Source organism: Choloepus didactylus (genome assembly GCF_015220235.1).
Source record: "Choloepus didactylus isolate mChoDid1 chromosome 25 unlocalized genomic scaffold, mChoDid1.pri SUPER_25_unloc1, whole genome shotgun sequence".
In the NCBI taxonomy this organism is placed as follows: Eukaryota; Metazoa; Chordata; class Mammalia; order Pilosa; family Megalonychidae; genus Choloepus; species Choloepus didactylus.
The window spans coordinates 1,807,395-2,069,209 of NW_023637606.1; the positions used below are offsets into that span (position 1 = coordinate 1,807,395).

The window sequence follows — 261,815 nt, forward strand, 5'->3', positions numbered from 1 at the left end:
ACAAGGAAGCCACAGAAACAATCTGGAGGCTTCCTGGGGACCGCATGTGGCCTGGCTTCTGGAATATTCCTTCCTTCCTTTCTCCCAGGGCTCACCTTGTCCCTCTCTCTCCCCCTTGACCCTTTCCTCTGTAAACCACTACCAGCAGTTCTGTCCCTTGGGTCCCGGCCCGGGGACTTTGGCACCTGCGAGACACCCCTCCCCCACCTCCGTAGGTATTTCCTCTCCTGGCCCCTCCTCCCGGTCGGAGGGCGTGGCCTCCCCGCTGGATTTGCAGGGTCCCAGCAGGGCGCACGGGGGAGGTGGGGGAGGGGTGGGGGCGAGGCGACCCGGGTGCGTCTGTGTATCTGGAGGAAGTGGAGAGCCTGAGAATGATGGCCCCGGAATTGGGCAAGGAGGAGCGGCTGAGATTTGCACGACGACCCCCTCTCCCATTCCCCTAATAGTGAAGCAAGATATCCAGGGACCCTCAGCGCCCCACGATCGCCTCCAGAGCCCCGGAATGATCCACAGCCGGGGCAACACCCCCTACCCCTACCCCCAGAACCCACCGCCGTGGAGACAGCAGACAACTCACTGAGGGCCGCTCTCAGCAGCCACATCTGGAGAAGGGGCTTGGGTGGGGTGGGCTTCCTTTCGCAGCCCCTCCCCCTGCTTTCCCAGCATTGTTCCTGCGTCCGCGTTCCCACCCCACCCCCTCCTCCCGGAAGCCGGAGGTTCCCAGGCCCTCGGGCTGGGCCGGGGTGGACCCGGGTCGGGGGCGTCGTCCAGTGAGCGCCCCCAGGTCGGAGCCCAGGCCGGCGCCGACGTGCAAGCCCGCGCGTGGGCGGCGGCTGGGCCACAGCGTATACAGCAGGCGCTCCACAAATGCCTCTGGCGTGGGTGCCTGGGAGCGGGGGCGGGGGCGGGGGGTCAGGCCGACGAGGAGAGGACGAGGCCGAGCCCGGGGTTCGAATCTTCTCCCTGACGCTTTCTAGCTATGGGGAGCGCAGCACGCGTGACTCAGTTTCCCCATCCCTGAAACGGAAAGTCGCATCGCCCCCCCCCCCCCCACCACGTGGCACGGAAGCGCTTGGCAAAGCGAGAGCCACTGATTACGCTTTCCCTCCACCCCACCCTCTCGCCAGACACTCCGGGGTGTGGAGAGGGGCGCTGACCCAGGCCCCAGACGCCCCGCCCGCCCTCCCAGCAGGCAGGGGTCCCGGCTTCCTCCTTCCTTAAATTGGATAATTGGAGACAGAGGCGGGTGTGCAAGGCCTGTACCCCTCCTTTCCCCAGCACGGGCACCCGGACCCTCCCCGGCGCCCCCTCCGGTGCGCTCTAGGCGCGCAGCCCGTGCGCACGGGAGCCCCCAAGGTCGGCCGCCGACCCCTTCCCGTGCGCCCCGGTGCCAGCCAGTCTCTGGTGCCCGCCAGGCGCGGTGTCTGCGGCCGCCCCGACGGGGTAGGGGGGGGTAGGTCCGCGCCGGTGGCGGCCCCGGCGGCGTCTCCCTCCCCGCTCCCCCCACCCCAGGCCCTGGCGGCGGGCGGCGGGGCCGAGGGCGGGGCGTCTGCACAGACCCTCCTTTTGTGAGCGGCGCCTTCCCCCGGCGGCCTGGCGCTCAGGGCCCGGGCACCGCGCCAGCGCCCGGAATAGCCTCCCGACCTGGCCTCCCGCCCCACGCCCCGGAGCCGCCTGACCTGCCCGGCCGGGCGCAGGGGAGGCCAGGCCGGGTGCGTGCCGCTCGGCACGGGGCCGCGGCCTCCACCCCTCGCTGGGCAGGCGCTGGCCCGCGGGCAGCGAGACCCACTGTGTGCAGATCCCCATCTGCATGCAAGGTCCTCCGTGTACAGGCCCCTGTCTGCGGGCAAAACCCGTTGTGTGCAGGCCCCAGTCTGCAGGCAAGATCCCCTGTGTGCAGGCCACCCCCACTTTGCATGCAAGACCCACTGTGTGCAGGCCTCTCACCTGTGTGCAACACCCATTTTGTGCAGGCACACTCCACCCGTCTGTGTGCAAAACCCACTGTGTGCAGAAACCCCCACTATGCATGCAAAACCCATTATGTGCAGGCCTCTGACTGTATGCAAGACCCACTGTGTGCAAGACCCCACCTGTGTACAAGACCCATTTTGTGCAGGCACCCTCCCCCTATCTGTGTTCAAGATCCACTGTGTGCAGACTCCTATCTACATGGAAGACCCACTGCGGATCTTGCATGCAAGACCTACTGTGTGCAGACACCCACCTGCATCCAAGGCCTGCTGTGAACAGACTCACCTCTGTGCAAGGCCTACTGGGTGCAGACCCCTGCCTGCATGCAAATGCCCACTCTGCACAGATCTCCCATTGGTGTGTGAGGCCTATGTACAGCCCCTCTCCCGTGTACAGGCCCTAGTTTTTGTGCAAAAGCCCATTCTGCGCAGACCTCTGCGTACAAGGCCTACTGGGAGCAGACCGTTACATACATGTGACCCCTACTGCATGCGGGCAGCCCAGAGAGAGATACATGTCTGCAAACGCCCATATGTGTGGGCTCAGGCATACTCACAAACACCCGAGTACAGACATCCAATCCTTTCACATACCTTCAACTGTGCAAGCTCCACATGTGGGTAAAACCCTAGTGTGTGCAACACATACCTGTATTCCGACGTGCACCAGGCTCAGGCATCAGGGTCATGCAAATATTTTCTAAGTTCAGCTGCCCGCAGTGCAAAAACCCCTAAGCCTGCAATCAGAGACTCACTGTGTGCAGAGACCCACTGCGTGCAGAGGCCCACACGCTGATCTGGGGTGGGAGGGTCTTTTGCATGCCTCAGTTTCTCCCACCTGGGGAGAGACTGACCTGATTGAGTCTCTTCCGGTTCTGACTTTGAGGGGCTCCGAAGGTGGGGGAAGAAAGGGATGGCCTGCCCCCTCCGCCATGAACCCAGGCAGGCAGTGCTGCAGCGGGGGAGGGGGGCCCGGCTTCCTGGGTCCTTCCTGGCAGCCCAGGGGCAGGTGCAAGGGCAGGCGGGCGCGGTGGGCAGGACGCCAGCCGGCCGCTTCCCTGAAACTGGGCACAGCAGCTGGGAGAGGTTTCCGGGCCCGCCTGGCCACACCTGGCCCCGGGCACTCTCGGCAGGTGGGTGGGGTTGCGGGGGCAGAGCCAAGGCGGGGCCAGGTTCCTGCCTGCACAGGCCTATACCGGGAGCCACAGGCGCCCTGTGCACGCCAATGCGTGTGCACGGAGGTGTGTGCAGTCCTGCTGGAAACTTGCACCCTGCGGACTGACGTGTGCACCTGTAAACACACACAAGCGCGTCCCGGTGTGTTATGCGTGAACCACACGACACAGACGCGGGCCAAGGGTGGGAGCCAGGGGGACAGAGATTTTTGTCCCCTTCGTGCGCTGTGCGTCTCCAGCGCCATAGTTGGCGCTCGTAGAGGTTTGTGGAATGAACAAGTGGGTGACTTACGGATGCGTCATTCTGCAAATATGTACTGAGCATCTAGTATGTACTGGGTACTGCAGATCAGGGGAGACAGGGCAAAGACCCCTGCCTCTTGTCACGGACATTCCAGACTAGCTCAGAGGGGTGCAAGGAAGCATGTACCTGTGCACACCTGAAGGTGCCCACTCCACGGTGTTCACCTGCAGAAACGCCTGCTGGAGACGCACGCAGTTTTGTGCACGGTTTTCCCACCCATCTCCTCTCCTTGCAATTCTGCCTGAGCCTTCCCCCCCCCCCCGCTCACCCCCCTCCCGAGGTCTCTGGGGGTCCGTGCCTGGTGTGTGGCTTAAATTGTGTCCCCCAAAAAGACACGTCCAAGCCCCAACCCCAGGTCCAAGTGAATGAGGCCTTATTTGGAAATTCGCACTTTGCAGATGTGATTGGTTAAGATGAGGCCAGACTGGGGTGGGGGGGAGGGGCCGATGCCGTGGGAGTGGGGTCCTGATAAGGGGGGATTTGGAAGGGGGAGACGATCACGTGCACATGAAGGAGGCAGAGGTCAGAGGGTCGCAGCTGCCAGCCAAGGGAGGCCCAGGCACGGAGGGGGGGTCCCTGGGCGGGGCGCGGGGACCCGGAGTCCCCCCACTAGTTCCTCCTGAGCCGCTGCCTGCAGAAGTTGCCGCAGACTGCGCAGCCGCGGTGGCCCAAACAAGGCTGAGGCTAACAGCCACTGCAAATCGCTGAGAAAATACAAGATCCTTGCACCACGGGGGAAACTGAGGCCCAGAGAGGGACTTCTTGTCGAGCCGGGGTGGACGTTCCGAGAAGCAGATGTCCTACCCGGGGAGGCCCCCACTTCCTTCCCTTTGCAGCCAAAATAGTTCCCACCGCCCGGGCGGTGGTGGGGAGGCGGGGCTCCGGGTTGGGGCGGGGCTCCCGGCTAGGGGGCGTGGCCTGCAGGGTGGGGGGTCCGCGGCGGGGTGGGGGCGTCTGTCTGTGTCCTGGAGACAGACGCAGAGGCGGCGGCCCGGGGACAGCCAGCTCGGGCAGCCGCTGACAGAGGCTCAGGCTGGGACACTCCTCGGAGCTTATGCGGCCTGGGCTGTGTGCGCGCGTGCGTTTGCATGTTTGTGTGTGTGAATCACTGTAGGTGTGTGTGTGTGTGTTTGTGCATGTTACTGTGTAAAGTCAATACATGTGGGCATTTGTGGGTGTGTGTGCATGTGTTTGTGTCAGTGTGTGCTACACATGCATTTGTGTGTATGTGTTTGTGTGTGTTAGTGTGTAGAATTGTGTATGTGGGCATTTGTATACGTGTGCGTGCATGCACCACACATGCATTCGTGTGTTCATATGTATGTGTGTTTGTGTATGTCAGTGCACGTATAGGTGTTTTTCTGTGCATCCACTGTGAACACACACGTGTTGTATGTATGTATATTTTTGCATGTCTCTGGTCTCTGTGTTCACACTTGTGTTTGTGGGGATGTATGTATGTATTGTGTGTGTGTGCACAAAATTGAGTGTGTGGGCATTTATGTGAGTGTCTGCATATGTGTGTGTTGGCGTGTGCTACATTTGCATTTGTATGTGTTTGTGTGTATAATTGTGTGCACTCAATGTTTTGTGTGCATCTGAGAGTTGCACTGTGAACACATACATGTCTGTATGCACGTGTCTGTGTTTTCACACATGTTTGTGTGTGTGTAGTGGAGAGGAAAGCCCCGAGGTGCCCAGAGGGTCCTGGGTGCCCAGATATCCCAACCCCAAATCCAGAGATCTAGTTTCACAGGCTGGGGCCCCTCCCACACAACAACAATGACGACTGCTGTAGCAGTGATAATAGTAAGAGCTACCTGGGATTGTGCTCTTGTATTTTTCTACACACCTAACGTTTGTTATTATTTTTTTAAGCTAGGTTAATCCAAGTAAAATTCACATACACTAAGTTCATACCTTTCAGATGTATGGTTTTTGGAGTTTTGACAAGCATGCTTAGTCACGTCACCCCAACCACACTCAGCGGATAGGGTGTTTGCATCACCCCAAAGTCCCCTTGTCCCCCCTGTTTGTAGTCAATGCCCCCTTCCCAAGACCAGCCCTGGGCAGCTGCTGACCTGTTTTCTGTACCCAAAGAAGTGCATAAACAGGATCACACTGTTTGTAGCCTTTTGAGTCTGTTCCTGCTGCACATGAAATTCATTCATTCATGCTATATGTATCAGTAGTTCATTCCTTTCTTTAAAAAAAAATGAGATATAATTCACAGACTATATTTACCCTTTGAAAGTATGCAATTCAGTGGCTTTTAGTGCACTCAAAAGACTGTGCAATCATCACCACTAGCTAATTCCAGGACATCTTCATCACCCCAAAAGAAATTTGTTTCCACTTGGTGGGGGGTCGTTAGGAATAAACTTGCTGCGTGCATTCAGCTCCGAGGGTCCGTGGAGCACACCTTTTCATCTTTCTTGGATTGCTGGGTCTTATGGTGAGTGCACATCTTGCATAATTAGTTCATTTATTCTCCCCCACGTCATTCATAATTGCCAAAGGGGAGAGGCAGCCCAAGTGTCCATTAGCAGCTGAAGGGAAAATGGAATTGGGTCCACGCAGACAGCGGGTTATCAGCCTTAGAAAGGAATGAACACTTTGGATGATTGCATGGTATGTGAATATATTTCAGGACAATTAAATAAAAAAAAAAAGGGAATGTAGCTCTGATGCACGCAACCGCGTGGATGAATCTTGAGGACTTCACGTGGAGTCAAAGAAGCCCCACACAGGGACAGAGACTGCATGACTCTGCTTTCATAAAATAGCTAGAATATGCAAACTCACAGAAACTGAAAGCAGATTAGAGGCTACCAGGGCTGGGGGCAGGGGGTGCGGAAGTCAACGTCTTATGGGTGTAGGGTTTCTGTCCTCGGTGATGGGAAAGTTCTGCAACGGATGGTGGGGACAGGGGCACAGGATGACGAATGGGATAAATCCCACGAATGGTGTGCTTGGGAGGGGTTAAGATGGGAAAGTTTATGTACATGTTTCCACAATTCAAAAAGAGAGAGACAGAGCAACTAAAGTGACAATGGGACTGGATCTAACAGTGGAGAAGAAAATGGCCAAAGGGGACTTTATAGGGACATATGAAAAAATTGGAATCGAGACTGTCAGCTTTATATCAATGTTAAAGTTCTTGAACTTGACAACTGCACTTAAGGCGGTTACAGAAGTGAATTTCCTTGTTCTTGGGAAATGCACAGGGAAGTATTAGGGGTTCAAGGAACACGACGTGTACAACCTACACTGAAATGATTAGAAAATGGATGGACAGACACACAGATACAGATAGATAGCCTGTCACCTGATATGTGACAAGATGTTAAAACTGGTGGATCTGGGTATGGGGGTATGTTGCAGTTCTCAGTTTGTATGGGTTTTATGTTATTTTTCCAACTATCCTCTAAGTGTGAAATGATTTCAAAAGAAAAAGTTTAAGGGGAAAATCCCTATGAGGTAAGTGTTATTATTAGCTCCGTTTTGTAAAGGAGACCAGAGGCTCCCATGCTCACACACACGTGCACACAGACGCACGCACAGATGTTACACACGGGAGGTCCTCCAGGATCCAGGCAGACACCCAAGGGCCTCCAGACCCCCAGACCAGCGTGGCTGTCCCACACCCCACCCCACCCAGGGCCCGCCAGGCCCCACACCCCTGCAAACCCGGACGAGCTGCAGACACTGGCGATTTGTTCCTCTTTCCAGCCGGCCCGTCTGGTCCTGACAGTAATTAGCTCCCAGACTGCTGGGGCGACGGTGAACAGGCCGGGAGTCATCGCGGCGGCCCCACGCCCACAGGCCGGGGGGCCTGGGAGCGAGCGCGCGTCCGGGCTGGGGGAGCAGCGGTTTTGGGGCCCTGGCGCAACCCCTCCCCTCCACCGCACTCCGGTTTGGCGGGAGGCGCTCCAGCCGGGTCCTGGAGAGGGGCAGGCCCGGGCTCCCTACCCCCCCGGGGGCGCGCATTCCACGCGGGGCCGTGGCCGTGGCATGCAACCCACACGCCCGTGCACTTGCACACACACCAGGGGTGCACACCCTGCCGTGCAAGGACGCAGATGCCTGCAGGCGCCGCTCCGATCGGGCTGGTGGGGTCTGCACGCGTGGGAAGGAGCAGGGAGCACACGCATGCGCACACGGGTCGCCCCGCCCCCTGGGGCAGCCCGGAAGACCTGCGGCGGCGGGCGCCGGCGTCACGGGTTTCCCTGGCGCAGGGTGGCCCGTGACTGCCGCAATGGGAGGCCGGCTCCGGGCTGCGATGACATCAGTCCCTGCGTGTCTGGAGCCGGCCTGGGGGAGGGTGGCACTGGGTGTGGGGGGGCCTGGGGACCTCCAGGCGACCCCGGGCGCGTGGCCGGCGACCCGGGTGCTGCAGATGTCCCTATTTCGCAGATGAGGAAACTGAGGCTCGGGTTAAAGCGCGCAGCACGGGCCCCATCCCGCCTCGGGGTGTGCAGCGAGCGGGCTCAGAGAGGGCGCGTGGGTTTCCCCGCGCCACACAGCAGCTCGGGCCCCGCGGAGGCCAGGGCGCCCCGGCTGGCTGCTGGGGTGTGCCCACCGGCTCCCTTTGTGCTGACGCCGAGGCGGGTGGACTCTAAAAATAGCCTGGGACCAGGAGAGGGCTATTTTTAGCCCGGGTGGCTCGGCCCCTCCCAGTTCCCGGGTCAGCAGCCCTTGGGCCGGAGCCTGGGGGAGGTGGGGAGGGGCCTCCCCGTTTCAGGGTCTTTCACTCCACCCACCCACCCACACACTGGGAGTTCCCACCCCACAGATCCCGGGGTCCGCAGCCTGCGCCCCTGTTCCCTGTTGGGGAGGAGGGGCTCTGGGGGCAGGTTTTGGGGGTCACCCCAGGACCAGCGCCCCTCCCTGCAAACTCCAGCCCCACCCCTGTGGCCTGGCCCGCCCTGGCCTTTTGTTGGGCTTGGAGGCCGCGTTCTATTTTGGGAAGGTGCTGGAATAATTGACCTGGCTATTTTTAGCCACTTTGGGGATCCCTCCGCCCAGCTGCCGACCGCAGCCCCTCCTCCTCCTCCTCCACTCCTCCTTCCAGCTGCCCCAGGCCTGCTCCCCGAACACACGGGCCCTGGAGCTGGGGTCTCCCCTGGGAACGGGGGAGTGCTCCAGAGTGGGGAGAGACCCCCCCAGCTTCCCGGGCTGGCAGGCTGGGGGAGGAACGGCCGAGGGCGGTCCCGGGTGAGCCAGCCCTTTGGGCCTCCAGGAATCCGGCTGCTCACCTCGCAATTCCGCCTCCAGGCTGGGGCGGGGCTCCCCAGACGCTGCGACCTTTCACCCCCTTTCAGGGTGGTGACAGGTCTGCCCGGCTGAGAACGGACCTGGATCCCCCACCGCCCTGGATGGGGGCTCCTATGTCCCCAAGGGGCAGCTGTGTGGGATGAGGGGGAAACTGAGGCACAGAGAGTGTGCTGGAGTGGGACACACCTGAGGCTCCTTCTGGGGCGGTTTCATCTCTGTACACGCCCCACCCCTTAATAGCTGGGGAACCCTGGGGTAGATAGAACCCAGCTGCCTCCTTCAGGAAAATGGGGTGCTAATTACAAGATGCAAGTGACTATGTTAATAATCTTAGAACAGATCCTGGCAGGAGATGGAGTTGGGGTGTGTGTGGGGGGGAAGGAATATTCTGGACTCCAGCGGGCTCCACACTTTGAGACACCTCTCCCGTGGCCTCCTTACTCCTTACAGCCGGTGAGGCTGGTGGGCAGGGGGCTGGGGGTCCCCATGCTACAGATCAGGAAACTGAGGCCTGGGAGTCATCTCCCAGGTCCACAGTCTCATGACGGGTGACTCACGAGAGGCCAGCGCGGTCTCCTGATGTCTGGCCCTGAGCCACAGCGTATTCCATGGCTGCCTTCTGCATTCTCTTACCCGCTCCTTCACTCACCCGGCAAATATTCACCGGGCACTGTATGAGTTTCCTACGGCTGCTGTAACAGGTGATCACAAACTCAGCGCCCTGAAACAACGCGACTTTATCTTACACGTCTGGAGGCTGGAAGTCGGAAATCAGTCACACGGGGCTAAACTCGAGGGGTTGGCCGCGCGGGGTTCCCCTCCGCTGGCTCCAGGGTGGAATGGGCCTCCCTGCCCTTTCCAGCTTCTAGAGGCGGCTGCATTCCTTGGCTAGTAGCCCCACCTCACCTGGCCCTTTCTCCTGCTGCCTCTGTCGTCACATCACCTTCTCTCCCCGACTCTGATCATCCTGGCTCTCTCTTGTAAGGTCCCTGTGGCACCCAGACGATCTGGGAGAATCTCCCTATCGCGAGGTCCTTAAGTCAGTCATATCTGCAGATTCCCTTTGTGAGGGACTTATTCTTAAAAAATAGTGTAAATATGTCCTAAATATTACAGGGAATATACTTAAACTAAAAAAAACACATAGTATAAGTATGTCCCAGATATCACATGGGGCATACTGATACTAAAAAAACTGTGTAAGTATGTCCCAAATATTACATGGGACATACTTATACTAAAAAAAATAGTTTAAGTATGTCATAGATATCACATGAGACATACTGATTCTAAAAAAAAATAGTTTTAGTATGTCCCAGATATCACATAGGATATACTTATACTAAAACAAAACAAAACAAAACAAAACAAAAAACATAGTATAAGTGTGTCTGAGATATCACATGGGACAGTCTGATTCTAAAAATATTGTATAAGTATGTCCCAATTATTATAGGGGATATACTTATACTAAAAAAATACATAGCGTAAGTATGTCCCAGATATTACACAGGACATACTTATACTAAAAAAAAAAATAGTTTAAGTATGTTGCAGATATCACATGGGACATATTGATTCTAAAAAAAGTAGTGTAAGTATATCCCAGATATCACAGGGGACAGACTGATTCTAAAAAAATAGTATAAATATGTCCCAAATATTACATGGGACATTCTTACATTAAAAAAAAAAACCTAGTATAAGTTACAGATATTACACGGGACATACTTATACTAAAAAAAGACTAGTATAAGTATGTCCCAGATATCACATGGGGCATACTGATACTAAAAAACTGTGTATGTCCCAAATATTACATGGGACATACTTATACTAAAAAAAAAATAATTTAAGTATGTTGCAGATATCACCTGGGACATACTGATTCTAAAAAAAAAAAGTGTATGTCCCAGATATCACATGGGATATACTTATACTAAAAAAAAACATAAGTATATCCCAGATATCACATGGGACAGACTGATTCTAAAAAAATAGTATAAGTATGTCCCAAATATTACATGGGACATACTTACAATAAAAAAAAAGTGTAAGTTCCAGATATCACATGGGATATACTTATACTAAAAAAAAAACATAGTATAAGTATGTCCCAGATATCACATGGGATAGACTGATACTAAAAAATCTATAAGCATGTCTCAGATAGCACATGGGACATACTCATACTAAAAAACTGTGTTTATCTGAAATTCAAATTTAACCGGCAGCTTGTATTTTCCTCTGTGCAATCTGGTGAGCTTAATTATGAACGAGTCCCCCAGGCTGAAGAGCATGGGGTCACGAGCTCGTAGTTCCCGGCAGACGTCTCTCAGGGAAGGGACACTCCAGGTGACCCCGAAGGCTCAGGAGACCTTAAATAGTATCTACGCCACACGGAGACGAGCACTGAGGAACTTTCCAGAGTGGCAGAGCTGGGCCGCAGGCCCAAGGCCCCCCATGCAGGGTTTGTGGCCTCCCTGCAGGGTCCCCGGTCACTCATATGGGGTCCCTGACCCCTCAGGACCCCCAGATGGGGTCCGAGGCCGGCTGCCGGGAAGCTGGGACACCAGCCGGAGGCGCCTTCTGAGAAAAGAGGCCGCTCCTCAGCGCAGGGGCCGCTTGATTTCGGAGAAAGGGGGGGTGGGACGTCCCCCGGCACCCCAAAACGGCTCGTGGAGGCGGTCGCCCATCTTCATAGAAAACGGCAGGAAGTGGGGAGGAAGCCAAAGGACAGCCAAGCGGGGGGAGTTGGTGCCCGGGGCCTGGCAGCCTCCCGTCCTCTCCGACTGGGCCCCTCAGCACGCAGGCCCTCGCCGCCTGGCAGCCCTCACTCTCGCTGGGATGGGTTTTGTGAACCAGGAGCATCACCTCCTCCTTCCCCAACCGGACAGCTCGAGGCCGAGGCCTCCAGGAAGCCCCCACGGGGCCACACAGGCCCTCGACATGCGGTAGACGACAGCCACCGCCATGGCTGGCCATGCATCTTTATTTCCTCCGCGTGCAAGTTGAAGTTGGGGAGCACAGTGTGTCTCTCCCAGAGAGGATGGCCCGGGAAGGCAGCGGGTTTCCACCGTCCAGCGCAGCTCTCCCAACTTGAAAACAAACAAAGAGCCTCCAAGATCCCAGGAGGGGCCGGCTGGGAGAATGTGGCCGGAAGGAGCCCAGACGTGAGGGGTGCTTCCTGTCCCCCTCTGCTCCCAGTAGCTGCTCCCGAGGGGGCTGGATGAAGGTGGCAGATGGACAAACGGCAGGAGAGCCGGGAGCAGGGCAGTTTCCCCCACTTCCTCCCAGTGGGGGTGGGGGGACAGCAGTTGCTTGACCCGATGGTCAGGCCTTGACTTTCTCTTATCCCCGGACCAGTCCTTTTCGGGCTTTCCGCCAGCCGGGGGACTCAAGCCCTACCTGACCCCATAGTTGTGCCCAGATTATGCCATGAAACTTGCAGACTTCGGACTCAGAATTCTGCTTTTCCAGGGGTAGCTCCACCGAGTTTTGAGGGCAGGGACTCAAGATATGAGTGTCTGCCAAACTGAGAACCTTTCTAGATAATTCAGATGCTTGGGGAGGAGATGGTGGTGGTAGGGGGCAGATACAACACTCGGCAAGATGAACAGGACTTTTCCAGAATGTCCGTTCTCTGGAGTAGAAGCTCTTCTTTCTCTGTTCAAAGCCACATCTCTCGCCTGGTCCTGTGGACAGGACTTGAGTCTTTAGAACAGAGAGCCCCAAAGCTGCTCAATCCGTCACTCCTCGCCTCCTTTATCATAGAAGAGAGGAGCTAGAAGCCATATCTGTGGAAACCAAAGGTCCGAGAAGGGATGTTGATGTCTGTCTGCTAAACCAGTTCTCTGCCTCACGCCCCATTCTGCGTCAGTGGGGGCTCCCAGAGTTCACTCTGACCAGAGGAAAAGTTGCTTTCTCAGCATGGGGCTTGGAGTTCTTCCCAGAGTGATACTTTTTGGGGAGAAAGAGTGCCACGTCCCTAGGCCTGCCTCATCAGTGAGGCCTTCCGGCACCTTCTCCACCGTCAACCCCTGCTGGCTTCTCCCAGCCAGCTGCACGTGCCTCATGGCCACCCAACCTGGAGACCGTGCCTTGGTTTTGATGGACCTCCTCTCCTTGCATCCCTGGGGGAAAACTGGATCCTGAGCCCCCTCATGGGCTGCCTGGGCTCTGGAGGACTTTTAGGAAGTCCCACAGACTAGCCGGGAAGGGTGGGAACTGGGGAGCAGGCTAAGGATCGGGAGGAGGAGAAGGTCCCTACGGGAGGTGATCTGAAGCTGGCGGTGGGTCAAAAATGGAAGCCCAGACAGATTAGGATTGAAGTCATCGCTTTGATAAACACTTGTGCTTCTGCACCACAACCTTCTAACTGTCCCTTTTACCCTTTCTTTAGTAAGAGAGCAAACTTCCGAATTATTACAAATAAAACACGTGCCATGCCCGGGTTGGCTGGTGAACCTTATTTGATGTCACCCAGTTTCTGGAGCTTTTCTCTTTGGTGGAGTCTACTGGATCCTAAGGTTTATGCATGGAAGGACGAGCTGCTCTGGCTTCTGGGAGTACCGTCGGTGGTTGCTCCAGCTACCGAGAGCCACCGGGCCCAAGGGGAGAATGTTCTGGAAGCCGTCCAGCCAACGGCCAAACAAGGCGGAGGTAAAGAGGTTCTGCTATTTCGGCCCGAGAAGGGACAGTTCTGACTGGCCCTTATGGCTCCAGAGCTCCCTTGGGGTGGCCTGGGGCTCTCCTCCTCCTTTCCAGAGGTTTTGATCCCCAAGTTCATCCCTTGTAAACATCCTGCACGCTAAATGCAGAGGCTGCTCCCCAGAGAACCCAGCCTGCTACCCCCCACCGGAGGAACCGTGCTTGGGTCACGCTGGTACACGGCGTTTCCCCTGGAGGTGACAGACATAATGAGAGGATGTTAAGACTAGTCTTCTGGAACTATCGCAGGGTCCCCACAGTTCTTACAGTTCTGGCTTTAGACAATTTGACCTGGTGTTATTTAGTGTGAAAGCTTCCTTTTTGTCACGGATTATTCCTTTCATCACTACAAAGGCCCCTTCCTTTTGACTTTGAAACTGAGCATCAATTGTTAGAGGGACTTAGCCAAGGCCACGGACGGACAGGCTGGGCTGTTTGCACTTGTTGAGCTTCCCAAGGTATTTTTGAAAAAGAAGAAGAAATGACAAAACAGGATGAAGAGACCGTGGTGTGCTTTAAATGTTTACGTCTAAGAAACAAAGGCATCTATAGAGGAAAAGAATATAAGAGCCTGCAGTGTCACGATGTGATGACAGGATTTATAAAAATAGGAACCCACCGTGCACGACGGGTGGTGTGATCTGGTATGGGGACGTGGTTGAAAGTTGTAGGACAAATCGGGGCACGCTCTTCACTCATCATTTCTTTTGGAGAGAGCAGAAAAGTCTAAAGAGGCTTGGAAAGCCAGTTATGGAGATGGATGTAGAGCTGGGGCCCTCGATTCAGCATTCTTACAGCCGTGATCATGTCCCCACTCTGTGCTTTTCAGGCCTGCCCGTGAATGCTTCAGAGATTTGCCAGTTCTAGCTCTGAAGATCTTAAAGCAAAAAGCGATCCCAGGTTACAGAGCAGCCTCGTAATTCCAGAAACAAAACACAGGCGTTTGATTTGAAAGGGACGTGCGTGTATATATATATTTTTTACTTACACCATCTCCTTGAGCAAAGGGGCTTTGTCAAGTCCAGCCCCAGTTGAGTGACTATTTTGGCGTGGCGTTTCTTAGAGAGTTGGTTGCAAAATGCAAGGAGGGTTACGGGTTCCCTTGTTCTAAACTAAGCATCCTAGAAGCACCTGCATTGAATTGAGAGACAGGATTGGCATCGTGAGCGCACGGCCTGTGCTTCTACGAGGGCCCTGCTATCGGTTTATTATTCTGCTGTCGCCATCTTGAAATGCTTAATAATTTTGGGTCGAGGGGCCCTGCAAATCGTGCAGCCATACTAGATGGCTTGCTCTGATGTGACTGGCCCAGGGGCAGCGGTTCCTGGCTATTTGTTGTCCTATTTATTGCGTTCCCACAGCTGATTAGAAACACTCTGCACATCTTAGTTCAGCCTCCCAGGCCCTCCATGTTCCACCTTCTCCCGGCTTCTCTGGCCTTGCTCCACTCCTGCTCAATGCACCCCGAGCCTGGCATCTTGCGGGTCCCTGTATCACACCCCTTTTGCCCCTTGCCTTGCTTTCTGCAACGTCATCATCTGAACAGACACTTCTATGCCCCACGCTGCCCTGCTCCTTGCTACAGGCAAACACCTTGCTGTCATTCCTAGCTTTATTAGCTTCCTGCAGCTGCTATAAGGAATTACCACTAAATGGGAGAATTAAATCAACCAAAAAGCTAGAAGTCCGAAATCGAAACATCAGCAGGGCTGGTTCCTTCTGGAGGCTCCGAGAGACAATCGGTTCCAGGCTCTTCGGAGCCTCTGGCCGGCACCCCTTGGCTTGTGGGTGCACCCTTCAACTCGGCCTCCGTCTCCACTTGTGTGTTGTCTCTGAACCCTCTCCCCTTCGTGGGATTTGGGGCCCACCCTGATCCGGAACGAGCTCATCTTCCCTTGATGACATCGTCAAGCATCCTACTTCCAAATAAGGTCACATCCTGGGGACCAGGGGTTATCGTTTTGGGGGATGCAGTTCAGTCCGCCATACCAGTCAGACGTCTTAAAGCAAGGTGTTGGAGGGCTCGTTCCTTGTGGAGGCTCCCAGGAGAACCTGTTTCCTTGCCTTCCTCAGCTTCTAGAAGTCTCCTGCACTCTTTGGCTCGTGGCCGCCTTGCTTGCTGCACCCCAGCCTCTTGCTCCTGCCGTGATATCTCCTACCCACTCTGACCTCCTGCTTCCCTCTTAGACGCGCCATTGTGACGACATCCAGGCTGGTCTCGTCATCTTGATGTCCTGATTTAATCACACCCACAGTCCCTTTAGCCACATCAGGGAACACATCTACGGCTCTGGGGATTCTGATGGGGACATCTTTTTTGTTTTCTTCTTTTTTGGCAGGGTTTTGGGGGCACATGCATTATTGAGCTGACCGCAGAGCTCATCCACAAAATTGGCCTGTTCTAGAATTCCGTACAAGTGGAACCCTACCGTATCATCTCTCGGATCAGGCCGACTCCCCCAGGAACACAGTCGGTGTGAGTCACGCAGGTGACGGCACTTACAAGTCTGCTCCTTGGAATTCCTGAGTGGCATCACCAGGTACGAAATGGCCCGTGGTTGCTGGCCCACTCATCTGCAGCTAGATACCTGAGCTGTTTCCAGGCTTTGACTGTTAGGAAAAAGAAACCTGCTCTGAACATTTCTCTCCAAGACTTTGTGGACGTGTTTTAATTTCTCTTTTACTTTTCATAATACCTGTGAGCAGAACTGTGGGTGATAGGGAAGGTGTTTGTTGAATTTTATAAGAAACTGCGGACCTTTTCGTATGGGGTTGTGCCATTTTACCCTTTCACTACTGCCACCACCGAAAAGCTAGGTTTGCACCACGTGTACTCGCCAACAGCCCTTCTTTTTCATTTTAACCGTTCAAGTGGATGTTGAGTAAGTTACCTCAATCTGTTGTGATGCTTTCTTCTGCAACAGGAAAGCTTAAACTAACCTTTCTTTTTTGTACGTCTGGAAAGTACTTTGGTGGGTGTAGGAGACAGGGCTGGCTTCGTGGGTGAGGGAAGGGCCCGTCCTTCGAAAGCCTTGCTTTAACGCTCTACTGTCGCCATCTTGGAATTCTTAACATATATATATTTTTTGGCTGACGGAACTTTATTGTTAACTTAATATATTTTGAACGAGGGGCTCGACTGTTTCCTTTTCCTCTGGACCCGCAGATGGTGTGGGAGTCCTGCCCGGAGAGAACTCCTCCACCCCACGCAGAGCCCTTTGGCCTCTCGTGCCTCAGTGGTCCCAAACTAAGGGTGCAAGGGGGCAAGTCTCAGGCAGTGCAAGTGCAGGGGTGATGCTTGGGGTACTGGGGGGCCCGGGGACCAAATCTTCTCCCACCCCCTCCGTCAAGTCCCGAGAGCTGTTTTCTGCCACTTAGCGGGGGCTCAGTCTCTGGATGGGTGGTCAGTGTTGAGTGACCCCAATTTTGAAGACCCAATCACCATGTTCTGGATGTGGTGGTTTCGGCGTCTCCTGGGGAGGACGGCGGAAGGTGCTAGAGTCCCACCCGGGTGTCCGGCCCGAGGGAACCAGGAAACGTCTCTGAACCTTCATTTTCTCATCTGCCCAATGGGTCCACACAGAAAGAGCCTCGCTTCTTACCCTCCCAGGGTTTCTAGGAGGACCCAAGGACAATATCCAAGTAAATGATAATAAACATGAGTCACAGCCAGTAGCTTCCCTGTGGCGTTGGCCTTTGCGTGTATTAGGAAGCAGGTTGGAGGGTGTGCACCGATGGTCAGCTGGGGGTCTCGGTGTTGAAGTGGGGGACCCCTGGAAAGGACAGGAGGGCTATTTTCACTCTTCGCTGTTAACGAATAAAAAGCGTGGCTCCGAGGATGGCCTCTGAATCCTCATTGTTATTTTCCACAAATTGTGAGAAGATTATATTTTGCTTTGGGGATCAGGGAAAAAAAGTTACAAACATTTATGGCTCATTTCCTATATCTTCATTTCTGTGCATTTATCTATATATTTTTTTTCAATACAGTTGAGAGTCAAGTGTGCACAATTTTGCACTTGGGGTTTATAGTCACTATTATTTAAGCATTTTCCCGTGGACCTAAAATCCAAGCACAACGGAGAAACACACCGTGGTTCAACCATACAATGGAATATCGCGCAGTCATAGCTCTGATCCATGCTACATACGTGTACACGTTACAACAGAGACGGACCTTGAGGACACGATGCTCATTGAAAGAAGCCGGACAAAAGGCCCCATGTTGTCTGATCCCACTGATAGGAAATGCCCAGAACAGGCAAATCCAAAAACAGGAAATGGAACCATGGTTGCCAGGGGCTGGGGGCAGGGGGACGGAGAGCACCTGCTAATGGGGACGAGGTTTCTTTTTGGGGTGAGGGAAATGTTCTAAAATTAGACGGCACCGATGGCTGCCCATCTACTGAACTGTATGCGTCAAAAGGGTGAATTTTATGGTGTGTAAATTATATCTCACTAAAATAGTCATAAACCTCTGAAGGCTGCTGTTATCCATGGATGTGAGTGTACCCGCAATGTCATCGTGGGACACTGCATTACCGACTATTTCTCGATGCACATCCTCAGAAGGGATGTGTGTCCTCGGGATAAACAGCCAAATCACTTCCTGGGAAGGTGGGACCGGCCAAGAGGGCGCCTGGTGATGGGTGACACTTTTTCCCGCGTTCCTGCCAACCTGCCCCGATGGCTTTTCTTAATCCTGATGAATTTGAGGGAAAGAGGAAAAATTCCATCATTTAGAAAAATTGTGACCAAACGCTTTAACAATTTATTGTAGTGCCATATGTAACACAAATCTTGCCACTGCAACCGTCTTTAGGGTACAGTTCAGTGGCATTAATCACTTTCACCATGTGTCCCCATCGCCACCACCCATTACCCAGACTTTTCCATCACCCCAAACAAACTCTGTGCCCGGGAAGCCATCACTCCCCCGGCCATCTACTTTCTGTGTCTGTGAATTTGGTTTTTCTAGATATTTCTTATCAGTGAGATATGGTATCTGTTCTTTTGTGACTGGCTTTCACTCAACACGACATCTTCAAGGTCCGTCTGTGTTGTTGCGTGTATCAGAGCTTCCTGCCTTTTGGTGGCCAAATAATATTCCATTGTCCGGCTCTGCCACATTTTTCTCCATTCATCCATAGATGGACACTTGGGTTGCTGCCGTAACACGCTCATCTTGTAAATGCTTTCTGCTCTGCTCCCTGAACGTAACCTAGTGCCATTTACCATTGGCCTTTCAGTGTTCTTCTTGTTAATTTGCAGGTGCTTTTTCTATATGAAGGCTACTACCCTGTGCTGGTTTGTATATATTATGCCCCCCAGAAAAAGCCAAGTTCTTTAATGCAGTCTTATAGGGGCAGATGTATCAGTGTTGATTAGATTGGAACCTTCTGATTGTTTCCATGGAGATGGGACCCACCCACCTGTGAGTGATACCGCTGATTAGGATGTGACCTCTTGATTGAATGTTTCCATGGAAATGTGGCCCCACCCACTGAGGGTGGGTCTTAATTAGTTCACTGGAGTCCTATATAAAGAGCTCACAAACAGAGGGACCTCAGAGCAACATTTTGGAGAACGCCATTTTGAAATGCCACCTGGGAGCAAGCAGACGTCCGCCACGTGCCTTCCCAGCTAACAGAGGTTTTCTGGATACCACTGGCCATCCTCCAGTGAAGGTACCCGATTGCTGATGCCTTACCTTGGACGCTTTATGGACCTAAGACTGAAACTTTGTGACCAAATAAACCTCCTTTATAAAAGCCAATCCATTTCTGGTGTTTTGCAAAACGGTAGCATTAGCAAACCGGAACAGAACCCTTTATTGCATTCTTACAGGTATCACCCCCAGCTTGTTTTCTGCCTTTTAATCATGCACTTTTTGACACAGAGAGGATCATTTTTATGTTGTTGCCCCTATAAATGGTTTACACAGAGGAAGTTCTGCTCTGTTCACAGAACAGAGAGGCACCATTTAAACCTGTTATTTTTATTATTATAGGTGTCCCGAGCCCTGGGTTGAAACCATCGCCTCTTGGGACTGGCCCTGGGGGCCTCTCGCGTTGAGCCCCACTGGTCAGGGGTGGGGGTGTGGACGACAAACGCAGCCCGCCACCCCAGCTGCGGCCGAGCCGAGCCCCCCTGCTCATGGCGGGACAGCCCCCCACCCCCGGACTCCCCGGTCGGGGCGAGAAGGAAGGCCCAGAGCCAAGAGAAAAGGAACGAGTGAGCCTTTTTATTGTGTCTTAATTCACTTTGTCTGAACAATTCCACACGATATTAAAACACTGCAAGAAAGAGTGGGGACGGCGCACCCCGGGATTTCAAAAATCAGAAATGAGAACAACCGGACGGCAAAAGGCATATGGGTCGGAACCTATCGGAACCGCAGGTGGCTTCCGGAAACAGGCAGCTGCTCTTCACAAACGTTTGGCCACGGTCTGGAAGGACAGGGAGACGAGGCGGGGTGTCCGATGGACGGTGGCCTTCCAGGGGATGGGAGGTGAGGGGGGCTTGTTTATTTGAAAAGTGCTCCCCAAGGAAGGAGGATGGTCTGGGGGCTTCGCCTCAGCCCGGAAACCCCCTGCCCTGTGTCACTCCTGCCCCGGCGGCGGCCCGATGGCCTTTCCTGGCTGCCCCCCGAGTGCGAGCAGGGTGGGGGTCTTTACCGAGACCCGGTGACGGCAACCCGGGCATCAAAGAGGCCGAGTGACCAGGAGGAAAGACAAACACCTTCCACTGCCTCGGTTTATCTCCCTGGAGGCCGGAGGTCACCACGGAGTCCCTTAATCCTTGGGCAGGGGCCTGGTTACCTTTGGGGAGGATGGTGGGGGGAGCGTGTGTTCTAGCTCCTTCCGGCACCTGCTGGAAGCCCTGAGCCAGCTGTTTTTCTTTTCTCCCCCCTCACAGCTCCGTTCTCCCCACGGCATGGCGTGGGCTCCACCAGCACCTGGTCCCCGTTTTGCACGAGGCACACGACCCCAGAAAAGCATGGGAAAAAAATGGCAAACATGCAACAGAAAAGCTCAAGCAGCTCCCGCAACCCGCGCGGATGGTTCTGGGCCACAGACGGCTTCCGAGCATTGAGCTGACTCAGAGGAGAGAAAAATTGGATCTTTTTCTGGTTTTTGCCTGTAGCCCCCTCCCTCGGGACTGAGGTTGTGGTGGTCCGGTCACAGGGGGCGGGGGAGAGGCGGCCTGGGGGGGTGTCCCCAAGGGAGTGGAGGTGCACATGATGGGGGGAACAACCCAGGGGCCCTCCTCAGCGGCCCCGCGGCCACCACCACTCTGGGCCTCAGTTTACACGCAACGTGGGGCTCGGATCCGGGGGTCTCCGGCGTCTGGGCAGGATCCTCTCTGGAAACCAGGGGCTTCCACCAGGCTGTGTGTGGTCCTCGGCCGGAGCAGAAGGGCACGGGGTGCAGGGCCTGCGGGGCTAGGAGACCTCCGGGGGTCCGGCTCGGAGCTTGGGGTTCACTCCCAGCCCCCTCTGTCCGGGGGCCCTGGCCACCCTGGCCTGTGTCCCTCCAGCGGCCTCTCTGGGGCCACCCCCCGTGGAGACATAGGGGTGGCCTGGGCTTGGCGCAGGTGCGTCCTCATCCTTCCTCTTGGCCGTGCAGGGTGGTGGGTCCCCGGAGTGTCCCTGAGAGCTAGATCTTCTGTCCCCTTTGGAGCCTGGTGGCCGGAATGGAGCTGGCCGGAGGGGGCCGCTGGAGGCAGGACGGACGGATGGAGCAGGACCTGGTGCAGCCTCAGGGATTAAGGCTGCTTTTCAAGGGAAAGAGGTTTGCCTCTCCAACCCCTGCCAGCCGCCCGGGTGCCTCAGCGGCCCAGGGGGTGGAGCCTGGGGCGGGGCCTTCCAGGCAGCAGGCGTGGCCTCGACAAGCCCCGCCCACAGAACCCCATACCTGCGTGCGTCCTGGGCCCCTTCCTGCCACCTCTGCTGTGGATGGGGGTCCCCCGCTCTCCAGCCCGGTTAAGAGAAGGCTGCAGAGTCTGGAAGCTTCCCTGCCTCTCCTTATCCCAGGGTGGGCTCCCCAAACCCCCTGGCTTTCCCGGACCCGCCGGGAGCCAGGAGGAAGCCGGCACCCTCCAGCCCAGGCCTTTGGGAGCTCGCCGGGGCCTCACCTCCCACCTTCTCTCCACCCAGCACCCCCAAACCTTGGGCTCTCGGGAGCCATCTTCATTTGGCAAGGCCCCAGCGGGGAGGGAAGGGAGCCCAAAGGCCTGGGTAGGGGGCTTGTCCCTGCCCCCCTGGCTGTCCCCTGGCCATCCCCTGGTCCTGCTCCCTAAGGCGAGGCCCCGGGCTCGGTGGCCGTCCAGGGAGCCCTCAGAATCTGATTTCTAGGGGCAGACAGAGCTGGGCTCGGCACCATCCCCTGGTATTTCCAGGTCAGCTCCTGGGGTGATGGCGGGTAAGGGGGACAGGCCTGGCCGCCGGGGACAGGTGGGGCCCAGGTTTGGCTGCCCGTGACGCCGGCGGGCACAGGAAGGGAGAGCATTTTGTCCCTTCCTTCTGCCACCTGCTCGTTTCGCTGTCTGCATCAAAAAAGAGGAAAACCTAATGTTTTCAAAAGTGCCCCCTCCCCGCTCCCGGACACCTCAAATTGCCAACGCTGTTGGGGACAGCGATGATTCGAGTGCCACGAGATTTCACTTATTTCACTTCCTCAAGCCAAGCGCCCCTGGTTGTGGGGTGAGGGCGTGGGGGACAGAATTGGAGGGTCGGGCAACAGCAAGGAGCAAAAAGAGCTGAGCGTAAATAAGTTTTCGTTTCTGGGACGAAGAGGAACTTTTGGCACGCAGAAGTGAAAAGCGGCTCTGCCCGCCAGGACGCTGTGTTTCGGCTTGAAACGCGGTGGTGGGCAATGGGCAAGAAGCGGGGAATAAAAAAAAAAACACAAACAAACCCCAAATTGGAAGAGCCAAATAAGATCAAAGCCGAAACAACCCATATCCATGGCTCCTGCTTAAAATAAAACAAAATGCAATCGGCAATTTGAGAGCTGGACTCTTCCCAGCGGACGATGGGGCCCGGGGTGGCTGTCGAGGGGCAAATAGTTGGCATTTCATAGATAAAGCTCTCTCCCCAGCCCTGGACCCCGCCTGGCCCCTAAAACCCATTTGTGTCTTTCACATTGTCACTTAAGTTGCGGATTTGGCCATGAAAATCCGGCCTTAGCAGAATGGAATAACAATTGTTAAAGCAAAAAGAAGAGTTTTCGAGAAAAGTCATTATGGCCTCCCCACTTCCAACCCCCACCCCAAATTTTACCTCTTCTTAAAAAACATCCCAGGGACCTGGTGGAAGGCTTTGCACAAATGGCCAATTGTAGGGGAGCCGCTGCCCAGCCAGGCCAGCCCAAGCTGGCGATGGATTTGCCCGTCTCATCCCCTTTGGCCTCGTCCAGCTCGGCTCTGGACAATCCCACCGGCCTTTGGGAGTTTTAAAAAATTGTTACCACACCGCTTGGGTGTTTGGGGTGTCCTTGATCGAAATAGTGGGGTGCATTGTTGATCTTTAAACCCGTCTAAAGCTAGAAGACAGTTCTCAACCCCGTCTGCATGGTTGCAGTGCTTTGCATTTCTTTTGGAATTAAAAGTTTGGGGGTCTCGAGAGGCTTTCCTTTAGAGCTAAGGACTAAACGGTGCCCTGCTGGAGGGAGAGAGAGAGCACGCGAGAGACAGCGAGAGAGAGACGTTGCACGCACAGCGCACAAGAGAACAAGGCTACAGAATGATGCATGGTTTCTTGTCCTTAAATGGGTTCTCGGAGGCGGGCACCCCAACCAGCAAGGGGTCGCTGCGGGCGTGCTGCTCACAATAACTCATGAGTTCGGACGAGGCTTTGGAGACCTGTGTGTGGGCACAAGGGGAAGAGAGAGAAATAAGAGAAGGCTGGGACTCACGCATCCATCGCAGCCGGCCTGATGAACAGAGAAACCCAGTGGAATATTATACAGCCAGTAAAAGGAACGGCGTTTGGAGACAGCGACAACAGGGAGGGACGCTAAGATACGAGCTGCCTGGTGAAGGAAGCCAGACGCGAGAGGCCACAGATGGTCTGGTTCTATTTTGGTGGAGTATCTAGAGCGGGCATTGAGACGGAAAGTGGATTCGTGGTTGCCGGGGGCTGGGGTTGGGGGGGGTCCATGGGGAGCCACTGCTAACAGGCACGGGGGTTTCCTTTTGGCATGATGGAAACTAGTTCCAGAACTAGATAGCGGTGTGATTGTACAACACTGTGGAGGTACTAAATACCACCGGTGGGAAATTTTTATGCTATGTGTGTTTTACTGCAGTAAAAAATTACTCCAAGGGAAAAAGGAGCTGAGTGTCCTTTGGCAGGAGTTGCTGAGATTTTGAACAAAGAGGACCAGGGACAGATGGACAGATGGATGGATAGACGGACGGATGGACGGATGCCCCAAGAAAGGACTGATAGGAAAACTTCTGCCTGAACCTCCAACACGGTCGAGAGAGGTTTAACAGCAGCTCCCGGGCCTCCCGTGGGGACAAGGAAAGCCCTTCTGGATTTCACGTTTTGGGGACGGTCAACCCCATCGGGGTCTCAGTGGCCTGGGGAGGGGCTGGCACCCCACGGCAAGGTCAGTGCTGTCTGGATCAGGGTCATGGAAAGGGGCAGCAGCAAGGAGATGAGGGGGACCCACCTCGGCCACTGTTAAGAGTTGGGGTCACACGCAGGGGTGACTCTTGGCCATCCCCCCACTTCTCCTGGTTACGCATCTGGGGGTTCTCCAGCTGGGGGGCTGGGGGCTGGGGCTTCAGGTGTCCCAGGCGAAGGTGAGTGGGGGCCCTTCTGCCCGCCATTGGCGCTTCTCTCGCTGGGGGCCCTGCAGCCCCCTCCTGCCCCCCACTTCCAATGGGCAACTCCATGCGGTGGAGACGAGTTGGGGGGTTGGGGTGTGGAAAAGTTTTTGGTGAAGGGTGGTGGCGAGGGTCGTACAGAATTGTGAATGGGATTAATCCCACCGAATGGTGTGCTTGGGAGTGGATGAGATGGGAAAGTGTGGGTTGTACATACGCAAACACAATTAAAAAAAGTAAGAGAGAAAGAGACGATGGCAATGAAGTGCAATATGTGATCTATATGGGATCTAACAACGGAGGAGAAAAGGCCCCAGACAGAAAGCTTTAGATCAGTGTTAAATCTCTTGACCTTGACAACTACAACTAAGATTACAGGAGTGAATCTGCTTGTTCTTAGGAAACATACAGGGAAGTGTTGTGTGTTCAAGGAGCATGATGTACACAAGCTACACTCAAGTACTCAGAAAATAGACAGGTAGATGGATGGGTGGGTGGATGGACAGATGGATGGATGGAAGGATGGATGATGGATGGAAGGATGGATGGATGGATGGATGGAAGGATGGATAGATGGATTCATGGATGGGTGGATGGGTGGGTGGATGGACAGATAGATGGAAGGATGGATGATGGATAGATGGAAGGATGGATGATGGATGGATGGATGGATGGATAGATGGATGGATGGATGGAAGGATGGATGATGGATGGATGGATGGATGGAAGGATGGATGGATGGATGATGGATGGATGGAAGGATGGATGGATGGATGAATGGATGGATGGATGGATGGAAGGATGGATGGATGGAAGGATGGATGATGGATGGATGGAAGGATGGATGGATGGAAGGATGGATGATGGATGGATGGAAGGATGGATGGATGGATGGATGGAAGGATGGATGGATGGATGGATGGATGGATGGAAGGATGGATGGATGGATTCACGGATGGGTGGATGGGTGGGTGGATGGATGGGTGGACAGACAGATGGGAAGATGGATAAACAGAATGACATAACAAATGGGACAAAATCTTAAAAGATGGTAAGTCTGGGTATCTGGTCCGGGATAGGCTGGAGTTCTCTGTACTGGTTTTGTGTTGTGTTTGCAACTTTCCTGTTAGTTTGAATGATTTCAAAACAAGGAGTTTACAAACAAAACGAAATGAAACCAACGGAACAGGCAGCAGTGAGAAATTGCCTTGAAAACTCTCAGCCGTGCTCGCCCTTCTTTGGGTCCGAGATCCCCCACCCTTCAAGGCCAGGGATGCCCCGCACCTCGTCCCCTTGCCTTCCCAGGAGCACCCCTACTTCCCTTGGGGTTTGGCCCACTTGGGCAGCCCCGGCAGTCACCCCGGAACGTCCCCACCCACAGGCAGCAGCAAAGCCGCTGTCCTGGGAGCTTGGCGGCCTTCGAGGGCACCCACCCAGTGTGGTTTCCATGCTCCGATTTGGGAGCCAACCACCCTGGGGGACAAAAATAGTCTCGGGAGCCTGAAAATAGCTGGGAAGTGTGGCTCTGGCTCCAGACACCTCCCAGGCCCCCGGCGTTTCCAGGAAAGCTCCTGCCCTGGTGCCAGGGGAGGCCTCTGCCCGCACCCCCAGTGCCCGGTGGGCGAGCTCTGAGTTAACCGGGCCTCAGCCGGCCGCTGGGTGCCCTCCCGGGCGCTGACGCTCCTGGGTCTGGATGCTGTGTTTGGGGGTGAGGGGGTGGGAGAGAAGGGGGGAACCGCAAAACTGCAGGCGGGATTCAGGATTTGGAGGAGGCACCGGTCCAGCCCTGGCCTCTGTCCTCCCGACTTCCAAAGTGGTGGTGTGGGCAGGGGACCGGGGGACACGTCCTTCCCCAAACGAGCGAGATGAAAAAGCACGTTCTGCCAGGGCTGGGAGCTGGCAGGAGGTGCCAAGGGCAAAACCACTTCAACCAGGCTCTCCCTCTGAACGCCCCGCTCTCTCTCTCTCCCGGGCAGCCCGAGGTCTGGGGCCCCCAGACGGCTCGTGGGGGGCACCGCCGCCGTGGGTTGGGGTGAGCCGGCCTTCCCCACACCTGGGGGGGCCTCCGGCCTGGGCTCCGGCCTGCAGGGGCGAATCTGTGTGTCCGGCCGGGTCACCTCTGTCTGATCCCTCCCTGGCCTGGCTCTGACGGGCAGTGAGGTCAGTGCTGAACCAGGCCAAGCCTCGAGGGAACCCGGGATGGAGACCCCAAGACGCCAAGGGGACGTGGGCTGGGTGAGAAGGCGGCTTTTGACACCACCAAGGCCCGTCCCCCAGCTCGGTCCAGCCCTGTCCCCTCATGGACGCAAGGCTTGGCCGTGGGGCTGACCGCTGAGGACCCACTATCTCGTTTTGCTTTGAGCGTGTGTGGTGTCCGTCTGGTGATGCATCTGTGAGTGGAAAATGTTTCTCCTTTTTCCCTTTTTCTTTTTTAACATAAAAATCAAACTTGTCAAGCCTTCAAAGCAGAAGGGAAGCAAATGGCGGATAAAGGCCTGTCCTCCCGCTGCCCTGGACTGAGGGGCTGGGAGAGACTCAGTGCCCGCCTTTTGCTGACCCTCTGTGGGGGGACTGGGGCAGCCATCCCTTCGGCTGCTTTGGGGTGGGATTTGGGACTTGGGATTGGGGTCACCCCAGCTTCCGGTCCCACCGCGTTCCCGAAGCACGGCCCCACACCGGGCAGTCACGCAGCCCCGGGACGTGGGTGACGTGGGAGCCGTGTCTCTCCACTGGGGAGACCAGGGCTCAGAGAGGCTGTGCGGGGGGCCCGGGGTCACACAGCTCACCTTGATGCGCTCGATCCCGGCCTCGATGCGCAGCTGCTCCACGAGCTTCCGGGCCTGAGCTATGTTGTTAGTGGCTGACATCGTCTGCCATCGGCTCCGGGGCCCGGGCGTCCAGAGAGCTGTGGGGGGGAGCAGACGGGGGACGTGAGCAGGTGCCTGGAAGCCCCGGGACGGGGGGCCGACGTGGGGGAGCAGCCCCCTGTTTCCAGGCTCCGACCCCTCTCCTGGGATCCCCACTCCGGGGACAGGCCACGTCTTCTGTGTCTCCAGGTCCGGGGTTGGGGGGCTCGGCTGAGCCAGCTTCCCCCACGGTCCTTTCTTGCCACTAGTTATTATGATGACGGGTTCCATGGAGAGTTCCGGAAACAACAGCGCTGGCTCTCGGCTGACTCAGAGCAAGGGACACAGGCTGGGACACGGCCCCACAGCTTCTCCCCCTTGGTGCTGCCGACAGCAGGGTTGGCTCATTCTCACTGGGGGGTGCTGCGCGGCCTCCCTGGGCTCCCCCCACTCGACGCTGGTCGTCTCAACCACAGATGTCCCCGACATCACCCCGTGTCCCCTGGGGCAGAGCGGATCCCAGGTGACAACCTCTGCTCCCCAGGGAAAAGTGGGGCGATTAGCCACGGGGAGGCCTGGGTACGTCGTTCCTTCTCTGCAGGGCTGTGTCATTCATTCCCTCATTCATTCGTTCTATGTCATTCGTTCGTCCGTCCATCCGTCTGCCACAGGGAAACACCCACCACGTGCTGGGATCTGCCCTGAGACCCGACCTGGGGCTGCCCACGTCTACGTGGAGGGCAGCAGCCCCCCCCCTGGGGACGTGAAGCCCCCAGGCCCGGCTTCCAGCCCCCCAGACGAGCCCCCCACACTGGGATGGCTGAGCAGAGGCCCGGGCTCTCCCTGGAAGGCAGCCGAGCGGCGTGAGCTGGGTTTGCTTGTGTTTCCTGCACAGTGTGTGTGTGTGGGGTCTTCTCCCCAAGGGGGAGTCACAGCCACAAGGGGGGGGGGCCCAGGTCCGAAACGCCACCAGATCCTAAAGGGGCTGACGGGATCCTGCAGAACTTTCCAGAGCTTTGGGATGGGAGGGTGCAGAAAGCAGCAGCCCCCATGACCTGGGTGGGTGATTTGAGATAAACTTGGGGGGCTCCCCCCAAAGCCCTGCAGCTGGCTCCGGCTCTCCCGGGACCCTGGTGGGCAGCGTCTTACCAGCCGGCTTTAGTGCATCGTCAGACCTATTGGCCCCGTAACCGTCCCCAGCAGCTTTAGGAACTGGGTGTCGAGGCTGACAAACGAGGGGCCAGGGCCCCCCTTATCCATGACCCCCCAACCCAGCAGGCCAGTCCTTTACCGCGTCACGGATTCCCGCTTTGTTACTGTCGGGATGAGTTGACTTTCTTCCCCACGTACTTTGGTTAGTTATTTTTCATTCAATTTTTCATTTTGAGGTATGGTAGATTCACGTGCGGCTTTAAGAAATAACACAGAATAGGGTGTTTTATGGGGACTCGGTATTTCATGCACTATTTTCCTATAAACCTACAATTTCTCTAACTAAAAAAAAAAAAAAGAAAGAAGGTAGCGGGATGCCACGTGGCCGTTGCCCAGTTTCTCCTGAGGCAACATAACATCTTGCAAAACTACGTTAGTATCACAGCCAGGATGGTGGCTCGATAGTCAAGATACAGAACATTCTAGCTCCTTTCGTGGCCACGACCCCACTGCCTAAGCCCCGGCAACCACGGATCTGGTCTTCGTTTCCATAATTTTGTCATTTCAAGAAGGTGATATAAAAATAATACAAAAATACGAAAATAAAAATATGTGAAAAATTAAGAAAAAAAACAAATGTAATATAAACAGAATCGCCTCACGTAAAACCTTGTGGGATTGACCCTTCTTCCTTGGCCTGGCTCCCTGGAGAGGATGCTGGGCTGTGCATCACCCGTTCGGCTCTTTTTACGGCCGAGGAGTGGAAACCAGTTGCCGCAGTAGGTAAACCATTCACCTGTCAAGTTTCGGCTGCCTGGCTCTGCCTCCCACGTTTGCCAGGACCATTTTTGCACCAGTTTCTGCCTGATCCTGTCTCTGCTTCTCCGGGAGAGATGCCCAGGTACGCAGAGGCTGGGAGGTCTGCAGGCTGCAGGTTTTGTTTTTTACGAAACTGACTGAGCCGATTTCCAGAGTGGCCGGGCCATTGTACGTCCACCCCACCACGACTGAGCGAGGTGACCTTATTTTTATAACTCAGCTGTTCTTGGGGGCAGTGAAAACTCCGCATCCTCCACCCGGCTTCACTGGTGAGCCCCAGGACAGGGGTCTCCAGCGGGGGGGTGCCCCTGCTCCCCAGCAGACGTGGGGTGATGTCTGGAGGCAGTTTGGGGTGTCATGACCGGGGAGGGGGCTGGGGAGCCTGGGAAAGCTGCTCGACACTCCCCAGTGCCCTGGAGAGTCCCCACTCCAGAGAACGATCCAGGCCTGGGAATCAGCAGTTCCAGGAGGACCCCAGTTTTGGGGTTTGGTGCTGATGGGGGTTTGGGGTGCAGAGGGGACAGTCAGACGCCCTCGGCCCTGCCGGGTAAGACACTGAACCAGGTGACGAAGTCGCCCCAGTGTCTCCATCGGGACACAGCTCATCAGTGTCTGTTTTATCGTCAGTGGCGCTGGGGGCAGATCTCAGATCTTCAAATAATCCCAGCTCGGCTCGGCAATAAGTGGGAATGAACTACTGATACATGCTACCATTTGGGTGCTCAGTGGGGATGAAGAAAAAGCAATCTCAAAAGGTGCCATGCTGTGTGGCTCTACATATATAATATATTTAAAATGACAAAAGTTGAGAGATGGGGGACAGATTTGTGTGTGCCGGGGTGGGGATGGGGGACGGGTGGGTTTAAAAGGACACTACCAAGGCCTCCTCGTGGACACGGAAACACTATGGGGACCTGAACTTGCCTGGTGATGAACAGTACAGAATTTAACACACACACACATGACACTGGGGAGCTCCAGACAAGACCAGTGGGTTGAAGTCAGGTTCTGATATTCACTCTCGTCTTGCAAGATGTCACCATCGGGGCATAAAGTGGGCAGGGCAAAGAGGGATCTCTCTGTGATTTGTAGCAACAGCCTGGAAACTTGCAAACATTCTGGATGAAAGCTTCAAATTTTTTTTTTAAAGGGTTCCCCGGCACCCCTCCGGCTTCCCGGACTCCGGGGGACGTCCCACGCCGTCTGGCTCAGAAAAGTCTCGAGCGTTTTGCTCTGGAGGTGGGAAGCCCCGGACTGGGCTTCAGAGAGGGCTCTGATTCAACAGCACACATCAAAGCAGCCGCCAAAAAACATCCAACTCAGGAAAACAGCCCTGGGATCGGCTTAAAAATACCTAAATTACTCAGCAGCTATATATAGCTGTGCCCAGCAAACAAGACGGCTGGGTTGCCCGGTGTGTTTTCCTCGGAAGGGGGCAGGACTCCCGGTTGGCATCCACGCTCGGAGGCTGACCCCTGCTCCCGTCTCCCTGGCACCCCCCCATGCCCACCGTGACCTCCCCTGGAAGCTTCCGGCATCTAAGATGTGCTCGGCTTTCGGTGGCAAAATGCCCAGGAGCATTGCCCTCTGCACTGGGCTATAACCAAGGCCTCGTGGCAGGGCCAGGGAGGGTGGGAATTGGGGTTGTGGGGGGATCGAGATGCCGAGACGGCAAACCCCCACAGCCCCTGGCAGACTCCGGAGCCTTAGTCTGGGCTCGTGGCACCAGCCGGTCACTGACTCATGGGCCAGCCCCCCGCCAAGGATGAAACCAACCCCGGGCAAAACATGCAGCCACGCTGAGTCAGCCGGAACGTTCCTCGGTGGCAGCCACCGCTCTGGGGCCAGGTCATTCTCTGGGGTGGGGGCATCCCGGGCACTGTGGGGTGTTGAGCAGCCTCTCCAGGCTCCCCCGCTCAAAGCCAGCAGCTCCCCCTTTCCCCAAGTGTGACAACCAAAAATATCTCCAGACATCGCCAAGTGTCCCCAAATCGTCCCCAGCTGAGAACCACTGGGTTGGGGGACTCCATTAACCCCCCCAGGGACCCAGTGTCCCACATCCATTCAACCTGCTGACGTCGTAGGAGGCTGCACACATTTAAACACACAAACTGAGCTGGGGGGGAGGAGGTGAACCCCGGAAACTGGAGGCCGTCCTGGCTTACACCATCTCACCTGTCGGGAATTTATTCTGATGTACGGTGTGAGGTAGGGATCAAATTCAGAATTTTTCCAGATAATTACTGCAGGGTTTCTCGACCTCAGCAGTGTTGACATTTCGGGCCGTGGGGGGCCGTTCTGGGCAGCTTCCCCTGGACTCTGCCCACTCGAGCCCAGTAGCACCCCCAACACACCTACTCAGAGCCCCTCCCAGTTGTGACAACCAAAAATATCTCCAGCATCGTCAAGTGCCCTGGGGGAACAGAATCTCCCCTGGGTGAGAAGCCTTGGCTTGGATCCAGACTTTACACCAAAAACCCAAAGACATTGTGTACAAAGGGCCACGGAGTGACACAGAAACGTAGACTGTGTAGAATATTGATTCTCCATCACAGAAAAGTTCTGTTCAAGCAACTCGAACCACAGAACGCGACAAGAAGACTGAGAGCCGTGATCAGAGAAAAATGCTGGGAACGTCTGTAGGGAAAGTGCTGATGAAAATAAATATCTCTACGAGCACAGAGCCACGAGAACCCACCCCGACAAATAAGCCGGCTGGGGACCGCTTTACCGCTTCAACGTGTTTGGGACAAGATGTAAGACTTCAGCCAGGTTTTGTTGACAGAGTGATGGAAAGACAGGCTAGCAATTTGCGTAAGAAGTAATTTAGCAGGAAAATAAACTAACAAAAAATATCCTCATTGGTAATTGAGAAAAGCAAGGTGGGAGAATAATGGGCCTGCCTCTTATTTCCTGTGACACTGGTGAGCTGGAGACGGATATCACCGGATGTGGGTACTGTGATATTTTCATTATTTGTGGCTCTTTGGTCTTGTAAACTGGACTTGATCTTGAAACTGGAAATACCAGCCTGTCTGTGCGCTGAAACCCCATTCCTGGGAATTTATCCAGGGGGAAATAAAAATCCAGAAAGATAAAAAGCTGCACATGGAAAGGTGTTTATGACCACCTTATTTATAATGGGCAATGAAATATAATGAAGTCACAAGTTTTGCAGGAAGGGGATGGCTCAGTCACTGGAAAATTTTCCTGGTGGAATATTATACAACCATTATAAATGGTTAAGTAAAACTGCAATTGTGAAGTGAAAACAAAGGAAGAGAGGAAAAGGGTGATATAATGGGATTATTGATCGTTGCGTTAAGATAAGTGTGAATAAAGGCAGAAGGGGAACTTTGAGACAAGATGGCAGTTAGGGTGAGTTTTCTTTTTTTGCATGTGATAATTTCCTTTAATGAGATGTTTTTCATTGAGGTATAATTTGCATACACTAAAGTCCATCCTTTTTGGTGCACGGTTGGGTGGAAATCTTACCAAGGCAAACGTTAGTATAACCACTACCACCATCAAAAGTTCATCCCCCTGAATGTAGACCTGGCACCGTGGGACGGAGAACATCTTCTTGACCAAAAGGGGGATGTGAAAGGAAATGAAATAAGCTTCAGTGGCAGAGAGATTCCAAAAGGAGCCGAGAGGTCACTCTGGTGGGCACTCTTATGCACACTTTAGACAACCCTTTTTAGGTTCTAAAGAATTGGGGTAGCTGGTGGTGGATACCTGAAACTATCAAACTACAACCCAGAACCCATGAATCTCGAAGACAGTTGTATAAAAATGTAGCTTATGAGGGGTGACAATGGGATTGGGAAAGCCATAAGGACCAAACACCACTTTGTCTAGTTTATGGATGGATGTGTAGAAAAGTAGGGGAAGGAAACAAACAGACAAAGGTACCCAGTGTTCTTTTTTACTTCAATTGCTCTTTTTCACTCTAATTATTATTCTTGTTATTTTTGTGTGTGTGCTAATGAAGGTGTCAGGGATTGATTTAGGTGATGAATGTACAACTATGTAATGGTACTGTAAACAATCGAAAGTACAATTTGTTTTGTATGACTGCGTGGTATGTGAATATATCTCAATAAAATGATGATTAAAAAAAAAAAAAAAAAAAAAAAAGTTCATCCCCCTAAATTGGGTCCCCGCAAAAGAGATGTGGAGGGATTTTGGACCTCTGGCTTTCAGAACCGGTGTTTTAAGCCCCCCAGTTTGTGGTCACTTGGGGGTAGCCCCAGGAACTTTTGCAAATGTACCCTTGGTGGCTGTCCCCTGGTAACCACTAGTCTCTCCTCCAACCCTCCAGTGCTGCCTTTTCCAGAAAGTTCTGTAAACGTACAAATGCAGCCTGGCTTCTTTTGCTTAGTGTGACGCTGGGTGTGTCCGTTGCTCGTTTCTACTCACTGCTGAGCAGGATGCCATCATGGTTTGTTTTCTGTTCACCGATCGGGGGAGGTTTGGGCTGAATCCAGCGTCCACGGCCACCCCACACATTCACGTACGGGTTTCCGCGTGGGCCTCGGCTCCCACTGCTGTCTGCTGGGTGTGGGATAGTCCACTCACGGGGCAGGTGTGGGTTTCACTTCGGAAGAAACTGCCAGACGGTTTTCTTCCCAAGCCATTGCACCATTCTGTATTTCCACCAGCAATGCACGAGAGGTGAGATGTTTTCCAAATAATAAAAAGTAAAACCAAAACCCAAAGCAGGGGCTGAAAAGCCTTGGAAAGAAAAATGATTTGCCCAAGGACATGGCACGGTGGCCGCCATCCGTCCCTCTTTGCCCGGGACTGGGGGGGTTTCCCTGGACACAGGATGTGGGGGGGTCTCGCCAGCTGTGAAGGAAGGCTGGACGCTGACCGTCCACCTGGCCACACTGCCATGCCCCCCTCGGGGGCTGCCTGGCACTACCCAGGGCTCCTGCAGAAAAGCTCGATTAAACCAGCAATTGCATCCTGACGTGCAAACGCTGCATGTGAAGGAGAGCCGCCGTGGGGCAGAGGGGCGGCCGGTCACCCGTGCCTGGGGTGGCCAGACTAGGATCCCTGGGGACCCTCTGGGGGCTCTCGGAGGCCCCAGGAAGAGGGAGGTGATGGGGTGGAATCTTTGCCCCCCGAGAGCAGAAGGTTTAGGGCCTGTACACTGAATGTTGCGAGGATGGAGATCAGCACCGGGGCTGTGGGGGAGCTTGGAGACCGTCCGGCAGGGCTGACCCCTGGCCGGAGAGGACCGCCACCCGCCCAGAGCCACCACGTGGGGCCGAGGTGCCCAGAAGGAGGGGGCCGCGGACCACCTGGTCCCTCCACAGCGTGAGATCCGGGCGTGCGTGGTGGGGACGCACCTGGGCCCAAAGCTGCCCCTCGGGGGTGGACGCTCCACGGGGCCGGACAGTGTGGGGGGACCCGAGGGTGGCCCCGGGGAGCAGCGGGGGCCTGGCCGGGCTCGGGGGGACCCTGGATCTTCAGGGCCAGCTGGGGGGCTGGGCTCCTCCCCGGGGGTCCACAGTCACCGAGAACAGAGTGGACTCGGGGACAGCGTTGGGGAATCCGGGAGGCGCTGTACGGATTTGAGGGATGTTTGGGGGGTGTAGAACTGCTATTTATTGTTCATTATGTATTATATCTGTTTTATAGATTGGTATACTTATTATATGTGCATTGTTTTTTATTGTATAATTGCTTATTCCATCCACAATATAATCATATTATTTATTAATAGTAATATTAATTTTATTCATATACTTATATTTAATACTATTATATTGTATCATATATAATCTATACATTTGTTCATTATATAGCTACATCATTTATTATACACTTACTATTTAACACTTATTCATTATGTATTTACACAATCATTTATTAGTTGTGTATTTATATTTGTAACCTATTTATATTTATTATATTTATTTATCATGTATTTATACCACATATATTCATTATTGATTTATATATTTATGTTTGTAGCACTTTACTTACTGTATGTTTATTTATGCATTATATCATTTGTTATATATTTATCATTTTATATTTGTTCACTATATACTTGTATCATTTGTTATGTTTATTATTTTATATTACCAATTCACAATATACTTAATATCATTTGCGATATATCTATTATTATTTTATATTTGTTCACTATATACTTGTATCATTTATGTTTATTATTTTATATTACCAATTCACAATATATGAATATAATTTGCTATATATCTATTATTATATTTGCTCACTATATACTTGTATCATTTGTTATGTTTATTATTATTTTATATTACCTAATCACGATACACTTATATCATTTGCTATATATTTATTATTTTATATTTGTTCACTATATACTAGTATCATTTGCTATATGTTTATTATTATTTTATATTACCTATTCACAATAATACTTAATATCATTTGCAATATATCTATTATTATTTCATATTTGTTCACTACATACTTGTATCATTTATGTTTTTTATAATTTTATTACCTATTCATGATATACTTACATCATTTGCTATATATTTATTATTATTTTATATTTGTTCACTATATACTTGTATCATTTATATTTATTATTATTTTATCTTACCTATTCATGATACACTTACATCATTTGCTATATATTTATTATTATTTTAATTTGTTCACTATATATTGTATCATTTGCTATATGTTTATTATTTTGTATTACCTATTCACAATACACTTTTATTTTTTTATTATTTTTTTCATAATATACTTAATATGATTTGCCATATATTTACTAGTACATTTGTTCACTATATGCTTGTATAATTGGCTATATGTTTATTATTATTTTATATTACCTATTCATGATATGCTTATACTATCTTTTATATATTTATTACTTTACATTAGTTATTTATTATATGTTTCTATCACTTGTCACATATTTGTTATTTTATATTACTTGTTCACTATATGCTTATATCATTTGTTATACACTTACTTTTATTTTATATATTAAATGTCATATTTACACCTTTTACAATATATTATTATATGTGTGCTTACATTTCTAGCCGATTCCTGTCACCTATTATTTTAGCTCTCATTCTGAAATCGCCCTGTACTTGCTGCAACCAGAAACAGGAAGCAGACAGGCCCCTTCAGGGACTGCAGATGAGTTTTAACAAATATCAGCCTGGTGTCGGGCTAAGGTGCTCCGAGATTGCTGCTATCTCCAGGTGCCTGGAAGAGATGAACGCAAATCCTCTCAGGTGGAGAGCTAAAACATCATCGCTCAAACAGTTTCTGAAACTAAGTCTGCAAATGCAATGTCTTGCACATAATTAAAAATAAACAGGCAGCACACAAGGAGATAAGAACAAAAATCAGCAGAAATAACTGGCAATGCGAATAGACCCACAGGGGATCCTAATATTGGAGTCAACAATGACTTTAAAATCATTACGTTTACTATGCTCAAGGACATAAAAAGGTAGAGATTGAGAATTTTAGACAAGAGAATGAAGTGGACATTTGAAAACTGAACACTACAATATCTGAAAGGTAAGGACTCAGTAGAAGAAATGATACAGTTAAAGACAACTAGAGAGAAAGTCAGTGAACTGGAAGACAGGGCAGAGGAAAATTTTCAGAATGAAGCATGGAGGTTCAGAAGGAAGGAAACTACAAAACAGGGTAAAAGATATGAATAATAAACTGGGAGCTTGTAGAAGAAGAGAATGGGGGAGAAACAATCTTTGGAGACATAATGACTAATCATTTCCCAAAACTGATTAAAAAAAAAAAAAAAAAAAACAGACCTCAAGCCACAGACCCAAGAATCCCTAGAACCTCAAGCAGGATAAATACCCAAAAAAATCTGACAGAGCAATGGCCAGTAAGTATATGAAAAGGAATCTGACATCACCAACCACCAGAGAAATACCAGTTGAAGCCACAATGACACACCGTTTCACCACCACTAGAACGGCAAAAATTTAAAAGACTGACAGTGCCAAATATTAGACGATGTAGAAAACCTGGAAGTTTCATACATTCCCCTGTGGCACTGTAAAATAGTGCAACCTTTCTGGAAAGTGGTTTAGCAATTTCTTAAAAGGTTTAGCACATTACCAGGCTATGACCCAGCAAGATAAATAAAAACATACATCCAGAATAAGACCTGTTTGAGGGGCACATAATAGCAGAGACAGAAAATAACCCAAATGCCCATTGACAAGAGAATGGATAAACATAGTTGTGTGTTCATACCATGGAATATTACTTCACAGCAGAAAAGAACAAATCACTGATTTATGCAGCAACACAGATGAATTCCAAAATTATTTTGTTAAGTGAAAAAAGGCGGACTCCAGAAGTACATGTTCTATGATTCCACTTATATGAAGGTCAAGAACAAGCAAAACTGATTTATGGTGATAGAAATCAAACAGAGCTTGCTGTCTCTGGAAAGGGGCATAAGAGAACTTTTTGGGGGTGGAAAGGTCCAATATCTTGATGGATGTGTGGATTACAGGAATGTGTCTGTTTGTAAAATGCATCAAACTGTATGTTTACTATCTGTTCATTTTACTGCATATGAATTGTACCTCAATAAAACCAGCCAATTACAAAGAAAAAACAAACAAAGCTGCCAGAGGAAAAAGCAAAAATTAGAAGAACCAGTGAAAATTCTAGACCCTGCGAAAATACCCTTCAAGAACGAAGGTGAAACAAGGACATTTTAGACAAACAAAAAACCTGAGACTTTAGTATCTTTTACCGTTTTGTAGTTTCCTTCCTTCTGAGCCTCCATGCTTCGTTCTGAATATTTTCCTCTACCCTGTCTTCCAGTTCACTGACTTTCTCTCTAGTTGTCTTTAACTGTATCATTTCTTCTACTGAGTCCTTACCTTTTGGATATTGTAGTGTTCAGTTTTCAAATGTCCACTTGGTTCTCCTGTTTAAAATTCTCAGTCTCAACCTTTTCATGTCCTTGAACATAGTAAACATAATTATTTTACCTGCCTTATTAGTGGTAAAACTAAAAAATTACCAGAGAAAAAATGATCCCAGATGGGAGGTCAGAAATTCAGGAAGGAATGAAAAATGGACAAAAACGCTGAGAAGGGAAAGAACTTGATAAAATAATTCTAAAGATCCTGTGAAAAAATAAACAGGATGTGAAAAACCCTGAGTTCCTTGGAACACACATAAATCTTCCAAGCCTTCAATTCAATACTTACCTCCAACCAGGTCATCGTCGGAAGCAACCCAGAAAATAAGATGTTCTGAGCTCCTACACTGAATTTTTTATTACACTAAATTGGTTTTTGGATTCCAGTACTTGGAGTCCTCTGTATTTCTTTGTTATTTTGCTAGTGACACCTTACTTGAATTTTGTGATTTTACATGTGTTCCAGTTTAGTAAAGCCACCAGAATGCAAAATACCAGAAATGGATTGGCTTTTATTAAGGGGATTTATTAGGCTATAAATCTACAGTTCCAAGGCCATAAAAGTGTCCAAACTAATTCATCAACAAGAGGATACCTTCACTGAAGAAAGGCCGACGGTGTCCGGAACACCTCTGTCGGCTGGGAAGGCACGTGGCTGGCGTCTGCTGGTCCTTTGCTCCTGGTTCTGGTTTCAAAATGGCTTTCTCCAAAATGTCTCTAGGCTTCTGTCTCTCTCAGCTTCTTTCAGCTCTCTGCCTGGTTCTCCTGGGGCGTTTCTCTCTAAGTGTCTGGGGATCCTCTCTTAGCTTTCCCAGGGCAAACTCTGGGCTTCGTCTCTTAGCTTAGCATCTCCACACGTCCTTCTGTCTGCATCTCCAAGTGTCTCTGAGCATGTGGTCTGTCTTGGCCCCTGAGCTCTCTTAAGGACTCCAGCAAACTAATCAAGACCCACCCTGAGTGGGTGGAGCCACACCTCCATGGAAATAATCTAATCAAATGGCCCCACCCACAGTTGGGCGGGTCACATCTCCATGGCAACAACCTAATCAAAAGATCCCACCCATAATAAGTCTGCACACAAGACTGGATTAAAAGAACATGGCTTTGTGGGGGACATAATAGATTCAAACCAGCACAAAGTGCAAAATGAATCCAGCACCTGCACATGTGTAAATGGCTTGCCTGGTCTGCGTGGCCATTGGACAGCCTCTGATCCCGATCCCCGATCCGGAACTCCTTCCGGGCCCTGGGACAGCCCCAGCCCCGAGTGACCCTCAGGGTCCCAACTTCTCAAGGACAAGTCACCCTCAGTTACGCGCGGCCTCTCCTCGCCCCGGCTGAGCCCCATGCTGGGGGAGCCAGCCCCGCTGGAGTCGTGCTTGCTCGGAGGTCTCCCCTGGACTGAAATCGTGGTCTTTGGGGCTGCTTCCTTCTGGAGGCTCTGGGGTGGGGTCCATGTCCTCGTCTTCTCCATGGCTCCTGGATGCTCCGTGTTCCCGGGCTCGGGGGTCCTGCTCTGCCTGCAAAGCCAGCAGCGGAGTGTCTTCTCTCCTCTGACCCCAACCCTTCTGCTCCCTTCTTACAAGGACCCCTGTGAAGACATCAGCCCCATACCCCGGGCACTCAGGAGACGCTCCCCATCTCCAGACCCTGCTCTCAATCCCATCTGCAAAGTCTCCTGTGCCAGGTGAGGGACGGTATTCCCAGGCTTGGGGACGTGGTCGCCTTTGGGGGCTGCACCCAGGCACTCTGTCTCTTTCTTCTTAGCATTAGTAATTCGAGATCTAAGTTGCCCCCCACATTGGACCAGAAGCCCCCCGAGGACTCAGCTCTGGGCTCGGACAGAAAGGAGCACCCACTTCTCCCTGGAGTCCACTCTGCCCTCTGACCATCCTTTAGGATGCTGGGTTCCAATGTCATTTTTTCTCCGGAAGCTTCTTAGTGTCCTCCGCTCCCAGCTTCCCTGCGCTTCAGGATTCCTGGTGCACGGTGTGTACCCAGAAACCTGGCTGCGGGATGGCCGGTGTGGTCTCATCTCCACCTGTTCACTGCGGGCACCGGAGGGCAGCGCCTGGGCCTCTGTCTGCACCGACGTCCCGGCAGCAAGAGCTGGAGGGTCTCGGCAGACGGGAACGCCGGGCACAGCACGACGCGGAGAAGGGGCCTCCAGGATTGGCATCCCCGGGGCACAGGGGTGGCGAGAACGGGCCGCCATCTAACCCAGCGCCCGGAGCTTCTGCTGGAGCCTGGAACCTCATCTGGGAAGCAAACGTTCCCCAAAAAATTTTTTAAAAATAAAAGACATCAGATTGTTGAAAAGGAAGACACATATGCCTTTTTATCCCTCCCTAATCAGAACTCAAGTGAAGGATGAAAACGATCAATGGTGAGTTTGACTTGGAGCAAGAAATAGCAGATTTGGTTTTTGGCTGGTGGGTGGATTCGCCTCTGTGTTGTGTGCACGGTGCTGGGGTGGGGTGGGGGGCTGGGGCCGGGCAGGGTGCTGACTGGGGACACTCATTCGGGAGCCCCTTGTCCTGGGTGTGCTCCTGTATCCCTGAGCTGCAGCTCTCTCACCTACGGAATTCAGAAGGAGAGCAGGGTTTCCAGGGGGGCTCCAGGGGGTTGTGGAGGGGGCCAGGGGTCCGAGTGGCCCTGACTTCCCAGGGGAGCTCCTGTAGGTTTGGGGTACAGCCCGGACTTTCTGATTGGATTCCCTTTATTCTCTCTATATTTATACCTATATTAAACAATCATAATTGCTTTATTGAGGGGTGTCTTCATTTTGTGGGGCCGTCGCAAAAGACTACGACAAACTTCGTGGCTTCAAACGAGAGAACCCTATTCCCTCACGGTTGGGGAGGCCAGAATTCTGGGCTCCACGGGAGGGACCCCCTGGCCTCTCCCAGCTTTTGGGGGCTCTGGGGGGGGTCATCATCTTGCGGCTGCCTCACTTGAATCTCCACCCCTGGGGTCCCCCGGCCGTCTCCCTCTGTGTGTGTCTCCGGGTGTCTCCTCCTATAGGGACCCATTCTGGGGTTCAGAAGCCCCCCAAAGCCCCCCTGACCTCATCTGACCTTGATCCCACCCGCCAAGACCCCGTTTCCAAATAAAGTCCCGTTCCCAGGCACCAGGGCTCATGGCTTGGGCGTATCTTTTGGGGGGGACACGCTTCACCCCACTACAAAGTGTCATCAACGTATGACAAACCGAAGACGCTCAAAGGGTTCAATTTGATGAATTTGGGTGCCTGCTTCCCGCTGTGAAACCAGCGCCATATTTGAGATGGTAGCCACGCACGTTGCCCCCCGTAATTTAGATCCCATTTTAAAAGAGGGATCCGCAGCTTAAAAACAACACCCGAAACGCACAGAACACAAGATCACTGGCTCCTCTCATTGCTTGGGAGCCCTGGGTTTCTGCTCTAACTTTATTTTACAGGCAGAGAAACTGAGGCCCAGAGGAGGCAGGAGGAGAAGCTGCAGGAATGGAGTCTGTATCAGTCATGAGGGTCCCCGGTGTGGCTAAGGGAGCTGCCTTCTTTGTTCTGGGCGTGAAGGGGAAATTACGATGGCCTCTTTTTACAGGTGAGGAGACAGAGGCCAAAAGACGTGACAACTTCCTCAAGACCGTGCGGCTGGTGAGCGGCAGAACAAGGGTGTGCATTTCGTCCCCAAACCAGGGCTCATCGGGGGACTGACCATGCTCCCCCCCCCATGGCCCTGCCCACCCCTGGCACCCAGAAGCTTCTGGAAGTCAAGGCAACCTGCATTTGTGACCCCCAAGGCCCCCGGTGCGTTCACGAGTCAAGGAGATGGTTCTCCGTGTGCCTGGCCATGCCCAAGACAAGCACAGGTGAGTCCACCTTCCGTGCAGGGAATCCATGGCCACCCAGAAGCTCAAGTTTAGATGCATGTGCCGGTTTGAATGTGTTATGTCCCCCAGAAAAAGCCATATCCTTTGATGCAATCTTGTGGGGCAGAAGTTTTAGTGCTGATTGGATTGGAACCCTTTGGGTGTTTCCGTGGAAATGCGCCCCACCCAACTGTAGCTGATAACTCTGATGAGATAAATTTCAGGGTGGGCCTTGATCAGTGGAGCCATATAAATGAGCTGACGGGCAGACGGAACTCAGTGCAGCTGAGAGTGACATTTTGAAGAGGAGCCACAGCCAAGAGGGACACTCTGAAGAACGCCCAGGAGCTGAGAGAGGAGCTGCAGATGAGACAGTTTGAAGATGGCCATTGAAAGCAGACTTTTGCTCCGGAGAAGCTAAGAGAGGACAAATGCCCCAAGAGCAACTGAGACTGACATTTTTGAGGAACTGCAGCCTAGAGAGGAACGTCCTGGGAGAAAGCCAGTTTGAAACCAGAACTTTGGAGCAGACACCGGCCATGAGCCTTCCCAGCTAACAGAGGTTTTCTGGACACCACTGGCCATCCTCCAGAGAAGGTACTCGATTGCTGATGTGTTACCTTGGATACTTTATGGCCTTAAGACTGTAACTGTGTAACCAAATAAACCCCCTTTATAAAAGCCAATCCGTCTCTGGTGTTTTGCATTCCGGCAGCATTAGCAAACTAGAACAATGCACCTGCTACCCCATGGGGAAGGGTTTAGTTCTGCGCCCCTGGGTTAGTGGCTGCACCACCACTGTCCGTCACCGAAAATTTTGTCATCAGCCTGAACAGAAAGTCAGCACCCATTAAGTGACAACTTCCCACCCCTTGATAACCTCCAATTTAGTTTCTGTCACTAAGAATTTGGCTGTGCTAGATACGTCATGTAAGGGGAATTAGATGCTATTTGTCCTTCTGTGTCTGACATAATGTTTTCAAGCTTCATCCACGATGCCGTACGTCATTCCTTTTTAGGCTGAATAAAATTCCACTGTGTGGAGGGGCCACATTTTGGTGCTATTTTAACTTAGGTCTTGGCAACGCTGTAAACCTGACTGTGTACACCGATGGCCCAGAGGGATGGGGCATGGACAACAGGTACTGGAGACCCCGTTGTGGGTGGGTGGGCTGCACCTAGCTGTTCTAGGGTGCAAAGCCAAGAAATGTACAACAGGCCTGGGCTCTGAGCTATTAGCACTAAGGCCTCCCAGGCACGGGCTCCTATGCAGCCGTGGAAGCCCAAACCTGCCGGGCACGTCCCGGCTGGGGAAACCATGAAGCCCGATGTGCCTGGAGCCAGGCCAGCCTTCCCGCCCTCCAGCCCCGAAACCCATGAGGGCAAAGCCGGCTCCTGTTCCCAGCCTATGATCCCGTCCCTGTGCACGGAGGTGTTTTCCGGCTGAGCAGGAAACCATGACAGTGAGACACAAAAATGCTGGCGATCTGTCTGAATTCCGGACATAGCTGCCATAGCTGGGAAAGTGCCACTCCCAACCTGCTCGAGAAACGGCCATCCGAGTCGCAGCCCAGGCTGTTCTCTTACCAGAAGGGAAAGAATGTGATTTCGGAGGATGCTTCTGCAAGTTGGCTGAGCTGGGCACGTAAAAGGAAAAGAATGTGGAAAATGTGCCCGGCGAGGCAGGAGGCGGGAGGAGGGGGGCCTCCCTGGGGAACACATGGGGCTCCCCAAAGAGGTACAGACGAGGGCTCCCGAGTTCCCGCCGTGCTCGGGTTCTGCATCCCCCCGTTTTCAAAGGCTGCGGCTGAGCTGGGGCCGACTTGGGTTTCCGCACCAGCCCCAGCCCAGCTCCCGGGGGCACCTTAGGGTCTTGGGTTTTCAACTGCGTGGCACTGAGTGTCAATCGGCCTCCTGCTAGGGCCACCTGGCCCCTCAGGAGGGTCACGGGTAGAGGGTGGGAACATCTCCCCAGCCCGATTTAGATGGAGGTGGCGTCTTCTCCCACGGACCTGCACCCCAACTTCCTTCCCCGTGCCTTACTCAGGGAGAGATGTGACTTCCGGGGATGGCCAGGGACGAGGGGTGTCAGTGAACCCCCTTGTCGTGTTCAGTATCAGCCCCAACCTGGGCACGACTGACCTTGAGGCCAGCTCCTTCTCTGGGGTGGGGCGTCCCGGGCACTGTGGGGTGCCGAGCAGCCTCCCTGGGCTCCCCCCAGCAGTCCCCCCTCGTGACAACCCCAAATGTCCCCTGACCCTGCCTGGTGTCCCCTGGGTGAAGACTCCTGGATCAGAATCACTCAAAAGAACCCCCACATTAATGCTTCTTTCCTGAATTTTGCCATTGAGGAAAACAAGGAGAGTCTCAGGACAGTAAGCTCCGGATTTAGGGTTTTCATTTACAGTCGGCTGTTTTTAGGCCCCATCGTGAGTCAGGGCAGTTGCCGCCCAATTTCAACGTGGGGCCTGTGGCAACCGCCCTGGGCTGTGCCTGGGGGTCCCCCTCACCTCTCCCGTGGGGGCTGTTTTGAAATTTACGAAGTATCTGTTGCATCGTTATCTCACCCTGAACTTTCCATAACAACCTTGGCAGTGAAGAGTCAAGGCAGGGGTTAGGGTTCCCCAAAGAGGGGGGGCAGAATTCCACGCTGACCCCCAGCGACCTCGCCCGCCTCGAGTTTGGGAGGGGTCTGTGAACGGGTGGGATATCGTGTCTGTGAGTAAATAACGTTCGACCTTCAGAAAGGGCGATTATCCTCGGTGGGCCTGACCTAATCAGGCGACCCCTTACACGGGACAGGCCCTTCCAGAAGGAGCGATTTGAAGTCCAAAAGGGATTCGACGCAAGGGAGATTCTCTGTTGCTGGCTTTGAGGGTGGAGGGGGCCGCATGGCAAGGAGCCAGGGGCAGCTTCCGGAAGCTGACAGCGGCCCCCGGCTACACGCCAGCAAGGGAATGCGGGCCTCCGGTCCTACAACCGCAAGGAACCGGCTCCTGACCGAATGAGCTGGGAGGAGAGCCCTGAGCTCCAGGTGAGGGTGCAGCCCTGGAGGGCACCTCGGTTTTTGGTCTCGTGAGCCCCTGAGTGGCCACCCATGACACCATAAACTCACAAACATCTGCCAACCTAAGCCGCTACGTTTGGGGTTGCTTGTTACGCAGCATTGATAGCCAATACGCAAGGCCAAGGCGGGACTCGAGCTGTGTCTCCGGACTCCAGCGTCGGCTTCTTTCCAGCACCTTCCAGCTGCCACCTCTGAGCGGCACGGAGCCTGAGATAATCCCAGCCCACATTCGCCCCTCGCTGCCAGGTTCGGGCACTGAACGGGGGGCACACTGCTGCACACTTGATTTCTACTCTTTCCCTTTTAAAAATAACTCCAAGATGTAGGTGTGGCATTAAAAACCCAGAGTTTCTGGTGACTTCTCCGTGAAAAAGTTGAAGTGTTGCCCAAAAGCGTGGCCTGGCGGGGAGCTCCCGGCAGCCCGGGAAGTTGGCATCAGTGAATTCCGGCTCGGAGAGCCCTGCTCGCTGCCAGTCAGCCCGGCAGTGAGGTGACTGCTCGCGCTGGACGCGGCGTGCTGGGGTGAGTCAGCCCCGGGGAAGGGGGGCCCCGGGGAGGGATTGGGGAGCTGGCAGCCCCCGCCTGCATGGATTAGCTCATGCTTTCCGGCAAGCAGCCGTGGGGAGGGGAGGCGGGTGGGCAGCTGCAGCTCCTTGTCTTTGCAAAGAACAGAAATCAGCCTCCATCCTGCTTTAAAACTTCCGCAACCAGTAGCTTGACAGCTCGCGGAGCTTCTGGATTCTTTCCTCCTGGAGTCCGGAGATCCAACCCTTGCCCCTTTCTGTTGTTAAAAAGGGGGGCTGGCGGGATGTGGGCAGTTTTTATAAGAGGAAAAACAATGCTTGAGGCGAGAAAGCAGTTTCTCTCCCCAGTTGAGGGATGTCTGCAGCAGAGAACACGGTGTTTGGAGAGAAGATGAGACAGGGTGTTTTGTTTTTTTTTAAAAAATCCAATACTGAAACAAAAGTAAATGGTAGTTTGGGAGGAAAGAAGGCCTTGAAAGGAGTAAGTCACCCTTGCAGCATGCCTGGGGTGCTGGGTTTGCAGAGAGCTGTGCCCCCATCCGCCGTGACCAATGCACATTTCTTGCACACCCACTGTGTGCCAGTGCCTCAGCGCGTACACACCCAGGGGAGCTGTTGGCACTAAAGTCTGAAGTCTAATCAATGGAAACCTGGGAACGGTGCGTCTCAATTGTGGTGGCTCTGCCCCCAGGGGACATTGGTGATGTGTGGGGACATCTATGGTTGTCATGACTGGGGAGGGGGGCTGCTCCTGGCATCGAGTGGCGGGAGCCGTGCTCAGTGGCCCCAAATCGGGCCTGGGTCTGATGGTGCCCATCTCGGAGAAGGGTCGTCCAGCTCCGTAGCCTCTGAGCCACCCCCGAGCCACCCCGGGCCCCTGGCAGCTGCCCAGGTGCATCCTGGGGCTAGGGGGGCTGGACAGGTGGCCCCGGCTTCTGAATGTGGGCTGCAGATGTTTTCCTGCCCCTCTTGCTCGCAGAAACATGAGCTGCAACTTTCCTTGAGTGAGGGGTCCAGAGAGCCAGCCCGCCTGCAGCCTCGGCCCCGGTGGAGCTGGGGTGCCCAGTGGGCCTCTGGGGGGACAAAGGGGCCCAATGAGCTTGGCCACCTTGGGGGAGCAGGGCGTGCAGCCTTATCCTGGCACCAGGCACCAGGAGCCACTGTCTCCTCTTCTTTAAGAGCTTCTAGAAGCAGCTTGGCAGAAAGCCATCAAGATTTGTGAAAGAAACCAGAACCTGCGCCGTGCTGGGGATGGAGTCTGAGGACCCCATGTGGGGTTCCTCTGCCATGTAACCAGCCCCGGGGCAGGGCACTCGGGTGTCTTGGCTGGGTAAGGGATGAACGTACGGGTCTTGGGTTTCCTGGGGTTGCCACAAATGGGGCGGTTTTCAACAGCAGAGAGCTATCATCTTGCACCCAAGAGAAACGGCCTGCCCTTGCTGCCCCCTGCCCCATGAATTCTGGACCCACCAAGGCAGCCTGTGATCAGGAAAGCTGGTTCCTTGCAATGACCCTCCTGCTGCCTTCTAGAACTTCTGCAGAAAGCAGAGTCAGCCCCACCCAGCCCGGCCCTGGCTGCCCTGTCCCCGAGGACGTGGGTGCCAGGTGCACAGGGCATCTTTCAGGCTCTGTCGGGGCCCTTTCCGACCATCGCCACCTTTGTCCCACAGGCCCCCAACTGGGGGCTGATTATTAGAACCCCTTTATGCGAACGGGCATGTGTGTGTCGTGGTGCATGTCCAGTGCCGGACCCAGCTGATGCTTCCAGCAACTGGGGAGGCGGATGTTAGTGCATTTCCACCCTCCAGGAAGTTACGCACGGAAAGATGAAGCAGTTTCCTTGACAGCGGTTAAGTGGCTGAACCGTGATTCGAACCCAGGACTCCCTGTTCTCTCCCCAACGCACTGAGATTTCTTAAACCCGGGCTCCAGCCAAGAGTCATTTGTGCAGCCTTGAGTAGCACCTTAGTCTCCTGGGGAGGCTGTAAGAAACTGCAGCAAACTCAGTGGCTTCCACACCTACTGTGCGCTGGCTCAGCACCCACTGCGCATTGGCTCAGCACCCACTGTGCGTTGGTACAACACCTACTGTGCGCTGGTTAACTGCTTACTGTGCACTGGCTCAGCACCTACTGTGCACTGGTTCAGCACCCACAGTGCATTTGCTCAATACCAACTCTGCGCTGGTTCAGCACCTACTGTGCTTTGGTACAACACCCACTGTGCGCTGGTTAAGTGCTTACTGTGTGTTGGCTAAGCACCTACTGTGTGCTGGCTCAGCACTCAGTGTGCACTGGCTCACCACCTGTGCACTGGTATAACACCCACTGTGTGCTGGTTAAGTGCTTACTGTGAGCTGGCTCAGCACCCACTGTGTGCTTGTTCAGCATCACCTGTGCATTGGTACAACACCTGCTGTGCACTGGTTAAGTGCTTACTGTGCGATGGCTCAGCACGCACTGTGTGCTAGTTCAGTACCTACTGTGCGCTGCTGCAATACCTGGTTAAGTGCTTACTGTGCATTGGCAGCACCTACTGTGTGTTGGCTCAGCACCCACTGTGCGTTGGTACAACACCCACTGTGCACTGGTTAAGTGCTCACTGTGCATTGGCTCAGCACCTACTGTGCACTGGTTCAGCACCTACTGTGCGCCCGCAGTGGGACACTGCCTCCACCCTCGGAGGAGCCACAGTCAAGGAAGAGAAGTACATCCTCAAGTGTCATAAAATCTTGAACCTGAGAGAACCAAAAGCAGGGACTCGGACAGATACTTGTGCACCGACGTTCATCACAGCGTGATTCACAATCACCAAAAGGCAGAAGCCACCCAGGCGTCCATTGGCAGATGAAAGGAGAAACAAAATATGGTCCATCTGTACAGTGGAATATTATTCAGCAGTAAAAAGAAGTGAAGCTGTAACACATGCACCCTGGAGACCACCGGTTTATTGTAGCCAAATAAACCCCCTTTATAAAAGCCAATCCATTTCTGGTATTTTGCATAATGGCAGCTCTGGCAAACTGGAACAGTGACTACACAGAAAGCAAATCTGAAAGGTGACGGAGTAGCATTAAATTCCCGATTATATCCAGATTATATTCACCATCAGCTGGGGACGAGGGGCAAAGTTGGGATAAAATCGCAGCTCACAGCAGTCTCCAGAGATACTTTCACTATTGCCAAAGAATGATTCTCCAACAGATGCGTCATTCGGGCGGGCTTACTGGTGAATATGTAAGGAACGGACACTTGGGCCACAGATTATGCCCAGACCAGAACAAAGATGCAAGGAAGGCTGCTGAGCAATTTTATGAAGTGGGCACATCTAGACAAGACTGACAAAGAGAGTCTCCCAAAACGGAGACTACAAAACAGGGGTGTAAACACACAGAGAAAGCATCTAGTGCAGCCCGGTTGTGCTTGGATAGCGGACCGGCAGCTTCTCAGAGGGGATCACACAGGATGGGCCTTTGTAGGATGTGTAGGAGTTCGTCTAGGCCCTGGTGGAGAAGGCTATGCTTGGCTCACTGCCCTGCCCTCCCTCTCCAGCCCTCCTGCCCTCTGTTACCCGAGTGGCACCTAGCACTGGCATGGCAGTCAGGGATGACGTTGTCCCCAGGGGACAAGGGGTGATCTGGGGACATTTTTGGCTGTCAGAATGTGGGGGTGAGTGGGGGGAGCCCAGGGAGGCTGCTCATCGCCCCCATCCCAGAGAATGACCCAGCCCCAACATCAGCAGTACTGAGACGGAGGAACCCTACATTAATTATTTACAAAAAATTCTGAGTTTGATCCCTGCTTACACCTTGCACCAAAATAAATTCCCAAAGGGTGAGATGTAGATCAGGGTGACCCCCCAGCTTCTGGGGTTCACCTCCTCTCTCCCTTCCCGCCCAGTTTGTGTATTTAAATGTGTGCAGACTCCTAGCACGTCAGTAGGTCGGATGATCGTGAGATGCAGGGCTCGTGGGGGTCAGAGGAGGCCCCCACCCCCGAGGTTGTCACCCAGAGGTGAGGTCAACTTTGCACTGCCTCAGTGTACAGTGTGGCCGTACCCCCTGCAGCCCCCCAGGGTCATCCTGGCCAGGGTGGGAGCCCCCCGTGATGGACGTGACCGTTCGTGAGTCTGTGACATTTTGCTGGGACTCGGGACGCTTGGCTCTGCAGAGGTCTTGGCTGTGTGGATGTTTCTGGAAAGAGCGCTCACGCTACAGCTGGGACACGGCGTCTTGTGACTCTTACGCAGCCCCCATCCCTTTGTGCGGACGCTAAATTGGTTGCTGGGGTGGCTATTTTTAGAAGGGGCTAAAGAAAAGGGGGTGAGTAAGGTACCCACAAATTGGAGAAAACAGGCTCTGCGCACGGGGTCCCGAGACTGGGGGGGCTTGTCCGGAAGTGGATGGACAATGGGGCCAGCGATGGGGACGGGGATGACGCGGCGGCTCAGCACTGTGGTGACAGGAACAGAATAAAGAGCTGCTCTCTGTCCCCGTGTGGGTGAGCGGGGGTGGCGTCTTCTCTCTCTCCCGGCTCCGGGGGCCGGGGGATGACTGCAGAGCCATGTGAGAGTTTGTGAGTCCAGGGCCTGACCCGCAAGTGGGACCCGGGGGTGGGGACCCACAGGGAGCCGATCCCCTGCACTGGCTCTTGTCCTACCTCGACTTCCCAGCACCGAGGCTAAGTGCGATAACCTGGGCGCCATGCCAGTGCAGGGGGACGCTCAGGAAATGGAGGGCAGGAGGGCTGAGGAAGAGGGGAGAGCAGTGCCCACTTTGGCTCAGGCAGGTCCTGAGCTTGGCCATGGCCTTCACTCGGGTCTGGACGAACGAACTCCTACACATGTTACAAAGGCCCATCCAGTGTGATCCCCTCCGAGAAGCCACCGCCATGCAAGCATGATGGGGCTGTGCTAGATGCTTTCTCGGAGTGTTTACGGTGCTTAGACTTTCCTTGGGTGATGGATGAGCTTCTTAATTCTGCTGCAACAAATTATCACAGGCTTCATGGTTTAAAATGACACACACCTGCTCTCTCCCAGTTCTGGAAATCAGAAGATCAAAGCGGGCCTCACTGGGCTAAATTCAAGGTGTCGGCAGGGCTGGGTCCTCCCGGAGGCTCCGGGGAGAACCTGCCTCTTGCCTTTTGCAGCTTCTAGAAGCTTCCGCATTCCTGGGTGCATGGTCCCCTCTTCCTTCTTCAAAGCCGGCGATGGCCGAGCGCGTCTTTCCCAGGCTGCGTCATTCTGAGGCTCCGCTTCAGCCGCCACGTCTCCTTCTCTGACTCTCACCCTCCTGCCTCCGTCTTACGAGGACACTTGTGGTGACAGGGGCCCCCGATAATCCAAAGAGGAACCCCCTGTCTGAAGTTCCTTTACGTAATCTTGTCTGCAAAGTCCCCTTTGCCCCGTGAGGGGACGGATTCATGGGTCCGATGTCTTTGGGGACGGCTACTCTGCTGAGCTCAGGTGTGGCCCTGGGCACTGAATGGCAACCTGGACGGAGGAGGTTGGGGACAGCGGTGCAGGGACTTTACCCAGGGAACCATATGTCCCGGGCCGAGCTGCCCCCAGTCAGGCATCTCCTGGGGCTGGCGGCCGAGGGTGGGCCACCTGGGCCACCCCTGATGTGCCTAACAGACGCCACAGGTGAGCACACACCCCGCCCACCTCTCAGGTGTGCTCGGCTCTTCCAGGGAGAGAGGCAGGCCTGCAGGACGAGGGGACGGCCTGCTCGGGGCGCACGCTCAGAGGGTCACCCCCAGGCCGGCTCCCCTGCTGCAGCCCCCTGGACGCTCTCGGCGGCTGAGAATCCTGGACATGTGACAGCCCTCCGCCGGGCGACGGGACGTCATCCAGGGCTGTGGATCTCCAGGGACACGACATGCCAACCTTGTGGCCGTTGGAAAGTCCTGGAAAGCAGGGCAGGGTGCGGTGGGGCTAGAGAGGGTCCCCCCAGGAGCATTCTGTAATTAGAGACATTTATTTTTCAAGTTAAAAATGAAAAAAGAAGTTGACGTTGGGATTAAGTTAATAGATTTAAGGCCTTGGCAGGGTTTTGGCGACGTTGGCTGAGATGCAGCGGGGAAGCTTGCCCGGTGGGGGGAGCCAGGGCCTGGAGCTGGGTGATTCTGTCCCCCAGGGGACACTGACAATGTGCAGGGACATTTGTGGTTGTCACGACCAGGGGGTGGGGTGCTGCTGGCATCGAGTGCTGCTCAGCACCCCCAGTGCCCAGGACAGACCCCCCAAAATCAAGAATGATGTGGGTCCAAATGTCCTCAGGGGCTGTGTGGGAAATCCTGCATGAAGGGTGGCCCCGGCCTGGGAATGGGCTTTCCCCGGAAATGCACTTGGGGTTTGGTTCCGGCTGGTTCCAGAGAGAAGTGGGGCAGGCCGGGGCTGTCCCCCAGACCATGAGCCCTTGGCGTCACAACTAGGAGAGACAGGCGCCTGCCAGCAGTGAACACAAGGGCCTGGGCTCAGCAATCGGGCAGCCGGGCACGAGCATCAGGCGTCAGGACATCTGGGGCGAGCCCCCGCGTAGGTGCCCATCAAACCGCGTCCAGCTCGAGGTCCAACCCCAAAACACACCGAAAGGACAATACGCAAGAGTTTTCCTTTGACTTGTCAAGTTGGGATGTGGGTTCCGGTAAACGGTGGCCGGGGGGTTCGAGTCAAGGAGGACATGGCTGGCAGAGCCTCACAAGGCCTCGGTGATGGGGTACACGGGCCCTGCCGGGGAAGAACCCACTTTTGCACTGTGCAGAGAAACTCCTATAGAGCTGTAGAACCTTCCAGAAACGGACAAGTGTAGCCCCCACTGCTGAGTGTCTGCGGTGCACTGAGCCCCAGATGATACCCTGGGGAGGGAGGGGGTCTCAGTTCCCGGGTGTGCCTGGGCTCAGCCTCCAGGCCGTGGAGATGGGGGTGCCGGCGGCTGCACCCCAAGTGCACCAGGCTCCCCGCAAGAGCACGTCCACCTGCCTCCCTGTGGCCTGGGCCCAGATGGGGTTTTGATGACCTGGTGGAATTTCCAGCTATGAGCGCAAGCGTGTGGTTTTGTTCACTCTGACCTCCGCTTTCTTGGCCGTCCACATTCCATTACGCCTTTTGTTGATAACGCAGAAACACGGCCAAGCCTTTAAGGAAGTGCGGGGCTTCTGGTGGAAAGAGGAACCAGGTCACCCCTACTCTGACATTCACGGGATTGAGAAATGGCGGCACCAGGAAGTGGACCGGAGGCACGGAAAGATCCCCGGCGGCCCCTGCTCCGGGCGCCATGTCGTTGAATCCTCACGGGCTCTGGCTGCGGAGCTGGGGTGTCCTCAGAGGCTGGCAGTGTGGCCCCTGGGAGTGGAGTGGGGTTCAGTCCTCCAACCCCAGGGAAGGGATTCTGCCAACCATCTGAGTGAGCACGGAGGCGGCTCTTTCCCACTTGAGCCTCCCGATGAGACTGCGGCCCTAGTGGACCCCAGACTGGGGCCTGGCGAGACCCGGAGCAGAGCTCTCAGCTAAGCCGGGCCCCCACTCTTGACCCAGAGAGACTGTGAGAGAATAAATGGGTGTTGAGCGAAGCTGGGAAGAGGGCGGTTGTTTTGGTTTGCTAAAGCTGCCGGAATGCGATGTACCAGAGATGGGTTGGTTTTTACCGTGGGGAATTATTAATGCACAATTTACAGTTCTCAGGCTGCAAAAATGTCTCAACTCAAAGCGTCGAGAGGACGATACACACACCCTAAAGACAGGCTGCCGGCACCCAGGGCTCCTCTGTAACACGGGAAGGCACATGCCCGGCGTCTGCTGGTCCTTCTCTCCTGGGTCTCGTTGCTTCCAGCTTCTGGCTTTGGTGGCTTCCTCTTTCAGCTTCTCTGTGAGCGTCTCTGAATTTCATCTCTCAGCTTCTCTGTGTGTTTATTCCTCTTATAAAGCACTCCAGCAAGGGGATTAAGACCCACCCTGGGCCGGCTTCAACCGAAATAACCAAATCAAAAGGTCCCACCCACAACACGTCTACACCCACAGGGATGGATTAAAAGAACACGGCCTTTTCTGGGGGACATAACAGCTCCAAACCAGCACAGTGGCAATGTCACGCAGCGATGGATAATTAATAAATACAGCAGAGGAGTGTGTGACCTCAAGAGAAAACCCAGGTCCCCAGAGCAGACGAAGCGGGATACGGGCCTGGGGCAGCCGCCAGGAAATTCTCTCGTTTTAGCTTTCAGTGTCACGTAAACTGTGTCTTCCAAGCCGAAGTTAATGTATTTGATGATAAAAATAATACCTGCTCCTGACCCCAAACCCTCAGTTTGAACGATCGTGGTGGTGGCGGGAAGGGGGAGGGCCCTGGGTCTCTGCCGGCTGCACCCGCAGCCCTGACTTCCGAGATGTAGCAGGCAGCGAATCACACCGACTAACAAAGAAACCTGCTGCTCGGTCGAGTTCAAGCCAGATGGCCATTTTGAAGGGAAGGCACTTGTAGCCACGTCACACTCTCGGTCATCTCTTCAAACGCCCTCCTGGGACACTGTTTAGGCCTTCCTCAGGCCACTGGGGGCTGCTGCAGAAACTCTGTGCTTCCTGTGCGGCCACACTGTCCCCGTCCCCTTTGCTGTTGGCCACGTGGATGTGCCTGGGGTGCTTGCCTGCTGGCAGGTCTGGGCTTTGGCGTGTGGCCTCTGGGGCGTCTGTGTGATTCTCCGTCCGCTTGCATTCCGGATGGTCTGAGCCCTGCGCTTGGGAGGCTTTTCCTTCGTGCCAGCCGCTCCCGAGACGGAGAGCTTCTCGGGACTGCCTCCTGAGTTCGGCCGCTCGTTGCCTGTCTTTTTAAACATCGAAGGATGTCCCTTCTGCCACAGCCTTGGCATGTCCAGAAAATGTCAGGGAAGCCGGGAAAGAAAAACAAAACCCACCAAGACTCCGCCACCCTCGCACAACCCCAGCTGGCTCCCCGTGCCCTTTTGCTTTTCACAGCCTGCCTTCTCGGCTCACCTTCTCGCCAAACCCCCAGCTGCCAGCCGCCGTCCTCCCTCCTGCTTCCCCCACCCCGGGGAGAGCAGTGATGGCCCTGGAGGGCTCTGCAAAGACCCTGGCAGCTCCGGCCCTGGCCCCTTCACTGACTCACCACCAGGCCCGGCCAAGTCTTTCAGCCCCCGAGCCTCAGTTTCCCCACCTATAAAATGGGGAGAGTGAGCCCTGCTGCCCAGGTGAGGCAGAGTGGCCGGGCCTGGCCACAGCAGGTGCCCAAGAGATGTTTGCAGAGCTGCTGAGGGGGTCTGCAAACAGGCAAGTGCAGGTGGGAGCCTGGGTGGGTGGAGGCGGTCAGTGCGGGCTGGCTGAGCTGCCCGGGAGCAGGGCCAGGGCCCGGCTGGAGCCGCAGGCCGTCATCCACTGGGTTTTTCTGGGCATCCCTGCCGGCAGGTGCAGCAGCCCATGTCCATGTGCCCCCCGACTTCCGAGCCAGTCCTGGGGCAGCTCAGTCCCATCTGCTGCCCGGCTGCCGGGGCAGGAGATCCCGCACTGTGACCGTGTGCAGATGTGTGCCCTGGAAAACCAGGTGTGGCAGGGGCTCCAGGAGGCCGCCTGGGGCTCATCCTCAGCCCCCCACCAAGCCTCCTCCAGGCAACTGAGCCCTGAGGTCACCAGTGGAACAGGAGGCCGCCATCCCCCACTTGTGGAGCGCTTGGAAGGATTCAGACGGGGCACGGCGGGTTTGCACTTAGCACTGGTAAAGAGTCGTGTTTTAAGTCATTTTTATCTTCATCATCATCACTGGGTGTGTGGTAACGAGACCGTGCAAGGCGGAAACCAGCGGGAAGTGAGCAGGGTCCTCATCTCGGACTCAAAATTGAGGAGAGCACCAGAAAGCTCACGCACTGTGACCGATCATATTGCAGTGTGACATTTTAGACTTTTTCTCTTTTGCATTTTTCCCCCTTTATTAGAGAAGTTGTGGGTTTCCAGAATGATCACGCCTAAAATACGGGGCCCCACACCCCCTTGCATTGGTGGGGGACATTTAGGAACGCGGCATTTTTTTTAAACATTCAAAATTACTGCAAAACATCTGTGAGGGACAAAAGATCAACATGTTCATTAAAGCCCAAGAACTTTCTTATGTTTAGGTATTTGCTTTTATTTGACACAAATTTCCAGGATGTGTACACATTCTTTGCCCACCGAGCAACAACTCTCCTTGCCATTGCCCCCAGCCTTGTTGTCTCTGACCTACCGTCAGTCTCTGGGAACCGGCTGGTTCTAGAAATTCCCTGTAAGTGGAATCAGTGGTATTTGTGCATCTGGGTCTAGCTTCCTTCGCTCAACATGTCTCCGAGGCTCGTCCGTGGCATTGTGTGGATCGAGGCTTCGTTCCTTTTCACGGCCTAGTAATATTCCACCATCCGGTTGGACCATGTTGTGTTTTTCCATCATCCATGGAGGGACACTTAGGCTCTTTCCACTTTTGGGCAATTGTGAACCTCACTGCTGTGAATGCTGATGAGCCCCCACTTTTGATTCTCTGGGGTGTCTTCCCGGCTCTGGGTTTAGGGTTCCCACAGTGGCGGCTCCGTTTTATATTCCCAAGAGACAGGGCCTCACGGGGTTGGAAATAGGGGGAAGTTGTTCCCCTCCTTATTGAAAATTTTGATCATTTGTTCACCACAGATGTGGGTTTTTTTGCATTAATTCTGATTTGTGAAAAATATTAAAATATGACTTACCATAACTTTCTTTGACATTTGCTCTATAGCTACTCATTAAATTGCACTTTGAAAGTTATCACCTCTCTGTATATATGTTATGTTTCACAACAAGTTAATAACTGAAATGGTGGAACTGGGACCCAGAACGTTCTTTGAAATTTAGCTCCCTAACCATGTGTTATATTGCACTCTGAAAGTTTTCACTTTTATTTATAGCTGTTATATTCCATAATAAAAACAAACGAAAAAAAATATGACTTATCATGATGACTGGGTTCTTTGGCACTACCCTAAATTCTGTCCTCGAGACAAATGCCTCGCTCGCCTCACCCTAGTCTGGTGTGTCCAGCTTACGACACTTGAAGGCTGCACAAAGCAGAGGTCTGGCAAACTCAGGGGCCAAACAAGAAGGAAAAGCTTGGAGGGAGCTGAACTTGGACTTACAACTCCGATTCATCGCAGCCGTTGCCCTTTGTCCTCTCCATCCTGCACCCACCGCGGTCTGGGGTCAGGCATGTTTTCGCTCATTTTACAACCCTGGTTAGTGGCAGGGGCCCGGATCCAAGGGGCTCAAAGGCCACAACCCTTCCAGTGTGGTGCTGCCACCTCAGGGATGCAGGGAGTGAGCGCCCCGTGCCTGGGGGCATGCAAGCTTGGGCTGAGGATGCCAGAGGGGTGCTGTGTGCCTTTGGCTCTGCTCAGACATGACTGACTCAGGTTCTGAGCCCCAAGGGTGGGGAGGGAGGGGGCACACTGGCACTGTTTATGCATAAGAGCACACGGGGGTCTCCAGGCCTGCTGGGGTGGAGATGTCTCTGTGGGTGGATGTGCCGGGGTTCTAGGGGACGGAGAGCTGGAGAAAGCAGCTCCCCCAGAAAGATGCGAGGGGAGCAGAGAACAGGGACCTGAAATGCCTCGAAAACACTCAGTCCTGAGACGGAGCTGGGCTGGGGCATGGGAAGGGGGCTGCTGGTGCCCTCTGGTGTCTCTCTGGCCCAGGGGGTTTGTTCTCTGGACACTTCCGGTGCTCACTCCGCAGCCGGTACCCTGTAGGATTTGGAGGCTCAAAACCGGCTGCCCCAGGCTTGGTCTCCGAGACTCTGCTACCATCACCCCCTTCCTTGCAGTCTTACCACTAACCAACATGTGTGGCCTGGCCAAGAGCTCGGGCCTCAGACGCCCAATTTCATCCATGTCTCTACAGTCCTAGGAAGCAGGCACGGGGGCATACGAGTCCGGTTCCAGCCAGGGTGCAGGGTAAGACCTCCCCCACCCCAAAACCAGCCCTCCCTCCACCCCATCAGTGAGCTCTGCAGACAGGAAGCACCCGAATCTCCCAAGCAAAGTGCCCCGAGATGGCCTCGGGATAGAAGTCCATTCCAAGAGCACCGCCAAATGTCCCCACTGAAGCACTGCTTCCCGAGTCCTCGCCCTTCCCAAATAAATCATGGAAAACGTGTCAATTAAACAGCCAATGGGGCAAAGTAGAAGTTGCTAGGGAAATTAGAGAATACTTTGCAAGAGTGAAAACAAAAACACAACATGCCAAAACCTTCAGGATGCAGCTAAAGCTGCGCTCAGAGGGAAATTTATAACCATAAACGCCTATATTGAAAAAGAAGAAAGAGCTCAAACCAACAACCTAACTTTACACCTTAAGGAACTAGAAGGAAGGAGAGCAAATCAAACCCAAAGTCAGCAGAAGGAAGGAAATAATGCAGATTGGAGCAGAGATGAATGAATTAGAGAACTGAAAAACGATAGAATTCACGGAACCAGAAGTTGGTTCTTGGAAAAGATCAACCAAATCGACAAACCTTTAGCTAGACTGACAAAGGAAAAAAAGAAGAGAAGATACAATTAAGTAAAATCAGCAACGAAAGCAGGGACATTAATTAGTACTGACCTCACCAAACAACACCACAAATAACTGAATGCCAACAAATCAGATAATCTAGCTGGCATGGAGAAATTCCTAGAAACACACAAATTACCAAATCAATCATGGTTTCACAGCTTCAACCCACATTTACGAGACACCGTACTTAGATGTCTGGTTTCAGGCTGCGCGTTTTTATGCCCATAGCCTCTTTTAATCTTTGCAACACTTCCGGGAGGTGGAGAACATTATTTCCATCACAGAGCGATGAAAGAAGTCTGTCCAAGTGTGACGGAGCCCGTCCGTGCTGGGTCTGTGACCTGATCTTAGGTTATCTGGCTCCAAGCCCAAAGCGCCTTTCCTGATGACACAACCGCCCCATGTGTCATGTGCACATAAAACACTGTGGCTTGTTTGTTCCTCTTTCTAAAAAAAACAAGAGATTCCGAGTCCATGAAGTAAGAGACAACGCTTACATACCTTTTTCAGTTTTCCCAGGAAGCACCACTTTACCCTGTTTAAAAAAAGAGAGAGAGAGAAAGAAAGGGAAAGCAGTTAAATATATTTTACTTCTCTGGGAGTTAGAGACTCTAGCTCTGGATTTTTCTTGGACAAATACTTTGCTGTCACCAAGAAGAATGCCATGCCACTTAGAAGGGGCTCAGTCTTCTGGGGAAACATTGTGGGAATCGACTTTGTTAGAATCGACCCTTGGGTACTGAGTTTCTTTTAGAAAAGGTCAGAACTTGTATTATTCCATTTCGGGGCCCTGGGGACCCAACCTGAGTTATGGTCAAAATCCAGGATGTCAGACATGCCGGAACGAGAGAAGAGAAAATAAAACGGTTTAGGAACTGAGCGTTACGATCCGCTACTTTGTGTTTTTCCATCCCTGCTCTTGGCTTTTATGGAGGCCACGTGCCCGGGCACAGGGGAAGGTGGAAAATGGAGCTCGAGGGGCATGGCACTTAACCCTGGGTGGAAGGGGTGACAGGTGTATGGGGTCAGGAAGGAGGGAGGTCAAAGGGGCAGGAAACGGGGAGCCGGGGTGGGGCGGGCTCAGGGGCAGGGGAATGGAATCCCCCTGCTTTGGGTGCACCCCTGGGGGACCCCTGGGTATGTGGCTGACAGGGAGGTCCTGGGATGCCAGCCCACACCCCACTCTCCGCCCTGTATCAGCTAAGCCAGGAAGGCACCCCCTTTTCCCAATTCCCACTAAGACACTGTCCAGCCTGCACCTCCGTCTCCAGAGCAGGGAGGGCCCCCCCCATTTCGGCCATGATGACTAGCTCTGCCCAAAGCCTCATTCCAAGCTGGGGTCCTCATTGCCCGAGTCGACTTCCCATCCGTCCCCTAACTTTTCCAGGGCCCATCACCCCATCATCCTGAACACAAGGTGAGCACGAGGGAACTTTCTGGAACTCAGCAGCTCTAGCAGCAGAGCGCAGAGTTAGTGAGAGAACCAGGGAGAGTTTCTGAAGACACCCCGACTTGGGTGCCCTGGAGGCCTTGAGCTGGGATGTGTGACCCCAAGACACCACATGTGTTCTGCTCCATGGGATAGATTCTTCCAGAAAATGGTAGAAACTCCCAGGACTAGATCTTCCTGGTGGAAGACCAGGTCCCTATGGGGGACGGGTGGACTGGGGCCAGTCTGTGCCCGGTGCCCAAGTTTCTAGTCTATTCTGTGCAACGACGGCTGCTGCACTGGAGCAGACCAGGGGCCGTTCTGTCTGAACCCCGTTTTTGGTTGCAGGCTGCAGACACTTCACCACATGCACCCCACATTCAAGCAACCCAGGCCTTCCCCATGCCACCCCCAGAGGCAAATGGTGCTCTTCATGCACCTCCAAAATCTTGTTTTTCCTCCTTTGCTCACACAAGCACCCCTGCCGGACAGCCTGTCCGTCCCAGTCCAGCTGGAGCCCCCACCACTGCCCCCCAACTCTAGGATCTGACGTGTCCATTTTTGTGGGTGCCACAAAAGTGGGGTGGTCTCCGTGTGGGCAGCTCCTTGTGGTGATACATGGTCCCCTGGCCCTCCTCGGCCCCGACCACCAGCTTGTAACTGGGGAGCTGGAGCGGGGAGTGGGGGCCCAAGCTTTGGCTCCAGCACAGGGTGACTCTGTGCGGGGTGATTTGACATTGCTGAGCCTGAGCCCCCTTGACAAAATGGGGATAAGGGAAGACTCTCGATGTGGGCAGGACACATGACTTGCTTTTAGCTGACAGAATTCCTCACCACGGAGGGGATGCCACTTCCGTGACTGGATCCCAAGAGATCCTGAGTTCCGACCCACCGGCAGGCTGTCCCCTGCTGGCTCCATCATCACATCAGGGAGGCCCATGTGGCAAGGGACGGCCAGCGAGGAGCTGAGACTGTTGGCCCAATGGCCTGAAAGGAATGTTCCGGAACTCTGCCCCGATTGAACCTTCAGATGAGACCCCAGCCCTGGCTGCCACCCTGGTTGCCAGGCTTGAGAGAGGCCCCAGGTGGGCAGCACGCAGACCCCAGACCCACAGAAACCGAGAGATAATAAATGTGTGTTATTTTACGTGCTCGATTTGTGGTAGCTTGTTACACAGCAATAGCTGACTGATACAACGTGTCAGTGCACATCTGACAGAGGCTCCACCATCTTGGAGCCGTACCCTCTGGGGTGATCTCCTTGGTCCTGTCAGCGACAAGACAAACAGCTGAGGGTCCACTCCTGGTTTCTCCAAGCTGCGCTTTTGCCCATTGGTCAGAATGGGCCATGGGACCCTGCGGAGAGGCCTGGAAGTGTGGGGCAGGAGGTGGGACATTACCTGAGCACCCCGCCATCCACCGTAGCACTGACAGCCCCTGCGGAAAGGGGTGCAGTGTGCGCAGAAGAGGCAAGTTTAATCTGGTTTCGTGGCACGGGGACAGTCACAGAGCCCCCTTGGGTTACATCGGGGCCTAAACACAGACCCCGGGGAGCTCCTTCTCCTCAGCCAGCCACCATGCTCATCGGGAAACCCAGCCTGTCCCCAAAGTTCCAATCCCAGGACACGGGGACCCAAGGAGGAAGGGGGCCCTCACTCCTGGCCACCAGGCGGTCAGCTCTGGCTTGACGGAAGCCCAGTGCTCCCCTGCTCCCATGGCCCCCGGGGATGGAGCCTGGGGGATCTGTCCCCATGCTCTGTGGCCCCAGGGTCCCCGGGGTGGACAGCGACATCAGACACTCAGCCCAGCATGGGACCTGGCCAGGCTGCAGAGCGTATGCCTGGAGGATGGGTTTGATTTCCAGAGAGGACCGAAGGGTGGCCCAGTCAGGTGCCTGGGAGGATGGGAGGGGGAGACGAGAAGGGGAACCCAAGAGGGGATTCCCTGGAGACAGCAAGGGTCTCCAGGCCGGCGGCGCTTTGCCCCCCGTTTGGTGAGGTGGCCTGGGCCTCACGATTGTCTTGTCTTTGGGTCCTTGGGCATCGATGGTGTCAGCTGGATGAGTGTCCCCCACTCCATTGAGGGGGGCAGGCAGGGCCTGGTGCACAGTGGGAGCTCCCCAGCACCTGCAAGTTTGGCTTTGAGGTTGACATTTAGCGTTGGCAGAGTATCTGCTAGATGCTGGGTCCAGGCTCACCTGAGAACCAGGCGTCTTGGGGTGCCCCATCCCACCCGGGCTGGCTTGCTCCCCATGCAGGGGAAGGACAGGGCAGGGTCACCCCTCAGCATGACTGGCATTGGGGCCGGATCATTCTCTGGGCACTGGAGGGTGCCAAGCAGTGGCCCCAGGCTCCCCCCACTCGATGCCAGGAGCAGCCCCCCACCCAGTCGTGACACCCACAAATGTCCCCAGACATGGCCAGTGTCCCCTGGGGGCAGAGTCACCCCCGATCGAGGTCGGCTGGCCTAGACTCGCTGTGCAGCCCCCTGAGCTGGGCCAAAGAGGGGCAGGTTCCTCAGTGCAGGTGCACTACTGGGGGTGGGGAGGACCCTGTTAAGATACAGGGCCGACCTGGTGGGCCAGGGCTCCTGCCACACCACACTCTGCAAAGCCCTCAAAGGCAAAAGCCTGCAAAGGTGGGCTTGTCCTGGCGAGGACCCCTGGGAGTCCCTGGCCCCTGGCCCAGCCGGGCGTGCATGGGCAGAGCTGTCCACTCCAGATCCGACGAGCCCGGGGCCTCCGCGGCCAGCCCAGCCCCTGTTTCTCCACAAACACGGGCTGTTTCCACAAACCCATGGGGTTTTTCCAGCCACACAGGGGCAGCTGTCTGCAGTCACCCTCCTAGCGAGACCCCAGAGCCCCAGGCCCGCAGGGGGGCCTCAGAGGCTGGCGGGGGCCTGCGGTCCGGCCGAAAGCTGCCCACCCCACAGTTCCACGTTCTTGGAGGCTGCAGGGTCTCGGGGGGCTCCGCACGGGGGGAGGTGGCTGGTGGCCTTCTCCGAGCTGGGGTTTCACGGCTGATGCTTGGGGCCGGTCATTCCCCCGGGTTGGGGCGTCCCCAGAACTGGGGGTGCTGGGGTCCCCCACTTGACGCCAGGGGCAGCCCCTCCCAAGATTACAACCAGAAACGTCTCCAGGTGTCACCAAGTGTCCCCAGGGGACAGAATCTCTCCCAGATAAGGGCCCCTGACTTAAGGGAGGGGCTGAGCCAGATACACACACACACACACACACACACACACACACACACACACTCACACGCACTCACTCACACTCATGCTCACACGCTCACACATGCATACACACATACACTCACATTCTTACACACACTCACACTCACATGCACTCACACATGTATACTCACACATAGACACACACACACTCATGCAGCTCATACATACACACTCACATGCACTCACACATGCTCACACACATGCACACACACATACACTCACATGTATACTCACACACACAATGCTCACACATGCACTCACAACGCACATGCACACACACACTCACACGCACTCACACGTACACACAACACATGCATGCACACACTCATATTCTCACACTCACACACATACACACACTCACACGCACTCACACCCACATTCACGTACACTCACACACACACGTATACTCATACACACATGCAGCTCACACACATACATACACACATGCATTCACACTCACACACTCAGTCATATGCACTCACACATGTATACTCACATACACATGCTCACACACATGCACTCAACACACACATGCAGTCACACACATGCAGTCATGCTCACACACATGCACACATACATGTATACCCACACACACGCTCACACATATGCACTCACAACACACTCACACATGCACTCATGCACCTCAAACACATACACACTCATATGCACTCACACACATAGACACACTCACACATGTATACTCACACGTGCACTCACAACACACGCTTACACACTCACATGCACACACGCCCACACACATTCTCACTCACTCATGCACTCACATGTATACTCACGTATACTCGCACTCGCACTCACAAGCTCACACACTCCCACATGCACACTCACATATACTCACATGCATGCACACACATACTCGCACTCATACACATACACATACACTTGATGCACTCACACGCTCACTCTCACATGCACATTGTCACATTCACACATGCACTCACAATGCACACACTCACACTCAATACTCACACATGCACGCACACATGTATACTCACTCTCGCACACTCATGCTCACACACATACACTCTGCACTCAACACATGCTCACACACTCACGTACTCACGCTCACACACCTATGCAGTCACAACACACACATATACTCACACTCACGCTCACACACACATGCACACACACTCATACTCATTCTTGCACACACCCACTCTCGCATGCACTCACAACATATGCACACACTCATGCTCATATACTCTTACACACACATGCATGCACACATGTATACTTACACACACATACTCAATGCACTCACGCTCACACACATTCTCACATGCACACAATTCTTGCGTGCACACACGTGTACTCACATGCAGTCACAACACACATGCACACACACACACACATACTCGCATGCACGCTCACGCACACGCACGCTCACACACATGCATGCACACACATACACATGCACACACATATACTCACACGTGCACGCTCACACACGTGCACGCTCACACACAAATGCATGCACACACATACTCACACTCACATGCACACACACATATACTCACACACACACACTCACATGCTCACACACACACATGCACTCACACACACAGGTCCTGACGGGGGGCAGCCCCTGCTGGATCCCTGAGGCCGGCGGGACCCCTTCTCTGACACAGATGCCCCCAAGGCCTGGCGGGCAGACACGGGGTGCCTGGGGTACACGGGTCCGAGGACGCCTCCCCTGGCCACAGCCTCCGTCGGCCCCTCGCTCCTGCCTCGGTCGTGACCTCCGAGCACCCGAGCCCAGCGGGAGGTGACAGGACAGCACCTTTCATGCCTCTTCACCCTCGTGGGTCCATGACGGGGACTCCTGACCCCACATCAATGGAAGAGGGAGGCTCAGAGAGATGGGGGCTGCGTGGGACCTGACTCCTTCCCCGTGACCCCCGACTCCCCCAGTCCTGGGCTGTGTCAGGGAACACGGGTCTTGGAGGGGAGGACTGGGGAGCACATCCCGCCTGAGGCCGTGAGGCCCGGGGTGAACCATCCCCAACTCTTGGTGGATATGGCAGCCACACTCTGAGCCTCAGTTTCCCCACCTGTGAAGTGCTGAGACTCTAGGGCCTGGTGGTCCATGAGGGCTTGGCACACTTGGCAGACGGCCGCGGCCATCCTGACCCGTGGGCCTTCCAGACACCGCTTCCGCCTCTTAACCACCCCCCACCCCAAGTCCAGCCTCCACGGCACCCTGCTTTACTTCAGCACATGCCACAGGGGATGGTGGGAAAATCTGCTCTCTGGGGGCAAAGGAGCTGCAAGGCTTAGCGGGCCGGAGGTCCGGGACTGCTGCCCACTGTGTGGGGTGATTCTGGCAGAGCAAGTGCTGCAACAGGAGAAGGGAAGGCTCTGCCCGCAGCACGGACAGAGCCGCTCCTACCACCTTGTTTTTCCCAGGAGGTGGCTGGAGCGGGCAAGACCACGGCCCCCAGGGACTTCCGTGTCCGACTCTCCGGAACCTGAAGATATGTCCAGTTCCACGGCAATGGGGACTATAACCGAGATTGCTAATCTGCTCGATCTGAGCTGGGGAGATTCTCCTGGATTATCCGGGAGGGGGGCCCAGTGTCGTTACGGGGCCCTCATAAGAGGGAGACAGGATGGTCACAGTCAGAGACGGAGACGGGGAGACGCCCCCGTGCCGGCTGTGAGGGAGGAGGAGGGGGCCCTGAGTCCAGGACTGCGGGTGGCCCCTCGATGCTGGAAGGGGCAAGCAGAGTTGCCTCTCCAGGGGCTTCCCTGCCGACACCTGGGTTTCAGCCCCGTGGGACCCATTTTGGGGCTTCTGATTTGCAGGAGCCGCTAAGTTTGTGCTCGTCTGTTACAGCCAGAGGAGACCTGCATGGTGTCCTCCTGTCACTTTTGCTGTCACGGCTGGGGGTGAACGGGGCCGATGCATTCTCCCAGATCACCACTCGATGGGGCTGTCCCTCGGAAGTGGCCCCATCCCACGGCCTGGCTGCCCCCTCACTTCCTTTCCTCTATCTGGTTTTGTCCGTCTTTCCTGGTAGTGTGGGAGCACCGAGGTGGCGGCGATTTGGCCTTCACGGCCCAACTCCTAGAGCCCAGAACAGTCCGTGGCCCCCAGACAAGGGGGTTCCGTAAATATTTGTTGGATAAAGGACTGTGAGGTCAATTCTGCAACCTAAAAGCAGACTGTTTTTGTTTTTGTTTTTCCATTTTAATTTTCTGGAAAATGATTCAGGCTGGGATTTGTAAAATTATTGCTCAGATGTCAGCTAAATCCTTTGAAGCCTGAACTGTGTGACGGTCTAAGGAGCGGATACACACTCCTTATGGCAAGTCCCAATCTTTCCTGATGATCGCTTCTGCCCGATACCATTTGGGGGCTGAGGAGAAAAAGATGAACAAAATATAGAGAGTGGTTTAGGATGGGGATGGGCTTTTGTCCCACAGGGGACACTTGGCAATGTCGGGGGACATATGGGGTTGTTATACAGGGGGGAGAGTCCTGCTGGCATCTGGGTGCAGCTCAACTCCCCACAAAGCACAAGACGCCCCCACCCCAGAGAAAAATGCAGCCTGAAATGTCCACAGTGCTGGGGGTGGGTGGGGGGGACCCTGATTTGTGTCGGCTTCGGGGTTGACATTCTGGCTCATCATCGATCGCCGTGTGGCCCTGCCTGAACCCCTTCTCCTTTCCGGGTTTCAACCCTCTCCACTAAAAAATGCCCATCAGGGGCCCCTCTCTCCTAGAAGGCTTTAAAAATAGACTTTAAAACAAACAAAACTCCCAGAAACGCCTGAGAGAGACCCGGCCCAGTGGAGGAAGTGGGAGGTGCTGCTTGTGACTTTCACCAGCCCAGCTGGGGAGACCCCATCTTAGACAGCTCCCCACGAGGTTTCCCTGAGTTTCTTCTTCTCAGAAAGCAGCTCGGCCCCCGGAGCCAGCAGGTCACCCTCCGCCTGCTCGGAAATGTGCGATAACATCCTGCGGGGCCGAGGGTTCCAATCAGAACTGGGATCATGAATCCGGGTGAAACCCCGAGGGGCTGCCCCTTGAACCTTGTCAGTCCCCAGGGGGGGCCCCAACTTATCACAGTTGCAGGGACACACACTTACAGGTGAATTAAAAAAAATAAAATAACCAATAAACATTTTTGTTGAGTCAATAGCTACCCTCACTTTCAATATCTACAACAGGGACCCTCTCTCACCTTTTGGGCTGTGGGATTTGGGGCTGGGTCATTCTCTGGGGTGGGGGTGTCCTGGGCACTGGGGGGTGATGAGAGGCCTCCTTGGGCTCCCCCTCCCCAGCCGTGACACCCACAAATGTCCCCAGCCATGGTTGGGTGAAGCCAGGGGACAAAGTCTCCCGGCCGGGTGAGAACCCCTGGTCTGGGATTTTTCAGTGAAGGTCTTTGAGGCTCTTCACTGTGTCCTTCTGAAGCATGACTTTTTAATATACTGGTCCACCGTCTATTGAAACACTCCAACCCACCCATCCATCTACCCTTCCCTGGTCCCAAAAGGTTTGGCGGCTCATCCAGAAGGGCTGTCAACCCAGTTGCACGGCCAGAAGGCGGGAAAGTGAGCGGTGGGGAAGGGATAAGGCAAGAGTAACGAAGATGGACACAGTGATCAGTACATGGGAAGTTTCGGACGAAGCAAAAATGTGTATTTGTCACTAAAAAAGGAGAGAGAGAAGAGTGAGCTGTAGATGTGCCTTCCTGCGGCTGTGACGGGTGGGCAGACTGCTGGGAGAAAGCCCATCCCCTGGGGGACAGAAGGCTGAGATAAGAGCATGTGGGGAAATACAGAAAATGCACGTGCAACCTGCGCACATCAGTTTCTCAGAAAGCTAAACAGACACTCGCCACATGACGTGGCAACCCCACCCCCAGGTGTGCACCCAGGAGAACGGACGGCAGACAGCTGGGCAAGTATTTGCTCACCGATGTTCGTTGTGGCATTGTTCACAACTGCCCCAAGCAGCAGGTGAACGGAGAAACCAAAGGGGGGTCCGTTGATACTGTGGAATATTATTTGGCCGTAAAAAAGGAAAGAAGTTTTGATTCATGCTACAACGTGGGTGAACCTTGGAGATGTCATGTTGAGTCAAAGCAGCCAGATCCAAAGGGACAAATATTGCATGATTCCACTGATACATAATACTTGGAATAAGCAAATTCACGCAGAGAGAAAGAGATTTGAGGTGACCAATGGTGGGGGGATGTCGTGGCTTCAGGGTTTGGGGGTGCAGAGTTTCTGTTTGAGGTGATGGGAAAGTTTGGGTAACAGATGGTGGTGACGGCAGCCCAGCGTCGCAAATGTAATGAACGCCACTGAATTGTACGCTTAAAAATGGTTAAAACGGCGAGCTTCATGGTGTAGTTAAATGCTGCTGAAACAAAATTAAAAAACAAAAAAACAAAAGGCCTCCTTGAAAATACAGACACATATTTGATGATGTTATAAAGATGAATTGATATAAAGAGAATATAACAGGCTGGATTATATTCACTGTTTTTTCTGATTTTCAAAGCAACGAAAACACTTTTGTGTTTCATGGGTAAGTTGTCCCTGGAGCCCGAGGTGGGAGACTTAAAAGGGGGGGGCTCAATGGCCCGGATTTGAGGGGTGACATAGGCACAGACGAAGCTGTGAAGATAGGGATGGAGAGAGATGGACATGGTTGGCAAAGTGGGGGAGTGGCTGGGGATGACCCTGACATACAGAGCGTCCCCTCTGCAGCCAGATGGGGTCACCAGGGGAGAAGCAGGTTGGGGGGTGAAGTTGGCCCGAACCCGGTTAAGCTGGAGGCGTCACGGGGCTCTGGGGCTGCCCGCCGTGGCCCCTCGCAGTTCCCTCCAGCAGCACAGAGCGGGGTCACGGTCAGTCACGTCCTTTTTAACAAGAAGTCACCACAGCCAGAAGCAGCAGCCGAGTCTCGAGCACCGGGCAAGTCCCCGTGTGAACCCAGCACTTGAGCCGGGCCAGCTGCTTCTGGAAAGCTCGTGGAGCTGAGAAGAAATGCCAAATAGGCTTCTGCTCGATGCTTTCGTTCTGAAGGCGGATGTTTTTTGGGGGGGCTGTGCATGGCCATTGCAGAGCGACCCCCCCATCTCTTCCTGGTGGCTGGTAGATACACGGTGACCCCGAGTTCAACTGGCTAAACAGGAACAGGCTTTTGGGGATGCAGGGAATGGCGAGAACCTGACGACTTCTTCCTGAAATCTGAGCAAAGGTCAGTGGAACCAAAAGTCCCCAACATGGAAGGTCCATCTTCTCGGTGGCAAGGGGTCGGCGACAACAGGTTGGAATTCGGGCTGTGGCTACTGCTGTTCTAGTAACTTCCTCCCCATCCCACCTGCAGTCGCTAAGGGACTGAAAAGAGGTTATGCAGCAGGGTCGGCAAACTGCTTCTGGAAAGCGCCAGGAGGTCAGTGTTTTCAGTTCTGCTACAAGCCACATGTGAATGAAGGCGCGTGGCTGTGTGCCAATAAAACTTTATTTACAAAAACAAGTGGAGGGCCGTGGTTTACTGTGATAAATCATCAACCTTTCTCCTTCTGCCTCAAGTTCAAGGTCACGGTTAAAACCACCAAGGTGACACAGGAGACAGAGAAGAACGACGATTAAAAGGCAGGTGAAGAATACAATTTGGAAGAAGAAAATTTTCGACATAGATTTCTCTACACTGCAAAGGAAATGTACATTCTTTTCTGCTGACAGAACAGTTGGGCATCTTGAGAAATCTATCCATGTGATAAAACGCCAGAGAACTGTGCAAAAGAAATTACAACAAAAACGAGTTTGTGCAAGAAGTGGTGAAAACTGAGTGTGGTCTGTTGCTCAGTTCTTGGATCATTCTGGTTAATGTCCTCGCTTTGATAACAGACTACCATTTTACGAGTCGTCAGCACCGGGGGGATCTGGGAGATGGCACAGCGCACCCCCCTGCACTATTTCTGCAACATCTGATGAGCCTATGATTACTTCAAAATTCAAAATAAAAAAACTAAGAATCTTTGATGGAATCACAGAACAAAGGGGCACGTGAACAGGCAGCTGACGGAGCAAAGGAAAGAAACCAAAGACACAGAAAACAATGAAGACAGGAAAACCCATGTGAAGCAGAGAAACATAGAATCATCGTTGTTGACCAAGTATCACTGGCTTTGAGTGTGATGGAAGACAAAACAAAACAAAGATAAACGAGGCTGGAGAGAAGTTATCTATAAGGGAAGATAGTACAGAGAGAAGTTACCTAGAAGGAAAGACAGTATGAAACAGTTTCACCTACGGAAACTTTGTTTCGACTTCCATTTTCTTAGTGAAGTTACTCTGTCTTCTCGTTCTGCCAGGGCCACGGGCCAACTCCAGTGGGGTGGGATCCAAGGGTTGCACTAAATTATCCAATTAGTCGTCGCCACGGGAGGGCAGGGACTTAATTGTCACAAGCTTGTGACCTGCACTTACTGGAAATTCCTTGTTCCCGGCAAACAATGGACATGCCACGGTGCAATCTCGGCTGGCTGATCGCGGCTGGCACCTCAGAGAACTTGGGGGACGCCGATCTCGCTGTGGGGGTGGTGGGTTGTGTTGGGGGTGGTGGGTTGTGTTAACTAGTTAGTAGGTCAGGGTCTCGGTGGTATTTGGAATTAACCAGACAAATAGCTGCCCCAGCTGAGAATGGCCACGTACCACCCCACTGCAGAATCCAGAAAATGATCCATCTGTCCATCCTGTTGAAGGATGGGTGAGGTTTCCCATGCTGAGACGTTTAAGCTGCAGGTGCCTCCTTTGGGGACCCCCTTCCACCCAGTCCTTTAAACTTCAGCGTTACCCCCATTTGCTCCTGGGACCCAAGGACTCTGGTTTCACGGGAGCTCATCGGCAGATCACGGAAATGAATAGCACAGGAGAATAAATGACATGTTTTTTTTTAAAAAAAGAATCTGAGCTATCATAGAAGAAACCAAAGAAGAAAAGAATCTAGCTGGAAAAGGTGTTATCGTGTTTATCGTGTTTTAAGAGCAGTCACTATGGTGATGACCACAGTGAACATGCAGTTTGACGCGCTGGAGCCTCTAGACCAGGGAGTTGGCCAGCGACAGCCCACAGTCCCGCGGCTGTTTTTGTAAATAAAGTTTTATTGGCATGCAGCCAGGTGCGCTCGTTTACGTGTTGTTTGTGGCGGCTTTCACGTTACGACGGCCGGGCTGAGCCGCTGTGACACGGACCATCTGGTGTGCAAAGCCAAAAATATTTACTCTATGGCCCTTGACGGAAAAAAGTTTGTTGATCTCTGGTGTAGGAGAAAGAGCCCTTCAGCTCCAGCCAGAAGGAGCAGGTGCCCCAAAGGGGAAAACACGAGACTGCCCATGGCCACCCGCGATGCCGCTGGACAGGGGAAGCGTCTCTGCCAAGTCAGAGAGAAAGTTGCTCCAGACTTCCTCGGCAGGAAATCATGCAGACGTGCAGAAGCGAAACCGAGGCGTGCTGGGTTCTGCAGAACTCAGGAAGTGAAGCCGCCCTGAAAAATGTACTTCACAGTGCAATCGACCCACCCAAGGGCAAAACACACGTACACACACACACACACACACCTGGACAATGTGTACACATAAAGAACACACCCCCATATAGGCAGATACATATACACCCACATGCACACATAAAATATGCATCTATATATGGATGGGATGTGCACATACACACACACACACACCTGGACAATGTGTACACATGAACACACCCACACATAGGTATATACATATACACCTACATGCACACATAAAATATGTATCTATATATGGATGGGATGTGCACATACTTACACACACACACACACATGCCTGGATAATGTGTACACATGAACACACTCACACATAGGCAGATACATATACACCTACATGCACACATAAAATATGCATCTATATATGGATGGGATATGCATAAACTTATACATAACATGTATACACATACACACACACCTGGACAATGTGTACACATAAAGAACACACCCACAAATAGGCAAATACATATACACCTACATGCACACATAAAATATGCACATATATATGGATGGTATATGCATATACTTACAAACAACACACACACACACACACACACACACACACACACACACCTGGACAATATGCGCATATAAAGAACACACACATAAACATATACATGTACACCCACATGTACACATAAAACACGCATATACATACGGATGGTATATGCACATACTTACACACAAAACACACACCTGAACAATGTGCACGTATAAAGAACACATTCACACATAGGCAGATACATGCATACTTACATGCACACATAAAATATGCATATACATATGGATGGTATATGCATATGCTTACACACAAAACATACACACACACACACACACACACACCTGGGTAATGTGTTTGCATAAATAACATACCCACCCATAGGCATATAAATGTACACCCACATGCACCCGTAATATATGCATATACATACGGATGGGATATGCATATACTTACACACAATACACACATACACACCTTCATAATGTGCATGTTTAAAGAACACACCCCCATATAGGCATATACATATACATCTACATGCACACATAAAATACGCACATATATATGGATGGTATATGCATAAACTTACACACAATACACACACACACACACACACACACACACACACACCTGAACAATGTGTACATGTAAAGAACACACACACACATAGATATATACATGTATACCCACATGCACACATAAAATATGCATATACACACGGATGGTATATGCACATACACACAAAACACACACACACCTGGACAATGTGTACGTATAAATAACACACCCACACATGGGCATAAACATGTACACCTACATGCTCACATAAAATGTACATATACATACAGGTGGGATATGCATACTCTTGCACACAAAACAAACACACACACAAAACATATAGAATGCACAAACGTATACGTGGACAACATACACACCTACATAACACACACATACACACATGCATATACATATGGGCAATATACGTGCATGTATAACACACACACAGATACACATACACACACACAACACACATACACCCAAATACAAACATTTACACACATGCACACTCATATACACCATATATACACTGCACATGCACAAAGCAAGTGTACATGGACCATATACACCTGTACAAAGGCGTGCACACAATACACACACATAATACACACTTAACACCTGCATTCACACACACACACCCCTCGTCAGTGGGAGAAGCCCCTAGTATGAGAGATGGTGGAAATCCTGTTAAACCCAGAATTACATCCAACTTACTGAGGCCACTGAACAAACTGTGGGTTGTCCTAAGTCTTCAGTTATTCTAGAACAAATTGCCTCTCTCTCGGCTCCACTGTTTGGGGCCGGAGTGTTCTCTGGGGTGGGAGGATCCTGGACACTGAGGGGGTGCTGAGCAGTCTCTCTGAGCTCCCCCCACTCAATGCCAGGAGCAGCCTCCTCCCAAGTTGTGACAACCAAACATGTCCCCGGATGTCACTCCATGTCCTGGGGGCTGCAATCGCTCCCTCAGTTGAGAATCACTAAACTAGAACCAGCCAGAGCATCAGAGAAGGGGTCCCTGGAGGGGGGACAGAGCCTGCCAGCCCCAGGCAGGGGGGGTCGGGGAGGGAACAGGAGATCCCGCTTCTGCCCTGGGCTTGGTGAGGGTTTAAGGTGGTGACGCCAGAGCCACTGGGGATCCAAGGCGGGGGGGGGGCCCTCTCCTGCACTGGCATCGGAGGGCTCCACGGGGTAAGACCCCTGATGATGCCCATCAGAGCTGCACGCACCACCCACCGAGGCTGATTCCCTGCCGAGGAACTGAGTGTGAAGAAACCACCGGACACGAGCAAAGCTGCCTACATGCGAGTTAGATGTGTCCACTGCAGAACTGCTCACGATAACTAAAAACGTGCCATCACAATTCCGCAAATGGAGGGCTGGTTCCATGAGGTTCTGTCCCCGTAACAGGACAACATGCAACGAGGACCTAGAAGGCTCAGAAACCATGTTGGGTGAGAGAGCGAGCTGCGGGATGTGTCACCCCGTTTTTATTCTCATGATGAAGTCACTGACACCTACTTTCCAAGCCAGGCCTTACCCTTTGCCGCGCCCCCGGGTGGCCTGGGAGGAAAGCAGGGTGACCGAGCCGGCCCCCTAAGGTCAGGGCAGCGTTCTCCCTCCCCGGTGCTGGGAAGACCCCTTTTTCTTTCTGGAGTGACCTCCCGGCCACCCAGGCCACCCCCAAATCCTCGCTCCTTGCCCAGCCTCCCCGGTTCTCTGACTGTTGGCCCACATCTGGACGAGCTCTGCCCATCCCTGGCTGCCCCTTGTAGCACTGCCCAGTGGCGCACCCCAGGGAGCCTCAGATCCCTCATTCCTGACACATGGGGGCTCCCCACATGGGGTCACATCATCTCAGCGTCTGTAAAGATCCTGTCTGCTGACAGGAGTCAGTATGAGTTTCCGGGTGCTGCTGTAACAAATGACCACAAGCCGGGCGGCTTGGAAACGACGCAGATTCATTCCCTTTCTGTTCCGGAGACCAGGGGTCTACACCGAAGCTGTGGGCACCCTGTGAGGGGTCTGGGAGGGGCCTCCTCGCCTCTTTCAGTCCCGGGGGCTGGAGGGGTCCTGGGCTTGTGGCTACCTCCCTGCGGTCTTGGCCTCCACCTTCCCGTGGCCGCCCCTGCCCCGTGTCCCTGGGTGTCCTTTTCTGCATCTTACAAGGCCCATCTGAATCCAGAAGAATCTCGTCTCCATCTTTACCTTAATCATCTCCAAGGACCCTATCTCCGAATAAGGGCACAGTCCGAGGTTCCGGGGGGTCACGGATTTGGAGGGGTGGCCCTATTCAACCCAGGAGAGGCTTGATACCTGTTGTTTGCAGGGGGGGGGGGGCCCAGATGATCCCCAGGCCCCCAACTCTGGGTCCAGACACCAGGGCCCAAAGGCAGCTGTGGCTGCACCCAACGGGCTGACTGGTGACAGCTCCGCTGCCTGCTTGCTGGGTGCTGCCAGGAGAGAAGGTCTGAAGGTTTCCTTCCCAAGAGACCTGCACCCAGCACCCTGGGGTGGGAGGGAAGCTGGCAAGCTGCCCCCCACACGTCACTCCTTCCTGCCTTGCCCCCTATGCTGGTTTGGGTGTATTATGTCCCCCAAACGCCATGTTCTTTAATGCAATCTTGTGGGGGCAGATGTATTAGTGTTGATTAGGGTGGAACCTTTGGAATAGGCTGCTTCCATGGAGATGTGACCCACCCAACTGTGGGCGATAACTCTGATTAGATAATTTCCATGGAGGTGCAGCCCCGCTCATTCAGCGTGGGCCTTGATTTAATTTCTGGAACCCTATAAAAGCTCACAAACAGAAGGACCTCAGAGTGCTGCAGCTTAGAGAGACATTTTGAAGACGGCCATTGAAAGCTGACGCTGACATTTTGGAGAAAGCCATTTTGAAACACAACCTGGGAGCAAGCAGATGTCAGCCACGTGCCTTCCCAGCTAAGAGAGGTTTCCTGGATGCCATTGGCCATCCTCCAGTGAAGGTACCCAATTGTTGATGCATTACCTTGGATACTTTGTGGCCTTAAAACTGTAACTTTGTAACCAAATAAACCCCCTTTATGAAAGCCAATCCATTTCTGGTGTTGTGCATTCCAGCAGCATTAGCAAACTGGAACACCCCCTTCTCAGTTTGACCCCCACCCAATGCTGCATCTTGCTGGTGGGAACCCACTCTCGGGTATCGTGGGGAGCCCCCCACAGAGCAGCTGTCCCCTCTTGAACAACAGGCTTAAAACCCCAAACGTCGAATGTCCAGGTCCCAGAAAACCAAGTTTTCTCTTACCTGCACTCTGGTGGGTTTTTGTTTTTGTTTCCTAACAGCTTTATTGAGATAGGCGTCACACACCACACCATTTGCCCCTTTAAAGTGTGCAAGTCGATGCTTTTAAGTACAAGCACAAAGTGGTGGAAACACCCCCACTATTGATTTTTGAACATTTTCATCAACCCAAAAAGAAACCCGGTACCCGCCAGCAGTCACTCCCCAGTCACGCCCAAGCCCTGGGCAACCGCTCATCTATTTTCCATCTCTGGTTTGGCTTCTTCTGGACATTCCTGCCAGTGGGGATTTGTGCCAATGACCCAATTTGGTAACAGCAGTTAAGTTTAGAAAGCCCATTCTCTCTGAGCCAACAGCACCCTGCAAAGCCTGGGATACTTACTCTCCGGCTTTCCCACAGAATAGAATATTACGCAGCCGTGAAAAGGAACGAGGCAGGGCTCTGTGTACAGACGTGCACGTGAGTTCCCAGGAGGGGATCTGATAGGTTGGAAGGAAAGGGCTTTGTAAATTTAACCGATACTGTGTGGGTCGTGACCTCAGCCTGATGGGGGAGACGGGGCCAGTCAGAGGGAAGAGACAGGCCTTCGTGTGTGCCCCAGCCCATCACAGCCATGTGGCCCCGTACGAGCTGCTTTTCTGTTCCCTGCAAAATACAGGATTGATAATTTCCCTCCTGTGGTTTTTGCGAGGGATCGAATGAAGTACAGTCTGGAAGAAAGAGCAAAAGGGTTGAATAAACGTGATGGGCTGCAAGTTTGACTACCAGCTGCTGAAAGGGGTTCTTGATCTGCTGCTCAATGCCCTCTCCATGCCCAGATCTAACCAGGGACCTGGCACAGCTGAGCTTGGGGGTGCATGGAAAGCCCAGCCTGGCTTCTCCCCCACTGTGGGCCTCCAGTCCTCTCCTGGGGTCCCCGCTGTACCTGCATCCTGAACCCTGACCCCAGATTCATCATGGTGGCGTGGACACACTTCAGCGTGCGTGACGATGAGCTACAGGGGGGTTTGGTCAGGAGCCAGAGCATCAAGCTTGATTTTGAGCCTTCCCTCTCCCTGCGCAAGAGTCCTGCTTTTTATCTGGGCCCCCACCACGCTCGACTATTCGAGGGGGGCGGCAGGGCCTCCACGGAAGGCCGTGCGCCTGAGTGCGAGCTGCTGTGCGTTCGTCAGGCGCGTTGTGTTTATGGGGGACGGTTGGTTCTCTCACGGCTGCCAGGGAACTGGGGAAAAAAAAATTGTTGGCTGGGTTTCTGTTTCTTTTCATTTTCTATTTTTTTTCCTTTCTCTTTCTGGCCGTCCTCCGGGGCCACTCTGGGAAGCTGCTGGAAAACGAGCGAGCCAGGGGCTGGGCCATCGCGGTGTGCGTGCAAACGCAGACACATTGCACACGTGTGTTTCCAGGGCAGAGGCCACGGCTCGGCTGGCTGACGGTGAGAGCAAGTGTCCCCAGCCCTGGGCCCCGGCTGCCCTGGGTGACCTGAAGGCGTGTGGCCCGGGCGGGATCCTGGAGGACAGAAGCCAAACAAACAGGCCGGGGTCAGCCGCAGCCAAGCGTCCTGCCGGGGCCTGCAGGCTGGGGTCTGCTCGGGGTGGTGGGCTGTCCCCATCTGGGGGGACGCTTGGTGGACGGGGCCTCTGCTGACATGGGGAGAGGGCTCTGAGCAGCTGCTGGTGCCCCCACACATCTGGAAAACTGGGGCGCCGGGAAATGAATTTATTTGTAAGTTGTTCTCTCCACCGACGGTCTCCAGGGCCCTCCTAGGGCTGAACCCCAGTGGGCATGTTGGATGTTCCCATTGGCAGGATGGAAACAAGGGCCACCTCAGAGGTCAGCGCGTGGGGTCTGCGGATTTGTTTTCTGGGCCACCTAACGAATGACCGCCAACTTGGTGGCTTCACACAGCCACTTGGCACCTCGTGGCTCCCAGACTCGGCTGCAGAAGGGCCCTCTTCCAAGCCCCTCAAGTTGTGGACAGGACACAACTGCCTGGGGCTGTAGGACTGAGAGCCCCGTTTTCTCGGCTCCTAGAGGCCACTCTCATGATCTTGCCACGTGGCGCCTTCCGTGAGCCTTGCCCCACAACGTGGCAGCTCAGTGCTCCGAGGCTGGCAACGTGGCGTCATTGTGGGAGGGACACATGTCAGCTTGGCCGTCTTCCGCCCAAGCTCCAGGGGCAGGAGTTACACAGGGGGTGATGTCAGGGGGCAGAGACCACCAAGAAGAGGCGGTCAAGGGCCTCACATGAGCTTCTCGGGGCCACGATGCTCGGGCAAGACCCAGAGAACGCAGGAAGTGTTCGGGCTGGGAGAGGGGAGAGATTTCCACCGGGCTGGTCCTGGGAGAAAAGTCAGGGTTGAGTTGCATTGAGGTCACCCTGGGTTGACAGGTAGAAAACCCAAGGTGGGTGGTGAGAACAAGCAAGGCGAGGTCCAGGGGTGGGGGGCTGAGATGTCGAGCCAAGAAGCTTGGCTGTGACCCCCAAAACAGCACTGGGGTGAGAGCAGTGTCAGAAGAAGACGATCGAAGACGCTGCTGAGGGTGGACATGGGGCTGGAGACTACTGCACCCGTCCTAACCACAGCCCCGGGCCAGCACCCGACGAGCCCGTTGTTTTAACCGCCTGCCCCCTGAAATTCCTCGCACACTTATCCTCTTGCCTGGAATGTCACACCCCATCCATCCTCCTACAACCACCCCTGTAGGCTGGGGACCGCGACACCCCCGGGCCTGGCCTGAGCAGGGGGAGCTCACGAGACAAAAGCCATCATCGCCGGTGACGGCCGGACGCGCCCTTCCAGCATCCCGAGTGCCCACCATCCGTGGTGAGCACGGGAATGGAATTAGACTGCGGGTCCCTGTTGGTGGGGAGAGGGCCTGCCTCCCCTCGGCACCCCCGGGCTGGGGCACGGGCAGGGTGGGCCTCGGCAGGGGTGCAGCAGAAGCGAGCTCCAGCCGGGGACATGCCAGGCGGGGAGGGATGTGTGGACTCTGCAGTGATCCTGATGGGGGCCGGGGAGTCTCGTCTCCTCCTGAACCCCAAGAATCCTTTGGGTTCGCTGCCCCCCACCCCACCCTCAGCCTCCGAGGGGCTGGGCTCCCCGGGGGCGGAGGGGCGCACACAGTCACAGACACCCAGAGGGCAGCCACTGGCCTGGCTGTTTACTCTGCTTCCTCCCCCGTGTCCTTCGCCCCCTAAGCTGGAGTGGCTGGCTGAGTGACGGCCCCAAGGACAGCCAGGCCCTGATCCGGGGACCTGGGAACGTGGCCCCTCTCACGGCAAAGGGGGCACTGCAGATGGGAGGAAGGGAAGGATCTGACTTGGGGTGACCCTGCTGGGCTGTCCGGGGGGCCTGACGTCATCCTGGGTCCTCATAAGAGTGGGCGGGAGGGTTGGGGTCAGAGGGGAAAGGAGATGCTGCACCCCTGGCTTTGCCGATGGAGGGACCCCCATGCCTGGGCACGTGGGCGCCTCTGGGTGCCGCCAAAGGCAGGGAACGGCTTCTCCCCAGCACCTGCCGATGCCTGAGCCCCGTTTTAGATCTGCCATCTGCTGGGACTTAACCATGGGGGCTTTGGGAGGGCATCTTAGGACCCCTGAGCCTCATTCCCTGGGTTGTTGGAGGCTGCACAGATCCAGCAGAGGCTGCCCGAGGTTCCCCAAACACCCAGTGGTGTCTAATCCTCCGGGCGCTCTTGCTGGACCACCATTTGGAGCTGGGGCCACCCCATCCTCCTCCGGGGAAACAGGGGACACAGCAACGGTTGACAAGCCGTTGTTGGGGTGTCACCTAATTTTGCCTTCAGTCCTCAAAATGGTGCCACGGGGCAGAGCTCCACACTGAGGATGAGGCTCGGAGAGGGGTGCTCTTCTCTCCAAACCCTGGCCATGCGGGCGCCCGGCCTGCCTGACTCTGCAGGTGGTGACCCCAGCGAGGGATCACGGGCACTTCCTGTGGAAAACGGATCCTGAGGTTTTGGGGGCTGAACCCCTTTTGGAGGGTGGACAGGGCTCGAACCGAATGAAGGAGCAGCAGAACACGCTGGGTGAAAAACAGCCATTTATCGGGAACACCCGCCACGGCCAAGCAAGGCCAGAGCTGACCTTTAGAAATGAGGCTTCGGGGCTCAGCAGGCTCCCAAGTTCCGGTCCGAGCCAGGCCCAGCTCTCCAGGGACTCGGACACTCGGAAAACCTGCTCTGGGGGCAGAAGCAGAGGGCAGCCGGCCCGAGCGGGGTGGATGTGTCCTGCTCGTGGTTTTGTAAAGCTGTCTGTATTTTTCCATTTGGTTCGCTCTCTTCCGGTGGGCTTACTCCATTTCATTGTGGACCGAGGCCAAATATACATAAATCGACACAAACCTGCGTTCAACCTACGTGCAACAAAGCGTTCGACGGGTGGGGCTGAGAGAATCGGGGAGGAAGGCAGGGCCGAGGGCACGGCTCACCCTGCGGGGTGGCGGCGGGAGGGTTTATCACGGGGGGTGGCACAGGAACTCCCTGAAAGAACACCGACCGCACAGCCGGGCCGACTGCCCCGTGGGTGAATCCCCGGCACCCCTCAGCCTGCTTTCTCACTCTGGAGGGCACAATTCTAAGATGACCCCCAGTGACCCTTGCCCCTGACCCCGAGGACCCTGCGATGAGGACGACAAATCACTCCTGTGATTTACTATACAGCAAAAAGGTTTCTTTGGATGTGAAGATGGGAAGGTCGTCCCTGGTGGGCCTGACCTAATCAGGTGAGAACTCGAGGGAGGGTCTCCATTTCTGGTCCTGAAGAGGCCGGGAGCCCTGCCCAGGAACACGGGAGGCCTCTAGGAGCTGAGAGCGGCCCCTGGGAAATTGCCAGCAACGAAATGTCACAACCACACAAGGCTGGGAGAGGGCCTCGGGGGGGATGTGGCCGAGCAGAGGATCCCAACTTCTAACCCATGTAAGCTGTGAGACGGTGAACTGTGTCCTCCCCAAAAGAAAAATTAAAGTCTTAACCCCCGGTCCACGTGACTTTATTTGGAAAGGGGGTCTTTGACGATGTGATCGGTTAAGATGAGGTCATACTGGATTGGGGCGAGGGGGCTGGTCAAATGACCGTGTCCTTATCAGAAGGGAGGACTGGACACAGAGAGACAGACAGACAAGAATGCCATGTGACGACAGAGGCAGAGATGGGAGCCTGAGGACGGCCCGCAAACAGCAGAAGCTGGGACGGGCAAGGGAAGGTTCTCCCCAGCACGGCCCTGTCCACATCTGGATTTTGGATTTCTCGCCTGCAGAACTGCTGCTTTAAGCCACCCAGTGTGTGGCACTTGTTACTTCGGAAACTAAGGGTGCTGTTTCAATGCATTAGGCATGTGATAATTTGTTACGCAGCGCAGCTAGCTGATACACGTGCCCTGGGATGGGTGTCACCGCATCTTCCTGGGGTTTTGTGGGTGGGTATGTCGTGGAGCACCTAACGGTGGCAACTGCAGCTATAGGAGTGGTTTTACTTTTCCAGAACAGGAGGTGCCTGTGAGGGCTGAGTTTCTCAAACTTTTTTTTATTACCGCCCCTTCATGGGTCTGTCTCCCCCATGAAGATTTAACATCATAGTTACACCGTGTATTCACCCATGTGTCATGGCTCTTAGTAGGTTCTCAAACCACTGATGCACCTAAGACCCCCTCGAGGCCAAGAACCAATTTCTGCCTCCGTTGAGGATCCCTGGATTAGGGGTTAGGGCTACAAAGCACAGTTTTAATTGTATTTTGTTGATCCACGTGAAACTGCCGTTTTTGTAGCTCTAAAAGGAAAGGCTGAATCCTGACAGTTTTGTGTGGTTCAGTCTAACATACTTGCTCTGGTTCATCTCTCACCCCAGCGACCCTACATCAGCTGAATGAATGAATGAATGAATGAATGAACAAATGTGCTATCAAACCCACAGTGCCTCAGGTCGACTGGCTGGCTGGGGGAGAAGATGGAGAGGGAGGGATGTTCCAGAGAAACCTGGGTTTTATCTGAAGGCCGTGGAGAAACCATAAACAAATGCACATAGGGCCTGGAGGGACCAGCTCTGTGTTCCAGAAAGATCCACAGCTGCAGAAGAGATGGGAAGGTGGGGGCTGCAGGTGGGCAGGGCCACGAGGAGGGGAGATTTATGAGCAGCCGAAGATGCCCCAAAATGTCTCCCATCGGATGCCGTCCAGGTTTGATCTTCAGGTTTCGACGCCCTGGCCTTCTCGGGAATTGCACGTGGTAGGTCAGGACCAGACCCTAACTGCTCCCGGCCAGTGGCCCATGATGGGGGGGTCAGCAAATGGCCACTGAAGGATGGACAGCTCGGTCCCAAAGCTGACAGCTCAAGGGAGTGTCACAGGACTCTGGTGTCAACTTGCCCCCCAATGCACCTGCATTCTGTCACACCTGTAAGTGCATCCCAGAAGGCTGTATTTCCATGGAGGCAGGGGGTTTGCTCTCCCAGAAGACAGGGGGGTCACAGGCAGAGAAGTGGGGGTGAGGAGAGGCTGGGGGCAGGACCCAGGTTGACCTGGGGCCACCTGGACACTCCCTGGGGCTCCATCTCGTCTTGGCTGAGGCGAGTGGACCCCTGGCTGAGCCCCGGATGAAGCTCAGGGGAGCCATCTCCTTGTCCCCATCCCCGAGGCCGGAGGGGCCTGGCTCTTGACACTGCAGAGCTGCACCCGGCCTGGAGTGACCCTCACAAACAGGCTGGAAGGGACATTTCACCCACACCATGAAGGCTCATCTTGGCCCCAAGATCAGGTCACCCACGGTGCTTTCCCCAGCCCTCCCGGCTGCCCACTGGGGCTGTCCCAAGGGGCAACCACAGACGGTGGCTCTCTTTTGCCTCTAGGCTGGGTGGAGGTTGCTCATTACTCCAAGAAAAACCCTCAGAGGACATGGGGTGACTTCTGGGGACATTTGTGGTTGTCACGACTGGGGAGAGGGGGTGCTGCTAGCATCAAGTCGGGGGAGCCCAGGGAGGCTCCCAACACCCTCCAGTACCCAGGACGTCCCCATGTTGTCCCAGCCCCGGTGTCACCCGTGCCCAGGCAGAGAGAACTTGGGTTAAAGCATTTCAACAGCACCCAGCTGGGAAAGGGTGGAGCGGGGCCTCGAACCCTGCCTCCTGCTTCTCCAGCCAGTGGGGCCATGCAGGACAGACTCACTTGCCCTGCCTGGAAAACAACCAATCCTGGCCCCTCGCCAGCGTCGCTTTGTCTGAGAGGAGCCAGGAAACGGCTGGGAGCAAGAGAGACGGTTCAACGGAAAAACCTCCCAGGAATGCACACTGCACAGTAGCCAGCTCCCCTCCACTCCTGGGCACGCGCCTGCCCGCCGGTGCCCGCCGCTGCGAGCCGTGAAGCCATCATTCCCGTGGTCGGGACCCAGCACCTGGGGGAGGAGGGGGCTCGAAGGGCTGGGAAGGTGGCTGGCCGGCCGGAGCAGACGCAGCCAGCACGCGCCACGTGGCTCGGTGTTGTTTTGAAATTTCATCACTGCTCCACGGAAACAAGCACAGAGACGGCCTCTCCCAGCATCCCTGGCTCCTGTCCCGGGCCTCAGGTCACCCGGGCCTGCAGACCGTGGCAGCTCCGGGCACCGAGCCCTCTTGCCGGTAATTCACCAAGTGGCTGGCACGGCCCCAAGCCCCCACCCTGGAAATGAGACCGTCTCTTCTGGGAGCTGGGTGGAAAGGGGGAGAGGAGAGAATTGCAAAAGGCGAAGAGAGGATGGGGAGAGGGAGACTGGGAGCCGCAGCCGACGGGCGGAAGCAGCCGGATGGCACCGCATGGGCGGTTTTGAAGCCAGAAGCCCATAGATGGTTTGGGCTGGGAAGCGTCTGCTCTGGAGCCTGGCGTGTTTTGGGCAATGAGAGACGGGTGGGGAGCAGCTCCGCCTGCTGGCCACCTCCTTGGGCATCCCCAGGGGCGACCCAGAAAAGTGAGGGGCTTCGGCAGGAGCGAGGGGGACACCCCTTCCCCGTTCACCAAACAAGCACCAATGCCAGGCGAATATCCCCATTTCTCCGTAACCTTGCACAATGGTGGCACTGTCCCCACTTTAGAAATAAGGCAACCAAGGCTCAGAGAAGTCTCCTGGGCCCCACGCCACGGTGTCTGGCTCTGCAGCCTGCGGTGTGGAAGTTGGGGTATCAGCCCAGATTGGGGAGGGGACGAAAGGCGTGCACAAAGCCAGTGACAACACAGGACTGATGGGGAAGAGAAAGGGTCCAGGAAAGGAGAAGATGCACGGGGAGAGTCTACACCCGCCAAAGGGGGTGGTGGTGGTGAGGAGAATGCCGAGGGGCCCCCCCCAAGACTCCCTCTGGTGCAGATGCCTGGAGAACGCCCTGCCCAGGGTGGATTTCGCTCCCGTGATTGGGTTACATCGTACAACAAAGGGGAAGGGACTGGGCAGGTGTAATTAAGGTGTCGAATGAGCTGACCTTGAGTGATTTAAAAGGGAGCTCACCCTGGGTGGGCCTGACCTAATCAGGAGAGCCCTTATGGAAGGCCAGCGGGAATCTCCTGCTGGCCCCCGAGGGAGCATAGTGTCACGTTGTGGGAGGCCCACGTAGCTGGGCAGCCCTTGGGAGCTGAGAGGGGCCCCCAGCCAACGGTTAGCAAGAAAATGGGGACTTTCTCCCTACAACTGCTAAGGAACTGGATTCAGCCAACCACCAGGAAGGGGTCCCCCGGCAGGAGAGGAGAATACTGTCCCAGCCGAGGCTTATGTCTTCAGCCTGGTGAGACCCCAAGCCGAGGACCCACCAGCTGCAGAAGCTGTGAGTTAATAAATACATGTTGTTTTAAGCTTCTAAGTTGGGGGCGATGCGTTACACAGTAACAGATAATAACACGCTGCCCGAGTGGCCAATGGCTACTGTAACAAATCACCCCCAAATGAGTGGCTTGAAACAACACAAATGTGTTCTCTCGTAGTTCTGGGGGTCAGAAGTCCAAAATCAGTTTTGTGGGGGCTAAGGTCAAGGCGTAGCGGGGCTGGTTCCTTCTGGAGGCTCCAGGGAGGTATCTGTTTCTCGTCTTTCCCTGCTTCTAGAGGCCGCCCGCTTTCCTGGACACGCGGCCCCCTCCTCCATCGTCAAAGCCAGCAGCGCAGCATCCTCCAGTCTCTTTCCAGCCACTGCTTCCGTCATTGCTAGGGTGATGCATTCCCTCTTGCTGTGCTTCTGGAACATTCCATGCCTGGACTCTCCAGCTTCTGGCTGTTTCGGATTATCGGCGGTAGATGAGTTTGGGGACCTGCTCTCCAAGACAACACGGAGGACGTTTTGATGTGTGTGTCCTACCGCATGCTATGACTACCTGCGATGGCAGCTGGAGTCTTGGAAACCCTTGGCCCCCAAGAAAGCATTTAAACGGCTGGGAATGTCACGACTCGGCCAGCCTGGACATTTGGATGGCTGTGGCACTGTTTTAACCGGTCCCTGGTGGTCTGCTGTGGGCGTCTGGGGTGCTGGGACCCCCGTGCTCTGGAGATCCGCTACGCCCAGCCTCTCTGCAAGTCGCGCTAGTTATTATAATGGTTTGATTTTTCTCAATACATTTTTATATTGTGAACTTTCACATATGTACGTAACAGTGGTAACTTTCAAAGTACGATTTAATACGTAGTTAAGAGAGCAAATCTCAAAGAATGTCATGGGTCACCGTTCCACAACTTCAGTTATTTCTATTATTGGAAAATATACGTACAGAAGGGTGTTAACTTTAGATGTACAGCTCGACAAGCAGTTATACAGGTAATTTCAAAAATTGTCATGGGTTACAGTGCCACAGCTTTAGTTCTTTCCCTATTATGCAATATAAGGTATATGCAGAAAGGTGAAGACTTTCAAAGCACAATTCAATGAGTAGCTATAGAGCAAATTTCAAAGGACGCTGTAGAATATAGTTCCACCCTGTCATCTACCTCCTTCAGCTAGTCCAACACCTCAGCATCCAAAAAATAAATACATATATATTTATATAAAGTTTCAATATTCATAGACCTTTGTTAAATCTTGTTTGTCGCTACCCCTTCCTCTCACTTAATCTCTTTCTCCATCTTCAGGGGTGTCTAGGCCGTGAGCACCCTAACTTGTACATACTGAAAGGGGGTGTCGACATTATGGGGAAGGGGCTGCATCTGATAGTTGATCTTCAAGAGGCTGTTGCCTCTGTTTTAGGACTTGTCTGGTACAGGAACACTCCGGTGGATTTAAGTTTCTGAGAGAGAGCATTTTTAGTGAGTGCATCTTTTATAGAATCTCAGGTAGGGACCTAGGTATTTGGGGACTGCTGTTGGTAAGGGCCTGGCATGCTGTGGCCATTTGGGATGTCCAGCTGGAGCTTGCCTAAGAGAAACCTCCAGGACAGCCTCTCGACTCTATTTAGGATCTCTCAGCCACTGTGACCTCAGCTTGTTACCTTTCTTTCTCCCCCTTTTGGTCAAGTAGACATTTTCAATCACTTGCCGAATGGCCTGATTTTAAACATTAAAAAAGAAAACGTTTCTAGCTTTTGTGGTCAGCTTGTGTGGTCAGTTGAAGATCGGCTCCCAAAGATGTCCATGCCCTAAATCCCTGGAACCTGTTGTGGCAAAAGGGGCTCTGCAAGCCCAGGCAGCAAGCCCAGGGGAAAGCAAGGAGGAGGCTGGGAGGGCTTCTTGGAGGAGGCGGCAGTGGAACTGAGTTTGGAAGGAAAGCGTCCCCGGGAAGGGACAATTATCCTGGTTATCTGAGTGGCCTGATGCCATCCCAGGGGCCTTAAAAGAGGGTGGCAGGGGGAGATGTGATTACAAAGAGGCAGAGGTGTGATGGGAGAAGCAGAGAATGAAGTGATGGGACAGCAGCTGCTTGTTTACCTTCTGTCTCTTTGGCGTTCCCTGTTCTGGATGTTGTGTGTAGTATGTGCATGATTTCCATTTTACAAAGGAGAAAACCAAGGCAAAGAGATGTTTTCTAAACTTGTTTAAGGCCCACAGGGTTTGAGGGACTGAGCCGCTGGGCCATTTGACTCTGAAGCCCATGCCAGGAGTTTAAGAAACTCTCCTCCTTCTGCTGGAACCCCCACCCCACCCCAAAACCAACCACCCGGCCTGCTGACGGCCCCGGGGACGCTTGCCTTCCAAATCAGTTCCGCTGCCGCCTCCTCCAAGAAGCCCTCCCAGCCTTCTCCTTGCTTTCCCCTGGGCTTGCTGCCTTAGAAATATTTCTTCATCAGAGTCCCCACCAGATGACATCAGGACTTGAAAAAAACCTCTGGCCCCCACTCCCACACCTACCCCCCAGCCCCAGCACCCGGCTCAGAGCAGAGACCCAAGAAGTGTTTGATGAGGGGAGTGATGGAAGGAAGGGGTGCATGGGGGATGGGGACTGAACTCTGCAGTTCAGTGTGTCCCCCCCCTGCCTGGCAGGGGCTCCTGCACCCCAGTGTCACCCTCTCTGTGCAGGCAATCCCCCCCCCCAACATGTGCACCTTCTAAACCGGTCCTTTGGTTCCTCTCTAAGTGGAGAGGGCTAGAGAGGGTGACCGCTGGGTTTTCTGGCCGAGTTCGTATCTTGCCTCCCATCTTTTGCTCCTTATGGGGTCGCGAGAAAGATGTGACATGAACTTTGTGGAAGGAGCAACCACACCCCCCCACGTCAGCAGTGATTTGGGGGGGCAGCCTCAGCCTGACACGTCATTAATCTGCGGTTCGGTCCCTCCTTGCCCCCGCTATGGGTTTTTTTGGTCTTAGGGACATAAAGACCCCAATAAAGAGACAAGTGGAAAAACAGCGGGGGCCGTCTGAGTGTTGGAATGATGAGGGTGGGGTGGGGTGGGGGGCTCCCTGAGAGCTCCAGGCTGTCAATTCCATCACTTGCAAATTGCCTGGGAGGGTTCACAGGAGGGGTGAGCCTGGAGGCTCCCACGCCACAGGAGGGTGAGAACGGGGTGGGGGTTGGGGGGCTCGGGTGGGAACTGGAGTTTGCCTGCTTGCCTGCTCGGCCTCAGAGCTCCCCATTTCAAATGTGGCAGGGAAGCTGCACCTATAGTTACAACCTCCCCACCCACACCCCAAATGCCTACAGGTTGGGTGCATCTCTCCGTGTCCTAATTGGGGCCACAGTTCCCCTTCTTTCCAGTGGCTCAAGACGGGGGGGGGGGGTCTCAGGAGCCCAGCGCCGGGCAGAGTGGGCATCTTGGCAGGGCAGAGAGCAAGAAGTGGGAGATAGACCCCCGAGTGGGAATCGCTGGGGGGTGGAGGCGTTCCATGCCTGGCTCTGCAAATGTGTGACTGCAGGGAAAGTCCCGGAATGTTCTGGAACCCTCCAAGGGCCTGGTCTGGTCCCACCTACTCTGCATCACTCCCCAGATGTTGGGTAACGGAGCAAACCACGCTAAGGTACAAGCCACAGGCTCTGCCCAAGGCTGGCAAACTGGTGGAGGGAGAGGTAAGATGGGGGCATGGAGCTAGCAGCTCAGCTTGTGCAAGGGGCACATCCAAGGTTCCAGGAGGGGCTGGGAAGGTGGGAGCAGTTTGTGGAGGGCCCGATGTGTGCATACTGGGGGCCTGACATGCATTTCTGCAACTCCCACCTTCACCCAATGTCCTGTCTGAAATGCCCACTGTCTCATAGCCGGGGAAGCAATGGGGCTGGGATTAGAACCTTGTTCTACAGGACTCCTAAGATACCACAACAAAGTAAAATGGCAAGATGGGAGAGTGTCCGGCGCTTCTCCGCCCCGCCTCGAGTCCTCGGTCGGCCGGCGATGGGGACCAGAGAGATAAGGGGAGAGAGGGTGCGGACAACGTCTTACCCGGAGCACTTGTGATCACTCAGGACTCGCGGTGGTAAAGCAGATAAACTTTTAATGGGACTAGGCAATCATCATCTTTACAGGTTCCACCCGGGGCGAGACACCTCGGGGGAGAACAACCTCGATGCGGCCGTCAGGTACGGCTCCTTGTGGGCTGTCTCTCCGAGCTTTGCCCGGGAACTTTCTTATAAACCTTGCGTGTATCCAATGGGCTAACGCCACGCACACAAGCATGATTGGTGAATACAGCGGGTGGTTACATACATCAGAAGCCGGAAGCAGGATGTGGGCGCCATCTTGGCACCACTCGATGGGCGGGGGGAACTCAAGGGCAGGCTGCAGCTTGTCTACTAGGCCAAATCCGGAAGGTGGCTGCTCACAGGAGAGCCTTAATATATAAAGAGCGCCAACAAATCAATAAAAGTTGAATAAACCCACTTAATAAATGCAGGATCCTGGGTAACCATGGAACAGAAAAAAGGGCAAACATGGAAAAACCAGTGAAATTCAAATCAGCTCTGGACTTTTGTTAGTATTGTAGCAAGGCGGCTTTTTCAGTTTTGATCAATATTTTATGGTTTGGAAGACGTGAACCCAGGGGAAGCTGGCGAGGGGTGTAAGGGAGGCCTTTGCACTGTTTCTGCACCTCTTCTCTAAGTCTCAAAACATAAAAAATAAACTTAAAAATGGGAGTAAACAATTCACAAAGGAAGTGTTGTAAATGGCCATTGTGAAAGTTTTCAAACTCCCTCAAGTCAAAAAATGAGGAACGATGCAAGGAGATGTGGCTTTTAGCCTTTGCCTGGCAAATATTTTAGAAAAAGGACAGTACCCAGGGATGGTGCGAGAGCGAAGTGTTTGCTAACAAGGTAGGTGGAGCGCGTGGCGGGGAAATTGTTCTGGTGGGCAGTAAAAATTCTGGAAAGCTCTCCTCAGGTTCAGTCGCATGGGTTGGCATAGGTGTATACACAAGTATTTTAACTGCAGTGTTGTTTGTAAAGGCAAAAAATAATAATAAGCCACTTAAATACCCAACCACAAGAGACTGGTTAAATAATCTGTGTTATGATCATAAGATGAAATGCTCAGCCCTCACTAACAAGGACGCTGGTAATATTATTTGGTAACATGGAAAGCTGCTTGTGATATGCTGTTAAAATAAAACTAAAAGAGAAACAAAAACAAAAACACCAGATTATAGAACAGCATAAATAGTATGATTCCATTATTATTTGGGAAAGCCTATACTTGCATGTGTATGTATTTTTTTTTTTTTAACAGTGCATTATGTCCGGAAGAATTAAACAGAATTTCAGGGCTCCTTGGATAAAAGGTTGATTCCAGCACTGGACCAGGAAAAATATAAAATAATGCCAGAGCTACTTTTTGTGCCCAAAAGTAAGGAAGCTCATGTACAACGGAATACTATTCAGCCATAAAAAGGAACAAAGCTCTGAAACATGCCACAACATGGATGAACTTTGAAAACATTAGACGAAGTGAAACAATCACACAAAAAGACAAATATTGCCTGATTCCACATATATGAAACGTTCCAAATAGGAAAATTGCCGGAAACAGAAAGCAGATTCGGGGTTGCCAGGGGCTGGGAGAGGGAAATGGGAAGTGACGGCTAACGGGTAGGGGGTTTCTCTATCGGGGTGACGAGAATGTTCTAGAACTAGATAGAAGTGATGGTGGCATGACACTGTGAATGTAATCAACGCCACTTAAAATGGCAAATTTAATGTTATGTATATTTTACCATAATTTTTTTTTTAAATAAGGAAGTTAAAAAAAATACGGGAGCTTATCAAAAGGACAAGGAGCAAGCTTGAAGCGGCTCGCACTGGCCAGATCTGGGACAACTTCTGCATCAAGATAATGGAAGTACTATTATGAATGAATGAATGAACAGGGAGAAGGGGACGTTCTTCCTCGCAGTACAATGAATGATGGCACTAGAAAGCCAACGGCTGCATAATTTAGGGGGTGAAAGTTCAGTGAGAAACAGAGTATCTGCGTCATCTCAAAGTGTCTCCCCTGAGTTACTGATTAATTACAAAGGGAAGACTGCTAACCTGGCAATGGAGAAACCTGGCAGACACCCCTTAACCCAGTGATCGAGGCTAACACCTCCGGAAACAGGACAAATTCCCAACATGATGCACTGAGAAGGACCCAGAGTGGCTTCTATGACATTCCTGCCAAAATTCAAGAGCCTGAATCTGATCCTGAAGGAGCATCGGACAAGCCCAGGGGACTGCTCTACAGAGAAACTGGCCCACGCCCTTCAAAATCATCAAGGTCAAGAAGCACAGAGCAAAGGCTGAGAACTGTCCCAGACTGAAGGAGCTGTGGCCCCGAAATGTAGTGAGGGATCCGGAGTGGGTGGGGGTGAGGGGGTGAAAGACCCATCAAAGGCAACGCTGGGACAATTGACAGATAGTGAATATGGACCGTGGATTAGATAACATCACATGTCCACGTTAAATTTATTGATTTTGAGAACAGTGCTGTGGTTATGTAAGAGAACGTCCTTGGTTCTTGGTAAGTACTCACCGAGGTATTTAGGAGAAAGGGGCAGGTGTCTCCAATTTAATGTCAAATGGTCAGGAAAAAATTAATACGCAAAAGGTATCTATCTATCTATCTATTTATAGAGAGAATGATGAAGCAACTGGGGCAAAATGTAAACAGTTGCTCAAGGAGCATGATGTATACAACCACCTCAAGTGTTTAGAAAATAGATGGATGGATGGTAGATGGAAGGAAGGATGGATGGATGGATGGAAGGATGGATGGATGGATGGATAGAAGGAAGGATGGATGATGGATGGATGGATGATGGATGATGGAAGGAAGGACAGATGATGGATGGGTGATGGATGGATGGATAGATGGAAGGAAGGATGGATGGATGGAAGGATGGATGGATGATGGATGGATGGATGGATGGATGATGGATGGATGGATGTGGATGGATGGATGGGTGGGTGGGTGGTATACAGATAGAATGATATGGGAAAAGTGGCAAAAGTTGGTGGATTTAGGTATCTGGGTGAGAGCTATGTTGAAGTTCTCTGAATGGGTTTTATATTATCTTGGCAATTGTCCTGCAGGTATGAAATTATTTCAAAATGTAAACAGTTGGACTATCTGGGCAAAGGGTACATGGATTTCTTTGTACTACACTTAGAAATTTTTATAGGTTTGAAGATGTGCTGAAAACAAATAGTTGAGAGAGAGAGAGAGAGACAGAGACAGAGAGACGGACTGGAAGATCAAATAAAAATCGTCATCTCCAGGCTGAGATGACAGGTGAATTTTTCCTTTCTCTTTCTCCTCCTTTTTTTCCTAAATTGAGATTAATTCACCTACCATAAAATCCACTCTTTTAAAGGGTACAATTTGGTGGAGTTCAGTATCCTTTAGTCTTTAAACCTTTGTGTGTTTTCTGATATTTTTTAAAAAAAAGCACGTATTATTTTCATAGACAAAATAAAACGCTATTTTTAATTTTTAAAAAATGACCTTTCGCCCCCTTGAAAAAAATGTGGAATGAGGGTCGGTTCAAGCACGTCAGCTCGTGCAGTGTGGCTGACAGCCAGGCCAGGACAGGGATGTTCTCCGGGATCTGGGTGTGGTGTCAACTTGGGGGGTGTGGGGACCCCGGAGCTGCCTACCCCAGGGGCTCAGCCCCCCCCACCCCGGCTCCCCAGGCTGCCTGGCAGGGCCTTTGTCGGTGCAGGTGACAGGGGCTGCCAGACTTTCCCACCCTCTGGGGTGACCCCCCTCTCCCTGATGAGTTTTCCAGGCGCACAGCAGGGTTCCTGGCCTGGGCAGCCGGGGGGCTCCGCGGAGGCTGAGAGGGGTGAGGTGGGGGGTGGCGGGGGTCACGCACAGGCTCAGGAGACAGGCCACCCCCCACTCAAACCTCAGCCCCCACATTCACCGGCCAAGCGCCCCTGGCCCTCTCTCAGCCTTAATTTCCTCAACTGTCAAAGGGACGTGGAACCAATATGGACGCGCACACACAAACACACACACGCATGTCCCACTCGAAGGGTACCAAGAATAAACAGCATTTTCGGATCCAATAGAATATCACCTCAAAATCCTATTTCCCTGTCCATCGCAGCATGATTCCCAATCGTCAGACGGTGGAAACAACCCAAGCACCCATGAACAGAAGAACAGAGAAACCAAATGGGACATTTTATTCAGTGGTAAAAAGGAATCATCCGCGACAACATGGATGAAACCTAAAACGTCAACGCTGAGGGAAAGAAGCCACACACGACAGGGTGCATATTGTGTGAGCTCACTTACACGAAATATCTATAAGAGGCAAAATCTGTAGAGACGGAAAGCGGATTCGAGCTTACCAGGGGCTGGGAGGGGGCTGGGAGGAATGGGGAGATCTTGCTTCATGGGTGCAGAGTTTCTGTTTGGGGTGATGAGAAAGTTTAAGCAATGTTTGGTGGTGATGATGGCACAGCACTGAAAACGTAATTAATTTCACTGAAGTACACACTTAAAAACGGTAAAAAGGCAAATTTCGTATTATATATATAAATATGTATAATGTCGCTATGATAAAAAAATTATAATTATAGTGGAGCAAACACTCTTTTGGCCAGATGGTCAAGATCAGCATCCATGGGTCTAAGTCAGGTTGATGGCAGGTCCCCTTGGGAGGATGTGACAAGAAGAAAACTATCCTGAGTTATCCCCAAACCCCGTAACCTAGACATCAAACCACGAGAGAGGCATCAGACAAACCCCAGTGGAGGCACAGCCTACAAAACTCGTGAGCAGTCCTTAAAACCATGAAGTCCACCGTCGCTGTCTGCCAGGGCTGCTGTGACAAATACCACACGCCGGTCAGGGGAACGATCGGAATTTATTAGCACATGGCTTTGGAGGCTCGGGGTCCAAAATCGAGGCACGGGCAGGCCACGGTTTCTCTGAAGTTGGTGGCGTCCTGGGGGTGGCTCGCCAGCCATCGAAAACTCGGCCTCTGCCTCCATCACCTCAGTCTCCTCCTGTGGCTCTCACTTCCAAGTCAGAATTTTCTCTGCTTCTAAGGACTGCGGGCACATCGGATCAAGCCCCTGCTGGGTGCTGCTGTCGCCCGGGCCTGGCGCCTGGTTTCCAGGTGGGCACGAGTCACCCACGGGCCAGCCAGCGGCCACTGCTGGGTGCTGGGGCTCCCTCCCCACAGCTCCTCAGAGCCTCACCATCCGCGACTTCACCTCAGTATCCTCAGTTTCCACTTCTTTACCTCCTTTCCCACGGCCTCCAGAGGGCCCTTTTGTTAACTGAACGCAGGGTCTCTCCATCGGGGCCGGGCTGTTCCCCAGGATGGGGGCGTCCCGGACTCTGTGGGGTGCTGGGCAGCCTCCCCGGGCTCCCCCCACTAGAAGCCAGCAGCAGTCGCTTCCCCCGGTCGTGACGACCCAACATGTCCCCAGATGTTGTGCCCAGATGTTGCCTGCAGGCTGCACCCTGGCTGACCCCCAGTGGCGAGCAGGTATTGGGGGCACAGAAGCGATCAGACCCTCCCCAAGCTCTGATACAGAAACACTGCTTGGATCAAACCTTTCTCCGGATCAACATCCAAGGGTGTTTCCTGTCCCCAAGAACTCACCTGGGTGGCCCCGTGTCATTTCCTCTACCTGGGGAGGCTCGTGCAGGTGAACACGTGTGCAGGTAAGCAGAGGCTGGGCGGCTCCCTGGGAGTGGGGGGTGGGGGGATCCCCGCTGATGAGAATCCCAGCTGCGGAGACGTGTCTACAGAGGTCCAAGGGGAGGCCTGGGCCCCGGGGAGCCGAAGGGTTGGGGGGAACGGTGGGAGGCCCTGGCTGGTTGAGACAACACGGAGGAGGTGCTGGCTTAGGAAAGGGGGGGACAGGGCCGAGGCCGTTTCGTGGTCCCAGGCTGGAAAGGAGAGTTTGCCCCAGAGGAGTCAGGCTTGGGCGGCTAAATCATTTCGGGACGTGTTCGTTTCACAAAAAATGTTATTGCATGGAGGCCGCATCGTGCCAATCACCAAAATATATAAGAAGGAACCAGCCATGCCTCGGCCTCCAGGAGCTTCTGCAGCCTCATTTCCCCAGTGCTCAGGAAATACAGTTCAAGGACAGACGGAAGGCCCCAAGTGGCTGGGAATTACACGGCACAGCCTCCCTTCTCGATGAGGGCTTTACCTAAGGCAGACTTTCCCACACGGCACTGCTGATGTTGGGGCCGGGCCAGTCTCTGTTTTGGGGGGCCATCCTGGGCATTGGGGGTCATTGAGCAGCCTCCCTGGGCTCCCCCCACTCGATGCCAGCAGCTCCCCCCTCCCCAGTGGTGACAACCACAGATGTCCCCACATATTGCCTAACGTCCCTGGGGGCAGGCTTGCTCCAGGCGAGGACTCTGCTGGGTGATAGTGTCCCTAGGTGGGGGGGTGTCTCCCCAGGTGAGGACCCTGCTGGCAATTGCCAATCCTCACACACCCCTGTAGGGTCACTGTCAGGATTATACGTATCAGGGAAACTGAGGCTCGGGGAGGCTAACGAGTGAGGGATTCCGTGAGGGTGGATGCTGGAATCTCACCCCATCAGATATGAGTCCCCAGCCGGGGCCCTTTGCTCAGAAGGAGACACAACCAAGAAGACACAATTAGCCACAGGAAGTTGATGGAGGATGGGATCACCTGCTGGCAAGGCTCCAGCTCGCTTACCTTTGGGAGCTGGTTGCTATGTTTTCCTTCCCGGGAAAATCAGCAGTTCCAATTACACCCCCTGGGTTTTGAAGGGGGTTCTTGTTGGAGGATTAAGTGGAAGGGAAGCTCGGCTAGTCTCCCTCCCCACCTTCTTGCAGCTCCCCCACCACCGTGACTGTCACATCATCCTGGCTGGCTCCTTCCTGGAGAGCACGTCCCACCTCCCTCCATCCCTAAGCCCTCCCCAGTGCACGTGTCACACATCTACAGTCCTCCACACAAAACCAACAGACCGAATCCAGCCAAAGGGTCATACACCACGACCAAGTGGGATTTATTCCAGGAATGCAAGGATGGCTCAATACCCGAAAGTCGATTAATGTTCCCAGAGTGTCGACAGAAGGAAGGACAAAATCCACGTGACATCTCCACAGGCACAGACAAAGCATTTGACAAAACTCGCCATCCCTTTGCAGCACAGATGCTCAACGAAGTGGGGACAGCAGGGAACTTTTTCACCCTGATAAAGATCAGGAAGAAGGCAAGGACACCTGCTCTCGCCACTTCTGTTCAACATCGGAAGTTCTCGCCAGGGCGATGAGGCCAGAAAATGAAGTAAAAGGCATCCAGATTGGAAAGGGAGAATATATCTCTATTTGCAGAGGGGCACAATCTTGTATAAACATCCGTGGGGACAAACTGTGCAGCAACGGAGCAGCACTTGGGAACCAAGCGTGGTGGGGGCTGGAGGGGGGCTGGGGGTTCCAGTGCTGTTTGTGCACCCACAAGACACGGGTCCCCGTGAACTGCAAGTGGCTTTTGCATACTGATCGAGTCCCTTGGGACAACCAGAGAGGAATTAGATTAAAAAGTCAACCTCAGATAAACCCAGAACAGGGTTCTCTGCAAAGGGACAGGTAGTAAACAGAGCTCTTGAAACACATCAGGAGCTTTCTGTTTTGTTTTATTTTAGAGTCGACAGCTGGAGAGTTGCAGATTGGTGAGCGGGGAGGTCAAAGGGCCTGTTCCCCCAGCTGGGGCACAGCTGGGGCTGGACGTCAGAGGCCTCGAGACTTTTCTGTCCTCAGGGACCAGGCCGTATTTCTTCTCCGTCCTCTAATGACCTTCATTCCAAACTGCCTGGTGACGCATCTGTCCCTCGCCACTCGTGGGAACCCCGAACTCCCATGCCCGAGACAGTCCTGGTTTTAGCATCTCGGGAAACTCCTCCATTCCAGGCAAATCAGGACTGTTGGTCGCTCCACAGACTCTACCAGTGTGGCCCCATGGCTCCGTCTTTCTCCCCGGTTGCCCAGGAGCGACACTGCTGGCCCCTGCTTTCCCCCTGCTCTCCTGGGGCTCTCCCAAGTCTCCCCACACCCTTCAACCACCCCGAAGCATCCCACCTCCACTGTGGGCAGAGCAGGATGGGAGTGATGACAAAACCTGATTTAGCACCTCTGGGCTGTGCGTGCAAAAAGGTTTCACATCTGTGATCGTTCAACCTTTCACAGCACGCAGCCTGCGACACGGGTGAACCTAGAAAACATCATGCTCGGCGGAAGAAGCCAGACACGAAAAGAAGCCACTACTCTAGGATTTCCAGAAATGTCCAGAAAAGGCAAATCCACAGACAGAAAGCAGATTAGACGGGGGAGGGGAAGGGACCGCTGAGGGTTTGGGGTTCCCTTCTGGGGTGATGGAATGTTCTGGAATTAGATATCGGTGCTGGTCACATAGCCTTGTGAATGTGCTAAAATGTCACTATGCACAGGTGTTCTGTTATGTGTATTTTATGGATATATATACATATATATATATTTTTTACATCACAATGACCCTGGCAGGTACATTCGAGAATTCCCAATTATGCAGCAGGAAAGCACAGGTGCAGAAGGCCCCTTGCTGGTTAGGGGTGCCTTTGGGATCTGCACCCCGCCAGCCCCAGGTGAACTCTCGTGTGGCATCCCCGAGGGCGCACGGCCCCACCTGCACCCCACACAGAAACCTTCCAGGACTAAGGGTCAGCCTCAGGCCTCGGGGTCCCCTGCCCACCCTCGTGCCCACCCTCTCTCCCGAGGGAACCCCTGCTGCCTGGAGCCCCACATCCTCTGGGAGCCGTCCCTGCTCACATGAGCCGAGAGGGAGGCATCCTGTGAACTTGTGGGGTGACGACGTCTCCAAGTTCCCCTCTAAAGCAACAGGCCCCCTGTTAAAGGGGACGGTACTCTGAACCCCAATATTAAACACAAATGAAAGTGGGATTCCTTTGGCTGGAGTGGTGGAGGGAGCCTGAGCCTGCCTCCCCCCATCTCTGCTCCCTCAGCACCCCAGTTACCTTGGGGAATCTGGCGTCCCGTGGGACAACGGCTGAAAGGGACTTTCTGTCACGTCCGCTCGCCGGCCCCGTGGCACGGACAAGCAACCGTCGGGCAGGGACAATGCATTTTTGCCTTTGTGTGATCGCCTGCCAGGGAGCATCAATGGGGCCCAAACTTGCTCTAACCAAGAGAATAAGGCAGAGGGGCCGGGCTGTGTGAGATTACGTTACATCAGACTGCAGCATCCATCTGGCCAAGAGCCACTTTCCCTCACTGGCTTTGATGCAGCAAGAGGTAGCCTGGGGGAGGCCCGGGTGGTCTCCAGCCTCCAACCAGCGAGAAACGGAAGCCCAGACTCCAGCAGTCGACAGAAATGAATTCTGTCAACAACCCGGGGGGCCTGAGGGGCCTCCTCCCTTCCTAGTGGAGCTCTGAGTTCAGACACCCCCAGCCCAACGCTTTGCTCACAGAACCTGAGAGATAATAAATGGGTGCTGTTTCAAACTGCTACGTTTGCAGTCATTTGTTACACAGCAGGCAGTAGCTGATACAACACTGCAACGGACACAGGGCTAATGTTGGGCCTCCGGTCTACGTCTGCCATGCTCCCCAGGTCACCATTGGGTAAGAACTTTGGTGCTTGAAGGACTAAGAAGTCACCAAGACCAAGACACATGAATTCTACAATATCTTCAATTAAGCTCTTCTTGCTAAGATAATCGTGTCCCCTTAAATTCTCTCCCTGCTTCTTAGCAAGAAGGTCAAAGAAGTGAAACAGAAGTGCATCTAGTTAAGGAGTTCAGGAGAAAAAAAGCCATTTTCTTTTTTCTTTCTTCTTCCCAAGTAAAGTCACCAAAACAAAAGAAGGGCAGAATGTGAAGAATTGTCAGTCATATATGGGAAGAGGAGGGAATGATGCGTTCCTGCTAAGTCAAGTCTTCCGAGGCCTGAAGCTTGGAGCTTTAAGAACCAAAACGCCTTTATCTTAACCGGGTGCCAGAAAACTTTTTCTGCAAACGCCAGATAATAGCTATTTTCAGCTTTGTGGAACACGCAGTCTCTGTCATGACCACTCAGGGCTGCTCCTCTAACACAAAAGCAGCCATCTGATGAAACATAAATGAATAGACGAGGCTGTGTGCCGATAAAACTTTATTTACGGACCCTGAAATTTGAATTTCGTACGACTGTCACATGTCATGGAAAATGTTTCTCCTTTCGATTTGTGTTTTCAACCATTAAAAAAAATGCAGACGCCATTCTTAGCTCCTGGGCCAGAGTTGGCTGTGGTTTGTCAACCCCCAATGTTAACTTACGCCAGTTGGAAATCTTTCTGAAGTAAGTCACGTAAAGATATAACAATACTGTCAAGATGGGTAATCATCCTTAGCAATAGAAAGTAATTAATTTAATGTGTATTTATTGAGCACCTGTTATGTGCTAAGGACTGAGGAGATAGCACCAAATGAAACAGACAGAATCCCTGCCCAGCTGGAGCCGCCATTTTGGTGGGGGAAGAGAGATGACAAAGAAACTAAAAGGAAAAGGCACGTTACGTGGCGGTAAGTTTTATGGAAGATGAAACAGCAGTAGTGACAATAACAGTCGTGGGTGCTGCTCGTACGTATGTATCCCGGCACCATTCTAAGTGCTGGACGCCTATTGCTTCCTTCAACCCTCCCAGTAACCCAACAAGAGCCCCCCATTTTACAGGTGAAATGAGGAAAGGTTGAGTAATGTGCCCAATGGTAACACCGTCAACATGTGAGGTGCCAGGTTCGGGCTCAGACACATTGAATCTGCGGGGAAGCCAGATGGCAAGTTGGGGGACGTGGGCCGCCATCTTGAACTGGATGGCCAAAGTGGGAGGTCGTTGCCTGACCCTGCAGGAGACGAGGGAACGGCTCATGGGTCAATGGATGGGAATGACCAGTCCAGGAGAGGAAGCAGAAGGTGCACCGTCCAGAACCGCAGACTCCAGGAGACCTTTCCCACAGCGGTAGGGCCGGCTCAGAGCAGAACCTTCTACACAGATCCATGACTCAAGGCCTTCGAGGCTATGAAGGCTGAAGGTTCCGTTATAAAAGGCCTAAAGTCTCGGCCGTGCACGGGGGAGCTGAGCTTGCCGCAAAGCTTCTAACCAGGTAGAAATAGCCCCAACAGGAGAATCCCTGCAGAGTTGTCTCCCCTTGCCGGTCCTGGTTGTCATCGTCCTCACCCACGGAGCTCCAGGCCACGCTTCAGGATTGGACCTTGGCTCCCCATGTGTGGAAGACCTGCTCCTTCTCCGTGCTCCCTGAGTCACCTTCTTCCCCAGGACTGCAACCCTTTCATGTGGGCCATACCTCCGGCCACCTTGGGCTCTGTGTGGAGCGGGACAGTTGGGACAGGACACCGCTAACACCAGGAAAACTCAAGGAACTCTACGGACCTGCCCATGCTCCACCATCCGTGCCACCCTGTCTCGAGCCGCAACGGCACCCTGGGGCTCCCCTTGCTTATCCCAAAGCCCTGCAGCCTTATCAAAGCACTTTCACAACTTCATCTGACGTGCACAGAAACCTCTGATCATTCAATCAATGAAGATTTTCTACTACGAGCCTGGCACCGTTCTAGAACAGGGGTTTCCAACTGGGGTTGATTCTGCTGGGCAACATCCGGAGATGTTTTTGGTTGTCATGACTAGGGGATGGGGGTGCTACCGGCATTGATGGGTGGAGCCCAGGGAGGCTGCCTGACACCCCACAATGCAGAGGACACCCCACCACACCTCTAGAGAATGACGCAGCCCCAGTCAACAGGGCCACATGGGAAACTGCTCTCAATGCGGAGGATACACAGATGAATGACAGACAAAAATCCCCTCTGCTTGGAGGGCCCACTGAGCTGGTGGAAGGCAGACGATAAATGAGAAAATCGTAGAGCGTGTTAGAAGTTAATAAATGCTAGCATTAAGGGTGATGATGAAAACCCTATACTATATTTATTATAAATGACAGGTAACAGCCATCAATTGATGAGGGAACAAACAAAATATGGCACATTCGTACAACGGAATATGATTTGGCCATAAAAAGGAAAGCGGCTCTGATTGACACTACACCATGGACAAACCTTGAAAAGATGATGCTGAGTGAAAGAAGCCAGACACAGGGGACACATATTGTCTGATTCCATTTATATGAAATGTCTAGAAAAGGCAAATCCATAGAGACATAGATCAAAGGTTCCCCAGGACAAGGGGATTGGGGAATGGGGAGTGACAGCTAATGGACACGAGGTTTCCCGTGTGGGATGGTAGAAGTGGTCTAAAATCAGATCTGGTGACGGTGGTAAACTCCATAAATGAACTAAAACCATGGGGTGAATTTTACAATGTATAAATTTTATCTCAATAAAGCCATTAGAAAAATACACGACACGTAACATTATTACCAAGTAACAACATTCTCAAGAGGTTGGACATTTAGCCAGATGGATTTTTCAAATTAACCAGTTTATAAAAGCATCATTAAAAAAAAAAAAAAGATTATTAGTGCTATGCAAAAAAAAAAAAAAAATAGAACGGGTAAGGGAGAGCAAGAGGGCAGGGTATGGTTTTTAATTTTATTCCATAAATATATTGAGTACCTCATCATTTGCCTTTATTTTATGGACAAGGAAACCAAGGCTTAGAAATGGTAGAATTATGTGAAGAATTTATATCTCAATAAAGCTGCTGTATACATATACATACCTATGCAGACGTGCATCCATACACACACATACACACATAAATCCATATATATATATATAGTGTTTTAGTTTTCTTGGCTGCTCAAGCAAATACTATGCAATGGGTTGGCTTAAAGAATGGGGATTTATTGGCTCGTGGTTTTGAGGCTAACAGAAAGTCCAAAATTAGGCATTATCAAGGTAATGCTTTCTTCCTGAAGACTGCAGTGTTTTGGGGCTGGCTGCCGGCGATCCTTGGCCCCGGACCCCTTTGTCATATAGCATTGCACATGGCGACGTCTCCTGGTCTCTCCCTTGCCCCCTGAGTTCCATGTCAGCTTCTTGCTTTGTGGTGTGCTCTCTCTCTTTCTCTCTCGCTGCGTCTGAATTTCATTCTCTTAGAAAGGACTCCAGTAATAGGGTAAAGCCCCATCCTGCTTGGGCTGGGCCACACTTTACCTGACGTAGCCTTGTCGGAAGGTCCCACTTACAATGGGTTCACACCCGCAGGAATGGGTTAGGTGGGAGAACATGTTTCTCTGGGGTGCACACAGCTCCAAACCCCCCACACATACATCTATGAAGCAGTAATGGTAGACTCGAAAATCCCGATCCAATACCACTCTCCCCCTTTTTGCAATGTCGACACCTGTTTTATTTTTCAAAGCTGAGCATGATCGAATGTGTTCTGTTCCCTGAATCCTGATGCTCTCGGTAACCTAGCAACGCGTCGGCGCTCAGAGGAAACAGAACATTCTCACGCACCGTGTTTGACTCACAGGCGAGCGTTTCCCACTCGCAGGCTTTGGGTGAACCGGTGATGTGGATGTTAAAAATAATCAACTCTCCTTGCTGCTTCCCAGGAGATTTGTAAGGGTTACTCCCACGTGCCAACACTATTTGCCAACACGCTACAGTGTCGGATTTACAGAAAAGTGTCGAAGCTAGTGCCGGGTTCCCACGTCCGCCACCAGGTCTCTGTTAGCGGGGTATGTTTGTCACAGCTGACGAACCGACATTGAGATGTTATGACGAACTGATGTCCGCACTTGATTCGGATGTCCTTAGTTTTTAGCTAATGCCCTTTTGCCATCCCGGGACCCTATTTAGAGTCCCAAGTTGCATTTAGTGATGATGCCTCTTGGCTGTGAAAATTTCTCAGACTTCCCTTGTTTTTGACGATCTTAAACATTTGCAGAGGCCTGGTTGGGTATTTTGTAGAATGTCCCTTCGTTGGGGTTTGTCTGATGTTTTTCTCATGGTTAGGGTGGGGTTGTGGGGTTCAGGGCGAACAGCACAAGGATGAGGCCATTTTCATCAAGTGGCATCAAATGGACACACCCTTCGACCTGAGGTGACCTTGACGTGTGGGGCGAGCTCCTCCATTGCAAGGTGTGTCAGAAAGTTTTCAACAAATTCCCTGGGAGAGGATGGCCGGCTAAAATAGAGATGAAAATTCTCTCTTCTAACTACTAAAATCCTTTTAAAGCCTTCAGCTGATTGGATGAGACATCTCTCATGGCTGAAGGCCATCCCCTCAGTTGATTGTAGATGCAATCAGCCGTAGATGCAATCAACCGACTGGTGGTTTAAGTCCACGAAATGTCTTCACAGGAACAATCAGGCCAGTGCTCACTTGAACAAGCAACTGGGCACCATCACCTGGTCAAGTTGACACGTGAATCTAACCATCATGTAAGGTCACTCTTTTTCTCTGTTTCCATCCTGTACTTTTGGGGAGCGGGTCACCGTGTGCAGCCTGCTTCCTAAGTGTCTTGTAATCCACACGGCTCCTCTCCTTTGTGTTCTAATTCCGCGCCATTTAGTTGTTGAAGAAACTTGGCCGTAGGCTCTACGGACGCCTTGTATCCGGGAACACGGCTGGGTGCGTCTTCGTGGCGCTGCTGGGCACACCCTTCTGTCGCCCGTGCTTTCTGGAACTTGGAAAGTCAGGGCCAGTCTCCACCCACTTGGGGTCCACATCTTTGTAAGAATCCTGTGCATGGGGTGCTGGGTGCTTGTAGCACACTCTGCCTGGTTGTCTCACTTTTCACGACGCTGAGATGGATAGGTGGTTCAGCCTGACCTGCCATTTTGATGTTCTCAATCAACCGTGCACGGTCCACCACGGATGGTGTCTACTATGTATCTGTGAGGGCACCACAGAGAGCAAAGTGTTGGTTTGCTGCCTTTTCCTCTGCATTTCGTACCCAAGATCCTTCCAGAAAGAGAACTTTCCCTCATCCACTCTTTGATCACCCTGAACTACATACGGCCATAAAGCAAATGGAAGAGAGACACCAGATTCCTTCTCTTGACTTACCGACTTTCTGAATAACTAACGGGTGCCCTAGCAATCTCCAAAGGTGAATATCGGAGGGTTTTCCTCTTAAGAGTGTTTTTATGAACTTGTAGATTTTTAAAAATCACCTTATTGAGATGTAATTCACATACCAGACACTTCATCCACTTAAAGTGCACAATTTGATGGTTTTTGGTATAGACACGGGGCTGTGCAGCCATCACCAGTCAAGTTGAGAGCGTTTTCTTCACCCCAAAAGGAGCCCCACACCTGTTCGCCATCACTCCCCAATCCCCCTGCCCCAGCCCCTGGCAACCATGAATCCGCTTCCCATCTTTGGATTTGCTGTTCTGGACGTTTCCTGTCGGTGGAATCAGACAGCAGCGTGTCGCTGAAGTCTGGCTTCTTTCGCTCAGCGTCGTGTTTTTGAGGTCCGTTCACACTGTGGCGTGCATCAGAGCTCCACTCCTGTTGACGGCTGAGTAATATTCCACTGTATGGTTATGAGCTCATGGACCTTCATCTATCCGATGTGTTTAATCGATGGCAGTTATTATTCTCTGAGGCTCAAATTGTTCCAACGTGGGTCGTCAAGAGTGGCCATGACCTTCGGACACGACTCTGAAAATCGCTGATGGTTTCCTTGCTTTTGGGCCCGACAAGACACCCCAGAATCTGCGTGGAAGTTTCCGGCCCACATCTGAAATTCGCCATTTCTCCAAGGGACACGTGGCACCAGGAGCCGGGGCCTCGGCCCACTTGAGGTGGGACTGTTAGAACTGGACACCGCGGGGGAAGGCCCGGACCCCCAGGGGGCTGGAATCTCAGGGGAGGCAGACTTGAAGGATGATCCATCCTCGTGGGCAAGGAGACACCAAGAAGGCTGCCCGCTGCCTGCGTCTTCACTATGCAGAGAGCTGGGAGGCTCATCCGAGGATCTGAAGCCTCGGGCCCACTCCTGCTGGAAGCAGCATAGAACTCAGAGCTGAGCGAGTGACATAAAACATGGTCCCGCACATCTGCGGAACCTACCGGAAGCCACACTGCTGGGAAGGGGCATCCTCTCCACCCAGGCAACTGGGATTCTTTACATACGGCCCCGCTCAAAAGCGCAAGATGCTGCATTCACATACACCCGATGTTGTGTGTGCGAGGGAAAAGCCTAGAAGGACACGCACGGGTTTCAGAGGTTAGATGGCAGTGGGGATGACAATGACAAAACCGGGATTTATTTAGCACGAACCCATCGTACAATTGAGGAGGCGAAGACACTTGCCTGAGAACTCACAGTTAGATCTGTAGGTGAATTTAGACCCAGAGGGTTCATTTCTCCTCACTGCTTGAGAGATGATAATGTCCACACAATAATAACCAGCCCATCGACAGCCGTCAACTCTGGTGGGTGGGATTTGAGAATGGCGATCGTGACACTCTCACTCCTACTTTATTAGTTTTATTTATAACGTGCATTCTGGATGTGGGCAAACGCTGATTCGGGGAGGCAAAAAATATTACTCTTTTTACTTACAAAGCACAGATGGACAAACAGTACATAATCAGGTTTATAGTGTATCCACGGTGGCAAAATTTCAGGCATCTTCCATAAACAGAATTTTCCGCATTGCTTCTAAAGATGAACAATGAGGGTTTTTTTTTTAAGTGTCTCTATGACCTCATGGAATTAAGATATTTGATGTGTTTCAATCCAGCACAGGTTTATTTCATTTTGATGAGGAATTGGGAGGATAATATCTAAAAAGTCACAGTTATGGGTTCAATTGTGTCCCCCAAAAAGATATGCTGAAGTCCCAATGCCACCATCTCAGAACATGGCCTTATTTGGAAATGGGGTCATTGCAGATGGAAGGACGGAGATGTGGTTAAACTGGAGTGGGCCAGGCCCTGGACCCGATAAGATGGGGTCCTTGGGAGAAGAGATGAAGAGATGCAGACGGACACACATGGAGGAAAGACGGCCGTGTGGAGGTGGAGGAGGCAGAGACTGAGGTGGATGCAGCCACGAGCCAAGGAAACCAGCGATGTCGCCGTGCCGTTTGAATCTCTTATGCATCCCATAAAAGCCCATGTTCTTTAATCCACTCTTGTGGGGGCAGACCTATTGTGGGTGGGAACTTTTGATTTGATAATTCGCATGGAGATGTGACCCTGCCCATTCAAGGTGGGTCTTAATTAGTTTACTGGTATCCTCTATGAGAGGACAAAAAGCAGAGACATTCTGAAAAGAGCTCAGAGATGCTTAGAGAGAAAACACCCAGCAATATTTTGGAGACAGTTGTTGAAACCAGAACCAGGAGAGAAGCTAAGAGATGGAGCCCAGAGTTTGCCCTGGAGAAGCTAAGAGAGGACCCCCAGATGCTTAGAAACACCCTGGGAGAATACCCAAGGACACACGGGAGCTGAAAGCAATGCGACCCAGGAGCAAAGACCAGCAGTCCCAGCCACGTGCCTTCCCAGCTGACAGGGGTGTTCCGGACGACATCAGCCTTTCTTCAGTGAAGGTATCCTCTAGTTGATGCCTTAGTTTGGACACTTTCACGGCCTTAGAACTGTGAATTTGCAACCTAATAAATTCCCTTTGCAAAAGCCGATCCATTTCTGGTATACTGCATGTTGGCAGTTTTAGCAAAAGGAGCAGCCGCCAAACATCAGAAGTTGGATAAGGTGGGGGGACCCCCCAGAGCCTCTGGGAAGCAGCACGGCTCTGACCACACCCGATTTCCGACTTCTGCCCTCCAGAATTGCGAGAGAATAAATCGCTCTTGGTTAAGCCACCCGGTTTGTGTCGCTTTGTCTCGGCAGCTCCAGGGAACTGAATCAGGCTCTTCGGGGCGGGCTGTCATGAGAAAAAGGTGGAGAAACCCTGATTTATAACAAGCCAGGACGCAGCCCTAATGTTTCCAAGGTTCATCCACGGTGCAGAGCGTATTGCAGCTTCGTTCCTCTCTACGGCTGGAAATTACCTCATTGCATAGACAAGAATTCCTGGATTTTTATATATTCAATTTGCCTTAATCCATCGCAGGCATTTTTCTTTTGGATGCTTCAAACTGCCCCATTGTAATTTTTTTAAGCAAAAGCAATAAATAAATAAATCAATGAATAAAACCCCCCCAAAAATGGAAGCTGAGCTGCAGAGGCACCCCACTGGACCTGGAGAGAAGCTTAGCTCCTACAAGCATCTCCAAAAAGGGCAACAGTTGCTTGCACGGTCCCACGGGGGCCCGGCCAGGAAGGGGGTGCTAAGTGACGGTGACAGAGAGAAAGGGGAGGTGGGATCTCCCCTGCTTGGCTGGAAAAGCCCAAAGTCTCCAGGCATCCTCACGTGCAGGCAGGACGGGGGGCTGGCTTTGTCACTAGCACCCCGCAGCTCCTGACCTGCAAGTGGGAACGTGTACTCTTGGCTGTTCTGATGAGTCAACACCACGTGGTCATCCTGGGGGACCACTGGGGCCAGGGCTGGGGCGTGCCCGCTGTCCTGGGCTGACCCATGGCAAACATCGTGGTTTTCCCTCACAGACCTGGGGGCTCTCTGTCTTCTCTGGCAGCCACGCCAAGGTCTAAGGTTTCGATTCCACCGAAGTAAACAGGACGGTGGCCCACCCCTTCCTCTGAGACGCGGCTCAATAAATCAAAATAAACGGAGCTGGTCTCTGAGAGCACGTTGAGGGCTTTACCAAATTTGGAGGGAGAAAGCAGTGCCCCCGAATCCCTCCTCGTCACGAGCCCCGGGCTGCAGCTCCCAAGGCCAGTCCTCCCCTGCAATGCTGGGTTTTCATTCTCCTTGTTTTCCGGAAACGGCCGAGTTCGATCATTTTTCTAAGGTGCTCCAGGTAGCACACAAACTTTGGTTCGGTGCCAGCCCCGAGTGTGTCTTCCTGACCTGCCAACACTGAGCTTCTTGCTTGCAAACAGGACTCTTGACAGGAGGCTTCTGGGAGGGGCCCCAAAGGACAAAAATAAATGCCCATCTTTAAAATCTCAGAGGCTGGGACCCCAGGACCTTATGGGGGGGACGACATCCAGGCCTCACTACAGACCTCAGACCTGGGGGAGGAGACAGCTAGAGCAGAATTTCCCACACGGCACGGCTGACATGGAGGCCGGATCGTTCTCCGGATCGTTCTCTGGGGTAGGGGTGTCCTGGGCACTGGGGGGTGCTGAGCAGCATCCCTGGGCTCCCCTCACTTGAGGCCAGGAGCAAGCCCCATCCCCGGTCGTGACAACCAAATGTCTCCAGCCACAGCCAAATGTCCCTTAGGGAGGCCCCCTAGTCCAGAACTCAGGATGCACAAGCAAGCAACTGTCCTCTGTTGGATTGATTTGAGGACCATATACTGTGCATCTCCCGAAAGGCTGGTGGGGGACCCCCGCCCCTAGCTGCACGACCCTGCCCAGCCCACCCCTCTGGAGTCCAGTCTCTCGTGGGGATGTGCTTGCTACTGGCCCAGCCTTCACTCGAGTTGTCAATGGAGGAACAGACAAACAGGTGGTGCAGAAAGTTCTGCTAAGTCATGCAAGAAATAAGCAACGTCCCTTTTTTCAAATCTTTGGCCTACTTGAAGAGCTTCTATTTTCAGCCTCCTAATGACTACTTATCTTGGAACAACTAGGCAGGAGTTTAGAAAAACGAGCAGCAAGTAGACAGAAATTCTGTCTGTAAAACACCATGAGCATTTTTTTTTTAAAGAAGCATTTGCTCCTCGGATACCTAGCCTTCCAATTTCTACTCCAGCCCTCTTCATGGATTTGATTTATACCCACCCCTTCCATGTGCTCCTAAGGCATGGAAAACAGGGTGGGATTTGCAAAGTTCAGCTTGCATATAGCTTTTCTAGAACCCCAAAGTACTGAACTATTCTGGGGGAAGTTGAAGTGAGTCTCGCCGTGTGCGCTTATGGCATCAGAAACCCAACTATCGGGAGCTGGTTAAACACAAAACACGAAACTTACAGAGAAGCATTAAATATTCAAGGAGAGTGATGTCAACAACCTACTCTCGAATGCTTAGAAAATGACGGTTAAATACACAGATGGACAGAATGATAGGGCAAATGTGGCAAAATGTTACACGCTGGTGGATCCGGGTGCGGGATTAAGTGTTAATACAAATAACATATTTTTATGAAAAGCAACTCTTGCAAAAGCCGTTTGGGGAAAGCAGTGGGGGTGTTTTACATTTCTGTAAATCTCTTTCGTGTCTGGCTCAACGGTGGGCAGCTGGATTTTCACGCTGGTCTGCGCGTTCCAGCTGTTAACGCTCTCGGATGTCACGTGGCTTCTGGAAAATGCCGCTGTGCACAGGTGAGAGAAGGGGGTGGAAAAGAAAAATGCCATCTTGGTCTGACTGTACAAATGGTTTCTGCACGAGTCTCGGGGACGGTCCCCAGTCCACACTTTGCTAACCCTGTGATTATGTATTGATTCTTCTCTCCGGGTGAGAAAACGAGCTCAGAGAAGGCTCGTGACCTGGTGACTTGCCTGAGTGCGCGAGGCCGAGAACGACAGCCGAGGTGGGCTCTGATATAGGGTCACAGAAGATGTGCCTGACCCCAAAGGCCTGGCACTGCCCTAGACTCCTGGGGCCGCCGGAACAGAGCACCACCAACCAGGGGCCTTACGGAACAGGGATTTATCATCCCCCAGCTCTGGCCACATCATGGTGTCGGCAGGGCCACAGCCCTTTGGGGCTCCGAGGCAGGCTCCTTCCCAGCCTCTCATAACTCCTGTTGTGTGCCTGCCATCCTTGGTGCTCCTTGGCCTGCAGCTGCGACCCTCCAACCCCTGCCTCGGTTTCCCCACGGCCGTCCTCCCCGTGTCTGTCTGTCCCTGTGTCTAAATTCCCTCTTCTTTGAAGGGCGCAAGTTGCATTGGATCAGGGCTCCCTTCTTCTCTGATTTGGCCTCATCTTAACCCGTCCCATCTTCAAAGACCCTATTTCCAAAGAAGGTCCTATTCAGGGGACTGGGAGTTAGGACTTGAACATGTATTTTGGGGGTACCCAGATCACCCCATAACAGGCAATGGATAGGCAGATCCAGCAATTCGATTCAGCCAACAGCTGGCCGCCCCCGGGTACCAGGCACCGTGTTTCCATGGCGACGTGGTCAACATCCTGTGATGGTCAACATCCACTGCGTCACCCCCGTCTAGTTGTGCTGTGCATGGCCTGGGGGCCCCTTTATGGGGCTCCACAGGAAGCAGCAGGGGGAGCTGGGTGCCACCTCCCAGGTGTGAGACTCTGCCAAGGAAAGGAGAAGGGCTGGCATCTCCGATTCTGCTTGAGGGCCCCTTGGGGCTTGGGAGGCCCCCCGGGGAAGGCAGCCTGCTGGAGCCGGGTCACGCTGCTGCCCACAGGCTCTGGCTTCTGCCATCCCATGCCCTGCACGCCTTCCGGCAGAGACGCCACCTGCCAGCAGAGAGGACAGTCTGTGCAGGAGCTGCAGGCCACAGTGGCCCCTCCGCGAGCGTGCTTCAGCTGGGTGCTGGGGGCGTCTGAGCTCGAGGCCACCCACCAAGCCACCGCAACAGCACACGATGCGTGCGACGGCTTTGCAAACGCAGCGACTCCCACGTGCCAGGCTGTGAACCCGGAGCCCGTCTGGCTGCCCGTCTTTCCACCCCTTTTCCCTTTTGCTTACGTCGGAATTGTGGTTTAGAGTCGGGGTGCTGTTTAACAACCAGAGGAGCCAAAGTGTGGGAAGTAAAGAAGTAGGAAAGGGGGTGCTCCGGGATGGGAAATTGGGGTGCTGGGCATGGAAAACCCAAGGCACCTGCTAGGTACTTCCCTTAAGGGGTGTGCTTAGTTCTGGCCACGGCTCAGCAAGGGATGGGGTGTTCTCTACCTTTCACTTTGCAAGAGAGGTTAATCGTCTCGCCCCACGTCACGGGGCCAGGGGCAGGGAAGGGATTCAAACACGAGCTGACCAGTGAGGGCTGGAAAAGCCCGGCAGACAGGGCCCAGGGATCCAACACCCAATTCACCCTGGGAAAGCAAACCCCAGCTGTGGAGCCAACTGGGGAAATGTGGGGCTTATGCTTGTGGGGTGGCAGCTGAATTCAGGAAACCCGGCGATCCTGGGAAGGTGAGCGAGGAAAGCCATCGGAACGGCCTCGGTGTATGTTCGTTTTTGTAGGATAAATGCTGAGAAGTGCAAAGTGCAGGTGTTGCTTCCCCTTTCTTAGAAAGCTCAAAAAGCAAGCAAGTCCAGTTCTTTTGCATCCCGGGACGAGTTAGCTGCAGCTCCTGGAGTACAAACCCCTCTGGGAGTCTCTTATTTCCTGGGCAGCGGGAACGGATTGCACAGAGGCGATGCCTTTGAGGAACGACTGAAGTCTGTTCTCTCTCAGCTCTGGGGGCTGAAGTCCAAACAAACAGAGTATCGTGGGACAGAGGAAGGTATAGACGGGGCCCCGCTCCCTCGGGGGCACCAGGGATGGGTCCGATGCCCTTGTCCAGCTCCAGCCTCTGCCTCTGAGGCTGCGTGGCCGCCCCCTCCTCTGTCTGGGTCAAAGCTGTGTCTGCCTCTTGTTGAAGGCGCTGTGGGATGCACCCGATAATCCAGGATAATCGCCCCATTGCAAGGTCCTGTGCCAAGTCACATCTGCAACGTCTCTGTCCGATGATGTCACAGCCATGGGTGCCATGGACTTGGCAACTGATGCTACAATCACTCTTAGGGCAAACCCATGAGCCTACGGGGGACACTGCCCAGGAGCCGGGCAAGCCCCTGAGCAAAGCATCTGCTTTTAAGGGACGGGAAGACAGAAGGCCGCCGGAGCACGGAGATGCATGGCAACTCGTGGAGGCACTGTCTCTTTGGGGGACCTTCCAAATTAAGATGGGAGGCCTCCACTGAGGGTGCAGAGAAAGTTCTGGAACTAGGCAGGTAGAGGCGGTGGTTGCACAGTCTCGTGAGTGCACTGAATGCCACTAGGTTCACTTTAAAAAGGTTAGACAGTCAACACGAAACCGAAAATCACAATGAGACCCCACATCACGCCCACGGGGACGGCAATTACTAAAAAAAGTGGAAACTAACGGGTGTTGGTGAGGATTCGGGGAAATGGGGACCCTCGTGTGCTGCTGGTGGGAATGTGAAACGGTGTGGCCGCAGTGGCGGAGTCTGGTGGTTCCTCCGGAAGTCAAACCTAGAATTACCACCTGACACGGCACCTCCACTCCTGGGTGTAGACCCGGAGAACTGAAAACAGGGACTCGAGCAGGTGTTTGCACGCCGATGTTCATCGCGGCGTGATGCACAATCGCCCAAAGGTGGAAGCCACCCAAGTGCCCACCAACCAAGGAATGGATGAATAAACTGTGGTCCATCATATAGTGGAATATTATTCAGCCATAAAAAGGAATGACGTTCCACTAACACGTGACAGCAGGGATGAACTTGTGGACGTGATGCTGAGTGAAAGAAGCCGGATACAAAAGGACAGATATCATTTGACCTCATGTTCATGAAGAACCCAGAAACCCACAGCAAATCCATAGACACAGAAAGTCCACCACAGGTTGCCATGGTTGGGGGCTGGGGTGGGGCCAGTGCTTTGCGGGTGCAGGGTTTCTGTTTGGGGTGATGAAAAAGTTTTGGTCATAGATGGTGGGGATTGCAGCACAAAATTGCAAATGTGATGAAAGTTACTGAACTGTGCACACAAAGATGGTTAAAATGGGAAATTCTGCACTGCATATATGTAAATAAAATAAAAGTGAAGAGAAATCAAACAAAAAATAAAATAAAATAATAAATACAATAAAAAATAGAAACTAAAAAGATAAAATAGAAAAAGAAAATTAAAATAAACAAAATAAAATAATTTAGAAATTAAAAAATTAAAATGAAATAAAATAATAAAAAATAAAATAAGTAAAATAAAATAAAAAATTAAATTAAATTAAATTTAAATTTAAAAATAAAAATAAATAAAAAGTAAAATATAACAAAAATTAGATTAAATTTAAAAAATAAAATAAAATAAAACAAATAAAAAAACATAAAAAATGAAATAAAAAATAAAATAACAAAAATTAAATTAAATATAAAAATAAAAAATACTAAAAAATAAAATAATAAAATAAAAAATAAAATAAAATAATAAAAATTAAATTAAAATAAAAATTAAAAATTAAAATAAATAGAAAATACAATAGATAAATAAAATAAAATAAAAAGTAAAATAAGAAAACAAAAATGAAATAAAAATAAAATTAAAAAATAAAAATAAAAAATAAAATAAACAAAATAAAAAATGAAAAAATATAAAAATAAAATTATATTAAAATATAAAAAATATAAAAATAAAAGAATAAAACAAACAATAATAAAAAATAAAATAAAAATAAAATAATAAAAAATAAAATAAAAATTAAATTAAATTAAAAAAATAAAAAATACAATACAATACAATACAATACAATGGAACCAGAACTCTCTCCCGGGGCCAGCCGGTGTCTCCTGCCCACCCAGAGACGCAGCCCCAGCGACCCCTGTCCGCCTCTCTCACTCAGGAGGTGCGCGATCGCCCAGTGCAGCGGGAAACTGTGGTGTGATAGCAGGACTTGTCAGTGGCAACCGCCAGCGCTGCCCAGAGCTTTCTAGAGAGCACAGCCCCTGAGAGAGCAGACAGGATGGGCCTCCAAGGCAGCCACGAATCCGGCTCCGTCTGGCAGGCAGCCAGAAACGCACAATCAGAAGGGACCCGAGGGTGCGGGGTGCAGCAACTTCAGGGAGAGAACCAGATCGGATGGTATTTAAGAACCAAAAGTCACAGGAGGATTGGGAGGGGAGAAAAAAAAAGTGAGGCCAAGTGTGTTTGCTGCAGCCCCATGACACGGAGAAAAACCACATGGGTTTCGATACCTAAAAGTCAGAGCCACTTGCAGGTGGGGAGTCGGTGGGGCAGGAGAGGGGGACAGGTTAAGGAGAGCAGGAAATGAAACCCCGAAACCCTGCCGTCATATCTGATTCATCAAACGTCACACCCACATGGCACCAGCCCCAAGAGAAAATACAAGTGCACGCGTGCGCCGGGCAAACTGAAGTCCCCAGCTCTGTGTCCCCGCGGGAAGGCACTGCTTTTCGGATGGTGTGCTGGGTTGAATCCAGTGTGTCCCCCACCAAAGCCGTGTTCTTTACTGCAATCCTGTGGGGGCAGATTTATTAGTCTGTTCATTAGGGTGGGGCATTTGATTAGGTTGTTTCCATGGAGATGGGACCCACCCAACTACAGGTGAGACTGTTTGATCAGATCCTTTCCATGGAGGTGTAACCCTGCCCATTCCAGGCGGATCGTGTTTTGATCGCTGGAGTCCTTTAAGAGAGCTCACGGAGAGAGGGAGCTCAGAGATGCTGAGAGAGACATTTTGGAGAGAAGCTAAGATATGTAATCCAGAGTTTGCCCCCGGGAGAAGCTAAGAGCTGACACAGACCCATGCTGGGGCATGCAGACAGAAGGACGTTTGGACATGCTAAGCTAAGAGATGAAGCACAGAGTTTCCCCGAGAAGCTACGAGAGGACCCCCAGATGCTTGGAGAGAAACGCCCCAGGAGGACCAAGCAGAGAGCTGAGAGAAGCTGAGAGAGACAGAAGCCCAGAGACATTTTGGAGAAAGCCATTTTGAAACCAGTCCGGGAGCAAAGGACCAGCAAACACCAGCCACGTGCCTTCCCAGCTGACAGAGGTGTTCCAGACGCCATCGGCCTTTCTTCAGTGAAGGTATCCTCTTGTTGATGCCTTAGTTTGGACACTTTTACTGCCTGAGAACTGTAAATTTGTGGCCTAATAAATCCCCTGTATAAAAGCAAATCCATTTCTGGTATTTTGCATAACAGCAGCTCTAGCAAACCAGAACAGATGCAGTGGACGAGCAGGCTGCAGGCGCGGCACACAGAGGTCTCCCTGGTGAATGCAAGTGATGGGCACGGTGAGGGGGCTCACGGGTCCCCAAGGCAGGGGGGGCAGGCACACCTGGACGCCACGGACACGTCCTCGGGGTCAGGGCCTGTGGCAGGAGGTTCCGTGTGGACAGCCCCCGGGGCAAGCCCCTCTCCCAGGAGACGGCCCCAAAGCCTCCGTCAGCTCTCGGCACGCCCCGCTGGCACGGCCTCAGTTTCCAAAACCACACCTGCCCCGGCCTCACTTCTTGCCCCTGTCGCCCCCGAAATGCCCCAGTCTGGGACCCCCACTTTGTGCCGCGGCCTCACTGGCTTTTGCAAAGCGGAGAAATTCGGGAGGGCACTCTCCTGGCACGATGTGGAAACAGCCGGACTCGTAGGGTGAGGAGAAGGAGGCACTCGCTTCGGGTGTCAAGATCAAGAGGGCGCGAAAAAATTCGGCGGTCGGGATAAATAATATTTGAACGCCGCCCTGTCAGAAAGATCAAAACGAACGTGCAAAACACCCACGATGAACAGAATGCCAGAACGTAAAATCGAGGCGGGATTGGCGACGTGCCGTCAGATCCTTGGTGGAGCCCGAAAGGGAAGAATCAGCATGAGTGATCCCGTCTCGATTTAAAATTTTAACTTTTCGATCGCTGTGCATGTTTGCGTTCATTTTGAATTCTAAATAAAAATAATAAATATGACATTGAAATGTTTTTGCCATACATTCGATTAATGTGAATTGGAGTAAATGCAATAAATGGCACATAAATTGGTATTTTTATTCTACATTTAAGTATTATTTATCTTAATCGCTGTTTTTTGGCACCTCTTCCCCCAAACCCCCCATCAGATTCTGTGCCTCAGCTGAGTGCCTCGCTCGCCTCAGCCCAGCCTGGGGATCCCGGCAGATGGGGGTGAGAAACTCAGCCCAACCCCCTCCTTCCGGGGGACCCCAGGCTCATGTTTCTGGGCCTCGTTTGGGTCTCGTCTAGAATAGCTGGGAAGTTTAGCCAAACCCAGAACCACCTGCAGAGACCCGAGGTGAAAGCTCCATTTTTATTTTCCACCAGTGGCATAATTTTCTGAGCCCAGTTTCTTTGCCCACACCATTGGGATGATGACAAAGGGTCCCGTCTCGGAGTTGGGGTTGCTGGGGGGCTGAATGAGCCAGAATTTGTGGAGGTTCCTGGATCGTGGCAGATTCTCCATCAATACCACGCCCTGCTCCGTCTCTGCAGCTTCCTCCAGGAAGGTGGCCGGGATGTTTGCTCTCAGCCCCCCAGATGCTCTCCCTCCCGCCCCAGCCTGGCCACATCGGGGTAGAGGGTAGAGGCTCGGCCTCCCCACCTCCCAAGGCTGCAGGAACAGACAGACGCCCTTACAACGAGCTTCCCGGCCAGGGCAGGGTCTCCGCTGACACCTGCGACTGAAATGTCAGGCCGATAGGGGACAAGCAACAGCCTGGACACTTCCGGAAGCAGCCCAGGGGGTGTGGGAAGGCCTGAAGGCCACTGGTCTCTCCCCAAGTCAGCAAAGCCTCCCTTGGAGAACTTTTTCCCCTGAGTGATGTCAAGAAAGCACTTCAGCCGTTTCTCAGAAGTTTATCTGCTTTGCAGACGGCCCGAGCCAGACAACTCCCTCGGCTTGGCCTGGCCCCGTGCCATGCTTGCGCTGTCAGTGGCGCTGCCAGGCCTGCAACTCAACCCCCTGGCACCCCTTCCCCAGGCGGAGCGGAATGCTGGCTCCCAGGAAGGAAGGTAGGAGTTTCCACCGAGCTCTCGTTCCCAGCCCAGGACACCATGGGCTGGAGTCTAAGGTCTGGGTCTCAAACAGGGCGACTCAAACAGTCTGTGTGGTCCACTATGACCCTGGGATCACCCCGTGTAGGGTATCCGCACAACTCATCTGCTGGAGAGAAAATCAAAGTGAGCAGGGAAAAGCTGGCAGCTTGGTGGTCGGCTCACAGCAGGACTAACACGGACGTTACAGCGGTTACTGAGACAACCAAGGCTCGTCAATGTGGCTGGCTGCCATGCAGGCTGCCCAGCGTTCCAAGATTGTGGGTCCCAAAGTGGAAGGCCCTGCCCACCCCACCCCCAGCCCGTGGAGGCCTGCGTCACGTGGTGAGGCCGACGATACTTCACGGAACCATCTAGCAAGGGTCAGTCACGGGGAACAGGCGTAGGCAGTTGAAAATAACTAGAAAAAGGTGCTCTTTCATTTTTCTTGGATGCAGACACATTTCAGAAGAGGCTTGGGAGAGAATATTTGGAAACCACATATCCGATAAGGGTTTAAGACCCAGAAAATATAAAGAAATCCGACAACTTGACAACAAAAAGACAACACAGTTTGAAAGACTTGAATAGACATTTCTCCAAAGAAGGTCTACAAATGGCCAAAAGGCACAGGAAAAGATGCTCAACGTCATTAGCCATTAGGGAAATGCAAATCAAAGCCACAGTGAGCTGCCGTTTCACACCCAGTAGAAAGGCTATTACTTAACAGTGGAAAATAAATGCTGGAGAGACATGGAGATATCATTTTACACTCGGTGGGAATGTAAAATGGGGCAGCCACTGCGGAAGAACAGTTTGGTGATTCCTCAGAAAGTTAAACAGAATCACCGTGTGACCCGGCAATGACACTCCTAGTGTACACCCCAAGAATTGAAAGCGGGGGCTCAGACGGGTACTTCTGCACCAGTGTTCACTGCAGTGTGATTCACAATCGCCACAAGGCAGAAGCCACCCAAGCGTCCACCAATCAATGAGTGGACAAACAAACCGCGGTCCCTCCGGGTGGTGGAATATTATACAGCCGTGAAAAGGAACGGAGTTCTGATGCACACGATCACGTGGACGAACCTTGAAGACATAGCTTTGAGTGAAACGAGCCAGACACCAAAGGACAAATACTGTGTGATCTCAATTTTAGGACATAAGCAGAATATACAAATTCATAGAATGGAAACTAGGGGCTACCAGGGGCTGGGGTGGGGGCTAGGGAATGGGGGGGGGTTAATGCTCCACGGATACAGAATTCCTCTTTGGGGTGATGGGAACGTTTTGGTCATGGAGGGAGTGACGGGAGCACAATGTCGTGAATGTCATATGTCATCGACACCAGGGAACTATATATTTGAACATGGCCAAAAGGGGAAATTTTCAGGAATATATGTTTGTATATATATGCAACTCAAATAAAAATTAAAGAAAAAACATAGGACTATACAACACACAAGCTGAATGCTAATTAAACCACCTGTCGACTGTAGTTAATTGCTCAGTTATAATAATATTGTTTCATTAGTTGTAACAAAGTTGCCCCAGTAATACCAAATGCTAATAATGGGGGGCAGGGGTGGGATAGGGGACCCCTGTATTTTCTGCACGGCTTTTCTGTAAACCTACAACGTCTCCACCAACAACGACGACGGAATAGATAACCAAGAAGAGGCCTGAACCCCGGGCCGGGACCCCGGGGTGCCCTGCGGGGACAGACACCTCCTTCTGGGCCGAACCCCGAGGTGCCTCGTGCCACCTGGGGTGGAAGGAGAGTGTGGCAGGGGTGTGAGAATGAAACATCGGCCGTGCAGGCCTGGGGCGTCTCACCCTGCAAGGAGGGCTCCCTGAAACTGTCCTTCCTCCCATGGAGAAGCGGGGGACCCCCTGGATGCTGGGCACACACCCCCAATCTCCCCCGACCAAGCCCTTGGCGGGAAGGCCTGGGCGGGCAGCGTGGGGCCTGGGGATGGCTGGGTGTCTGTCTACACACAGCCTGAGCTAAGGGGAGCAGGTTCCTCCAGCTGCTGTGTCTAGACTTCAGGGTACCCGGGACATGGGGGGCCCGGTGTCAGCAAAGGGCCCCACAGCACGGAAGCCCCAGGTGGTGTCAGGCCTGAGCCAGGTTTTGGGGGAGTTGGGAGAGGATGGGGGGGCTGGGGTCCAGGCCCCTGGTGGTACTCGGGGTTCAGCAGGGAAGACGGTGCCAAGCCGGTGTTTGTTTAGGGCAGGGTGACATCAGGGTGGGGTCATTCTCTGGGGTGGGGGCAACCTGGGTCCTGGGGGTGCTGAGCAGCCTCCCTGGGTGCCCCCCACTTGAGGCCATGGGCAACCTCCCCCCAAGTCACAACAACCACAAATGTCCCTGGACATTGCCTGGTGTCCGTGGGGGGCAGAGTGGCTCCCGCCTGAGACCCGTTGGGCTGTGACAAGGCCCCTTGAGGAGTCGGAGCCTGGGGTGCCCCTTGGGGTACAGCCCACTGTACCCAGGAGGAAGGCTCCTTCTTTCATCAGAGGCAGCTCCACTGGGACGGGCACGACGTGCAGTAGGGCGGCCACAGATACAGCTCGATGCCAGTGAGCCCTCTGTGCAGACCCCATGGGGAGCCACCGGCCATGCCGGGACCATCGCCGATCCACTCACGCATTCACGTTCACCAACACAGATTCCAGACTCCAAAGATGTGTCACGGACACGATAAAAAAGGACCCAGCATGGCATAAATCATGAATCGGATTGGCAAACTGCGGCCCCCGCCTGGCATCGCAAATAAAGTTTTATTGACACACAGTCACGCCTGTTCACGTACGTCTCATCTCTAAGGGCTTTTGTGCTATGGTGGCTGCGCTGAGCAGGCACAACAGACACCGCCTGGCTCACAAAACTGCAAATATTTACTCTCTGCTCTTTATATATAGAAGGTGAGAGCCCTTGGCCTAAATGAACGAGTGGGACCGGGTGGCAGCAGCCACTGCTTGCCCTTCCCAGCCCCGCCATCAGAGGCTGCCTGTGCCCCTGTGGGTGCTGGACCCCCCTGGGGTGTCTTACCCTCGGTCAGTCCCAGGCATCACGCACGGCCTGCAGAGGAGCACCTGCTCTCCAGAGCCCAGTGCCCATGCCAGGTGGAGGAGCTTCCGGTGTCTCAGAGCAGGTAGGGTGAGGGGAGACTCGAACCCAGGCCTGGCCTGACTTCGGGAAGGCACCACGCTGCTTCCTCCAGGGGCCATGCCCTCTGGCATGTCTGAGCACAGGGCGAGAAGAGCAGACAGATGCAGGAGCTTGGTGCACGTGAGAGAAAGGGGGCTCCTGGACAAACACTCTCCTGTCATTTTACTACATTCATCGTCCATCCATCATCCATCATCCATCTGTCCATCACCCATTCACTCACCTACTTATCCATCCATCTTCCTTCTTTCTTCCTTCTGTCCATCTACTCATTCTTCTATCATCCATCATCCATCCATCATTTGTCCATCCATCCATCCTTCCTTCCATCCATCCTCCCTCCCTCCCTCCTTTCCATCCATCCTCCCTTCCATCTATCCATCCATCCTCCCATCCAACCATCCATCCATCCTCCCTTCCATCTATCCATGCATCCTCCCATCCTCCCATCCATCCATCCATCCATCCATCCATTCATCCATCCATCCTCTCTTCCATCCATCCATCCATCTATCCATTTTCCCATCCATCCATCCATCCTCCCTTCCATCTATCTTTCCTTCCTTCCTCCATCCATCCATCCATCCATCCATCCATTTCCCATCCATCCATCCTCCCTTCCATCCATTCATCCATCCATTTTCCCATCCATCCATCCATCCATCCTCCCTTCCATCCATCCATCCATCCATCCATCCTCCCTCCCATCCATCCATCCATCTTTCCATCCATCCATCCATCCTCCCTTCCATCCATCCATCCATCCTCCCTTCCATCCATCCATCCATCCTCCCTTCCTCCCTCCCTTCCTTCCATCCATCTTCCCATCCATCCATCCATCCTCCCTTCCATCCATCCATCCTCCCTTCCTCCCTCCCTTCCTTGCATCCATCCTCCCATCCATCAATCCATCCATCCATCCCCCCTTCCATCCATCCATCCATCCTCCCTTCCATCCATCCATCCTCCCTTCCTCCCTCCCTTCCTTGCATCCATCCTCCCATCCATCCATCCATCCATCCATCCCCCCTTCCATCCATCCATCCATCCTCCCTTCCATCCATCCTCCCTTCCATCCATCCATCCATCCATTTTCCCATCCATCCATCCATCCATCCTCCCTTCCATCCATCCATCCATCCATCCATCCTCCCTCCCATCCATCCATCCATCTTTCCATCCATCCATCCATCCATCCATCCTCCCTTCCATCCACCCATCCATCCTCCCTTCCTCCCTCCCTTCCTTCCATCCATCTTCCCATCCATCCATCCATCCATCCTCCCTTCCATCCATCCATCCTCCCTTCCTCCCTCCCTTCCTTGCATCCATCCTCCCATCCATCCATCCATCCATCCATCCTCCCTTCCATCCATCCATCTATCTTTCCATCCATCCATCCATCCTCCCTTCCATCCATCCATCCATCTTTCCATCCATCCATCCATCCTCCCTTCCATCCATCCATCCATCCTCCCTTCCATCCATCCATCCATCCTCCCTTCCTCCCTCCCTTCCTTCCATCCATCTTCCCATCCATCTATCCATCCATCCTCCCTTCCTTCCTCCCTTCCTTGCATCCATCCTCCCATCCATCCATCCATCCATCCATCCTCCCTTCCATCCATCCATCTATCTTTCCATCCATCCATCCATCCTCCCTTCCATCCATCCATCCATCGTCCCTCCATCCACCCACCCACCCACCTATTTGATGAATATTTAACAGGCACCTTCTACATGCCAGACACTGTTCTAGATCAGCTCAGCAAATCCAGACGACTGCCTGCCCCTGTCAATACAATCTTATCGGTTCACAGCCACACCCATTGCACGTGTCAGCCATGGCCATTTCCACTGACTATTTATGACAATGATGCCTGCCCTGCAAACCCTAAAGTATTCACCATCTTGCCCTTTACAGAGAAACCTTGTCAACCCCTGGTATGGACGATGCCCCAATGGGCTTTACATCCTTGAAGGCGGAGATAAACACACACACAAATAGTTAAATGAAACACAGACCATTTCACGTGGTAGAAAAGTGGAGAAAAAGAAGGCAGTTGAGAGGGACAGCGGTGTCAGCAGGGAGGGGGCAGTGAGGTTTCAAGATAAGCTGGAGAGGGAGGCTGCACGGAAAAGGGGGTGTCTGAGCCAGATCCTTCAGGGCTGAGGGGGCAGCTGGGTGACGCTTGGCAGAGGGGACGGCGCGTGCAAATGTCCTGAGGTCGGAGGATGCCCAGGCGCGCGGGGGGTGAGGGCGGGAGGAGCTTTGCTCTGCAAGGGGACGGTGGGGAGGAGGGAGGCCTTTGGAGCAGAGAAGCCACAGGACCCCGGAGCCTCTGTGAGCCTCTCTCCACCTGCCGCCCTGCTGGGAGCAGCCTCCACCGAGCTGACATTTAGTCACCCCACGTGGCCCTGAGTCAGCCCGGGCTCCTCGCCGGACACGGAGCATGTCTGAGCTGCTGTGGTCTGCACGTTCCGGGGACGCTGGCCGGGGCTGGCCTGGCCCGGAGCTGGCTGGGGACAGGCAGCTCCCCAAGGGCTTGTGCTTGGGAGGCGAGGGGTGTGGGGTGACTCCCAGAAGCCACGTTGCACTCACCTGGCCGGAGGGACTTTCTGGGGATGTTGTTTGGATGTCTGTGGCTGCCCTTTGGAGTGGAGAAAAGGCTTCATGGAGGGATGGTGTAGCTCCAAGATGTGGCCCCTCTCCCCTGAGCCCTGGTAGCCCACAGGGGACGGTCCCCATTCCCACAGCCCAGGGACGTGAGGTTTGTCCTCAGATGGCACGAGGCCCGCCCAGCCTGTGGATAAGGGGCACAAGCTGGGTCCACGTGACACACACCGGAGACGGGGCCCCGGCTCCACCCCCAGCTCCTGTGAGACACCCCAAAGAAGCAAGCCAAGACCTGACTCCCCAAGTGTCGGGGCCGGGCATTCTCTGGGGTGGGGGCGTCCTGGGCCCTGTGGGGAGCCTCCCAGCCTCCCAGGCTCCCCCTACTCGATGCTGATAGCAAAGCCCCCGCCCCAAGTCACGACAACCAGAAATGCCCGCAGACATCGCCCAGGGTCCCCTGGGGGGCAGAGTCACCCCGGAGAGCACCCTGCTCTGGGCCGGGCTCCTTGAAGGGACGAGACGGAGGGTGAGGGCCTCCCTGTCGCCCACCTGCACCCTGGGGTCCTCTGCCGGATCTCCTGGCCATGAAGCGCTTTCCAGGATGTCTGGCAGCCGTGCCAAGTGCCAGCTCAGCAGCCCAGGAAACCCGCACCCTGGCTGGCAGCTCGCTTTGTTCCTAAAATCCACCACAGGGCAGCACCGCCGAGCAGTTGCTCCAGGAATGGTTTTATAATTAGACCCGTGGTGATTCCACCCCCAGGGGACACTTGCAACGTCTGGGGACACTCACGGTTGTCACGACGGGGAGGCGGGGAGCTCCTGGCATTGAGTGGGGGAAGACGGGGGGGCTCTGCTCAACCCCTCCAGGGCCCAGGATGGGCCCCCCAAGAGAGTGACCCAGCTCCAAAGTCAAAAGGGCTGAGGTGGGAAACACTGGATCAAGTTCAATCCAATTAATAAAAGAGATTTTTTTAAAAAAATTATTTTCAAAACCTAGGAGTGGCACTGCCCTCCCCCTACGTGGGACCTGACTCCCAGGGGTGTAAATCTCCCTGGCAACGCAGGATATGACTCCCAGGGATGAATCTGGACCCAGCATCGTGGGATTGAGAACATCTTCTTGACCAAAAGGGGGAAGTGAAATGAAAAGAAATAAAGCTTCAGTGGCTGAGAGATTCCAAATGGAGTCGAGAGGTCACCCTGATGGATGTTCTTATGCACTATACAGATAACACTTTTTAGGTTTTAATGTATTGGAATAGCTAGAAGTAAATACCTGAAACTACCAAACTGCAACCCAGTAGCCTTGACTCTTGAAGACGATTGTATAATGTAGCTTACAAGGGGTGACAGTGTGATTGTGAAAACCTTGTGGATTGCACCTCTTTTATCTAGTGTATGGATGTATGAGTAGAAAAACGGGGACAAAAACTAAATGAAAAATAGGGTGGGATGGGGGGTGATTTGGGTGTCCTTTTTTACTTTTATCTTTTATTTTTATTTGTATTCTTTCTGGTATAAGCAAAATGTTCAAAAAATAGATTGGGGTGATGAATGCACAACTATAAGATGGTGCTGTGAACAGCTGATTGTACACCATCAATGACTGTATGGTATGTGAATATATCTCAATAAAACTGAATTATAAAAAAAAAATTTAACGGGGGCTGGGCTAGGTCCAGACACATGGGGTGGGCTGTGCAAGGGGCAGTATCGGGCCCCGTCTCTTTGCCACGCATTGGTTGTCTGTTCGTTCCGGATTCTTCCACAGTGATCTCGATTTCTTACCACATCGATGATGACAGCATTGATCTCAATGGCTGAGTTTCTCTGCACCCAATGTGAGGCTCCGTGAAGCGGGGAGCACGGCACACAGGACTGCAGGAGGGCCCCTCTCTTCCCCGCTGACCGAGCCCTCGGACATTTAATTTTACCATCACCTAAAACCACGATCAACGGGAACCCGGCCGGCCAGGGCCTCTGGTTAACCGCCCCAGCTATTTTTGGGAGATGGTGGCAAATAGGAAAACCCATCTGAAGCTTGGGGTTTGGGCCGGGAGCTTCCCGGGATGGGCTGAGCTTTGCAACTCTGGAAACCAAGGCAGCCTCGGCCACTCCCGGGCCCCCTGCACTCGGCGATCACTGGGGCAGGCGGGCCCCAGGCTGGGTGACCGCCAGGGATCCTGACCGTGCTGCAGGGGGAAGCCGGTGTTTCCAAAAAAAAAAAAAAAAAAGATGGGGTGGTCCTGGCACCCCATACAAAGCAATGTGCAGAAAAGAGAAATCTCAAAGGAATTAGGACTTTCTCCTTTTTGTTGTTTTAAAACATGCTATTGTAGTAACATACATAACATAAAACTTGCCATTTTAACCACTTTTAAGTGCACTATTCGGTGGGGTGAGTCACATTGGCTGTGTGGTGCCACCGTCACCGCCATCTGTCCCCAAAGCTTTTCCATCCCCCCAAACAGCACCCGGAAAGCAGCCACTGCCTCCCGGCCTCCCCTAGTCCCCGGTGATCTCTAACCTGCTTGCCTTCTCTGTGCATTTGTCTCTTCGTATAAATGGAATCACCCAATATTTGTCCCTTGGAGACTGTTTTCTTTCACTGAATTTGATGATTTCAAGGGTAAAGTGTGGAGGGAGGAGCCTCGCAAGGCCGTGGCTTAAAAAAAGGAAAAACAGGCCTCTTCAAGTGGTGCGGGTAGGAATGTAAGATGGTACCACTGCTTTAGAAAACAGCTTGGCAGCTCCTCAAAAAGTTCCCGATCACTCCACCGTGAGGTCTAGACAGACAAGAACTGAAAGCCGGGAGTGGGACAGAAACACGTACACAAACGCTCATTGCGGCGGTTTCCACAACAGCCGAAAGGAGAAAACAACCCCAGTGTCCACCGACAGGTGACGGGATCAACAAAATGTGGTCCATCCGTGCCACGGGATAGGGTTCCGCCGGGAGAAGGAATGAGGCTCTGATTCAAGCTACGACACAAATGAACCTGGAAAACGCTGTTGGGTAAGAGAAGCCGGACGCAAAAAGACAAATACTCTAAAAATTCTGTGTATATGAAAAATCTAGAATAAGTAAATTCATAGAGACGGAGAATAGATGAGAGGTTACGGGGGGCAGGATAAGGGGTGGGCATTGGTGCTTCGTGGGGACAGTTTCTTTTTGGGGTGATGCAAAGTTTTGGCCATGGATGGTGGTGACAGAGGCACATAGTGAAAAATGGTCAAAATGGGAAGTTTTCTTTTTTCTGTATGTGCCACCACAGTAAAATTTAAAGGAACAACCAAACAGTCCTAAATGACGATACCTGGGTGCCCGGCAGCTGCTTCCGGAAGGAGGCAGGCAGGAGCGGGGGGGAGAGCTGACTTCCAGCGTCCACGGGCGCCTGGGCGGGTGCACGAGTGAGCGGCCGCCCCTTGGCTCGGGTCCCCAGGTCTGCAGCTTGGCCTGGGCCCCCCATCTGTGCCCGAGACGGGGACGGGAGCTCTGACCCCAGCCCCGGACACGAAGGCACGGCCAACCCTCCTGTGTCCCTCGTCTCTGTCCTCAACCGGCCGGCATGTGGAATGACGGGGCCGGAACTCTCCGGAAGCTTGTGGACAGTGCTTGACCGTGCCCATCAGTGAGGCAGGCGACCCTGTCCGGCCGTGTCTCCAGATGCCCCTTCCCTAGAGGACGCCAAGCGGAGCAGAGTCTTCTGGGGAAGGTGAAATTGGGGTGCCAAGTTTCTGGAAATTTCTCAAGGAGAGGGAATGAGGGCGAAGAACTGGGCCCCCTTTGGCCCACCCCGGCCATCTCTTGGGTGTCTACTGGGCTTGGAGGATTCCACGCACAGGCCAGGCTGATGCCACCCGGAGAAGAGGAAAACGAGGTCAGCTCGGGGCTGTGGGGAGCAGGGGGTCCCGCAGCCTCCTTCTCGCCCTTGCTCCCGGGCCAGAGCCCTGGAAGGGGGGTCAGGGGTCAGGGGTCCAGTCTGAGCTGCACCCCAGTGGCCGAGTGTCCCCGGCCACTTGTTTGCCAACGTCCCCAAGTGTGACCGTGACGAACTTCACCAGCCTCAGGAAGGAGAAGGGCAGGGCCGAGGGGAGGACACGCCAACGACAAAAGGGTGACTGGGGATCAGGGCCCCATATCAGATTGCTGCTGAACCCTGATTTTTTTTTTTTTAATCTTCATTTTATTGAGATATATTCACGTACCACGCAGTCATACAAAACAAATCGTACTTTCGATTGTTCACAGCACCATTACATAGTTGTACATTCATCACCTAAATCAATCCCTGACACCTTCATTAGCACACACACAAAAATAATAAGAATAATAATTAGAGTGAAAAAGAGCAATTGAAGTAAAAAAGAACACTGGGTACCTTTGTCTGTTTGTTTCCTTCCCCTATTTTTCTACTCATCCATCCATAAACTAGACAAAGTGGAGTGTGGTCCTTATGGCTTTCCCAATCCCATTGTCACCCCTCATAAGCTACATTTTTATACAACTGTCTTCGAGATTCATGTGAACCCTGATTTTAACAGCAGGAGCTGGCGCCAACCCGGGCCTGGGGTCTCACTGCTGACACTCCTGTGGCCGCCAGGTCCAGCTCTCGTGTCCACCCCAACCAAGCCGGCCCAGCCAGCAGCGAGTGCAAACATCACCAAAGCCGCTTGGAACCCCGCCGGCCACTCTGGGGGTGACCTCACCCTCTCTGAGCCTCTGTTTCCTAATCTGTCGAACAGAGAGGGTGCGCTAAACAAACCGATCATCAGGGGTAGAGCTAAAACCTTCCATGGCTCCCTACTGCCTTCAGGATAAAACGGGATGTCTGCCGTAGGGAGCTGGGGCACAGCCAGAGCTGGCTGCTACAGGGCTGTGGGGACCCCCGCTCCATTCCTGTCTCCCCTTGCTCCCCAAGTCCTGGAACCAGCCTCCAAGCTAGTGGACTCATGGCTCCCACCACCCGGAGGGCCCTCTCCCCTCAGGCCGCTCCAGGATGATATCAAGAATCAATGCAGATGGCGCTTCCTCCAAGAAGCCCTCCCGGGAGCCCCCAGTCTGGGCACCTATCTCACTCCTGACCAGGGGGTCTTGAGGGAACACTTGGGGGCTGCTCCTGGCATCGAGCGGGAGGAGCCCAGGGAGGCCGCTCAGCACCCCCCAGTGCCTGGGACGCCCCCACCCCAGAGAACGTCCCGGCCCCCACGTCGGCCGAGCCAAGGGGAGACCTGGCCCCTGGTGCAGTGCCGGATGCTGCCGGATGCTGCTGTCCTGGCGAATGGAAGCCTCCTTGCCACCCACTCTTGGCGGCTCCACGTGTCCATCTAGAACACTCAGCTGGCAGCCGCGTGTCATACCACCACCCAGGGGCTCCGGCCGGCCTTGGGCGGGTGAGGGTGAGTGGCTCTGAATCAGCCAGTGGGGACCCAGGAGTGCAGGAACAGCATGTCATGTTCCAGGAGCTGACGAGCTCAGAGCTCGGCGCAGCACGTGACACGGTGACTGCGTTTCGGGCATGACAGTGACGTCCTGAGGGTTCCGTTCACTGTCCTTCACTGTGTCACTGTCACAGGCTCACCTGGAGTGGGTAGCGGAGGGATCACCCCAGGCTGTCTTGCCTCTCTCTCTTTCACTCCTCTCTGACCTTCAGGAGCTGACGGTCGGGTCTGGGTGACAGACACAGCTAATTCTAATTTCACAAAACACTGGCCAGGTGGCCTGGGGAAAGTTCCTTTGCCTCTCTATCTTCTCATCTGTAAAACAGAGACTCTCCCTGATTTGAGTATTGAAATGCGTGTGTGATGTCTACATGGACGATGTATTAGTCAGCTACCGCTGTGTAACAAATGACCACAGACTCAGGGGTTTCGAACAGCATCTGTTTATCATCTTAAAGTCACTGAGGGTCAGGAGACTGGGTACGGCTTAGTTGCATCCTTGGCTCGGGGTCTCGGGAGGCTGACGTCAGGTGTCGGCCAGGTTCTCACCTGGAGCTTGGGGTCCTCTCCCAAGTTCATCCAGGTTGTCGGCAGAATCCATTGCCTTGCAGGTGAAGGACTGAGGTCTTCTTGCCGGCTGTTGCCCGGGGCAGCTCTTGGCTCCTGGAGACCACCCTCAGGTCACTGCTAACCCCTCAAGCCCCCTAAATGGGCAGCTCACGACATGGCTGTTTTCTTCCCTGAGGCCAGCCAGAGAGAGTCTGCTGCTGCTTGTTGTCTCGCTGGAGAGCTCATCTGATTAGGTCAGGCCCATCCTTTTGTTTGCCTCAAAGTTAACTGATCAGGGATGGTGGAGGCTGAACTGCAGGCCCCAGTTTGAATATGTTCCTGGTCTAGGTTCACATCCTATTTGGAGTGGACCCATCATAAATAAGATCGCTTCGAGACGTTACTTCGGCTGAGGGGTGGCCATGCTGAATTAGATTGGGCTTTAATCTGGATTTCTGGAGTCCTTTGTAGGCAGAGTGAAATTTGGACAGAGAGAGAAGCCACAGAGAGCAGCCAGAACCTGGAAGTCAACAGAACCCAGAAGAGAAAGAAGACACTCCCACGTGTATCGCCACGTGATGGAAAAGCCAAGGACCAAGGCTCGCCGGCAGCCAGGCCCAGAACGCCGCAGTCTCCGTGGAGAAAGAATTGCCTGATGACACCTCGATTTTAGACACCTTCTAGCCTCAAAGCCACGAGCCAATAAATTCCCCTTGTTTTCACCAACCCATCTTAGGGTACTTGTTTCAGCAGCTGGGAAACCAAAACACAGCTCTTTGCACCCACAAATCTTTTCACCGTATAAGGCAATTGGACCACAAAAGTGACTCCCCCCCACACTTGTGGGTGCCGTCCACACCCCAGGGCATGTGCCCGGGTGGCGGGAAACTTGGGGCCATCTTACAATTCTGCCCTCCACAGCAGATGCATGTGACTCGTGGCTGTCACTGCAGCACATGCTGCAGTAAAGGCTAATCTCCTGGCAGCCCCCAGGAAGCCCCACGATGCAGCAGGCTCTGCACAGGGACGGGGAAGGCAACTAAGAACTCTGAGGGGAGTCGAGAAGGTGTCAATCGAGCGACAGGATATTTCTGTAGACCTCGAAGGATGGGCAGAATGGGCGCAGGGGAGAACGGGTGTGGGACAGCCTGTCTCCCTGGAAAGAACTCCTTGAGCTCCTCTCAATGACATTTGGCCCCAATAGATCACTCTCCCTTCTGGAATTCTCCGGAGGCAGCACTTGGCAGCCCTCTGGCAGACACCAGGACGGTGGTGCTGAGAGTGCGCTTTTTAGGAAAAGGGTTTTTAAGAAAATTAGCTGTTGTCACGGGTGCTTGCATTTAGATGTACCTGGGACACTCTCCAAACACCTCCTTTCTGCCCCCAGCCCAGACCCTGTCCCCAAAGTCCTGCAAGACTCCAGTGAGAGGAGGGGGTGGCAGCCAGAAGAGGAGGGGAAAGCCCACCTATTCAGCCCTGGTTGAGGCTAAAGCTGGCCCTGCCTCAGATCAAATGCCCCCTTCCTGCCCTGTGGGAGGCGGGTTCTAAGATGGCCCCTGAGAGTCCGGCTCCCTGGCACACATGCCCTGTAGAATCCCTTCTGCCAGAGGTGGTTAGAACCTGGGAACACGATGAGCTACCGCTCCCCTGACAGGAGGGACCCTGAGGAGGTAATTTAGATTCCAAACCAGTTGACTTTGAGTTCATCCAAAGAGAGGTGGCCCTGGGTGGGCCAGACTTAATCAGGCGGGCTCTTATCCAGTACCGTGCCCTTCCCAAAGTGAGAGATTAGAAGTGTGGAAGGGCCTGTGGGAGTTATACACATGCAGGAAGGAACCTGAGGGTGTCCTCTAACATCTGAGGGTCATCGTGGCTGACCACTAGAGAGACAACAGAAACCACTTCGGTCCTACAACCACCAGGAACTGAATTCTGCCGACAGTCTGCACGAGAGCGGAAGGGCGTCCTGCTCCAGCAGGCCTGGCTGACGGCTTGACTGCAGCCGTGGGAGGCCCCGGGCAGCGAACCCAGATGCACCATGACTTGGCATAGGACCTGCCAAACTGCGAGCTGACACATGGTGGTCGTTTTAAGCTGTTAAGCTGGTGGTGATTTGTTACGCAGCGAGAGCTGACTAACACTCTTGATATGCCGGCAGAGCAGAGCACACAGAGGTTTTACAACCCACTTTCGTATTTGCTGACATGCAGGGCTTGGAGGTGCAGCCCTCCACTATCGGCTGCTCAGCCTCACTTCCTCGCCAGCACATCGACTGCTGAACTTTTCCAAAATGATCCAATGATCATTCCGTCATGTGACTGGCCTAACAACCTTGTTGTGGGGGGAGAAGGAAAGTCTAGCAAGATGACCCCCATTTTGTGGATGAAAGAACAGTGCATTCAATACTACAAACCCAGATTGCGCTACCCCCACCCCGAGTCATTTCAACAGCCCGAGAGGCAGCGACTGTCTATTCTGCCCATTTTAAAGGTGGGGACACTGAGGCTTGGAGGGGAATAGAAGCCCAGGTTCTCTGAGACAAGCCCGAGCTTTAAACCTCCAGCTGTGTGCCCTTTGGAAAGCAGCTCTCACAGGCGCTTACGAGATGAAACCAGACAATTCGGAGCCTCTGGGCAGAGGGTCGGTAAACTGTTTCCATGAAGGGTGAGACAGTAAATATTTTCGGCTTTGCAAGCCAGGAGGTCTCTCTTGTGACCACTAGGCCATGCAGTTGTAGCACAAAAGCTGCCACAGGTGATATGAAAATGAGCGAACGTGGCCGTGTGCCAATAAAGCTTTATTCGTAAAGCAGACAGGACAGTGGGCCGGATTTGGCCTGCAAGCTGCCGTTGGCAACCCCTGCCCTGGCAGGTCTGTTCCTTTTCTTGCCAACTTCTAAAATGAAGCTGATTGGTCCCAGCTCTGAACGAGGAAGAAAGAAAAAGGAGTCGAAGTAGCCAAGGCATGCGGTGGCATTTTGAAGGCCACTCTCGGCGCTTTCCAAATAAGGAGCGTGGCGTTTCGGGGGGCAGGGAGCTGAAGCAGGCTGCCCGCCCCAGTGCACACGGCCACCGGGCAGAGCCACGGAGAGGGACCCCAGCCCCAACCCAGCACTCGGGCTTCCCCCGGCCACAGCCATGCCCAGGAGGAGGGCAGAGGGCGGATCTGGCTCTCAGGAGACGCACTTGGGGGCTCGTAAAAGGAAAACGCTTAATAAGTGGCATCTTTTTAGAGAAAAATTACTAATTAGATCCCCGGCCGACGCTGCTGGCCCAGATCGACTCTGGAAGATGGGAGAGCTGAGTGCTGAGACACACGGATGCCTGGAAGCAAGGGGAGCTCCCACTTGGCCTTGAGTTGATATCAAAACCAGGGGCTGCTGCTAAGCACCTCACACCTCGCGACTACCCAGGTGGGCAGGTAACGTCACCCCTGACACACGACCCCCACTCTCTGGAAGAGAGGCTGCCAAAGGGCAGACAAGTAAACTTTACAACGCAAAAATGTAGAAACGCAGGGGTGACAGCAATCCAGCCTGCTATAAACAAACTAAAAGGAAAGCAACAAACTGGAGGGCATATGGGAATGTCTAAAAAATAGCTGACAAACAGGTACTTTTGATTCTAGAGCAGGTCTCCCACCTCAGCCCGGCTGACATTGGTGCCGGAACATTCTATGGGGCAGGGGCATCTTGGGCACCGGGGGGTGTTGAGCTGCCTCCCTGGGCTCCCCCCACTCGATGCCAGGAGCATCCCCCTGAGTTGTGACAACCACAAATGTTCCCAAATGTCACCTAATTGCCCACAGGGCTCAGAGTCGCCGCTGGCTGAGAACTGCTGGCCTAAGCAGAGCACGTGAACGAAAGGGGGAAAGTGGGACCCCAGCCAGCAGAGAGGGGCAGATGGGAGGGCCCACAGGAGCGGGAGGAGAAGCAGGGGCAGGTGATGACATGGCCCCCGGAGGCCGGCAAACTTTCTACATAAAGACCAGGGAACGCATTTTTTGCCTCTGCGAATCGGATGGTCCCTGCACAGCTGCTCAATTCTTCTGCAGAAGCAGCACAGACACCGCGGCAGTGGATGGGCGTGGCTGTGTGCCAATAAAACTTTATTAACAGAAGCAGGTGGAGGGCCAGATTCAGCCTGTGGACCGAGGTCTGGGACCCTGGATCTAAAGGGAAAGAAACATCCTTCTGCTTGAGGCGGCTCTGAAGGTAGGTAATCCCAACCCAGCCACCGGGAAACACCTCCCCAAGCGGATTTTATGCTAATTAAAAACAAGAGTTGGGGGGAAATCATATTTTCAAATAGAAACTGGCTTTCTAGACAGCTGTGGCTTTATGACATGTGTGCACGAGGGAGGTACGGGGCCTGGTATATGCAGGGTTTCCGGCAGCTTCCGTGGGAGGGGGTTTGGGGTACATGCTCTTCTTTTACTCATAAAGAAGAGGGAGAAAAAGTTATGAAATTTTATGTATAAAAGTAATTTGGGAAGGAGTCGAGAGGTCACTCTGGTGGACGTTCTTATGCACTATATGGATAACATTTTCTAGGTTTCAATGTATTGGAATAGCTAGAAGTAAATACCTGAAACTACCAAACTCCAACCCAGTAGCCTTGACTCTTGAAGACGATTGTATAACAATGTAGCTTACAAGGGGTGACAGTGTGATTGTGAAAACCTTGTGGATCGCACTCCCTTTATCCAGTGTATGGACGGATAAGAAGAAAAACGGGGACCAAAAACTAAATGAAAAATAGAGTGGGATGGGGGAGATGATTTGGGTGTTCTTTTTTCCTTTTATTTTTTATTCTGATTTTTATTCTTTCTGGTGTAAGGAAAATGTTCAAAAAAATGCACAATATATGATGGTACTTTGAACAGTTGATTGTACACCATGGATAATTGTAAGGTATGTGAATATATCTCAGTAAAACTAAATTTTTAAAAAAAGGAATTTGGGAGAATTCCATTTAATGCATGCAGATCGTTCCCTCTGGGGGGGCATAATTCTTCTCTCTGCACCCCTTGAAGTGTGGGGGGGACTGGACTTAGAGATCCAGTCGGAGAAAATGGAGCAGAGGGAGGAGAAGGGGCTCACTGTGGGAACCTGGCCCCGGGGCTCAGGGTCAACCTCACGGCGACTGTCACGTGGGTGTCGGAGGACCCCGATGAGACGGGACGAGGAGGGCCCTCACCTCTGCATTCTTCCCCAAAACCTATCATCCTGGTGCAAAGGAGACGTCAGACAAACCAAGGGGGGCCCTTCCAGGGAGGCCCTGATCAGTGTCCTCAACACTCTCAAGGTCACAGAAGACAAGGAAAGATGGAGAGAGCATCTGGGCCCAGAGGACGTCAAGGAGGCGAGAGGCTGGATGCAGGTGGAGTCCAGGGGGGCAGGGTTGAGGGGTCCCAGGGAGGAAAGAGGGCATTTGTAGAAAGAAAAAAAAAAAAGGTGAACTCTGAATCAAGCGTGGAGATTAGTTAATAACGATGATCAGTGTCCGGGTCCCGGTTGTGACCAAGGAGGCGGCAGAAGGGGCCGACGAGAGGGGAGCTGGACGGGGGGACGACAGGGACCCCACTATTTATACAGCAATTCTGAAAATCTAAAATTATCCCAAATAAAGAGTTTTATTTAAAAGATAATAATTCAGAACCACATCTGTTCAAAAACAAACAAAACAAAACAGAAAAGCTGTGGGATCCGATAGGACCCCGTTCTTTGGGGCCTGGCTTGTCCGCTGGAGACCGGCTCCCGGCTCCCGCAGCCACCCAAGGGCCCCACGGGCGCTGCACTTGCTGATAGCTCCACGGGGCCGGGGTCAGCCCAGGAGCCTGCAGGTGGGATGGGGGCCCCTCCGCCCTGCCCCCTCGACACTGGAGTGCCCCCTACCTGGCCCCGACCATGCCACACCTGGGCCACCTGTCACAGGTGTGCCCCAGGATGCCCCGTGAGCTTCCACAAGGAGACTTGACAAGGGTTTTAGCCCCAGGTCTGCTGGGGACCAGTCTAAAAGCAGGAAGCAGAAGGTAGGAAAATAAACAAGCCGAGGACACGCGTCCCCAACGTCCATCAGGCTCATGGGTTTCAAGAGCCGAGAGTGGGACCCAGGAAGATGTGGGTACCGCTCCGCCCACCCCCAAATGAGCCCCTCTCCAGCCTGCACCTGCATCTCTGTCTCCCCCAGCCCTCCACCTCCCGGTCGTACGTGACCGTCACCCGTAGGTGTGTCCCGAGTCAAAGGACACTGGGGTTCCGTGACTCTGCAGGGACCGTGTTTGTGTGTCACCAGCTGCTCGGTCACAGCTGACCCCGTGGCTGCTCGGCAGTGGGTGCAGGGAAAACCTCTGCGGTCCCTGTGTGGCTCGCAGGGGCCTCGGGGCTCGGGTTCCAGCTGCCCCCACTGAAGGACCCCCAGCTCGGGGAGCTGGACGAGCCACTGGGCTGTCGGGGCTTCGGCTTTCCCATCGGGATGATCAGGCAGCAGCAAAGCCCGGCCGAGTTACAATGAATTGAGACGACACCAGCGAGTCACCTCAGCCCACAGGGAAAGACAGACAGACGGCAGGATCCAGCCCGGGCAGATGGTCCAGATCCACAGGAACACCACAAAGGAGGCAGGAAAGAAGATGAACTTGACTCACCCTGGGAAAAACTGTGAAATTCAGAAACTGAGTGGGGGTGAGGGGAGATGAAACCCAGAAACTGGGGGTCACCTGGTTTATACTGTCTGACTCTTTGGGAAGTTATTCTGGGTTGTGGTGTGGCAGGGATCAAACTCGATTTTTTTTTTCCAAATACATAAAGCAGGGCTCCCCACCTCAGCACAGCTGACATTTGGGGCCGGGTCATTCTTTGGGGTGGGTGTACTTGGCACTGGGGGGGGGCTGAGCAGCCTCTCTGGGCTCCCCTCATTCGATGCCAGGAGCCCCCTCCCCAGTCATGACAATCGCAAATGTCTCCAGACATCACCCTGTGTCCCTTGGGGGGCAGAATCACCCCCAACTGGGAATCCCTGGTTTAGGGGAGCCCACTGACCCCTACGAGACCCTGCATCTCATAATCATCTGACCTGCTGACATCATAGGAGGCTGTACCCATTTCAATGCACAAAATGAGTGGGGGTGGGGGGAGAGGAGGTGAACCCCAGAAGCTGGGGTCACCCTGATTTATACCAGCTCACCCGTCGGATATATATTCCAGTGTACGCTGTGGGCAGAGATCAAATTCAATTTTCCCTCCAAATAATTAAAGCAGGGTTTCCCACAGGGCGCTACTGACATCAGGGCCGGATCATTCTCTGAGGTGGGGGGTGCTGAGCAGCCTTTCTGGGCTCCCCTACTCGATGCCAGGAGCAGCCCCTGCTCCCCCCAGTCATGACACCCCCAAATACCTCCCGACATCACCCGGTGTTCCCGGGGGACAGAACCACCCCCACTGGGACCGCTGCCGTCAAGAGCCAAGGCCCTGCCCCTGGCACCTCGGGCAGCCCCACGTGTCATCCTCGGCCCCCAGGAAGCCCCTGCCCACCAATACTGGGTTCTGGGGACCGGGGGCTGCGGCAGAGGCCCCCCAGCCGTCTCCAGCGTGGCAACCCTGTCATTACACATGTGCTGTGTGTGTTTCGGGGGGGAGGCCTGCAGTGGGGGCCCGTGACCGTCCATGAGCAGAACACTAGAATGTTTTGACTGTAAATCTTGGCAGTTCCTTCAGGAGAACAGCCCGTCCATGGAAAGAGCTGACACGGTGTGGATTTCAGCAAGCCCCGGGTGGACTGGAAGCTGGTGGCAAAGCCGGGAAAAAGGAACACGCTCTGATTTGCAAGCCGGGGCTGTTTGTTCCTGATGCAAGGGCTGCTCTCCAGATAAAAGGATGCCCTGGTGCCTCCAGCAGACGCCCGTGAAACTCGCAGGGCGAGCAAGGAGCTTCGGGGAAAACACGCTCTGCTGTGTGGAGGTCACGGATCTGAGCCGTCCACGCAGCGGGCGAGCAGGCTGGAGAAACATTTACTCCACTCCAGGGTTTCCCACACGGCACGGCCGGGGTCCCCCCGCTTTATGCGGGCAGCAGCCCCCATCCCCAGTCATGACAACCACGAATGTCCTCAGATGCCGCCCCGTGCCCCTCGGGGAAAAAATTGCCCCAGTTGAGAATCACTGATTCAACCCAACATACGCCAAAGAGTATTTGGACTCGTGGTGCTGGCCCCATTTTGAGGGCGCTGCTGTAGTGGACGGTGCGACTCTGGACACAGCTTTCAGCTCAACTGACTCAAGTCTGTCCAAGAAGAAAGCCAAACGCCGAGGCAGCCGGAGCTCCAGGGCCCAGACCCGTGCCCCGGTGAGTCCCCGTCGTGAATGGCCGTCCGGCAGTCTCAGCTGGGTTCCGGCCCCCCCAGAGCTCTGAGCCCCGGGAAAGAGCCCTGAGTGGAAACAATGACATTGAAGACAGTATGAGAGGAGCCACTAAACCAGGGGCTCCCAATCAGGCGTGTTTCTGCCCCCAGGGACACTGGGCGACATCTGGAGACATTTGTGGTTGTCACGACTGAGGAGGGGGCTCCTGGCATCGAGTGGAGGGTGCCCAGGAGGCTGCTCAACACCCCACAGTGCCCAGGATGAACCCACCCCAGAGAATGGACACAGCTAAATAGGCACATGAGGGGACAGACTTACCAAGCCACACGCCAGGGGGGAAAGGGCTATACTTATGCACTTCTCCTGCACATGTACAAACAGCCCCCTGGACCCACCCTGACCCCTCATATCTGCTGATGGCTGGGTACACACAGAGAGGGCCATGAGCAGAATGATTTAGCCCCAATACCAGCCGTGTCGTGTGGGAACGTTTGCCACGGTCCCACAAATACGCGGGAACATCAGCTCCGGGTGTGCCAGGGGTTGGCGTCTGTCTCAGCCACTGCTCTGTGTCCCCCGGGCCTGGCACACAGCAGGAGCCCAGAAATACTTGCTGAAGCGAGAAGCGGAATCTTCCAGAGCACCGCCCAGTCCCAGGCTCCTTGCTGGGTGCAGAGGCCACAGGACACGTCCGCCAGGACACCAGGAATTACACGGGCGGCCGCTGGACTGCACGGGTGACGTGCGCCACGGAGAGCAGGAGCGGCCGTCACCTGGGGCCTCTGGGGGCAGGTGACACTGAGGGTGAGCTCAAAGGAGGACCCGGGGGGCTGGCCTGGGGGTGCCCTGCGGACCCGAAAGGAGGAGATGGGGCTGGCCAGACCCAGAGGACGGACAGGGGCAGAAAAGCAAGAGATGGCTCCAGGCAAGCCGAGGAGGGAAAACCCCAGAAACAAGACCACAGCCAGTGAGGGGCGGCTCAGACTTGGGGAGACTCGGGTGCCAGGGAGACCAGGGTTCAAGGCCGAGCACTGCCGACTCCCAGCTGTGGGACCCGGGCACCCCTTCGCTGAGACCCCATCTCCTGGTCTGGGGTAGGGGGAGCAAGCCGCTGCCCAGCAGGTCCTCGGACACTGGCCGCGACCCCGGGGGGCAGGGGTCCCCGAGCCTCCGCCTGAAGCCGACTGCTGTCACTTGGTGGAGGCGGCAGCCGGGATGGTCTCTGAACCCGGAGGCTGGGGTGTGAGTGGGTGCACTGGGGTGATGGACCCAGGAGGTCTGAGCCCCAAGCCCTGCCCCCCCGCCACCCTGCACCCTGCTTGGCTTCAGATCCAGCTTCTCCTCCGTGCACGGGGCTGGGGCTTCCTGGCAGGCTCTGCCCTGGTGACGCAGGGTGGGTGCTCCAGGAGAGAGAGCCCGTGCCTTCTGCCCCCTCCTAAACCCAACCCAAGGGGTCCCCGAGATAGGGCGACCAGCCACCATGCTCTGCTCAGGACTGAGCCAGGAACACCCCAGATAAATGGGGACACACTGGTCCCCGGGCTCCGAGAGGGTTGGCTGAAGACCTGCGAGGCCCCCCGGCATGTGGGAGGGGTGCCACCCGCGCCCACCTCCACCCACTGCACCCACCTGTGCCCACCTCCCGCCCTCCTGCCACGCCCGAGGCTCCGCGAGCTCCCTGCACCCCCTGGTGGCCGCCGCGGGGACAGCCACACGCGAGCGCATTTTCATCCTCTGCATTTTGTCACCTGGGATCTGCAGAAAACTGGAGCGGTGGCTCAGAGCCGTGGCCCTCGTTCAGCCCCAGGTCGGCTTTCCTGGAGAGGCAGAGCCTCTGGGAGCCTGAATTCTGCCCTCCGTCAGGTGCAGACGGGGTGGCCTCAGGTGCATTTGGGGGAGCTGAACGCGAGAACTTCTGCAGACACCCAGCATTGGCCCAGCACACAGGGTGGGCCCGGTGAACGGCTGCTAATGAGAAAGTAACCAGGGAAAGCTGGCATTCCCCTCCCCGCCCCACCCGCAGGCAGCCCCTCCAGGAGAGGGCAATCTCCTTCGGAAGAGACGACCCCATCGGGAGCAGGCAGGGCGGTGGCAGCTTGCCTAATATTTCTATCTCCTAATAGGGCCACTCCCCGGGGTGACATTGGGGCTGGGTTGTTCTCTGGGGTGGGGGTGTCCTGGGCACTGCGGGGTGCTGAGCGGCCTCCCTGGGCTCCCCCCACTCAATGCCAGGAGCAGCCCCCTCCCCAGTAGTGACACCCACAAATGTCCTCAGATGTCACCAGCGTTCCCTGGGTGAGACCCTCTAGCATACGTTCCAAATGGTTTGGAGATTTAAGAATAAACATACAAGCTGAACAAAGTAACAGGTGCACGATTTTTTATAATCTTGAAATCTGGAAGAATGCCACGCAACACACAATGAAGACTGATGTTCACGAAAGGTTTTAAACTCTCTATGGCAACCCCCCCCCATAAATGGCATCAAGAGACATGCCCAGAAAGGTATTTGCAGTGCATGTGACGAAGGGTCCAACCATATATAAAGAGTCCAAACAAATCAATAAGAGAGAGGAAGCCCCAACAGAAAGGTCAGCAAGGAACATACCTGAGCAATTCACAGCAACAACTACGAGAAAATGTTGAGTTCACCAGTCAGTGCAGAGACTCAAGCAAATGACAGTGAAAACTGTCCTTGCTTGTCAGATAACCGGTCACAGCATGGGGAGATGGGTGCTGTGTGTGGGAATTAGAAATGGACAGACACACACATGGCAAGCCTACCTCCAGGAATTTACCCCAACAGCTAACCGTCCAACGATGCACAAAGGATGCACAAGGACATTTGTTCCAAAGACTAGCACAAAAAAGAGAAGAAGAAAAAGAGACATACCCTAAAAGCCCACCAACACGGGACTAGTTATAGAAATTATAAAATTATGTAGAAAGAAACCAATTATAAAACCCTAGAAAATGGAATGCTGAGCATGTGTTAGGAATGATGACAGAAAGCTGGGTTTATTGATAAGGAAATATGCTCATTAAGTGAAATGAGCACAACAAAAAGCAAAATCCATATTACTGGGACATATGGAAAATTGGAATAGCGATGCTGAATGTCTTGAATTTGACAACTGTACTTAAGGTGGTTACAGGAGTGAACATCCTTGTTCCTAAGAAACGTACAGGGAAGTATCGAGTGTTCAGGGAGATGATGTGCACAACCTACTCTCAGGTGTTCAGAAAACAGATCTACAGCAGGTAGAAGGGTGGGTGGATGGGTCATGGGTGGATGGGTAGGTAGACATGTAGGTAGGTAGATAGATAGGATGGATGGATGGATGGATGGATGAATGGATGGATGAATGGATAAAGGGATGGATGGATAGAGGGATGGATGGGTGGGTGGATGGACGGATGGGTGGATTAATGGATGAGTGGATGGATGGATGGATGGATGGACAGATAGATGAACAGACAGATGGACAGACAGAAGGGTGGATGCATCACGGATGGATGGACGGATGGATGGACGGATGGATGGGTGGATAGAAAAATAGGGCAAATGGGCCAAATATTAAAACTGGTGTGTCTGGGCGTCTGGGGGGAAGAGGGTATGCTGGAGTTCTGTGAATGGGTTTTGCATTATTTTTGCTAAAACCATCACATAATTTTGAAATTATTTCAAAATCAAAAGCTTCAGATAAATAAGTAAATAAGCAATCTTTTTAAAAGAATAAAACCTTACTTATCTAAAATCTCAGGTGTGGATGTATGTGAACGCAACCCACAGGAAGATTCCGGAGAACTCTCCCCCCATGTCAACCACGGTCACGGCTGGGCAGGGGAGAGTTTACCTTCCATTTACCACCTTCTCTGTACCTTTGCATTTTAAGTTGTCTTTTTGGAAGGAGCATGTCTGACTTCGACATTGAAAAAAACAGACAATTGAGAGTTTGTCTCTTGTGCAAGGTGTGCACACACACACACAAGCTCACCAGCACGCACACGCACACACACTCGCCCGGCCACAGCTCCATCTGTGTGTCCGACAACCAGCAGCTCTTCAAACCCCACGTTCTTGCGGGAACTTCTACGACAGCTTCTGTCCCTCCTGCAGCAGGTAGAGCACCGAGAAGCCAGATGAGGCCGCTGACCGGGTCCCTCACCTTCGGGGACAGCTTCTCTCCCCCAGCTCTCCCCAAATTATCACCCTGAACCCAAGATCTCCTTGCCCGGCTCCACTCACCTAGCCGGACCCCCTCATGCTCAGAGACCCAGAGGGAAGACACAGGGTCGACAGAACCAGAACACCTTGGTTCTGGGGCCTCCCAGGAAGACATGCCCTGGAGAAGCCGCAAGCTGCCTCAAAACCGCCTCTTCCCCCGTTACAGCGTGGCTCCCCAAGAGCAGAGCCGGGTGCTTTAATGTTCTATCTCCGGGGCCGAGCATGCAGAAAGCTCCAACAGATACTGGCCATGTGGACGGACAGACAGAGTGATGGACGCTGACAAACAGCTGCAGAAGGACTCTCCACTTTGGAAAGGAGTCAGCCAAGAAGAGGGGGATCCAGGGGTCCCCCCAGGGCTACAAATCGAGAGCAATGTCACCAGGAAGAGGTGACTGAGGGCAGAGGGTGGCAGACTTTTCTAGAAATGGTCGGAGAGTCGATATAAATGGCCAAGCGGTCTCTGCTGTCTCCACCAAAAGTGGCCACAGACGACACAGCAATAAATTACTTAGCGAAGGTATACTTGAAACCTTCCTGCGGGACAGCTTGCACGGCATAAAATTCACCGCATGATGCGTATGAGTCAATGATTTTTACCAAGTTCACTGAGTTGCGCATCGTCGCCACAGCCTGGTTTTAGGACGTGTTCCCGTCCCCCCAATAAGACTCTCCATGCCCCACTGGCAGGTCACCCCCACGTCCCCCCATCCTCCAGGCCCCAGCTACCACGAACCAACCTTCCATCCCTACAGACTCTCCTTTTCTAGAAATTTCGCACAAATGGAATAACACAATAGGTCGCCTTTGGGGTCCGGCTTCATTTCCAACTTATTTTTAAATTCTCTCATCCTTCTACGCCCTGAAAGCCACGCAAAATCCATTTTGGAGTAAGACCGGGAACAAACAAACAGGTGAGTCGGGAGGCCAGGAGACAAACCTCAGCTTTGCTCCTAAGTTGCTAAAAAGAATCTTCCCGAGGTCTCTGGATGTTTCCCCCCGGCCTCCCTCCTCCCGGGCTGAACGATGAGCTTCAACCTTCATCATGTCCAGCAACTGAGCTCGGGCCACCTCCAGCGACGGGAGAGACCAACAGACGGGGTGTGCCCCCCCCGGGGTCGAGATCCTTTAGGGTGATGCGCAGATGACCACTTCCGTGCCCCCTGTGCCCTGACCCCGGCCGGGCTCACAGGACCTGCCCACGAGGCCTCATTGGCGACCGAGCACCCAAGAGTGAGTCCCCTTCCCGGAGCCAGGGGTCGTCAGCCCTTCCCGGTGCAATCAGCAAACACGACGAGCTCCAGGCAACAGAGCAGCCCGAGGCTGGGAAAACCCGGGGTGCATGGCAAGGACCCCACCTTGACGGCAAATTGGTGTCTCGTTCTCACGAGCTTGGAAACACCAGCCCAGCGCCGTGTGGACGTGAGAGTGCAGAAAGGAAAGCCGCGAGTGTGACACCAACCTGTGCAAGGCCCGGCGGTCTTCACCGACGTCCAGGCGCCAAACCCACGTCAGCAACCTGGAGGAGAAAAGTAAAGGCTCAGTTTAGCACCCAGAAATGCCAGGTGCGAGTTTATCAGGTCAGGGTTTATCAGCGCTCGTTACAGGACAAAAATTAAAATCACTGTGTGAGCCTGCACAGGGGTGTCGGTTGTGGCATTATTGGCAATCACCAAAAGGTGGATGCAACCCAAGTGTCTGTCTGCGGACGGATGAAAAACAAAATGTGGTCCATCCAGAGGATGAAATATTACTCAGACGTAAAAAGGAATGAAGTTTGGAGTCACCCCACGACATGGATGAACCCTGATGTCATGTTGGGTGAAATAAGCCACATGCTCTCTGATTCCATTGATAGAAAATGTCCAGAACGGCAAATTCACAGTGGATTACTGGTTGCCAGGAGCTGGGGGAGTGAGAACGGGGAGAGTCTGCTTTTCATGGGCAGCGTTTCAATTTGGGGTAAGGAAAAAATGTGGGTGATGGGTGGCATCAATGGTAGCATAACACAATACATGTTATTAATGCCACTAAATTGTACTCAAAATGGGTAAACTGGGAAATTACATGTTATATGTGTGCGACCACAATAAAAAAAATTCACGTTGTAAGTCTTGGGTTTCAGTTACTCTGATAAGCTTTGGGATGACACACGTGAGCTGCTTCAAAATGCAGACGGGTTTCACCTGAAGGAGGGAATCTGCCAAAAATATTTAGCGGAGATCTGTGGCCTTTTCTCTGATACATTTTCCCTGCGTTTTAAACTGAACTGAGCAGAAGGATCGGCACGTGCGTGGCTGTGAGAGTTCATTAAAGGAGTTGGTTCACTGAGTCATCTGCCCCCGATGACCCCCCGGAAGGTGGAGCAGCTCCCGTGCATCCCGGTTTGTGGGGGATGCTCCTGGTTTCAGTGCTCAAAGTCCCGCATCTCGGGGAGCCCTCGGTGCCAGGTGAGGGGGACGGTTGCTCGGGGCACAGAGGGAGCTCGTGTGGCAGGCCCGACGGCCGCCCCCAGGAGGATCCGCTCACGAGCTCAGCCCCTGGCTGCGTCTGGGTCCAGGATTCCGGAAGCTTCCAACCACCCCGACCGATAAGGGGCTCCCTGAGCCTCGACTGTCCTCAAGAACCAGGTGCTTCTCGCCGACTGGACACCCACGCTCCGTTCCGGGTCGGGATTTGGGTCTATGCCGGGCAGAGGGGCCCACGTCACCAGCCCCAGGAGAAACCCCGGGCGCCGGGTCTCTCACCAGCTTCCCCAGGAGCTGGCATCTCCTGTGCCATCACCACTCACTGCTGGGGAATTAGGCATATCCTGTGTGACTGCTCCGGGAGAGGATTCTAGAAGCTTCCACCCAGCTCCCCTGGACGTGGCCCCACAAGTTTGTTCCTTCTGCCATGAAACATCACAGCAGCGAAGACGACTGTGTGCCGAGACCTGGGGTCCTCCCAGAGAATCCCCTAACCTGGGGGCGGACTTGGGGACCCCTGGCCCCTACTGGCCATGTGGCCACTCAGCCCGGACCCCTCGGGCCATGACACTGGCCGGACACACCTCGAGGCCCCCCGAGCCCCCTGCCTCGCTGTCCTGGAGCGTCCACACCGCAGCCCGCGAGCCTGCCTTGCTGAACTTGGTCCCCGGAGGTTCCCAAGTCACCTGTGTTTTTCAGGGCGAGGCCCAGGGGTTGTGACCCTCACCCTCGCCGTACCAGGCCCCCCACCCAAACAGGGAGCAAGGGGTTTGGAAGCGACTGTGGGCGCAGGGGAAGGCGGCCCTGGGGGTTGGTGAGGGCGAGAACAGGTTTCGGATTCTTCTGCCGCTTCCCCACCAAGAGACTCAAGTCCCCGGCCCCGTGACACCTGCCCCTCCGGCCCGTCCTGAAGCTCACACGGTCGGACACCCTCACGTCTGTGCGCTCTCCCAGCACCCCGCAGCCCGGTGCAGTCATGAGATGTCCGGCCACGCGTCCTCAACTCTCAATGTCACGGGAGACAAGGAAAGATGGAGAGACGGGCCCAGCCCAGAGGACACCAAGGAGGTGAGAGGCCCGGATGCAGGGGGGTCCTGGGGCAGAAAGAGGGCCCTGGGGGATAACCTAGAACCCGAATAGAGCCTGGGGTTCAGCCCCATCACCAGTGCCCTCGGCGTGGCAAACGGGCCGCAGACACGGGGATGCTGACATCGGGGGGCGAGTGAGGGGTAGGTGGTGGGGGGACGCTCGGAATCATCCTGACAACTCTTCCGAAAAGCCACACTTACTCCAAAATAAAAAGTGTACTTTTTTGAAGACTTCCATTTCAGTACATAAAGATTGGAACATTCGTTTTATAATGCGACGACGGTGTGAAGTATTAAATCACGCCGTTCTCTAACCTGATGTTTCAACAAAGACAACAAAAATGACAGATCGTACGCGTTAACATTTTAAATCGTAAAATTTAACATTTGTAACATAACTTTTTTTTCCCAATGGTCAAATTTCTAAAACCTCAGCATTCGTGCTTAATTTCAAAGTCTGTGCTAATAGGAGATAAAACACTGGACAGAGAAGAGAAGCTGAACGGATTATCCAAGATACCCCCGTTCGATGATCTTTTATCTTGCTCTGTGTTTTTATTTTGTTTGCACTGTGGGGACCATCATCTTCCCCTGCAGCCCAACAAAATAAACTGTATTTTTAAAAATAACTAAACAAAAATTAAAAATTATTAATAAAATTAACAATTTTAGGTCATCTAGATGTTATAGAATAAAAATTAAAAGATAAAGCATAGGAGTGTGCAACACAGCAAACGCTATTGTAAATGTTGGACTACAGTTAATAGTTCAATCCTAAAAATATTGTTTCTTGAAGTATAACAAATGTGTCACACTAATGCAAGGTGTTAATAACGGTGGGGAGGGTTATGGGAAGGCTGTATTTTTTGCATGAATTTTCTGCAAACCTGTAACTTCTCTAATTAAAACGTTTTTAAAAGGCAACTAAATAATGATTAAAAGAAACAAATTTTTAATGCTGGTTCCCTGAGTGCAGACTCGTTTGCTGCCAATTAAACATGAGGTCCCCTCTGTCGCCTGCAGGTGGCGCTGTCGCCCCGGGGATGCAGAAGCCACAGCAGCGACCAGTTCTGCAACTGGGGCCTGGTGGGATCTGCTGGGCCTGATGGGATCTGCTGGGGCCTGGTGGGATCTGCTGGGGCCTGTTGGGATCGGCCTTCTCATGGTGGCCAGTTGGGGCAGGTGAGCAAATGAGCTGTCTGGGCACTGAGGCCGGAGGGGTGCCTGGGCCCCCAGCCCCGGGTGGAGGCATAAAGTGGGATGACAGATGCAAGGGCTGGAGCGGCATGTCCTAGCTAGGACTGGGAGGCAGGCTTCTGCTTTCTCCTTGCTGACCCTGTCCAGGGATGCCATCTTTCTCAACCTTGCATTTCTGTGCACCCGTCATCCAGCTGCCCCCAGGGGCTCTGGGACACGATCAGAAGCAGGACACGGAAGGGGACAGAAACACACTCGCACAGGCTACGGATTATTTTTATGACAGCCTTCTTGAGTTAGGCAATTCACCTGTTCAAGTGCACAGTTCTCAGGGTTGTGCACCATTGCCACCATCAATGTTAGAACATTCTCATCACCCGCAAAAAGAAACCCCATACCCCTTAACCCCTTCCCCACTCAGCTGCTTTGTATCCCTATGGATTTGTGTATTCTGGACATTTCACACAAATTGCTATGAATTTGCTTGTTCCGGGTTTTTCATATAAATGGAATGAGACACTAGGTGGCCTTTTGAGTCTGGCTTCTTTCACTGAGCACGTTGTTTTCGAGGCTCATGCCCGTCGTGGCGTGCATCAGAGCTTCATTCCTTCCGATATCTGAAGAATAGTCCATGGCGGGGAGGGACGTGTTTTATTTCTCCAGCCACCAGTGGATGGACCGGGGGCTGGTCCCGTTGCAGTTGTGACTCACGCTGTATGAACATCCGTGTATGACGGCCCGTTTTTCCGGTGTCTCTCCCTCCGTGCCTTCATGTCGGATCTCTGTCCCTGGCCCTTTAGCAGCAGCTGACCACTGTCCTCGGAGTCCTTGGGTTTCAGCAGCAAGGGGACCGCTGCCAGCCCGCTGGGCTGTGCTCGGGAGACAGCAGCGTGGGCCAGCCCCAGCCCTGCTTCGGCCCCGGAGCCCTTGGGGTGCGGCCCCTGCCAAGGCTGGCACCGGGCTGTCCCCGGTCCGGGGAAAACACTGGGCTTCACTTCCCCTTTGGTCTGAATCTGGAGCCCTGAAGGTGGAAGGAATCACACGGAACCCGTCAGCAGGAGCAGATACAGGCTTTACGGGGCCTGCAGCAAAACGAAAACGCAGGGCCCCTTGTTCAAAAATCATGAAGGATGGGTAAAGGCTTAATATCCAGAATACGTCAAGAACTTTTACAACGCAAGAACAAAGGGCAAACAATCCCATTTAAAAAAAATGGGCAGAGGACTCGAATAGGTATTTTTCCAAAGAGGATATACAAATGGCCAAAAAGGTCATGCAAAGAAACTCAGCCTCATTACCCATCAGGGAAATGTAAACCAAAGCCTCAATGATCAATCGCTTCAGACCTACCAGGGCAGCGGGGAGCTGACCCTGCCAAGGGGACACTGACCCCCCACTCAGGAACTGACAGCATGAAGAGGAAGGTCAGTGTCAGGCCCAAAGAAAGAAAACTCCAGAAAGAACAAGCCAAGTGCTGGAAGGGAGAGCGAGTCGTGCACGGGAAACGAACGCTGTCGATGGAGGTGACCGTGGGGGCGCTGCGCAGAGCGGGGCTGTCACCCCTTACCCCCCACTCCCCAGCGGCCCGCTCTCGTCCTCGCCTGCACTTGTCGCCATCTCGGACCCTCGCCTTGATTGTTTTTTACTGGAGATGATTCACGTGCTGTACGTGAGTCACGCTTCTGAAGCGTACTGTTCAGCCTTTTGGTACATTCACCACCGCCATCTGATTCCAGGACGTCTCCACGGCCTCGTGGAAAGGGGTGCGAGCCCCAGGGCAGGCCCCGTGTCTGTTTTACTCGCTGTTTGTGCTTTGAATCCCTTTTGCAGACCCCTGGGCCACAGGACACGTTTGGCAGCTGGAATATTATTCAGCCGTAGGAAGGAACGAAGTTCTGATTTGTGTGACAACGTGGATGAACCTTGGAGACATGATGCTGAGTGAAATAAACCAGACACAAAAGGACACATGTAGCATGACTCCACTCGGCTGAAATATCTAGAATAAGCAAATTCACACAGAGAGAAAGTGGATCACAGGTTACCAGGAGCCGGGGGGAAGCAGGAATGGAGAGTTACCCCTTATTGCGTTTGGGGTTTCTGTTTGGGGTGATGAGAAGGTTCTGGAAATGGTGGTCATGTCATACCATACTGTGGCTATTCTTAATAGCACTGAATTCTACACTTAAAAACAGCTAAAATGGCAAATAGTGTGTTACATGCATATACTCCAATAATTTTTTTAAAGTGCTTCTGTGGATCAGTATTTCGGTGGTTTCTATTTTCCCCACTGTTCTGAGGACTCGGGAGATTTTTCGGCACCGTGGCTCTTGGCTGGCTGGACCCTTAGCTCCCAGACCGGAGGATCCACAACTGCCAAAACCGGAGCCGGTCGGGGGGGAGGACGTGACAGATGGCCTCGGTGCAGGTCAGGCCTGCGAGAAAACTGACCATTGCAGGCCCTTTGGAACCCAGGGCCGATGAGTTTGAGTGAAGACGTCGTGGCAGCTACAGCCGATCACGCCTGTGAAGACAATGGCCAAGCCCCAGCCATCTGGCCCCATCGGAGTGTCCACCACTTCTCCAAGGGGCCTGCACGAGCGACACGTGTCTGCAGAGGCCAGCTCCGTGCAAACACTGCTGTCCCTCTCTCTAAAATGCAGGATTTCCCACCTCGGCACTGCGGCCCTCCTGGAACCTGGGGGGGTGGGGGAGACGGTCACCCTGGTTTATACCATCTCAGCCGTTGGGAATTTATTCTGGGTTGGGAGGTGAACTAGGAATCAAACTGATTTTTTTACAAATAATTAATGCCGGGTCTCTCCTGCTCGGCACCGCTATCAGAGCCCGATTGTTTTCTGGGGTGGGGGCTGTCCTGGCTCTGCAGGGCCCCCACCTGTGTGTGGCTGGCAGCCCCTCTGCCCACACCCCCAGCTCCACAGTGTCCTGGAGCCCTGGATTCCTGACCTCTGACCCTCACTCCTGCCCGCAGCCGCAGGGAGCCTCTGCTGTCCTCCTGTGATGCCCAGAGACCGTCTCCCCTCTTTGCCCCCAGCCCGCTTGGCCACAGGGGACTCCGGGTGCCTTGTCCTGCCCGGGACACCCTTCAGGGCTGGCGGCTGACCCTGGCTGGCCTCCACGAGGAGTGACAGGCCCTCACCTTGCTCTGAGGCCCTGCCTCTCGCAGGGGACCGAGCCAGGGGTCCCCAGTCCCACGGTCCCCCCTTCCTGTCACCCCCCATCATCTGACAGATCCTCAATGACGCACGGCGGCGGGGACAGGGCTGTGTCTTTTGAGACTCACGTGAGTGGGGTGCATTTTAGCTGAAGCCGTCTCCATGGAGAGAAATCCCTTTATTTAAGTCACAGGAGGGGGTGGGGTAGGGGGAGGCACAAAGAACCTGTCAGATCTTTCCCGACACACACCCTGTCCTTCCCCACCCCTCATGCCATGCTCTGTCCTCCATCTTCAACACCCAAATATTCTGCATCCTGCAGACGCTGAAGTTGATTTTCGCCCACAGCCTGGCTGGCATCAAGGCTGGGCCATTCTCTGGGGGGCTCTGGGGGTGCTGAGCAGCCTCCCTGGGCTCCCCTCACTTGATGCCAGGGGCAACCCCCACCCCCGAGTCGTGACAACCACAAATGTCCCCAGCCCTCATCCAATGTCCCCCGGGAGCTAATCGTCCCCAGTTGAGACATGCTGCCCTACAGCTTCCTGAAGCCTCTATTTGAGATTCTAGTCTGTCCCCAAATAATGAGAGTTTGCAAACCGCGTCCATGTCCGAGTGCCCGGCCTCTCTGTGATTCTCCTGGAGGCCACCAAGATCTGCCCCCCGATCTTCACGCCCTCATGGGATCCCCCACCCCTTGAGTGTGGATGGGAACCACAACCTGCTTCTAACCTAGAGAATTCTGCAACGGTGAGCGGGTCACTCCATCATCATGTCACGTAAGAGTGTGACTACAGCCTTGCTAACAGATGCCAGGCTGCGGAGGAGCCCATGGCGGGGAAGTGAGGGCCTCCAGTAACAGCCAGCGAGGACCTGAGACCCGAGTCCAACAGCCGAAAGGAACCAAATCCTGCCCGTGATCACACAAGCTTGGGAGCGGCTCCTTCCCCAGTCAAGCCTTCAGATCAGACCCCAGCCCTGGCTGGATACACTGCAATTTGTTTCTCTGTTCTTCTGCTGGTGGACGGCTGGGTCGTTTCTACCTTTTAGCTACTGTGAATTATGCTGCAACAGACACAAGGAACACCTGGGCTCGGCCTTGCTTGTCTCTGAAGCAAAACCTCCAGCTAAGCTGTGCCCAGACTCCTGCCCACAGATACTGAGAGATAATAAACGAGTGTCATTTTAAGCCACAAAATTCGTGGTGGTTTGTTACGCAGCATTAGCTAACTAATACAATAGGAGATTGTTTAAATAAACCAGTCACGCAGTAGAATAAAGATATCTAATACGTATTGAACACATGTGTGTCAGGATCTGAATCATAAAGGCAAGGATTTTGTCTCTGATCACCAGTGTTCACTACTGACACTCAATAAATACTTGCTTGGTAAGGTCCTTCATCTCTACTGCCTCTTTTGAAAACACAGAAATAAACTCACCTGGCTTCAGTGTCCTTGTCGGATCACATTCCTAACTTATACCTGCCAGCCACCCCTATACCTCAATTCCCCCCTGTAGCTGTCCTGAATTTCTGTTGTTTCCTCCAAAATCCCTTTTATCTGGGCTTCTGGGCATCCATACATTTGGGTCCTTCTTTGTGGAACCCTCTGTCCTCATCCTTTTAGCCAACTAGCAAACTCCTATTCAACCTTCAAAACCCAGTTCGGCCATTGCTTCCTCTCACTGAGGTTCTCAGGTAGAACTGTCCTCTCCTTGCTTTGAGCCCCTGTGGTCATGCTCTGATTATAGCCGGGGTCATAAGGCAACAAGTGGGACATCCTACAAGGCCAACCACCTAATGACTCTGCAAACAGAAATCAAGAAATCTTGGTTTGATGTGTATCTGAAGGAATGTGGAAATGTCTCAGGGAAATGGGCTATGCAGCAGGGCTCAGCTTCTCCACCATGATGGAGCAGCTGGGAAAGCAGGACTGGGTGCTGGGCTGTCTGGTTCTGCATTCTGCTCCCCCATTTATGACTCTACAAATTGGACAGGTCACTTAACCTCTCCAAGATTCAGTGTCCTCATCTTTAAAATGAGACAAACCTCCATAACTCCTCCCTGGGGCTGTCGTGAGGATTAACTGAGCACGTCCATGTGGACTGGGCTGCCAGACAAAACACAGGATGCCCAGTTACAGTTGCAATTTCAGATAAATGACAAATAACTTTTCTGTGTAACTATTCCCCTTGCAATATTTGCTGAACTGTTTGCTAGAGGGGGCAACTCTGCATAAGAAGCACACAATGTCTGATGTGTACTGAGGGCTCAATAAGGGAAGGCTGTTCGCATTGCAAGCAACTCAGCCCTGGTTCCAAATTTGAAGAGTCTGCTCTGTGAAACCTCGGTTCTCTGAGCCCATTTCCCGTGCGGGGAGGTTTAGGGGCCAGCTGAACCTCTTGGCCATTTAACCTTCTCCCCGAGAACGGGCTGATGTCATCTTATCCAACTTGTGGAACTTCCCGTTGGGTGGCTCCTGGATCCGGCTCGTCTCTGGGGTTTATTCCATGAGACATCAATGACCGGCTTATTCAAAATGTGCTCTGGCCATGCAATGGAATATTACGCAGCCGTGAAAATGAATGCAGTTCTCATCCCTGAGACAACGTGGGTGAACCTGGAAGTAATCAGGCTCAAAGAAGCCAGGTGCAAAAAGGACAAATACTGTATGATCACACAGATATGAAATATTAGAATAAGCAAATTCACGGAGTCAGATTCTGGAATAAAGTTTACCAGGGGCCGGGAGGGGGAGGGAAAGGGGAGTTAATGCTTAATGGGCACAGAGTTTCCGTTTGGGGTGTCGGAAAAGTTTTGGTCACGGGTGGTGATGACAGCACTGAATTAAATATCTGAGTGTGGTCGAAAGGGGAAATCTTAGGTTGTATCTATGTTACTGCAATAAAGATTAAAACAAACACAGGACTGCACAACACGGTGGGCCCTATTGTACACTATGGGTGACAGTTACTAGCACAATAATATTCTTTCATCACTTTTATGAAAGGTACCACACCGATGCAAATTGTTAATAACGGGAGTGGGTATACGGGAACTCTGTATTTTCTGCATGGTTTTTTCTGCAAACCTACAACTTCCCTAATAAAAAATAATTTAACTTGTTTACTCGTTGACCTTCCGCAATCAGGAAACCATGAGCGGAGTGGGGATTCTCGTGGTGTTTCCGTGTCCCAGTCCCGGCACTCAGAGAGGTTTTTGGAGAACGTGTGAAAAGCCCAGAGTTGCTGAACATGCACGGAGAACCTGCGAGCATTTTGTTCGGGGAGGGGGAGTGTGTGAGGGCCGGAGAGAGAACAGAGGGGAGGAAGACGGCAGGGCTGGGGGACCACTGGTGGATGCTGCAGCAAGCGAAGGACACCTTTTTAAGATTTTTAAAAATAAGATATAATTCACATACCATACAACTCACTATTTAGAGTGCACGACTCAGTCGTTTTTCATATAGCCACAGTTTTGCAACCATCACCACTATCTAATTCTGATTTCGTCACCCCAAAAACAAACTCTGCGCTCATTAGCTACAACCAACCCTGTTTTCCCAACCCCCAGCCCCTGGCAACCACAAATCTACCTCCTGTCTTCACAGATTTGCCTGTTCTGGACATTTCACACAAATGGAACCATATAATATTTGTCCTTTTAGGGTCTGGCTTCTTTCGCTCAACGTGACGTCTTCAAGGTTCATCTGCATTGTTGTAGCGTGTATCAGAGCCTCATTCCGTCTCATGGCTGAATGATGCAAGGACCACATTTTGTGTATTTGCTCAGCTGTGGATGGGCATTTGGGTGGTTTCCACCTTTTGGCCATCACGAATAAGGCTGTGATGCACATCCATGTACAAGTTTTTGTGTGCACGTGGGTTTTCAGTTCTCTTGGGTAGATACCTGGGAGTTGAACTGCTGGGTCAGATGGTAACTCTATGTTTAAGCTTTTGAGGAATGGCCGCTGTTCTCCATGGTGGCTGCACCGTTTCACATTTCCACCAATGACGTGCGAGGGTTCCTATTTCTCTGTGTCTCCGCCAACACTTGTGACCGTCTGTGTTTTTGATCACAGCCATCCCAGTGGGTATAAGTGGGCCCTCTCTGTGGTCAGAACCGCACGTTAATATAACACGCAATGGCAATAAGCACATCTGAGCGCTTACTAGGCCCCAGGCATGTTCTAGATCCTTTATACGCATTATTCATTTAGGCCTTATGACAGCTCTAGGAGTAGCTACTGTGAGTCCAGTTTTACAGATAAGGACCCTGAACACAGAGAGGCTGAGCAACTCGCCCAAGGTGGCACAGCTAACAAATGGCAGAGTCGGGACACAAACCCAGGCAGCCTGGCTCCGGCGTGGGAGCTCCCATGTGCCACGCTGTGCTGCCTCATAGAAAGGCCACCAGTTGTGGCAAGGAGAACAGGAGACTTGCAAGATCACAGAGGCTTGGCTTCTTTCCCAGAGAGATTTTCCAGGAAAAGGGCAGTATGGTGGACAGAATTCTAAGGTGGCCTCAGAGTCCCACCTCCTGGGATGCATGCCCAGTAGAATCCTGGGCCCCGGAGTGGGGGTGGGCCTGACCTAATCAGGAGAGCCCTCTGAAAAGAGAGTTTAGAGGTCACAGTCAGAGGTCGGCAGGGATATTGGCAGATGCAGCGGATGTGCTCTGGCTGGTCTTGAAAGAGCAAAGCGCCACGCCACAAGGACCGGAGAGGGGTTTCCAGGAGCTGAGAACAGTCCCAGCCCATACCTAGTAAGAAAACAGGACCCCTGGTTCTACAACTGCAAATAAATTAATTTTGCCAACAACCTCGGCTTGTGTGGAAGGAGCTCCTTCCCCAGAGTGCAGCCCCGCTGACCCCCTACTTGCAGCCTGAGCAGAGCTCCAGCTAAATGGGACTCAACTCCTGCCCCACGGAAACCGCAAAATAATAAGTGGGTGTCGTTTTATGGCTTGTTACGCAGCACTAGATAGTGAATACTGTCCCCTTCTTGAAGGAGAACTGTTCGCAGTTCCCGTGACCTTGGAGGGGACTGTGCAACACTTTCCTGAAAATAACAGGAACTTAAACCAAGAAGCGGAGCCGGCAACTCACATGGCTGCAGATTAGGGAGCGGAAAGGAGGCTTAGTTTGGGCTCCCTCCTTCCGTGTGCCCCCCGGCATCTCGGCTGCCGGTTTCACAAGCCCTGGTAGAAAAGACACTCAACACGGATGGTCACGTGTTATTAATCGTAGCTGAAATTCCCAGCAACTCCCAGTCTGGTCCAGGGGTTGCCAAACCAGGGCTCGTGGGCCACGTCTGCTCCCAAAGCCTGTTTACGTACAGCACTTGAGCTGGTGAGGTTTTTTATGTTTTAAAATTGAAAAAAAGTCAAAAGAAGAATTACATTTTGTGACATGTGAATGTTAGATGAGTGGAAGGGCAGGGAGGGAAGGAGGGTGGCTGGTAGGAGAGAGGAACTTGCCCCCCAGGCTGCACGGCCTCTAATACTTGCACTTTACGGGCTGGTTCATTCAGCAAGATGTTGCGAGCAAGAACCCAAGGGAAGCCCTGTCAGTCTTGGACAGACGGATTTTCTACTTTCTTCCCCAAGCTCCCTGAGTCGCACATCCGCAGGTCAGCAGGAGGAGCCAAGCCCCCCACCAACTCAGGCCTGGAGTGACCCATTCAAGGCCACCATCCAATCCCGGGGACCACAGCGGCCCCAGGCTCAGGTCAGAGAAGAGGCCTGCAAAGGCTGGAGGTGGCTGTCCTGAAGGATCGGGCCCTGGACAACCTCCGGTGACTCACAGGGCCAGCGGTCTCTCGGAAGGCAGACCAGCGACGGGCGAGTCAGCAGATCCCATCTGGCGGACAAAAAGCATCTGCCGGCAGGCGAGGGGCTTCTTTCTGCAAGATGGCATCCGAGCAGAAGTAACTTCTTCGTTCTATTACATGATGTGGACTGCATCACATCCTCTGTCCCCCTAAAAGGGCATGTTCAAATTCTTATCCTGGTCTCATGAACGGGATCCTCTTTGGGAAAAGGTTCTTGAAAGGTGCGATTAGTTAAGATGAGCCCAAATGTAGAGGGTGGAGTGAATCCAATATGGCAGGTGAATCCAATATGGCGGCCCAAATCCAATATGGCGACCTGAATCCAATATGGTGGTTGAAATCCAACATGGCAGCCAAATCCAACATGGCAACCCAAATCCAATATGGATGGTATTCATAGAAGAGAAGGAAACTTGGACAACATGGCAGCCAAATCCAACATGGCAGCCCAAATCCAATACAGATGGTGTCCATAGAGGAGAAGGAAACTTGGACAGAGAGACAGGCAGAAGACGGCACGTGAGAGGCAGACATGGAGTTATGCCACGAGCCAAGGAACACCACGGCCGGCCAGCAAGCCACCGCCACAATCCTACAGAGCTCAGGGGGAGCTGCCGACACCTCGATTTGAGACTTCCAGCTTCCAGGACTGTGAGGGGTAAAGTTCGATGGTTTTAAGTCCTCATTTCATGGCGCTCTGTCATGGCAGCCTCAGAAACCGCAGGTACAACTTGTTTTATGGCGCCTCACAGATAACTGCATTTTTCCAAACTGAGGGTGTGTGGCCACCCGGTGCTGGGTAGGTCTATTGGCGCCAGTTTTCTAACAGCATGGGCTCCCTTTGGGTCTGTGTCATATTTTAATTAAGGTATATACATTTTTTTAAGACGTCATGCTATTGCACATTTAAAAGACTACAGTATACCATAAACAACTTTTTTATGCACTGGGAAACCAAAAAAACTTGTGAGACTCGCTTTACTGCGATATTTGCGGTGATATAAACAGCATCCCTGGCCTCCACCCTCTAGAGTGATGCCAGGAGCACCCCCAAGTCATGACAACCAAAAATGTCTCCAAACATCTCTGAGAACTGCCCCTGCTGAGAACCCTGCCCCAAGGCACACTGCCCTGAGATTTGGCCTCCGGGAAGGGACTGCCGGATACCTGGCTCCTGACAGGGGCAGAGCCCCTCCCCTCTGGGGACTCCAAGCCCCTTCCCTCCCGACACTGGCACCTCGGGATCCTCAGCCAAAGCCTCTTGCTTGGCAGTAGCATGACACAGGAGCACAGAGCTCTGCTTTGAGAGCAGAGCTTCTCATTCTCTGCTCAAGGCATCACCACAGCAACCATCTAAGTACGTCACCCACAAACCCTGACTGCACATGTGGTGGAGGGGGAGAAGCCGGGGTGGTGGGTTCCTGCGTGGAGGTGAGCTGCCCCGACGGCCGGAGCATCCAAAGCTGGCCCCGCCTCCACCAGGCAGAGCCACGCGGCTCACAGGCCCTCGGCCGGGACTGGACCCCAGAGCAGGCTCCACCCCACTCCCAATAAAAAAGAAGAAAAGAGTGAGGCGGACGGGATCCCAAGGTAAGATCCCTAGGGGGCAAGTACAAGAACATCACCAGCCCCTACCCTCTGCTCTTCCGTGACCTTCCAGCCCTTTCCTCTGAGTCACACCAGGAGGATCGCCCTGGGTTATGCCATACAGTATATGGTGTGAGCCAGGGATCGCCCTGGGTTATACTACATGGTGTATGGCGTGAGCCAGGGATCCAACTTATTTTTTCTTTCTGAATGATCAACGCACAGTTTCTCAACCTCTGAGCTGTTGACAATGAGGCTGGGTCATTTGGGACATAATTTTATTTTAAAAATCCATATTTGTGGTTTCTCTGAGATTCACGTTTCATTGGATGTCCTGGATTTTTATTTGCTAGATCTGCCCTTCTGTTTCCACATCATTGCATCTTGTGACCATGATGGGTTAAAAAGCAAAGAGGACGTGAGGGGAAGGGCAGGGAAGAAGGGGGAGCAGGCCCACCCCTTCTACCACCCAAAAAGGTAAGATAAAAGGACGGCAAAATTCATGTTACCACCATAACCTTAAAAAATAATAATAAATAAATGGTTCCCGCAATAACAGAAAATATGGCAAAGTCCCCCTGCACCCTGGGGTGGGCTGTGACTTCCTTCCAAAGAGCCCAGAAAGAAAAAAAGAGAAAGAAGGTCATTTCCCTGACCCTCCTCGGCCAGGGGTCAAGGTCGACAAAACCAGCGAGAAGTCAGTTTGACAGGACGTGCCCTGGAAAGTCTGGGAAGAAAATGGGACTTTCCCTGTGATCTTTCTCCAAAAACCCTTAACCCAGTCGGATGAGAAAAACAGCAGCCAGATTCCAAGAGAAAGGGTGCTACAAATGCCCTGGCTGGGCCCCTCTGCAGTCCCAAGGTCATCACAGGTGAGGAGAGATGGGGAACCAGGTGCAGCCGGAGGAGAAGGGGACGCGAAGGCTGCGTGGGGTCCCGGGGGTTGCTGGGACGGACACGGGGCATTAGGAGAAACAGGCTGTTTGAACAGAGTGTGGACTTGAGACAATAATACCGTGGCGATATGGGTTCGTTGTCGCCAATGCCCCCCATGCGGATGTAAGACGTTTGCAACGCGGTGGGGGATATAGGGACGCTCTGTACTCTCTCCCCGATTTTTCTGTCAATGTAAAACCGTTCTAAAATAAAAAGTTTATTTAAAAAAAATGGCAAAGGCGACAGGCAATTAGCTACTTATGCTGGAAAATGCTTGGAAATGTGATTGAGGGAACATTAAGTTCCTCTGACAGCATCTAATAATGAGATGATTATATAAAACCCAGAGAGGAGCGGTGCTAAAAAGAGGATATGTAAATCGGCAGGGGGAAGTTTGCTCTTGTGAAAAGGATAAGAAGGGGGAGCGGGGACAGGTGGCTGAGCCGTTCATCTCCTGCTCCCGGGGCTCAGCGGACCCCAGCACAGGGTGGGTGGGTGGTGGGCTGCTGGAGGAACCTTCCGGAACCCCCAGGGCAGGCCTCGGCAGCGGGGTGCTGTCACGGACAAGGCCCCAAGTGACCAGGGGGTGCTGCATAAGTGCCTGCTGCGAGTGCAGCCGTTTTAAGGATGGAGAGAGGGAAATGGAGAGTGGAGCAATGATCCGAGGAAAGACAGAAGGACAGGTGACATAACGGGACCCCCCAGTCTGCAGAAGACAAGTGTTAGGCACTTTCACTCACCGCAGGATTTCCCGCACACTTGGCTGACATGGGATGGGGCGTCCTGGGCACTGTGGGGTGCTGAGCAGCCTCCCCGGGCTCCCCCCACTCGATGCCAGGGGGACCCCTCCCCAGTCGTGACATCCACAAATGTCTCCAGTAAATATCTGCGGAAGGAATGAATGAAACAGGGGCAGCCTCGCTGGGGAGTGAAATGAATTCAGCACCTGCAACGACTTCTCCTCCTGGCCCGGGATCTGCACCTCACCCAGCTGACCACCCCGGCCCGGCCCGGCTCCCGGGGAGCCTGTGCTCCTGAGGGTCCGGCAGCACCCCACTCCCGCCCCCTGCCCACGCAGGTGTGCCCGTGACAGTCAGGTGAGCGGGGGCAGGCTGTGCACCGGCTCATCTGCCTCTGGAAGCTTCCGCGCGTGGGCTGCTGCCCCTCACCGTGAGCAGGGCCCGTTCTCACGTGGGCTGCAGCTGATGCATGTGCTCCGAGCTCCGGCTGCACGGGGACAGGTATGGACACGACCTGCAAGGTCAGCTCTGCAGCCCCCCAGAGCGCTAGAACTGCTGAGCCAGGACGGACGCTGTGTCCCCAGCTCAGCTCATTTTTCCTGAGCTGCAGCGGGGACAAGGGCGTCTGAGATGCAGAGTCCGGCTGCCGAGAGGCACAGAGCAGGCTTTTAATCCGGAGAGTCCCTTGGCCTGGGTTTCTCGCCTCCTCCTGAGATATTCAGGCTGGGTCATTCTCTGGGGTGGGGGCATGACGCTGGGGGTACTTAGCAGCCTCCCTGGGATACCCCCACTCGATGCCAGGACCAGCCCCCTCCCCAGTCGTGACACCCACAAACGTCCCCCAATATGGCCCCGTGTCCACCGAGATGCAGAATCACCCCTGGTCGAGGTAACTGTCTGAGCTATCAGCCTTGGTTTAAGATGAAGCAGGTGTCACAGGTTGGGGAGTGGGGTTGGGGAAAAAAGGTTGGGTGGTACTTAAAAAAAAATGAATTTTATGCATGAGGAAGTAGGGATTCATAGTTTGTCACTCCCCACCCTCCTTGCTTAGAGGACTAAAAATCTGTCAACTGTAGGCTCAGCCGACCCAGATCCTGGACCAGTGAAAACCCCACCTGGCAAAAAAACAAAACAGAAAATGTGGCAGGTGATTGTTCAAAGGAAACAGACATGGAAATATTAAGTGTCCAAGTAGCATGATGTATGAAACTTACTCCCAAATGTTTAGAAAATAGAGATGGATGGATGGGTGGATGCATAGATGGGTGGGTGGATACTTGGATGGATGGGTGGATGGACAAACAGATGGGTGGATGGATGGATGGATGGACAGATGGACGGGTGGATGGGTGGATGGATGCACAGATGGATGGATGGATGGATGGATGGATGGATGGATGGATGGATGGATGGACAGACGGATAGGTAGATGGATGGATGGATGGATGGATGGATGGATGGGTGGATGGGTGGATGGATGAGTGGGTGGATGGATGGATGGATGGACAGATAGGTAGATGGATGGATGGATGGATGGATGGGTGGATGGGTGGATGGATGAGTGGGTGGATGGACAAACAGATGGGTGGATGGATGGGTGGGTGGATGGATGGATGGATGGACAGATGGATGGGTGGATGGGTGGACGGATGGATGGGTGGATGGGTGGATGGATGAGTGGGTGGATGGATGGATGGATGGACAGACGGATAGGTAGATGGATGGATGGGTGGATGGATGGGTGGATGGATGGATGGTTGACGGATGATGGATGGATGGATAGATGGATGGATGGATGGTGGGTGGATGGTTAGATGGATGGATGGACGGACAGATGGATGGGTGGATGGATGGATGGACGGACAGATGGATGGGTGGATAGATGGATGGATGGATGGATGGATGAGTGGATGGTTGGATGGATGGATGGACAGACGGATGGGTGGAAGGATGGACGGATGACTGGATGGGTAAATGGGTAGATGGGTGGATGGTTGGGTAGATGGATGGACTGACAGTTGAAAAGGAGGGAGGGAGGGATGGTGGGAACAGCTAATGTGGTGAAATGTTAAACAGTTGGTAGGTCTGGGTTTCTGGGTGAGGGTAGGTTGGAGATCTCTATATGGATTTCATATTACTTTCGCAATTATCCTGCAAGTTTGAAATCATGTCAAAATAAAGCTAATTTTTTTTTTTTTTTAATGAGGCAGGCAAGGTCCAGGGAGGGAAAGGTTGGGGTGAGCAGGCACTAGTTCAAGTCTTGGCCTGTGCCACGTGCCACTAGTCTGCCAAGTTCCACAGAAGCTGGCAAATCCCTTCAGTCAGTCCCTGAGACAAGCTTTTCAGAGAACTGGGGCCGCCTGTCTTCTTGAACCACATCTGTGCAAAAGAGCAGCTCCCTAGGCCGAGGACGATGATTGCTTTTTGAGGAGCTGGCAGAGCTTTGGAAAAGCTCCTGGAGACAGGGAACGGGAAGTGAGATACGTTTCTAAAAGGATTCATTTCTTTGTTGTTGGTTTCGACTTCCACCATGTCTCCACCTGAATATCACGCTCCTAAGATAATCCACACCGAGGCGGCCAGTGAGCCCCCATCCTCACCAGGTCCCAAGGGTCCTTCCGCGGGCATATTCGCGTCACCCACATCTTTGCGAACGCTCCCATTTCCCATCCCTCTGTTAGAAGTGGTCCAGCCTGTGTCGGCCTCAGTTCTCCTCTGTATGGTCGGGTTTGCTACAACACTCATCCTCATCTTGGAAACGTGCACATGTTCCAACACTATGGAAACCATGGGGGGCGATCTGAGAATAATGCAAATTTCTGTGTTTGCTTATGCACGGCTTTGTCTGCAGCAGATACCAGGTGCACGCAGAAAACCGCACCGGCTGAACCGAGCCTCGTGGGAATTCAGGGAACACACACTTCACGCGGACAATGGGCCACATCCATCCCCATCCGGGGCTACAGGTCTCCGCCCGATTCCAGACGATCCCCTTTCCACTGCTTCCCAGGAGCCACAAGCTGCAGCCCCCCTGCCCGTGACCTCAAAGGCCCTGCCCCACAGACCCTCGGGTCCTTAATTTCTCCCTCTTGCCTCTCAGCCTATTTTGTATTTTTCCCCTCTCTTCTCCTTATTTTCCTCTATTTCCCTTTTCTCTCACTTTTTCTCTCTTTGGTTTTCTTCCTCTCGCACACAAGGTCTAAAGGGGGGAGGGGGTGGGCCAACGGGAGCTTGAGCAAACTTTGGGCCCTTTACAAGGTAAAGCGCTCCTATTTATTGTAGGATTTGGGTACTTCTTAACCATTTAACATGTCAAACTGTGCTACCTTTTTAACGAGTTCCCATCTCTTTTTTTAATGTGTTGAATTGAGTCCCCCAAAAAGAGAAGCTGAAGTCGTAACCGCAGTACTTTATTTGGAAAGAGGGCCACTGTGGATGGGGGTTAAGATGACATCCTAATCCCCCATGACGGTGTCCTTGTAAGAGGACAGACCCTCAGACAGTCGGGGAGAAGGCCCCCGGCCACCGAGGCAGAGAACAGAGGGGTGTGTCCACAGCCAAGGAGCGCCACAGCCGGCCAGCGAGCACCGGGAGCCGGAAGAGGCCAGGAAGGGGAGTCCTTGGAGCTCCGTCAATGGTGACGTGCCAATGTCGGCTTCTTGGTTTGGGCAAATGAATTGAACTGACATGAAGATGCTGATGGTAGAGGAAGCTGGCGGAGGGGCAGATGGGGGCTCTCGGAACTGTCTTTGTGAGTTTTCTGTAAATCTACAATTCTTCCAAAATAAAAAGCTTATTAAAAAAAGACAGAAAGAAAGAACACTGGTTTCTCTCTCCTGTGGACCCTGGTACGATAACAAACCAAATGTGAGAAAAAGTTTAATGAGAACAGGGGTATGACAAAGCGTGGTGGGAGAAAGAAGTAGAAATTTCACTGGTGAGGAAGGGGGTGTTCTTTTTCAACATTTGAAAGGTTCTTTCGATAGGTGTTTGAGCTTGACCCCGGGTGTGCACCAGTTTGGATGTGCTATGTTCCCCAAAACGCCATTATCTTTGATGCAGTCTTGTGTGGGCAGACGTATTAGTGTTGTTTAGATTGTAATTCTTTGAGTGTTTCCATGGAGATGTGACCCACCCAACTGCAGGTGATGACTCTGATTGGATAATTTCCATGGAGGTGTGGCCCTGCCCATTCAGCCTGGGCCTTGACTGGTTCACTGGAGCTCTACAGAAGCTCAGACAGAAAGAGTGAGCTTGCTGCAGCCACGAGGGACACTTTGAAGAATGCACAGGAGCTGAGAGAGGAGCTGAAACACAACCTGGGAGCAAGCAGACACCAACCACGTGCCTTCCCAGCTAACAGAGGTTTTCTGGACACCACTGGCCATTCTCCAGTGAAGGTACCTATTGTTGACGCCTTATCTTGGACACTTTATGGCCTTAAGGCTATAATTTGTAACCAAAAGAACCCCCTTTATAAAAGTCAATCCATTTCTGGTGTTTTGTGAAGCGGCAGCATTAGCAAACCAGAAAAGGTGGGGATGTGATTGGGGTGACGGAAAATAAGGCAGGAAGAGGTGCTACACAGGGATCTTGCATGCTGAGCTGTATTAGTTTTCCATGGCTGCCGAAATCAACAAACACTGGTGACCTAAAACAATGTGCACATCTTCTCTTACGGTTCTGGGGGCCTGAGGTCCGAAGTCAGTTCCCCTGGGCTGACAGCAATGTGTCGGCAGGGCTGGTACCTTCTGGAGGCGCCGGGGGACAGCCCACTTTCTTGCCTCTTCCAGCCATGGGAAGCCGCCCGGCCTCCTTGGCTCGTGGCCCCTTCCTGACTCCACTCCAGGCTCGGAGCCGTGGCCCCGCTGACGCGCTCTGCTTGTCTTCTGTCCTTCGGGCCCTGGATGTCCGTTAGAGGGGAGAGGTCCTGCCCCAGGGGATCCCTCAAGCGAGCCTTCCTGGGCTCGGACCCTGCCGTCTCCAGCCGTGACCCTGGCACCTTCCTGAGGATGCTTTTTGTCTTTTGTTATTTCCTCGCCGTGGCCTTGGGCATGGACCCACCTCCCAAGCTCACTCTGTTAATTACTGTCTGCCCCGATTCTTTTCAAGTGTGACACAAATTTACTACCTAAGATCACGCATCTTCCAACCACTTCTACCCTGGGTTTTGAGGCATGTGTTATCCTATTAATGGCAAGCTCCTTTTTGCCCAGAAGGCAGGTCACTGTTTTCCCATTTTTAAATATCTCAGAGCACAACACAGAGACTTTAATGCAAGTGTATATCTGGATCTAAAATTATGCAACAATTCTGGAAGATGGTCGTTTTGTCCTCAACTGAAAGAAATTATCTGGTTTTTAACCAGTGACTTTAAAAATGTCAACGGGTAATAATAAAACATGTTTCTCATAATCATCAAAAAGTAGGAAACACCCAACTGTCCATCAGCAGATGAATGGATATATAATAAAATGTGGTCTGTTCATACAGTGGAACATTATTCAGCCATAAAAAGAAATGACATCCTCATACAAGCCACGACAAGGGCGAACCTCGAAAACAGTACACACAGAAGGCACCACAAGGTCACATATTGAATGATCTCATTTACATGAAATGTCCAGAAAAGGCCAATCACTTAGAGACAGAACGCAGAACAGGGGTTGCCTGGAGCTGGGGGGCAGGGGAGATGGGGAGTGACAGCTAAGGGGGTACGGGGTTTCTGCGTGGTAGGATGAAAATGTTCCAAAATAAAATTGTGGTGACGCTTTCACAATCCTGCGAATACACTGAAAGCTACTGAATTGCACACTTTAAATGGGTGAACCTCATTGTATCTCAATTACGTCTCAATAAAGCTATTTAAAAAAAGAGATACGTTTACTATAAACTTTTGGAGCAAGGACAAAACACTGAAAATTAAGGGTTTCTCAGTTCTTCCGATAGTGGCGAATGAGTAGCAAAATAAAAATTTTAAAATTAAATTAGAAAAAAAAAAAAAACAACAGAAAAGAAAGAATGGGAACAAAACTAGGCTGGCGGTTCTCACTGGAGAGAGAGTGCCCCCCCAGGAAACATGGGGTGACGTCTACGGGCATTTGCGGGTGTCACGGCTGAGAATGGGGGAGCTCCTGGCATCGAGTGGGGGGAGCCCAGTGCCCGGGGCGCCCCCCACCCCCGAGAATGACCCAGCCCCAAAGGGGCACAGAGCCACGTGGGAAATTCTGCACTAGGCCGTAAGCACCTCTGGGAGAAGACGGGTTTCTCCCATTTCTGCTCTGTGGTAGGTCGCAGGGGGCTGGTTCAAATGAACATGATATTGAGAAAAGAGACATCAGGAGAGTGAAGAAAATTCCAAGAATAAAGATTATTTAAGCCATTGCTATCCTGCCTCAATCCCATATGCTTTCTTTTTTAGCAAGTAAAACGCTGTTCTCAGGTGATACCCACAATAAATCACAGATGTGGACATTTGGCTGAATTCAACATGGAAAGTACTTGCTGCCTAAATGCAGCTCCTTGGCAGTAAGCACTGGACCCTCCCTGCCTTTCAAAGAGACTCAACAAAACAGGCCAAGAAGGCAAAGCAGTCAAAAGAAACGAAAAATCAGGACAAAACCCTCAAGGCATCACGTTGAGTGAAATAAGCCAGATACAAAAAGACAACTATTGTATGACTCCACTCTTATGAAATACCTAGAATAAGTAAATTAATAGAGACGGAAAGTCGATTCGTGGGTACCAGGGCCTGAATGGAGGGGGGCATGGGGGGTGATTGCTCCCTGGGTGCAGAGTTTCTGTTTGGGGTGATGGAAACTTCCAGTGACGGGCAGTGGCGACGGTGGCACAACGTGGTGAAGGTAACTAAGGCCACTGATTGTACATCCGGACGTGATTCAACTGGGAAATTTTATATTCTTTTTATGTTACTACAATAACTTAAAAAAAAAATCAAGTTGAAGAAATTCAGAAATCTTTGGCTATTACACATCTGACAAAGCCTAAACGTGGTTTGCTGGGTGTCTTTTGCTTTCCAAATCTCGCTGGCTTCCCAGTCGGGCCCTGCTCACCTGTTAGCTCTCCCAAGCCCACTCTACAGCCCCGGGCCTGGCTGACTCTGACCCCCAAGCCCCAGTTCTGGGGTCACCTGCTCCGTGGGGCCTTTCCCGGCCCGCGGTCTGGAAGGAGGACGGCCCTCGGGCCACCCTGGTCATCCCTAAACGCAGAGAGCTGGCATCGTACATGGAGATGGCATCAAGGCAACTGTCGCTGGCCTGCATTCCTGCACGCTTTCCTGATCTGCAGCTGCCCTCCTGCGGGCCGCGGGCCGGAAGCCAGCCCAGCGTGGAACATTCACCTCCGCGGGCAAAGGGAGGCTGGAGTCCTGGAGGGGCAGCAGTGGGCTCGGCGGAAGGGGCGGCCGCTCCTGACCCTGCCTCGTCACACGCAGGAGCGTGGCCCGTGGCAGCTGTCTCTTCCGGAGGGCTGAGGGAGGCTGGGAGATGTTTCCGTAGAATCTCTTGGCAATTAATCCAAAGTTTAAAACCTTTGGGTTCTACTTCGGCCAGTGATCAAGGTCAACATCAGCAGGGCTAAGTCATGTGGGAGCCACGTGTCCTCGGTGGGACATGGCCAGGTGCAAACCCCAAGAAACTCACCCTGAAAAAGACAGACTTTCCCACACGCAGACTTTCCCACAGACACCCCCTCAATTGAACCACGTGCCAGATGGAAGTTCACTTCCTTCTAGAAGACCCTCCAAGCACTCGGCGGAGAAAGGCTTTACGACTTTGTACCTATTTCCCGGGTGTTGGGACTGTCGTCTTATCACTTGCGCAGAGAGAAGACCTAAAGACACATCCAGGCAGAGGACGGACAGACAGCTGAAGGGCTGGCCCCAAAGGACTGGACTTCAGGGATGCTGGAAGGCCCCAAAATCCCATTCCCACCGCGGCTTTCTCTCCTAGTGCAGCGTTGACTCTCAGCCCTACAGGGCTCCGGATTTCCAGAGACCCCCAGAGAAATTCCCGTGGCCCTGCTCCAGCCCTCCGAGCTAAAGGGACTTGCCTATCTTGACTACAGCCCCAAATCTGGGTCACCACCGCAGAGGAAAAACCACCGCTTAATTACATTTCCATACGTGCTACCAGGAATTTTTCTAGAGAATATGATCTGGGAGCCTCATCCGGAGATAAAACGTGCCAAGCGGCACTGAGCTCGGTTTTGTGGGACCAAATCCGACTAATTTATCATTGGGATATCACGGGACAGTGGAAACTTCCAAGTGACTTTTCTTTCGCCTCGATTCCTTTACATACGGTGCTGGGTGGGTCTCAACCAGGGGTGATTCTGCCCCACGGGGGACGTTCCCTTTTCTGGGTCACTGACAACAAAAATCACGTTAAGACAGTATGTGAACGTTGACACGGAATACAGTAATACCCCCTAACAGATGTTGATAATATTGGCATCGACGGTGACCACAGCCACCGCCTGCCATGGTCACCGCCTCTCCCACCACGTCACCCCAAAACAACCTCGGAGGGGATTCCGATCCCACTGTGCCCACCGGGAAAGAACGAGAGAGGCTCAGTGTTTTGCCCATATTCACGCTGGGAGAAAGTCACCCTGTGGCTAAGCCGGGCATCCCAACCAAAAAACCTCATTATGCCCCAATTCCCTTCAATTCCAGAAGGTTCCAGAAGGTTCCAGAGAGTTCTGCCGCTCTTCGCCGATTATAAATCTTATGTTCCCAGAGAAGGACAGGCTTTCTGGCGCGTTGCCCTCAGATGTCCTGCATCTTCGCCTTACTTGCCGTGTTCTCAGCAGGGTCTGGAGAGCCCCCCGCTGTCCTTACTTACAGTCTTTAAGGTACGTGCGTGACTAGGTCTCAACCCGGGGCTGGAAAGTCCTAAATCAAAGGGGTGACCTGCTCTGCAGCCCCAGGCTTGTGCCAGTCACAGGGGCGTGTCGTAAAACAAGGACACGTCAACATTTATCAACGAATTCCAATGTTCTTACACCCAGAAAGAGAACATTTTCATCAACCCAAAAGGAAAGCCCCCACCCAAGAAGCAGCCATTCTCTACTCCCCTCTGCCCCCCAGCCTCTGGCAACCACTAATGTACTCTGCATTTCTAGATAGTTCACCCAAGTGGGATTGATCATACAATATTTGTCCTCTGGCGTCTGGCTTATTTCACTCAACATGACGTCTTCAAGGTTCATCCATGTTGTTGCATGGATCAGAACTTCACTCCTTTTTTATGGGTGAATAATATTCCACTGTGTTCATGGACCCCATTCTGTCTATCCACTCATTTGTCGACGGACGCTCGGGTGGCTTCCACTTTTGGCTATTGTGAATAAAATGAATATCGTTGTGCCAATACCATCCGAGTCCCTGCTTTCAATTCTTTGGGGTCTACACCTAGGAACGGGATTGCCGGGTCATACGGTAATTCTGTAACTTCCCAAGGAACCACTGAACTGTTTTCCACAGTGGCTGCACCACCTCACATTCCCACCAGCAACGGCTGACGATACTGATTTCCCCCATCTCACCACTACTCACTGTCGGGATTTTTTATTCCAGCCTTCCTAGCGGGTGTGCAGGGGCATCACGGGTGGTTTTGGTTTGCATTTCTCTGATGATCATGACGTTGTGCATTTTTCACGTGAGACCCGTGGTTTTTAAGGCTAAGAGGTGCATCAAAGCACACGGCTTCCCATACACAACTGGGTGGTTGCCAGGAGGCCGAGATTCATCCGGAATAATCAGTGAGGATATGTGTGCACCTTTTTAAAGAGCCTTTGGGAACTGGGTCTCAGAGATGGCGAAACCCCAGGGGCTGGGGTCTGTCCTGCCACTGCTGCTGACGAGCTGGGTGGACTCCCGCCTCCGCTCTGAGCCTCAGTTTCCTCATCTGAAGACGGACCCTCAGGGGCACCTCAGCGAGCTGCTGCTGGGGTCGGGCAGCCCTGGGTGGGGATCGCCACACACAGAATTTAGTGCAGGACGGAAGCGAACCACCAAGTCACTGAACCTTGACTGGGGCAGGAGGTGGCGGAAGTGGGGAGAAAAGTCCAGCTGCAGCCCTGGGAGAAGGAAGGTGTCCAGCTGGTCAAGGGGCACCAGCCCAGAACACACACTGCACTGCGTTCTGGGAGATTCGACTCCACGTATAAGTAAGAATGTGCTCGAAAGGAATACAGCTAAAGCCCCCAACAGAAAGGTCTTTCCTGCTTCTTCCTCCACCTCGGGCCCCCGAGAGGCATCCAGGTGAGCAGTGTCCCTCGTGGGCTCTGCCGGGGTCAGGTGCCAAGTGTACATGGCGGCCAGGACCTGCCCGAGTGTGCTATGGACGAGAAACGGATGTCGAGAGGAGGCATAAGCTGAACTGAGAGTTTCCCATGATGCTCTGACAGATGCCCGCAAACCCAGTGGCTTCAAAGCGCACAGATTTATTCTCTTACAGTTCAGAAGTCCGGTACGATCTCACTGGGCTAAAGTCAGGGGGTTGTGGGGCTGGTTCCTTCCAGAAATTCCGGGGGATCTGTTTCCTTGCCTTTTCCATCTTAGGCCGCACACGCCTCGGCTTGGAGCCCCCTCTGTCCGCAAAGCCCCTCGCTCCTCTGCCTGCTTCTGTCCTCAGCTCTCCTTCTCTGACCCTCCCCCCTCCTCTGATAAGGACCCTGTGATGACACTGGGGCCCCCCACTCCAGATAATCCAGGAGAATCTCCCCATCTCAGATTCCCTAATTTAATCCCATCTGCTCTTTAATCCCTTCGCCGACGTGAAGTGCTGTATCCACAGGCTCTGGGGCTCGGGACGTGGACATCTTTGGGGGAGCCAAGATCCCAACCATCACACCTTGCTTTGCATTTTTCTCCCCTCCACGCTTTTATCTAAATAAAAAGACCAATTTTTCCTGCACACCTGAACTGCTGGAGACCGTACAGACACTTTGGGTGCTCTTTTCAAGTGCTCTCTGGGGTGGTATAGATGAAGCAAACACACGAACAGAAGCTGGGTGCAGAGGCTGCCCCAGCACGGGGCCCTGTGTGACTTCCGGGCCTTGGGGACAGCAAGGCCAAGCGGACAGTGGCAGCAGGTGGAAGAGACAGGCTGAGGGGACAAGTGGGATTTGCCCCTGCAGAGAGGAGGCTGTCCCAGGCCTAGAGGGACACAGGAGCCCCCGGGGGCGGCAGGAGGGGAAGGGCCGGTGCCGTGGAAGGAGCTCGCTCACTGCTCGGGGCCCGGGGCTGGCCGGGAGAGGGGTCACGCAGCGGGGTGGGAGGTGGACAGAAGCAGCCGGGGCAGCTGAGACCGGCCAGAGCCCCAGAGAGGGGCGCGAAGGGACAAGCAAACGGACGGGAGACCCACTGGGCACAGAAGCGAGGGCAAAGCATCTATGGGGTTAGAAACGGACGGTTGGGGCCAGCGGCTCCAGTCCTGGGCAGAAAGGAGACACGTCCACCCAGGAACACGTACAGCGGCGTGTACAACGGCCGGTCGGGGGGACAAGCCGAGCGCCCGTCAATCGGTGAATAAAGAAAGGAAATGCGGTGTCTTCAGCTGAAAAATATGAACACAGCTGTGCTGGTTTGAACGTATTATGTCCCCCAGAAAAAACCATATTCTTTGACGCAATCTTGTGGGGCAGATGTATTAGTGGGGATTAAGTTGGAACGTTTGGATTAGGTTGTTTGCATGGAGATGTGCCCCACCCAACTGTGGGTGATGATGACTCTGATTGGATAATTTCCATGGAGGTGCTACCCTACCCACTCAAGATGGGTCTAAATTGAATCACTGGAGCCATACAGATGAGCTGACATAACAGAAGGAACTCAGTGCAGCTGTGAGTGACGTTTTGAAGAGGAGCTACAGCCCAGAGGGACACTTTGAAGAAGCTGAGAGAGGAGCTGCAGATGAGAGACAGTTTGAAGACGGCCGTTGAAAGCAGACTCTTGGTCTGGAGAAGCTAAGAGAGGACAAATATCCGAAGTGCAACTAAGAGTGACATTTTTGAGGAACTGCAGCCTAGAGAGGAACATCCTGGGTGAAAGCCATTTTGAAACCAGAACTCTGGAGCAGACGCCAGCCACGTGCCTTCCCAGCTAACAGAGGCTTTCTGGACACCATTGGCCATCCTCCAGTGAAGGTACCCAATTGCTGATGTGTTACCTTGGACACTTTATGGCCTTAAGACTGCAACTGTGTAACCAAATAAACCCCCTTTATAAAAGCCAATCCATCTCTGGTGTTTTGCATTCCGGCAGCATTAGCAAACTAGAACAGCGGCTGAACACTGAGGACGGTATGCTCAGTGAAGGAGCCGGCCACAGAAGGCCACGTGTTTCACGTTCCACTGACATGAAATGTTACAAAAAGGGAAATCCAGAGAGACAGAAAGTAGATCGGCGGTCGCCGGGGGCTGGGGTGGCTGCTAAGGGGTGTGGGGCTTGTTTGGGGGGCAACGGGAATGTTCTAGAATGGGCTGTGATGGTGCGTGCACAACCCTGTGAGCTTACTACACGTCGCTGAACTGCACGCTTTAAATGGGTAAATTGCACGGTGTGTGACTGGAATCTCAACAAAGCTGCCGAAAGAAAAAACAAACAAAAAACTCCAACCAGGCACAGAAGGAGCCCACGCAAACAGTCTACAGGTTTAAAAATAGAGAAAACACACACACACACACACACACACACACACACACACACAAAACTGCTGCCAGGCCCTCCTAGAACAGAGCCCAGTGAAAAGCTTTTGAAGGACAGGAGTAGGAATTTCAGCTCCAGTCACAAGACAAGTGCCAGGGCCCGGTGGGGCCACGTCCCTGCTCCGAGCTCGCCTCGGGCTTCCGGCGCTGGGGGGCCGCCCTCCCTGGAGTGGGACAGAACTTGGCCATCCCCTTCCCTCTCTCTCCCTCTTTCCCTCTCTCTCTCTCTCCTCTCCTTCTCCCTCCCTCTCTCTCTCCTTCTTCATCTCTCTCCCTCTCCCCCCTCCTTCTCCCTGTCTCTCCCCCCTCTCTCTTTCTCTCTCCCTCCCTGTCTCTCTCTTCCTCTCTTCCTCTCTCTCCTCTCTCTCCCCCTCCTCTCTCTCTCTCTCTCTCTCCCTCCCCCCCCAGCCTTGTTAACTGGCCTAATTGCATCTCTATCGAGCCCATTTCTAACTAAAGCCGCGTTCCGAGGTGCCGGGAGGGGACATCCACATAGCTTTTGGGGGAACAATTTGACCCATAATGCAGACCAGCTCCAACCTCGGCCCCGCCTTGGGGTGCGGCTCTCAAGGGGCTACGGACAAGGCAGTGCCTCACTTTGACCTTGGCCTTGTCCTCACCTTGACCTTCCCACCTCCCCGCTGGGTTCCGGGCCACTGTGTGCTTGGAGGTCCTGGGTTTGAGTCTCTCCAGGGCATGTTGGACCTGCGTGGTCCAGAGCCGCCGCACCCCCAAATCCGTCGCCCATCACCCAGCGGACGGCAGCTGAGTGCCCACTGGCTCCGGGTGCCGCATGAGACAACGCCGCTTAGCCACGGACGAGCAGGAAGTGGCCCGAGAGGAGGTGTGAGGAGTAAACAGGGGTCGGGCACCTGGGCCCCTCAGAGCCGCTGGGACCTGCAGGTGGAAACAGCACCTTCTAAAACCCCGGGGGGAGAGAGCAACCTCGCCGTGGGAAACCGGGCACGCAGACGCCACCCTGGCCAGGGGCTCAAGGTCAACGTCACTGACGATCTTTGCAACTTTCCCATAAATCTAAAACTCTCCCCAAATAAAAAGTTCATTTAAAAAACAAAGTTGCCCAATGTCGTCTCACCATATGAAGTGGCAGTTGTGCCCCTGGCTGCTTCCCCAAAGGAGCTGAAAACCCTGCAGGTGAACGTTCGTAGCAGCTTTATTCATAATTGTCAGAACTCGGAAGCCACCAAAAGCCCTTCCGTGGGTGAACAGATACACCCACTGTGCCATGGCCATGCAAAGGAGTATGATTCTGTGATGTGAAGAAACACACTTGCAAGCCACAGAAAGCCATGGAAGAACCTGGAAGTCAACTTGCTCAGTGACGGAAGCCGGCCTCTCTCTGCAGGATTCCAACCACGGAATGTTCTGGAAAAGGCAAAAGTGTAATAGATGCAGTAAAAAGACCAGGGGTGGCCAGGGGTTCACCCACCTGGGTGAAGAGGGGAACCCAGAGTGCTGAAAACTCTCCTGTAAAACCCAGAGAACTTGCAGGACACCGAGAGGGGAGCCTGGTGGAAACTCCAGGCTTGAGTTAACAATGTATCCACATCGGTTCGCTGCTGTAACAAATGGCCCCACGTTAAGGCAGGATGCTAAGAATGGGGGGCGGTAGAGGGAACATCTGGGAACCCTCTGAGCTTTGTGGGTGATTTTTCTATAAACCTAAAACTGCCCTAGAAAATAAAGTTTATGATCTAAAAGTTAAAAACAAAAAACAGAACAGGCCAAAGTGGAAGCAAGGGAAGAGCAGGACGGAGAGGGGATGAGTGAGAAGGTTTCTGGCCTGTGACAAATCCTTGATACGCAGTAACCACTGAACCCAGGGCCAGGAGGGCAGGGGACTGGGCTGGCACCCCGTCTTCCCGGCCCCCGACAACGCCCCTGGGTGTTTGCTGAGCGCTGCGGTCACGGAGAGAAAGGTCTCGAAGCAACAAAGGGTCCCCTTCACGGCCCCAACGGAGCTCGCTGGAGGAAATCCTGTGCCTTCTCTCCACGGACACCGGCTGTCACTGCCCCAGTTTCACTTCTAGAAGCTCCCCAAGCACCTCCCCACAAGACATCCTGCTTTCCAGCAAGTCACGCTGCCGAAGGGAGACGCAGAGGCCAGCGTGTCAACTCGGTCCCCGCGGCCACGAGCGCAGAAACACAAAGTTGAGAGACCAAGTGGTTGGTGGATCCTTGGAAAGCTAAACCTAGAATTACCGTGAGTCCCGGCAATTCCCCTCCTAGGTATAGACCCCAAAGAGCTGAAAGCAGGGACTGGGGTAGGGATCTGTACACCGATGTTCGCAGCAGCACGGTTCACAATTACCGAAAGAGGGAAGCAACCCCAGTGTCCACTGACAGATGAACGGAGAAACCAAATGCGGTGTAGAGACACAATGGAACACACTCAGCTGTAAACAGAAGTGACGCTCTGAGCCGTGCTACAGCATGGAGGACCCCTGAAGGCAGCACGCTGAGTGAAAGAAGCCAGACACAAAAGGACCAGTACTGTATGATTTCCCGTATATGAAATAGAATAAGCAAATTCATAGACACAGAAAGTAGGACACTGGTTAGCAGGGGTGGCGGGACCGGGGAATGGGGGGATTATTGTTAAATGAGTGCGGGAATAATGAAAATAGTCTGCAAATAGGTGGAAATTCCAGTCTTGTCTATATACTTGATGTCAAAGAATTGTCCATTTAAAATGGGTAAAATGATTTTTATATTCTGTACCTTTTACCACAATTAAAAAATCGTTTTTTTTTAAACAAGAGGCAAGGCACCCACTTGTTAACCTAAACCCGCTCCCCTTTTCTTAAAATGCGACATCGGACCCAACACTGTGTTACAGCCCCTGGCACCGGCTTATGCTTGCTTCAGGAACCAGCAGTAAGATCTGTTCCGAGGCTCCCCCAAAAGTGTGGGATTGGAGGTGGGGGTGCAGATGTCTCAAATCAGAAGGAAAACACTGCTCCCCAACTTTCTTGCAAGATTTGTAAGAAGATGAGTTTCCAACTCCCCAAAATTATCCCAAGAAGTGCAGTCTTCAAGGGGTCAGACCAGAAGAAGGCTTACATCGTGCTATCAAGACTGGAAGCAAACAAAGTTTGCGAGACAAAGGACCCTGGATCCCGGCATCAGGAGACCTGACAGGTGAGGTGTCCCAGGTGAGGTGTCACAGGTAAGGTGTGACAGGTGAGGTGTGATGGGTGAGGGTGACAGGTGAGGATAACAGGTGAGGGTGACAGGTGAGGTGTGATGGGTGAGGGTGACAAGTGAGGTATGACAGGTGAGAGTGACAGGTGAGGTGTAACAGGTGAGGGTGACAGGTGAGGTGTGATGGGTGAGGGTGACAGGTGAGGGTAACGGGTGAGGTGTGATAGGTGACATGTGACACGTGAGGTATTCCAGGTGAGGTGTTCCAGGTGAGGTGTGGCAGGTGAGGTGTGACAGGTAGGAATGAGAGGTGAGGTGTGACAGGTGAAGTATGACAGGTAAGGGTGACAGGTCAGGTATTCCAGGTGAAGTGTGACAGATGAGGTGTGACAGGTGAAGGTGACAGGTGAGGGTAACAGGTGAGGGTGACAGGTGAGGTGTGACAGGTGACGGGAACAGGTGAGGGTGACCGGTGAGGTGTGATGGGTGAGGGTGACAGGTGAGGGTAACAGGTGAGGTGTGATAGGTGACATGTGACAGGTGAGGTATTCCAGGTGAAGTGTGACAGGTGAGGTTTGACAGGTGAGGTGTTCCAGGTGAGGTGTGATAGGTAGGAATGAGAGGTGAGGTGTTCCAGGTGAAGTATGACAGGTGAGGGTAACAGGTCAGGTATTCCAGGTGAAGTGTGACAGGGGAGGTGTGACAGGTGAAGGTGACAGGGGAGGTGTGTCAGGTGAGGTGTGACAGGTGAGGGTGACAGGTGAGGGTGACAGGTGAGGGTAACAGGTGAGGGTGACAGGTGAGGTGTGACAGGTGAAGTGTGATGGGTGAGGGTGACAGGTGAGGTGTGACAGGTGAGGGTGACAGGTGAGGTGTTCCAGGTGAGGCCCAGAGTTCCCACAGGAGGTTAGGGGAGGAGAGAGACTGGACCCAGGACTCAAGTTACCCGGTAGCTGGACAAACACCAGCTTGGCCGAGAGATCAAGGCCAGCATCACCAGGGATTGTCACGTGGGTGTCGGGGGCCCCCGATGGCACAGAACGAGGTGGGCCCCTCACCTCCGCACAATGGTCCCCAAAACCCGTCACCCTGCTTTAAGAGAAAAAACATCAGGCAAACCCAGAGGGGGACCCTCCAGGGGAGCCCCGGGCAGGTGTCCTCAACACTCCCAAGGTCACAGAAGACAAAGCAAGACAGAGAGAGCGTCCCAGCCCAGAGGACGCCAATGAGGTGAGAGGCCCGGATGCGGGTGGGGTCCTGGGGGGTCGGGGGTCCCAGGGCAGAAAGAGCACACCGGGGGATAAGCCAGTGAAACGCGGCTGGTTTGTGGAGTTCAGCTAATAGTGATGCACCAATGTCAACTTCTTAGGTTTGACAGAGTGTCGGCAAGAGGGGACCCGGCATGAGGGGCAGATGAGAACTCTCTGTGCGTCCGTCCATGCGACTTTCCTGTAACAAAAAATCATTCCAAAGCAAAAAGTTTATTTAAAAAACAAACAAACAACAAAAACCATGAGGTCTCGGGGGTCAATCCACTTTTCTTTCTTAGAAATAACACCCTGTGCCAGACACACAGCTGCTGACGAAAAATGGAGCAGCTCTTAGGAATATTATCGTATCCTGCGACCCACTTCTCAGCTAGGAAAATGGAGGCTCGGGCCACTTCCAATTTAAAAATGAGGCATGGCCGGGGCCGGAAGGTTCCGGAAGCCCGGTCCACTGCTATTCCGTGCCCTGAGCCAACGGACATGTGTCTGAGGTTTCTGAACCAGCCCGATGGGTCTGTGCTTTCTTTACCCAGCCTGAGCACTTCCCAGAGACCCTTCTCTCCTGTGAGAGTGAGAACAGAAGTGAGCAACACAGAGAGCAGCCAACATGGCTCTAAACACAATAAAAAATACCCAACCGGTTCACAGGGCTCCACCCAGCCCATTTCCTCCTGCTGCCTCCTGCTGTCAATCACCAAAAATTCAAGTGAAAAACAACTGCACGTTTCATAAGCAGCAATTTGGAAAAGAAAAAAAAGGAACGAAAAGAAAAACTACCTCCCATTTCTCTCCCCTGCCTCAAATATTTAAAAATCAGCCTACGTTAAGAACTAATGGCTTGTCAGTTCTCCATTTAAAGAGAAAGCCGTTTTTAGGTTCAGCTGGTGTTGAAAACGAAAATTGTCTTCAGCTACCAAGCCAACGGAAGGAAGCGTTTGCTTTAACTTAGTCACCGTTTTCGAACCTTCCTCTAGGGCATCTTGCCTGGCAAATGTGGACTAGAAGTTAAACACGGATTCACGATACAACCTGGCAAGCCCACTCCGAGTATAAATAAAATAGAACTGAATGCAGGGACTCAAGCAGAAACGTGTCCACCAGTGTTCCTAGCCGCCTTATTCAAAACAGACAAACGGTGGAAACAACTGAAATGTCCAACAGGTGGATGGAAAGACACAATGTGGTCCATCTGCCCGATGGAATATTACTCAGCCATGAAAAAGGATGAAGTCCTCATCCATGCCACAGTACAGATGAACCCTGAAAAACATTATGCACAAAAGGACAAATACTGTATGATTCCATTTAGATGAACTATCTAGAATGGGTAAATTCACAGAGACAAAACATAGACTAGGGGTTCCCAGGGGGTTGGGGGGGGAGTTATTGATTAACAGATATGGAGTTTCTCTCTGGGGTGATGAAAAGTTTTGGCAATGGATGGTGGTGGCGATGGTTGCACAACATGGTGAATAAATTAATACCACTGAAATGCACATGTTAAAACGGTTAAAATGTTAAATTTAATGTTACATATATGTTGCCCCCCCCCAAAGAAAAAGCTAAGACACACTCACATCTCATCAAAGGTATTGCTTTCTTCTAAAATTTCCCTACCTACGTCCCAGACGTGTACTGCCCAAAACACAGCCACTGGTCACGTGTAGCCACTGAGTACTCAAAATCTGGCTGGTCCAAATTGACATGTGCCGTGAGAATAAAATACTGAATTTTGAATACTTAGAACCAAAAAAAAAAAAGAACATAAAACATCAGAATCATTTTTCCTTTACATTTGTCCACATGTTGAATGATAATAGTTTAGATACGTTGGGTTAATTAAAATCTGTTAAGGCTAATCCCACTTATTTTAGGTTTTCGATTGTTGTCAGTAGAATATTTAAAATTACATATGTCGCTCACATTGAAATCAATTCTCGTTATGTTCTATAAAGTTGCAGCCAACAGTGAACTGGTGAACACTGACCCATCACTTCCAGAGGACGTGTGGGGTGAGGTTCCCACCTGCCTCTGGTCCCAATGTTTTCATCAGCTGATGGATACATAGCCTGACTGACACGTGCGTTTCTGTTTAAAGACAACTTACTTAATATTGTTGATTCATTAACACTGGACTCACAGCCGGCAGCCGTGTAACTCAGGCCTCAACAAAGATGATCTAACACGTGTGTTTTCTCCAGACACACATCACAGCCTTCTCACACTTAAGGAACACTGGACAGCACTTTGGAGCTATGCTCGGGGGCTGTTTTACCCAGCAAAATCACCCACAAAAGCACAAAAATGCCAAAAACATGGCACTTGACATGCTGCAAAAAGGACGCTTGTTTACAGCGTGAGAGCTGAAACAAGAAGGCAGCTGAGAACGTGCGAGTAGTGAGACTCAAAATTTTGCCGCTCTGTGAATAACCGCAAAAGCACCACGAGTACTGATTTTGGGGTGCCAAATAAATTTTAGCGAGAAGGCGAATGTGTTAAAATGGAAGCTGCAAATCATGAAGATCGACTGACTGTATTTCCACTGGACGGCGCTCTCTTAGAAGAACGTTGACGAATAACTCCTCTAAAACGCTGTAGCATACAAAGCTACATCCTGCCCAACAGTCACTCGAGATTACTATGCTTTTCTTATCCCTTTCCCCACAAAAACAAAATACAGTAGCTTTTTACTTTAATGCAATCACAGAATTATAAAGTCTTATTAGAAATAGTTGAACCTAAAGTTTCTCAACCGGAGGTGATTCTGCCCATCCCACCCCATCCCATCAGGCAGTGTCTGGAGACATTTTTGGCTGTCTTGATTGGGGGGGCGTGGAGGACGGTCAGGGGTAATGAGTGGGGGGAGCCCAGGCAGGCTGCTCAACACCCCCCAGTGCCCAGGATGCCCCCACCCCAGAGAATGTTCCAACCCCAACGTCAGCAGTGCTGTGTGGGGAAACCCTGGTTTACTCCAATGCCATTACTTTAATAACGATAACACTTAGCATCTACAGAGCGCTCTGACGTTCCCACAGAACATTCCAGATGGAACGGGTGGGCTGGGAGCTTCTCTGGGGTTTGCAAAGCTAACCTGGGGCCACTTCTGTCCCCACCCCCTGCCCCCAGCCACCTCTGCAAACAGGAACACTCCTACTTCCCCCCACAGGCTGCACAGAGTTCCTGATTTTTATTTATTTATTTCTCTATCTTGCAAGACAGTGCACATTTTAATTTTTCCACGGCACTGAGCAAGGGGGTCAGAGGAGAGGGGCAGCCTCAGCAGGTAGGAGCCTGGGCCTCCCACCTTCAGACCTGGCAGGTGAAGTCGAGGCGCACCTGGGGCCTGATTTTAGACGCTTTGCAAGCCACAGCCTCATCCCCTCATGTCGCATTATCGGCCAGGCTGCAACGTGCATTTTCTTTGGCTGGATTCATCTCTCTTCTTTGATTCCTTGCGGGACACTGTTATCGAGTTCTGACTTGGCGGGCCTGGGCCAGGGGAACTGATCAGCCCCTAGGAAAGGTAGTGGGGCACGGGTGGTTGCGCCCTCCACGGCCCCCCGGGCCTGAGAAAGTGGAGCCGAATGCAGGCCCCATTTCCTCACCCCAAAGTAAAAACCATTGGGGAGGGCTTGCCGGAGAAAACCGCCCCCTTTACCTTGCCCACCCACTCCCCGTTACCGGAGCAACTCCCGCCCCTTTTCAATCAACCTCCGCGCCCTCTCAGAACCAATCCAAGCCTTTAACCCTTACAGCTACCCCGCCCTCTAAATGCCCGATATAAGCTTGTACTCTCCCCTAATAAACTCTCTTGGTTTTCATCATCCTAAAAGAAACGTGTCCCGCCTGTTCCTTTCTCGCCGCCCTCCATACTTGCACGCCTCCCGCCGGGGACCTGGCCAAGTCCCCCGCCTCGCCCTCGCCTCCGGGAAAGAGCCCCCGCCGCCGGTACCCTCGGAGCAATCCTGGGAGCCTCGGATTTAGCAACCGGCCGCCACCCTCCCCCAGACGAATCAACTGCGACCGCAATTCCTCCTGATTTTTTTTTTTTTTTTTTGCACGGACCATCCACAGCTTTGAAAACAAAGCTCAAAAGCACCGATGAGTGGGAGCCCTGAGGAAGCGGACATGTACAGGCAGGTTTCAAAATAATCTGCACCCCAAATCCTCCCCCGGGGTCCTGGCCTGGGTCCCGCCTCACCTTGGCATCAAAAGAGAGCGAGAAGCAAGTACAGACTTGCACCCCCATGATTTAAAAAGTGCACCCCCGACTAACTGATGTACGTCAAAGAAGGATAACTTCTCTGGTCCATCATCTGCCAAAGAGTACAATTCCGGAAATCCTGAGAAGGTGGCAATGTCTGCAGACCAGCGTTTCCCACACGGTGCGGCTGACATCGGGGCTGGAGTGTTCTCTGGGGTGGGGCGTCCTGGGCACTGGGGGGTGCTGAGCGGCCCCTCTGGGCTCCCCCCACTCGATGCCAGCAGCTCCCCCTCCTGTTAAAGAATGAATGGCCACTTGGACCCAGTCCCAAAGGCTCTGACCCCGTGCCACCTCTTCTCGGAGGTTCTCAGAGAGTGGGGTCCCTGTCTCCGTCTTCCAACCCCATATCCTGCAAAGAGTCAGACACTTAACAGGTTTTGGTAAATGTCTGCTAAAAAAAAAAGAGCTGGTCTCGAAGTGCCACTATTTGCATCTCTGAGAAATCTTGGTGACACAGGATACGATAGTCTCTGTTCTCTCCTTGGTTGGGTTCCTCACGGGGCCCCCCAGCTGGGGCAGGCGCGGGTGATTTCGGTCATAAACCGCAGGCTGTTCTGGATTGGGTTACCCCATTTTTGCAGCACTCTACATTTTGGGGGGGGATTATTTTTTTAATTGCATTTTGCAGTGAATGCAATTTCACTAGCTCGACGGCAGCTTTCTCTTCCAAGACAACAGTTTTCTCAGAAAATATCTGTTCTATCATAGCTCGATACAGTTCTCAACTGGGGCTGATTCTGGGGGTGTCTGGGGTTGTTATGACTTGGGGGGCTGCTCTGGCATCGGGTGGAGGGAGCCCGAGGAGGCTGCTCAGCACCCCCCAGTGTCCAGGACGCTGCACCCCAGAGAATGACCCAGCACAGACGTCAGCACCACCAAGGGCGAGAGACCCCGTGTGAATTATTTGGGAAGAAATTGAGTTTGATCCCTCGCCCCCATTATCCACCAGAATAAATTCCTGACGGGTGAGCTGGAATAAATCGGGGTGACACCCCCAGCTTCTCGGTCGCCCTCCCCTGCCCCCCAATGGGTGCAGCCACCTAGGACATCAGCAGGTTGGCTGGTAGGGGACACAGCAGAGTCCCCTCACCCGAGGGGTCTCAACTAGGGGTGACTGCCCCCAGGGACTCTGAGCGACGCCCGGGGTCATTTTTGGTTGTCGGCGTCGGGTGGGGGGAGAACAGGATGCACCCCCACTGCAGAGAACCATCCGGCCCCAAACCTCCCTAGCTCCCAGGCTGATAAACGTGGCACTCGGAGACAGGGGCCACACACCCCCTGTGCACACACGAGATGGGGTGCCTCTGCCACCTGCCCCCCTGGCAAGCTTTTCAGTCCACAGCTTCTTTCTACCTCCTCCTGGGACCGCCCCAAGCAGAGCTCTTAACCCACCCCTCTGCCTCCCGAAACATTTCTTATTGGGGTGCACCTGTGGCGCTCAGGGATCCCCCCCTCACCTCCCACCTGCAGATACCCCAACTCAAGGAGCAGAGAGTGGCCCGGGCGCCCGTCCAGGTGACTCCGAGGCAGCAGGAGTCCGAGCCCCCCCACACACACACCCCATTGCACGCACACACACAAGCGTCTTATACAGGATGCCCTCCCCACACCTGGCACGAGCTCGGATGCTTAAAAGAGGCACACAACAAATCTCTGTTGGATGAAGGAAGAAGGAAGGTTTCACACAAAGGAGTTGGCACGTTGCACCCCTTCAGGAACCCTTGGGGGTACGTGTTGGAGGTGGCGGGCAGGGAGGGTTCACGGGGATATGAAGGGGTCGGGGTGAAGGTTAGTTCGGAAAGGTGAGTGGGGTTACGTGGCGTCACGAGTTTAGACTTTTGTGTGGGTGACGAGGCATTGAGAGTGGCAGTGAAATGACGATCAAATCTGTGCTTTAGAAAGCTTATTCTAGACTCGCTCTAGTGTTGCGGGGTAAACTCACTGCAGAGGGAGAAACTGGAGGCTGATAAACTAGGTAGGATGCTCAAAGCAAAGAGGACGGGGGACAGTGTTGGGAATGACAGGAGAGAGGTAAAATGCAAAGGACCGACATCTGAAAGAAAACCCCAAGTTTCAGTTTAGTGGGCCACCCGTCCCCAGGAAAGAGCCATTTAAATGGCAGCATTGTTCCTTGTTGCCAAAAAGTGGAAACAACCCAAGGGTCCTTCAACAGGTGAACGGATAAACAAAATGTGGGCCATCCACCCAGTGCAATATTATTCAGCAATGAAAAGGAATGAACTACCGATACATGCACCAGTGCGGATAAATCCTGAAAATTAAAAACTTCATGCATCAAAGAACATTATCAAGAAAAAGAAAGCGCAACCTACAGAATGGAGGGAAATATTTGGAAACCATATATCTGATAAGAGTCTAACAGCCATAATATATAAAGAACTTCTACAAGTCAACAACAAAAAGACAAACAACCCAATTAAAAACAGGCAAAGACCTCCTCCCTATGTGGGACCTGACTCAAAACCTCCCTGGCAACACAGGACATGACTCCCAGGGATGAATCTGGACCCGGCATCATGAGATTGAGAATATCTTCTTGACCAAAAGGGGGAAATGAAAAGAAACGAAATAAAGCTTCGGTGGCTGAGATTTCAAACGGAGTCCAGAGGTCACTCCGTTGGACATTCTTATGCACTATATAGATAACACTTTTTAGGTTTTATTGTATTGGAATAACTAGAAGTAAATACCTGAAACTACCAAACTCCAACCCAGTAGCCTTGACTCTTGAAGACGACTGTATAACAATGTAGCTTACAAGGGGTAACAGTGTGATTGTGAAAACCTTGTGGATCACACTCCCTTTATCCAGTGTATGGATGGATGAATAGAAAAATGGGGACAAAACCTAAATGAAAAATAGGGTGGGATGGGGGGGATGATTTGGGTGTTCTTTTTTTATTTTTATTTTTTCTTCTTATTCTGATTCTTTCTGGTGTAAGGAAAATGTTCAAAAATAGACAGGGATGATGAATGCACAACTATATGATGGTGCTGTGAACAGCTGATTGTACACCATGGATGACTGTATGGTATGTGAATATATCTCAGTAGAACTGAATTTAAAAAAAAAAATGGGCAAGAACTTGAATACATATTTCTCTGAAGAAGATATACAAATAGCCAATAAGTACATCCAAAGATGCTCAACATCATTAGCCATTAGGGAAATGCAAATGAAAACCACAATAAGATGCCACTTCACAACCACTAAGGTGGCTAGAAACAAAAAGTCACACAATAGCAATTGTTGGTGAGGATGTGAAGAAATCGAAACCTTCATACTTTGCCGTTGGGAATACAAAAAGGTGTAGCCAATTTGGAAAACGGCTTGGTAGTTCCTCAAAAGTTTAAACATAGAGTTTTACCATATGACTCAGAAATGCCACTTCCAGGTATATAAGCAAGAGAAATAAAAACATGTTCATACAAAAACTTGTACACAAACGTTCACAGTAGTGTTATTTAGAATAGTCAAAAGACGGAAACACCTCAAATGGCCATCTACTGATGAAAGGAAAAATAAACTGCAGTCTAGCACACAATGGAATATTATCCAGCCAAAAAAGGAACAAAGCTCTGATCCACACGACAATGCCGATGAACCTTGAAATCGTGACGCTCAGGGAAAGAAGTCAGACCCCCAAAGCCACATATTGTTTGATTCCATTTACAAGAAATGTCTAGAAAAGGCAAATCCATATTGAGCGAGAGTAGAGCCGTGGTTGCCAGGGGCTGGGGGCGGACAAAGGATGGGGGTGACCACTAAGCGGCATTAGAAATCTTATCGGGGTGACAGAAATGTTCTTGAACGATTCATGAGGCTGGGCTGCACGATGCAGAAAATTTACTAAAAATCACTGAAATGTATGCTTAAAATGGGTTTTATTTTGGCTCAACTTCTTAATTAAATTTCGTTCTTTAAAGAAGCAATAAGGCTTTTCCTTTGCAAGGTTCTCACGAAGAATTAGTTAACAGTTTCTGGAAGCATCTTAGAGCTGCCCACACGCCCCAGTGCCCCACCCCGAGCGGCAGGACAAGACGCGAGGTGTGGGGCTGTCAGGGTTGCAGAGAATGCTGCAGGATGGATAAAGGGGGGCTGACGCGTCACCCCATCTCGCCAGCTCTCCCATTTGGTCTCCACGGGTGAGAGGCATGAGGGACACTTCTCCGCACACCCTGAAAGAAAACAGACCAAACCGGAGGGTTGCACAAAAGAGAAGCAGTTAAAAATGAGGTTGCAGAACTTCCAAATGAACAGTGCCCACTGGACGGTGGCTCCCCGAGGTTGCTCAGGTCGTCAAACTGCAAATGTCACCCACACGGTGGGACATGCAAGCCAAACCTCAAACCTCCCCCAGGACAAGACTCACCCACCAGGCGGCCGCTGTCGGTTAAGACACAGCCACAAAGTAAAGGGGAAAATAAGTTTGTGTCAATACGGAAAAGTCACACAAGGGTCATAGGAACAGTCCTTTCCAGAAAGTGCCGGAAGGTTCCAGGCACAAACCCCTTGGTGAGGAATGACAAAGGATCTTCAAACACAAACGACTCAGTAAATGGAATATTTATTTAAAACTATCGCCCCTAGTTTCCGGATGCCAATGAGAAAAACTGTAATGACACCTTCCGTGAAAAAAGTTTTTTACACTACTACACGGTGCTTGGGAAAAATACCTCCTTGCAGAAAAGACGATGCTCAATTTTCTACATGTTAGGGTAATTCATAATTAGTTGTCTCTCCCTTCAAAAGATACGGTCCCAGACTTTATCCGGCATTAAACAAGAGCAGAAAATAATGGCTCAACCAGCAGGCATTCTTAAAATAAAGCTTCTATAGGAGACCAAAAATTACCTGAATAACTCAAGCTTCTTTAGAAGCCTTATGTGCTAAGTTTACAGCCAAGAAAGCAAAAGGTAAGCTGTGGCATCTTTCATCGCCCATACAAATTAATCACACATCCAAACTCAATATAAGTATTCAAAAGTCACACAAAAGACCCACGCAGAAATAAGTCAGCTTTTCTAAAATTCCCTAAAAGCAGTGCGTTTTTATATTTTTCTGTTCCTCTCGAAATGAGAGCACCGAATGACTTAAAGACAAACCAAAACTTGCGAATGGCTGAATTTCCTAAAGACCAAAGGCGAGGGACAGTTTTTAAATGAGAAAATAACTTGGTTTTGTCTGGCATGGTGGTTCTCAACTGGGGACAATTCTGTCCTCCAGGGGACATCTGGCAAGCTCCAGAGGCATATTTTTGGTTGTCACGACTGGGGAGGGGGGTACTCCTGGCATCGAGTTGGGGTTATCCAGAGAGGCTGCTCAGCATCCCGCAGTGCCCAGGACAAACCCACCCCAGAGAACGATCCGGCCTGATGCCAGCCGTTGAGAGTGGGAGACACTCCACTGGTTCGAGTTTAAGCTGCAGAACTCATACATTTATTTAAAGAGCACACGATCGTGATCCACGGGCTCCTTTCGGGGTACACATGCATCAGGATGAGTCCTTGAGAGAATGACTCAAACAACCTTTTCCTAAGTGGTTCCTTGAACAAACTTTCAGAATCAGAATCTCCTGGGGTCAGTTTTCCAGGCAGATTTCTTCTCTTTTTTCCTTGCTTTTAATAATATGGAGAGCCACTTTTTTTGTTTTTCTCCCCCAGATTCTTTTTTAAAGCTGGGGTGATTCGGATATGCATCCCAAGGTTATATATAGGGTTGGAGTCAAACTCCAGTTGCTTCCTTCCCCCAACTCTGTGACAACCCAGCAATTTAATCCGCCAACCTCCTCCGCCCCCCAAAAAAACTTAATTTAGAACTTCATTATCAATGTCTCTTGTACCCTCCCGCGTGCCAGGAAGTGTGTCGGATCCACGCATGGCCTCATTTGATCCTTGCAGAACGACCCTATAAGGCGCAAGCTACTGGGTTTCTTATTCCCACTTTACAGAGGCGTAAACTAAAGCCCCCCAAGAGAGTCACTCCACCAAGGAATGGGTTAGAGCCCACGTCTGAACACGGGTCCATCTGATTCCAAAGCCAACTGCTCTCCACTCGTAATCTCTGCAAGACCCTGACATCCTAGTTTGTGCCACCCTGTGAACTTGGCACCTGTTCGTTGACACCTAGCAACCATCGGAAGACTGAGCTAGGGATGTTGTGCTCAACTCCATTGTGCCTGTCTCTTACCACCCACTTTCAGCCCCTAGCAACCCCCGCTCCCCAGGAAAAGTGACGTGCCACCCACGATCCTCAAATTCATCGTCCCCAAAACTCCCACTGTAGGTCCTCGCTCTCCCGAGCCCAAAAATTCCTGAACAATTCAGCCACCAGCATAAGTTTCTGGGCTCCCCGAGACCTTCCCCTTTGCACCCTAAAACCTAGAAACAGAGGTCCCAAAGTATTTTGCACTCCAGTCTCGTCTCCTCCTGCTCACTGCCCCACGTCCCCTTCTATGACAAATGATTAGCCCCCAAAATTAGGGGAGCGGTTCCCCTCCAAGATCCTTATAACTGAATCCTACCTGGGACGCCCCCCCACCGCCTCCTGACCACTCAATCTCCCCCAAAACAGCTGCCCCTCTCTCTCCTCTGTCCCACTACCACTCAGCCCCCCACTTCCCTGATTGCCTCCCCACCCTAACTTCCTCCTCACCCAACTGGGTCCACTCCTGGTTTGCAAGTTGTCGGTTTACATCTCTCGCACCCCTACTGGACGAGCCTGACCCCTGGCCACCCCGCAGACCCTGCTGGGTTCTCCCCTAACTCTGTCCTTCTGGCCTTTTCCCAGCCCACCCCAATCCCTGGGTCCCGCCACCTCGACCACCCAGACCCCTCCCCAGCTAATCCCACCCCCAACTCATCCCCAGACTCCATCCCTGGCCCCTTCCTGCAATAACCCGACCCGCGACCCCCAACTCCAGCCCCAGCCCCCCCCCCAGTTAACCTCGACCCTAAAACTCCAGTCCCAGCCCCCTCCCCAGCTAGCCTCCACCCTAAAACTCTGTCCCCAGCCCCCTCCCCAGTTACCCCGACCCCCAACTCCAGCCCCAGCCCCCTCCACAGCTAACCTCGACCCTAAAACTCCAGCCCCAGCCCCCTCCCCCAGGAACCCCGAACCCCAACTCCAGCCCCGGCCCCCGACCCCGGGAACCCCGACCCCCGACCCCGTCCGCAGCCCGCCCCAGCTCCCGGCCCCCGCCCCCGGCCCGGCCAGCCCCCTACCTGCGCTCGGGCCGCCCCGGCCGCCTCAGCCCCGCCGCGCAGCCGAACCCGCCGCCGGCCCGCGAGCGCTAGCTCCCTCCGCGGGGGCGGGGCCCGGAGCCCGGGGGCGGGCCCGGCGTCCCGGCGCGGCCAATGGCGAGCCCGGACGGCGGAGGCCCGAGCAGAGGGCGGGGCGGAGCGCAGGCAGCGGGGTAGGCTGCGTCCAGCAGCGTGGGGCGGGGCTCCGGGCGCTGAGTGGCACCGGCGCCGGCCACCCGGGAGTTGGGAAGGCGCGGGGGGCGGGGCTATGCTAATATGCAAATAGGAACGCAGCTTTGGACTCCGCGGCGGGGCGAGGAGCTAATGTTCAAGGGCCGCTTGGTGACGTCAAGGAGGCGCTCCGGGGTCCGAGAGTTCGAATCCCGGGTGGGAGGTGCGGGCTCGAATCCTAAACCCTGGTCCCCGGAGCTCATTCGTGGGGAACAAAAGGCACCTCCTAACCGGTAATTTGACATGCAAGAAAATGACAATAACCGCGACGCTGTTTTCTTGAGCATTTACCCAGCCCCGCATTAGGAGCTTTATATGTCCCATTTTCTTGACCCCTTTGCAAAGGGTAGGAAGCGAAATTGTTATTATTCACTTTTTACCAAGGTTGAAACCGAGTTCAGGGAGGTTAAAGTCAAGGTCATTTGGCTGCCAAGGGTAAAAGCCAGAGAACCCAGGTCCACTGGCTGCTCAACCTGTCATAATCTCCAGGGGCTCTCCATTGATCAAATCATGAGCTTTGATCTGAAAATGCAAAGCTAATAAGCCAGAATCCTGCATCCAGGAGAACGGGACCCTGGGATCTGCATGCACTGTTAACCAGCTCCCCTGGCCATAGTGACTGCCTTTGTTTCCTGGGGTGCAGTAACAAATGATCACAAACTGGGGGGGGGCTTAAAATGGCAGAAATATATTCTCACCCATTTCTGGAGCCAGGACTCTGCAATCAAGGATTCAGCAGGGCCAGTTTCTAGGGAAGGGTCCTTTTCCCTAGCCCCTTCCAGCATCTGGGGGCTCCCTGGCATGCCTTGGCTTGTGGCTGCACCCCCTCCAATTTCCACCCCATGGGCCGTCTTTCCCCTGTCTGCTCCTTCTCTTACAAAGACTCCACTCACTGGATTCAGGGCCCGCCATAATCCAGTATGACCACATCTTAAAGGAATTACATCTGCAAATACACCTACTTCCACATAGGGTCAAGTTTGGAGATTCTGGGTGTGCCAGTTTGGATGTATTATGTCCCCCAAAATGCCATGTCCTTTAATGCAATCTTGTGGGGGCAGATGTATTAGTGTTGATTAGGTTGGAACCTTTGGATTAGGTTGTTTCCATGGAGATGTGGACCCCGCCCATTCAGGATGGGTCTTCATTGAATCACTGGAGTCCTATAAAAGAGCTCACAAACAGAGCAGCTGAGAGGGACATTTTGGAGAACAGCTCAGAGAGACATTTTGGAGATGGCCATAAAAGCAGACTTTTGGGGGTGCTGACCCAGTGTTTGTTGTGAAGCTAAGAAAGGACAAAATGCCCCAAGAGCAACATTTTGAAGAAGGCACAGGAGCTGAGAGAGGAGCTGGAATGCAACTCAGGATCAGCAGACGCCAGCCACGTGCTTTCCCAGCTAACAGAGGTTTTCCAGACGCCACTGGCCTTCCTTCGGTGAAGGTATACTCGTGTTGATGCCTTAACTTGGACATTTTCATGGCCTTCACACTCTAAATTTGTAACCAAATGAAACCTCTTTGTGGGAGCCAATCCATTGCCTGTGTTTTGCATAGCAGCAGCATTAGCAAACCGGAGCACTGGGTCTCCATGAATTTTGGGGGGACCCTCTGCATCCCACTATGCTGATAAATATTTGCATCAAAGATGGAGGGACTACCATCTCTGTTCTCGGGAACTTCGTCCACTGCTGACCTTCTGTGCGTCCCCGTGATCCAGAGCTGCAGGCTCTTATCAACCCCGCAGGAACCTTTCCAATCGTGCCCTGCGGTGAACAGACAAGACCAGGCGCCTGGGCTGTGGGCATCTGGCTCCCCCCGCCTGCCCCACCTGCACAGGCACACCCCAGCCCGAGGGAAATTACTGTCTAAATAGGGTTCTCAAACCAATGGCCCCCGGGCCAGACGTGGCCCAAAAGCCCTTTAAAATTTTTGAACTTGTTGCCGACACTTTAAAATCAGGATGTTTCACAGGAAGAAATCCAGACGTCCAGGTGCTCTTAAAAAATCGAGAGGTCCAGAGACACCTGCACCAAGTGGGTGACATGGCTGAACACACTTCATCCGTGTGCATCACAGATTGCCAGCCCCCACGAGGGCTGCAACTAGAGAGACACTTGTCTTGAGCCCCAAATTTAAGACGTGCCAAAAAATGCGCCATCCAGGTGATCTCACTGCCCTCCCCCCTCATTGGACCTGACTCCCAGGGGTGTAAATCTCCTTGGCAACACAGGATATGACTCCTGGGGATGAATCTGGACCTGGCAGCGTCAGATTGAGAACAGCTTCTTGACCAAAAGGGGGATGCAAAATGAAACAAAATAAAGCTTCAGTGGCTGACAGTTTCCAAATGGAGTCAAGATGTCACTCTGGTGGACATTCTTATGCACTATATAGATAACACTTCTTAGGTTTTAGTGTATTGGAATAGCTAGGAGTGAATACCTGAAACTATCAAACTCCAAACCAGTAGCCTTGATTCTTGAAGATGATTGTGTAACAATGTAGTTTATAAGGGGTGACAGTGTGATTGTGAAAACCTTGTGGATCACACTCCCTTTATCCAGTGTATGGATGGATGAGTAGAAAAACGGGGACAAAAACTACATGAAAAATAGGGTGGGATGGGGGGGATTATTTGGGTGTTCTTTTTTACTTTTATTTTTTATTCTTTTTGGTGTAAGGAAAATGTTCAGAAAATAGATTGGGTGATGAATGCACAACTATAGGATGGTACTGTGAACAGTTGATTGTACACCACAGATAATTGTATGGTATGTGAATATATCTCAATAAAACTGAATTAAAAAAAAATCAATGCCCCCTCCCCCCCCCAAAAAAAAAACTTGCACCAACATAAATGCTTGGCTGTTTCCCATCTTTACATGAAATGTTGATATTTTGTTCATATGATGTCTTTTGTGTGAAATAGCGCAGTGAAATATTATGTTACCGTGATGGCTGAGGTTTTCGATGCAGCCCAAAGTTGCCACACTCTCAACCTTCCATAAAAGTTTGCAGACTCTGTTCTCAGCCAACATTTAGTAGACACCTACTATTTGCCGAGCTGCCCAAGTTCCGGTAGCACAGTTCTCGTGTTGGTGAATTTTGGTTAAGCCGTGGTGCCCAGCTGTTTGGTGAAACACTAGGCAAGATGTTGCTGTGGAGGTGTTTCGCAGATTGACATCTACAGTCGGTTGACTTTGGTAAAGAAAACTGCCCTGGTTGACATGAGTGGGCCTCATCCAATTGGTGGGAAGATTTCAGAGCAAAAACTGAGGCTCCCCAGTGTCTTCGTTTGCCAGATTTGCTCTAACAAAGACCACGGATTGCAGACTGGTGGGACGAAACCACTGGGATTTATTGGCTCACAGTTTGGGAGGCTAGAGGTCCAAATCGTGGTATCGGCAGGCCACGCTTTCTTCGACGTTTTCTGGTGGTTGCTTGCTGACCACACAAACACTCAGCCTCTGCTCCCTTCACTTGGCTGTCTGTCTCCTTCTGCTCCTGCTCCCTGGGTGCAAATTTCCTCAACTTCTAAGGGCTCTAGTCATTTCGGATTAAGCCCCCATCCCCCTGATTCAGCTTGGCTTCATCCTAACAGGATCTTCGAGGACCCCATTTGCAAATGAGTTCACACCCATGGGACTGGGATTAGGACTTTGACATGTCATTGTGTGATTCAATCCCCAACACCCCAAAAGAAATTCTGCCTCAAGACTGCAGCAGAGGAAACCTACCAACCCCCATAACCACATGAGCCAATTCCTTAAAATAAATCTCTTTATATATATATATCCTGGTACAATCATTAAAATCTCAGAAGAATCTTTTATTCACTCCTGTGCCCCCAGTGCTCGCCCCAGTACTTAGCATGCAGCAGGCGCTCAATTAATCCTTGGTGCCTGGAAGGATGAAGGAAGTTGGCGAGATGGGCGTAAGACCCAGAAAGGGGCAAGACATCCTGTGCCTGAGTGATGCTGGTGAAAATGGTGGAAGATGTATGGTGTGTGCACATTCAGCCTCGACGGCTTTTAGGCATGGAGCTGCCCCCACTCTGCATCAGAAGCCACCTCACCTTGTCCTCTGGGGATGCTGGGACACGTGGTGGGACCTGCCCACAGGAGGGTCTGCTTTACCAGGGGTGCTGGTTTGTATATATTATGTCCCCCAGAAAAAGCCATGTTCTTTGATGCAGTCTTGTAGGGGCAGTCGTATTAGTGTTGATTAGGTTGGAACCTTGTGATTGAGTGTTTCCATGGAGATGGGACCCACCCAACTGTGAGTGACACCTTTGATTAGGGTGTGACCACTTGATTGAATGTTTCCATGGAAATGTGGCCCCGCCCATTCAGGGTGGGTCTTGATTAGTTCACTGGAGTCCTATAAAAAGAGCTCAAACAGAGGGACCTCAGAGCAATTGAGAGTGACATCTTGAAGGGGAGCTGCAGCTAAGAGAGGACAAAATGCCCCAAGAGCAACACTTTGGAGAACGCCATTTTGAAACACAACCTGGGAGCAAGCAGATGCCAGCCACGTGCCTTCCTAGCTAATAGAGATTTTACGGACACCATTGGCCATCCTCCAGTGAAGGTACCCTTTGTTGATGCCTTACCTTGGACACTTTATGGCCTTAAGACTACAACTTTGTAACCAAATAAACCCCCTTTATGAAAGCCAATCCATTTCTGGCGTTTTGCAAAAGGGCAGCATTAGCAAACTGGAACACCTGGATAGAGAGATTCAGGCTAAAAATGAAGCCATGTCAAGCCATGCCAGAATCTGAGACAAAAAGAAAACACACGTGCAGCCCTACACGTTTCCATGCATTTTATTTTTCTAGCAAGTTCCCTGTATTATTTAAGTCCAACTTTTTATTTTGTGATAATTGTAGATTCACCTGGAGTTGCGAGAAATATTAAAGCGGCATCCCGTGCACTCTTGACTCAGCTTCCCCCCCATGCAACGGTAACATCTTGCAAAACTGTAGCCAATGTCACAACCAGGAGACCGACCCCGATACAGTCAAGATACAGAACATTCCATGGCCACAGGAGTCCCAGATTTGCTCTTTTGTGGTCATGTCCACTTCCCTCCCATCCCCACCGCCACCCCCAACCCAGCCACCACTGATGCGCTCTCCATCTCCAGTTTTTTCATTTCAAGAATGTTACGTAGGGATCAGACACCCAGGGAAGTGAATCTCCCTGGCAACGTGGAATATGACTCCCGGGGAGGAATGTAGACCTGGCATCGTGGGGTGGAGAACATCTTCTTGACCAAAAGGGGGATGTGAAAGGAAATGAAATAAGCTTCAGTGGCAGAGAGATTCCAAAACGAGCCGAGAGGTCACTCTGGTGGGCACTCTTACGCACACTTTAGACAACCCTTTTTAGGTTCTAATGAATTGGGGTAGCTGGTGGTGGATACCTGAAACTATCAAACTACAACCCAGAACCCATGAATCTTGAAGACAGTTGTATAAAAATGTAGCTTATGAGGGGTGACAATGGGATTGGGAAAGCCATAAGGACCACACTCCCCTTTGTCTAGTTTATGGTTGGATGAGTAGAAAAATAGGGGAAGGAAACAAACAGACAAAGGTACCCAGTGTTCTTTTTTACTTCAATTGCTCTTTTTCACTCTAATTATTATTCTTGTTATTTTTGTGTGTGTGCTAATGAAGGTGTCAGGGATTGATTTACGTGATGAATGTACAAGTATGTAATGGTACTGTAAACAATCAAAAGTACAATTTGTTTTGTATGACTGCGTGGTATGTGAATATATCTCAATAAAATGAAGATAAAAAAAATAAGTTGACAGAAAAAAAAAAAAAAAAAAGAATGTTACGTAAATGGCGGCCTTTTGGGATTGGCTTTTCTTGCTCAGCATCATTCCCTGGAGATGCATCCAAGTTGTTGCAGGGATCGAAAATATGTCCCTTATGAATAAGCATTTGCACACTGGAGTTTACGGTGGCAGTAGTCACAATTGCCAGTGGATGGAGGGGGCCCAAGGGTCCTTCGGCTGATGAGCAGAAGGGCGAACTGTGGTGTTTACATACGATTGAATATTGTGTAGCTGCAGGAAAGAGTGAAGGCATGAGGCATTGCAATGAGATGAATGAACCTCGAGGACATTATCTTGCACAAAATAAGCCAGAAACAAAAGGACAGATATTGCATGGTCTCCCTAATATAAACTAACTCTAATGAGCAAACACTGAGAGTAAAATTTGAGAGCATACGTTACCAGGGGATAGAGAGAGGGTGGAGATTGGGCAATCGATGCTTCAGGAGAACAGAGTGTTCATGAGGTTGATCGTAAAGGTTTGGAAATGGACAGCACAATATCGTGTGATGGTAGCACAATATTTTAAGTATAATTAACAAAGCTGAGGGTGAGTGTGGCTGAAATTGGGAGATTAGGGTTGCATATGTCACCAGAAGGAAAGCTAGAGGATAAAAACTAGAACTGTACAACTTAGAGAAACCTAGAGTGGACGATGACAGTGGTTAATTGTACAAATAAGAAAGATTTACATGAACCAGAACAAATGTGTGTCACTAATACAAAGTGTTAATAATGGGGTGCTATATGGGGAAAATGAAATTAATATAAACTAAGATCTACAGTTAACAGTAATACTGTAATATTCTTTCATTAATTGTAACAAAGACACTATACCAAGGCTAAATGTCAATAATAGAGGTATATAAAGGAGGGCTATGGGATTTTTTTTCTTTCTTTTTGTAAGAAATAGGAATGTTCTCATATAGATTGCAGTGGTGACTGCATAACTTTGTGATTAGACCATTGATTGTACACTTAGGATGACTATATGGTGTGTGAATAAAACTGTTAAAAAAAAAAAAAGAATCTGACCCTTTTATCGAGTAATATTTTGTGCTACGAGTGAACACGGCTGTTTTCCCCATTCACCCACGGAAGGACACCTGGGTTGTTTCGGTTTTAGGCTACTATGAATAAAGTTGCTATCAATATTCATATACAGGGTTTTGCGTGAACATAAGTCTCTATTTCTCCGGGATACGTGCCCGGAACACAACTGCTAGGTTGTCTGGTAGCTGCCTCCTGGTATTTTAAGAAGCTGCCAAAGTTTTTCCAGATTTAAGTATTTTTTTAATGGTTAGGTTTTTTTCCCCCTACATCATGAAAGTAGTTGAAAAATATTGAAGAATTGAAAAGTAAATTTTGTTTTTTTTAAAGTTTAAATATTTTATTTGTACCCAAACAGAATGTATTATCACTTTACTTCCCTAGCTTTTATGGAAGCAAACTCATTGGTTATGTGTTCAAAATCTCCTTTTGGAAAAAAAAATTAACCATTTAAAAGTATATATTTATATATATGCACATACATACATTTTCCCCATTGCCTCAGACTCCAATGTGGTTCATACAGAACTGTTGGATTTATTTCTTTTTTTTTTGCAATCATTTCAATTTTTCAAAATATTGCCTTAGTGAGTGTAGCCATACAGAAGCAGCACAAGAGAATCTCGTGCAGCTAAGTATTTTGATTTGGGGTGGCAGTTGCATGAAATTACATGTGTTAAAATTGCATAGAGCTATACACACACACAATATGTATATATAAAACTCATGAAACCCAAATATCAATTTCCTGGTTTTTATGTTATTCTAGAGTTAAGCAGATGTTACCTTTGTGGGGAGCTGCGTGAAGGGTGAAGGGGACCTTCTGCACTTTTTTTTTTTTTTTTTGCTTTTTCCCTCAATCAGTAATTATTTCAAAATAAAAAGATTTTTTATAAAATATTGCATTAAAGTATTGTCTGTGTAGATTACTGAACTGTTGTGCTTTTTTCCTTTTCTGCACCTCCTTTGAATTTTGTGCTGAGGCAAACATCTCGCTCACTTCGCCCTAATCCAATCCCTACTAACGATCAGCATCCACTGAGAACCCACCGGGGCACCTGGCACAGAGCCTGGCTGGTTCACTCCCGTCACTTGGATAAGTAAAGGGGGTGCACGCGGGACCCCCAGCCACAGCTGGGATTCTACCGTCTTTCCACCGGACCCCAAGGATATGTTCCTACCCATTGCACTTCCCTGCCTCCCGGGAACCTGGCAAGTCAGACTCCAAACCACACACAGATGGGGAAACTGAGGCCTGCAGGTTCCTGCCCGCTCCCCTCAACTGGCTGCAGGGAGTCTAGCGCCCAACAGCGCCTGGTAGCACCTCCCCTGGGAAGCCCTGACATTTTCCCATGGCACCCCCGAGCCTTTGTCATAAAAGCTCAAACGCTCCCTCTTTGGCCGTTTGCCAACCCCCCTGACCGCACTGGGTTCCGCCGCCCCCTCTCTCCCTCGCCACTCACCACTTCATCCTCAAACAGTCTTTGCTTGTGCTGCTCCCCCTTCCCGGTGCCCCTGTCCTGGTCCCCTTGGGGCTGGCCTCTGTTTCGCCTTCCAGCGTCAGCTCAAATGCCACCTCCCGAGTCCGATCGGCTTCCCCGGCTGCCTGGACACTCACCCCCGTGTCACTTCAGTGGTGCAGACTCACCTTTTTCAAGGCACATCTCTGAAATGATCTGATTCCCTTCTTTTTGGAGGGATCTGTCCTCCAGTAGGCTCTGAGCTCCATACAGGCAGAGTCACTGCTGTGTCCCCAGAATCCAGGACAGGGCCAGGCCCACAGCTGGCACCTGCTACATACTGGATGGATGAATGAATGAACAAATGAATGAATGAATGAACAACTGAGTGAATGCTCAAATGCAGGGGTGAATGAATGAATGTGCAAATGAGCGATGCGTGAATGAACAAATGAATGAATGAGAGAATGAATGAACAAATGAATGAATGTGCAAACCAGTGGATGAAGGAATGATTGAATAAACAAATTAATAAAAAAAATGAATGAATGACTGCACAGATGAATGGATGAGTGAATGAACAAATGACTGAATGAATGGGTAGGTGAATGAATGGATGGATGGGTGAACAAATGAATGGATGAATGAATGAACAAAGGAATGGGTGAATGAATGAATGTGAGATGATGAATGAATGAGAAAATGAATGCACCAATGAATGGATGCATGAATGAACAAATGACCCATGAATAAATGAGTAGATGACTGAATGGGTGAATGAATGGGTGGGTGAATGAATAGGTGCAAGAATGGATGGATAAATGAACAAATTAATGAGTGAGTGACAAAGGACTGGGTGAATGAATGAATGTGCAATGAATGAATTAATGAGAAAGCGAATGAATGCACCAATGAATGGACGGGTCAATGAACATATGACTGAGTGAATGAATGAGTAGATAACTGAATGAGTGAATGAATGGATGGGTGGGTGAACAAATGAATGAACAAATGAATGAGTGAATGAATGGGTGTATGAGGGAATGGCTGGGTGGGTGGAGAAACGAATTAATGAACACATGCATCAATGAGCGAGCAAATGAATGGATGAATGCATGAATAAATGGATGGGTGGGTGAACAAATGAATGAATGAATGAATGAGCAAATGAATCGATGAATGAACTATCTAATGAATGAATTCATGAATGCTGTTTCCTTTCTTCCGTCTCAGTGTGTCTCTGAACAAGACCTCATCTCCGCCTGCTGAGATCCCTGCTCCGGCCACCCCACTTCAAGGAACCACACGGGGTGGGGGTGGGGGGCAGTGGGCAGGAAGGCCCCCCCTGCTCGGTCCCCTCGGGGGCTCCTGTGAGCCTGTCGTCCGCTCCCACCCCACTCACCTGCCCTCTCTGCTGGGCCCCGCTGGGAAAAGGCCCCAGGCTGAGAGATGCCCCCAGGTGACAGGTGTGGAGCGAATGGGGAAGCTGAGGCCGGGGACGGGGCCTCCACCCAGGACCAGTGCATTGCAGAGTCTGCCTCGAAGCCCTGGAGCCCAGACGGCCCCCACCTCAACTCCCTGACCCCCATGGGGCTCACCTCCTCACCCCTCAGCTCGCCAAGGCCCACCTCACGACCCCACAGCCGTCACCCTCCCCAGCCCTCGCCCCTCCACCCCATCTGTCACCTCCTCCGTTCGTCACCCTCCCCCATCCCTCACCTCCCCATCCTTCACGCCCCCCACCCCCACCCCAAAGAAGGGGTACTGGGCCGGTGGGAGGTGCAGGATCCATTTCTTTATTGAAGGAAGACTATTCTAGAGCAAATGCTACACAGACCCCATAAGGGGTGGGGGGCAGGGGGCACCCACATGCACGGGAGCAGGGCCAGGGGTGGGGGGTCACAGCAAGCTCAGCCTGGCACACACGGTCCCCAGCCCCAGGGCTGCCCGGGCAGGCAGGGCCCAGTCCCCCGTGCCCTCCTCCCCTTGGGGGGTGCCTCTCTCCCAGGGTCCGGCCAGGCCTGGGGCGGGGGAGGTCCGGAGAGGGGGCAGGGCCCCGGAGAGATTGTGCTATCAGGGTGTGTCCCTGAGAAAGGGCCGCGGACCCCTGCCTTGGCCTCACCCTCTCAGGTGCCTTCGAGGCCCAAGAACAGCTTCCAGGGTGTCAAAGGGGACACTACCAGCTGCCGGAGGGTTCCGGAACAGCCGAAGGATCGGGGGTCTCGGTTTTGCCCAGACACGACACTACCAGCTTTTCTGCAGTCACCCACACACACTTGTGCACACACAGACTCACCCACTTCTCACGGCACCCACTAAATAACCGCCGAGTGAACCATCACAGGGACGCAGAGAAAAGCTCACACACGGTCACCCAGTCAGCCATGGGCCCTCCCACCTACCCACGGCCCACGTGACAATACAGCCACAAGGCTGGGCACACACACAGCCGCAGTCCCAGTGTGCGTGAGCGCGCACACACACACACACACACACAGCTCTCACACACGCTGTCACACCCTAACAGACATCAATGCATCTCACGCTAGGAAACTTCCTTTCCCCAGCTGGCCCTGAGCCGCCCCATGGAGAGGCCACGTGGCAAGGAACTGAGCGTGGCCTCCAGTGGACACCCAACAAAGAACCGAGACAATCCATCCTGAAGCCACGAGGAACCAAGTGCCAGCTACGAGCACGTGAGCTTAGAAACGGGCCGTCCCTACTCGGGCTTTCAGATGAGGACACAGCCCAGTGAGCTGTGCAGCCAACTCACACTGGAACTAACCCCTGACCCACAGAAACTGTGAGATAATAATTGTGCTAAGTTTGTGGCCCTTTGTTACGCAGCAGTAGCTGACTGATACACATCCGGGGCCGAGAGCCACCGCACTGCCGAGTCAGAAAGATCCAGTGCTCCTCAGACAGTCAGAACCGATAGGATTACAGATGCTCTCAAATAAATCGTGTCACCCACTGCCCAAGAGTGTCGCTCGTAATCACATTCACAAACATGCAAAGATTCACTCAGACACATCACAAACGAGCGCACACACGTACTCATGTCTTCCTTGCCCACACACGCCCTATGGCCGTTATGACACAGACTGTTGCAAAGACACACCATCCCAAAGACAGCTGCACACACAGGTACGCATATGGACGCACGCTGAGACACGCTTGCTCATCCGTGCACACAGAGCAAATAGTACACACAGAGGCTGAGCCGGGGGCAGCCCCTGCAGGCCTCTGAGCCACCTCCATCCATGTCAGACACAGCCCCGTGGGGTCACACCTGGATGTTCTCATGGAAACACCCAGACTTGCGGTTGCAGACACACCCCGACTCCAGGATGCACGGCCTTCCTGAGTGGGGACCACACTACTCGCCTGGGCCCCCCAGAGCCCCCTCTCTGGGCCACCTGGAGAGTGGGGTACACTCAGGGAGCCAATCAGGCTGGACAGAGCTCTTCCCTGTCCCCTCCAATCCCGGCTGGTGCTGGGTCCCCTTCTCCTGCCCCTGGACGGGGTCTCGGCCAGCGTCTCTGACTGCCCCCGAGACCCCCCACCCAGGTCTGGGTCCTGGCCTGACCCCCGTGGTGGGTGGTGGGGACGGGTCCACCCCAATCCCAGTGGGGCGAGGCATGGGGTTCCGGGCTGGTGGGGTGCCACGGCGGCCCCTGATGTTATTGCCGGGGGTGGGGCCTGGGGCCCATCCCGCGGATCCCCCACCCCCTGAGCTGTGGGGACAGGAGCGAGGGGGTGAACTGGAGGGTGGGGCACAGGCTGGAGCTCACGAGAGACGGGGGGGCTGGGGAGTGGGGAGGGGGCACTAAACACCAAAGAGGAGAAAAAAGAAAACATAAGGTCGATCCACATCGACTCCTGGTCCCCATCCCCCTCCGTGAAGGGTCACAGTGATCAAATGTGGGGGGCAGGGGTGAGGCCTGGCTGGGGGCGCCCAGGGGCAGGAGACAGCCTCACCCCTGGCCAGCTCCCCATCTTCTGTCTGCAGAAGGAGGTGGCCGCCTCCAGCACTTGATTTGGGGGTGCAGTGGGGGAGGGGGAAGAAGGGAGAACTGCCAGGTGTGTGTGGGGGGACACGTCCCTGGCCTCGGTTTACCCGGCCGAGAGAGAAGTTGGCTGGGTTTTCTCCAAATGTGGGGCAACGGGGAGACAAGCAGAGGAGATGGAGACAAGAGGGAGAGAGAGGGATGGGGTGGGGGTGAGTGCACAGGGGAGGCAGCGGGAAGCCGGGGGCGTGCGTGCGTCCGTCCATCCGTCTCACATCAGGGTACACTTGCCCTTCACCCGCTCTGTCCTCTTCTGCTTGCCGTCGATGCTGAGGCTCATGTTGCGCCGCGTCTCCAGCGTGAGCAGCTCCTGGAAGAGTTCCTTCACGTTGTGGTTCATCTTGGCCGAGGTCTCCATGAAGGAGCACTTCCACTCTCGTGCCACGGCCTGGGCCTCGCGGGTGTCCACCTCCCGCTGCGTCTCGTCGCACTTGTTGCCCACGAGCATGACGGGGATGTCCTCCACGCCGCCCTTGATCTGCGCGATGAGCTGGTGGATGGGCCCCAGCTCCTCCAGTGACTGCTTGCTGGTGACGGAGAAGACGAGGATGAAGGCGTGCCCCTTGGAGATGGACAGCCGCTGCATGGCCGGGAACTGGTGGCTGCCCGTGGTGTCGGTGATCTGCAGGGTGCACACGCTCTTGTCGCAGCTGATCACCTGCCGGTACGTGTCCTCGACGGTGGGGATGTACGTGTCGCGGAACGTGCCCTTCACGAAGCGCAGCACCAGCGAGCTCTTGCCCACGCCGCCGGCCCCGAACACCACCACGCGGTAGTCGTTGCTCTGCTCCGGCATCTTCCACGGGGCTGGGGAGGGCACCGCCGGCTGCTAGAACCCCAGGCGGACCCTGCACGGAGAGGGCTGTCAGATGCCAAAGGCCGCCCAAGCTGGGGGGTGGGCAGCCTCAGAAGACCCTCCTGGCTGACTTCGCTGACACTGTCAACTCTCCCCCGCACGCAGGCTCAGAGCCAGCCGCCCCTCATCCTTTTCTGGCTTCCCCCCAGAAGTTGTTGGCAGAGCTGGATGCATGCCTTAACCACTTCCCCCCTTGCATGTCCTCCCTGTCCATCTCCCTCCACACCCCCCACACACAGTGCTATGGTTCCCTTCCCTTCCCAGTGTGGCTCCTGGAAGCCACCAGGCCCGGCTCTGAGCCCTAGCTCCACATCTGACTGGTTCCAGATCTAAACAAGCTGCCTTGCCACTCTGACCCTCAGTCTCCTCTTCTGTAAAATAAGACTTCACTTCTCCATCTTCCCAGGCATGTTGGGAGGGTCTGTCAAACGGTGCCAGTCCCCAACCACCACTGGCCCAGAGGTTCTTAACCCCGATTGAAGCCATGCAGTGGTGGCGAGATCTGTTTAAAATACAGTTTTGGGGTCTCACCCCTCTCCCCACATATGATGAATCAGTTGGCAGGTGGCCTTGGGCCTGGGAACTTGCATTTTAAAGCTGCCCCCACTCCACCCCCAAATGGGACTCTGACGCTGGGGGACCAGGAAACATAATTTGCTAATTGCAGTGCCTGGCACTAGGGCAGGAGACTCTCCATCAAGATGGACAACCGGAATTATTATTTCGATCTCAAGAACTCAGGGTGGTCGTTGGATGGGAAGGCACGTGCTGGGCTGTCAGAGGTCGCAGATTTATCAGAAATAAATACGACTGTGAAAGTCATGGCCAACACACACCCTCCTTATTATGTGCCAGGCAAAGTTCTAAGAGCTGCGGAAATCACTAACTCGGTATAAATACGAACCCGTTTAACTGCTAAGCTTGGCAGTCGCCTGAGCACTAGAGCTCAGCATGGGGAGGAGGCTGGGGGGCAGAGGCTGCTGAGGGGTGCAGCCAAGCTCTGCAGTCGCAGCCCTTTCCTGGGGTGGGGGGGCACCCCCAGAAGCCACACACCCATTCTGCCCCCCAAAGGGGCAGCCCTTGCCTTGTTCTGGCTCCTGCCTGCTGCTGACCCTCTAGCAGGGTCCTGGATCCCAGTGGGCAGTGACCTCCTAGAGGGGTCCCACAGGGGGGCCTGAGATGCTAGGACCACCTGACTAGGAGACCCGTTCAATAAAATCCAAGGCCATCCCAGGCCCCCGGCTGGTGATGGGTAAATCCCAGCCTGTCCCCGGGGGTAGTGAGGGGAGAGGGGGATGGACGGGACGGGCTCAAGGTCACACAACAGGAAGGCAGCGCCGGGTTGGAACCTGGCTCTGGGGCTCCCCAGGCTGGGGTGGGGGGTGTTCCTGCTGGACCAGGCAGCCCACCCTGAGACTGGGGGGCCGGGCGAGTCTGCCCAGCCCTGGGGCCCAGGGGGTGGGGGTGGGGGGGGGGTTGGAGCAACCCCAAGGGAAAGCCAAGAGACCCCTACCCAGGTGGGGTGCTGGGGTGCTGGGGGGAGGGCGGTGCTTGACCAAGGCGGGGGTGGAGGCTGATTCTAGGAGACAAACCCTGGGGGCCGCAGCCTGGGGGCTCCCCTTGACCCTGGGAGCATGTAAGTGGTGGGGGAAGGGGAGCTGAGCAGGGGTTCCTGAGTGGGGGGCTTGGCTTGGCATGGTGGGGGGAGACCAGCCCAGGGCCTGGATAGATTTTGGGGGGCTCCCACCCAAAGAGGAGCAACTAAGGGGGTTGGGCCCCAGCAGGGGGGGTTCTGGCCCAGGCCTGGCTTGGCTGGGAGGGGGGTGGCTCTCTATAGAAGATGCGGAGGGAGCTGTGCAAAGTGGGGGTGCAATGGGGGAGGCCGCTGTGACCCGCGGGCATCCAGGCCGGGGTGCGGGAGTGGAGACGGGGAGTTGGGACAAGGGGGCCCCGGGGTGCGGCAGGGGTCGGGGGAGCCTAGCGGGTGGGGGGGGGCCCGGGACCCTACCTGGGCCCGCCGGTGGCGCTGCTGGCTGCCCGGGTGTCTCGCCCGAGCCCGAGTCTCCGCCGCCGCAGTCGCGCCCGCGCCCGTCCCCGCCCGTCCCCGCCCGCCGGGCCCGCGCTCCGCCCCTCCCCGGGGACCCGCGCCCACGGGGCCGAGGCGCGCCAGTGCGCGTGCGCGGGGAGGGGGCGCGGCCCGGGCGGCCAAGGTCACCCCTGCCCCGCCCCCACGCCTTGACCCCGCCCCGGGCGGGGGGCGCGGCCCGCGGGGTCCCAGCCGTCCCCACCCCCACCCCCACCCCAGTCCCAGGGTCACCCCGCGAGCTGGGAGCTGGGGTGCGCTGGTGGCAGGTGCACAAATAATTGATCGTAAAGAAGAGAAGGCAGAGGTGGCCCGAGGGGGTTCAGGTCGATGGGGGCAAACCTGGCACCCCCCCACCCCCCACTCCCAGGGTGGGAGGAGGGAGACGGGAAAGCAGGAACCAGCTCAGGACCCCAAGGGGGTGCAGCTCAGCGGGAAGGGTCTGTGCCCCCTTAGGAGACCCCTCATCTTCCCCCATAGGGGTGGTTGAGAATAAACGGGCATCTCCGGGTGGCATCGGGCATGTGACTTGTGTGTGCCTCTGTGGTCTCTGCACTGAAGCCAACAAGATGTCAAACGAGAGACCCTCACCCCTTCCTTCCCAAGACCTGGGGGGACAGAGGCTCAGCGTGCCCTTGGCTGGAGGGATGGCGGATGTCAGTGCAGACGGGATAGGGATACTGGGGTCCAGTGACCGCCACGGGGCACTCGGGCTGGGTGTGACACAGATCCTTGATGGGGAGGCTGACAGTGGGGTCCCCCAAGGAGGAACTTCCAGAGGGGGGAGCTGGTGGAGAGTGAAAGAAGCTCACTTGGCAGGGGGTGAGCACCCCGTCACCCGGTGTGTGAGCAGAGGGTCGGCTGGAGATGTCCCCATCAAGCCCGAGGCCCCTCAGGGTCTCACTGACCGTCATTTCTGGGTCCCTTGAGGCCTGGCACTCACCTCCTCATGCCCTGTCCTTGGCCCGGCCCCCACCCCTCTCCTGGGACAGGCCCTGGCTCCTGATCTGGGTCTCTGCAGCCCCCCAAGCCTCAGTTTCCCCATCCATCAGGGAGGACCGTGGCTGCCCTGCCTCTCGGGGTGGCTGGTGCACACACACACACACACACGCATGCTCAGGGGTGTCATCTCCAGTGGCCGCCAGCCTGCCTGCGTCTCCCGAGTGACCAGCTGGCACTGGACGGGCCTCAGGCCGCCACCCCTGGCTCCCCTGGCGCCAGCCCGGGCCGGGGCAGGCTGACTCATGCCGGGGAGCGCCGACAAGATGCGCTGTGGCTGCTATTTATAGCTCCCAGGCCAGGCTCTGGGCCTCGTGAGCCAGGGAGGACGGGCCCCAAGTCCCCTCCTCACGCTCCCCAGGACGCTGGGGCTTGAGCTGCCCGCCCGAGCACCCCAAACTAGCAGGCAGTACCCCCATCTCTCCCATGGCTGGCCAGGAGAGCAGAAGGGGAGGCCCCAGACTTTGTGAGCAAGGGGAGGGGCTGGGACCCCTGCTTGGGCGATGGTGGGACTTGCCAACTCGGCCCCCTCCTTGGCACACCCCATGATCCAAATATCGGGGACCATGGAACTCAGCACACCAGCTCTGACCTGGGGCTGCAACCCGGGTCCCCTGGGCCCTGTTTTGTCCTGCTCCCTCTTTGGAGACTCTCTGGGCATCTGCCCTTCTTGTTCTAGAGTGACGACCCCCCGTCTGTGTCAGCCAGCCCTTCCAGCAGTTTCTGCAGGGCCAGGGGCCTGTCCTCACCCGGAATGGGGGCTGAGAGAAAGGAAGTGCCTTGCCCAGGCCAGGCGGGACTGGAACTCAGAGCCGCCAGGTTCTGAAGCTGCAACTGAGCCTGCTGGGGACAGGCTGTCACTTCCCTGTCCCCACTTCTCGCTGCTCCCGGCTGTCCGCATGGCTTTCATGCAGTGCTCTCTTGCAGATTTCCTCTCAAAGGGATGGCAAGGGACAGCAGTCCATTTGCAAAGTCCCAGCCCCACTGATCCTGGACGCCAAGCTGCCCCCACTTCAGACAGAGACCCTGGCAGCGTGCGAGGCCTCCCAGCTCCGGAGCCCGTTTTTCAGAACATAAAACAAGAATATAGTTGTCATAGAGTGGAGACCCTTAGAAGTTGTCCTGAATCCAAGTGAAGCTTGTACTGAGGAAAGTCACCCTCACTTCTCAGCCCTCTCCACTCCCGTTCTCCAGGTTCCCCTTGGATGGAGAAGTTCCGTCCACCTTCACTCTCTGGCAAGTTGGAATAATCCATGAGTGTCCCTTAAAAGACGATAAAGCTAAAATTCAGGAGGGGGACGAGCAAATCCTCAATACCAGACTAGCAGATCAATAGGAACCTTTTGTGACAATCACACGATTGGGTTATGCGATGGTACGTTGACAAGGCCAACAAGCCACGTTTCCGGAAGTTTCCTGCATCTCTGAAGACTGGGTCTGACCTCAAGAGATGGCTGCTGTACACTTTTTGCAACTGGTTTGATGTCACAGTTCAGCTCCAGCTTTGCATCCCAAGAACACTAACCTGCTTCGGCAGGTCCACTTTATACACCTTGAAAGGCCTGGAAACTTCCTGGCTGCCACAGGCCTATCTTTCTTTCCTGCTCATCCGATAAACAGCTGTGCCCTATAGTGAGACTTCCTAGACAAAAAAAAACGTGGAGCAGTTTAGCAAAATGTGCCTTCCATGGTGCTCAACGACAAAAAAGAAGCGTGTGTGTACGTGGATATGTGTGCATGTGTATTTTACTATTTATATTGTGCAAACTTTTGGATCTCGGGGATTCGGGCTGTGAGCTTAATGCACAATTATGGTTGAAAATGTTTGCTTGTTCTACAGAAGATGTTGAATGTTTTGTGACCATCTAAGTTGTAACAGTGGATTGCTTGATGTGTAGGTGTTCTGATTAAATACGGGGACTGTTTAGAAACCCCTCCAAGGAGAAGATCTCTCCTGGAGAAGGTGCATCAGGGTTTGTTCCATGGTGTGGTGTGGGTGGGCAGGGGCTGCATGGCTGTTCGGGCAGAATTTGGATCCTTTGTTCAGACTTCCCCCAATTTTTTTGAGGTGTCCACATTCAACCGCTTGAGCTTTGTTTTGGCAACCTGTGGCCTGAGGTGGCTGGCAGGCTGTTCTTTGCCTTGTCTCTGAGGCTGAGGACCCGAAAGCAGCTTCTGCTTGGAGGAGGAAGTAGACATTTATTTTTTTTACTGTAACTTGTTCAGGACCACATTTTACAAAATGCCTTGTTTCATTTATTAGTGTTTCTAGAAAGGAAAGTTCTGTTAAAATGGTTTTCATTTAAAATAGAATAGTGTTTTTTTTTTAAAAAAAGATTAGGGCTTATTTTGAAAAATTCTGAATTTAATTCAAAGGTATGACAATACCTTCTAAAAGTACGGTAATATTCACAGACAGCTGTTCCGATCAGATGGCTTAGAGAAATTTCTGGAATACTCACATCCAAACACTCCGTATTAATGAATGTCTTTGACTTAAATCTAACCAAAACCTGCAACATTATTCTTTGTACATTTTCATTATATAAGTGTTCACAAGCTCACCTGCAAACAAATAAAATACTTAAGCTATTTGTTTACAAGAAAATTCCAGTGCGTCTTGAGAAACGAACAGGCCAGTGTCCCCGAGCCTGAAATCTGCCCATCAGCATTGTGGGAACTGCTGAGCGCTGCTCCCCAAGGCATCCGTCCGTCCTGGGGGTGCCGGCTTCCTCCCCTGACCCCTGGGGGCATCCTGGAGGCCCCCTAACACACAGGGTGCTGCTGCTGTCACCCCGCCAAGAGAGGGTACCCAAGACGTCACCTGAGGCAGAACAAATCTCCGTGACCCTCAGGTGTCCTGGCCCCAGGGCCCTTGCACAGGCCGCTCCCCACCTGTGACTGGCCTCCTTGCTTTATAACAGGGTCCCTCTCTGAAGGCGTCCCAGCCAGGCCACTAAAGCAATGTCCCCTCGCGCTCTCCCCCCTGGCCTGGCTTTCTTTGCTTTGGGGCATTTATCACCCCCAGTATATGCCTTGTGTAATGATCTAGTATCTGTCCCTCACTGGGGACACCTGACAATGTCTGGGGCCATTGGTGGTTGTCACGATTCGGGGGTGCTGCTGGCATTGAAGGGGGGAGCCCAGGGAGGCTGCTCGGCACCCTACAGTGCCCAGAACACCCCACCACGAAAAGGAGTGAGGTTCTGACACACGGGTGCTCGCCGCTCGGCACCCCGCAAAGCCAGACCCAGAAGGACCGTGTATCGTGCGGCTGTACACACGTGAAACATCTCCAACAGGCGCATTTGTGGAGACGGGAAGGAGACAGAGGTGGCCAGGGGTTGGGGGGCTGGTGAGGGGGGTGCTGCCCCCCCGGTGCAGCCTCTCTTGGGGCCTTGGGAGAGCTTTGGTCACAGATGTTGGCGATGGCTGCACAACACAGAATGCCATGAACGCCACTGAGTTTTACACTTAAAAAACGTTAAAATGGGAAATTTTATGGCATATATATGGTAGCACAATAAAAATAAATTAGTTTTTTCAAAACCCCCACAAAAAGGATCTGGCCCCAATGTTGGCAGTGTGGGTAGGGGCCGGGGACACCCCCAAACCCCCGAATGGCCCGCAGAGTCTGACGGGGCCTGATCTTGTGTGGACGGAGGCCCGGCCTGCAGCCTCCGAGGGGGCCATCCCTGCCCACCCACAGTGCCGCCACGTTCCTCACTCCTACCTGCCCGGCCCAGCTCTCTCCTGCATGGCAGGGCGCCCGGTGAGCATTCAGTCCTCAGCCAGAACCCAAAGGCTGCCAGGTGGGCTCTGGACAGGCAGGGAGAGCCACGGGCCAGTGGGGTGAGAACCGGGAGTCATTGCTGGAGGCAGGTTGGTCAATGGCTTCACCCAAAACTGACCAAGAGCTCATGGCCGGTGCTGGGTGCTGGGTGCTGAGTACTAGGTATGAAGTGCTGGGCACTGAGTCCTCAGTGCTGGGTGCTGAGTCCTCCGTGCTGGGTGCTAGGTACTAAGTGCTGGGCACTGACTCCTCAGTGCTGGGTGAGGCCAGGGTGGGTAGGACACATGCCCTGCTCTTCCTGGCAGGGTGGAGGGTCCGCAGCTGGGGTCCCAGCAGGTGTGAAGGAGCTGCAAGCAATGTCCCTTGCATCTTCTGATTTTCTGGGTGCCGGTGAGACCCAGACGTGGAAACTCAACACCCCCCCAGTGCACCCCACTAACGTCTCCCACAGAAACACAAACAGGAGCCGGCAGCGGCCCTACACGCTGTTATTACGGCTGATTCAGTCCGTGAAGCCGGGGCCGCCTCCTAATTTTCTCCTTTGTCTCCTGATCAAGGAGGGGATCCCAGTCGCTTCCACCCAGCTGTCGGGTGCCGGGAACCCCTGGGGGAGCGCCGAAGGCAGAGAAGACCCAATCGAACTCTCCCGGTGGGGCTCCGAATGGCGCCCCCACATCATCACAACCCCGTCCCGGGAGGAGAGCCCCCCGGGGAGCTGGGGAAGCCGCTGAGTGTTTGTGGGACCGGCCGCCGGGCTCTGGGCAGGTAACAGTCCGCGAGTCGCCCCTTTCCTCTTGCTCTCACATGCACAACCTCGAAGGGAACTGGGTCCCGTCGCTCACCTCGGGTTTTTTATGACTCGCTGCAGGGCCCCCTCGGCACTGCTGACACGTGGGCCGGATGGTTCCCTGGGGGGTGGTGGGGGACTCCTGGGCATGGGGGGGTAGAGCTGCACCCCCGGGCTCTGCCCACTCAACACCCCTCACCGCGACAAGCCACGGATGTCTCCAGACGTGGCCCACTGAGCCCGAGGGACAGACGCCCTGAGTGAGCGAGGGCCACCGGGCCACCGACCATGACCCAGGAAAGCTGTTGTCGCCACAGTCCACGCTCCCAGGGCCATGTGGTGGTGGCCGTGGCCGGAGCTGCTGATTTCAGGCCTGTTTTGGGCCCCCTCGGCCTCCTCCCGCTCCAGTGTGGAGACGGCCGCTTCCTCGGCAGTGACAGTGCTGACCAACGCCGGCCGAAGGGATGCCCGGTCACCTGCAGCTTCAGCTGTCTCGGCCCTGTCCTGGGGTGGCCCCGGAACGTGGGGATGTCACGGCCGACTCTGCACCTGCAACCTCCCCCCATGGCAGACAGGAGGGGCGGCAGAGGGGCCCTGGGGTGGGGGGAGACGGGGGTGGGTGCACCCATCCTTCCAACAGCCCTTCTCCCCCCTTCCAAACCTCATGTGCTGGTCCCGAAACACTCGGTGGGGCCTGGGGGCTGGCCTGGGCCATGGGGTGCTCAGGGGAGAGGGGAGACCTGGGGCGGGAGCTGCTGCTGCTCCCGGGGGCCCCACAGGGTGGGGGAGGGGAGAGGACCCCGCCGCGTAATCCTGCAGCCATGGGGGTCATGGGGAAAGGGGGGTGTGTCTGGGAACCCTGGGGGCATCTGGGTCCCGTGACCCCCCCTGCAGCCTGCTCTCTGCCTGAGAGGGGTCCCCGCCTTTTGGTGGGGGCAGCTCGTCCCCTCCACCACCCCACCCACCCCATGCCCACTCTGGATCCTTCCCTGGCCGTGACCCAGGAGCTCCATGAGAACCGCCCCAGCGGCCAAGCGGAGACTCCCAGCCCCTGAAGAAAGTGAAGTGGGGGGTGGGGGGCACCCCACCAGGCCTGGAACACGGCAGAGGTTCCACACCCACTGGGCCATTCTCCTGGCACAAGGATGGGGTGAGTCTGAGCAGGTTCTGAGATGGGTTCCCTGAAAAAGCTCCAGAGAGAAGCCCCTCGAAATGGGCCCAACACCTCAGACAGGGATGGGGCGGGGGGCCCTGGCTAGGGTGGAAGTCGGGGGACAGGTCTCGGATGTATCACCCAGGGCCTGCAAGAGTGTGGGCTGGCACCCCAGTTTATTTACAATGGTCAAAACGATCAGGAAGCAAGAGCAGCTCCCCCATCAGCTCTGCTCCCCGATACCCTCATAAACCAACGCCACAGGGGGCTGGGCCTGGTCCAAGGCCGCTACTTCTGGTGCTTGGTGGAGCAGGGTGGGTGGAAGTGGACCCGCCTGCCCGGGGCGTCCACTCTGGGGTGAGCAGTGAGCAGTGAGCTGATCCTGGAACTCCCGAGCTGGCCGGGAGGGATGTACCGGAGCTCCCAAGCCCAGAGCCGTGGTGCAGACACAGGCACGAGCGGGTTCCCGCCAAGGAGCGGCTTCTTGCCGGGGCCTTAAATGCCCACGGCTGCTCAGCCTTGGCAGCTGGTACCAGGGACGGCATGGGCAGCAGGCCGCTGGGGCCCAGGAGGGAGATCAGGGTGCTCAGCCCCTCCACCGACCTGCTCAGCGGACGAAAAGCAGCAGTGCGAGTAACAAGCAGCCCCTGGGGGACTGTGACAGAGCCGGGACACTGGCGGCTGGAGGGTACAGCGAGGCTGGAGAGGCCCATGTGGAGGCCCGGCTCAGACGCCAGGCCCACGCCACCATCCTCTGCAGCCGGCGGGGTCCCAGATCCCCTCGGAAGAGGCGGCTCCTCTTGACTCGCCAGCCAGGGTCGCCGTGACAACACACCTGGCTAAGGACGGGCGGCTCCGGCGAGTTCCGCCAGCCTGCCTGTGCCGTCAGTCTCTGCTCTCCATCCCCTCCAAGGGGGTGACCGTGGTTTCCGTTAGTCTCTCTGTTGGGGTCCCCATGGCCTGGCTCTGGCCTCACACCCAGTGAATCTTTATCTGGAGAGCCTGGGAGTGGGCTGGGCCTCAGCTGCTCGAGCAACTCTCGGGGCTCCTGTTCCCTCAGAAACTGCACACTCGCCCGACCCAGCGGTCCCGGGGGCAGCAGCCAGCCGCTGGCCCCAGCCCCTACTCTAGAGCAACTTGCCCATCCTGGGGGCTGCACCCAGTGTGGAGGACAGCGTTCCTGGGGGTGCAGAGTGAGCCACTGGGAATAACCTCGGCGGGCTGAGGCCCAGAATCCAGCCCCTCTAACTGTGGCCTTCGTGACATCCTTCTGGACATCAGGATGGGGGTGGGGCGACGAGCCACCAGGCCTGAGGACAGAGGACAGAGGCTCTGGAACGGCCAGCGCGGCCCGAGACTGGGACCCAACGGAACAGACGCTCCATGTCCTTGTCCCCCGGCTGGGGGTGGGGTGGGGGTATGTCCGAGCCAGCCCCCTGCCCCTGGCCCTGCTCCCGCCTGCCGTCAGGTACCGGATCCTTCTGCCCGACGTCCCCGCGCTCAAACAGCACCGGCAGATACTTTTAAAAGGATTTTTTAAGAGAGTAGCAGCGCCCTGGGGCTCAGGCTGTGGGGTCCGTGGGGCCACTGGGCCCGTGTGCAGGCAGCTCGCCCTGTCTTGAGGCGCATCAGGGGCGGCGCTGCAGCGGCCCGAGGACACTCACCACTTGAGGAAATCCATGGTGGCCAGGACGGCATAGCCCAGCACCAGGAAGAGGACCTTGAGCAGCCGGTCGTTCTTCTCCTCCAGCTCCTTCGCCAGGATCTCGAAGAAAGTGACAAAGAGGAAGGTGCCGCCAGCCAGGCCCTGCAGCAGCACCGAGGCCACGCTGCCCGGCAGGCTGGGGGCGCTCTGGATGCCCAGGCCGGCGCCGATGCCCAGCGGGATCATGACGCTCACGGTGACCGCCAGCTTGGCCGCGTCGCGCAGGGGCAGGGCGCTGCGGGCCATGCTGACGCCCAGGGCCACGGCCACCAGCGTCTCGTGGAGGGCCACGCCCACGAACAGGCCGGCCACCCGCTGACCCTCCTCCTGCAGGCCCAGGGCCACGCCCTCGAAGACCGAGTGGGTGGACAGGGCGAAGACCAGGCTGAGCAGGCGCAGCGGGCCGGGCCGGGCCAGCTCCGGGGCGCGCAGGCCGTGGCCGTGGCCGTGGCTGTGGCCGCGCCCGGCCGTCCCCATGAAGGGGCTCTCGTACTCCGAGTCGCTGCCCGCGTCCGAGCCGGCGTTGAAGGTCTCCAGGTCGATGAAGGATGGCTGCTCCTTGCGGAAGGTCAGCACGAGCTGCTCCAGGAAGACGGTCAGGAAGAAGCCGAGCAGCATGATGGTCTCTGCCAGTGGGTACTCGGTGCTGATGTGGCCGAGGCTCAGAACTCTCTGGAGCTGCAGTGGGGGCGGGGGGAGGACACGCGAGAGAGAGTCGGCCAGGGGCAGGGGAGCCCAGCGCTCGGACAGGGTTGGCCGACTCAACTGTTTGCTTAGACAAGGTTAAAATTTTTTAAAACATGGGTGTGAATCTCCCTGGCAATGCGGGATGTGACTCCTGGGGATGAATCTGGACCCGGCATCGTGGGATTGGGAACATCTTCTTGATCAAAAGGGGGATGGGAAATGAAACGGAATAAAGCTTCAGTGGCTGAGAGATTCCAAATGGAGTCGAGAGGTCACTCTGGAGGACATTCTTATGCACTATATAGATAACACTTTTTAGGTTTTAAAGTATTGCAATAGCTAGAAGTAAATACCTGAAACTACCAAACTCCAACCCAGTAGCCTTGACTCTTGAAGACGATTGTATAACAGTGTAGCTTACAAGGGGTGACAGTGTGATTGTGAAATCCTTGTGGATCACACTCCCTTTATCCAGTGTCTGGACGGATGAGTAGAACAATGTGAACAAAAACTAAATGAAAAATAGGGTGGGATGGGGGGATGGTTTAGGTGTTCTTTTCTACTTTTATTTTTTGTTCTTATTCTGATTCTCTCTGGTGTAAGGAAAACGTTCAAAAATAGATTGGGGTGATGAATGCACAACTATATGATGGTGCTGTGAACGGCTGACTGTACACCATGGGTGACTATATGATGTGTGAATACATCTCAATAAAACTGAATCAAAAAAAGGGGGGGCTCATCCTAGATGAATTTTTTAAAAAAGCCAATTACAAAAGCAAGCAGGAGGTCTCACATTATGTTGACCACATCAACCAAAAAGTTTTAAAAACCCTAACGCTCAGACGCTCAGGGCAGGAGACACGGGGCCTTCTTGGCCGACCCGAGCCCCACCCGGGGTGCCGAGGACGACAGTCCCCGGGGAACATGGGGCCCGGGTGCAGGAGGGACCCCCCCCCCCCGCCAACAGCTTGGGGAGTCCAGACACAGGCTGTGTGCACTGGACATGGAGGCACTCCCACCATTTCACAGTCCCAACCCTCTCTTCCCCTCGGGTGCCCACACCCAGCTGCCTTCTCTGGCCCAGGGTAGGACTCTGTTTCTGGAAGGTTCCGGCCCCCTGGGTGACCGTGCTGAGAAAGGAGATGAGGCTCACCGCACGTCCAGCCACCTCTATCAGATCCCTTGAACCTGTGGCCTCCGATGAAATCTCCCACGGTGACGGAAACATCCTGTCTGTCTGTGCTGCCCAGTGTGGAAACCCCCAGCCACACATGGCCTTGGAGAACTTGCAATGTAGCGGGTGTGGCCAAGAACCAGAATATTGGATTTTATTTAAGTTGTATTAATTTTATCGTAAATGGCCACACACGGCAGGCGGCTGACACATGGGACGATGCAGCTTTGGATGGTGGCAGCAAGGAAGGAGGGTGTGTGTGGGGTGGGGTGGGGGTTTCCTAGGAGCCCGGGTTAATTTTCTCTGGACTCATAAAGAGGTTTGCGTGCGCCAAGCTCTTCTCAGCCTCAGGGCCAAGAACAGGCCGCCCACTGGGTCTGGAATGTTCCTCCTTCACCTGTACCCATGGCTGCTTCACTCTGCCCCTCAGGGGACACCCAGAGACATCTGTGATCGTCACAGGTTGTCACAACTGCAGGGGGCGCTGCTCGCATTGGGCGGGGGGAGCGCAGGGAGGCTGCTCACACCCTTCAGGGCCCAGGATGCCCCCACCCCAGACCCTGATCGGCCCTAAATGTCAACAGTGCCGCGACAGGAAGCCCTGCTCTGTGGGTTTCAATCGCAGGCTTCTGGCTCTACCAGGAAAAGCTGCCAAACCACACTCAGGGGACAGGTAGGGAGGCTGTCAGGGGGCCCAGGCCCCAGATGAGAAAACCTGTATTTGAGATTGTAACCAGCCAACTCAGTGGCCTTCAACCGGGGATGACTGATTCTGTGGCTCAGGGGACACCTGGAGACATCTGGAGACATTTAGGGTTGTCACAACTGTGGGGGGCACTCCTGGCATCGAGTGCGGGGAACCCAGGGAGCCTGCTGGGCACCTACAACGAGCAGGGTGCCCCCACCTTAGAGAATGATCCGGCTCCAAATGCCAGCCATGCAGAGCTGGGAAACCCTAACGTGTGTGTCTTTGATGATTTTGATCTCGTCTGTCCGTGTGGTCTAATATGGTAGCTGTTCACCACATGTAGCTGTTCAGACTCAAATTAATTACGATGAAATGAAACCCAGCCTTCCCATCCTCGGGCTCACTTCGTCACCCGGGGCCAGTGGCTCCCGTACCGGACAGTGCATGCCGTTTGCAATGGAAGTTCCATGATCGCGTGCACCACGTGGTTTTGATGTCCACCCTGAATGGCGCTCAGTAAATGTCTGTGACATGCACGCCCCAGGAGCTCTATTCCTGGGAGTCACTGAAAAGTGCAAAGAAGCTCAAATATGGCCTCTGCAGTGTCATTTGGAGCGGCCGGAGCATAAAGCTGCACCCAAGGAAAATGTTCGTGCACAGGAGATGACTTAGTGCACACTGACGTGCAAAGTTGGCGAAAGGTTAGGAATACAGGCGAGTGTGGAAAGCTGCACTTATGAAGCCAAAGGAACAACCAGGGAGCAGGTTTCTGGGTGCCAGGGTAAGTGCAAAAAAGTGGTTTGCAAACAGCCTGTGCATTCTGACGCCCGCTGTGTGCAAACGTGGCTGCTTTGCGGTGTGGACAGGACGGAGGACGCCAGGGGAACGTACTTGGTCAGGGATGGAGAACATGGGGGCCTCGTCGCTTTGGTTCTAAATTCTTTCCTAAGAAAAACTCTGCATTTGTTATCTAGGACACAATTGAGTTTGATCCCCTGCCCACATTACGCAGTGGAATAAATTCCCAATGGGTGGGACGGTATAAACAAGGCGACCCCCCAGCTCCTGGGGTTCCCCTCCTCTCTACCCCCCACTCAGTTTGTGAACTTAAATGTGTGCAGCCTCTTAGGACGTCAGCAGGTCGGATGATTATGAATTGCTTCTTTTCTAGGTAATCCCTCACGCTCTGTCCCCCAAACAGCACCCAGAGTGAGCACCCAGGAACTCCAAATCTGAGCCCGTGACTTCCCTGCTTAGCCCTCCCCCTCCCCCCATGGCCCTGGGGGTCTCGGCGGAAAGGCCCAGCCGGACCTGTGGCCTGTGTGGCCCTGGGCTCCCCGTGCTCCCCGTGCTCCCCGACTCGGCCTCCACGAGGCCCTTTGCCCTCACCTTGTGGAATCTGCACATCAACCCTCTCCGCTCTCTCAGCTCGGAGGTCCCCTTCTCAGGGCATTTTGCTCCCCTAGACATGCTCTGTTCCCTCTGAGAACTGAGTCAGCCCTGGGCGTGGTATCCCCCGTGGACCGAGTGCTCCCTGTGAGAGTAAGAACCCCATCTGTTTTTGTGAAACCCTAATAAATAGCAGGGAAATGAAACCGTTCATCCCACCAGGTCGGATGTAATTCACTGCAGCCCAGGGTCTCTGCCCCTTGGCGCTGCCGGCATTTGAGTCCGGAACATTCTCTGGGGTGGGGCCGTCCCGGGCACTGGGGTTGCTGAGCAGCCTCGCTGGGCTCCCCCGCTCGATGCTGGGAGCAACGGCTCCTGACTTGCCCAGTCGTGACAACCACGAATGTCCCCAGACAGCACCCCTGAGGGTAGACTTGCCTCGGTTGGGACCCACTGCTACAGCAGAAGGCCCTGTTTCCATGGAGAAGCCATTTCATCCATCCACTAAGCAGCTGGGGGACGCCCCCGAGTGCCACCCCCGGGGAAAACACCCGCTCAGAAGAAACACGAGCTACTTGGAAAACGAAAAAGAATTCACGGGGACCCATAAAAACCGTATTAGTTTTCTCTGGTGCACAACAACACACTGTTAGCGGCTTGAACAGCAAACTGAGTTTCTTATCTCCGAGCTCCTGTGAGCCAGGAGCCCTTGCACATCCCAGCCGGGTCCTCGGCTCAGGGTCTCACCGGGCCAAAGTCGAGGTGGTGCCTGGGTGTGATCTCATCTCCCAAGGACCCTTGTTGGCAGAATCCGTTTCCTTGTGGCTGTGGGACTGAAGTCCCCGTTTTCACACAGCTTGCTGATGGGGCCGGCTCTCAGGCCCTGGAGGCCACCATCAGGACCCTGCCACAGGCGACCCCCCTCTGACAATAGGCATTTTGCTTCTTTGAAGCTGCTATTTCTGGTCTCGGTTAAGGGCGCACCTGATTAGGTCAGGCCCACCCAGAGAATCTCCCTTTGGATCAACTCCAAGTCAGCTGATGAAGGGCCTCAATCACGTCTGCAAAATCTCTTTCCCCCAAACACAGCCTTGAGGGTGACAGCCCATCATAGTCACAGGCAGCACACAGGAGAGGATACAGGGTGTGGACACCCAGGGCCAAGAATCTTGAGGATCATCTTAGGACTCCATCTTCCATCCCAACAGCTTCAAAGGAATGAATCCCAGACAACTGCAGCTCTCTTCTTTTATCGAAACCCGGGAGGTGAGAAGGGAAAAAGGGGGTGATACATGCAGGACTCCTGTGACAAACCCAACGCTTTCAGGGGGCAGGAATGAGAGGCCCTGATTACTCCACCAAGCAGGCAACCCGGCCGCCGTCTTTGGTCCAGAGAAGGCAAGCAATTAGCAAGGGGTCACCCAGCAAACACAGCAAGAGTCCTTACAGGGAGGGCCCTCCAAGAGATTTAAACGCTGGGCCCCTCAGCTGTGAGAGCTTGAGAAACAGGGGGCAGCAGAGGAGGAGGGCTCTGATGGGAGTCACGGCTCCCCACGACCCCCACCTCCTGTGTCTGCACCCTCGCTGAACGCCTTCATTTGTGTGTGTGAGGATCTGTGACTCGCCTCTAACTGGCAGAATACAGCAAAGGTGATGGAATATTTCTTCCACCATTGTGTGACATCAGACTGTAACTTCTGTCTCAGAAGCAGATGCTACTGTCTTCTCAGCTTGCTGACGAGGTAAGGAGCCGTGCTGGGGAGGCCCACATGGCAAGGGACGGAGAGCAGCCTCCAGTCAACAGCCAGTGAGGGATCGAGACTCTCCATGCAAGGACCAGCGAAGAAATACATCCTGCTCACAGCCACGTGAGCTTGGAAGCTGGTCCTTCCCTAGTCCAGCCTTGAGATGGCTACAGCTCGGCAGATAACTTCACAACTGCCTCATGGAGCCCTGAAACACAGTGCCCCCTGTTTCTCAAGTTCTCATAAGCTGAGGGGCCCAGCATTTAGATATCTCGGAGGGCCGTCACTAGAACGACCCTTGCCATGTTTGCTGGGTGACCCCTGGCTAATTGCTTGCCTTCTCTGGACCAAAGATGGCAGCCAGATTGCCTGTTTGGTGGAGTCATCAGGGCCTCTCATTCCTGCCCCTTGAAAGTGTCAGTTTGTCACAGAAGTCCTGCATGTATCACCCTTTCTCCCCTTCTCCCCTTCTCCCCTCCCGGGTTTCTATAAAAGAAGAGAGCTGCAGTTGTCTGGGATTCATTCCTTTGAAGCTATTGGAATGGAAGATGGACCCACAGAAACTCTGAGGTGATAAAATGTACATCATCTTAAGACGGCAAGTTTGTCATAATTTGTTACACAGCAGTAGCTGACTGATACAGGAATTGAAAAGAGGCAATTCTCACTAGCTGCAGGACAAAGTGTATCTCTCCCAGGGTGAGGGGTCTGGTCTGGACTTTTACCAGGTAACTACTGCTGAACCCACCAGTTGACAACCCTAGATCCAGTCCAAACCTCTTATTTATTAGGAAAGCCTCAGAGAGGAGAAACAATTCACCTGAAGTCACATAGCAAATTCGTTTTCTACTTTTTTGCCACCATGACAGTGCCGAGGCTCCTCCCAAGCTCGGTGTCAGCACTGAAAGGGTGTCAGAGACCCCTGGCCACCCAGGGACCCTTACCTTTTCCCTCACAGTGGGTAACAAGGCATTGAAGCACGTCGCCAGAAAGACCCCGCCTCCAAAGGTGTTGCAGAGGGAGAGGATCTTTTTCGAGCGGTGAGCCTTCTCAAAATCGCTCTCAATGAACTTCACGGGGAGCAGGGAGCCAAGCAGCATGAGCAGCAGAACACCCACCATGCACAGGACCTTGGCCGCTAACAGCTTCACCATGGTGACGGCCCGGGCATCTGGGGAGGCTCGCCCCCTGCCCACGACGTGCTACCGGGCCCAAGCACGTGGCCAGAGGCTCATGCTGAACTGTGAAGGCAAGGGGCAAGCACGTTAGTTGTTGGACTGCTTAACCAGCTCCAGCAGCCAAGCCTGTCATCCCAAGTCCTTTCTTTCCTGCGGCTCGCCACAGATCACTACCTCCCACGGAAGTCTCCAGAGCCACCCAATTCAATACGATAGCCCCAGCCCCATGTGTCTGTTTAAATGGATTAAAATGAAACGATACTAAAAACTCAGATCCTCAGTCATGCTAGTCACATTTCAAGTGCTCGGCAGCCACACATGATTGTTGGCAACCGTACTGGAAGGTGCAGGTAAGAGAACATTACCATCGTTGCAGAATGTTCTATCGGACAGCACCGGTCCAGTGGCTTCTCGTTGCCTTTAAATAAAAGCCAAACTCTTTACCCTGAGGCTCCGTGTGATCAGATTCTGCCTCACCTCATCCCATGCTTCTGCTCACAGCCTTTGCACAAGTTGTCGTTTCCGCTGAAACACACCTTGCCCCCAACCCTTCTGGGATGTCTTTTTACCTTTCAGTTCATGCCTCCAGGACCCCTCAGGAGTCTTTCCCTGGCCGACCCCTGCTCTGAACTGCAGCCCTTGCACCCGTCTCCAGGTCTGACCCGAAAACACATGCTCAGGAACCACGGGCTGAACAGATGAGTGAGCTGAAGCACGTGCACAGGGGACACTGACAAGGGCCCTCGTTGAAGGGCAGTGGCCAACGTGGAATCCCAAACAGTCACCTTTGCTACAAAGGACCTCAGCTGCCTCCCTCCCCTTCACTATTTCCTCCCGACCTGGCACTTCCAAGTTCTTTTCATGTTCTCTAGCATGATCGGCTGCCCATGGAAAGCTGTGTCATTTAAATTTGCAGCCATCGCCCCCCTTTTAGGTTGTGCTCAAGCCGGGCCCCCCAGCCCCATCCCCGGCAGCAGCCAGCGCAAGGCCAGGTATACAGGAGGCGCCCAATAAATACGCGCTGGGCGTCGGAGTGCCTGATTCTGCAGAATGGGGGTGAGGGCGGCCCGGCGCGCTCGATCAGGGGGCTGGCTGGGCAGGGCCGCGGGCTCATTCATTCATTCAGCACTTAGCGAGCGCCTGCTGTATGCCTCGCGCCGCCCCGGGCGCCCCGCGGAGGGCGAGGCGGACCTGGCGCTGCCCGAGAGCAGCCGACGCCCGCCCCGCCCGGGGAGCCGCACGCAGCCGCCGGGAAAGCTGCAAAGCCAATGGGGAGCCGGCGCCGGGCTCCGGGCTCCGGGCCTCACTAACGGGCGGGCAGGGTGCGCCGGGCCCCCGCGGCCCCGCGCCCCGCGCCCCGCACCCGGCACGCACCTCTGCCCGGCCCCTCGCCCGCCGCTCAGCCGTCGCGCAGCCTCCCCGCCGGGCTCCCGCTCGGCGCGCCGCTTCCTGCCGTCCCGCCCACGCCCCCGGCCGATTGGCCGTCCCGAGCGCCGCCGGCCGAGCGCCAGATCCCATTGGCTAGCGAAGCTGCCACTCTTCCTGCGACTCCACCTCCCCTTCCCGGCCGGGGAAAGTAGTTTCCGCCCCCTGAGCGGCGGGAGCTATGGCAAAGTGGCTCGGGTGGGAAACTACGACTTGAAGACAACGGTTCCGGGAGGGTTTTCCTTCTGGAGCTGTCCAGAGGCTCTTGGTGCTGAATTCAACTGGGGTCACGTGGCTTTGCGATCAATGGGGAAACAATTTCCTCTGGGAGATCCTCCCACTGCCAGCGTCCCCGCTGCTGATGCCCTTCCCGAAGGCTAAAGAAGCACATTCATCGGTTCAGCAAATCTCTCTGAAGCACTTACTACATGCCAAGACCTCTTCTAGGTGAACACTTCAGAACAAAACAAAGATGCCTCTCTCTTTCGAGCTTACATTCTAGGACAAGCTGCAGAAAGTAATCAATAAACATAACAAATGAGTGAATTACATCGAAAGGTGACAAGTGCTCTGGAAAAAAATAGAGCTCGGTGAAGGCTATCGAGAGTGCTGGGTGGTGGACTGCAATTTCAATAAAATGTTTGGATAGGACTCATAGACAAGATATTTTAGCAAAGACTTGAAAATGGAGAGGAAGTTAGTCAAGTAGGTAAGTGGATACATGGAGACAAAGTGTTCCACCCAGAAGGAACTGCGACTATGTAGGCCCCGAGGCAGAAGTATAAAATGAGGCCAGGGTGGGCAAAGTATTAATGAAATAATAACATCCTATGATAGGTAGACTTCCTATCATAACATCCTATGATAGGTAGACTTCCAGGATGGTCTTCAATGAAGCAGGCTGCCAGGTTGGAGAGGCCCACATGTCAAGCAACCGAGAGAGGCCTCTAGCCAACAGTCAGCAAGGAAACGAGACCCTCAGTAAGTAGCTTGAAAGGAACTGGATCTGGCCAACAACCAAGTGAGGGAGCTTGGAGGGGAATCCGTCCTCAGCTGAGCCTGGAGATGGCTGCAACAGAGCCAACACATTGATTGCAGCTGTGAAAGACCCTGAAGCACAATGCCCAGCCAAACCACACCTGGAATCCTGACTCACAGAAACTGTGAGATGATTAAAGTTGTTTGAAGCCACTAAGTTTGGGGGGTAATTTGTTACATGGCAAGAGGTAACCAATACACATACATAAATGAAAGACTATAGATTATACTAAGCACCATGAGGAAATAAAAAGAGAGAAGGAGAGTGTTGTGTGAAAATTAACAAAATGAAGTATGGTGGGAATTAGAGGGAGAAGAGGGATTAGGTGATGCAAAAGTAGAAAAGAGTTTCATCTATCTGAGGAACTGGAAGGCCAGGATGTTAGTAAGCAATGGGGAGATGAGAGATTAGGGACGGTTCTATAGACCACGTTAAGCAATATAGATTTCAAAAGCAGATGATGGTTGTGATCCAATTTATGTTTTAAGTTTATTCTGACTACTGTGTAAAGAAAGTCTGAATTGTAAGGAAGCAAGAGGGGAAGAGAAAACTAGTAAAGAGTCATGTGGTCAAGAGTTGACCTCGATTTAGATAAGGGAATTGGCAAAGATGATGGAGGGTACTGGATGAATTTGAGAAACATTTTGGTGGGCAAATTGATGGATTTTGACAGTGGTTTGTCTGTGTGGGTTGTAGGAACAGGAGCTGTCAAGGATGATTCCTACTCTTCTGGTTAGAGCAATTATTTGGAGGCTGGTGCTGTTTACTAAAATAGGAAAGATCGGAGGAGGCGCAAGATATGGGGTGTGTCAAAAGATTGGGTTCGGTTTTGCAGAGCTTAAGTCTGAGATCTTAATATTTAATGCTCTTTTCTGCCTGAGTGGAGCTGGCTCCATCATAAGCATGGGATATGTGGTAGCTATTTTTATTATTAGGCAAAAAGTAACCTGACTCTTTTCTGTTTTCCATAATTCACCACAATGAGAAAAATAATTGTTTATAATAATAGTCCACCAAATAAATGGAGACAGGGTGACTCCTTTCTATAGGAGAATGCATATTGTGCAATATTTATTTATACTTATTTGGAGAATGAAGCTTCTCAGAGAAGGCACTGCATATGCTTTGGGCTTTTATTCATTCAAGATGTTTTTTTGAAAGCTTTCTTTATGCCAGGACCTGTATATGAGCAGGTATCTTTGGAGTAAATAGAAAAAATATATACTGACAATTTTGACTGCACTGAGTATTTTAAAAATCTTTTATAGTGAAAGACACTACAAATGGGGTTAAAAGACAAGCAACAGACTGGGAAGGAATGTTGATATCCATGAGAGAGAGAACACATCATGGAGAACAAATATCTTAAAATAAAAATGGTGAGGGACATTACTGGGGATTGAATCATGCCCCCCACCCCCGCCATGAAGACTGTTCAGGTTTTAATCCACATTCCTGTGGGTGTGAACCCATTTGTAAACAGGACCCTTGAAGACATTATTAGGTAAGGTGAGGGCTCATTTTTTAAAAGGATATTCAAAGACCCTTTTTAGATGAGGCCAAATTGAATCAGGGTGAAACTTTCTCCATGTGACTAGAGTCCTTATAAGCAGAGGAACTTTGGATGCAGTCATCAGTAGAAGCCACAAATCAGCAGAAACCGGAGAAGCTGACACAGGGAGAGAGGGATGAGCATGTGATGGAGAATGCTGGATCACTACAGGCTCCGGGAGAAAGTAAGCCTTGCTGGACTTCTAGCCTCCAACACGTGAGACAATAAATCCCTGTTGTTTAAGCCAACCCATTGTGGGATATTTGTCATAGCGGCTCTGGCAAAGTAAGACAGAGATGGACAACCAACTCATAGAACAAATGCAAGTGGCTAATACACATAAGAAAAGATGCTCAACAACACAGATAATAATGGAAATGTGAAATAAAACCATGCTAACACAATTATTGGGATATAATTGATATACAATAAACTACCATATTTAAAGTATACAATTTGATAAGTTTGACGGGTATATACCTTTGAAACCATCTGTGCTATTTTGAATGTATTATGTCCCCCGAACACCGTTATCTTTGATGTAATCTTGTGTGGGCCAACCTATCGGTGTTGATTATATTGTAATTCTTTGAGTGCTTCTTTGGAATGTGCCCACCCAGCTGTGGGTGATGACTCTGATTGGGTAATTTCCATGGAGGTGTTGCTCCGCCCATTTGGGATGGTCTAAGTTGATCAGTGGAGCCATATAAATGAGCTGACATAACAGAAGGAACTCAGTGCAGCTGAGAGTGAACTTTTGAAGAGGAGCTACAGCCAAGAGGGACACTTTGAAGAAAGCACAGGAGCTGCAGATGAGAGACAGTTTGAAGAAGGCCATTGAAAGCAGACTCTCGCTCCAGAGAAGCTAAGAGAGGACAAATACCCCAAGTGCAACTAAGAGTGACATTTTGAGGAACTGCAGCCTAGAGAGGAATGTCCTGGGAGAAAGCCATTTTGAAACCAGAACTTTGGAGCAGACGCCAGCCACGAGCCTTCCCAGCTAACAGAGGTTTTCCAGACACCATTGGCCATCCTCCAGTGAAGATACCCGATTGCTGATGTGTTACCTTGGACACTTTATGGCCTTAAGACTGTAACCATGTAACCAAATAACCCCCCTTTTATAAAAGCTAATCCATCTCTGGTGTTTTGCATTCTGGCAGCATTAGCAAACCAGAACACCATCCTACAATCAAGATGGTGAAAATATCCTGCATCCCCAAAGCTTCCTCCTGCCCCTTCCCATATCCCCCATTCCCAAGCAGCTACTGATCTGATTTTTATCACTATGGATTAATTTGTATTTCTTGCATTTATATAAATGGAATCCTACCCTATGTACTCTTAAGTGTCAAACTTCCTTAATTCAGCGTAATTCCCTAGAGAGTCACCCGTGTCATCTCATGTATCAATAATTCCTTCATTTTTTATTTTTGAGTGGTATCCCATTGTATGGATATACAGCAATTTTTTATCTGTGTTGATGGACATTTGAATTGTTTCCAGTCAAAATACCATTTTTGAACTATCAGATTGGTTAACATTCAAAAAATATTTGACATTGGGAAACCGCATACATTGCTAATGGAAAAGCAAAATGCTATAGTCATTTTGGAAAACAATGAGGCAATATCTTTCAAGGTTCAAAGATACTTGCCCAATGAACCAACAGTCCAACTCCTATGAATCTACACAAGAGAAATTAAAACATATGTTCAAACAAATACTCATTTGCCAATATTCATGATAATATTATTCACAATAGTCCCGAACTGGAAAGAGTTTTAATGTCCAAATGTTTTTTTTTTTTACTCTCAAAAACATTATGCTAAGTGAAAGAAGTCAAACACAAAAAATAACATTTGCAAAATTCCATTTATATAAAATTCTAAAAAAGGCAAAACTATAGAGACAGGAAGCAGATCAGTGTTTGTCTGGTGCTGGAGGTTGTGGGAGGAGATAATTGCAAAGATGCATGAGGAAACATTTTAGAACAGTCAAACTGTTTTGTTTGTGGTGGGTGTTACATGCATGTATACAATTACTAAATTTCATCAAACTGCACCTACCAATGAGTGGGAAATTGCTCTTTTCTGACTCTTGTTAACAAGAATGTGAATTAGTACAGGCTTTTTGGATGGCAATTTGGCAATACCTATTAAAAGTATAATTGTAGAAAGGGGGAGGAAAATAAAGCTCTTCCTTCATATATAATGTAACTAATTGGGCTGTTTTGAAGCTGTTTTGTATCCCAGAAAATGCCATGTTCTTTTAATCCATCTCTGTGGGGGCAGACCTTTGGATTAGGTTGTTTCAATTGAGATGTGACCCCTTTACTGGAGTTCTTTGTAAGAGGATAAAAGGCAGAGACATTTGAAAAGAGCTTGGAGAGAGAAATGCACTGGAGAAGCAAGCAAGGACCTACAGAAACGGAAAGATCTAGAACCTGAAGGCAAAGAAACCAGGCTAGCCACATGCCTTCCCACAATTCAGAGGAACCCCGGATGCCAGCAGCCTTTCTTCAGAGAAGGTATCCTCTATCTGATGCTGTAATTTGGATGTTTTTCATGACCTTAGATCTGTAATTTGTAAACTGATAATCCCCATTGTAAAAGCCAACCCATTTCTGGTAGGTTGCATTCCGGCAGCTTTTTAGCAAACAGAAACACTAAAAAAGGCAGAAGGAATGGTGGAGCTATACATTCATATGGATACATGATTATTAACTCTGAATTATCAGTGGATGCTAACCCCATTAAGTACAAATTTGATAGGTAACAAGATAGTTATAGAGTCTCAAAGTTTCATCCCCTAGATTACTAATTACAAAGGGGGTAAAAATGTGCATTTACAGTGGAGAAATCTGGTGGATTCTACCTCAACTAAGGGATCAAAGTTAACATTCCCCAAAATAGGACCACATTGATATTGCGTGCCCCCTGATGTGAAGCCCTGGGAAGTTCATAATATCTCTTAGGTAGTTTTCCTGCCAAAATGCATAAATAATAGAAGGACTTTCTCTTCTGGAACAATTTGTAAGAAAACAATCAGACAAATGCAAACTGAGAGAATTCTACCAAACAACTGGCTTGTGCTTCAAAATATCACAGTTATAAAAGGCAAAGGAAACCTAAGAAACTATTCCAAATTAAGAGACTAAAGAGTCATGATAACTAAATGAAATGGGTAATCTTGGACTGAATTCTGGATCTAAAACAATCTTATAAAGGTCATTATTGGAAAAATCGACAGAATTTGAATATATACCACATATTAGATAGTAGCATCATATCTATGCTTCATTTCCTGAACTGAATAATTATACCATGTTTGTATAATAGAATATCCTTGTTCTTAGGAGATATACTATGCATGATGACTGTAACTTATGCTTGAATTGTTCAGTAAAAATAATAACAAAAGTAGTAAATTTACACACACATATAGGAAGGGACCAACAAAGTTGGGAAAATGTCAACAATCGATGAATCTAGGTGACAGGTTTCAGAGAGTTCATTCTATTTTCCCTGCAACTTTTCTGTAAGTTTGATTTGGCATAAATGCAAACTTAAAAAAAAAAGGAAATGCAGTATCTTTTTTTAAAATAAAGTTTCTAAAAAATAAACTTTTTCTCTTTTAGAATAGCAGAAAAATGGCAAAGATGGTACAGGAGTTCCTGTATACCCAGCTTCCCTATTACCGACGTCTTACAGTCATGTGGTATATTTGCCTTAACTAATGAACCTGTATTGATGTAGAATCATTAACTAAAGTCTTTACTTGATTCAGATTTCCTCAGTTTTCCCCCAATGTCCCATTTCTGACCCAGGATCCCATGTGACATTCAGTTGTCAGCTCTCCTGAGGCTCCCCTGGACTGGGACATTTTCTCAGACTTCCCTTGTTTTTGATGACTTGACAGATTTGAGGAGCACTGGTCAGGGATTTGAAGGGTGTTTCGCAGTTGGGAATATCAGTTGATGTTTTTCTCATGATCAGACTGGGGTTTTCATCACATCATAGCAAGGTACTTGCAATTAACATGACTCATCATTGCAGCTGGTGACCAATCACATGTGTTGCTGCTGGGTGCGTATCCAACATGACTCATCATCGTGCCTGGTGGACATTCACATGTGTCACTGTTGGGTGCATATCCAACATGACTCATCATTGTGGCTGGTGAACATTCACACGTGTCACTGTTGGGTGCATATCCAACATGACTCATCAAATATCCAATATGACATCACCACATGGCTGAGATGGCTTGTCAGACTTCCCCACAAGTTATTCTCCCCCCATTTCTGTCCTGTCCTCTTAGGAAGGAAGTGACCACACACAGCCCTCACTTAAAGATTGAGGTGTTATGCTCCACCTCCTTGAGGGCAAAGTATCTACATGCATTATTTGCAATTCTTCTGCACGGGAAACTGGAAATGCAGTATATTTTGATCCAATAATCCCATGGCAATAACTTCAAATTGCACGTGTGCCAAAATAGCCCCCAAATAAAAACACCTGCAGGGATGTTTAAGAGGAAAATAGTTAAAGGAATTATGGTACATTCCTGTAATGGATTATTATGCAGCAGTGCAAAAGAACAAGGTACATTTCTATGTTCCGAGAGGAAAAGATGATCATGATATATGTGTTATGCTTTGAAGCTGGTATCTATCCCAGAAAAGATCATATTCTTAAATTTAATCCATTCCTGTGGGTGTAGACTTACTGTGGGTGGGACCCTTTGATTAGGTTATTTCAGTTGAGGCCTGTCTTAATGCTCTTACTGCAGTCCTTTATAAGAGGATGAAAGAGAGAAAGGCAGAAGCGAAGAGACACAGAAGACAGAGAAAAGAGACAGAAGCTAAAACAGAGAAACACACAGTGACACATTGCCGGAAGCTGAAAGCAATGAAAACCAGGAGAGAAGGATCAGCAGATGCCACCATGCACATTCCCTGTGACAGAGGAGCCCCGGATGCCGGCAGCCTGTCTTCAGGAAGAAGGTATCATCCTGTTGATGCTTTGATTTGGACATTTGCACAGCCTCCGAACTGTGAACTTGTAGGCTAATAAATCTCCATTGTTAAAAGCCAGCCAATCTCTGGTATATTGCATTTTGGCAACTTTAGCAAACTAAAACAATATGCTAAATGGAAAAAAAAAAAGCCTTTTGGAAAAATTATGGACAATATAATCCCTGTTTGTAAATAATGCAACAGACATGGACATTCGGTAAGGATATAAATCAAATTGAGGGTATAGTTTGGGGAGCAGCATAAGGCATGACTTTCCGCTGTATCAGATACATTTTTCTATTGTTTGAACCTTGTCTAATTTTTTACGTTTGTAATTCAAAACTCTGTGGGTCTGCCAACCTAATCAACACTAATACGCCTGCCCCTACAAGACTGCATTAAAGAACACGGTGTTCTGGGGGGACATAATACATCCCAACTGACACACCCATTATGGTTGTGCTTGTGGAAATAGCAGGGAGGAAAACCAGAGCCCGTGCACATGACTATTAAAGATCTGGGACAGAGTCAGACAAGTTGGGATGTGACTCCTGGTTCTGTGTCCTGCTCCAAGTCCCAGGGGGGCTCCCCCTTCCCCGGGCACATGTCTCGTGAGCACTGATTTCTGTGAAGAGTCATTTGTCACTCACCAGTGCTCGCCAAGCCACTGAGTCCCCAGCACAAGCCCCGGGCACTAAACGTGGCCTCTCTCTGCCCAGAACAGTGGCCTGAGCCCCTCTGCGGCTCCCCATCGTGCTCACCACCTCCTTCAGACCCCTCCGAGATCCCCCTGGCTCCAGACCCCCTCCCAGCCTTGCACGCTTTCCACCCAGGCCCAGCCCCACATCACCCCCCTCCGACATGTGCCACGGAGGTTCTGCACAACCCTCCCCGTCTTGGTTTTCTGGGGCTGCCATAACAAAGAACCACACACTGGGTGTCTCACCATTTTTCAGAGGCCAGAAGTCCCAAATCGAGGCATTGGCAGGGCCCTGGGCCCTCTGAAATCTGGAGGGGGGTCCTTCCCACTCCTTCCAGCTCTCGGTGGCTCCCAGCCATCCTTAGCCTTCCTTGGCTTGTAAGTGAATCGAGTCGATCTGTCTTGTAAGGACATTAGCCACATTGGATTGGTTTGAAGCAGAGCGGGGGAACTGTGCAGGGCAGGAACCAAAGCACCCCCACTGCCCCCCACTATACAGCATCTGCACCCCACTTGGTGCTGTCCCTGTATGACCCCAACTTAACTGATTCCATCTGCAATGACCCCATTTCCAAATAAAGTTACAATCTGGGGTTCTGAGGACTGGGACTTCAGTGCATCTTTTCGTGGGGCACAGTTTAATCCATAACCCTCCCTCTTGCCAACCGTGCTCCAGCCACGATGATCTCCATGCTGCTCTGCAAACAGAGAAAGCCCCAGCCACCCCCTGCCTGGCCGTCCTCTGTTCTCCTCTAAGACCCCATCTGCTCCATTGACAATGGTCTGGAGGAGATGAATGAGTCTTTCCGGCAACGAGGGACACGGATTCTGGGAATGAGCCTCGCCCTGGCATCGAGGGGTTGAGAATGCTTTTTGACCAAAAGGAGAAAAGAAAGGCAACAAAATAAGGTTTTAGTGGCTAAGAGATTTCAAATAGAGGCAAGAGGCTGTCCTGGAGGTCACTCCCATGCAAGCCTCACCTAGATATGCCAAATGACCACAGTGTGGTAAGCCCAAGTCGACAGTAGTCCCGAAAACCTTAAAGAATACCCGGGTCCCTATCCGAGACTCTATAATGGTTTCACTCGCTAAGTTTATTCTTCAAAGACTTAAATCCTCCAGAGAACTCCTGTGCCAGCTAAGTCCCAAAACCCAGAGGCAACAGCCTCTTCTAGAACATCAACCAGATGTGTCCCCTTTTCCCATAATATCGACACCCCTTTTCAACATGAACGGGTTAGGGTGGTCACTGCCTAGACATCCTGAAGATTGGGAAAGTGATTAAACTAGAGGAAGGGGCAGCAACAGACAGGATGGAATTTAACAAAGGCTGATGAATACTGAATCTCTATATAATTTTCTTTTTCTTATTGCCAGGGTATTAGAATAGCTAGAAGGAAATAATTGAAATGGTGGCACTGTAACCCACAGCATTCTTTGAAATTTGCTCTACGGCTACTTGTTAAACTGTAATTTCAAAGTTACCACCTTTCTGTATATATATTTCACAACAAGGAAGTAAGTGAAACTGTGAAACTGTAACCCATGGCATCCTTTGAAATTTGTTCTGTAGCCACTTGTTAAATTGTGATTTGAAAGTTATCACCTTTTTGTATATATGTTATATTTCACAATAAGGAAATAACTGAAACTACGGTACAGTAACTCATAGCAACTTTGGAAATTTCCTATATAGCTACTTGTTAAAGCATACTTTGAAAGATATTATCTTTTTGTATATATATTTCACAATAAAGAAATAACTGAAACAGTGAGAAAAAAAAACCACAAAACTCTGCAGCTCTGGCTCCTTTCCCTTGGCCTTGTGACATTTATCCACATCGCTCGGTGGTTATCCTCTCTCCTTGCTCTACGGTATTCCACTGTGTGAATATTCGATGTTTGCTTCTCCATCCTGCCACAGACACTCCTTTGGGTAGTATCTGAGTTTGGCTGCTACAAACAGCATTGCTATGAAACTTCCTGCAGACGTCTTTTGGTGAACATTCATACACGTTGCTGTTGGGTGTATGGCCAGCTGTGAACTTGCACGGCTGTAGGTTGTGCACAACCTCAGCTTTAGACCTTCACGTACAGGTAGCTCTTGCCATTTTCTGCAGAAGAGTCAATGCAGCAGGCCCAAGGCTGCTCCCCTTAGAAGGGTCTGATTGCCCTGGCTGGGAATCCGGGGCCTGGATTTGGGGGGGTTCCCACCAGTCCCTGATAAGACCAGCTCCCTGTGCCCAAACTATTTATACAAAAATGCGCTTTATGCCGACTGGACACCTGTCCTCCCGGGGACCTGGATTTGGGTCCGTACCAGGCAGAGGTGCACACACGAGCAGCCCCAATTAAAAGCCCCAAGGGAACTGGGTCTCTAACGAGCTTCACTGGGAGACGGTGTCTCACTCGTGCTGTCTCCACTGGCTGCTGGGGGAATTGAGCGCGTCCTGCGCGACTCCACGGGGAGGGGATTCTGGAAGCTTCTGCCTGTCTCCCCTGGATTTGGCTCCTCCACATGCCTTTTCCCTTTGCTGATTTTGCTTTGAATCCTTTTAATGATGAATCATAGCCGTGACTGACTATATGTGGAGTCCTGGGAGTTCTAGCAAATCATCAAATCTGGGGGTGGTCTTGGGGGGCCCCCGATGCACTTTTGTGCGACGCACTCTTCATTGCAGAGGTTCTGGTGTAGTGGTTTCACATTATGTTTTTAATTAGCCTTTCTCTGCTATCCAATGAAATGGAGCCCCTTTTCATATGCATATTGATCACTTGCATACCGTGTTTTGGGAAGTGCTTTTAAAGTGTTATGTCTTTTATAAAAATTGGGTTCTCTCATTCTTGTTGATTTGTAAGAGGGTTTTCTTTTGTGTGTGTGTGTGTGTTTTTTTTGTATTTTCATCAAATAAATATTGCAAATGCCTCCACCCACTGTTCTAGTTTGCTAATGCTGCCAGAATGCAAAACACCAGAAATGGATTGGCTTTTATAAAAGGGGGTTTCTCTGATTATAAAGTTACAGTCTTAAGGCCATAAAGTGTCCAAGGTAACACATCAGCAATCGGGTACCTTCACTGGAGGATGGCCAATGGCGTCCGGAAAACCTCTGTTAGCTGGGAAGGCTCATGGCCGGTGTCTGCTCCAAAGTTCTGGTTTCAAACTGGCTTTCTCCCAGGACGTTCCTCTCTAGGCTGCAGTTCCTCAAAAATGTCACTCTTAGTTGCTCTTGGGGTGTTTTGTCCTCTCTTAGCTTCTCCAGAGTAAGAGTCTGCTTTCAACAGCCGTCTTCAAACTGTCTCTCATCTGCAGCTACTCTCTCAGCTTCTGTGCGTTCTTCAAAGTGTCCCTCTTGACTGTAGCTCCTCTTCAAAATGTCACTCTCAGTTGCTCTTCAAAACGTCACTCTCAGCTGCACTGAGTTCCTTCTGTTTGTCAGCTCATTTATATGGCTCCAGTGATTTAATTTAGACCCACCCTGAATGGGTGGGGTAACACCTCCATGGAAATTATCCAATCAGAGTCATCACCCACAGTTGGGTGGGGCGCATCTCCATGGAAACACTCAAAGAATCACAATCTAATCAACACTGATATGTCTGCCCACACAAGATTACATCAAAGAAAATGATGTTTTGGAGGACACAATACATTCAAACCAGCACACCCACTAAATGGCTCATATTTCCCCCTCTTTTTAATGATCTCACTATTTTAATACAGTCCAATTTGGTTTGTTTTAAATTTATAATTCATGCTTTTGGGGTACTAAGAAAATATTGCCTACTCCAAAACAAATTCTGTTTTTTTTTTCTGAGAAGAAAGGTAAAGGGCTTTACCTGTCCCAGGTATAGATTTCAAAACAGGCAAAACTAATCCATAGCCTTGAAGGTTGGGATAGTGGTTGGCTTTAGGACAGTAAATGAGTGGAAAGGGCACAGCGGAGCATCTTGGGTGGGGGTAAAGGGCTGGGTGGGTTCTGTTTCTTGGTCTGGGAGCTATTGACATGGGTGTGTTCCCTTTGGAAAAGTTCATCGAGCCGTTTGCTTATAATTGGTGCACTTTCAGATGTGCACCTGTGAGCTGCACATCTTCAGTAAAAAATTTTTAAAACAGCATAGTCGTAAACAAGTTTTTAAAAAAGGGATGCATGCATTGAGTCTACACTAACTTTCAAAGAATGAGGAACAACCACGAGCTGAGAATTTGTGTCTTCTACAGGCACCCTCAGGGTCCATTTGCATCGTCCTCAAACCTCGTCACTGCAGGGATAGATGTCCACGGATGGTTGGAACGGGCTCCATCAGAGCAGAAGCCCCTGGCGGAGCTTCTCTGGTGAGGGCTTCTCTCTTTGTGATTCTGAAAGGAGAACCAGTTCCAACTGCACAACGCTCGTCTCTAGAAACAGCCTGTAGACTGTATTCTAGTCTAGACTATATATATACAGCTTAGACTGCTAACCTGTATCCCAGTCATTTGGTCCTGATGCTGCACCCTGAGGAGGCCACAGCTCCGGCGCACCACCTGGTGGCCCACAGTGTAACGGCTTCCCTCCCTCATCCACCAGCAGCCAAGCTCCAGGGCTCGGTCTCCGCTCAAATTTTGAAATAATAGATTTAGCAAGGGGTGTAAAAAGCTGACTTCATCTGGGTTTTCTAGTTACCCTGTTCCTGCAAAGACACAGAGCTCTCTAGGGCCAGTGAACAATTATTTTTTGCTGACGGCAAGATGGTTTGGAACATTCATTTGTTCATTTGACACATTTATCAGCTGGCTGTGGGTAATTCTGCAGAGCAGGGTTTCCCACACTTGGGGCCGGATCATTCTCTGCAGTGGGGGCTGTCCTGTGCATTGTAGGGAGTTGAGCACTGTGCCAGTTTGGCTATATTATGTCCCCCAGAAAAAGCCATGTTCTTCAATGCAATCTTGTGGGGCCAGCTGTATTAGTGTTGATTAGATTGGAACCTTTGGATTGGGTTGTTTCCATGGAGATATGACCCACCCAACTGCAGGTGATTACTCTGACTGGATAATTTCCATGGAGGTGTGGCCCTGCCCTTTCGGCATGGGCCTTGATTAGTTTACTAGAGCACTATGTAAGAGCTCAGACAGAAGGAGCTCACTGCTAACTGCAGCTGAGAGACACATTTTGAAGACAGCCTTTGGAAGCTGACAGAGACATTTTGGAGAACACCATTTTGAAACGCAACCTGGGAGCAAGCAGACGCCAGCCACGTACCTTCCCAGCTAACAGAGGTTTTCGGACGCCATTGGCCATCCTCCAGTGAAGGTACCCTATGGTTGACACATTACCTTGGACACTTTATGGCCTTAAGACTGTAACTGTGTAACCAAATAAACCCCCTTTATAAAAGGCAGTCCATTTCTGGTGTTTTGCAAGATGGCAGCATTAGCAAACTGGAACCTACTCGAGACCAGTAGCAAGCCCCAGTGAGGACAACCAAAAGTGTCTCCAGATATAGCCTGGTGCCCCTAAGCTGAGAACCACTGCTCCAGTGAAGGAAACATACTTTGTTTCCTCATTGTAGATTCTTGGGACTTCATCTGGGTGGGGTTTGCGGTCCAGCTCCTGTAGGGTCAGGCTGCCCAGGCATTCTGCACAAAGGATGCAGCAGAGATGGAGAACAGAGCCTTCAAAATTCCAACCAGGGCTGCCTTCAGTCACAAGCTCTAACCTCCTCCTGGAAGCTCTTTATAAGTCACGACTTAATGCTAAATCCACGTTTAATTGCCGTGACAGGAATATTCAGAAACATCCTATTTCGAACGCACGTGGGATCGAGCAGTAATTATCTACGACACGCTTCTCATCCAAGTCACACAAGCGAGTCACGGGCTCCTGGACGAGACGCTGACAGCTCTTGTCTTCTACCCTCCTCCACCACCTCTGTGTGGTTTCAGATCATAAAGTTTCTGGTTCTCTCCTGAACAATTAGGCTGGGTTTGGGGTAAATTTGGAAGAGGTTGTAAATGCTCTCCTGGTGATGGACAAAACAAGATGGTAGGAAAGGAGTGGAGCTCACCTGAGGAGACTGAAAAAGCATATGCAGATGCTTTTGGAATGCAAGGCTCATAATGGATGTCCCAATGTTTCTCAAACTGGGGTTCCCCAAGCAAGTGCATCAGAATCTCCTGGGCTGCTTCTTTAAAATCCCACAGTGGGCTGCTATAGGAAAACATACAGGCTGCCCCAGTGGCTCTCAAACTTCAGTGTGCATCAGAATCACGGGGAGGGCTTGTTTTAAAACACAGATGACTGTGGCATCGTGGGATTAAGAACATCTTGAGGAAAAGGGGGATGTGAAATGAAATGAAACAAAGTTTCAGTGGCTGAGAGATTCCAAATGGAGTCGAGAGGTCAGTCTGGTGGACATTCTCATGCACTACATAGATAATCCTTTTTAGATTTTAATGTATTGGAATAGCTAGAAGCAAATACCTGAAACTATCAAACTACTGCAATCCAGTAGCCTTGACTCTTGAAGACGATTGTATAACAATGTAGCTTACACAGGATGACAGCGTGATTGTGAAAAGCTTGTGGATCACACTCCCTTTATCTAGTATATGGATGGATGAGTACAAAAATGGAGACAAAACCTCAATGAAAAATAGGGTGGGATGGGAGGGATGGTTTGGATGTTCTTTTTTACTTTTATTTCTTATTCTGATTCTTTCTGGTATAAGGAAAATGTTCAAGGGTCGATTGGGGTGACGAATGCACAACTATATGATGGTGCTGTGAACAGCTGATTGTGCACCACAGTTGATTGTATGGTATGTGAATATATCTCAATAAAACTGAATTAAAAAAACAAAACGAAACACAGACGGCTGGCCCCTGTCCACCAGCAGGTCTAGGGTAGGGTGTGAGAATTTCAACCAAGCTCCCAGCTGCTGGTCCAGGACCTCAGTGTGACCCATCACCCTACTCCAGGGCTCCCCACCTCGGCATTGCTGACATTTGGGGCTGGAACATTCTCTGGGGTGGGGGCATCCTGAGCACTGGGGGGTGCTGAGCAGCCTCCCTGAGCTCCCCCCGAGTTGTGACAACCACAAATGTCCCTGACATCGCCCAGCGTCCCCGGGTGAGGGGTGGCGGAATAACCCACAGTTGGGAACCCCGGCCTTAGACTCCTACCCGCCCTCGGAGACACAGCCCAGGCCTCCCCTCTCACCCCTGCCTTCCTTACTAGACTGGGCACCCCCAGGGGGCAGCTCTTTCGCTTGTCACTTTATTTTGCAATTCGCTCTGTCTGCACGTGGTGCAGAACCATCCTGGAATTTCCCCGCTGCAGACATCATTTCTTCATCTGTGAGTGGCGCTGGGGAGGAAGGGCTACAGGGACATTTGTGGGAGGTGACTGCCCTTTTATGGAGGGTCCACGACTGGGCAGCCTGGCTTTGCCGAGCCTGGAGCTCACTGGCTGGGTGACCGAGACAAGGCACTGAGCCTCGGTTCCTGCAATTGTGAGAGGCACCACGGTGCCCGCCATGCTGGACGGTCCACGAACGCATGTCATTCATCACGTGCTTTCTTTGTCCACAACAAAACCAATACGGTGCTCTGTGGCTGGAGCCCAGATGAGGCCGCAAGGTTTGTGGGTGCCTTCAGGTCTGGAGCCCCTTTGCCGACCGTGCCTCCCACCTGGAGAGACTGGAAGACACGGCCCTTTTGGTTAGAGGATAAGAGGATCCACAGAGGAAGAACCTACCAGGAGCAATTCTAGAAAAGCTGCAAGCCCCAATCTGACTCATCTGCCAAGAACCACGGGCTGCAGCTCAACCGCCAGGGTGACCCCGGGGAGGAGGGGACGAGCCCAAAGCCGAGGCACCGTCTCAGGAACCGCTCTGCCCTCCCAGCCACGCCCTGCCACGGCAGATCCCAGACCCGAGTCGTGGGCACTGGTCTGATTCTGAGCCGGGCTGCGCTCACTGGCCCCCGGGGCAGCGTGCCTGGGTGACGCAGACGCTCCAGGCAGGCAGGGGTGCGGTGCTGCCGACAGGCCCACACGGAGACGGGTGAAGGTCACAACGTCAGTTTAATCCCCACACGTTAAACACTCTCTACTCTGGCTCTCGCCAAAGAGCTAGAACACCTCTTGCCGGACACATGGTGGACGAGGGGGCCTGGGTGGCCTTGCTCCCTGCTCGTCACCTAGAACTAGTTACCTTGACACCCCGGGGAGCCTCGGCCCTCCCCAGTGAGCCTCCTGGCCGACTAAACTGCCCGCGATACGGCGGGGCCGGCAGTTCTCCAGCGCCGCTCCCCTGCTGTGACTGGAGGCTGCCGGGGCTCCTGAGGAGGCGTCCACGTGTTCCGGGCAGGCTGCCCTGCTCCCCCGGTGGCGGCAGGTGCCTCGATGTCAGAGCTGGAGCAGGTGGCACCAGGGGTGTCCGGGAACAGAACCCCGGGATCTGTAACCACCTGTGGGCCAGGATGGACTCAGGCTGGGGGGTTCTTGGGGGCTGGCGTCCCTTGCCTGGTGGCAGATGGCACAGCAGGAGCCAGCTCAGAAGCCAGGGTAATGGCACTAGCTGTCTGTTGTCAGTGCTGGAAAGAGGATCGCCGGAAGTATCTATCAAAACGCTCAAGTGTAAAGGGGAACGGCCCGAGACTGGTGTCACGTCCCCTGGGGGGCTCGGGGCATAAGTGTCGTCTTCCAGGTATGTGCAACTAACAATTTCATCATGCAAACAACACGGAGTCCCAGTGGGGCAGGCGAGACGCTGGTGCCCAGGCTGGGGCTGGCAGTGAACTCTTGGGGGGCCGGGCGATCAGCCGGGGTGCCCAGGTTGCCCGGAGGTCGTCGTAGAAAGCGGATTCAGACCGAGATGGGGGAGTCCTCGAGAACAGACCAAGAGAGGGCGGGAGCCAAAGGACTCCACCATGTGAATCGACAGGAGACCCGCCGCTTCCGGGAAAATGCTCCGTGATCAAAGAAATCGCTTCTGCGACTGGGCGTTGGGGCGAGGAGGAAGATTGGGTGCTGGTTTGCTTTCGCGGCTTGCTGGCTCTTTTTTGAAAGGATCTGGGGGTGGGGTGGGGTGGGGGGAGTACAAAAAGGCAGGGCAGGGGAAAAAACATCCATCTTAACATGCAGGTTCAATTTTTTTTTTCCTTATTCTCTCGTGGGCAGTCCAACTGGAGAAAATGGCAAAACACAAGGATGCTTCCAGTCTGCGGAGGGCACGGATGTCATTCTTGCCGGGACAGCTGGAGAGAGAAGACACAGACACGGTCAGGGCCGAGGCGGGCAGCCACACGTGCAGGAAACCAAGAGCCAAACAGGGGGGCAGGCAAGGCGCGGCCCAGCCTGGGAGGCACTAGCCGGTCGGGGGGTGATTTAGGTGTAAATCAGCTCATGTGAATTTTGGTTCCTCCATGAACCACTGGCCATGTTCCAAGTGCCTGAGGGCCACGCATGGCTCCTGACCCCCATGAAGACATGGCAGGTGCACCATGGGAGGGCCCACCGGACAGAGCTGGTGTCCGTGCTGAAGTGTGGGAAAGGACCCCCCACCTGGTTGAGGTGGAGTCAGAGGCTTCAGGGCTCCATCCCCCCATGGAAGTTTGAACAACCAGCAAGAATCGGCAGAAACGTCTTTCTCAAAGCTCCAGAAAAATAGTTAAAGGATTGTCAAATCGAGAAAAAGGCTGCTTAGAGGCAGTAGGATCTCGTGGCACCCTGGCTGCCCTTTCCCCCACCCCCTCGTGGGCTCGGTGCAGACCTGGCCACATTCCCCAGAGCCAGGGGAAGCAGAGTCACCCTCTTGCATGTGCTAGGAGCACGGACGTCCAGCCCCATCTGCCTGGTGGTGGCCCAAGGGACTTGCCGTCTCAAAACTTGCCCCCTGCACGTAGAAGGCGGCTCAGCGAGCCTCCAGCGGGACACTGTGGGGGAGCAGTCAAGTGACGGCCTGGGGCAAGGGACTTCCAGCTGTTGGACACACAGTGTCCAAGACCTTCAGGAAACTGTTCTCTGGGGAAGGGGGGGACACTCAGAACCAGGAAAACGGAGGGATTCTTAGGGCCACACATGCATGTCCAGGATAAGGGGCAGGACCAGGGAGGCCCCTATGCTTTGGCCTGGAGCTGTTCTCTATGCTCATTGTATGGATAGTCCTGAAGGAGCACACTGGCATAGGTCAATATGCAAAGACGGGGAGAGGTGTTTTCTTTTATTCCTTCTTCTTCTTTTGTTTTTTTTTGTTGGCCCCTCGCATTCAAGGAAAACTTGGTCACAGCACTTGCTGGACACAAGTTTCATGAATAGACCCCTCAGAGTCTAAATTTCAGCAAGAACACATAGAAATAACAAAACATATGGGTTTAAAAAAAGGTCACAAAACGTACAAAAAAACGGGAAGCAATGGCCCTGGCAAAGGAGAAGATGAAAGCATTAGAGACCATCCATGAGGAGGAACAGACCTTGGACAAAGACTTAAAAAAAAAAAAAAAATCCTAAATACACCCAAAGAACCTAAGGAAAACAAGGACAATGAACTAAAGGAAAGCCGGAAAATGACAGATGAACACACAGAGAGTATCAATAGAGAGATGGAAATTATGAAAAGGAACCAGAGTTGAAGACCACAGTAATGTGGGAAATTCCATAGAGGGGTTTATGATGGTTTGAAGCTGTCTGTACCCCAGAAAAAATCACGTTCCTAAATTTAACCCATTCCTGTGGTGTGGACCCATTGTAAGTAGGATCTTTTGGTGAGCAGGATCTTAACTTGAGATGTGACCCACCTCACTCAATGTGGGTCTTAATCCTCTTACTGGAGGCCTTTATTAGTGAAGCTCAAGAGAGAGAAAAGAAGAGAAGCTGAGCAACAAGGACAGACAGAGAAGCCCAGAGAGGAAGCCACTGAAGGCAGACGCTGGAAACAACGAAACCCAGGAGAGAAGGACCAGCAGAGGTGACCATGTGCCTGGCCACGTGAGAGAGGAGTTGAGAATGCTGGTGGCCAGTCTTCTGGGAGAAGGTATCATCCTGTTGATGATTTGATTCAGATATTTTCATGGCCTCAGAACTGTAATCCTGTAAGCTGATAAATCCCCATCATAAAAGCCAACTCACTCCTGGTGTATTGCATTTCAGCAGCTTTAGCAAACCAAAACCTGTTTGTTTTGTAATCTTTTTTTAAGTCCATATGTTTTGTTATTTTGAAGATTAGACAACTGAAATCATCCAGTCCGAGGAGTGGAAAGAAGAATGAAGAAAAGTGAACAGAGCCTGAGGAACCCGTGGGACACCATCAAGTATGAAAATACACGTATTGTGGGAGTCCCAGAAAGAGAAGAAAAAGAGGAAGGGACAGAAAGAACATTCAAAGAAATAATGGCCAAAAACTTCCCAAATTCAATGGAAGAGCCAAATATGCATTGAAAATGCTCAACAAACTTCCAAAAGGAGAAACCCAAACAGACCCACATCACAGCGTATTATAATCAGACTGTGGAATGCCAAAGAGAAAGAGAGAGAAGCAACATGTCACACACAAGGAGTCCTCGATAAGATTAGGGTCCGATTCCTCATTGGAAACCATGTTGGCAAGAAGGCAGTGGGAAAACATATTTATAAGTGCTGAAAGCAAAAAGTTGCCAACCAAGAATTCTATACCCAGCAAAACTATCTTTTGAAAATGAAGGAGATAGACAAAAGCTGAGGGAGTTCATCACCACTATACTGGCCCTACAAGAGATGCTAAAGGGAGCTCTGCAGGTTGAAAGGAAAGGACACCAGACAATAAATCAAAGCCACAAGACAAAATATGATCTCTGGTGAAGGTACGGACACAGGTAAATATAAATGCCGGTGCTATTATATTTTGGTTTGTTACTCCACTTTATACTTGCTTGTCCAAGTATAAGAGAAACCAGTGGTTTTGGACTTATTAATGTATAAGCATGTAATTTGTGACAAGAACTACATAAAGGTGGGGGGACAGAGGAATACAGGAATACAGTTTATGTAGGCTATTAAAGTTAAGTTGGTATCTAATCACATGAGATTGTTAAATATTTAGAATGTTAAATTTAAGCCCCATGGTAAGTACAAAGAAAATACGAGAGAACATGCAAACTCACAGAGAGATATTAGGCTGCCAGTGGTGGGAGGAAGAGGGAATGGGGAGTTAATCCAAAAAGGGTGTAGGGTTCCTGTGTGGGGAGATGGGGAAGCTTTAGTGAAGGAAGCTGGTGAGGGCGCTGTGACATGGTGAATGCAACGAATCCCACTGAATGGTGTGCTCGGGAGGGCCTGAGATGGGACAGTTTAGGTTTATACATGTGCCCTCAATAAAAAGAAAGAGCGACTAAAGAGAACATGACAATTACATGCAATACAAGATCCTGGATGGGATCTAGGAAAGGAGGAGAAAAGACTCAAAGGGACATTATTGGGCCATATGGAAAAACTGAAATAGAGTCTGTAAGCCTTACAGCAAGAACAAATTTCTTGAATAGTTGCACTTAAGGTGGTTACATAAGTGAATATCCTTGTTCTTAAGAAATATATCTGGTGATATTAAGTGTTCAAGGAGTGTGATGTATACAATCTGCTTCAAGTACTCAGAAAATGATAGGGGAAGGAAGCAAGAAGGAAATAAACAGCAAAACAGCAAATGTGGCAAAAAGTTAAAATTGGTGGATCTGGAGAATCTGGGGGGATGGGAGCATGTTGGAGTTTTCTGGTTTTCTCTATGGGGTTTGAATTATTTTTGTGACTGTCTGTAAGTCTGCACTTATTTCAAAGTAAAAAGTTATAATTTTTTTTAAAAAAATATGTTGGTAAATATACTTTGGGTGTGATGTTACAATGGGCACAGAATTGATCTCAACTATGTTTAAAGAGGAAAAAAAAAAAAAAAGAAAAGAAAAAGCTGGAAGGAAAAGTGCCCGAAATAGTAATAGGAGTTGCTCTGGGTAGAAAGATTAATGTTGCTTTTCCTGCGTTTTAAAGTTTTTCTCCTTTACAAGTTGTCTATAAAATGCACAATTAAAGGAGAAAAAAAAAGGTGTGGGGTATGGTGGAGGGTGGGTGTGGAGGGAGGACGCCCCTTAGCAGAATGGGAACCCCAAGTGGGAGGAGAGCCACCTGCACCTTGCCAGGGACTTCAGGCCGATGGCAGATGGGAGCACCTCGGCTTGAGGGGCCTCTGGGGCAGGCGAACCCAGCCAGCACCCAGAGGCCTGGGCACCCTCCTGGGACTTCCAAGCAAGACTTGGGCAGAACGTGGGGTGTGCAGCTGGCAGCTGGGCCGGCTATTTCCTGACTCCTCGAGGCTTCCCTGGCATTTTCTTGCAGGTACAAGGAAACTTCCTGCCCGAATGGGGTCACCCAGGGTTCTTGGGCAGCAGCCTTCTTGGAGCTGTGGGATTTCGACCCTAATTCATAAATGCTCCGGCCAGAGTGACGAGCCCAGCGAGGGCCCTAATCCAGATGGGGGGCAGGTTTGGGTGGACACCCCGATGCCTGGGGACGCCCACGGCCTGGCTCCAGGGCTTGGGTCCTCACAGTGGCTCAGGCTGGCGAGTCAGGGGCCCCCGCCAGCCTTGGTGCTTCCAGGAAATGACGTGGAAATGGGCTCCCGCGTGTGAAACTACTAGACTATAGAGACCCCAGGCTTCACCTCGATGTCAAGGTTCCAGAACTTGACACCTGCACTTGAGGTGTTCACACAAGTGATTATCCTCGTTCATAGGAAACACATATGGAAGTTCTAAATGTTCAACGAGCACGATGCATAGACTATACTGAAGCATTCGGAAAACAAATGGATACATAGAAGGATGGACAGATAGAACAATATGGCAAATGGGGCAAAATGTTACAAGCTGGAGCACTTGTGTGGGGAGTATGCTGGAGTTCTTATTATGAGTTTTGTATTATTTTTGCAAACTTCCCTGTAAATGTGAAATCATTACAATAAAAACTTTTTTTAAAAAGGTGGGGGGGCTCCCAGCCACCTGCGCCCAGGCCCTGGGGACTCACCTGGGCCGGTCATTCCTGCTGCTCGTCGTTGCTGGCGCTGGGGGTCCGACTTCGGATCTGACTTCTGAGCTGCTCTATGAACTCTGGATTCTGTTGCTGCATCTGCTGGGCAAACTGCTGGCCTCTGAGGGGGACAGCGCGGGGTTGGGGGGTGCGAGGGCAGATGCTTCCTAAGCTCGTGCCCGGCTGGGGGTGGGCAGCTCTGCCCCTGCTCGTGGGGGCGGCGTGGTTTCCGCCTCCCCCCTCCGCCCGCCACGCCCTCGCTGAGCGCGCCTACTCACGCCTGGATGAGGCCGGCCAGGTCGTTCTGAGAGGAGCTGGTGCCGGGGGTCCCCAGGGGGTTGTGGCTGCCCGAAATCATGCCGGACATGCTGCGGGGAGACCGTCCGTGACGCGAGAACACAACAGCCCCGGCCCGCCCGCCCTGGGGGCAGCCCTGGCCCGGGAGGGAACGCGCTCTCAGCCCCTGGCCTTCCGTGGGGGGAGGCCCTGCTGCCGCCTGGGAGATGCCCCCCATTTCCACACCCGCCCCAGCCCAGCCTTCTCCCTGACCAGAGCCCCAGCGAATGACCTCGGCTTTGCCGGGAACATCCGGTTTTGGCTTAAAGACAGGGGTTCTCACCCAGGGCGACTCTGCCCCCAGGGGACATGGGGCTGGGGCTGGGGACACTTGTGAGTGTCACGACTGGGGAGGGGGCTGCTCAGCACCCCCGGTGCCCCGGATGCCCCCATCAGAGAATGGTCCAGCCCCAGTGTCAGCCATGCTGAGGGGGAGGCACCGTGCTTTGAGATTTAACCCCAGGAAGGAGCGAAGGAGGGTGGATTCTCACGTACAGCTGCTGAACTTGGGGATTGTTCATGAGGTTTGACGCCTGAAGAAAAGAAGAGATTTGTCAGGAAAAGAAAACTTCTCTTTTATAATTGTTCTGTAAGCTTGAAATTGCTTTGAAATAAAACTTTAAAAAGAAAAAAACAAGAGCGAGAGAGAGCAAGCTTCCCATCAGATTATTTTTCGAGAGCTTTCCCATCTTTGACCCTGGGGTCAGAGGACGTGCCCCTTTCACAGAAGAAAGCGCCTCCAGACATAAATCCCGTCACCACGAGGGGCCCCTCTGTCTGGGGGCACCAGGACGCTGGGTGATTCTGTTTGCATGTTACGAAGTGGATGTCACCACGTTACGAGGAGGGGACTGAGGCTGCCGTGTGCGCGCGCGCGCGCGTGTCCACACACATGCTCTCTCAGGTTTTTCGGCTGTGAGAGGCAGCACTCAGCTTATCCTCTTGTGCTCCAGCTACTGGTTCTTGTCCCTGGCGATTCTGTCCCCAGGGGTGCTTGGCAATGTCTGCTAACATTTCAGCTGCTACAATAGCCAGGTGGGGTGGGGTGTGAGCACGGCTCCTGGCATCAAGTTGGGGGGAGCCCAAGAGGCTGCTCGGCACCCCACGGTGCCCAGGACACCCTCACCCCGGAGAAAGGCCCGGCATAGATGTCAGCAGGGCCGGGGCTGAAGGACCTTGGCGTGAAGCAGCGATGCAAGAGGACACTACAGAGGGGGTGTGCGTGTGTGTGTGTGTATTTGCACGCACGCGCACATTGGAGGGGATGCCCTTACCATGCTCATGAAGCTCGGGTTGTTCAGCAGGCCAGCAATGTCCAAACCGCTGACACCTCCAGTCTGTGAGGGTCAGAAACAGCACCGGTTAGTGGGGTTGGGACCCAGGACTGTGACAGGCGGGTCCCCTGAGGGTGACAGATAACAGTCCCTGGGGGGCCCATCTGGGCTCCCGAGAGGCAAGGCCTGCACCGTGCCGTGCACGCTGGGGACACAGTGCAGGCACCTGGCCGAGGAGGCCCTCCTGCCACCCTCCACTCACGGGGCTTGGCGTCTCCCGCAGCTTCAGCTCTGCGATCTTGAGGTTCGATTTGTAGGTCTCGTTGTCGGGGTCCAGCTCCAGGGCCTTCCTGTAGTAGGCCACGGCCTCCGTGTGCTTGTTGAGGCTAGAAAGCGCCAGGCTGAGCGGGAGAGAGCCCCAGGACGGGGAGACTTCTCAGATGTGTAGAGAAGATCTGGAAGGTTTTCTCTACCCACCCACCCGGATTCGGCCAGACCCGCCTCAGCCTTCGACCCCGAGGGACCTCAGGGACTCCCCACGTGCTTGCTCAGGGTTTTTATTGGGGGACTCGGTGGAGGTTCACACGAGCCGGACACGACCCCAGCTTCCCCGGGAGACAGGGGGGCTGGGAGAGACACCCCGAGGCCCGCACTGGAACAGGCAGATACGCAGAGAGCTGGGAGGCCCGGAGGACAGGCTGAGGTGGAGGGAGAGGGTTGGGGACGGCTTTGTGTCTGTCTATGCAAACGCAGGGGTGGTAAGGGCAGGCTGTGAGCCTGGGGGTGGTGGGCTCCATCCTGGGGCAAACACAAGCCTCCCTCTGCCCCGGGGCCTGCTGGGGTGAGTGTGTGTCATGCCCAGAGAGGGGCACAGGGGGCTGAGCCGCTCATGCGCCACCTGCACCTCGGTTTTCTCAGGTTTGTCTGGAAAAGTAAAAGGAGAGTGAACTCAAAGCCTCTAGCACCATGCCTGACATTAGGGGTTCTGGAAATGGTAATTGCTTTTTTTTTTGTTTTCCTTCCTAACAGAGTGAGGCTGAAAACCCACAGGAAACTTCCAGAAATGTGACTGGACAGACTGGAGGCCTCCGAACGGCATGCTGGAAATGGTGCAGCATCCGAGAGCCTGAGTGTCCTGGGAGACAGGTCGGGGGGCCCCCTGCCCATGCACTCACCCCATCCTGCCGTAGGCCTTGCTGTAGGACGGGTCGATGCAGATGGCACGCTCGCAGTCCTGCACGGCCCCGGCGTAGTTGCCGAGCTTGCTGTAGGCAGCGGCTCTGGGGAAGCAAAGGCAGGACGGGCTCCTCAGCAGGGGGCCCTGGGGGGCAGCCCGCTGGGGTGGGAGGAGGAGGTCAGGGAGTTGGGCTCAGCAGCTACCCGGGAGGAGCCAGAGTGGGCGTAAGCCTCAGTTTCCCCACCTGCAAAGTGGGGTGGCTATGGGGTGGCCAAGGGGCGTGGTGGATGAGCAGGGCTTCTGTCTGCTGTGTCCCCATGTCTCGGTGCTGTTGGGAGGATGTAGTTGTTGAGGCGCACACTGTCCTACTTTGCCGGTGGGGAAACTGAGCCTTAAAGGGGCAGAGTGTGTGGCCCCATGCTGCAGAGCTGATGGGCAACGGGACTGGGAGCAGAAGGAGAACCGCGGACCCCTGATCAGAAATCACACTTAACGGAGCCCCCGGTTGTGGCGATGGGGCTCCAGGGTCCCGAGGTGTTGAAGATGAGGGTCACCACAGCACACAAGCTGCCCGGACGCCACAGCCATGCTTCTGAAGCCAGGGCCTACAGAACCCCCAAACGGGGTTGGCGGGCTGTGGCGCGTGGGCCAACTCCACCCTCCGCCTGGCATCGTGAGTTAAGTTTCCCTGGCACGCAGCCGTGCCCATTCAGTTCCGTCGTCTGTGGCAGTTTCCGTGCGGCCACAGCGGAGCTCAGCAGTTGACAGAGACCTTCTGGCCGCAGAGCCAAAACTACCAACCACTGCATCTGACCCTTTTCTGGAAAGAGCTCACCAAACCCTGAGCTGGGCGGGTCTGCAAGGTTTTCCCTGAGAAAACAGTTGACTTCTCCGTGTTACAGGCAATCCTATCGCGTGACCGTGGACGCAGACGAGGAGACGGTTCACAGGACAGGGCCTCAGAAGAGAACTGCCAGTCGGATCGTGGCTCTGCCCCGTCCCAGCTCCAGGTCCCTCAGCTGGGGACGGAGACGTGAGAAGTGACCGTTCCTGGGAGGCCAGGGAGTTAGCGAGTGGTGGGCACTGAACCACGCCCCACGTTATGTGTTCATGTCTTACCCCACCTTCTGGTGGGGTGAACCCCCCTGTAAATGGGGCCTCTGGAGACGTTATCATCTGCTGAGGTGTGATTCGCTCGGGAATTACGGTGAGTAGAGAGGAAATCTAGGCAGAGACGTGGATGCCTGAGCAGAAGCCACGTGGGGTGGGGGGACAGGTACAAGCCAGGGAACCCCAAGGATGGCAGAGAGCCAGAGCCAGAAGCTGCAGACCCAGAAACACAGCCTGGCCTGTCGATACCCAGATGGCAGACGTCCCCGTTGTTTCAGCCAACCCGCTGTGCGCATGTCACAGCGGCCCCGGCCAAGGAAGGTGCGGATGAAACACTGCCCAACTTCAGAGGATGCCTGACCACGCCAATGTCTCGGTGTTAGGCGTGCAGCCTCCAGAACCGTGAGACGACGCATTTGTGTTGTTGAAGCCAACCCATCAGGACATCTCTCAGAGCAGCCCTGGTGGACTGTGCAGGAGGTTTTGCCGAGCCGCCGCGTCCGGCTTAGAGCTGGCGGCCGGCCCTTCGCCAGGCTCAGTCTGGCCGTACGACGGGTCCTCAGGAGACACCTGCCCAGAGTCCGCCCCCACCCCATCCCTGCTCCCTCACACATGGTGTGAGGTCAAAGGGTGCCGTGGTGCCAGGGGTGTGGGGAAGCATGGGGGGAGCCAGCGTGCGGCCCGAGATGGCTCAGGGGCACCATGGCCTGGCCGTGCACCTTTGTTTCAGCAAAACACCGAGAGTTGCTGGGTCAGAACCACGACTCCAAATTTCATCTCATCTGTAAGATGCTGGTTTTGTGGTTGCATCAGAGTGATAAGCATAAGAAATTTGTACCCGTTTCTGGGTTGCCAAATATCTGATTATTAAAAAAACACAACTTAGCTCCATTGCAAGCCAACTGTCAAAGCTCTTCACCTACTTTTGACACTGATGATTTTTCATGCCATTTTGGGTTGCAGCGTTACGCTTTATGGTTTTTGTTTCTGTTTTGATTTTCCAAAGTTCAGAAAAGCGTGAAGTAGAAAAAACCTAAATGAAAAGCAGCTGTATGAGGTGAGGAGCAGACAGGAACTCCCCAACCTTTCTGTAGATCCAAAATCCTTCCAAAGTAACAAGTTAGAAAACCCCCAAAGCACCTCCACCCGGGGGGTGAGTAGATAAACATTAGGCATGTGTCTTCTGGCCCCTTCTAGGCTCTTTTGGGGTGTACAACCATCACCCCAGATATACAATTCTGTGTCTTATTTCTCACTTGTCATTCCCTCTTGTTAAAAATGCCTTGTAAGCATAGTAGTCCATATCGTGTGGCTAGAGGACACTGACTTAAAAGTGGAGGCCAGACACAGCTCTTTGCTATTGCTAATAATGCTTCTGTGAACAAATGCATGGAATGCCAGTTGACATATGAGTTATCTTCTTGGTCTGAAGTGTGGCTGTGATGGTTAAGCTCATGTGTCAACTTGGCCAGGTCATGGTGACGAGCTGCTTAGTTAAGCCACCAAGGGCCTGATGATTACTGCTGGGGGTATTTTGTGGACTCCAATCATCAGTCAGTTGATTGCATCTACAGGGCTGATTGCATCTACAATCAACAAAGGAGACAGCCTTCAGCAATGAGAGGAGGCTCATCCAATCAGCTAAAGGCCTTAAAGGGGAGACTGATGACTTTAGCAGTCAGAAAAAAGAATTTCTATCTCTATTCAGCCAGCCAGCTTCTCCTGGAGAATTCGACTGAAATCTTCTTCAGAGTTCCCAGCTTGCAGTCTGACATACGGAACTCAGACTTGGCCATCCCCTTGGTCACGTGAGCAAATTCCTATAATAAATCTCTAAATATTTATATGCTTATACACACACACACACGTTGTGGTTCTGTTTCCATGGAGAACCCTGACTAATAGAGCAGCGTAGAACTACAGCACCTAAGTTCAGCGTCACGGCCATTTGTGCCCCACACCCTCACTGGCCTTCGGACACTGGTTATTTGGGATGACAGTGGAACAAACACCCCACACCTCTCCCATCTCAGGTCCTTCGAGCGCACCCGAGAGTCATCGTGACCCTCGGAGGACGCCCCCACGAGCCCCGAGCTGGTACCTGTTACAGAAATAGACGGCGTTGGCTGGGTTGAGCTCGATAGCTTTCCCGTAGAAATGCACAGCAGCTTCAAAATTTTCTACTTTCATCTGCTCGTTTCCTACAAAGAAAGAAAACCGCTCACCTCGGGCTGAGGGACCTCACCACCAGCTCTCTGGGCTCGTATTTTAAGACTGAAAAAGTGGTCAGGGGCGAGCTGCAATGCTCAGAACCCAGGCTGAAGCCCGCTGGCAGAATCAGCACCAACAGGGAGCTGTGAAGAAACAGCTTATCTCTACTCCCACCCAAGATTCGGACTCGGTGGGCTGGCGGGCAGGAGAGCTGTGTGTGTATGTGTGCGTGTGCGTGTGTGTTTAAACAGAGACGCTAAAATTCAGTCTTTTATAAAGTGGACAAACAGGGTTATCCAATGACCACCACTAATTCTAGAACATTCCCCCGTCCCCATTAGCAGTCGCTCCCCATTCCCACTCTCCCTAGCCCCTGGCAACCGCGGATGTACCTTCTGTCTCTATGGACTTCTCTATTCTGGGTGTTTCACATGAATATTTATCCTCTTGCGTCTGGCTTCTCTCACTGAACATCACTCTTCAAGGTTCATCCGTGTTGCAGTGAGTCGGGACTTCATTCCCCTTTAGGGCCAGATCCCATTCCACCGTCTGGGTGGGTCCCATTTTGTTTCTCCCCCCGTCAGTCAAGGCCACTGGGGCCGTTTCCGCTCTAGGCCCGTGACTCATGCAGCCCTGATGTGCATGTGCAGGTTTTTGTGTGCATGGTGGGTTCAGGTCTCTCGGGCAGACCCTAGGAGTGGAGCTGCTGGGTCAGGTGGGAACTCTAGGTTTACTCTTTGGAGGAAGGGCCAGGCTGTTTCCCACATTCCCACCAGCAACGGAGGGTCCCCAATCCCACCTGGGCTACCTGGGCCTGGGGACCGGTCGGCTGCAAGCTCTCCTGCCGCCCACTGGAGGAGGCACTCGGTGGGGCAGGGGGCGGAGGGCTCTGTCTCTTACCTTCGGTTTTGAGGCGTTCGGCCTCCGCCGAGTCCTCCTCAGAAGGTGGGGTCCGCTCGGGGCTCCTCAGGTCCTGTGGCGTCTCCTGGCCCCGACAAGAGAAGTGCTTTAAGGAGCGGCAGCCGCCAGCCGCCCCGTCCTCCAAACCTGGTGGCCTTGTGGCCCCCGTCTCCCTCCAGGGACACATGGGGTGGCCAGGCACCGAGGGAGAGCGTCCCCGGGACGTGCAACGCCTGGCAGATCCTGAGGTGGGCTCTTGGCTCCTGCACCTGCAGGCCTGGGCAGGTGACCCCGGTGCACCTCAAGACAAGGAGGACAGAGCTGTCCCCCCAGCCCCCTGGTCCTCAGGGCCCTCGGAAGACCCCAGCTACTGCTGCAATTCTTTTTCAGGTGTTGGCCGGGGGCACCCCAGAGGCTCACCTTGCCTGCCGCAGCCGCTTCAAATATTTCCGGAAGAGTCTGAGGGAGGGCGAGGTCGTTGTCCTCCACGGTCACCCCAAACGCGGTCTCCAGGCACTGGATTGCAACTGGAAGGGGAGGCAAAGGAATTTTCTTCCGAGACAGACACCCCATGGTTGTGGGATGTGACCTCGAGCCCACGTCCCTGAGGGTGGGAGGGGAGCGCTCGTGTGTTCATCAGGCTGTGCTCGTGGAGAAGCCGGGACACGCTCTCCACCGCGTGTCCCTGGAGGCACCGTCCCTTCAACCATGGGCCCCGGAGACTCCGAGACACACAAGCCCCGTGCCCGAGTGGCCTGAGGAGGATGGACATGCTCCCCACATGCGTCCAGGCCTGGGACAGCATGGCGTGGAGACAAGTGTCTGAGGTGCCCCCTCACATTTCCCAGGGAATCCCAGCCGAGCCACGAGCTTATAGCCAGCCCCCACCAGGGCGCCTTCTGGAGCTGTACGACCGTGTACAGGAACAGGAAGCATCCGGAAGAACTGCGTGGTGTGCCCGAGGACCCTCTCCCTGCCTCATCCACCCAGCAGACCCCTGTCCAGAGCCCCCTCGTGGGGGTCACCTGTCCGAGCTGCTCCCCAACCCCGGCTGGCCCCAAGGACACCAGCCCCTGGCTCCTGGGGGAGTGGAGCCCTCGCCCCAGGCAGAAATGGGGGCCACAGCTGCACCATGAGCCCTCACCCTGGAATTCTACTCCACAAACCTGCTGGGTGAGGGGAGGCAGTGAGGCCCCACCGCCCTCCCCCTGCAGGGGGAAAATGGTGACTTAAGGATGGGGGAAACGGGGGACACGTGGGCGTGGGTAGGGGCATGCATAGGTGCCTGTCTCCACCCCTCGTCCTTCCCAACACTCCAACCAGACCAGCCAGGTGGGAACGGCCAACCCCAGTGGGACGTGAGGGGACTCAGCGCTGGCGGCCGGGACTCCCGAGCGAGCCACAGAGGGGCTGCACCAAGGCTGCGTGGACCCCGAGGCCCGGCCCTGGGGGTTCTGTCCGCTCCTCTGGGCATCTGGCCTGGGCCCCCAACCGTGGCCTTGTGCAGTTACTGGGCACAGAGGCCGCCGTGGGCTTCCTCCCCTGACCAGTGAGGACACGTACACACACACTGGGGGAGGAGAGAACATTCTGGAACTGCACCACGATGGAAGACGGGGACAGTAAATAAACACCTGTAGGAAGCTCAGCCTAAAACAATGGGGCAGCGTATTGGGGGAGCAAGGGGGCTCAGCCCTAGCCCCGGCTGACACGCTGAGCGACACAGGGCCTTCTGGGGGCCCGGCTCCCTTACCTGCAAAACCACGAGGAAGGGGAACTGGGTGGGTGGGTCTATGGGTTGGCGAGTGGAGGGGAGGGGGCAGCTCTACGCCCACCGAGGCCGCTCCCTGGCATCCTGGGAGCCACAGGGAAGAAGCCAGAGCACCCACCTTCCAAGCTCTCCTGGGCGTCGGACGAGAGCTCGCCGTGCCGCAGCTGCTCGTGCAGGAACTGGACGATGGCGTAGGCCAGGCGCTTCTTGTTATCCATCTCGTGACGGGGAAGAGACGACGCCCGGGGGTTTCAGATCTGCCAAGGTTGAGAGCGTGAGGACTGGTGGACAGGGACTCAGTTACGTCTCCCCCAGTGGGCCCCGAAGTCCCCCCGCGGCCTCCACTTGCTCACTGCCTGCCCTGCCTCCACCTCCTCGTCAGTACAAACTTGGCTCCCGGGCTGCCGCCGCCTCCGGGAAGTCCTCCCAGCCTCCCGCAGCCCTGGCATGCCTGAGAGAGGGCACCCAGGGTTAGCATGCAGTGGGGTGTTCAGCCTGTTTTATGAACCCACTGAGTCTTTGGTGGAGCCTCAGGAAAACTCCGGCTCCTGGGGCTGCTTTTCCAGGCTACGGGATGAGAAAACAGGCAGAGTCTTGAAGTCCTGGGGCACCCAAAGGACCTGAGAAGCAGCTGGTCGGACAAGTGTTCCCAGGGTGGGGCTGGTACGGTCTCAAGAAACCCCACAGGTGACCAACACCATCCCTGCCCCCAAAGGGCTCTCCTGAGGTTACGGCACAGCGAGCTGTACTCCTAAGCCAGGGGAGTCTGCACCCCGGCGGACAGCAGGAGACATTTTTGGTTACCATGCCCGGGGGCTGCTCCTGGCATCCAGTGAGGGGGTGGAGGCCGGGGACACTGCTCAATGTCCTTGTCTGCCCGACAAACGTCACTCGGTGGGTCGGCTCCCACCACAGGCGTTCACGGTCTCCTGGTTTGGAGGCCGAAGTCCAGCAGGAAGCTCTTGCTGGGCTGTGCTTCCCCTCGGGGTCTGTGGGGCCCTGGCGCTGGCTGGCCGCCATCCTCGGGGTTCCCTGGCTGCCATCTCCGCCCCGTCGCCCGTGTCCCTGTCTGGGTCTCCTCTCCTTCCTCTCCTTGGCAGGACTCCGGCCACCTCGACGAAGGCCCACCCTGGTCCCTTGGCCTCATCGCGATATGATTTTTGAGGGCCCTATTCCCCAACGAGCCCACCCCTCAAATGATAGTGACAACCCCAAAGACCCTTTTCACAGAGGGGTTCACACCCACCGGAAGGCAGGTCAAGACTCAAAGGCATCTGTTCCGGATGCTAATGCTGCTGTCATGCAAAATACCAGAGATGGACTGGCTTTCATAAAGGGGATTTATGTGGTTACACAGTCACAGTCTTAAGGCCATAAAGTGTCCAAGCTAAGGCATCAGCAATAGGGCACCTTCGCCAAAGGATGGCCGATGGCGTCCGGAAAACCTGTTAGCTGGGAAGGCACGTGGCTGGCGTCTGCTGATCCCAGGTTGTGTTTCGAAATGGCTTTCTCCCAGGATGTTTCTCTCTAAGCGTCTGGGGGTGTTCTCTCAGTTTCTCCCAGGCAAACCCTGGAGCAGCAAAAGTCTGCTTTCAGTGGCCGTCTTCAAAATGTCACTCTTGGCTGCAGCGTCCCTGAGGTCCTTCCGTTTGTGAGCTTTTATAGGGTTCCAGTGATTACATCAAGACCCACGCTGAATGGGCGGGGCCACATCTCCATGGAAACAGTCAAAAGGGTCCAACCTAATCAACACTAATACATCTGCGCCAAAAAGATTGCATTAAAGAAGACAGCATTTTGGGGGACATAATACATCCAAACTAGCACAGCGTCTTTATGGGGGGCATGAGTCAATCCCCAACAATCACAGCAGCCAAAAGGCAGAAGCAACCTGAGTGTCCGTTGACGATGATGGAGAAACAAAAAGTGGCCTATGCAGACAAGGGAGTATTATTCAGCCGTGAAAAGGAATAAAGTCCTGCCACACACAACAACATGGAGGAGCCGGGACCTCACGCTGAGTGGAAGAAGCCAGATGCAAAAGGACAGAGAGTGTAGGATCTCGCTGACAGGGGATATCGAGAATAAGCAAACTCACGGGGGTGGAAAGGAGATTGGGGTGCCCAGAGGCTGGGGGAGGGGAAATGGGAAGTCACTGCCCCATGGGTTTCTGTTTGGGGGGATGATGGAAAGGTTTGGAACTAGATGGTGGCGATGGTGGCCCTACATGGGGAAAGTACTTAACGCCACCGAATCGTACACTTAAAAACTGGCTAAAATGTTAAAAAAAACAAAAAGGTGAAGACAAGAAGAGAAAGATTATTTACTCATCTGGCTCCCTCGCTGGGAAGGAGACGGACAAGGATTGAGAGTTGGACAGGGATGCGGCTCTGGGTTTTGATTTTTATATCGGGAGCCCAGTGGCCTGGGGGGCTTTGGGGACTCTTTGGCTGAGTTCTGCCCCCCAGATGTCAGGATGCACGAGGCCTGGGAGATCTCAACCGAGGGGGCAGTGATTCCTTCGGAAGCAAGGGCTGGGTGCTGGGGACGCCCTCTCGCCAGCTCCCATGTCTCAGCTTTTGGAGGACATGGATGAAGCACGAGCTGGCGGGCATGGCCTGGCAGAGTCCCGCGATCCAGGGGCGCTCAGTATGTGTTTGTGGGAGTAAGGAAGGAAAAAACCCAGGCACAAACGAATTCCAAGTAGCCTGCTTGTTACAGCTGCTTTATCCTAACTCAACATTCAGCTGTTTTGGGCTCTCATCTAGTTTTCAGAATCCACTGACACAACATTGACACATGATTAGAGACCCTGGGCAACAAGACGGGAAGCCAGAAGCAGCACAAAAAACACACCACCGAGTGACTGTGTGATTGTGCAAACCTGTGGCTCACGCTCCCTTAATCCAGCGTATGGAGAGATGAGTAGAAAAAAGGGGGACAGATAGCAAATGAACCATGGGGTGTGGGGGGGAGTATGAGATGTTTTGGGTGTTCTCCGTTACTTTTTTTTTCTTTTCATTCTTATTCATGTTTTCGGAATAATGAAAATGTTCAAAAAACTGTTTGTGGTGATGAATGCACAACCATATGATGGTGCTGTGAACAGCTGATTGTACACTTTGGATGACTGTATTGTATGTGAATATATCTCAATAAAATTGTGTTAAAACAAAACAAAACACACCATTGAGGCATCTCGGCTGCCAGGGTTTATGCCAAGCAGTGGCGTGAGTCACACCAACAAAGGGTCCGGTTTGCTGCGTGCCAGTGACATTTTTGGTCATTGAGAGGGTGGGGGAGCTGCTGGCGTCGAGTGGGGGGAGCCCAGGGAGGCTGCTCAGCACCCCGCAGGGCCCAGGACGGCCCCCACCCCAGAAAACGCCACGGCCCGCTGTAGGCCGTGCCGAGGTGGGAAATCCTGCCCTGGACTGAGAGCGTGCGTGCCCCGGGGTGTGTGTGGCACTTCGCACAACTCCGCCTCATGCCATCCCTGCGATGACCCTGCGTTTTCGAGGAAAGAGGGTCGGAGAGAGGGAACTTTTTGCTTGTCCAAGGCCGCCCTGGTCCTAGCTGGCTGGGCCAGGATCCAAATCCTGCAGCCGCCTGATCCAAATCCTGCACCCCACGAGAGGGCCAAGGCCTGGCACCCCAGGGGTCAAGGGCCTGGGTCCCCCTAAAATGCAGCCTCCTGGTCCCACAACCATGAGCCTCTCAGTCTGGTTTTGTTTCCATCTAATGGAAAACGACGTGCATTGGCAATTGCTTCAGGAAAAATAAAGTGAAAGAAGTCAGACACGCAAGGGCACATATTATCTAATTCCACTGGTATGGAAAGTCCAGAACAGACAAATCCACAGAGTCGGGGAGAGGAGGGGTGGTTGACAGGGAGCGAGCAATTGGGGGTGATGGATAAAAATTGTGGGGCTTATTTTGGGGGTGACGATCTATAAATATGATAAAACACCTTAACTTGAGAAAGGGGAATTTTACAGTAAATGAATTCCATCTTGAGAAAAGAAAGGGGCCGTGGGGCAATATGGCTGTGTTTTGTGTTTGTGTGACTGATTAGGGAGTTACAGGCAACCCCTGGGGCCTCTCTGGGGTGCAGTGTGTCCCCCTAAAATATTACCCCAGCATCTATACATGTGACCTTATTTGGAGAAAAGGGTCTCTGCAGATGGAAGTAAGATGAACTCAGACTGGAGTAGGGTGGGCCCTAAATCCAACAACTGGGGTCCTAGTGAGAAGGACGGACACAGACAGACAGACAGACGGACAGACCAGGGAGAAGACAGCCACGTGAAGACAGAGACACAGGGAGAAGGAGGCTGTTAGCAGACGGAGGCAGAGAGTGCAGTGGTGTGGCCACAAGCCAAGAACACCCGGGACCACTGGAAGCTGGAGGAGGGGAAGCAGGAGCCCCCCTGGAGGGCCGTGCCCACGCCCTTCATTTCAGACATCTGGACCCCTGAATGGAGAGAAAATCCATTTCTCTGTTTCCAGCTGCCCCGTTTGTTACGGCAGCTGTGGGAACAAATACAGACGGCAACAAATTTCCACCCCCATTTCCAGGCACACAGCGAACCCCTCCTAGAGAACCCCTCAAAACTGGGAGGCCGGGGGGTCAGGGCTGGAGCTGGGCAGATGTACAGCCAGTCCTGGAAGCAAAGGCTCTTGGAAACAAAACCCAGGGGCCTGCTGGAGACCCACCACCAGCCCCCTTTCTTTGTTCTGAGGAAGGCTACCCCAAAAGACGAAGTCACCTTCCCCGGCTAGGAGGGTTCAGAGATCAAACATGTCAAGTCTCCCGGCCCCCAAAGCCTGGGTCCTTTCCTTAGGAACTACAACTCTGCGAACCCCAAGACCACGATCTTTTTGGACATTTTTTCTAAATCCGGGGTCAGCGGCTGTTTGCAGCCAGCCTCATGTTTGCTTGTTGTTTTTTTAAACAGCCTCCGAGCGAAGAATGGCTTTTACGCTTTCCAGTGGCGACGTTTTTAATGGTGATACTAGTACCTGCGTAAAATACTCGATTTTGCCTCTTGGCCCACAAAACCTACAGTGTTTGCCACCTGGGAAGTCGGCCGACCGCTGCTGTAAGTTAGGGCCGCCCGCGAACTGGACAGAGGTGCGGGAGGGATGCCAGGCTGCTGCCACACTGGATTTGCTGTCTTTGTTTCCTGAGGCTGCTGCGACAAAGTCCCGCAAGCTGGGGTCTCGAAGCCACCAGACATTTATGCCTCCAAAGTTCTGGAATTTAAGTGTCAGCAGGGTCATGCTTCCTTGGAAACCGGTAGGGGAAGCTCCTTTCCTGCCCCTTCCAGCTTCCGGAGCAGCCAGCCATCCCTGGCATTCCTTGGCTTGCGGCTGCAGCACATGAACCTCTGCTCCCGCCATCGTGTGGCCACCCCCTCTGTGTATGTCACTTCTCTTCCCAGAAGGGATCAGCCATTGGATTCAGGGCCACCGCCCCCCAGGCTGACCTGTCGTAACTTCATTCCGTCAGCAGAGACCCTGTTTCCAACGGGGTCACCTTTGTAGGTACTGGGTGGACGTAAGTTTTGGGGGTGGGGGACACTCTTCAACATGCTATGATGACTACTCTGGAGATGGAACAAGTCAGAACCTAGACCTCACTCGGAGCCCCCACACACCTGGGAAAGCGGGGATGGCGGCCTCCATTTTACAGGGGAGGTGATGTGAGCACCAACTCCGGGGTATTCAAGACTCACATGGGGCCTTGTGGGAGTTGGGGATCCTCTTTCCCTCCTGGGCAACTAATGCAGGTGTTGGCGACAGTGGCTTTGGGGCCGAGCAGACTACAGAGAGAAATTTGATCTGCAGAGTAACTGCTGCCTTCCCTCCGAGGCTGAGCTGTGAGGCCTGGGGAGGGTGAGGAGTGACCCCCAAGGGGGTCACCGAGGGGTTCAGAACACCCAAAGAGGCAGTCACGCTCAGTCTGGTTCGCTTTCAGTTCTTCCAAGGCTCCCCCCACCTTCGAAACCCAGGACCTTTGCAAGTGCTGTTCCAGCGGAACTTCTTGTTTCGAGGCAACTCTTGCTAAGTGCTCATCGCGTGCTGCATGGACTTCTTGTGGTTTGTTGACATGATCTCCTTCCGGATGTCAGCACTACCCCCTGCTCCCAGCAAGACACAGTTTTGCCTGTTTTTCTCACCTCTATATGGCCACCACCAAGGCTAGGAACTGGCACGTAGTATGTGCTCGGTAAATACGGCATCGAACAATGAGACACACAGCATTTTGTGTAGAGGAAAACTCTCAGGCTCTGGAGAAGGGGGCCTGAAATCTCACGTTCCAGAGGAGGAGAGCTGGGGCTGCAGCTGTTGCTGCATATGAAGCTTTCCTGGCAGACAGCCCCCAGCATTCCTTTACCTGCTCTCCACAGGTACCTGGGCACTATGACAGCAGAGCTGAGCAGTTGGACAGATGCCGTCTGGACTGCAAAGCCTAAGATATTTCCATCGGGCCCTTCCCAGAAAGGCTTTGGAGGGTCCTGCTGTGAAGGGCGGGCGCCGTGGCTGGCAAAGGACACCATGCCCCCAAGCAGGGCAGCTGGAGCCTCACCACGGCCTGATACAGGGATGAAGGACCGGGGGGCTCGACTTCCCCAGAAAGACACGAGTCTGGACTCCGCATGCCTTGAGTCGGCCATCAATGCCCAAGGCCAGCTCTGTGTCAGCGTTCCCCAAGAACATTCTGGTTACAACCCCAAAGAGTTCCAGCCAATGTCCTCACTTTCCTCTTCTGTAAAACGAGGTAATAAGGTTTCCTTGAGGGGCTGTTGTGAGAATCCAATAACCTCAGCTCTGTCGACATTTGGGGCTGGATCATTCTCTGGGGTGGGGGGGTCCCGGGCACTGGGGGGTGTTGAGCAGCCTCCCTGGACCACCCCCACTCAATGCCAGGAGCACCTCACAGTCGTGACAACAAAAAATATCCCCAGATATCACCAAGTGTCCCCTGGGGGCAGAATTACCCTCAGATGAGAACCTCTGGACGAGGGGATTCCATTGACCCCCAAGAGATGCTGCAAGCATTTAAATACACAAAGTGAGTCAGAGGAGAGAGGAGGTGAGCCCCAGAAGCTGGGGGCTCACCCTGGTTTTTTACACCGTCTCACCCTGGCGTATAGTATGAGCTAGGAGTCAGTTTCAAATATATTTCCAAATAAATATAAAGCAGGCTCTCTCTCTTGGCACAGTTGACATCCGGGCCAGGTCATTCTCTAGGGCAGGGGACATCCTGGGCTCTGTAGGGGGCTGAGCAGCCTCCCTGGGCTCCCCGCACTCGATGCCAGGAGCACCTTCCCAGTTGGGGCAACCAAAACTGTCACCAGATGTCGCCAAACCACAGCCAGTTGAAAATCACTGATAAATGCTAAGTGGGGGAGAAAAAACTCCTAAGTCACTACGGGTCAGATTTTCTGGCCAGGTGACTTTGCTGTAAAGTTCAGGAAAATCTTTCAGTTTGCAAAGTATTTTTGGATTTCATAATTGCAGAAAACAGCTCGGGGGTCCCTGGTTGCAAAGCACTGACCTGACTGGGTAAGTAAAGGATGCAGCAGAGGCTTTGCAATGGGGGTCCATAAAGCTCTGCTGTCACCCTGCCCCTCACTGAGACGGGGGTGGGTGGGGAGGGAAGGCAGGAAGCAGAAGCACCCAGCAGCCCTCACCTCCACACCCGGCTTTGAAGACCACCACATTTTCTGCCCTTAGAAAGCTGAGCCCAGAACACGAGGGTTGCGCTCTCCGCCAACTGCTACGGGGTGCTTGGCATCTTTTGAACAATCATGACTTGTAGGGTTTTTGGCTGCTGGACAAAATTCTCAAAGGCCTACTCTTTCTGTGCACAGCGAGAGCTTTCAGAGTTTTCGGAAACCACCAGCCTCGAGGCCCTGGTGGGACAGGCAAGGCGTGCAAAAGTCAAGACTCCCAGCCAGGTGAGCTGGAAGGATGCTGGCCGGAGCTGGGTGGTGGGGTCCCCGGGCTGGCTCACTGCCGGCCAGCTCATTCTATAACTCCACCCTCCGTCCTTTCATTTTATCATTTAAAAAATAAATACATCAGCTTCTGCTCCTTTTATTTTCCCTAGGCCAGAACTGATCATTTGAAGGGAAACATGGCACACCCTACTAAAATGAACGACCTCTTCTCCAGGTCCCAGAAAGGAGACCCACCCCACCCGTGCCCAACCACGTCTGTGGATGTTTGTCCCATCTCCATCCTGAATCTGTAACAGCTATTTTCATAAATGGCAAGTTTAGGAAAGCTGGGCACTCTTCTCTCCCATCTCAGGAGACCTCCACGTATCCAAGAAAAGGCAGTCCTGACAGCTGGGGCCTTGGATTCTAGCTCGGTCTCCAGTCCACCCCCATGCTGCAGCCAGTTTTCTCCTAAAATGCCATCGGGATGTCACTGCACATGTACAGACCCCTAAAGGTTCCCCGAAACATCAGGAGTGTGCAGAGGAGTCCTTTATCATCTGGGGTCGCGTGTTACCCCTATGTCTAACCTCCACGCTTCACTCGAACTCCACCCACCTTTCTGCCAACACAACCGGGAAATTCTGAATCCCCCTTCAATGTAACACTTAGAGGTCACTCCTCAGACAGAGCTGGACACCCTCCTTGGTCTGCAAACCCAAGCACTAATTCTACCTCTAGTCTAGCATGTCTTACAAGGCATTAAAACTCTTTAAAGGCCTGTTTCCCTGGCTTACAAGACACTATAAAAGACACTATAACTCTTTGTGTTTCCCCCACTGGCCTGTCAACTCTTGGAGAGAATGTTTTCCTTAGATTTCCAGCACCTAGCAGTATCTGATCCATTTGGACTCAAGAAAACATGGGATCATTGCCAAATCCAGAACCATGTGATTGAGTTCCTGGGGAGATGACATTTCTCTTTGGGGCTCAGTCATCCCATCAGCAAAAGTGATAACGAACCCTGTCTTGCCCAACAAACATGTCTCTTTCTTCCTTTGACCCTTCCTGAGCATTTCCTACCAAAAATGCAGAACTGAGTAAAATTCCTGCTCGCAAGGATCCCCAGTTACTCACCCTTCTAGGAAGACGTAATTCTAAACCCCAGCTGACATCCTTGGAGCGTTTAGGAGTTTCTAGGCACAAAACTAAGTGCTCTGCAGGCTCAGGTTAGGGATCAGCATTTTCTGAAATGGTCCAGAGTAAATACTTTCAGCTTTGCTGGCAGGTTCCAAGGACTCAACTCTGCCATTAGCGCCGGAAAGCAGCTGCAGATAATCCAGAAGCGAATGGGTGTGGCCTACAGTTCAATAAAACTTCACTACCAAACCAGGCTGCAGGTGGATTTGGTCCTCTCTCTGGTCACACAGTTTGCTGATCCAGAGCTTGCTAGGCCTCATGACCCCAATTCCTGTTCTACAGGATGGGGCCACCCAAGGTCACTGGGCTAAGAAACTGCAAAGCGGGAATTTTGAACCCAGAATGCCTGACTCCAGAGCCTAAACACCAAAGCGTCTATTCCCCTCCCCACAAAAATTGCCATGCACCCAAAACTCTTCACGCGATGTCAGGGGCGCCCACGCTGGTGAAGGACAAGCGATATCTTATCTTGGATGCTACCGACATTTGGGCCGGATCATTCTCCATGGTGGGGTGTCCTGGGCACTGTGGGGTGTTGAATAGCCTCGCTGGGCTCCCCCCAACAGATGCCAGCAGCACCCCCCTGAGTCATGACAACTGCAAATGTCTCCCAGCAATGCCCAGTGTCCCTGGATGGGGGTGGGGGTGCAAAATTGCCCCCAGTTGAGAACCACAGGGTTAGGCAAAGTAGAACAGACAAAACAAATAATGAGAGCTAGTAACAAAGGAAAACAAAATCATTCAGCCTCAGAGGTGCAGACTGCATAAATATTTCCCCCCATCTAACAACAAAAAATAGCCATTCTCCAGTAAACCTTGACCAAGGGCCAGCTATCTGATTACGAATTGCTTTTAAGTGTATTTTAGGGGCACAGGAAGCATATACTTTAGGATTCCTACTCTAGAGAGAAGGAACGGGCTGCTAGAAGGGAGCAACTTGCCTAGGTTCACAAGGGCTGGCGCGTGGTGGTGGAACGGGTTCTCAAGGCCGGATTTCCCCCCAAATCGTAGCACAACTCGCAAAGATTCTCGATGGGAAGTAAAGGCTAACAACTGCTAACCCTTTTACCCCTCCCTTTGCGCCCGGAGGCGTCTCTTCCCAAGAAGCCCCCCAAACAGGGGCTACGGCAACGCCCGTTTTAGAGGGGGAAACTGAGGCTCCGGGAAGCCACGAGGCTGGCCAAGGTCACGCACCTAAAGATCGGCGGGGCTGGGACTTGGATCCCCACAATCGGGGGTCCCCCGATTCAAACGGACTGCGTTTCCCGGCGGTTAACAGGAACGAGAATACCAGGCGACCCTCAGCGAGCGCTCACTACGTGCGAGGCGCTTTCTCCTCCCGTGATCCCCGTTACGGGCCTGCGAACCGGCTTTTCTAGGGCCCCAGGAGGGAGACGAGGGCGATCGAGGGCCTCCGCGACGCCGCCCAGCCTCAGTTTCTCCTGCGGGCCACCCACTCACGGGACCCCGCGGGCGGCGGAGACTCCGGACCCAGAGCGCCCTTCGCTAAGAGGCCTCGGAGCCCCGGGAGCCCCGGGAGCCCCGAACCGAGAACCCCAGGCCCTCCCAGCTCAGCGCCGAGACCCCCACTCACCTCTCAGGTGGCCGAGCCCCGACCCTCCGACGGCTGCGCCTGCGCACCGCGGCCCCGCCCGGCCCCGCCCCTCGGCCGCGGCGCCTGCGCGGAAGGAGCCGGCTCCCGTTTGCTTTCATTCTGCGCAGGCTCTGCCATGATCGAGAGGGGCGTGGACGGAAGTGACGCGTTTACAGACGGGGACAAATTGGTCGTTAGGGCAACTGACCTCCCCGCCCGAATGGAAGTCGGAAATCTCAACTTGCCCTCTAGAGAGGGGATGGAGCGGTGCATGGTGGGACGATGGAGGACTCCAGCGGGTGGGCCGAGCCGACCACGTGGTGCAGCTGTGTCGGGGCACCTGGTGCCCGGAGCAATGAATGGAATGGGCAGCTCACTATCTTTTTTTTTCATTTATTCACCCACTCACCCACAAATGTGTTCTCTCTTGCACACTGTCCTTAAGACGCAAAGGAATATAGAGATGTTTGCATATAGCCGGTGCCTAATATTGTGAACTAACTATAAAGACCACCAAGGTTTCTGCTCTTTTTACCCGGTATTGGGGCGGGCGGATTATATAGTAGTAAACTAGTACATGAATAAACAAGAAAGGTCACTTCATGGCAAGTGTTAATAAAAAATGAGGTGATGTGATTGTGGATTGGGGGAGCTAGGTTGGTTGAGGTGGTTAGGGAGGGCTCGCCTTTAGATGTAGATTTGTAGAAAAAGCCCCCCAGCAGCAGGGAACAGTGAAACAAAGACCGAGGTAAGATTAAGCTTGATATACTCAAGAGAGAAAGACTAAAACAAAAAAGAAAATCTTAGTGGCTGGAGTGGAGCAGGATGAGTAAGAGGGCAAATGACGGGACATTCTCTGACAGCTGAGAACGGACCACTATGTGTTAAAAGTTGCCAGAATCGTTCTCCCAACTTATTTTTAAACTATTTAAGTCGCACACCAGTGAACGTCCTGGATTAATTTCTTTTGCAAGAATAAAGGAGGTGGGTTTTTTAGCCAGTTTAATTCTAGTGATTTTTTGCAGGTGTTTTAGAAGAATCAAATTTTTGTTTGTTTCTTTAACCGACAACACAGGATGTAAATAAGGCTATTGCTCTCTTTCAAAACACTTGCTATTTTAAGTCATGGATACCTTTTTCTGAAGCTTTCCCGATTATAATTAAGTGCTTACGCTTCCGGGTTTTTAAAAATGTGGTTAATTAAATTCATTAATTGGATTCAGTCGGCAAAGGTGGGTGTTAGGTGCTGAGCAGGATGTTGGGAATTGGGCATCGTAAGAAATTAATAACGTGAGTCCCTTTCGCAAGGGAACAGACTTGTAGAGCCACCTGAACACACAATCATAAGCCAGAAAGGATCAAGCA

General features: G+C 52.9%; 4 protein-coding genes across 8 annotated transcripts; all 4 read right to left on the reverse strand.

Moving 5' to 3' along the window:
- Nucleotides 1–19,661: 19,661 nt before the first annotated feature.
- On the reverse strand, nucleotides 19,662–186,308 carry GNG7 (G protein subunit gamma 7). Of its 2 annotated transcripts, XM_037823787.1 has the most exons (6): nucleotides 186,248–186,288; nucleotides 157,574–157,719; nucleotides 142,015–142,071; nucleotides 58,545–58,578; nucleotides 27,062–27,180; nucleotides 19,662–23,303 (listed from the first exon to the last, which is right to left on the reverse strand). In XM_037823787.1, exons 5-6 carry the CDS (start codon nucleotides 27,140–27,142, stop codon nucleotides 23,178–23,180), a joined length of 207 nt encoding a protein of 68 aa, XP_037679715.1. In that variant the 5' UTR covers nucleotides 27,143–27,180; nucleotides 58,545–58,578; nucleotides 142,015–142,071; nucleotides 157,574–157,719; nucleotides 186,248–186,288; the 3' UTR covers nucleotides 19,662–23,177. The 2 variants fall into 2 exon arrangements, with proteins under 2 accessions (XP_037679715.1, XP_037679714.1); XM_037823786.1 differs by lacking the exon at nucleotides 157,574–157,719 and having other exon boundaries at nucleotides 186,248–186,308.
- A 10,332-nt stretch (nucleotides 186,309–196,640) lies between these two features.
- Nucleotides 196,641–203,807, reverse strand: DIRAS1 (DIRAS family GTPase 1). 2 transcript variants are annotated; one of them, XM_037823982.1, is made up of 2 exons: nucleotides 203,616–203,807; nucleotides 196,641–199,776 (listed from the first exon to the last, which is right to left on the reverse strand). In XM_037823982.1, the coding sequence occupies exon 2, from the start codon at nucleotides 199,722–199,724 to the stop codon at nucleotides 199,140–199,142; it is 585 nt and encodes a 194-aa protein (XP_037679910.1). In that variant the 5' UTR covers nucleotides 199,725–199,776; nucleotides 203,616–203,807; the 3' UTR covers nucleotides 196,641–199,139. The 2 variants fall into 2 exon arrangements, with proteins under 2 accessions (XP_037679910.1, XP_037679909.1); XM_037823981.1 differs by lacking the exon at nucleotides 203,616–203,807 and adding an exon at nucleotides 201,793–201,883.
- Nucleotides 203,808–208,750: 4,943 nt separating this feature from the next.
- Nucleotides 208,751–218,608, reverse strand: SLC39A3 (solute carrier family 39 member 3). 3 transcript variants are annotated; one of them, XM_037824257.1, is made up of 4 exons: nucleotides 217,738–218,230; nucleotides 217,534–217,586; nucleotides 216,935–217,231; nucleotides 208,751–210,982 (listed from the first exon to the last, which is right to left on the reverse strand). In XM_037824257.1, the coding sequence occupies exons 3-4, from the start codon at nucleotides 217,142–217,144 to the stop codon at nucleotides 210,260–210,262; spliced, it is 933 nt and encodes a 310-aa protein (XP_037680185.1). In that variant the 5' UTR covers nucleotides 217,145–217,231; nucleotides 217,534–217,586; nucleotides 217,738–218,230; the 3' UTR covers nucleotides 208,751–210,259. The 3 variants fall into 3 exon arrangements, with proteins under 3 accessions (XP_037680185.1, XP_037680183.1, XP_037680184.1); XM_037824255.1 differs by lacking the exons at nucleotides 217,534–217,586; nucleotides 217,738–218,230 and adding an exon at nucleotides 218,543–218,608; XM_037824256.1 differs by lacking the exon at nucleotides 217,534–217,586.
- Nucleotides 218,609–234,948: 16,340 nt separating this feature from the next.
- SGTA (small glutamine rich tetratricopeptide repeat containing alpha) lies at nucleotides 234,949–260,527 on the reverse strand. Its single transcript, XM_037824140.1, has 12 exons — nucleotides 260,451–260,527; nucleotides 249,829–249,967; nucleotides 248,360–248,466; nucleotides 247,940–248,024; nucleotides 246,930–247,029; nucleotides 243,717–243,821; nucleotides 242,804–242,942; nucleotides 242,542–242,604; nucleotides 241,763–241,800; nucleotides 241,210–241,299; nucleotides 240,929–241,052; nucleotides 234,949–236,142 (listed from the first exon to the last, which is right to left on the reverse strand). Exons 2-11 carry the CDS (start codon nucleotides 249,926–249,928, stop codon nucleotides 240,938–240,940), a joined length of 942 nt encoding a protein of 313 aa, XP_037680068.1. The 5' UTR covers nucleotides 249,929–249,967; nucleotides 260,451–260,527; the 3' UTR covers nucleotides 234,949–236,142; nucleotides 240,929–240,937.
- Nucleotides 260,528–261,815: the final 1,288 nt, after the last annotated feature.

Coding starts and splice junctions, on each gene's coding strand:
- GNG7 (XM_037823786.1), bottom strand. CDS start 27,142: ATGTCAGCCACTAACAACATAGCTCAGGCCCGGAAGCTCGTGGAGCAG. Junction 23,304..27,061: donor CCGGGATCGAGCGCATCAAG/GTGAGCTGTGTG, acceptor GCCCACACACAG/GTCTCCAAAGCCTCGTCCGA.
- DIRAS1 (XM_037823982.1), bottom strand. CDS start 199,724: ATGCCGGAGCAGAGCAACGACTACCGCGTGGTGGTGTTCGGGGCCGGC.
- SLC39A3 (XM_037824255.1), bottom strand. CDS start 217,144: ATGGTGAAGCTGTTAGCGGCCAAGGTCCTGTGCATGGTGGGTGTTCTG. Junction 210,983..216,934: donor TACCCACTGTGAGGGAAAAG/GTAAGGGTCCCT, acceptor CCCCCACTGCAG/CTCCAGAGAGTTCTGAGCCT.
- SGTA (XM_037824140.1), bottom strand. CDS start 249,928: ATGGATAACAAGAAGCGCCTGGCCTACGCCATCGTCCAGTTCCTGCAC. Junction 242,943..243,716: donor AAGGCCTACGGCAGGATGGG/GTGAGTGCATGG, acceptor TCTCCCGCTCAG/CCTGGCGCTTTCTAGCCTCA. Junction 241,300..241,762: donor AATCCCCAAGTTCAGCAGCT/GTACGTGAGAAT, acceptor GTCTCCCCGCAG/CATGTCCGGCATGATTTCGG.